The sequence below is a fragment of the Ahaetulla prasina genome, chromosome 1 (assembly GCF_028640845.1).
Source record: "Ahaetulla prasina isolate Xishuangbanna chromosome 1, ASM2864084v1, whole genome shotgun sequence".
In the NCBI taxonomy this organism is placed as follows: Eukaryota; Metazoa; Chordata; class Lepidosauria; order Squamata; family Colubridae; genus Ahaetulla; species Ahaetulla prasina.
The window spans coordinates 142,935,423-143,223,780 of NC_080539.1; positions in this window are offsets into that span (position 1 = coordinate 142,935,423).

The following is a 288,358-nucleotide window of genomic DNA, read 5'->3' on the forward strand; positions in this document are numbered from 1 at the left end:
ATACTGCAGAACTCCTTTCTGTATGTACCTGTGTATGTGTGCGTTCAAATTGCAGCATAGCAATGCCTTATATAGGCAGCACCTCATTAAGGCTGAAACATGCTATAAAGCTGAATTTGAATGGGCTAGCTACATTCTTGAAATGCTGGTAAAGGGGAAAGTTATCTGACTCATAGAAAAGATTGTAGAAAAGAATATTCTTTTTTTTTTTAGTTTGTTAAAATGGAGATAAGGAATGAAATAGGATTGTTACTTAGGTCTGTATGATTTTGGGGGGGAATCTGGCCTTCCGTGAAAAAACAAAAATACCGCCTTGATATTGTGCTATAAATATCTTCATGGGAAATGAATGTTTCTCCTTTCCAGTATCTAAATTTTGTTCCATTCAAAAATTCTTTAATTTTGTTGGGTTCAAAATTGCTATTCTTGTTCCTTCAGGTCATATTTTCTTATCATAATGGCACTGTGTAGGGAAAAGCTTGACAACTGCTGAATTAAAATGCATCAGCTGCTTTTATGGTCTGCAGCTACACCCAAGAAAAATTTATTTCTGGTTGCAGACAAAATGGGCATATACTCAAAGTTTCAAGGAAGTTTTCACTCCAACTGCCTCCCCTGCACACTGCTCCTCATATTTAAAAGAAATCAAAAGAGAATGGGTAATGTTGGCATTTTGACTGTCCATCTGTAGTTTACAGCACCAAAGCAATAATTGTCAGATTGAAAAATGGTGATCTACACCTTGAAAATAAGCATACATCTGCTCATAAGGTGTGGCATTTGGCATAAACCTAATAGGTACATTTATATCCATCGTACTTGGCATGAATGATGCAGATGAAATTGATACAATAGAAAAGCTGCTATAAGACACCATGGATGGTCCAGGAAAGAATAATTCTCCAACTGGTTTACCATTGACCATTGCAGAAATAACAGGAGGTTAATATAGTTGAGCCAGTCTGGCATTGTCAACAGGTGACAGATGATATGGACACTAAACTGGAAAATAATTGTCTTTCTTGTGTTTGCTGCTATAAGCAAATTTTTTTCATTCACGGTTATCCACACGTCTCTTTTGAATTGACATCTTGGACTGTGAATTGTGCAAAGCTTAAGGGAGTGGGATTGGATTCCATGGTGATTCAAGGAAGTCTTCCACTGAAGCAAATCTGCAGAACAAGGCAGATGCTTCTTACAGATATTAGAAATGATGCACTGAGGCCAAGCAGTGATGGCAAACTCCTTGTTGAGATGATTCACATGGCCTCTCTGGCTCAGCAGGGCAAACCATGGTGCTCTGTGATGCCAAGCATGACTCTGAGGCACAATGCAGCTGTCTAAATTCTAAAACAAGTATATTTCCTATTGTTGACTCTGTAAATATGGAACTGCTCAAGTGATTAGAATTTATAGCATAAGAACTAGTACTTCTTTAGCAGGGTGGTGGAAGATAGGAAATGAAGAATTGAATATTCTGATGAATTAACCATTTGAAGTAAGCCTTTCAATAAACAGGTTGGAAGAAGGACCAGATGCTAATAACCAGATAAGCCATAGTCCCCTCCCCCACTTCTTTGAACTGTTTAGTTTGAAGGCATTCTTACATGATCCTAAGCCCTGATCTGTTCTTGGCTTTGCAATTGCATCAGAGAACTCAAGATAGCAATGGCTGCTGCTCTTAATGGTTTCACTTTCTTTACTTCCCTCTTCTTGTCAGTCTGCTTAAGATTGCTTTTATCCATTTCCCCCCCAATCTCTTTGATAAGATTAATAAGGTAATTTTCAATTTTATTTACTTTCTTAGTCTTGGAACCAATGATCTTGGATAAAATTTATTCCAGAAGCTAAATTAAAGTCAGGAAACAGCAAAAAATAATAATATTTAATATGGTTGATTATGAAAACCAATCCTGACAGCGGATCTGTCTTCCAAAAGAACAAAGAAAATGTTAAGTTCGGGCAATAAAGAGGCAGGAGACCAGTGAGTGACAACAGCTCTTTAGTTTATAGTGAACCCAGCAAAAGACAACCTGCAAAAACCCCTCTTTATATACTATTTTGGCTGAGGCTTCAACCAATCAGCAACGTGTTTGTTTCCGCCCAAATTTCCCTCCTAAGGTTTAAAGATACATTACACTCCTTCCCTCCCAGAACACGTTGTACCCATATTTACATAAAATTAGCATATTATTTCTCCACGTAGTCACGCAGGTAGACGGGGCGTCTCCTAACTCTTTCTGACCTGCGCAATTCATTCTCTGGGAGTGAGTCGAGCTGGTCGGAGGGACTGTTAGTTCCTCCCAGCTTCTCCTCTGGGCCGTCCGGCCCTGGATTATTGGCAGAGTCGTCCCTGCTGTCTTCAGGAGGAACCGGTTGGCGTCGCTGGACTTCATCGGACTCAGATAAGTCCCCCATTCGCCCCGGGTTTGAGTCAGCTGTGAATTCAAACATTTGGTAGTCGGGGCCTGGCTGATTGGTTTCCGTTTTACTTGATATTCGTTTTCTTATTTGGTCTATGTGGCATCTCCAAACCCGGCCATCCTCCATATCTACTACATATGATTTCGGCCCGGTTATTCCAAGAATTGTTCCTTTTAACCATGTTGGACCCTCGCTATAGTTGTGTGCCCACACTGGGTCACCCACTGTCATTTCCCTAGTTTTTCCTTGTATCCCCTTGTACCCATCTGGGGTGTAGGTTGGGTTTAGTCGGTCTAACGGGCACCTGAGCTTCCTGCCCATCAATAGTTCCGCCGGGCTGCGGCCAGTTGTCACACAGGGGGTTCTATATTGGACTGCTAAAAAGGTATCGATTTTTGTTTGCCAATCGCCTGGCCTTATCCTAGATAGCACTTCCTTGGCGCTCCGAACGAATCGTTCTGCAAGTCCGTTCGTCGCCGGGTGGAAAGGCGCCGAGAGGACATGTCTGATGCCTTCCTCCGCCAAGTACCCCTCAAACTGGGTTGCCGTGAATTGCGGGCCGTTGTCGGAAACTAGGGTGTCGGGCAGGCCATGGGTTACAAATAGGTGCCTCAGGACTGAGATAACTGCCTCGGCTGTCGTGGTTCTCATGAGAGTGATTTCTAACCATTTTGAGTAGGCATCTACTACAATTAAGAAGGTTTGCCCATGGAATGGCCCGGCAAAATCTATGTGAATCCTAGACCATGGCCCCTGGGGTTTCTCCCATTCTCTAATTGGGGCTGTAGGGGTAGTGGCCTTGACTCTTGGCAGGATTGGCATTTCCCTACCCTGTCGCTAATTTCCTTATCCATTAGGGGCCACCATACATAACTCCTCGCTAAACTCTTCATCCTCACGATCCCTGGGTGGCCCACATGCAATAGTTCCAATACATTTTTTCGTAATTTCTCCGGGATGACCACCTATCCCCCATAACAGACACCCCTTGAACCGATAGTTCCGCCATTTTTTCAAAGTCTTTGAAACGCTCCCGGTGTGGCCATCCCTTTGCACCCAACCAATTACAGTCCTTATGGTAATGTCCTTGTAAGATGCCCTAGCCACTTCCTTGGCGCCCGAACGAAACGTTCTGCAAGTCCGTTCGTCGCCGGGTGGAAAGGCGCCGAGAGGACATGTCTGATGCCCTCCTCCGCCAAGTACCCTCAAACTGGGTTGCCGTGAATTGCGGGCCGTTGTCGGAAACTAGGTGTCGGGCAGGCCATGGGTTACAAATAGGTGCCTCAGGACTGAGATAACTGCCTCGGCTGTCGTGGTTCTCATGAGAGTGATTTCTAACCATTTTGAGTAGGCATCTACTACAATTAAGAAGGTTTGCCCATGGAATGGCCCGGCAAAATCTATGTGAATCCTAGACCATGGCCCCTGGGGTTTCTCCCATTCTCTAATTGGGGCTGTAGGGGGTAGTGGCCTTGACTCTTGGCAGGATTGGCATTTCCCTACCCTGTCGCTAATTTCCTTATCCATTAGGGGCCACCATACATAACTCCTCGCTAAACTCTTCATCCTCACGATCCCCGGGTGGCCCACATGCAATAGTTCCAATACATTTTTTCGTAATTTCTCCGGGATGACCACTCTATCCCCCCATAACAGACACCCCCCCTTGAACCGATAGTTCCGCTCGCCCGGCGCAGCGGGCCATCCCCTTTGCACCCAACCGATTACAGTCCTTATGGTAATGTCCTTGTAAGATGCCCTAGCCACTTCCTTGGATGTGACTGGGCCAGAGTCCAAAGAGTCAATTAGCAGGACGGGTGTCCCCGGGGTCGGGTCTTCGATAGTCTCTGGTAAAGGGCATCTACTCAGAGCGTCCGCATGCCCCAAGTCTTTTCCGGGGCGGTGGAGCAATTTGTAAGAGTATGCCGCTAGGAAGATAGTCCATCGGGTCAGCCTGGGTGAAAGTGCAACGGGTGTTGGGCGGTCGCCCGCTAAGAGTCCCAGTAGGGGTCTATGGTCCGTGACTATCTCGAAATCTCGTCCGAATACATATTCGTGAAATTTCTTAACCCCGGAGACTATAGCCAATGCCTCCCTATCCAGCTGGCTGTAGTTCCTTTCGGCCGAGGACATTGTTCGGGAATAATACGCTATAGGGGCTTCTGTTCCATTCGGTAACCTATGGCTGAGCACAGCCCCCACCCCGTAGGGAGATGCATCACAGACTAGTACTAATGGCAACGTGCCATTGTATTGAATGAGGAGGCTATCGCTGGACAAAAGGTTTTTTACCCCTTCAAATGCCTTAGCTTCCACCTTTCCCCAGGACCAAACAGCTTTCTTTGCTAGTAATTTGTGTAACGGTTCGGCTATTGTTGCCTTGTTTTTTAAGAATACCGCATAGAAGTTGACAAGCCCTAAGAATGCTTGTAACTCCGTTTTATTTTTGGGAGCTGGGGCCTTCCTGATGGCCCATAGCTTGCTCTCAGTAGGGTGAATCCTTCCTGTCTATTCTGTATCCCAGGAATTCTACGGATTCCACCCCATTTTGGCATTTGTTGAGCTTAACTTTAAGCCCGGCAGACCTGAAAATGCCCAAAACCTTCCTTAGTCTTACCCCCAGTTCCTCTAAGTTCCCCGCCGATACCAATACGTCGAAATATGGTACCACCCCGGGTAGACCCTGTAATAGTCGCTCCATTAGGTTTTGAAATAGCCCTGAGCCACACTAACTCGAACTGGAGCCGAGTGCATTTGAAAGCACCCGGTGCGTGACAATTGTCTGCGCCTCGGCTGTGCTGCTATCTACGGGTAACTGCTGATAGGCTTGAGCCAAATCGAGTTTGGCGAAAACCTGCCCTTGTCCTAACGAGTGCAGCAAGTGTTGCACTACTGGGACGGGGTATGCACTCTTCTGCAATGCTTTGTTGAGCGTTGCCTTGTAGTCAGCGCAACCGGACCGATCCGTCCGGTTTGACTGGGGTCACTATAGGTGTCTCCCATTTTGCATGGTCGACGGGACTAGTATTCCTGGCTTACTAGCTTGTCCAATTCCCTGTCAATCTTGGGCTTTAGGGCGAATGGGACCCTCCTAGCCTTTAACCTGATAGGGGCAACTTGTGGGTCTAGATTGAAAGAAATAGGGGTCCCTCGTACTTGCCCAGGCAGTCTTGAAACGTCCTCGAACTCCTTCAACAGTTCATCCTTGAGGTTGACTTCATTTCTGAAGACCCCGGTCACTCCCATGCCCAAAGCTCGGAACCAGTCCAGTCCTAGCAAACTCGGTAGAGTTCCATCTACTATGGTGATTGGCAGGGTTTTCTTGAACTGTCCATACTTGACTTGACGGACGTTACCCCTCGAACAGGGATTTGATTTCCTTGGTAGTCTTGCACTCTCAGCTTCTGGGTTTGTAGCTGGCGCTGCGATGGCTGGCAAGTCTCTCACGAGGGTGTCCCAGGACATAATTGTGATTGATGAGCCGTGTCCACTTCCATTTGGCACGGCACCCTTCAATGTATGTTTTGGTAAAATCTTTTTTCTAGTCGTGTCGATGCGTGGCCCACTCTCACAGTGGTCTGGTTTAACCGCCCTTTTGAATGGACCAATCCCGGCCGCTGCTGCCCCGCGCTCTGATTGGTCGGTTTGAATTTTGGCGGAAGGTTGGGGCTCGACAGGCCTGCGCTATGTGACCTTTCTTTTCGCACCGCCGACAAATCGCGTCTTTAAACTTGCAGTGTTGTCATTGGTGTTGGCCCCCGCAACTCACGCATTCGCCCCGGTCCCCTCTCTCCGGCCTCCCGGTGTGGAAAACCTCTTCCTCTTCCTCACCTTCCGACTCGGCCTGGACTTCCTCATTGTGGACCGGTGTTGTCTTCGCTCCGGCACCCTGTGCGTTCGGCTTTTGCAAGGTTTCTGCCGCTTTGGTAGACATCTCGTGAGCCCTGGCCTCGTCCAAGGCTATTGCCAAAGTCAGGTTGCTTTTAGACAGCAGCCGCCTTTGCAGTCGGATGTCCCTGACCCCACAAATGAGTTGTTCGAGTAAGGAGTCCTCCAAATCTCTGTACTCACAGTGGTTCGCGGCTTTCCTCAACGCGGCCATGTACACGCTTATCGATTCGCCCTCACGCTGTACCCGCTGCCTCAACTCGAACTGTTGGACGAACTTTGAGGGTACCGGTGCGTAGTGCGCTCGAAGTGCTGTTTGTAGTGTTTGCCACGGTACCGATTGTACCGGTGTTGGCTCCGAAAGTGACTCCGCGGTATCGAAAACCTCTGGACTGCAGTGGCTCAGGAAGTACGCTCGCTTCCAATTATCCGAAACTCCTTGTAGTTCGTTTGCTTCGAGGAAACACTCAAAACGAGCCATGTACGACCCCCATTTCTCCTTTGCTGGGTCAAATGGCGCTGGCGGCGTGTAGCTGGACATCGCTAATTATCCGCCCTCGAAACTGGCTGGGTTCGCGCCTTCTTTTGCTCCTTCAGCTCTTTTCCCGATCTCACTGCCTCAGTATCCCACCTTCGTCGCCAATGTTAAGTTCGGGCAATAAAGAGGCAGGAGACCAGTGAGTGACAACAGCTCTTTAGTTTATAGTGAACCCAGCAAAAGACAACCGGCAAAAACCCCTCTTTATATACTATTTTGGCTGAGGCTTCAACCAATCAGCAACGTGTTTGTTCCCGCCCAAATTTCCCTCCTAAGGTTTAAAGATACATTACAGAAAATGCTGGTTCTCTTTCTGTAATTCCAGTCACACCAACATTAGCAATACTTCTAGAGGTTTCTATTGACAAGTCAGCTAATGGAAAAGTTGCGTTTTCCTCATCTGGCTGAGGCATTAGTGAGTTGAAGTGCAAGGCTTGATAAAATGGGCTCTACTGTAAAACACAGGGACACTGACTTGATCAGCCCTCTGAAGGAGCACAAAGACAATTTTGTGGAAAAAATGTGATTATATCCTGCTTTTAAAACTATAAAAGGGAAAATATTGAATCAGATAAAGAAGAAAGCTCCAATATTTGTGAGGCAATTGGCATGGATAAGAGGTCTTTTGAACAAACCACCTACTTAATGACAGAGAGAAGCTCTTTGATCTTTCTGGAGGTCAAGATTAAGGTTCTGTTATTTTAATTGAACTTGGCTATCTTTCTTACCAACTGCCTTATTAATCTTATTCAACTCGCACTTATTTTCTTAATAATTCTTGCCTTCTCAGGACTTTCCTCCCCTTCCCATAGATCTACTTAATAGCAGCTCCTTTGGGGGGAAAGCGGGGTTGTTTTATCATTGTAATATTTTATCTGAATGCAAGTATATCATGTCTTGGGAAAGATGAATTATATTTGGAGTGTATGCAGTACCAGCTGCTTCTGTCTGGTAAAAGCATCTAGTTTTTAAATTTGTAAGTAACTGGAAAAGTTATCTGACCATGAACAGCTATACTAGACTACTACCTGCTTTTAAATTACTGTGGGATAAGCATGTGAAGTAAAGGCTCTGATTCCTCTCTGTGTTCTTTGCAGCTCTAGATTACATACATTATTTACATATTAAATGTTTATATGTTTATATACATTTATGGAATTTCCTATCTTAACTGGGGCCAAGAGTACCCTGGCAATATCTTCTATTTGTGACAATTCCTTCCTCTGTCCATGAATGAGACAGCTTTAAGTGATTTTTAAGTGTACCGATATTAATGTAGTATTTACCTCTTATTACAAATCCACCCAAGAAAAGTCACAAGGTATGTTGAATCTATTAGGCTTTGTCATACATTATCTTGGAATGAATTCAAGTGTCTTAGTACTAAGTTAACATATCTTGATGGGGAAAAAGTCCAGATGATCACTAGATAGCAATGAAACTTTTTGCCATGGTGGAAAGTAATTCTAAAGTAATTCTAAAGATGAATTTTTCTAACAGTATTTTTTAAAACGATGGAGATGTTGGAGACTGAAACCTGAGACTGTTCTCATGCAGGTCCGAGGCGCTGATCAGAGCTAGAGCAACCCCAAGGGGATGATTAGAATAGAATAGAATTTTTATTGGCCACGTGTAATTGGACACACAAGGAATTTTTCTTGGTGCATATGTTCTTAGTGTACATAAAAGAAAAGATACGCTCATCAAGAATCATAAGGTACAACACTTAATGATAGTCATAGGATACAAATACGCAATCAGGAAACAATATCAGTATAAATCGTAAGGATACAAGCCACAAAGTTATAGTCATACAGTCATAAGTGGAAGGAGATGGGTGGTGGGAACGATCAGAAGATTAATAGTAGTGCAGATTTAGTAAATAGTTTGACAGCGTGGAGGGAATTATTTGCTTAGCAGCGTGATGGCAATTCATACCTATCAATGAAACCATCAGCCCAGTTGTGTTCCATTCTCATTCATTTTTCAAATTATGGGAGGAAGTAAAGGAAGATTTTAATAAAAGGTGTACTTTTGATTGGACAAATCCCTTAGTAGGTGTTCATGTGTGTGTGTCTTAAAAATATTGAAGAGAACATAATAAAAGTGGCAAAGCAAGCCAATTTGTAGTTAAAGTAATAGGCTAGAACAGTGGTCACCAACTGTTGGTCTGTGGATCACTGGTGGTCCGCAAGAAAATTGTGGTGGTCTGCAGAAAAATTGTTTGCATTTTTTATATTGCACTAAATCGGGAGTTCTCAGACTACGGCACCTGGGACGGATACATGCAATGTATGTTTGTCTTGCTGCAGAGAGTCTCCCCCTTCTGGGTCTTTTTGTGTGGGTTGGAGTGGGGCAGAAATTCTGACTTGGGGTCTGCTTCAGCCTCCTGGTGTGGGGCTTTGGGCAAAGGCTGGAGGAAAACGCCACTGGTGGCGAAGAGCCGGAGATCCTTGTTCCAATGGGACTGCCTCATGGCCTGGAACTGGCTGACCATCTCAGCCTGCTGAGCCTCCAGGTGCTGGTACCTGGCTTTGCCCTCCCGCTGGTCTTCCCTTTGCTTGGAAACCCTATACTCCTAGTTCTCAATTAAGTGCTTCTGCTGAGCCTCCTTCTCTGTCAGATCCAATTTGAACTGAACCAGCTGTTTTGCCAACTCTTTCTCATAGTTGCTGCTTAGCTCCAACAACTGCTTCCTATTGGGGCCCTAAGGAGGCTGGGCGAGGAGGCAAGGAGGGGCTGGGAGGGGAGGGGCAAGTAGAGGCTTGGGAGGTGCCCCTTGATATGAGTGACATTGAGTTGGCCATGCCCACTCAGTCACATGACCACCTAACCACACCCACCCAGCCGGTCATTAGGCAGATCATATTAGTGGTCCACGGGATTTAAAATTATGAATTTAGTGGTGCCTGAGGTCCGAAAGGTTGGGGACCCCTGGGCTAGAAAACCTGAATGAGGAAAAATAATGTAAAGCTGATGACCAGCTATGATGATGACTTACAGAAGGAATTATGGCTAACTTAGGAAATATGGAAGACACATGCCTCTCATTGGAATCTTTAAACAAAAAAAAAAAGTATTATCAGCCCCTTCAGGAAAATTGCTTCCACTCTGTAGTCCAAACACTTCTGCTTTTGTACCCCACATGTTCTGCTGAAGATCTTCTGTAGGCAGCAACATTTCTTTATACAGAGCCAGATGGTTTTGCTTTCTGGAGCAAAAATAATCCGATAGATTTCAATGAAAGAGAAGTGGCACTTGCCTGGAGAGCTTCATTCCAAACCCAACTTCGCAGATATTTACATTTTAGAAGAGCCTCATCCAACTTATTCAGAACATATTTATAGTATGAAGCATGGTGCTTATTATTCAAATGGATAGTGTCACAATCTCTTCTTATCACCTGCAGGCAGAAGTATCATCAACACATGTAGTCTTTACAGATGTTCAGTTAAAGATAAAAAAAATAATACGCTTAGGATAGAGAAACATGACCGTATGCATCAGCAGGCTTCTAAGTGATCCTACAAGAGTTTCTTCTTGCCTAAAGAGAGATCCATACTGATATAGAAGGAGGGAATGTTTATATATAATATGAAGGAATAAATTATTGAGAACCCTGCTGCTCTTGAGTTATTGCTCCCTCAACTCATGCTTGCATTTGTCATAATTTAGCAAGTCATCTCTTAGGAATGTGGAAATCACGTCTTTGCAGCTGAATGATTAAGCAAAAGACAGCAGGATCTGGGGTTGCAGGTTTTTTTTTAGGGGACGGTTGATAGGTGAACCTGTAAGTACTTGAATGTTGCATCTTGGTTTAGGCCACAATACGGTAGTAATTACTTTTTTTTCTTTCTCTTTCTTATTTGGGGGAAAAAAATGAAGTTAGATATTTTTTCCCCTCTCCCAGAGAATGAGCACTTGGCTCCTCTCATGATACTGACAGGCAATAAATTAAGAGAAAAAAAATATTTCACAGAATGAATGTTAGACTTAACAGAACTCATAGCTGCATGATATAATGATGGCCACATCATTTAAAAACAGGACTGAGAAAAACAGATTTATGGTTATATTTATGTGTACCGAACTCAACAACAGAGGATCTCATTTATATTGTTGGGTGGCTTTGTCCTGATTAACAGCTCTTGATGAATTATGAACATACATTGGGGTAGTTTTGGAAGCCTTTCAGAGTTCATGGGTCAGAATGCTTCTCTGTGTTCAGAAGAACCAGTAAATTATCAGTGATGGGAAAAAAAACCCATGGGATATTATGTTCCCTTTTGCCTGGCTCCTTCTCTTTCTTTTCTCTTTACTTTAGGGAACCATCTCTCTCTGAAGGTTTCATCTTTGGGGAATAAGAGCAACCTGAGAGAGGCATGATCTCAACTTGGCCCTGAGCAGGCAGGTGAAAAGGAAAAGCTTTCCAGATTGAATCTAATGGACAAACTGGAAACGCTCATCCTTGAATTTGGAGAGTGGAACAAACCTTTCCAAATCTACTGCATTTATCCACTTTTTCTAGAAGCAGGTGGGGCAAGTAAGTACATACTTGATGGACATTACCTTACAGACGACCCCCACCCCGTTAAAGACCTTGGAGTTTTCATGTCAAATGATCTAAGTGTCAAAGCCCACTGCAACTACATAGCAAAAAAGGCCCTAAGAGTTTTAAACCTAATCCTGCGTAGCTTCTTTTCCAAAAACACTACACTACTAACCAGAGCATATAAAACATTTGCTAGACCAATTCTAGAATACAGCTCGCCTGTTTGGAACCCTCACCACATCTCTGACATCAATACAATTGAGCGAGTCCAGAAATATTTTACAAGAAGAGTTCTCCATTCCTCTAAAAACAACAAAATACCTTATCCCACCAGACTTGAAATCCTAGGCTTAGAAAACTTGGAACTCTGTCGCCTTCGACAAGACCTAAGTCTAACTCATAGAATCATCTATTGTAATGTCCTTCCTGTTAAAGACTACTTCAGCTTTAATTGCAACAATATAAGAGCAACCAACAGATTTAAACTTAATGTTAACCGCTTTAATCTAGATTGCAGAAAATATGACTTCTGTAACAGAATCATCAGTGCTTGGAATACTTTACCTGACTCTGTGGTCTCTTCCCATAATCCTAAAAGCTTCAACCAAAAACTTTCTACTATTGACCTCACCCCATCCCTAAGAGGACCATAAGGGGCGTGCATAAGCGCACAAACGTGCCTACCGTTCCTGTCCTATTGTTTTTTTTCTTTTCTTCTTCCTATATATATATTGATGCTTATACCTCCTAATATTTACTCATATATATGTTTATATACTATATAATTCTTTTTATATGATGTTGTGACAATAAATAAATAAATAAAAATAAAAAGTATTTATGAAGACTAAATAAATTTCAGAAGTCTACCTTAAGACAACTAGGCTTTGCTTTGGCACAGAATATATTGTATCTTTATTTACATCCTCGGTATAAAGCATAAGTTTTGATTAAAAGTGCTAAAAGCAAAAGAAGTTTAGATCACTGTTGCTGTTAATATGCTATTTATAAGCAAGATACCAGCAAGATACCCGCATAATAATACATTCAGATTCAGTACTCTCACTTAGTGCAAGGCTATTCACATTAAAAAACCAAAAAACACAAGCTCTTTGGGAAATGCAAGATTCTGAAGAAATATCTCTTTTCTTGTCATCCTGTACCAGAAACCTGAATTTTCCAAGGAGTTTGGATTTTTTTTTTTAATGTGAACACAGCTAAGTGATCCGTTTTTGCTTGTCTGCTTGGTTGGGTGGTAGGTCTTTGCAACCTCTGAACTTTGTAGAATGGTTATTTTCCTGCTGATGACCACTTTGGGACATTTGAACTGCTCACTGCCAAATGGAGTAATATTAATGTGTTCTGCACGGTTTCTTTTGCTTTGTGCCTGTTAATTTTGTATTGAGTAGAGGTTTTTTTAGCCATTTAAAAATGACTCACCTCATTTCTTAAAAACTGTTTCCTTAAACATAGTCTAAATCTGTCTTCCAATTGCCTGAAAGGATTTGTCCCTTGCAAAAGAGTCTTGATTTAAAAAATAATAATAATCCCAGGGAGCTTTAATTTTTTTCTTCTGTGAGTTTTGAACTTACTCACTTGTTGTGAGATAACTGACAGTATTGTTGTTTTCTATTATATTTCTCTCTCCGTCTCTATGCCTCCTTGGTTGTGCTGACTCCAAAACCAAACAAGTGTGAGGCGAGTTCCTTTAGGATGTTTTTCCTTTAGGTTTAACAACTACATGAATAAAGAAAGGTAGAGCACTGAATCATAGGGTTTTTTTTGTATTTTCCTTGTCATTGAGATAAATGCAAGAAATTTACCTATTCCGTTGTCTTCTTTGCCAAAACAGGAGAAAAGAAGTGCTATTCCATCAAAATTACAATGAATAGCTGAAAAAATGCAAGAGAACATTTAAGCAGAGAACTGTTTTTCACATGATTGGTAACTTCTGGGTCGAAAGACTTTGGTCTTCTCTATGGACTGCATGGGTAGATAGATAACCTAAAATAATGTTCTGCTACATGGTGGTGACGGGTATGTCTTGTTAAGGTGATTCTCATAGTGACATGGGTCTTCTTCATCTCCATGAGCATGGACACAGAAGAGCTGGGTTGTTTAAACCTTTTAAAAAGTTTTGGCCAATAAGGTTAAGGTCTGTAGGCTTCAGAGAACATATGTACAGTTTAATATTATTGGATCTGGTGAACTTCTCAAGCCGCCTCTTGAGGGTGTAATATAGGGTGCCCTGTAAGGCTGAGAATATCAGATCTGGTTGCTAAAGGTCTTCAGGAGCATGTTGAAATACAGATACGCTACCTCTTTGCAATATTTTAAAGCAGCTATGCCTTTGCTTTAGAGCCCACAATAGTTGTGAAGCATAGTCTGCAATTTATTTATTTATTTCGATTTTTATACCGCCCTTCTCCCGGAGGACTCAGGGCGGTGTACAGCCAAGTAAAAATTCAATATATAAACATTAAAAAGAAGTGTTGGAAGAAATATCCATCTGGGTTCAGTTCCAAGTGGGGACAAAGACACTGGAAACATGGAGGCTGCTTGGAAAGATGGTTTAATGGTGGCCAGGATCACATGGCTTGAGATCTTGAACAGAAAAAGGGCCCGAGATCCTGTGTGCTCCCTGGTTTTATGCTTTTTCTGAGCTTTGAACTTTCTGGGGCACAGGAAGAGTATCCTGATTGGTTGTCAGACTCCCAGGGGGTGGGAGTCTTAGCTAACATTGTAGGTTGTCCCTCAAGCTTGCCTGAGTCTTGCTGGCTGATGTAATCTTCCCAGGTGCCATGTGGTGAGATGGGTAGAGGCTAATCCTATCATGTCCTGAGGACCATGTCTTAATCCCATCACCCTGGAGCTGAAGGTCTTCTGTGTTGTAGATAAGATGTCTTTTGTCTTTCTGGGGCTATTAACAAAGGTGGGGGCCGCTTTCCAAGAGCATGTTTCTCCTTTTCTCATCCAGGAAGGTATAATATTCTGCTTTTTAAAATATTTCCTAGAATATTTCATTCTTCTAGGAGGGGGGTGGGTGCTAAATTCCTACAGAAGTTAAAAAGAAATATTATAATGTGGCCGAAATTTTAAAACCATTTAAAATCTTAAAACATAAATACCCCAATAAAATTTCAATCCAGTCCCGCTTGAATAAATAGGTGCGTTTTCAGCTCACGCCGAAAGGTCCGAAGATCAGGCTGCTTGAAGATGTTTCAAATAGAAACCACGTTTATGCATATAATGTTCTGGACCAGCCCTGGAGTGGTTCATTCTCATGGTACCAGTTGATTGTGGGTGTGTTACTCAATATTTTTCTGGAGCTATATTTTTGCAACTTTTGGTAACAATTTTCAGTTAACTTTGCTTTTTCTCCTGAGGACAAACAAGCCCTTTCTCTGTATTCACTGCAACCTATCACCGGTTTAGAGTTATTGTGAAAAAGTGCTTGGTTGCAAAAATGCCTCAATGTTATCCTTCCATCATCACTATGAGTAGAAACTTTTGAAGAGACATAGAAGAAATACAGCTTTCACAGGGCTTATTCTCATAACTATTCTTTTTGGTTTTCGGCAAACAGCATCACAAATAAATATCTCATAAAAATGGAGTTTGAAATGGATTAGAAGGAAGAAAGGTTTGCTTGAAACTGATTTCCTTTTTCATCAATAAAGGTATTTTTTTTTAGTTTTTTCCTTAGAGAGGTAGGATAGTGTTTTAAGTGTCAGTTTTCTAAAAAAATATTCTCATTTGTTGTTCATTTGGAAGAAAGCTGATTGGCTCGTGATATACTCTTTAGAAGGCCAGATCCTGAAGATGAAACTGAAATACTTTGGCCACCTAATGAGAAGGAAGGACTCTCTGGAGAAGAGCTTAATGCTGGGAAAGAGAAAGAAAAGATACATTCATCAAGAGAACGAGGTGGCTGGATGGAGTCACTGAAGCAGTAGGCATGAGCTTAAATGGACTCCAGAGGATGGTAGAGGACAGGAAGGCCTGGAGGAATGTTGTCCATGGGGTCACGATGGGTCAGACACGACTTCGCAATTAACAACAAAAGATTCTCTGAGGCTGACAGCATTGAGTGTGATAGCAGATTGACATAAAACTGGTTTGTGAGGAACAGAAATGAAGTAAAACATCTGAATGGAAGTGCCCACTCCAAAAAAATGTTTGCAAATGCTTTTCACTTGGGAAAAGGATAATAATAGAGCACAACTGTCATTGGGAGGAGCTACAGAAGATAAAAGTCTTATTTCAATACAGTTGTATGAGCAATCTTCCTAACAGACTTTCATATCATGGAAGATATATATTAGGTTGCTTCACATTTTGGGCTTGAGTATCTGTCAGGAAGCCCTGTGTCATTCTTTAAGCAATCACACCTCGCAGTTGTGGTCATTGTAAAGAACTTAGTGATTAAAACGAAAACCCTGCATAATCTTGGTGCTATGCAAAGAAGATTCATTGTGTTGAGATGCTTCTTTGGAGATGGATGTTTTCTTGAGCTGGGCACATCTAGAGGCAGAATTTTGCAGTGTTATCTTTATCAGGTAGTTCACTATTTTTTGCATGGTTTTTTTTTCTTCCCCTGCAATTTGTATTTTCTTCCAGTGGATGGGTATATTTCTTATTGGGAAGAAAATAGAAATAAGAATAGCCTACATAAATGAAAATGTAAGTTTGAGGTAAAAGAATTCAGCTAGCAAAACTCTTCTCTTTGTGAATCATACTCTATAGTTTGCTTTCTGCATGCCCACAAAATTAACTGTAATTCTGAATTACTTCCCCCTCAAAACCTTGCCTACCTAAGATCCATATCCTGTTCCATCTAATACTGTATTATAACTTCTCCAAAGTTTTCTTCCACTGCAAAATAGGGCCCAATTTTTTCTGTCTCATCCTCAATATACTTTGATTATTGCTTTATGTGCCATCAAACTGGTATCATTTCTTAGTGACTGCATAGATTTTCTCAGAATGATCTGTCCATAATCAGATCCTTCAGGTTTTCCAACAATGCACCTATCACTGCTATTAATTGAATCCATTCACCTTGCTGTTAGTCTTCTTCTTCTCAGTCCTTCAAATTTTCTCAGAATTATGGATTGTTTTTTTCATAATAACTCCAAATAGTGTGGTTTATCAAGCCTTTAGAAGCTGTTTTATAATGATTTGAGCTTACTTTCAAACTGGCACAGGCCATAAAGAGAATAGAATATGTTATTGGCCAAGTGTGATTGGAACACAAAGAATTTGCCTCTGGTACATAAACTCTCAGTGTACATACTGTACAAATAACAAAATAATATAACCATAAGATACCACTAGGAGAAATTGGTAGAAAGATGAAAAAGATAACAGAATACAGCCATATTATGTGGGTAAATATACTTAAACATTAGACAGTACTGTGAGGATTAGGTGTTCATAGAGTGACGGCGTGAGGGGAAAAAACTGTCTTTCGGTCTAGTTGTTTTGGCATACAATGCCCTATAGTGGTGTCCTGAGGGAAGGAGTTAAAACAGGTTATGTCCAGGAGGTAAGATGTTTTATCAGCCCCCTTTCTAACTTGTGCAGTATATAAGTCCTCAATGGAAGGCAGGCTGGTAGCAGTCTTTTTTTTTTGCAGTCTTAACATCTGTTGAACTCTGTACCTGTCCTGTTGGGTTGCTATATATTTCCATCCTGTAACTTATCACCCTGCTCTGAAAACAACAACAACAACAACAACACTCACTGAGATTTAATTTAAATATGGGAATCTAGGGAGGGCTATTGGCTGCTAAAGAGAGGGTTGCATAGTAAAGAGGAAATTCATACATTGACATTGAGTAATTTGATTATATGCAAAAAAACAACAACCCTTTCTCTAACTTTTAGCAATTTCAGCATTATAGTGGTGTTTGTTTCAAAAGAGGAAAGTATTCAATTGGTTTTCCACCCATTAAATGAGACTATTAGAATGTTTGTAATATTTGGCACAGAAGTAACTTCAGCTGTACGTAGGAACTGAAGTCAGGGAAGGTTACAATTCTAGTACAGCAAAGGAAGACATTTTTACCTGATTGTCTGGACATGTCTTAGCATACCAGTGAATCAATGTCTGACAAAAGACATGAAAAAAAATATGGATAAGAGAATTGTGTAGGAGGATTTGTGACATTTGCGCAGCTCTTGGAATTGTCTTTTTTTTTTCTAAAGTAGAAATAGTGCCTTACACAAAGTTGGCACAGCATGATTTCTAACAGCTTATTCATTGCATCATTTACTTGAGCTACCAAACCTGGTTGCCTTTTCTGTATCTCCTATACCTTAATACTGCACTCAAATCTATTTTTATAGGAGAAAATTTCAACACTTCTTGCTTAAAGGTTGACTTGGTAAATGTAGATATGTTTTATGTTTCATGTCTGCAATGTTTTTCATAGAAAAAAATGTTGCCAATACCAATTTATTTCCCCCAACCTCTTGATGTAAAAGTAACGAGTAATTACTATAACCATTTCAAACAGGCAATCTAGAAAAATAGTTTGGAAAGTGGAGGGTCTACAATGTGCAATTGAATTTCATGCCCATTTACCCACCTATCTTTTAAAGTCAGGAATATATGTCCTGGTATCAATAGGTGTACTGTGTATAATTAAAAAAAAAAAACTTTAAAAGAGAAGAAAGGAAAAGTAATGCATGCATCTCATTTTGCAAAGCTCATCTTTCTATAGCTTTAAGTCAAGTTACCATTCCTTATCTTCAAAATGGGAATCATCATCATCATATATATATATATATATATATATATATATATATATATATATATATATGTATATGTATATGTATATGTATATGTATATGTATATGTATATGTATAAGTTTTCTGAGGTTTTCGCGGGTGTTTGTATGTAGGTCTTTGGTTATTTGGGTTTTCTCCCACGTAAAATCCGCGTAAAGTTCGTGGTCGTGCTACATGATACATCCACACAGAAAGCAGACTCAAACCCACACTGATGATGAAGCACGACCACTGGCCAGAAGCCAGACCGCAGCTGCATCATTAGCCATTCCAAACCCCTCCAATCCATACATGCAGCAGACTGACACCCACCATGAAGATGTAGCATCTTCGAACGCGAAGCCAAAAAACAGCAATGCAGCTCACCAACTCAAATCCCCTTGCAACTCAGACTAACCTGAACACAACCAAGCCCCCCCAAACAGAACACACTCCCAGCCAATCAGAGCACAGCCAACCCCACCATCCAATCGGAGCACAACCAAACCCCCAACCAATCAGTTCAAACCCCCACTAGCAGTTAAAAGGAAGAAACAGCTGCGATCACACATTGGTCCTAGAGGCACGAGGCTGATAACACCAGCCTGAAGATGACGAAGATGAAGAATGAGACTTCGTCGAAACGTCACCAAGACATATATATGTAGGTCTTTGGTTATTCGGGTTTTCTCCCATGTAAAATTGGAAGTGTCTTGGCAACGTTTCGACGAAGTCTCATTCTTCATCTTTAAGCTTCAGCTTCGTGCTTCTGGGAGCAATGTGTGATTGCAGCTGTTTCTTCCTTTTTAACTGCTAGTGGGGGTTTGAACTGATTGGGTGGGAGCTTGGCTGTGCTCTGATTGGATGGGGGGTTTTTGTGCTCTGATTGGCTGGGGGTGTGTCCTGTTTGGGTGGGGGCTTGGTTGTGCTCAGATTAGTCTGAGTTGTAGGGGGATTTGAGCTGGTGAGCTGCATTGCTGTTGTTTGGCTTCGTGGTCGTGGTCATGGTCGTGCTACATCTTCATAGTGGGTGTCAGTCTGCTGCATGTATGGATTGGAGGGGTTTGAAATGGCTAATGTTGCAGCTGCGGTCTGGCTTCTGGTCCTTGGTCGTGCTTCATGATCAGTGTGGGTTTGGATCTGCTTTCTGGGTGGATGTGTGGTGGTGACATCCTGTGTGGACCTCGTGAGTGTAGGTCTGGTGTCATTCCTCGTGTTAGGGACTCGTTTGTCAATAAGGGCGGGTTTCCAAATGGCTGGTAGGCGGGAGGTATCATCTTGTTTGTTCATGCTGTGTGGGCGTTTTTTCTATCTCGATGGCTTCTCTGATTATTCTGTTGTTAAAGTGTTCAGTTTTGGCGATAGTTCTGGTCTTTTTAAAGTCAATATCGTGTCCTGTGGCTTTAAGGTGTTGGACCAGGGAAGAAGTTGGTTCCTCTTTTTTGACTGACTTCTTGTGTTCTTCAATGCGTGTACTTATTCTTCTGTTGGTTTTTCCAATGTATGTGGTGGGGCAGGCGGTGCATGGGATTTCATATACTCCTTGATCTTTTAAAAAGGAAGAAACAGTTGCAATCACACATTGCTCCCAGAAGCACGAAGCTGAAACCTGAAGATGACGAATGAGACTTCGTCGAAACGTCGCCAAGACACTTCCAATTTTACGCGGGAGAAAACCCGAATAACCAAAGACCTACATACAAACACCCGCGAAAACCTCAGAACACAAATATATACGTACATACATACATAAATACATATATACATACATACATGTAGGTCTTTGGTTATTCGAGTTATATATATAGTATGCCACCCAGTCATCTTGTAGCAGGTGTGGGTTCCACTTACCTTTATTACTGGTTCGCAATGGGAGTCGCTCACACGGGCGGAGCCTCCCGCTGCTTTTACTACTGGTTCGCAAGAACCGGACTGAACCACGAGCAACCCACCACTGCCTTATAGGGTAGAGGGGCAGCATAAAAATTAATAAATAAATATAAAATAAATGTATGCAATCCAAATAGTGTGACTTCTCCCTTTGAGAGAAACAATGCATTTTGTTGCTTGGGTCCAGAAATGTGTCAGCCTTGGAAGGTAGTCCAGATAAGAAACACACCCAACTGAATGCCTCTGACATTATTGTAAGGTTACATTAAGAGAAATTTGCAGGACTGAAAATATTTCTCTTCTCTCTCTATAGTCACAGCAAAACTAGGGAGGGTCTCTTCTGAAATGCTTCCCAGGCTTTGCCCCCGCCTGTGGTCAGAGATGCCTCTCATCCAGCTGCTTTTGCATTGTGTGTGAGTCAGTTATGTAACTTTTGTGATATTTTTCGTGATCTTTTTGTGTAAAGTGTGATAGTTGGTTTTCCCAGTGACATGCCCACCAAGCCACATCCACCAAACCATGCCCACCAAGCCACACCCACAGAACTGGTAGGGAAATTTTTTGAATTTCACCACCGGATCAAAGGTGGCAAACTTACATCATCACATTATCATCACATGACGTATTGCTACATTTTTCCCTTTGCTAAAATGGGGGTGGGCATGGCTAGCACGTGACACATCCGTCTTGCAGGCCGGGAGTTTGACACCCCTGCTATAGATATTAAAGATTCTGTTTGAGTATTCCAGGTTAAGCCATTGTTAAAGGTGGAAGGGACACGGTGGCTTAGTGGCTAAAATGCTGAGCTTGTCGATCAAAAGGTCGGCAGTTCAGCGATTTGAATCCCTAGTGCCACGTAACGGGGTGAGCTCCCGTTACTTGTCCCAGCTTCTGCCAACCTAGCAGTTCGAAAGCACATTTAAAAAATGCAAGTAGAAAAATAGGTACCACCTTTGGTGGGAAGGTAACAGCATTCTGTGCGCCTTTGGCGTTGAGTCATGCCAGCCACATGACTATGGAGACGTCTTCGGACAAGCACTGGCTCTTCCGCTTTGAAACGGAGATGAGCACTGCCCTCCAGAGTCGGGAATGACTAGCACATATGTGCAAGGGGAACCTTTACCTTTAAAGGTGGAAAGTTTTAAAAGAAAGAGTAACGGTAGTCACACTGGTGTTCTCCATATATTTTAGACTATAACTCTCATTCTTCGTCATGATATCTAGGATTTATGGGCCTGATGATCTAAGAAAGGTTGGCACCACTGTGCAAGAGTATTTCATAAGGATAGCAAGCTATTCGATCGATAGCAAGCATTAGAGTTTGCAGATCATGCATTGCTTCAAGTAGATGTCCCAGAGCAAGTATATTTTGACACTCATCAGGTTGTAGTATAAATAAATGTGGCTGGCCATTTTGTATTCCCAAATAGCCTAAACATTCATAAAACTTATTAAAACCCCAGACTTTGAATTTGTCAGTGAATTGAATCTGTCAAGAAAAAATAAAAGGCCACAATGGGGTAGATAGAAAACTATAATTTTGCTGTTTGTTTAGTTAAGAAGGCCCTTGTTGTAGGCAAGGGAGGGGATTTTTATGTTTGTGTTCATTTATCATTTTGTGCCAGCTAACTTTATGGCCTTAAATATTTATTACTTAATCCTAAAAAGTAATAATACTAATGTGCTAACTTTTCTCTGGCTTTGCTCCTTCTGCCGGGTAATTATTTGCAATGAGTACTATCAGGGAGAGTATTCCCAAGCTGAATTTATTTGTTTCTTAGAGAGAGAAAAAAATTATTAAGATAGTTCTTACCTTTCTGCTTTCTACTATTCCCAGAGCTTTGGGCAAATATTATATTGTAAGCAGAGAATAATGGAATTTTCCAAGTCTCAAAGCCTTTAATAATTACAAGATAAGTTGGGAGGAAGAAATGGCTGGTCTGTTGCTTTCTGCTGCCTATGCTTTTGGTTTCTTATTCACTTTGCTAACCAAATGCAGGGAAAGAAAGAAAATCCAATAAAGCCAATAATTTTAATTCTCTCTCATTTAAACCCCCTCTTTTTAAAATAAAAAGCATAGATTGGGGAAGGATTTTTCCACTTAAGAATTTCGACAGTAGCTCTCTGCAGAAACACAAAGCACATTGTAAAGCCAGAAATATGGAACGTTGCCAGTTGGAATGTTTCAGATTTCAGATCACAGGGTTTTTTTCCTTAGTCCTGGTAAATTAGTAAAATAGTTGAGACAAAGGTTCAGCATCTCAGCCTCCTCACGTCCATACAGACACCGAATTCACCCTAGCTGGGAATTTTGTAAGTTACCCAGTACATTTGGGAGGGAGGCAAAAAAAGTCATATTGGAATGGAAAGAAAAGCAGAGGAAAAGCTTTTTTTTCCAACATCTGATATTAGCCCGATGTAATGATCAGTGGGGATTTGATATGCGAAATCAAAATCACAACAAATTTCTTTCCTTTTTCATGCTGTTGTGTGAACTGAGATAGGATAGAATAGATCTATATTAATCTTTGGTCCTGTTGACTTCTGACAAGTATGTGATCGCAGCAGAGCAATTCCAGGGTTGGTTTTTTCCCTTTTTTTTAAAAAAAGGACCTTATATATTTGACTAGTAGTAAGAAGAAATTCTTTCTAAAGAATACCTGTTCTGTCTCCTTCCCCACTTCGGATTAACGAGCTGGCCTTCAGCCAGTGGATTCACGGCTCTTATCAGTCCTGCCAGAGAAATCGTAGCTGCCTGCCAAAGTTCAAACAAATGACTCACATAGCAAGACTTTCAGCTCTTTTTAAAATGGTTCAGCTAAACTTTTGCTTCCCGTGGAGTGAGAGCAGTCCCAAAACTCCTTATATATCCTGTAGGAGCCCCACCCTTCCCTTTGATGACGACACCTCTCTAATCTTCTAAAGCACGGGTCAATCCAAGCTTGATTATTATTATTGTCAGCTGGGTCTGAAGGCGTAGCCTGAGGAAGGGAGGAATCGGGGGAGTGACGGCCTCATTATGACTGGCCTGGTTCTGGTTCCTGGAGCCTGGCCAAAGGCATCGGTGCTTCCGAGGTAAGCCTTACCGGCCCTTCCCCCTCACTCTCGGAGTCACTTTCGGGCATGGGGCCAGATTCGGGGGCTGGAGTCACAACAATACCATTTTAAATGCTTTGAATCCCAGTAAATTCTAATCTAGAGAATTAACACATCTAATAAATTCTAGACAGGTGATTATTATTTTTTTTACAATTTGTTTAGAAATAAAAGAGGATAAAAAGGAAGACTCAACAGAATGACCTGAATTGCTGTTTGCAATAAGCAACAGAAAGAAGATACTGAAGAGAGAATGAAAGGCTCAGAACACAAAGGAAATATGTAATCTTACATGAAAGCAAAGCATGCAATAAATTGCAATGTTGGTTAAAGTTTTATACTCTCAAATAAATTAACTTGAGTTTAGGTTTATATGTACAGTTTTAAAAATAATTGGTTTTTATCTCAAATATTGGTAGTTGTATGATGGCATAATCTTCAATGAAACACAATCCCTTTACCTAAAATGTATTAACGTTCTCAGATGCAAACATACATAATCACAATTCAAAGGAAGGGGAATTGTACAAAATGAAGTCAGAGAAAAATGAAATGCGGGAAAAATAGATCAATTCCTTTATTATTTGTGGTCATTCTCAAAACTATTAATGGATGTTAGCACAAATACGCCTGCATTGCAGAGCTAGTTAAAAAAAGTGTAGTGTTAGAAAGTCCATATTGAAACCACAGGATCTGTTGTAGAATTCCAGTTCGTTTATAACTAGAATTCCAGAAATCTGGTTGTGCGTTTCTTTTGTTCAAGGTCAGTGGCAAACTGAAAAATGTTCCCGATGCTCACCCCCCTCTGGTTTCTGAATATTGTAATTTTTGATGCAAATTTCATATCCACTTATACTTACTGTGTATCATTTGCCAGCATTACCCTACAGCATTTTACAAAGGACAAAACAGCTAGTTTTTATGGGGGGGGGGAAAGCCTCACTAACACTTTTGTCTAGCTGCTTTGAAATGTGAATAGCTTTGCACTGCTTGATTTATTTCACTCTAAATTATCGCAAGCCTCCATTAAAATTTCTGATACAGGGTGGCATTAAAAACATTATAAATAAATATTGTGAGGATAAGATGGAGATCAGAAAACTGTGCACAGCTTCCCCAACCCCTTTGAAGGAAAATAATATCAACGTAAAGAATAATTTTCTTATTGCAATTGCAACGGTCGTTAGTGGTCTACTGGGTGAGATGTTCTGTAATATGTTGGTTCTATTGTAACCTAAAGAAATATTCATTATAGGGGTTGGAATGCTCATTATTGAACCAATTATCATTTGAATAGGATGTCAATGAGTTGTATGGATTTGTTTTTAATTAGCCACATTCAAGAATGCTCATCTGTCCCCAGTGTACCTACATTTCAGTGCAACGATTTGGAATTAGGGCTAGCGTTGATCTAAATTTCTTATTATATAGATGCTTTCAATAACCCTTCTTCCTCTATCTGAACAATATATTGTTATAAATTCTTGCACAGCAAAAGATTTTAAGAATTTTGCAAGGAAGACTTTGGATATAGCATAATAAGCTCCGTTATTTAGACTAACTCCCATTGAGTTGCCCAACTAATGTTTCAGGTTTTAATTGTATGCCTATGAAATCATTATATTCTGCAAATTTATGTGTTTGCCACTTTTCCAATTTATGTCCAAAATTACATTAAAAGTAGTAAACAAACGTCCAATGAAAATACAGATAATCACCTACATATTATACATTCTATTCTATATCCGTATTAAGTAACAAAGCTAACAAAGACATTAAAGTGTTGCTAAATATACAAAAATATATTTATATATTGTAAATCACATTTGTTACAAAAATATCCATGTTTCAATCTCAAATCCTTCACTGCCTCTCATGGAGACAACAGGAGGAAAAAGGAACAATAACAAAAATCAATAACAAAAGGTTACAATTATATCAGCCGGATCAAAGCAGCCGTGTTAGGCAGAAGAAAAGAAAAAGAAAAGAAAAAAGAAAAAGAAAAGACAGAAGAAACAAAAGATGCAGCAATCTTAATAACGAATATGTTATTAACAAATACTGTTACTAGCAAATAGAAAACATGTCCAGATTTTTAATCCTTCAAGCACATATTATGCTCAAACAAACTAAACAAATCATGTCTTGCTTTTACCATCTTTCTTCTAATTGTCACTTGGGCATTTACCATAACACACTTTTCCCGCACTCAAAAGTATATACCATCACAATTCTTATATTTAAGAAAGTGTGTCCTCCAATTCAAGGTCAGGTTCTGATGACTTCATGGACACATTTATATAAATTTTTTATGACAATAAAAGAATGGTTTGTGACTGTCTTCAGAATATTTTCAATATCTCAGTGTATACTATAGCTTTAAGATTTTTTTTTTGTTTAAAAAAGTTTTATTTTAACATTCTTATCCAATAACATATCCAATAACATATTTAATGTACCATCATATACAATTAATCGGATCTGCCCGGTCACCACCCCCTTCCTTTTCCTTTTACTCTCCTTCTCTACCTTCTTCTACTTTCCACAACCATCCTCCCCCTCTCTTATCTACATCCTCTCCTCCTTCCTCCCTACTCCTTTCTTCTCCCTCTTCTATCCCTCTTCCTTCCTTTCCTCTTCCTCCTCTTCTCTTTCCTACATCCTTCTCTCTTCTACTTCCTTCTTTCCCATCATTCTGAAGTGGTAGCCGGGCAGCTCCGATCTTACATTAATTATACATCTTCAATCATCTTTGTACATTAACTATCAATCCCTTTTCTACCCCCTCCCTTCTTCCCTTCCTCCCCCACCCCGGGACTTCCGAGAACCGAATACAGGGTATGAAACTAACAACAAAAATTAAAATATAGCACAAATCATAATCCATAATCATTCCTTAAAACCTCCACTCCCCTTCCAGAGACAAAGAAGATACTTTTCTTCCAATCCATTATATATCAGACCATTCCACTCCTAGAATTCTCAGAAATTTCCGATTGAGTTAGTGTTTGTTCTTGAATAAAGTACATAGTTTTTAATATCCAACCTTCATCAATCAATATCAAAACAACGTTCCATCTTCCAATATTCACCAAGGGTTCTTCTAAAATGTCTTTCTTCCTTAAGCAATCTCTCAAGAATAGTTCATATTTCCAACTTAATTTCTTTAATTTTTCTGTCCAACATTCAAGGGTAAACAATAGTCCATCTTTTCACATCTTTAACATTTATATACAACAAATAATATTACAAATATCCAATATATCAATTGTAATAATTAAAATCTTCACTTTACCTTACTTATATCAAATAACATTATTAAAATTACACCTATAACTTATCCAAAATATATCTATTATAACAATTACATTCTAATTAGCCATATAACAACATTACATCCATCTCTTAAATATAATATTTAATCCAAATTCCTAAATTTTACTATCTATCCTCCAAAGTTAAACAATATTCCATCTTCCTATTCCTTTATATCTTAAATATATCAAATAGTACCCCTAAAATTACACATTTCTATCCACAATAAATCATTTACAAAAATTAACCATAATCATATATAATAAAGTTAAACATTCTCCCTCCCCTTCTTCTGTCTTACATTTTCCACCATCTTTTCACCATTCAACTTAACATCTATTAATAAAGAATTCCCAATCTTTAATACATTAGTATAAAAATGTCATGCTTTACAAATTGTATTGAGAAAATACTTTCTTCCTTTATAATTCACTGTTAAACCAGCTGGAACCTCCCATCTAAAATATATCTGATGTTTCTTAAACTCATCCACCAAAAAGGCAAATTCTTTTCTCTTTCTTAACATTTTAGGAGGAATTTCCTTCATCATTATTATATCTTGTCCTAATATTTGAAATTTATTTTTATAAAATGCTTGCAAAATTCCATACCTAATCTTCTTATTTGTAAAATAAATAACCACATCTCTCGGTAAACACTTCTGCCTTGCCCACCAAGAATTAACACGATAAATTTTTTCAATATTAACTTCAAAATCTTCTGGTTCCACTCCCTCTATCTGAGCAAAGGCCTGAATAAAAATCTCTTTCAAATTTTCTTCCTTACACTCTTTTAATCCTCTCACCCTTATAGCATATTCCATTAATTTATATTGTAATATAACCCTTTCTTCATCTGCCTTATCAACCTTAACCTGAATATCGTCTATTTTATTTTCTAAATTCAGATTAATTTGAACTTCATCTATTTTCCTTTGCAAATCTAAATTAATTTGGTTAAATTCATCCAGTCTTTCTTCTGCCTGTGTGCTAGATAACAATAATGGGGTAATTGATTCCTTTAATTTTTTCATCTCCCTCCTCTGCTCTTCCACCAAATATTTAAAATCCAGTATTTCTTTCTCCATTTCATTAAATTTTTGATCTATTTCTGAAAGATGAGCCTCCATGAGCTCCTGTAAAAAATTCCTTAGACTTTCTTTAATATCCTCTCTCAATTTCCGTACCTGAAGTGAAGAAATTTCCAATATTTTAGAAGTGGTTAAATCTCTTTGCTTAAAGGCCATTTTTAAACTAAGTAATATCAAGAAGAAGAAGAAGAAAAAGGAATAAAAAGAAAAAAAATCAATAAACTTTTCTTCTTAAACACTATAAGAAAAAGATAATAAAAAAAAGAGATTTTAAAAAAGAAAGAATTCCATTTAAAAAAAAATAATCTTGTTATATTCTTCTTAAAGGTTCCACGCCAGCAATTGTAATCAGCATTTCCTTAGCTTTCGCTTATCTTAGCTTTCACTTTCAAGAACGCCATCTTTCATCATCTCCACTCTTAAATACAAATACCTTCTCTGTCAGGGAGTTAAAATCATCTTACAATCAAATGCCAGCCCTCCTATTTTTGGCTCTTTCCGTGTTGACAATCTATCAATAATCCTTTTCAGTCACGGAGATGGACGCTGCATTTTGTTCTGCTTTTGCAGAAGCATTCTGGATTCTGGAGCTTTTTTCGAGCTATAGAAGGAGCATTCCCAGCAAACCACCAGAAATCATTCTGGGGCTTTTCTTGGGGGCTCTACTTCAGCTCAAATGCTCATCTCCCCCTCTTTGCCCGAGGGCAGAGATTTACGAGCTGTTGACAGCAGATTAACGCTGTCTAAACAGCTCTTACAGAATCACACAGAACTGGCGGACTGAGATCGCCCGCCATTAACGAAGCGGAGCCACCCGGAAGTCCAGCTTTAAGATTTTTTTATTAGTCTCCCACCAAATTCTAGTTTTTAGAGATCAATCATGTTCACCTGTGTAATTCAAAATACTTGTGCCTCAAATTAAATAAAGTCTAGGTAGCTGCTGATGGAGCTACCTAGACATTATTTAATTTGAGGCACAAGTAGCTCCATCAGCAGGTGAAACAGTATTTATAACAGCAATCTCTTGGAGCATTACCCTTGTGAAAAAGAGAAATGAGCCAGATTGAGAAAAGCTGTTTTGTAGAAGTCATAGTTGGAATATATCTACTGTGTTTCCCGAAAATAAGACCCTGTCTTATGTTTTTTTGAACCCTGAAATAAGCACTTGGCCTTATTGCCATGCGCTCAAAAGCCCGATGGGGTTTATTATAAGTTGATGTCTTATTTGGGGGGGGGGAACAGGGTAATACAGTACTTGGCCTATTGCTTTCAGTTGAGTATTCTATATCCATAAAATTCTCCTGTATGCTGCTTAGAGAGTCCAAAGCAATGGGTTGTTAACTTCAGCTGATTGGCCAGAGACTGAGTTGAATTTGTTTAAACACGCCTCCTTTTCCTGCTTAGCTCAAGTTTATTAACTCAGTCGGCCATAGAGAGATTACCTCCTTTAGCTCCATTGCTTTGACTCTTCAATCAGCATATTTGGACCTTAAATTAAAAGAAAAAAATTCTCAAACCTCTTCAAAAAACCTTTTCTTTATTATTCCTTGCTGCTGGGAGACTGAAACGTGGCGAAAGAGGCTTGCGCTTCACGCGGAGCCAAGCGCCGCTCAGCTGAGCCGCTAGAGCAGCGGCGGCCATTTTTTTTGGGTCATTTTGCCATATCCAAGCCTCACAGGATCGTCCGGACTGCCTGGGACATCGCTGGACCTTCAAAATCGTGAGTTGCAGCCAGCAGAGCGCAGGAGAAGCCATGGCGTTGGCTTCGCGCTTACAGGGGTGGAGAAAGATCCGTGTTGTCAGATGCAAGCTCCCCCTGCCAACACTGCAGTGTCTAAACGCCTGAGAAGCAGTGGTATCTGCTTCACACCATAAATTTGGGGACCCCCCCCTTGCACCCCCCCATGCAGCTTAAAGGCACTTTTCAAGCCGTGGTGTCGGCTTGGTGCTAATCAGCCCTTTTCCTCTCATCTCATTCCAGGATTCTTGAATCGGGGCTATAGTGACTTGAAAATTTATTTGAGGCTTCTTCTGACTCCAGGCCTCTATTCCAAGATGGCGGACCGCAGCAGGTCTTCTTCCTGGGCTTCTTCCTCACCCTCCCAGGGACACCATTCCAACGTGGCCCCAGCCCCTCATAGAAGCAGATCCAGATCTAGGGTACCCTCTACCCAGGGGTGAAATGCTACCGGATCGGACTGGATCGGGCGAGTAGGTAGCGGAGTTTGGTTCTGGTTTGCCGATCCGGTAGCGATCGCTGGCTGGCCACGCCCCTGAACCACTCCACGGCCCCCTGCTCGCCGCTTCCTCAACCGGGTCGGGGAATGCACCATTCCCCGACACCAGCCTTGTTCCGGAGCCGCTGCCCGCTCTTTCTTCACTACGCAGCATATACTTAACTTTCTTCCAGCGGCTGCCTGCCAGGAAAGGCAAGAATCCAAAAGTTACCAGAGTTCCTCTCCTTGAATCTGCCGCCGCTATTGCTGTGTTTTCCATGCACCGACTGCGCAAGCGCAAACCCATTTATTTCATTTATTTATAAGCGGCAGGTTGGGTGTGCGCTTGTGCAGCCAGCGCATAGAACAAGGCGGCATATTCAAGGAGAGGAACTCTGGTAACTTTTGGATGCTTGCCTTTCCCGGCAGCCAGCCGATGGAAGAAAGTAAGTATATGCCGCGTGGCAAAGGAAGAGCGGGCGGCGGCTCCGAGACAAGGCTGGTGTCGGGGAATGGCTGGTGTCGGGGAATAACCAGCTTATCCCTCTACAGCCTGGGACCTTCCAGCCACTTTCCCAATGCCGTTAGCCAGCAGATCTAGTCCACGTTTAGCTAGATCCCTTCATGCGAAGACTCTCGCAATGCAAAGAGAGGCGGAAGATGTATTCTTCCCGGGGCAGCGGGGCGTAGGATTGTGGCTTTCCCCTCCCCAGAAAACGCTGGATCACGCAGCGTAACAGCCAAACTGGACGGCAATGCCGGCTCCGCCCCGCGTGAGATTCAACCCGGTGCCCTTCCCGTTTCCCCCCCCCACGCCTTCCACGTGGGAGCGCAGGCAGAGCTTGTCTTCTGGGCTTCGTTCCACTTTCTAGCGCCAGTGCTCCTTCGGGGTGGGGAAGAAGTAGGCAGGCGCGGTCGGGAGCGTCTCAGTCCTGAGCAGCCTGTCTTTGGTAAAGCGACCGGGTTTCTTTTCCGCCTCTGTCCTCGGAGCCAAAGGGAGGGGCTGCGAAGGGATGCCGCGAAGGGATGCCTGTCTGGTGATCCGGGGCTGGAAGCGGCAGGCCGTGAAAAAAAAGGAGTGAAGGTTGGAAAAGAAAGAAGAGAAACACCGGGTAAGGAAGGGACCCGCTAGAGTCTCGGGGGCTGCCGAAGGAATCAAATTGGGGAGGGAGGGAGGGAGAGAAAGAGAAATTTGGGGCTACTGTGGGAGCAGGAATGTTATGCTTCTTTTGTTGCTTCTAACGATATACTGGGCATATTCCTATTTATTTATTTTCTTCTACCTTGCTTGCTTTCCCCAAATCAAAACTTTTGTAGCATCGCGATGAGTCACAAAGCAGTTTAAGATTGGGAGCATTTTATTATTATTATTATTTTGAGGAAGCGGTGAGCAGGGGGTGCCTCCGGGGCCTCAGGGAATGGGGGGTCCCTGGGCCCCGGCCCCTGACCAAAGGCGAAGGGCGAGCGGGCGGTGTGCGGGCAGTGAGTGGGCGGCAGCTCTGGAGAAAGGCCGGAGTTGGGGAATGGTACATTCCCCGACCCCATTGAGACAGGTGGCGGCTCCGAGGCCTAGGTGAAGGGAGAACAGGTGGCGAGGGAAAGGGAAAAGAATTTTTTTCCCTACTGGGTTCTGTGGGCGTGGCTTGGTGGGGGGGTTGTGACTGAGTGGGCATGGCTATGAGTGACCTTGAGTTGGCTATGCCCATTCAGTCACAGGACACACCCACCCACCAAGCCACACCCACAGAGTAGGTAGCAAAAAAATTTAGATTTCAACCCTGCCTCTACCAGATCCAAATCTTCTGCCTCTCATCATACCTCTGCTGCTGCAGAAAGGAATGCCTTAAGAAGGCAGCGTGCCCTGGATAGGCAATTTGATAAGGCCAAACAAAAATTGGCAGAGGAGTGCAGGGAAGATCCTGTCCCCCCAATTGACATCAGAGACTCTACCTCATCTCAGCAGACTGAGGCTTCTCATCAGCCCCTGTTAAACCAACCTGGATGGTCTCCCACTCTCCCAAGTGGTTCAGGAGAAAACCAGGAGACAGTCACTGCAATTTTTGTGGATACTTCCAGACCCATGCCAGAACCACCTCATCAGGCACCTTCTGCCACCTTTATCCCCACAGCAGCAGGGACCCTTCAGAGAGAGGACAGCAATCCTAGTATTCCTCAGGACATACGCCATCTTATTATTCAAACTATTCCCCAAGGCATTGATTCAGCCTTTACTCAGAGAGGTTTTCCAGCCCCTTCTCCAGCTGGATCTTCAGCCCAAAGATCCCACTCTGAAAGCCATCACACCAGACAACATGTTCAACTCACACATTCTCCCACCCCTTCCCACCACAATGAGGATTTCTTTTTGGGGGAAGAAGAAGACATGGCAGATTTTAACTTATCAGAGGATGAGGAATCTGCCCCAGACAAGCCTGCCCCCACTGGGCTTTTTCGCCATGAACTTTTTTATATCTTATTACACAAGGCCAAAATCACAGCCAATATGGGGGTTGCTTCACGCCAATTGGAAGGTGTTTCAGATACATCTGACCCGACCAAATTCCTTTTCACTGAACCAGTTTCAGAGCAACGTGTAATTCCATCACCTAAGCTCTTCTTAGACATCATTCAATGTCAATGGGGTCACCCAGGTACCATTCCCACCCCTAGTGGTTCAGACAAGAAAATGTACACAACAGATCAGGAGCTTGAGGACCTTCTTAAGGTTTCAACCGTAGATACCCCGATAGCAACCTTGGCCTCCTCCTCCAACATAATTCCTTCAGATACAGCAGAAGGACTTCGAACCGAGGATCGCAGGGTGGAACTCTCCACCCGCAAGACCCACCAGGCGGCTGCATGGGCCATTAGATCAGCCACAGCAGCCTCATTCTTCGCAAGGACCTCTTTACTCTGGCTTAGGCAAATGCAAGCAAGGATTCCTCAAGAGGACTCCAGATTGCATCAGGACATAAATAAATTGGTTGCAGCTGCTGAGTTCACTGCTGATGCCACCCTTAATTCGGCAAAATTTGCATCTCGAGCCCTTGCCAGCATCACTTCCAGAAGATTGCTTTGGCTCAGACAATGGCAAGCCGACATGAAAACCAAGTGGCGGTTGGCAGCTGCCCCATTCAAGGACAGTTCCCTCTTTGGGGAGGCCCTAGACCCAATTTTAGTCGAAGGGAAGGACAAGCGGAAGGTCCTCCCTTACATGTCTAGAAGATTCGACAGACAGGCTTCTCTCCCTTATCGCAGGCAGCCCTTTCGTTCCCAGGATCCCGGGTTTCAATCCCCGGCTTATCAACGATCCTTCCAGTCGCCCCCCCGATAGAGCACCTGACAGACAGTCTTTCCGAGACAGGTCCAGACAACCACAGGCCAGACACCCCTTCCGTGGATCGGGTTTCCGGCCTTATCGCAGAAACAAATGACTATACCGATCAGGATTCTATCGGCGGTCGCCTCGCCAAATTCGCTTCCATTTGGCACAATACGACCACCAACGCCTGGGTGCTCCAGACACTCACACTAGGCCTAACTCTCGAATTCAACTCCGAACCCCCAAGGAGGTTCATCCAAAGCTCCATTCCCAAGGAGTCCACTAAAAGGACTCAAATGGAAGCAGAGATTCAGCACCTGCTGTCCATCAGGGCCATAGAACCGGTACCCCTACCTCATCAGGGGACCGGCTTCTATTCCATTCTATTCTTAGTAGAGAAGAAATCAGGAGGAAGCAGAGTCATCCTGGACCTAAAACAACTAAATTTGCACATCAAGTATCGCAGATTCAAGATGCACTCCCTCAGTTCAATTTTGGGAAGCATCAGAAAGGGAGATTATCTAACATCCATCGACCTCAAAGAGGCCTATTTACATGTGCCCATCAGGCCAGCCCACAGACGCTTTCTCAGGTTCAGCTATGCAGGGGCCCATTTTCAATACAGGGCTCTTCCCTTCAGCCTCTCATCTGCTCCTCGCACCTTCACCAAGATTCTGGATGCAGTGGCGGCCCACCTACAGTCAATTCCCATCTGAATACAGTGTTATCTGGACGATATATTAATCTAGTCGTTTTCCTTCCAACAGGCGCTACTGGACTTACAGGTAATGATTCAAACCCTACAGGATCACGGATTCTCTGTGAACAGAGAAAAGAGCCACCTGATGCCATCACTCGACATAGTCCATCTGGGGGTGAGGATCAACACCAGATCTTGCCAGGTGTTCCTCTCTTGAGACCGGTTCAACAACATCAGAGACACAATAAAGAAGGTAAGGGCACTCAGGCGGGTCTCACTATCGTTGCTATCCCAGCTACTGGGAAAGATGGTGTCTTGTCTGGCAATCATTCCCTGGGCACGCCTCCACTCACGACCTTACAATGGTTACTTCTGCCAAACCAAAGGGCAGGTACCAGTCATACAGAAACCAGGATCCTCCTGCCCCCAATCCCTGCAGTGGTGGATATCCCCAGCCCTCGCAAAAGGCTGCTCGTTTCTGGAACATCACCGCCACGTCCTTACTATGGACGCAAGTCTCTAAGGCTGGGATGCTCATCTCCTAGATCAGATGACCCAGGGTCACTGGACACCCAATGACCTCAAAAATGACATAAATTGGTTGGAACTGAGGGCAGCCCATCTGGCTCTAAGACATTTCCGAGCACAGTTAGCGGGCCATCATGTGTTGTTATTGATGGACAACATAACCACAAAGGCTCATGTAAACCGTCAGGGGGGAACCCGCTCTCACCTCCTAATGAACGAGGCAGCAGCGATGGGCATGTGGGTAGAAAGGCATCTTCTATCACTATAGGCAGCACAGATATCCGGAGTCGCCAACACACAAGCGGATTGGCTGAGCAGGATCACCATCGACCAATCAGAGTGGCAACTAAATCCGGATCTGTTTCTTTCCATCACGAACAAATTCGGCCTGCCCATAATAGATCTTTTTGCCAGCTCGACCAACAACCAACTGCCGAGATTCGTCTCCAGGTTCCACACCCAAGGAGCAGAAGAAACAGATGCCCTACAATGTCTGGCCCTGGGATCTTCTTTTTTTTTTTTTTTTTATAAAAAAAGTTTTATTTTTACAATCTTATCAAATAATTCATCCAATGTACAGTTATATACAATTAGTCGGGCCTGCCCAGTCACCACCCCCCTTTTTAACCTTCTTCCCTCTTCTACCTTCTTTTACTTTCCAAACCTTCCTCTCCTTCTCTTATCTACCTCCTCCTCCCTCCACCCTACACTCTTCTCCTCTTCTACCCTCTTCCTTCCTCTTCTCCTCTTTCCTACCTCCTACTCTCTCTTTTTTCCCTCCCCACCGTTCTAAAATGGCAACTGGTCAGACCCGACCCTACATTAATTATATTTATACATCTTCAATAATCCCTGTACATTAACCATCACTCCATCTCTATCCTCAACCCCCAATTCCTTCCCTTTACCCCCACCCCCACCCCGACTTCCCAGAACAAAATGCAGGGTATCAAAACTAACAATCATAATCTAAAATAATTCCTAAATTATAATCTCTAGTCTCTCCACGCTTATTCACACTCTCAATTCCCTCTCCTTCAAAAATATATCTAATACAAATTATTCCTAAATTTACTCATATGCTATTTGATATTTTTTATCTGATACTTATTTTGAATATAATCAATCCACATTTTCCATTCTAAAATATATTTTTCTTGTGTATAGTCTTTCAAGTAAGCAGAGATTTTGCCATTTCTGCCAGATTTGATACTTTAAGAGTCCATTCTTCAATTGTAGGTAATTCTTCTTTCTTCCAATATTGAGCAATCAAAAGTCTTGCGGCTGTTATTAAGTTCAGAATCAATTTAGTCTCTATAGCTGTACAATCCATAATTATTCCTAGTAAAAGAACTGCGGGGTAAACTTAATCTTCTTTTTCAAAATATTCTGCATGATCCACCATACTTTAATCCAAAATGCTTTAACTTTTTTGCAAGTCCACCATATATGATAATAAGTAGCATCTTCACAATCACATCTCCAGCATTTAGCCTGTACATTAGGATACATACATGACAATTTTTTGGGGTCTAAATGCCATCTATAAAACATCTTATAAAAATTTTCTCTCATATTTTGCGCTTGTGTAAATTTAACATTCCTCACCCAAATTCTTTCCCAAGTTTCCAACATTATTGGTTGCTGAAAATTTTGTGCCCACTTAATCATACAATCCTTAACCAAATCAGTCTCTGAATCTATTTCTACTAATACATTATACAACCTCTTAATATGCTGTTGACCTTGATCTCTCATTTGTTTTAACAAATTATCCTCAATTTGCTTAACACCTATTTTTTGATCTAATTTCCATCTAGCTTGTAATTGTCCATATTGGAACCATGTATAATTTTTCCCTTCTTCCCCCATCTTTTCTCTAGATTTTAATTGTAACTCCCCCTTTTCCATACAAAGAAGTTCTTTATAAGTAACTACCTCCATCTTTTGATATATATTTATATTTTCTATCATGTGTCTCGGGTTTGCCCATATTGGAATCTTTCCATCTAATTATATTGATATTTCCTCCAAACCCTCAATAATGCATTTCTAATTATATTATTTTTAAATATTTTATCAACTTTCTTATCATATAATAAATAGGCATGCCACCCATATAACAAACCATAACCTTCTATATTCAGAACTCTTTCCTCAGTTAAATTAATCCAATCAGTAATTAATGATAAAACAACTGCTTCATAATACAATTTTAAATTAGGCATTTTAAGACCCCCTTTCCTTATATCCTGCATTACTTTTAATTTTATTCTTGGTTTTTGCCCATCCATACAAATTTACTAATCCCTTTTGCCATTCCTGTAATTTAATATCATTCTTAAACACCGGTATCATTTGAAACAAAACAAAAACCTGGGCAAAACATTCATTTTATAGCCGCTATTCTTCCCAGCAAAGATAGTTGTAACTTCTTCCAACTCTCCATTTCTTTCCATACCTTCTGCCACAATACCTCATAATTATTTTTGTATAATTTAACATTTGAAGCTGTAATATATATTCCTAAATATTTAACCTTTTAACGATTTCAAAACCTGAAGTTCTTTCTAACTCTTCTTTTGTTGTATATTCATATTTTAGTTATCATCTTTGTCTTTTGCTGATTCACATTAAATCCAGATACTTTACCATACTGACCAATTATATCTTTTAAACCAGTTACTGAGTATATAGGTTGAGATACAGTAACAACCAGGTCATCTGCAAAAGCTCTTAATCTATAATCTTGATGTTTAACTCTAATTCCCTTTATTCGATCGGAACCACGTATGTTATTCAGAAGAATTTCTAAAGTTAAAATAAAAGTAATGGGGACAAGGGACATCCCTGTCTCGTCCCTTTCTCAATTTTAAAAGTTTCTGTTAACCCACCATTTACTATTATTTGTGCTGTTTGCTTCTGATATATTGCTTTAATTGCATGGATAAAATAATCCCCAAATTGCATTTTTCTATTACTTTAAACAAAACTGCCAATCCAATCTATCAAAAGCTTTTCAGCATCCAAAAAGGAATGCCGCTGATACTTGGTTGTTTGTTCCAAATATTCAAGTAAATTTACGATTTGCCTCACATTATATCTCATCTGCCTACCCTTAATAAATCCTGACTGATCATTATGAATTATTTGATTCATCACTGGCATTAATCTATTAGCCAATATCTTGGTAAATATCTTGTAATCAGTATTTAAAAGTGATATAGGCCTATAATTCTCTGCTTTAATACCATCTCGATCTTCCTTCGGTATTAACGAAATAAAGGCTGTCCTCCATGAAGGGGGAACATCTCCTCCCATTTGAATTTTATTAAATAACTCTTTAAGTGGTTCAACCATCTCATTTTGTAAATTTTATAATAAACAGCTGTTAAACCATCTGTTCCTGGTGCTTTACCGATTTTAAGTTGTTTAATTGCTAAGAAAATTTCCTCTGAAGTAATTAATTGATTCAATTCTTCTCTTTGATTTTCTGTAAGCTCACAAATATTTTGTTGTTGTAAATATCTTTCTATCTCTGTATCATCAATCATATCCCTAGAATATAACTTACTATAATACTCTAAAAATGCTTTTTTAATCAAGTTCTTTTGATAAACTTCCTTACCCCTATATTCTATTTTATCAATCGTTCGTGATTTCTGTTTTTTCCTTATTAAATAGGCAAGCCATCTTCCTGGCTTATTGGCATTATTAAACGTATTATGTTTTACATATTGTAAATTAATTGCTACTTGATCTGCCATCAACATATTAAACTGACCTCTCAATATATTTATTGATTCTTTTATTTTACTATTTCCTGGGCTATTTTATCAATAATTGTTCTTTCTTTTTAATTTCCTCTTCCAGTTCCTTTTTCTTTTTCTGCAATTTATTTTTGTATTTAATATTCATTTGTATAAGATTTCCTCTCATATAAGCCTTACTGGAGTCCCAAATCATCTCTATAGATGTCTCTTTTTTCATATTCATAATAAAAAATTCTTTCATTTGTTTTTTACATTCATTTACATTTTGTTCATATTTAAACAAATTCTCATTCAACCTCCATGATCTCCTAGCCTCCTTTTCCCGATCAAATTCAATCCAAACTGGACTATGATCAGATAAAGTTCTTGAACAAATCTTCGTCTTCTTCACTCTAGAATACAAATCATTAGTAATCAAAATAAAATCAATCCTCGAAAATGATTGGTGCCTATCAGAAAAGAAGGTAAAATCCCTCTCTTCTGTATTATGTTCTCTCCAAATATCTCTTAATTCCAAGTCCTCCATCATTTCAAAAAAAGCCTTTGGTAATTTCGCCCGGCTTGATATCTTCCTTAAGCTTTTTTTGTCTTTTTGAGTATCCAACACACCATTCCAATCACCCATTAATATATATGATTTATAATCCCAAAATACTATTCTTTTATGTAAAAATTTAAAAAAAATTTCTTGTTGTTGATTCGGAGCATAAACTCCTATTAATAATGTCTTCTTTCCCTCCAACAAGAGTTCAATAGCAATGTATCTTCCTTGCTTATCCACCTCAATTAATTTTGCTGATATATCCTTCTTTATATATATAACTAAACCATTTTTTTTCTCCAAAGAGGAGGCAACAAAATGTACTCCCAGTTTTGAATTTATCAAATATTTCTGGTCTAAAGATCTAATATGTGTTTCTTGTAAACAAGTAATGTCATTTTTAAATTGTTTCAAATAATGAAATACTTTCCTTCTCTTCTGCGGTGAATTCAAACCATTAACATTCCAAGATAATAGTTTAATTGCCATTATCGGCCAAAGGAAACTTTTGGAACACTAACATAAATCTCATTTTCCTTTAGGCCTTGCTCCTCCCACTGTTTCCGTTGTAGTAGTTGCCAGTTGTTGTTGTGCCTTCCTCTCTTGTTCCTTGCGTTTAGCAGCAGCTCTTGTCAGCCTTTGTTCTTTTGAATCTGGACCCGTCATAGGTATTTCCAACACTTGTAATAAATCTTCTTCCATCGCAATCTGTTCTTGAACCTGCTTCACTTCTCTTTCCTTCACTTCAGTCTCCTTTCTTCTAGCATCCAGTGGAGAAAGACTTCCAACTTTTAATGCCTCAACATAAAATTCTCTCGCTTTTCCAACTGTATTGAGACGATGTACTTTCCCTGCATAATATACTATTATACCAGTTGGAATATCCCATCTATATTCAATCTGACGTTTTTTAAGTTCATTCACCAGGAAAGCAAATTCCTTTCTAGCCCTTAACATTTTTGGTGGAATTTCCTTTAATATTAAAATATCCTGACCAGCAATCTGAATCTTCTCCCCCTTATATGAGGCTTGCAAAATCTGATTTCTCACTGTTCTATTTGTAAAATAAATAACAACATCCCTTGGCAACTTTTTTTTGCCTTGCTATCCAAGAATTCACACGATATATTTTATCAATTTGATAAGCCACATCTGCTGGACGAGCTGCTAATATCTCAGCAAATACTTCAGAAAAAATTTCCCTTAAATCCTCTTCTTTTTTTTTTTTTTTAATTTTTTTATTATTTTTTTTGCAACAAACAAACAAAAAGAAAATACATTATTACACCCTTGTGCTATACATAAAAGGAAGATTTGGGTCTTCGGATATATCCTCATGATTGCCAAAATCCGCGTTCTCGAGGTACAGGTACTGAAGCGTCCAATGTTCCAAGCGCAAAGTCCACAAATGGTTTCCAAGTCTTCCAGAAAATATCTTCTTTATACACACCACTTCTAATTTTAATATCACATGTCATTTTATCATTTAAAGCTAATTTCCACATTTCAGAATTCCACTCTTCTATTCTAAAAATCACATCTAGTTTCCAATATCTAGCTATTATAATTCTACCTATTATAATCATAATTTAATCAATTCTTTTCATATTTTGTTAATTCTATTTCCTTAATTACCAACAATAATATAGTTTCCACTCTCAATGTTATTACTTTCCCATCATTTCAAATATCATTTTCTCCAATTGTTGCCAAAACTTTTAACCTTATCACAATTATACCACATATGTTCATAAGTCCCCAATTCCATCTCACATCTCCAACATTTTTACTAGTTTTTATCCATTTGTGACAATCTTACTGGAGTCAAATACCATTTCAAACAACTTTATAATTGTGCTCTTTAATCCTTATAGATAAAGTTCTCATAATTCTACTCTTCCAATTCACATTCCAATCTGATTCTGGTATTTCAATATTAAGATCTTTTTCCCAATTTGTCCTCATCACTCTTTGTAATTTTTAATCAGAATTTATAATCTTATAAACCCTACTAACGAGTCCCTTTAGCCCAATTTCATCTTTCATAATCCGAGATACTAAATATTCAAATTCAGTTTCACATCTATTTATCAATAATTTTCCTTTAGTTTTTGTCCATTTTCTATCTGTATTTTTCAAACCAACTTAACCCTAATTTTCAATAATTTCTTTATTCCTCCTTTCATTTCCATAACTTTTATCCAATCTTTAATAATTTCTATATTTTCCTCTTTAATCACTTCATTCGTTTTATATTATTTTAATCGCCAAATTCCAGTTGTCTCCCCAAAAGATTATATCCGAATTAAAATTTTAACAAATTTGTTCCACATTTTTACTTAATCCTTTAACCAATAACTTCTACTTACACATTTTAAATTTGCTTTATCTAAAACCACCTTGATCCAAATTTCTATATCCCTTAACTCTAAATCTCTCCAATAATTATCTTCACCTTTAAGTATTTTACCACTATCCGGATACCATACGCACAGTAATAATTAAATAATTTGGGGATTCCTAATCCGCCTTCCTTTTGATTTTGATACCACATTTTCTTCACTAATCTGGGTCTTTTGCCACCATTGCAAAATTTATCCAGTTTTTCTGATATCCTTCAATATCTTTCTGTCAGATTTAGTGGTAGCATCTCGAATAAAAGTTGAACTTGGGCAGCAACATCATCTTACACATTGCAATTCTACCAAACCAAGACAACTTTAAAATTTTATATTTATCTATCTTCTTCTCAATTTCGTTAATCACCACATCATAATTAAGTTTTTCAATTCTTTAACCTTAAGTGAAAGCACTATACCCAAATATTTCAATGTGTTTTAATCCTTATCCCAAATTGCTCTTGCATATTCTCAGACTCATTACCATTACTATCCATCAATAATTCTGACTTTGACCAATTTACTTTCAATCCTGTCATTTCTTCAAATTCTATCAAATGCTTATATATCTTTTCAAATCTTTCTCTACATTTTCAAAATAATTAAAGTATCATCCATACAAATTTATCTTATACCCTTATATCCTTCTAATTCTTCATCTTTTCTATCATTTTGTCAATATTTCCATAGCCAATAAAAATAATGTTGGGGACAGGGACATCCTTGTCTCGTACCAGCTTCTAATTTTATCTCTTCAGTTAATATTCCATTCACCTTCACTCTTGCACTGCTCTTTTGGTACAATTTTGAAATAACATGTATAAACTTATTACCAAAGCCTAAAGCCTCCACAATTACTTTAATTGTTTCCCATTGTACTGAATCAAAAGCTTTAAAATATCCAATGATACTATACCAATTTTATCACCATTATATTCAGCTACATCTATAATATTTAATACTCTTCTAACAATATCACTCATGTATCTACCCTTCACAAAGCCTACTTGATTATAACTTATATATCTATCTATAAATCTATTTAATCTATTACTTATAATAGCAGTAAATATCTTTGCATCCTGATTAATTAAAGAAATGGGCCGATAGGACTCAATCCTTTCTAAATCTTTATCTGGTTTAGGAATTAGGGATATCACCGTTCTATTCCATGACAAAGGTACTTCCCCACCATGTAATATTCCATTGAATAATTTTTGCAGTCTTGGTATTATTAATTCTTTAAATTCTTTATAAAACTCAACAGGTAATCCATCCTCACCTGGAGCTTTCCCTAATTTTAATTTTTGTATTATTCCATTAATCTCATCTTGTGTTATATCTTCTTCCATCAATTCCTTATATGTTTGATCAATTTTCACCACATACTTTTCTAAATAGCTTTGCAATTTTCCCCGATTAATTGGTTTCTTTGAATATAGATTCTGAAAAAAGTTTCTAACCACTTCACATTTCTCTAATTTTTTATAACATCTTATACCTCTATCATCTATCAAAACTCCAATTTCTCTCTTCTCTCTTTTATCTTTCGCCATCTTTGCCAATAATTTAGAATTTCTATTACTAAATTCAAAAAAATTCCTATTTAAATGTCTCAAATTTCTTTTTACTAACTCTGTATCTTCTTCTATCATTTTATTTCTTAATATATTAAGCTCCTGAAGAATTTTTTTTTCTTTAGTAAGCAAAAATTGATTTTCAATTCTTTAATCTTATTTTTATCTCTTGCCATTTTAATTTTATAATTTTTATATTTCCTACTTGATAATTTGATACTCTCCCCTCTAAACACCGCTTTCATCGCATCCCAAACAATTTCAAATTTAACCTCCCCGTTATCATTTAATCTCCAACTTTCCTCCAATTTTTTAAGTATCCATTTTTATCCTTTTCATTTTATACAATTTCTCGTCATATCTCCAATAGCTTCTTTTTCTCAAAATTAAAATCTAAGTCCACCATAACTTCTGCATGATCAGAATCTTTAAAATTCTACATCTACCTTATCCACATTATTCAACAAATCTTTAGAAAGAAAATATAATCAATTCTAGAATATGTATTATATATCTTAGAAAAAAAAGTGTATACTCTCTCAATTCCTTTAACCTCTCTCCACACATCAACCATGCCGTTTCGAAGCATCCACATATTTAAAATCCCCATTTTATTTGCTCCTCCACAGCGGGTGGGATTAGTACTGTCTATTTTATCTCTGATTAATTAAAATCCCCAGCCACAATTACTTTCCTACACTTTCATTCTCCAAAATTTTGTTATTTTTCAAGAAATTCTCTTTGTTTTCATTCGTAAATATAAATTAACAAGTGTCACTTTTTCCTCATTAAGATTTCCAACAATTATTACATATCTTCCATCTTCATCCAAAATTACCTTATGTTTTCAAAGTACACCCTATCTGATATCTGTGTTGCAACTCCTCTAGCTTTTGAAGTTCCAAATGCTTTTTCATATATTTGCATACCTTTTATATACATTCTATTTGAATCTTCAGATTTCTGATGGGTTTCTTGTAAAAATAAAATGTCTGGTAAATCCCTTTTAATCTTAAGCTCCAATCTTCTTCTTTTAATCTGATTCCTGTACCCTTCACATTCCATGACATTATTTTTATAACTCCCATTTAAAATATAAATTTTTAATCCTATCCCGCATCTTCCTTTCTGTGCCCCCACCACCCGACATTAAACTACCATATAAACAACAATAAGAAAACAGAAAAACAAAACAAACAAACAATAAAATACAAACAATCTTCTTCCCCACATCCTCATCGGTTTCGCCTCTATAAAGAGAATGGGGAGAGGACGTGCCAATGCCGGGGCACTTCTTCGGCTGTCTATTTAAATTCATCACTCAAAAAAAGATAGCGATGACCGCATTCAGCTTCATATTTTCAAGACTCTTATCTGCTTCTTCTCCTACTGTATCCTCACGACTCTTCTTCTGTTCAACCAACACAGGTGATATTTCTTTCCTCTTTAACCCTTTAGAGTCTTGCCTCCAATAGCCCCTTTTTCTTCTTCTGAGATTGATGTTTCACGTATGTTCCACCCATCTGAAGCATTTGATCTTTTATCTCCATTAAATCCTCCATCTCAATCAGTCCAAGCTCCGTAAATATAATAATGCATCTATATCTGGGGTGATTTCATCCTTCCTTTATAAAAAATTTCAATTGTTGTGGTGGCCTCCAATTGTATTTAATTCCATTATCTCTCAAAACTTTTGTAATTGGTTTTAAAAAATCTCCATGCCCTTTCTTCTCTTGATATATCCGGGAAGACTTGAATAGTCTTCCCTTCAAACTTCAAAGCATCTCCCAACTCTCTTAACTTGGCCATAACTTCCAACTTATCACCAAGATTTGCGAACCTGACAAGCACATTCCTGTTAGAACCATTTTGCCTTCTATATCCAATTCTAAAACGCTTGCCAGGTCTGCTATTGTGAACGTAAGTTGCGTATCCAAATCATTAATCCATTTCAAAACCCGCTGTTTCAATTTATCTTCCTTTCTTCGAGATTCCTCTGATAACAAAATTATATTTCCTCATCTCTTCTTCCAAAAGACAAATTCTCTTATCTTGCTGCTCATTTTATAAAATATTTTGCCAATTTGCCGATCTACTTTTGCCTCATGCACATGCAGCTGCTCCATTTCATCTTTAATCATTGTCATTTCCTCTTTTGTTTAGCAAAGTTATCATTCATATCTTGCTTTAAATTTTGCACCGGATGTCAGTTTAAATGTCAAATTATCTATACGCTCTGATAGTGCTGCTATTTTTCCCCAATTTTATTTAAAGCTGCAGCAATTTGCTGCGTTTCTGAAAGTTGTTGAGTCATTTTGAAAAAAAAAAAACCAAAAATTTCTCAAACTGGGATTCCAATTTTCAAAGAGTCTTAGTGAAGATCAAGGACAGCAGTCAAACCAATTTTACAGAGGGTCTTGATGAAGATCAAGGACGACAATCTTTAATTGAAGCGAAGCGGCTTATTTGCACTCGTTAGTAGCTTATCAGTAACTTATGAGTCATATTCACTCCACAAAGAAACACAATTATCTCACAGCTTAATCAGCGCCATTTTTTCTCCACGTCGGCAGAGAAAAAAAAAAAAAAACCAGCTTGAACTTCAAAACAAAGTCCTTTTTTTATTTTCTGTAATATAAACAAGCTATTAATTTCCTCTCAAAAGAAAAATAATTAAAAAAAAATTATCCACCTAATAAAAGCTTCTTCAGCCAGTCAGCCAGTCAGTCCAGCACAAAAGATCGATCTCTTCAATTAAAATTCTTCTCATTAGCAAATTCAGTCTTTGATATTCCTTAGCCTCAGCATTTAACACAGAACACGATAATTATAATAAGGAAAGCAAAAGACAGCAGTTTATTCCAAACTCAATGTATCCGCCAGTTCGGTCATCACGCAGTAAAACTCCTTAATTCAAGCAGTTTCAGATGACCTACCAGTTTTAAATTCAGTCTGCTGGGCTATTAACACTTCCACTTCATGATTTATTAACTTTCATCCATAACGGTGCATTCCAAACAGCATTAATCCTCATAAATCTTCATTATTAAGCCCTGTGAAGTGAAGGAAACTTAATATCTCAAAATTTTTAAATTCTCTTCTTTATTCTCTTCAGACCACGGATTCTTAGAGCAAATTCCATATTTCTGTATTGTATCAAAACTATTTCATCATCTGTTTTTCCATTTTACTTTGAAATTCAGCCATTTTATTATCTAATTTTGAATTATGTTGCTTAATTTCTTCAACCTCCTTCCAATAAAATCACATTATTTGCCAAACTTTGTACTGCAATTACAAATCCTTCCTTAACTTCTTTATTTCCCACTTGAATTTCTGATATCTGCTCTTTCATTTCCAACATCTCCTCAGTTATTACTTTAAATTTTTCTTGCATAAAGTCTTTTAAATTCTCTTGTACCGCCTCTAAGTTCAATGTTCTAGTCTCCACTGTATGAGCTGGAGAGGCACCAGCTGAGGAGATTCCAGAGCCCTTTGTTACAGTAGACTTTAATTGTTTGGCTGCCATCTTCTATAAAATTATTTATTTATTTCCAACTTAATATTCAGTTTTAAATCTTCTTAACCTCTGAGAAACACAGTCTTTTAAAGCAATATTTAAAATCTCCTAGATTCTAGGCAGCAAAGAGTTAAAGAGTTAAAGCAGCAAGTAACATGCAAATTACCAACTGCAGACAAACGGTGAAAGTATCACTTTCGCTTTCCACTCGTTAACTTGTTAACAATTCGCCTCCATTTTCTTGCTGTTTTCAAACTTGTTACAAAGTATCGGGGAATCGGCTTGGCTACTTGCATAAAGTTCTCCCACTTTCGTTCTGTCCGGTATAATCCTTTATTGTCCAAAATAAATCTCGGCGTGTGGTCGTGGTGATTGGTTCCGCCCAAGCAGAAGAATCCTCGGATCTGGAGCTCTTCGGGTTGCTGGAGGGAACTTAACCCTTCAAACCCCTTTTTTCTCAGGGGCTTTAGGGAAATTCAACCTCTGCCCTCAGCTCACCCCCTCCTCTTCTCCCGAAGAGAGGGTTTTTCGAACCGCTGGACTGCAGATTTAAGCTGTCCTAGCGATTCCACAAAATCCAGAGGTTGGTGATCGTAAAGATCACCGCCATCACCTACGGTGCCAAACCGGAAGTCGCCCTGGGATCTTCTTTATGCCTTTCCTCCAACCCCTCTTCTGCCAAGGGTCATTTGGAAGATCTTGGAACAGAAGGTGGAGGTCCTCCTCATAGCCCCTTACTGGCCTCGTTGGAGTTGGTTTGCAGATCTGAAGAGCCTATCCATCACTCCACCTTGGCGAATTCCACCAGATCAGATTTACTACGCCAAGGAGCCATTCTACATCCAGAGCCTCAATGTTATCAACTAGCCGCCTGGCACTTGACCGGGAGATCCTAAGGAAGGAAAAGCATTCCGCGGGGGTCATCTCCACCCTCCTGGATTCTAGACACCCATCCACAACGTGCATTTACGAGGCCACGTGGTCATCCTTTCACCGCTGGTGTCTTAGACATCAAATAGATCCCACTTCTGCTTCTAATCAGCAGATCCTGCAATTCCTCCAGGACGGATTGGACAAAGGCTTGGCCACCAACACCATCCGTCGGCAGATTGCAGCTCTTGCCACTGTTCTTTTCTGTGATGGGACCTCCACACTTTCTCAACATCCCCGTATCCGCCGTTTCTTAAGGGGAGCCTACAATCTGCATCCCCCTCCGGTCCACAGGTATCCGACCTGGGATCTAACCCTGGTCCTTCAGATGCTTACTTCATCCCCTTTTGAACCCTTGAGCTCCTCCAGCCTCAAGCTCTTAACCTTTAAAATCGCTTTTCTCATAGCCATAACCTCCACCCGCAGGATCTCCGAAATGGCTGCTCTATCAGTCAGGAAGGACTTATGCATTTTTCACCCTAACAGAGTCATTCTCCGCTTAGACCCTGCATTCCTTCCAAAAATAAACACGTGGTTCGATAGGAGGTCATCTTGCCGGATTTCTGCCCTCATCCCAAACATCCTTCAGAGTGTCGATGGCACACACTGTACGCATGGCCTTACGTATTTACCTCGACAGAACAGCTCCGTTTAGGAAGACAGAATCCTTGTTTTGTTTCCTTTCAACCAAGGGTTCTGGGCACCAAAGTATCTCCATCCACCATAGGCAAGTGGATAAAAGCCTGTATTTCCATGGCCTACGACCAGCAGAAACACCATCTTCCAGGCCGCATCACGGCTCATTCCACCCACAGTGCAGCCACACAACCGCCTGGGCCACTCAAGCCTCTATCTTGGACATCTGCAGAGCGGCCACATGGACCTCTCCCTCGCCCTTTATCAAAAACTACAAGATGGACCAATTTGCCTCAGCTGAGGCCTCATTCGGACAGAGGGTCCTGCAGTGAGTTCTTCCTGCTGCTGACAATTTGGATTCCTCTGTTCCCCACCCTAGGGATATTTAGCTTGGGTATATTCCATTGCTTTGGACTCTCTAAGCAGTGTACAGGAGAAGGAACATTGGCTTATCTGAAGGTTCCTTCTATGTACGCTGCATGAGAGTCCAGTCCCGCCCTATGTTCCTTTATTGTTTTCTTGGTTCTATGCAGGGGTCTGGAGGTTCTTGGTCCGTTTCCAGTTCCCAATTGAGTTGGTCTTCTCAAGTACCGGTTCTTTGTTAATAAACTGGAGCTAAGCAGGAAGAGGAGGCGTGTTTAAACAAATTCAACTCAGTCTCTGGCCAATCAGCTGAAGTTAACAACCCATTGCTTTGGACTCTCATGCAGCGTACATAGAAGGAATCTTCAGGTAAGCCAATATTCCTTCTGTAAAGTTGACTGGTGTTCCATATTAAGTTAGATATAGCAACACTTGTGACAGACTTCTCATAAAACATGTTTTTAAAGACAGTTATTACAAAATAAATAAACAAATAAATAAATCCCTTGTATTGCTAAACACAACCTATCTCTATGCTTCCTGAAAAATGCAAAAACCAAGAAGCTTGTATTTTAGTGTCAGAATTAGCAAACCCAGGCTAACCAACGCTGGACCTTTCATAAAATGGTAGGACTTGCTAAAAATTCTCCCATTGAGTTGACTGTTGATTCCTTGGGTAATAATGAAAGCCAATCTGAGCTCCCATCTTCTCAGGTATTCAGTTTCTAATTGCTCTGTTGATTTTGCTTTTAGTTACTCAGCTCATAAATGTCATATAGATTTAGAAAGTTAAACTCTGGTAATTTACAGACCCAGCTGTCTCTCTCACATTTTTTTATTCCCATAATTAATGGAGCTATTCCCAAAGTTCATTAATGTCTGAATCTAACTGCTTATGTCTTAACATTGATGAATTTATGTTTTCAGTTTCTCTCCAGTCTTAAGCAAACTATTTTGTGGGGAAAAAGTACATATACAGTAACGTTTGGTTCAAGAAGTAGGCAATTCAAATTAAATCATCTATTTTCATCCAGAGGACTTTATTATTGAAAATATATTATTTTCCTCATTTTAGATTTATAGCTCAACAAATTGTTGCCTCTACCTTTATCTTTTCTGTTTACGTGAGAATCTAAAGGGTTCTCCAAATCCATTATTGACAAGTTGTGATTGATTATTTTACTAGGGAAGAAATTTCAGGTGCTTTCTGAAATAACAAAGATGTGACCACATGTTGTGACGGTGTTTCAAACAAAGTATATTTTAAGATCATTAGCTGTCTTTATAGACTTTATAATCTGGACTCCATAAAAGTACATTTTAAATTTTTTTTATTGTGTCAATGTGATACACAATCTGACAAACACACAACATATAATATATAAATATTTCCTATTTCTAAACAGCATTTCTTAGTAGTCTTCTTTCACTTTCATACCTTTCCCCCCATATCACATTTGTTATTTTATTTTCTTTCTTATCCCCTTTTCTTTATTTACATTAAATTATCTAATAGTAATAGCTTTATTTTCTAGATTCTTCTATATTTATCATTTACATGTTGTACATTTCTAATACATTCTGTACATTCTAATTTCTCCCCTTTATTTTTTCCCTTTATTTCTAGACTCAAGCCATTCATACCATTTATTCCAGATTATATAATAATCTGTCTCTTCTTTCTCTTTAACTTCTTTTGTCAACTTGTCCATTTCGGCACACTCTAAAACTTTTCCTATCACTTCTTCACTTGTTGGTATCTTTTCCTGTTTCCAATTTTCCATAAAAATACATTTTACTCCTAGGACAAGTAAAGCCTTTTTACAGAAAGAAATTAATTAACAATGGCTCTCTGACATATGGAACATATTGCCTTAACCTGCACTTATCAAGAGATATACACAAAGAACTTAGGAATCTGTCTTGTACTAGATCAGTCTGAATGTCCATTTACTCCAGCATTCTTTATGATATCAGGCATTCTTTCCCATCTGCCTTTTAGGGGGAGATGGGGCCTTCTGCATGCATTCTGCTATAGTCAATCCGTAAATTTTTGTGTGTAACTGTATTGTAGTCTATGCGTTGCAGAAGAACTCTTGTGCTCTTAGATGTCTTTGAATTGGGAGTTATCTTGAGGGCCACCCCCTCAAGGTGAAACATCTTGATTCTAATTTCTATCTCCGTGATTGTGATTTCTGATTGTGGAAGGAGAAATCTATAAGACTTAAATATACACATTGGTAGTGTGAATTCACTACCACTTATGCTTTAGGGGTTAGGGGGAGTTTAGTTATGTACTCTGTGTCCCCTCTTGGTCTTTCACATTGCCTGTTCTTTTTCTCTGAGATTGTTGACTTCAGGCCCTTCTTTCTGTCTCTGTTCCCAAGGCTTGCCCACATGGAGCCTTTTGCTCGCTTATGTCCTCCTGCTAGGACATAACTAGCCAAGTGCTAGGTTTTGCCTATTCTCTGTATTTCTTAAATGAACCTTAAAAAAAAAGTGAACGTACTCCATGAATCCTTGTTCAGGCTCGATTCTCCCTCTCAGATATACAGAGATTTGCTTCCCCCAAAGTATTTCCCCAATGAAGTGTAAGGAGATTACATGAAGCAGAAAGGATGAATCTTCAGAGCAGCTGAAAGGAAGTGACTTTCAGAAATGGAAACAGGAAAGTTTTAGCCTATGGAGAAGCTGAGGTTCCCCCCCCACTCTGCTCTTTCAATGGGAAAAAGCTTCTGAACTCCCAAAGGATCACATTTATGCTAGTCGAAACAGAGTCTCAAAGAACTTAAGATACAGCAGATCACATAGGAATGATGTGCTTGGGAGTGAGTTAATCTATTCTTGAGCATTTGCAGGATTTAGAATAAGCCAAACATATCTGGAAAACTTTCGTATGTCTCTTGATGCCCAAACCCCCAAAACCTTAAGCTTAAACTGTCTACTGTTGACCTTACCCTATTCCTAAGAGGTCTGTAAGGGGCGTACATAAGTGCACCCGCGTGCCTACCGTTCCTGTCCTAATATTCCTTTTTTACTTACTCTTTTCATGTATCCAAGTTATGTTTATACTTTTACCTGTTATCTTATATATGATTGACAAATAAATAAAAATAAATAAAATAAAAATGCTTTTGTAATAAACTTTGCAAAAACTTGATCTGCAAAACTCTGAGAATTAAAAACCACATTTCTTTCTTTCTAGAATCAGTTTACAAAACAATGGCAGTGCTTCATTTCTAATGTCTCAGGTCAAAGAGGAAAAAAGAAACTTGGTGGTCTCCTTTCCAAAGAATATGTGCCTTTGCAGGACATAGAGTGCCAGCAAATTAAAAAAGGAGAAAGATGAGGCAAACTTAGGAAAGGCTTACCTTCTTTTCCACAAGATGGCATGCATGTGTATATGTGTGTGTGTGTGTGTGTGTGTGTGTGTGTGTGTGTGTGTGTGTGTGATAAAAAGCATCCATGAAAAACAAGATGGATCGACAACATCTGCAAGTATGGCGGGCAAAAGAATTGGCAAAAGAAAGCTCAGGATGGTATTGGTTGGAAAAATGTGGAAGAAGTTTTCATCCTGCAGTGGATAGACAATAGCTAAAATGATGATGAATATATATATGAAGCTTCTTCCGCATGTTTCCAACCAATATGGTCTTGAGCTTTCTTTTGCAAATTGGGTCTGCATGCACACAAACACACCCACCCACCCACACACACACACACACATTCTGGAGTAGGAAACTTCGAACTACTAAGAAGAGAGAATATAAAAGATGTGTTGAATTTAGATGGAGAAAAACTTCTGTCTTCAGGGGGAAGTCTTGTGAAATTTCTTCATCCATTAGGTAAATAAAATATGCTCTTTAAGAGGGTCTTGTACGTCCCACCTTTACTTTCAGTGAATGTGAAGAATGGAAAGTAGACAAGCAATCAAAGAGAGAAAAAGAATCAGTGGACACCTTATCTCACAAACAATAATTTAGCCAGACAGCAAGAAATCTAGAAATAAGTATTTTAAATAATTCCTCTTACAATTTCCAAGATTTATATTTATTCCTATCATTAAAGTTACCCTTCTGAAATCTGTAGTTCTACTTCTGTCCCAAAGGTGCTTTTTTCAGGAGGCAACTGGATTTCCTTGTTTTTTCTTCGAAGAAATTTCACTTCTCATCCAAGAAGCTTCTTCAGCTCTGACTGGATGGTCAGAGACTGAATGGAAGAATTTATATTCCTTTCAGACAGCTGGTCATTTGCATCCTTTTAGAGCAGGGGTCTCCAACCTTAGTAACTTTAAGACTTGTGGACTTCAACTCCCAGAATTCCTCCACCAGCTTTGCTGGCTGAGGGTTTCTGGGAGTTGAAGTCCACAAGTCTTAAAGTTTCCAAGGTTGGAGACTCCTGTTTTAGAGGGTCGTTGAAGCACTTGGAGGTTTATCCTGTCAGAGCTGAAGAAGCTTCTTGAATGAGAAGCGAAATATCTTCAAAGAAAAAAACAAGAAAGTCCTGTTGCCTCCTGAAAAAGCACCTTTGGGACAACCATGACTTGAATGACCGAGAATATCTTCAGACTGTTAGTTTTGCTTCTGTTTTGCATGCTTGCTTAGGGCTTGGAGTAAAGTATATCATACAAGAAAATGTAAAAGTAAATATTGTTATGTGTCTGAAAATTGATAATTGCTTATAAACTCTACACTTCTAGAAAATAAACCAGTTGAATTGAACTGGGTAGATGGTAGAGCCAGAGTATTGAATAATTGTATGTATAACAATTCTTCAAATTTATGGCACAGAAGACTGTTTCTCCAAGGATTTGAGCAAAGGATTAAAATTATAGCTGTGAGTAAATCAGTCCAAGCACCTGGGATGTTTAAAGGCAAAATGTATTCGAACTAAATGTTAGCAAAGCAAAGAAAAAAGATGAAGTAGTGACTGAGTTAACACAGAAGCGCCTGTGGGCCAAGGCAAGCCATTGCAACAAACAGGCAAAAACTACCTCTAGAGTTTGGCAGATGGTGGGATCTGCAATTGAAGTGAGGTAAGGGAGAAATCCAACAGGTTCTGACAGGTTCTGGAGAACCAGTAGTGGAAATTTTGAGCAGTTCGGAGAACTGGCAAATATCACCTCTGGCTGGCCCCAGAGTGGGGTGGGAATGGAGATTTTGCACTATCCTTCCCCCAGGAGTGGGGTGGGAATGGAGATTTTGCAATATCCTTTCCCTGCAGTCGGGTGGGAATGGAGATTTTGCAATATCCTTCCCCTGCCACACCCACCAAGCCACACCACGCCCCTCAAGCCACGCCCACAGAACCAGTAGTAAAAAAATTGGATTTCATCACTGAAGTTTAAGATACTGATTAGCCTAGAATAGGTGAAGGAGAGGAAGCAACAGAAAACAGACCCCCTCCTAAATCTTGGAGTGCTTATGTAGCTGTTGTGTAGTGAAGTGCAGTTACTTCTGCGAGATTCTTGCAAATAGGCAAGCGGCAATAAAGATACTGCTTTGATCAACCCTCAGTGTCATTCTGGTTCCTTGTGCTTGACATTTCTCCAGATGTGCCTTTTGTGACTCGCTCAGTGGAAAGATCAAGTACTAAAGAAATGCAAAGAATATGTGGCTTTAATGGACAATAAGCCTTAAGAACCTAACCCACAAGTTGGGGGTAAATATACAGAAAGCAACATAAACAGATGCTTGAAATAAGAGATTGTGAACAAGGCTACATCTACCTACAACTGATGTACCCCCCCCCACTCCCAAATGAGGATCTGGTGCGTAAGTTTCAAAAGAGCTCTGTGGCCTGAAGCAGGCTCTTAGAATCTGGAATGAAAAACAGAACAAATGCTACTCAATCAAGGTTTCATGCGGGATAAAGCTGATATTCACTTTTCTTTTTTAGCTTTAGAAACCACAGATAGACACATATCTTGATCTCTGAGAATGACCTTCTTCTTTTCAGAAGAAAGACAGCCAAGAGATTGTTAAGAGGTTTACTGAAGAAACAGAAGAGGATGAGATGCAAAACATCTTCTACAACTTAGACTAGAGATAGAAAGAGAGAAAAAGAGAACATTACCTTCTCTTTCTAAGACAGAAAATGTCTAAAGCCAGCAGGCCATATCCATATGGAAACTGATTTCCTAAAGCAGACTAAGCAATGCTTGGGATATATATGTGTGTGTGAGTATATGTGTGTGTGTGTGTGTGTGTGTGTGTACACACACACACACACACACACACACAGATAGACACACACACATATACATATACATACATGCATACATATGCATACACACACACACACACATATATACATATATACATAAATATATGGTTTGAATCCCAGACGGTATGGCTAGCTGATGAGAACTAAATAGCTTGAAATAGATCTATACTAGTATCCCTTTATTTCTTTGTCAGTAAATTTAACTATACACACACACACACACACACAGACACACGTGTGTGTGTGTGTGTATTTATATATAAATACACATATGTATGTATGTATGTATGTATGCATGTATGTATGTATGTATGCATGTAAGTAAGTAAGTAAGTAAGTAAATAAATAAATAAATAAGTAAATAAATAAATAAATATTTAGATTTTTCCCAGAAACTCCTTTATGACTTTCAGGCCAAGCAGCATTTTATAGGCAAGAAATGGCAAGTAAATATAAATGGTTAACTCACTCTGATGTACTAGAATTTTCTGAAGGGGGATTGTGAAATGAAATCAAGTGAAGATCTGATAACAGAAAGATATGCTTGCCAATGGTTTCCTTATGATCAAAAAGGTTTAACGTGGATAAAAGACTTTGTGGTTGGTAATGCACAAAGTAAGGCTGAATTTAAACAGAATTATGTACTAATGGTGACCATGTTATTGCTAAAGCATGTAAACCTTTGTTGAAATATGAAACAGAAGAAGAAGTAAATGAACGTACTGGTAGTCCTTGATTTACTACCACAATTAGGACCAGAACTGCCATTGTTAAGCGATGTGGTCATCAACAGTGGTACAGTGGTTAAAATGCAGTATTTCAGGATAATTAATCAGCAGACCTGGATGAACTCACAGATACTGTAACATCATATGTCAGCTTCTGTGAAGACCTATGTGTACCTACAAGGAACTTGCGAATACACAGTAACAACAAACCTTGGTTTACACCTAAACTTAAGCAGCTACGACATTCCAAAGAGGAAGCCTACAGAAAAGGTGATAAAATGCTGTACAATCAGGCCAGAAATGCACTAACAAGGGAGATAAGAGCAGCAAAAAGAAGCTACTCTGAAAAGCTAAAGAATCAGTTTTCAGCAAATGAACCAGCAAACATGTGGAAAACTCTTAAAAATATCACCAGCTATGGCAAACCTCCTTCCCAGGCTGAAGGTAATCAACAACTGGCAGATGACCTGAATGAGTTTTACTGCAGGTTTGAAAGGAAACTACAGCCACCTATCTCCACAACCCCCATCTCAGACACACCAACAACAGCCAAGCCTCCTACAACTGACCCCATTTCATTGGGTTCACAACCCCTAGTGATCACAGAAAAGGAAGTGCAGGACCTATTTCACAGACAAAAGCCAGGAAAAGCTCCAGGCCCAGACAAGATAACTCCTTCTTGCTTAAAAGTCTGTGCTGACCAATTGGCCCCCATCTTCACCCATATTTTCAATAAATCACTAGAGATGTGCTATGTTCCTTCTTGCTTCAAACGCTCTACCATCATCCCAGTGCCGAAGAAGCCCACCATCAAGGAACTGAATGACTACAGACCAGTTGCTCTAACATCTGTAGTCATGAAAACCTTTGAAAGGCTAGTGCTTTCCTACCTGAAAACCATCACGAATCCGCTCTTAGACCCCTTGCAATTTGCATACCGAGCAAATAGATCAACAGATGATGCTGTTAATATGGCTCTGCACTACATCCTACAACATCTTGAGTCTCCAAAGACCTATGCAAGGGTCCTTTTGTAGACTTTAGTTCAGCATTCAATACCATCATTCCAGACATTCTCTAACTAAGCTAAACCAGCTACAGGTACCGGAACAGGCTTGTAAGTGGATCACAAGCTTCCTAACAAACAGGAAGCAGCAGGTGAAGCTAAGCAAGATCACATCAAATACCTGTACAATTAGCACAGGGCCCCCCCAAGGCTGTGTGCTCTCCCCACTTCTCTTCTCTCTGTATACCAATGACTGCATTCCAATGATCCATCTGTTAAGCTACTGAAGTTCGCAGATGACACAACAGTGATTGGTCTCATTCGAGACAATGACGAATCCGCATATAGACGAGAGGTCGAACGATTAGCCTTGTGGTGCAACCAAAACAATCTGGAACTGAACACACTCAAAACCGTAGAAATGGTGGTAGACTTTAGGAAAAACCCTTCCATACTTCCACCTCTCACAATACTTGACAACACAGTATCAACAGTAGAAACCTTCAAATTTCTGGGTTCTATCATATCGCAAGATCTCAAATGGACAGCTAACATCAAAAACATCATTAAAAAAGGACAACAAAGAATGTTCTTTCTGCGCCAACTCAGTAAGCTCAAACTGCCCAAGGAGCTGCTGATCCAATTCTACAGAGGAATTATTGAGTCTGTCATTTGCACCTCTATAACTGTCTGGTTCGGTTCTGCAACCCAACAAGAAAACACAGACTTCAGAGGATAATTAGAACTGCAGAAAAATAATTGCTACCAACCTGCCTTCCATTGAGGACCTGTATACTGCACGAATCAAGAAGAGGGCCGTGAAAATATTTGCAGATCCCTCGCATCCTGGACATAAACTGTTTCAACTCCTACCTCAAACGACGCTATAGAGCACTGCACACCAGAACAACTAGACACAAGAACAGTTTTTTCCCGAAGGCCATCACTCTGCTAAACAAATAATTCCCTCAACACTGTCAGACTATTTACTGAATCTGCACTACTATTAATCGTTTCATAGTTCCCATCACCAATCTCTTTCCACTTATGACTGTATGACTATAACTTGTTGCTGGCAATCCTTATGATTTACATTGATATATTGATCATCAATTGTGTTGTAAATGTTGTACCTTGATGAACGTATCTTTTCTTTTATGTACACTGAGAGCATATGCACCAAGACAAATTCCTTGTGTGTCCAATCACACTTGGCCAATAAAAAATTCTATTCTATTCTATTCTAATTCTGCGGCCTGCGGGCTGCCTGCAATTCAACAGTTCAATTCTGACTGATTCAAAGTTACTGTTATCCAATGAGCCATGCCTGATTCTACAATCTTTTTTGCCAGGTTGTTAACAAACCTAGCTTCCCCCCATTGGCTTTGCTTGTTGGAAGCCAGCTGGGAAAGTTGCAAATGATGATCATGTGACACACCCCCTCCAGGACTCTGTAACAATTATAAATACTTATCAATTGCCAAGTGCCTGAATTTTGATCATGTGATTGTGGGGATGCTGTTATGGTCGTAATTCACTTTTTTTTAGAACTGTTGTAACTTCAAATGGTCACTAAACAAATGGTCAGCAAATGAGGAATACCTGTATGATAAAATGGACTAAAAACTTTGGCTATAATATATAAATTGATTGAGAGGAATGGTTGGAAAAAAATTGACATTTACTGTATATTCTAAGCCTTAAAGAGAATTTTTGTAAAATGGTGTATTGCTGCTATTTGCCACCAGAGAAACTGTCTAGAAGGTACAAAGTTACTTCAAATCTTTTCTGAAAGGGATATTTTATCGTGTTTGGTGAAATACAAAAAAGGTAAAAAAGTATAATACACTTACAGAATATTTAATACAGAATATTTTAAAGATTAAAGTACAATTGAAACCAGAGACAGACCTTTGATACTAATGGAGAAGCAACCAGAAAAAAGTAATGGAACTTTGTTTTTATTTATAATAACTGCAGCAAGACTCATGCATATCATATTATATCTTTCAAAGATCCTGGAGCACAGGGGAGCTGCCAGAGGTCTGGAAAAGAGCTTATGTAGTTCCCATCTTCAAAAAAGGAAAAAAAACAGATCCAGGAAACTACAGACCTATCAGCCTGACCTCAATACCGGGGAAGATTCTGGAAAAGATAATCAAGCAACGAATCACTGAACACCTAGAAGCAAACAAAGTAATAACCAAAAGCCAACATGGGTTTGTCAAAAACAGATCATGCCAGACTAATCTTATTGCATTCTTTGACAAAATGACAAAATGAGTAGACCAGAGGAATGCTGTCGATATAATTTACTTGGACTTCAGTAAGGCATTTGATAAAGTAGACCATAACCTACTACTAGATAAAGTAGAAAAATGTGGGTTAGACAGCACCACCACCAGATGGATTCGTAACTGGCTGATCAACCGCACTCAACGTGTAGTCCTCAACAGAACTACATCTACATGGAGGGAGATATGCAGTGGAGTACCCCAAGGCTCTGTTTTAGGCCCAGTACTCTTCAATATTTTCATCAATGACTTGGACGAGGGGATAGATGGGGAACTCATCAAATTTGCAGATGACACCAAGCTGGCAGGAATAACCAACACTCCAGAAGATAGGCTCAAATTACAGAAAGATCTTGGCAGACTTGAACATTGGGCGCTATCTAACAAAATGAAATTCAACAGCGAAAAAAGTAAGGTTCTACATTTAGGCAAAAAAACCAAAATGCACAGGTACCATATATGTGGTACCTTGCTCAATAGTAGTACCTGTGAGAGGGATCTTGGAGTCCTAGTGGACAACCATTTAGATATGAGCCAGCAGTGTGCAGCTGCTGCTAAAAAAGCCAACACAGTTCTGGGCTGCATAAACAGAGGGATAGAATCAAGATCACGTGAAGTGTTAATGCCACTTTATAATGCCTTGGTAAGGCCACACTTGGAATATTGCATCCAGTTTTGGTCGCCACGATGTAAAAAAGATGTTGAGACTCTAGAAAGAGTGCAGAGAAGAGCAACAAAGATGATTAGGGGACTGGAGGCTAAAACATATGAAGAACGGTTGCAGGAACTGGGTATGTCTAGTTTAATAAAAAGAAGGACTAGGGGAGACATGATAGCTGTGTTCCAATATCTCAGGGGTTGCCACAAAGAAGAGGGAGTCGGGCTGTTCTCCAAAGCACCTGAGGGTAGAACAAGAAGCAATGGGTGGAAACTGATCAAAGAAAGAAGCAACTTAGAACTAAGGAGAAATTTTCTGACAGTTAGAACAATTAATAAGTGGAACGACTTGCCTGCAGAAGTTGTGAATGCTCCAACACTGGAAATTTTTAAGAAAATGTTGGATAACCATCTGACTGAGATGGTGTAGGGTTTCCTGCCTGGGCAGGGGGTTGGACTAGAAGGCCTCCAAGGTCCCTTCCAACTCTGTTGTTATGTTATGTTATGTTATATGCTCAAAAGTGGAAAGGCTCAATGTTACCCACAATAGGAGGAATATTTGGTGACAATCTAGAACTTGCAGAAATGGTTAAACTAACTTCCTTGATTAGAGAAAAACAATATCAATATTCATGGTTGACTGGAAACTCCTTGTAGATTTTTTGTATGATACAGAAAAAAAATGCTCATGATTCGTAGTTTTGGATAATAGAACAAAGTGAATTTTGTTTTGTAATCATAAAGTAAGAATTAATACTGTAAACGTATTAATATTTGCTTCTGAAGAAATTGGAAGCTGCTGCTTTCTATTTCTTTTTGTTCTCTCTGTTAGCCCTTTTAATCTTCTCTTCCTTCTTTATTTTCTTTGTTTCTTTTGCTCTTATTAATCTAAATATTAGTTTTCATGGGTTTTTTTTTTGGTAAAGCTCTTAATAAAAATTATATTTATATGAGAACTCCTGTAGTTTATGACAATGATAAACCCAACATTGCCACAACATTTGCAATCCTATATAGGGATGTGGTGGTTTAGTGGGTAAGATGCTGAGCTTGTCGATCGAAAGGTCAGCAGTTCAGCGGTTCGAATCCCTAGTGCCGCGTAATTATAAATCTGTTTCACTAATCCTTGCTTAGGCTAGACTTCTCCTGTCTTGAATGTTTTCCCTCAGGTATTTTTTCCCCAATGAGTTTTCAAGATGCTTTTGAGTGGCAAAGTGTTCTCATTTTATTGCCTTATACACTGTAAGCCGCCCTGAGTCTTCGGAGAAGGGCGGGATATAAATGTAAATAAATAAATAAAAAATAGTCAGCTGTTTGAATAAGAATAGTCAAATGCTTGCAAGTAGTATTTTTTCTTTTGAAGTATATTTCTGTTTAAAAATATAAATATATATAATTTACCAAATGTAGTATGCACGGAGTAATATATATAAATATATAATATAAGAAATATTCTTTTTTTTTAATTCAAAAAGTTTTACAACAAAAATTCCCCCCCCCTTTGCCCCCAACCCCCCTCCCTTCACTAATCCCTCCCCTCCCCCCTGACTTCCCGGAAGAAGCACAAGGTATAGTTAAAAATAAAACAAACATATGCTAAGAAAATTTTCCCCCAAAACTATTATACCAATTTTCCCTCTCTAGCTCTGATTTCCTCCTAACATAACCAAAATCCTTCAGGAGACAAAAATAAAATAAAATTAACAATTAACAGTAACAAAATATATAAATCAATAGAACAAATTAATCCTAAAGTATTTAAAACCAACTAAAGCATAAAAATCCAATCCAATTCAAAGAATATCTCCCTTATAGCTTCTGTAACCATATAATTTTTCCCCCAGGTCTTTCTTACATAAACTCTTTCAAAAATATTCTATTTAAAATACAATACAACACCTTATAAGATTTCAATACCAAAAATTACAGTAGCTATTCAAATTTAGTCCTTCCTCGTCAAAATCCAGTATAAATCCAGTATAAATCCAAATACCTAGTTTTTTATGATAGATATAAAACATATAATTTATTTATTTATTTATTTATTATTTAAATTTATATACCGCCCTATCTCCCGAAGGACTCAGGGCGGTTTACAGGCATTTAAAAATAGATAAATACAGTCTAAAAACAATTAAAAAACTTATTCTAAAAGCCTAAATTAAAATATGAAGATAAAACCCAATTTAAAAACCGTTAATTAAAATCTAGCTCAGTCCTGTGCAATTAAATAAGTATGTTTTAAGCTCGCGGCGGAAGGTCCGAAGGTCCGGAAGCTGACGAAGTCCTGGGGTAGTTCGTTCCAGAGGTGGGAGCCCCACAGAAGGCCCTTCCCTGGGCGCCGCCAGACGACATTGCCTCGCACCCTGAGGAGTCCCTCTCTGTGAGGCGCACGGGTTGGTGAGAGGTATTCGGTAGCAGTAGGCGGTCCCGTAGATAACCCGCCCTATGCCATGGGCGCTTTAAAGGTGGTCACCAAAACCTTGAAGCGCACCGGAAGGCCACAGGTAGCCAGTGCAGTCTGCGCGGGATGGGTGTTATAGGGAGCCACGAGGGCTCCCTCTATCACCCGCAGCCGCATTCTGGACTAACTGTAGCCTCCGGATGCCCCTCAAGGGAGCCCCATGTAGAGAGCATTGCAGTAATCCAGGCGAGGCGTCACGGTGTGTGGTGACCGTGCATAGGGCCTCCCGGTCCAGAAAGGGGCGCAACTGGCGCACCAGGCGAACCTGGTAGAACGCTCTCCTGGAGACGGCCGTCAAATGATCTTCTAGAGACAGCCGTTCATCCAGGAGGACGCCTAAGTTGCGCACCCTCTCCATCGGGGCCAATGACTCGCCACCAATGGTCAGCCGCGGTTGCAGCTGACTGTACCGGGGTGCCGGCATCCACAGCCACTCTGTCTTGGAGGGATTGAGCTTGAGCCTGTTTCTCCCCATCCAGACCCGTACGGCCTCCAGACACCGGGACAGCACTTGATAGTTGGGGTGGTCCGCTGTGGAAAAGTACAGCTGCGTGTCATCCGCTTACAGTTGGTACCACACACGAAACCACTGATGATCTCACCCAGCGGCTTCATGTAGATGTTGAACAGAAGGCGAGAGGATCGACCCCCGCGGCACCCCACAAGTGAGGCGCCCCGGGGCCGACCTCTGCCCCCCTGTCAACACCGACTGCGACCAGTCGGAGAGATAGGAGGAGAACCACCGATAAACGGTGCCTCCCACTCCCAATCCCTCCAACCGGCGCAGCAGGATACCATGGTCGATGGTATCGAAAGCCGCTGAGAGGTCTAATAGGACCAGGGCAGAGGAACAACCTCATCCCTGGCCCTCCAGAGATCATCCACCAACGCGACCAAAGCCGTCTCCGTGCTGTAACGGGCCGAAACCGGACTGGAACGGGTCTAGATAGACGGTTTCATCCAGGTGTAAGGAAACTGATATGCCACCATATTTCTACAACCTTCGCCGCAAGCGAAGGTTGGAGACCGGACGATAATTACCTAAAACAGCGGGTCAGGAAGGCTTCTTAAGGAGGGGCCTCACCACCGCCTCTTTCAAGGCGGCCGGAAAGACACCCTCCACCAAAGAAGCGATCGTAATCGCCTGGAGCCAGCCTCGTGTCACCTCCTGAGTGGCCAGCACCAGCCAGGAGGGGCACGGGTCCAGTAAACACGTGGTGGCATTCAACCTACCCAACAACCTGTCCATGTTCTCGGGAGCCACAGGGTCAAACTCATCCCAGACAATGTCACCAAGACCACCCATAATCAACCCATTTCTTTCAGATCTTCCTCACATAGTGTCTTTCAGGGACAGTAATATTTTTGTCTGTTAATAATTCAAAACAACTTCGTTTCAAGGATAATACTTTTGTCTCTTGCCATTTTTTTTGATGTATTAATCTCTGTCTTTCCTTCATTACTCCTTTTGAAAAGTCAGTCACAATATTGCCTAATAGTTCCTTATGTCTAAAAATCCACAAATTACTACCATATATTCCATCAGTCCAAAGAGAAAATTCTTGAAAAGCATTAAGCCTGTAAATTTTTTCGTTTCGGGAGACAGCCTCCTGTAACACAAATTCTAACATTTCATCCAAACTATTTAAAGGAAACTTCTTTACATCAACTTGTTTATTCACGATCATATCTTCATATTTATCCACTTTTATTTGTATCTCCTCCATTGCATTTAAGTCATGATCACACTGGTTAATTTCCTCCAAACCTTGATCCAAAACGTCCCCATTTATTATCAGTTCGTATTTTTGAATAATTAAATACATTCTTTCTGTGTAATCCTGTATAAAGTCACGAATCCATTCTTCTGAAAGAACCTTCATGGCAAAGTTCTTGCTGAAAATCCCCTTATGAAATACTTAAACAACGTAATATAATCCAACAATCCACAATCCAAGACAATAAGATGAAGTCTCCATTCAGTTTCAATTTCGCAGCAAGGCTATCGGTCTACTTGCAGTTAGTCTGAAACGCCATTTTAAAAGAAGGAAGAATTTTTTTTTCTCTCTTTAAAAAAAGGAGGAAATCAGGAAATCAACAATACTTGCAAACCAGTAATTGTTCACTCATGCTTCTTCCGTCTGCTTATAGAGATCCAAAAGAAATCAATTGTTAGCAGAACTTGGACACCTTCCTCTTTTCCTGCTTTTGCAGGAGACGCGCTGAATACTGGAGAAAATAAGGAGGAATTCAATGGGATTCGACCTTTTGGGACTTTGCATAAGAAAAACAAAGCCCCTAGGGGAATCTACCACTCTCCGCCCCCCTGCTCTTTCCCCTGCTCTTTCAACCAGAGAGGGAAAATTAAGTCGGGAACAGCTGTTTACACCGGCTTTTACCATATCCAGTGCGGAGTGCCATAAATTAGCACCCAGCGAGAAAGGTGGCGCCAAGCGGACAATATAAGAAATATTCTTATTTTGCTCCCTCTAACTCTTTCCCTCCGCTTGTCCTTTATTTTGGCTTCTTCTTTCCCTCCTCATCTCAGTAACTTGACCTTGAATAACTTAGTTTTCTTCTAACTGCGTCATTACTAAACAAATTCCTAAAAGTTCCATTGTCCAGAATTTGACTCTCCATAGACACAACACAGTCTTTTCTCATAATCTTTCCACATTTTCAAACATCTCTCTCAAATTTTCTTCCTAGATTTTTCCTCATCTCAGGACAGAATCTTTGGACTTGATAGGTTCTGTTCCGTTCTACATTTATCAAATGATGCCTTCTTTAGCAACATGTCCTACAGCATCTGCCATAAAGCCATCCTCTCAACTTTTTCTGCTCTTCTTGGATTTTTTTTATAGTCTATACCAGAGGTGGGTTTCAGCAGACCAGTTCTGGAGAACCAGTAGCAGAAATTTTGAGTAGTTTAGAAAACCGGTAGTAAAAATTGTGACTGGCCCCGCCCCCATCTATTCTCTGCCTCCCAAGTCCCAGCTGATCAGGAGGAAATGGGGATTTTGAAGTAACCTTCCCCTGGATTGGGGAGAGAATGGAGATTTTACAGTATCCTTCCCCTGCCATTCCACAGCCACCAAGCCACACCCACAGAACCGGTAGTAAAAAAATTTGAAACCCACCACTGGTCTATACCCCAGATATTTACATGCCATTGTAGAGAGGCCTTCTAGCATTTTCCCCTTTTTGCCAACGTTCTTGTGATCTTGTGCTGAATCATCTGCCTTCTCTTTTGAAAACCCATAGCCTTGGTGCAGACCCAGCTGCTTTTGCTTCAAGTGGCCAGAGGACAAGCCACTTTTATGTCCCTCCAGATAGTGACAGAATATGAATTCTTTTCCAATCCATGATATTTACTCATATATGTGTTTATATACTATATAATCTTTTTGTATGATACCTACATATATTGTTGTGACAAATAAATAAATAAAAAGTAAATAAATATTACACAAGGTATTTCTCACTGACTTTAAACATTCCAGGTCAGCCAATGAAAGTGCTTTAATAATACAATACAAAACAACTTACTAAGGCATGCAACTGATTTTTGTTTCACTCGTTTTTAAATATTTAAAAAGAGGAGTTTCCTAAAATTAACATAATTCAGGAAGGAAGAGGGCAAGTATGTACACTAAAAAGACACTTTGCTAGCCATGACTGAAGTCTTAATGAATGGGGCAGTTTCAAAGACTAGCCGGTGAAAGGGAAACACCAGTGATACGAGAGACATCTTTCAGCTGCTTCATCTAAACTTTTCATAATGCTTCACACTCTCACGATGGCAGAATTGGGAGGGGGGGAATGGTATTATGCTCAGTGTCATTTTACAGAGCGCTTGTAATGCCCAGGAACAAGATGCCAAAATGTCAACATGGCATCGAATTTCTTCCCATTACAATATTAATGTTTACGACTGGCAGAGCACTGTGAGAAAAAGGCGAATGAGAGGTGCTTTGTGAACGTCAGATAGCTTAATATTGGCCAGTCCCATTACCAATCATTGTCGTGAAAAGAATGTGGCTATTTGTACATTTTGATTACCAGTTTGCAAATTACCATGCATTGTTTTGCCACTCTGGAGCAATTGAGTTATTAGATGAGATATAACGTGGGAGCTCACCGCTCATGAATCTTAATCACAGTAATTGTTACAATCCAAAGGCACAGTGGAGCCTCGGCAATCACCGATGTCATGGAGCGAGTGATCCATGAACCACTGGCAATTAAAGGAGCAGTGATAGTGTTCCTTAGGTTGAAAGAATTTGCAAAAAAAGAAATGACGTTTCCACTATGATAAGCCTCAATCTATTGTTTTTAAAAATGGCATTTCTCGGACTAAAAATCTGAACCAGCCTTTATGAAATACTTGATATGGGTTTGCCAAATGTCAGGTCTCAAAATTGTAATTGCCAAGTACAATAGGTTTAAATGGGCTGGCAGCTGATATATATTTCTTTTTTACAGCAATTTCTGGACAGGTACAGATTATTTCTTCAACTTCGGGTGACAACTTATTCAGGCTTGCTGAGTAAAGGTGAACAGCAATTCAAAATTTTTTGCCAGGAATAACAATAGCTGGCAAAGCTATGTTACAGTATAAGCACGCATACTTTTATTCTGAAGCTTGTTTATTATTCTTGGAGAAATTCTATTTTCCAAAGGAAATTTGATGTTTTCTATGAACAGCATCTATGCCATTATTAACAGAATGTGACCTTGTGGAGTCACACTGTTTATTATTACATAGATTGGAATATTTGGGTGAATAATTGCACACTTAATCCTTGGCCCTTTTATAAAATATCAGATACATAACTATTTGCTCCAAAGGAATCAGAAGAGAGTTTGAGAAGGAATTTGAGACCGAGGAAAGGGAGAATAAATTAAAAGCAAAGATAAGTGAAGTCCATTTTATTCATCACACAGTATTAATACATATCTCACCCCAATTTTTTACATTGTATTAATGCTTTTGAATTGAATGGGAAAAGACTTTTGAGAATTTCATGGATAGCTAAGAAAACAGACAAATGGATCATAGAACAAATAAAGCCAAAATCTCACTCCCGCCACAAATATCCAATTGCAAATGTTATTTTGGACCTATAATGTGTAAACCTAACTCTCTTAAAAAGTCTATAATTTTGGGGAAAGTGAAAGGAAAGAGAAGTGGAAGATTAGCAGCAAGGTCTTGGCAGTAATGAGTTTATATATGCAGCTAAAGTATCCTGTTTGATCTACATACTTTATTATTAATATGGTGGCTGAGAATTCTGAAACTGTATTTCCAACAATGGTAGAGTTTAGAGAAGCTAGATGATTAAGAAATGATTAGAGTGTTATCTTAGCTTTCTAGCCAGTTGCAGAGTCATACCATAATAAGAGATGGAGTGGGAATCTGAAGAACAGGTCAGGTACAATCTCAGTTTCTGTATACAACATATATTTATTTGGGGATTAGTTCAAACAGATCACAAGTAGGTCCAAAGTTAGTTGCCAAATACCAAGAAATAAAACTATTAAATGCTACTTTTTAATAGGGCCAGTTCAAATTTTACTTATATGATTTGAAAAGCACTTATCTCGTGCAGCATGACCAAATATCGCTTCAAGATTTAAGGGGAAGCATTCTGGTTTCTGAAATGCTAGTTTCTTAGAATTTGCCTGGATGTACAGGTTTAAATGTTCATTGCGTGTTAAAACTATAAAGGTAATGAAGTCATTACCTTTATAATAATGACGCAGGATAGTTTAAATATGCAGATTCATTCTGCGTAGCACCTAGATATGTTTGCACATATGTACTAAAGGAATGTTAGATTTCTTTCAGCTTTAATCGTAATCATATGATTTACTGGTATTTATATTAAGTCGATTTATCTCTTAATCCATGCAAAATACATCTTGGGTTATTTTTCCAAAAATTGGTGTATCTCATGAATATTGGCATCCATGGAAACATCTATGTTGTCTTCTTGTCTAAGCGCTTTTTAGTCTGTACTTAAAAAGACCCAGCCAGGGCAGCCACTAAGGGATCAAGCACAAAGCACATTAACTGCTCATTACTTTCAGCCATAATTTATGCTAATTTTTTTTACATAGAAGAGAACTAGAAAATACTAGCCTTGGAAACACATTGCATTTAAGATGTTTTCCAGTTATGTCACAAGTTCTTTAATGACCAGCATAACAAGAAATATTTGCAATAAGTGGATCTATTATCTGTCTGTCTGTCTATCAATTAATAGATCGATCAATTGATTGATCGATCGTTTCTTCCTTGATAGGGGCACTGATTTTACATAACTTGCATTTGAAAATGCTGCTGTGAAATTTCTGCCCTAGAGAACTGGCAGTCGCAATAAATAATGGCTGTTTTGAGCGTAGCCTGGAGCGGGGAAAAAAAGGCATCTAGGAATTAGTTTTCCCAAGAATAGTTGACAAGCTTTGCCATAGCCGATAGGTACTGAACAATAGTGCTTCATTTAATGGGCTTTTCCAATACATCACTTGCATGCATATTTGGGCTTGATGAATACTCTGTGCCCACAAGTAAATTACTTCATTGGAATAAAAAATCAAAAGTTCTCTGGGTTGTTTTCACTTAATCCCTACCTCCTTTCCTTGCCTGCCTTGGCTCCTTGAAGATTCTGCAGGAAGGAAATAAAAACCTCCACCGTTTAACCTTCTCCCATCTCTCTCCAATCTTTCAGCCAAATTCCGGCAAACAATAAAATAAAATTAGAGATTAAACAGATTTAACATCATGGTTGAAATTTGCTTGACATATTTAACTCCAAGGTTGAAACCAGCAAGAGGCATCAGCTTTCTCAAATAAAGGAAATCTCTTCAGGATATAAGAGATTTAACTTTTTTTTGTACATATTGCACAAACAACAGTTTTTTTGTTCCTGAAGTCTTCACCCTGGTTTGTAATGCAAAGACCACAAGCTCAGCAGGATGCCTAACAAATGAGCGCCCCCTTTTGGCTGGCTCACTAACTGCACTCTCCAAGAACCCCAGGGGTTGTTTGCATGCTTTCAAAGAACTATAAAGGTAATGAAGTCATTACCTTTATAATAATGACGCAGGATAGTTTAAATATGCAGATTCATTCTGCGTAGCACCTAGATATGTTTGCACATATGTACTAAAGGAATGTTAGATTTCTTTCAGCTTTAATCGTAATCATATGATTTACTGGTATTTATATTAAGTCTATTTATCTCTTAATCCATGCAAAATACATCTTGGGTTATTTTTCCAAAAATTGGTATATCTCATGAATATTGGCATCCATGGAAACATCTATGTTATCTTCTTGTCTAAGCGCTTTTTAGTCTGTACTTAAAAAGACCCAGCCAGGGCAGCCACTAAGGGATCAAGCACAAAGCACATTAACTGCTCATTACTTTCAGCCATAATTTATGCTAATTTTTTTTACATAGAAGAGAACTAGAAAATACTAGCCTTGGAAACACATTGCATTTAAGATGTTTTCCAGTTATGTCACAAGTTCTTTAATGATCAGCATAACAAGAAATATTTGCAATAAGTGGATCTATTATCTGTCTGTCTGTCTATCGATTAATAGATCGATCAATTGATTGATCGATCGTTTCTTCCTTGATAGGGGCACTGATTTTACATAACTTGCATTTGAAAATGCTGCTGTGAAATTTCTGCCCTAGAGAACTGGCAGTCGCAATAAATAATGGCTGTTTTGAGCGTAGCCTGGAGCGGGGAAAAAAAGGCATCTAGGAATTAGTTTTCCCAAGAATAGTTGACAAGCTTTGCCATAGCCGATAGGTACTGAACAATAGTGCTTCATTTAATGGGCTTTTCCAATACATCACTTGCATGCATATTTGGGCTTGATGAATACTCTGTGCCCACAAGTAAATTACTTCATTGGAATAAAAAATCAAAAGTTCTCTGGGTTGTTTTCACTTAATCCCTACCTCCTTTCCTTGCCTGCCTTGGCTCCTTGAAGATTCTGCAGGAAGGAAATAAAAACCTCCACCGTTTAACCTTCTCCCATCTCTCTCCAATCTTTCAGCCAAATTCCGGCAAACAATAAAATAAAATTAGAGATTAAACAGATTTAACATCATGGTTGAAATTTGCTTGACATATTTAACTCCAAGGTTGAAACCAGCAAGAGGCATCAGCTTTCTCAAATAAAGGAAATCTCTTCAGGATATAAGAGATTTAACTTTTTTTTGTACATATTGCACAAACAACAGTTTTTTTGTTCCTGAAGTCTTCACCCTGGTTTGTAATGCAAAGACCACAAGCTCAGCAGGATGCCTAACAAATGAGCGCCCCCTTTTGGCTGGCTCACTAACTGCACTCTCCAAGAACCCCAGGGGTTGTTGTTTGCATGCTTTCAAAGAACAATAGAGGGACTTTCCTATAAAAGAACCTACCCTGGGAAATTGTTTTGTGTCAACCTCTATGCTTTTGGAATAAACTTCACCTCTGCTTCAAGTAATTGCCTGTGTCCTGCATCATCTTTCTTATTCCTGCTAGGAACAATCCACATGTCCTTCTAACAATTTCAACTTGAAAGGACTCTATATAGTATGTAATCGGATCATTAAAAAGTAAACACCATACTTAGGGATTATGTCAACATCCTAGTGGTGAAATCTGAACCGCTTTGCTGCCAGTTCGCTGGCTGCACATATGCGCTAAGTGCGTGCTGCATGTGTGGATGTGCACCAAATGCGTCCTGTGTGGTTATGCGCAGTGCACACCAGATATGCACTGCGCATGCATGCGCGCATGCACAGTACATGCCAAAAGGAGTCTTGGCAAAATAAGTAGAACAGCAGGAATTTCCTGCTTTCTAGCACAGCTAAACTGCGCGGCACAGCTGATTGTCGGAATAACCGGTTCAACCAAAGAGGTAGCTTCTTTTTTACTACTGGTTTGCCTGAACCAGTAGTTTTTATTACTACTGGTTCACCCAAACTGGAGTGAACCAGTAGCATTTCACCCTTGCAACATCCATCTAAAAGGTTTTAGAAGAATTTTAAACTATTAATATGAGGAAAACATTGATGTGTACTTGCTGGACATTTTTCCTAATGAAAAGAGCTGGCAGTGGAGAGCAGGAATACCCATTCATTAAATAGGTATTATTAGAATGTTGTTCTGATTGGGGCCATCACTTGGTCAAGTGAGTCTACTATTAGTAATAGCACGTAGACTTATATACCACTTTATAGTGCTTTAAAGCCCTCTCTAAGTGGTTTACAAAGTCAGCATATTGCCCCCAACAATCTGGGTCCTCATTTTACCCACCTCAGAAGGATGGAAGGCTAAGTCAACCTTGAGCCTGGTGAGTTTTTGAACTGCCAAATTGCAGTCAGCCGGCAGTCAGCAGAAGTAGCCTGCAGTACTGCACCCAAACCACTGCACCGCCGTGGCTATTGTTCTTTTACAGCTCTTTTAATAAAGTATAAATAAAGTAATACAAACTTCAGAAATACACACACACACATACATACACATACATGTACACATGTAAATGATAAGCAAGCAGAAATGCTATCTAGATTGTCACAGAGCCGTTTTTGCTCATTTTCCAGACTATGAACTATCTGGCAAACAATCATTTCTCCAATTCTGCTTCATGGTACAATGAAATAGCCATCAGTAAACTGCAGCGGAATTAGTAGCAAACTATAATTGTGGGCCTGGAGAGTGTATAGGTGTAGCCAATTGTCAGATGCAAAATAGGACCATTTGTGTAGATAGCAGCCTAAATGATTTATTGAAGTCTATACACAAGAATCAACTAAAGGTCAGCATTAAATTGGTGCTAGATAATGAAACGGAATTCATGAAAGACTGGACTAGGGTCTTCCATGAATTCACAAGGATTTGTGAACACAAGGATTTGAAACTGATAATGCATTTTACTCCACTCTCCTGTTATGCTTGCTAGTCTCCTACAACCGATACTGCTGGTAATGAATAATCTCTTGATCCTGCTGTATCTAATATTTTGTAGAAAGACAGCTAAACACCCAATCAGTAGATTTTTCAGACGTCTGCTTTTGTGTGTGTTTTGAGTTATATTTTTCATCAGGCATTGCTTTAAAACCTACTAACAACTTGTACACGGTTTGTTTTCTTTGTGTTGTGATTGCTCTGTGACTTGAAATGTATCATTTGCTATTTTCTTGTCAGGAAGTGGAAACCAAAGAAAAGCTCTAGATGGCTACATTAACTGAGAAGCCTCTGTTGTATAGAATCTAATGAGGAAAATACAGAATAGCGTGAAAGAATGCTGCCCCTCTCCCCATTTTCAGCAAGTACAACTGCAATAAATTTTGATGTCTGCAATCTCATTCATCCATTCAATCTCATCCTTAAAAAATGGAGTTAGATATTTTACAAATTCAGATGCCATTTGCATCAGGTATGATTGGTATAGGTAAGATTGAGAAGAAATGTTACATGGAATATTTTAGGTAATTATGGGTTAAGATACTGATGTGAATAGATTTTTGATTGCAAAAAAAAAAAAGAGCGAGCTGTGAAAGTTATTTGTTCCGTAATGTGATTTTTCTTTTCTTTTCTTTAGCATTTTGTCTTAAAGAGAGTGTTGAATTTTGATTTTTCTCATTCTTGATGAAAATGTCATAGAAAGCCATTGGAATGCATTGCCGAAGAGTGAGGATCTAACTGCAGGAGTAATGAAGCCTTTCTTTGTAATTTTAACTGAAATGAAAGAATAAGCTTTATTACAGGAAAGAGTCATTTGGTCCAGTGGTTAAGACTCCAGGCTAGAAAGCAGAAAATGGTGAGATCTAGTCCTATCTTAGCCATGAAAGCTAGATTTGGGGCTAATCATTGCCTTTCAGCTGAACCCATCTCATTGGGTGTTGTTGTCGGAAAAGTAGGAGAAGGAAAGAATATTAGGTATGTTCTCTATCTTGAATTATTTGTAAAAATAATAAATGCAGAATACAAATAAATAAATTGGTTGGGAGTTAGGTAGGTAGGTAGGTAAAGCCCAAATCTGTCCACAGAGAGTCAGAAAGCAAGTACACTGGGAAGACAAAGCTGGGAAGGAATCATTTTGAGATTAACAACCTTTCAACCAAAGAATAGCAAGAGTGAGAGAGGGAGAAAATAGATGAAATTCCTAACTCTACAGCCCCTTGTGGCTGGGAGGTACTAAAGAATCAGTGCAGTTGAAGTCACTCTTCCAATGCCCGTTCTCACTGGCTCGTGTACAAATTCCACCATTTTGCAAAGAGTTCGATCTCATTGTTGTTGAAAATATTAGAGGAAGCAAGTTGAATGTGTTCCTGAGTGGGTGCATCTTCTACCTCTCTTCTGATGGGCATCTTACATACTATGGTCAGCATATTGCTCCCCACAATCTGGGTCCTCATTTTACCATCCTCAGAAGGATGGAAGGCTAAGTCAACCGTAAGCCATTGAGAATTGAACTACTGGCAGTGGGCAGAGTTAGCCCGCAATACTGCATTCTAACCACTGCGCCACCACGGCTCATGTTTTTTCTGTTGCTGGATCTGCCCTTTAGAACATCAGACTCCCCCAAGGTTAGGTTGGCCCTGACCTTACTGAGTTTTCAAAACACCTTAAGACATAGTTGTTTTCCCAGGCATGGGGGTCAGAAACTTAGGTAAGCTTGTTCTATGCTCTAGGGAAGCAATGAAGACTTTATTTCGGGCTCTACAGACTTATCCTTTGTTGGGCCCTGGGAAAAAAATTAGTTTTTGCTTTTCCTCTTACGGAGGAGCAATTCTCTGTGCATATTAATAGTTTTTATGGAAAGATCTATGATTATGTATTTCTTGCAAGACTGTTACTTCAGTCAACAGTCTCTCCTCAAGTTTGCAAAATCTTTTTTTAAAAAATTTTTTTGTCACAACAGTATACACAAACAATTATCATAGATAAAACAACGTAACTTGAAGAATATATATATATATATATATATATATATATATATATATATATATATATATATATATGTAAAAAAAATATGCATCAACTATATTAATTTGATATAATGAAGGGAACAATAGGACAGGAACGGTAGGCACTTTTGTGCTCTTATGCACGCCCCTTATAGTCCTCTTAGGAATGGGGTGACAGTTTTTGGTTGAAGATTTGGGGATTTTGAGTAGAGACTATGGAGTCAGGTAATAAGTTCCAAGCATTAACAACTCTGTTACAAAAGTCATATTTTCTGCAATCAAGTTTGAAGCGGTTGACATTTAGCTTGAATCTATTTTTGCTCTTGTAATATTGCGATTGAAGCTGAAGTAGTCTTTTATAGGAAGGATATTGCAATAGATGATTTTGTGTGTTAAACACAGGTCATGTCGAAGTCGACGGAGTTGTAAGTTTTCTAATCCCAGGATTTCAAGTCTCTTGGTATAAGGTATTTTGTTGTTTTCGGAGGAGTGAAGAACTCTTCTAGTAAAATATTTCTGGACTTGTTCTATTGCATTTATGTCAGAGATGTGGTATGGGTTCCAGACGGATGAGCTGTATTCAAGAATAGGTCTGGCAAATGTTTTGTATGCTCTAGTTAGTGGTGTAGAATTTTTAGAAAAGAAGCTGCGTAAAATTAGGTTTACAACTCTTAGGGCCTTTTTTGCTATGTAGTTGCAGTGGGCTTTGGCATTAAGGTCATTTGATATGAGAACTCCAAGATCTTTGACAGGGTGGGGGTCGTCAGTTAGGTAATGTCCATCAGGTGTGTACTTGATGTTAGGGTTCTTTTCTTCTTCTTCTCTAGAATCTTAGAATCAAACATTCTTAAGGGCCCCTAGTCTGGTCTTCTTTCTATGGCCTAGCTTATACTGCATTGCATTTGTGGCAGTGGTTCTCATTCTGCAGATAGGTGAAATTATGTGATTGGCTCTCCCTAGGTCATGCACTTTATCATTCTGGTACAGGGTGATTTGCTGTGTCATTCTGTTCTGTCTGATCTACAGTTCCGTGCTATTTCTGGCAGTTTTTCATATTAGTTGCCATATATTCCTCTTCATTTTCTGCACATCGAATTTGTTCATTTTCTCACCAAAGTCATGCGCCTTTGAATTTCTTTGATACTTAACTCTTTTCATTGAGCAAGTAGCAAAAGTATATCTAGAATAATTGCCTATAAAAGCTAATAAGTATCTGTTTCCACCTGGTGTAATTACTCACAGTGATCCACAGATGTTGCTATAGATCAATTCCAAGAGTTTGTCTCTCTCTTTTTTCTTTTTAATTCCTGAAAATGAAAGTTTAGTATCCTTTGCCCTTACACTGTGTAGATATTTTGCTTGGGTTCCACTTTTCTACATCCTAGGTCCTTATGCAAAATTCCATAATAATAACATTCTTCCTAGTCCTACCTGCCTGTATTATAGGCTTAAACAATTCCTGTAGCTGCACACTTCTACACTTTGGGTTTTATTCTCTGCACAATTTCAAACAATTACTTATATATTCCTTTCTGTATAATTATGGTTTCTTTACACCTTATTTCATATTCTTTCTTAATCGAACACTGTACCTAAGAGCACTGATTAATTGATTGCTTGCATACCAATTCATCAATTGATTGCATAATTAATCAAGTCAGGGTGTTATTGACTCTTAGCGACCACAGACTGTAGATAGATTGCCTTCATGATGACGTCTTCCTCACTTGTGTATGTGTGTGTGTGTGTGTGTGTGTGTGTGTGTGTGTGTGTGTGTATGTATGTATGTATGTATGTATATATATATAGAATAGAATAGAATTTTTATTGGCCAAGTGTGATTGGACACACAAGGAATTTGTCTTGGTACATATGCTCTCAGTGTACATAAAAGAAAAGATACCTTCATCAAGGTACAACACTTACAACACAATTGATGGTCAATATATCAATATAAATCATAAGGATTGCCAGCAACAAAGTTACAGTCATACAGTCATAGGTAGAAGGAGATAGGTGATGGGAACTATGAGAAGATTAATAGTAGTGCAGATTCAGTAAATAGTTTGACAGTGTTGAGGGAATTATTTGCTTAGCAGAGTGATGGCCTTCGGGAAAAAACTGTTCTTGTGTCTAGTTGTTCTGTTGTGCAGTGCTCTATGGCGTCATTTTGAGGGTAGGAGTTGAAACAGTTTATGTCCTGGATGTGAGTGTATGTATACACACACACACACATACACATACAAGTATATGTATACCCTGTTTCCCTCAAAATAAGACATCCCCTGATAATAAGCCCAATCGGGCTTTTGATCACATACTTATATGTGTGTGTATACATATATACATATACATATACATATACTCAGTGGTAGGCTGCAACTGGTTTAACAACCAGTTCTGCGAGCACGTTCTTCATGCACACATACAGGCTTTGTGCACGCACCTAACGCACTTGCACGCAGCATTCAAAATAAAGCAATTTGAAGCTCAGCTGCTTACCTTCTAAGGCAGCCCTGGTAAGTAGAATAGCGGAGGCATGGAAATCAGCTGTGCCACATAAATCAGCTGAGCCAGAAAGAAGGAAATATAGGGCAGGATAGGTGGGGACAGGTGGGCGGGGCCAGTTTATCGTTGGAACTACTGGTTCGTCCAAACTATTGAATTTTATGAGGCCATAACACTTTTCCGTAGACTATGATAAACCACATAAAGTAATTAAACTTTACTAACCAGTGGGTCCCACAAACAAAGAATAGAATAGAATAGAATAGAATAGAATAGAATAGAATAGAATAGAATAGAATTTTATTGGCCAAGTGTGATTGGACACACAAGGAATTTGTCTTGGTGCATATGCTCTCAGTGTACATAAAAGAAAAGATACGTTCATCAAGGTACAACATTTACAACACAATTGATGGTCAATATATCAATATAAATCATAAGGATTGCCAGCAACAAAGTTACAGTCATACAGTCATAAGTGGAAAGAGATTGGTGATGGGAACTATGAGAAGATTAATAGTAGTGCAGATTTAGTAAATAGTTTGACAGTGTTGAGGGAATTATTTGTTTAGCAGAGTGATGGCCTTCGGGAAAAAACTGTTCTTGTGTCTAGTTGTTCTGTTGTGCAGTGCTCTATGGCGTCATTTTGAGGTTAGGAGTTGAAACAGTTTATGTCCTGGATGTGAGTGTATGTATACACACACACACACACATACACATACAAGTATATGTATACCCTGTTTCCCTCAAAATAAGACATCCCCTGATAATAAGCCCAATCGGGCTTTTGATCACATACTTATATGTGTGTGTATACATATATACATATACATATACATATACTCAGTGGTAGGCTGCAACTGGTTTAACAACCAGTTCTGCGAGCACGTTCTTCATGCACACATACAGGCTTTGTGCACGCACCTAACGCACTTGCACGCAGCATTCAAAATAAAGCAATTTGAAGCTCAGCTGCTTACCTTCTAAGGCAGCCCTGGTAAGTAGAATAGCGGAGGCATGGAAATCAGCTGTGCCACATAAATCAGCTGAGCCAGAAAGAAGGAAATATAGGGCAGGATAGGTGGGGACAGGTGGGCGGGGCCAGTTTATCGTCGGAACTACTGGTTCGTCCAAACTACTGAATTTTATGAGGCCATAACACTTTTCCGTAGACTATGATAAACCACATAAAGTAATTAAACTTTACTAACCAGTGGGTCCCACAAACAAAGTAGATTCTCCTCAGCTCCAATCTTGCATGCTAAAGGTTCTTCTGCATTAAAAAGCAGTAATATTCTACTATAGTCTTCCATAATTTAAGGTCCAGCCTCGAGATGGCATATAGAAATATTATACCCTATGGGTCTGGACGTTTGCTAATGAATCAACTCCCCCACTAGAGAACAAGATTTGTATAATGTTATAAGGACACTGATGCAGGGAAGACAATCAGTAGGAAAATCAAGATACTTGAGAAGAAATAATTCTTCATGAAGTTAATTGGAGGAATCCATTGCCAATGGATATTGTAAAATAAGATTAGGTATGTTTAACAGGGGTGAATAATTCATGGAAAGAACTCCCAACAGATTTATTTATTTATTAAATTTATATGCCACCCATCTCGTCGTATAACTCCGGATAGCTTAAAGGTAAAGGTAAAGATTCCCCTCACACATACGTGCTAGTCGTTGCCGACTCTAGGGGGCGGTGCTCATCTCCATTTCAAAGCCAAAGAGACAGCGCTGTCTGAAGTCGTCTCCGTGGTCATGTGGCCGGCATGACTCAACGCCAAAGGCGCATGGAATGCTGTTACCTTCCCACCAGAGGTGGTCACTATTTTTTTTACTTGCATTTTTACGTGCTTTCGAAACTGCTAGGTTGGCAGAAGCTGGGACAAGTAACGGGAGCTCACCCCGTTACACGGCAGCTCTAGGGATTTGAACCGCTGAGCTGCCGACCTTTAGATCGACAAGCTCAATGTCCTAGCACCTGAGCCACCGCATCCCTAGGTGGCTTACAAACATCATAAAAACAAAGGTACAAACATTAAGAAAATATTAAAATGAACAGAGATCACATAAGTTAAGGAAACAGAATACTGCAGGCTTTGTGTGGGATCTTTTTAGTCCACTAACCACCTCCAGCATAGTACTTCTCCATCGGGGCTTCAGACCAATCAGCAGAGCCAGGTTTTGAGGCTCTTTGGGAAGGCCAAGGGAAGGGGCACACCTCATCTTGAGGGACATGGTATTCTAGATCGTCATTGTGAAGTCAGTATCATATCTGCAGACCCTCAGGGCAGTATGACATTAATTACTAGGGGCTGGAAACAGAGGAGCGAGTACATGCAGCTGTCATGTCTTTCTTATGAGTTTACCAAGGCAACTTGATAAAGTTATAAAACTTCATAAAACGATTAAGGGCACGAGGAGTGATGCTGTGGACTGTTGATCCAAATCACAGGCTCTGGTTGTATCATAGGTTTACTGCAATCGTTGAGATGAAATCATCGTCACAGTTAAAACTGACCAAATGATTATATGCTATCACATCTCCACAAATACATTTTCAACTGAGATAATTTGTGTGTTCAGTCTGAGGCAACGTTTGTGCATCATGTATATTTTCTGCTTCCAAATCTAATTCAAGATGCTGGATGTTTACCTTTAATGCCCTCCGAATATATTCTGTTCTGTTCCATCCAATATGATAAGATTTCTGGTGGGGATTGCAATGGGAATAATAAAAAACACAGTACAAAAAACAATCAGCACAGGAAAGGCATAATTATATATAAAAGCTCTTATCCCAAGATACCATGCGCATGGAAAATTTGCAGTCACTATGAATACTAAAGAATAAGACTCTGAAGCATTTTTTTCCCTCTGAACCAAAAGTTCTGCACAGCCCTATTCCACGAACTGTGAGTCATATCTGACAAATCCCCTTCTTTGGTGGCCACCTGCAATTTCCTGCATTACATATTTGATGGGGATGGAAGAAAGCCACCACAATGAACAATGGGTCCTGATAGATCCACATAGGAAATGTCACTTAGATACCTGAACTCAAGTCAATTAGAGTTCAACTAGAGTTGAACTGGGCCTAGATATGTCTTCAAGCAGCTTCTCTTTTCTCAGAAAGTTTGGGTTTAGAAGATTTAAGAGACACTCTTTTCCCAAATATTTATTAGTATATTATATGACAACAAGGGAGAGTTTATTCTATTACTTCAGATAATGGAATATGCATTCAGTTAGTTTGGCCTGAATATTTTCGTTTATTTTTTCAGTGGCATTTAAAATCCAGGTATTAAGTTAGTTGGGGCAGCTATTTATTTTATGTACTTGCTTTTTATTAATATGGTTGACCTTGCTGCTTTATTGTTTTACATCATAACTTTTATACACCTTTATACTTCAGAATAAAGGGAAACATAGAACAGAATAAATATAAATTTGAACTACATCCAAAGGATGGGGCTTGCCACTGACAAGGGAAGCAGAACAGGATGAAGTTCTGGATAATAAATGAATCTTTTCCTTAATTTTAAAACAAGTTAAGAGGAAAATATGTGGAGTTTTAAACCAGCCTAATGCAGGGGTGGGTTCTACTTACCTTTACTACCAGTTCGCATCATGCCCCCGCAGGTGTGCTTGCTCTGCTTGCGTGCGCGTGCACTCTTGCACATGCGCAGGAGAGTTTTGATGACGTTTGGGTCAGTGGGCGGAGCCTCCCATCGGTTTTACTACCAGTTCTATAGAACCGGTCCAAACCGGGGGCAACCCACCACTGGCCTAATGTGATTCAGTTTCATATCCTCAACATGGCCAATAAGTTATGTCTTCCCATTATATTAATTTATTAAAGCAAAGTTTTTGGCAACTTCCAATGAGGATTCATGGTGAACTAAACACCCCTGAAGGAGCGACAATGGCATTATAATGAAGATCAGCAGCCAGATAGTGTTTTTTTAGCTTCTGAAATCTCTCTGGAAAAAGGAGAGATTGTGAGATCTCCCATATGTATTCCAGACAGTTTGTTCTCATGAGTAGACTGCAGAAATGGAAGTTTTTCTGTTTGACTTGTGACTCGAGCGGCTGGGAGTTAAGTGAGTTCAATGGAGCTCACAGCTGTAATGTAGCTTATAAAGCCATAAGGTTTGCTGAGCCCAATTTCTTAATCACTTTCAGAAATTGCTTCTTAAAGTGCTTTTTAGCCATTAGAAATCTTCGCAACAACAAGATTTAGAAGACTGGGTAAGTTTTCTTAAACTCTTAGCAAAAAGTTTTAAATCTTAAGTTTAAGGCCTTGTTTTTTTCTTTTTAATAAAGAGCAAAAGGGTGATTAAGAACGTTGATTTTGGAAATTTGCGAATGGACTAAAGGTTTTGAAATAAGATTTTGAAATTAATTATATGAATTCTTCACATGGGAAAATGCTTTGTTTTGAATGCTTTTTAAAAAATGATGGAATGGGACTTGAAAATAAAGGAGAAGAACATTTAATTTTGGCTTACTGATTCAGCATGGAGCAAAACATTTTAAAAATGCATGTTTTGAAGGATTTGTGAACAATGGATCCAGAAATTAAGTTTAAAAGTGTTTGCCATTGTAGCTACATCTTACCTAAAAGATGATATGAAAGAAGAGCAAATTTTATTGGACAAATCTAAGACTGATTTGAAAATGGAATTAAAAATTATAGAGTACAAGAATCTTGTGGAAAATGATGCTACACTGGGCATAGAAATGAAACCAGCTGATACCTTAATAATTAAAAGGGATACACAAATAACAAACCAAAAAATGTGACCTGGATAACTTTCCTATAGTGGGTTTACTTGTTAAAAGGTTTGAAGCATTTCATAAGAAGCTGCAAAGAAAAAAATAAAAGAAATAAAGTTCTAAGATTGTATTTGAAGGGATCAAAGCTCAAGATTGTTAAAAATAAAAGGAAGGAATAAAAAGTTATTCGATCAAAGTTAAAGTAGGTATGCTGCTACCTCTGGTAACCCTTAATAAACTTTTTCTAACATCGGGACTGAAAGACAAGACTTTAAATAATTCTTCAGAGACGAGATATGGGAAAAACCAATCGTTTGTTGTATTTTAAGAGAAGGTGATACTAAAATTGTTTATACTAGTTGTACTAAGGGGAAGATATTCCTTTATATATTTCTTTTCTTTTTCTTCATTATATTATTTCTATTTCTATTTTTCCTTTTTTTCTTTGTATTACTTTATTATTATTTTTTATTTTGTGTTCTTATTTTTAATGGTAATGTTTAATAATATTAATTAAAAGAATAAAGCAAATTATTTGCTAGGTTGTGTCTCCTTCAGTAGCCCTTTTGTTTTTCCAGATTCTGACATCCACTGTTTGGTTGGACGGGGTTATCGAAATTATCTTCACTGCATTCAACTTTAAACATCCCAAATAGATGGCTGTTCAGCCTTTGCTTGGATACATCTCGTGAAGGAGCCCTGTACCTATATCTTAACTTTAATAAGCTTCCCTCAATCTTCTACTAGAATATGCCTTCTTCTAACTCACGGGTGTCAAACTTGAGATGTTATGTTGTCGTCACGTGACGTATTGTGACTTTTCTCCCCTTCGCTAACCCGGGGGTGGGTGTGGCTAGCATGTGACCCATCTGGCCCTATGGGCCATGAATTTGACACCCCTGAGAACCGCTCAAGCATCTGTATGGAAAGATCAGGTTTTGATTAGGCTGTCAGAAGTCTTTTTATATTTTGTGCCATCCTTTGTGTGTATTCTTTTCTTTGCACTTTTAATATATTACAATGCCCAGAATTGTTGTAATGCTTAAGGTGGAGCTAAACAAATGCAAGACATAGTGGAACATTTTTTTGGGGGGGGGGAAGTATATTTATTTATATTTATAAATTATATATCAATTGTATACAATTATATAAATTACAGAAAATATATATTATATTTTTTTAAAAAATATAGGATTTTATAATTATAAATATATTTATACAATATAGCTTAAACTGTAAACTGCCAGAGCCCCCGTACAAGTGAGATGGGCGGCATAGAAATCCAACAAATAAATATATTTATTGATAGGCTTAAAATTGCAAATGTCGTTTTAGCAGCCAGATCACAATGCTGATTCATATTTGGCATGTGATTAATTATAATACCAAGACCGTTTCTTTTCATAGATATAAGTGCTAAACCAGGGATTACGCATCTTAAATCTGTGGATTCCCACCCCCCCCAGTAAGTTGCATTTGTCATTATTAAATTTCCTTCTATTTTTTTCTACCCTCTGACTAGCCAATGGCGTTCACAGGAGAGGTCAAAACAAACTTGTATCATGATGCCACATCTACCAAATTGCCCATTTTGACCCTGTGAAGGATGTTATCTCATGTACCAAGATAACTTTATGAATTTTATTTTTGTCTTCCAGAACATTACCTACCTAACCACTTTGAATCATCTACAAATTGGATAATTATTTCCTTTACACTGTCATCCAAGTAATGAATGAAAATGGTTTTGGGCCAGGATTGAGGCTTGTGGCACGCTTCTTACTATCTCTCTCCATTTGGATGAGAAACAGTTAATGGGCACACTTTTCAGTAATTTCCGTAACCTGCTGTTACTAGGATATCTCTCCACTGCTGCCAATTAAGGATCATATTTATCACTCTGCGGAAAAGTATAATGTGATCAATAATCTCCAAGGGCACTCCAGAAAGTGCAAACTTCAGGAATATTAGTCTCCCAGGTACCATTTAATTTTATCAAATCTAAGTTATTAATAATCATAGCCATGTACTATCCTACAAAATTAACTCTTCTTTCCCTGGCATTGTGTGTTTTAAAAAAGAAACTGCTTCTAAATTCAGAATAAGGTTGGAATGATAATCTTCATGAAGTACTTGGTCATTTATGATCGATTTTGGCATTAAAGTCTCCACCTGCTATTAGAAAAGTCAGCCGTTGCAGCTCATTCTGTTTTTAAGCTTTTCCGACTCTGTAAATTCATGGGTCTTTGTCAGAGTTTGTTGCAGCACACACAATCAGACACACAATTAAATAATTCTGCAGGATTCATCTACATAAGAAACTTCTTTATATACAATACCATACAGCAGAAGTCAGCATACAAAATCAGGAACACAGAAGCAATATTCATATAAGCAAGTCATTACAGAGTAGAGTGTTAGAGAGGCTAATATATTGAACAGAGGCTGCCATTACAGAGGCCAAACGAACTCTTATATACAGTTCAGCAAGTCTATGCCATGCCCAGACGCCAAACTGTCTTTTATGGCCCCATACAAATACTATGTTTCAGTTTCCAAACAGTCCTCATTGGCTGACCTATTATCATGTCTATCCAAACAGTACCCATTGGCTGATCTGTTGCTATGCCTATTCCAGGCTATGAATATTCATACTCTGACAGTCTTGAATATTTTTCCCCTTGGTTATCTCTCTTTTATTCTACCACTCATATATACCCAGGGCTGTATATGGTCAAGTCAGCATTGTACCCACCATGGAACAACTGACGCTTTGCCTATTTTTTAAGGATATAGCCAAAATATCAGCAGAATTTTGATTGCACACTTATCAGAGGTGGGTTTCAGCAGGTTCTGACCAGTTCCGGAGAACCGATAGCGGAAATTTTGAGTAGAGAACTGGTAGTAAAAATTCTGACTGGCCCCACCCCCATCTATTCTCTGCCTCCCAAGTTCCAGCTGATCAGGAGGAAGTGGGGATTTTGCAGTATCCTTCCCCTGCCACGCCGACCACACCGCACCACACCACGCTCACCAAACCACCCCATGCCCATCAAGCTACACCAACAGAACCAGTAGGAAAATTTTTTGAAACCCACCACTGACACTTATGGCTGCCATCTTGACTTTTTTGACCATATCTGATAGACATCCCTGTATGTAGCCATTTGGGTTTTCATATTTCCCTAAGGTTTTGTTCTTTCGGTATTTCCTTGCTTAGAAAACATAGATAGATTAAAAACCAGTTTGGTGCTTTCATTCAGATTATTTCTGCAGTGAGAACCAGAATACAGTCACATTTATTAAAAGTTTTGCTAAGAAATATCTAACTCTTTCAAGAGTTCCCATTAAATCTTGTTTTTATTTGTTTGCATCTTTCCCGCACCTGCATAATGCCTGTAATTTAGTTGGTATATGGAAATAAATGATTGATTGACAACTGCTTTAAAATTGTCATGGAATCTTATTATTTTGCCTCTACCATATCTTCAGTAGAAACATTTAATATGCTGAGATTAAAAACAGGTAAAAAGCAAAGCCTAGAAATCATAAAGAATTTTTAAAGTAAAATAAGATTCTATTTCTGTAGTTGCAAACCTTGCATTATTGTTGATAAAATGATGCATATATTTCCATTTTAATTGAAATTTATGATCAGGGCAGACTTTTTGGATTGTTACATTTCCAATTTTCAGTATCACAGTGTTGCAGAAAGCTGGATTATACATCTAGCCATGTGCATTTAATGTTCTATCACTATCATATTTTTAAAGATTTTGTATTCTTGGCATAAATAAATGTTCACTGGTCAATATGTTGCAACATTTCAATTTAGCTTCTAAGAAACATTTGGGATAAAAGTTGGTCTAATATTAACTTGTGGCAAAAAATTCAGTTCTGCTTCCAAGGGCATACAAATGACAATAGCTAATTTAAGATTAATGAAATTTGTGCATTGAGAAAAACCTAAGCAAAAATATAGCTTCATTAAACTTCCAATAGATTTAACACAACAATTTTACCTAACACCAAACTAAAACAAAGGTTTTAAAAAAGAATCAAAAACTGTGCCTAGCCCACTCAATATTATCACTAAGCTCCAGCAAAACAATAGTAAAAATAAAACAAATACAGACCTTCGTAAAAAAAAAAAGTTATCTCCTTGTTTTCTAAATGATATTAAAGATTTTAGAAAGTTAAAATTTCAGAGTATTAGTTATATTTTCCTTAAAACAATATTTTCTGACCTAAAATGTTTTAGGTTTGATAAAACCAAGATTTTAACTAAACTGAGCTCAAGAATGTTACGCTTCTGTAAAGTATACAAGAGACTGTTGCATGTTTACAAATTCGACTTTCACGAATCATAGCCTGGGAAATGGCCAGCAGTTTCATCCACAGCAGGAATGTGGGTGTGACAAACACATCAAAAGGGATTCTTGGACTGTCAAGGTGGCAGAGAGAGAAATGTATCTTCAGACTTCCAAGATTCTATTAAAGTAACCTTACAATACAGGTAGTCCTCAATTTATGACCACAATCAAGCCCAAAAGTTCCCTTGCTGAGTGAAACTGCAGTTAAGTGAGTTTTGCTTCATTCTTGCTACAGTTGTTAAGTGAATCACTGCAGTTGTTAAGTTAGTAACACGGTTATTAAGCGAATCTGGCTTCCCTATTCACTTTCCTTGTCAGAAGGTCCCACAAAGTGATCACATGACCCCGGGACGGTGCAACTGTCATAAATGCATGCCAGTTGCCTCCACATTTTGATTACATGACCACGGGTTGCTGCAATGGTTGTAAGTATGAAAAACCGGTCATAAGTCACTTTTTTCAGTGTCGTCGTAACTTTGAATGGTCACTAAACAAATGGTTGTAAGTCAAGGACGGCCTCTAATGTAGAACTAGTTCTTCTGGATGGACTTCTTGCCTGGATTTCTTTACAAGTCTGACATCGATCTTGCAAGTTTCAAAGTCTATTTCTTCCCCCATCACTTTTACACCAACATACACGATTCTATTCCAACTTCTACCTCCTTTCTTATTTATTAGAAATAAAAACTTAAGGCAGCTTACAAACTGGACGTTAAAAATGAAATGTCCTCTTTTACAAACCCATATAACGAAGACTGTAAGAGAGTAAGGAAAAGCACGGCTGTGCATTTATCAGGTTGAAGGATCTCCAAAAGACAGGAAGATTAGTATCTCATCATTAACAACCCAGAAAAATGGGACAGTCTGGCGAGTGAAACTCGAAGTAATGGGGCAGCGATGTGAATTTTATTCATCAGTTTGCTCTAAGGATATAAAGTCTATTCTCTAATGAACTGAATAATAGAATTAGAAGAGACTATCTCATCAGAGTCTAAACCCCTATCCAGTGAGTGGAGAAATCCAAAAATCTCCCAAACAGATGGCGAAATGCATCCATTTGTACATATGCAGTGAAGGGAAGCCCATAATCTCTTTGGGGTAATTGATTTTTCTCCCAACTAGAGTTAGGCGGGAAGCCTACTGTTCTTTCCATTTACTTTTCTGGGTCTCCATAAAATGAATTTGGGGTAACTTCTACTCTGTCCCTGTCCTAATGTTCCCTTTAATTGTATTCATTTTATGTATTCAATTCATACTTATACTTATATGCATTATTTAACATGTAGTCGACAAATAAATAAATAAATAAATAAAATAAAATAAATAATGGTAGTCCAAAATGATCCAATGATGGATGGTGTCAGAAAAACCATCTGTGGGTGAGGTTAGCAATCCTTTTTTTTAATGACTCTTTTTCAACACCCTTTTTCCCTTTGGATGTACATACGGTAGAACAAAAATGAAAGGAAAGGTTATTCTAATCCAGAGACTGGAATCAATTATTTTTTGATAAATTAAACGGATCAATTTAAGACAATAATCAAATCTATGTTCCAGATCAGGGGTCTCCAATCTTGGCAACTTTAAGACTTGTGGACTTCAACTCCCAGAATTCCTCAGCCAGCTTTGCTGGCTGAGGAATTCTGGGAGTTGAAGTCCACAAGTCTTAAAGTTGCCCAGGCTGGAGACCCCTGTTCCAGATCACTTCTGGTATCATCAGTCTTGGGCTAAGTAATAAATAAGAAGATACATGTGCAGAGATGCAGGGAAATTAAACACACTCATTATTTATTTTACAGTGTCTTTTGTTTTGTTTTGACTGATGCGCTGCCTTGCGGCAAAGTTTGTTTTCCAATTCTCCCCCCCCCCGCCTATGGCAACTGGAGAGCCGGTTTTGCGAGTTGACACTTTGTTTCTGAAAAAGAGCATAACATTTAAATATTTCTTATGACTCCCCTCCTCCGGAAAAATCAAACAAATATTTATTCTGAGACTTGCCCCCTTATCTCTCAGAAATGGCCACCTGATGGTTTTATTTTAAGAAGCGAAGCAGCCTCCTGGGAGTACAGAAGGCAGCAAATGTCCTGTAATAATTACCTGCCAAAAGTTTCAGGGAAACTTCTGACAGTTTATAGAATTCAATTTTGTGCTCTTTGCATTGGGCGGAAACACAGCCGCCTTAGGGTTTTTGTTGTTGTTGTTGTTGTTGTTGTTTTGGAGTATAAGATAAATCTGTATTTTTTTTTCTTTCTTTTGATATTCTGTATGGAGTTTCACTTCAGGCCCTATTAATTTAAGCAAACAGCGGAGTATTAATAAATATGGCCCTATAAATCACATCAAAGTTATAGAACCAGACATGAAGCTAACCTTCATGCTCACAAATATTACCACATACAACAGACATCACTAGATCACGCAGGCATGCTGTCAGGAGGATTTGGGTATTATCCAGTCAATGAATGTGACCACTGATGGCCCATGACTAGCAGTTCCAGATGAGGATGTCCACTACAATCTTACTGAAGTGTGAGACCACTGAGTTAAGGATTTATTATCCTTTATATGGGGAGGTTATACATCTCTCTGTTGGCCTATAACTTCTCTGGCTGCTCATGCTTCTCTATCTGAAAACAAAGAGGAATTAACTGGGATTCTGTTGCAATGAAGACAGGCATGGATGATGTATAGTATGGGAGAGATGCATGCAGGGGTGGGATTCTGAAATTTTAGCAACCGGTTCTCTGCCTATTTGCTGGGATGGGTGTGGCCATGGTGGGCCGGGCCTACTCGGTCTCCTTCACCATGTAGGGGGGCGTTTTCACTCTCCCCAGACTCCAGAGGCTTTCCTTGAGCCTCTGGGAGGGCAAAAACGGCCCACCGAAAGCTGGAAACAGGCCCGTTTTCAGACTACCGGTACTTCCAGTAGGCCCATTTTTTCCCTCCCCAGGCTCTGGAGGCTTTCTTCAAGCTTCTCGGAGGGTGAAAACAGACCGCCGGAGGCCATTTCTGGACTTCTGGAACTTCTGGTAGGCTCGTTTTTTGCCCCCCCCCCCCAGTTCCTCTGTGCGGGCCTGCAATTTCCTGGCATCCAAAATGGGCTCCTTGGAGACTCCTGGGATGGGTGGAGCAGGGTGGATGGGGTCAGCCAGTCCTTGCAACAACCGGTTCAGTGAAACAGATTAAAATTAACATCCGGTTCATTCGAACCGGTCCAAACTGGCTGAATCCCACCCCGGGATGCATGACTGTATTTCTGGGCCACTTTACATATGCAAGTGCAAATAAGCTCATATGATGTTAATATAGTCTCCCTTGTTTTTCCATGCAGACACACAGCCATGTCTGTCTGTCTCTAATATACCCCCCATGACACACACATCCAGAGACAAATACATACACACATGCACACGCTCAATTTATTTTCCTGAGTTTCTTGAAGGTCTCCTAACTTAAACTTCGAATGGTTTCTGCCGGAGTGGATAATACTGAGTGAAATGAAGCCATGACTTAACTAGATTTGTATTCTCGTGTTTCTCCATTCAAACACTCTTTATGTATAAAATGGAAGGCGATGTTTCTCTTCTTTAAACAGAGTCCACTGCATTTAATTAAAGGAAGTATGATTTGAAAGGAGTTGTAGCAAGAATTCTCTCCTTGCTTTTCTCCCAATTTTATTAGAATGTACAAAATCTTGTTATGGCTAACACATGATATCCCATGCACTTCCTTATGTTCAAGGCCATGAAAAACCTTCGGGTTGGCTAAAAGTTGAGGCGTACTGAGCTGTTTTCAACTAATGGCCTTTTTTTTTGAGCCAAGACAACTGGCCAAGTACATCAATGATCTCTCTCATTTTGACAGTCATCTTAACTGAGCTACTGCAAGTGGCTGCTGGTGTGGAGAACAAATGGGCTCTCAGATTGTGGAATTGCGTGCCTTTAACTTGATAAAATTTGCCTGTTTTCAGAAAGGGAGAAGAAGCAATTTCTTCAGAGCCAGGGCTGTCTCCTTGAATAATGCAATATGTCCACTTTCCATTGAGCAGGCTAAATGCAATAATTCTTACATAGAGCATTAAACTTAGCTGGAGGGATATTCCTTTTCCTTGCTGTCACTTCTACTGTACCATCAGCACAAGCCTGAATAACAAAAGTATACTTCTGGTGAGAAGGATTTCCTTGAACAGCATTCTTGTAAAGATGAAAAACGTATTCAGTATGGCATATAGAGGGCTGGTTGAACGCATGAGAAATCTCATGACTTAATAGATGAAATAAAAACCCTCTTTTCCCAAACCTGAATAATGAAATACTGGAGAGCTCTAATGTTATTTGAATGCCACAAAACCGCATTTTGTCTGCTCGTTTGTTGCCAGTTTCGTAGCTCTCACCTTATAATCCTATTAAAAAAAAGAATCTTGAGGATAATGCTCATTAAACTAAGTGGACTTATTTGAAAATAATTATCCATTTCACTGGTCTTGCCCCTTCTCTGAGAGGTGAGGAAAATTCCAGAGGCAGCATTAAATTAATTTTAGGTGAGAAGTTCTCAAGGAATAACTTGCAAGCAGAAGTATCTCAGAATAGAATAGAATAGAATAGAATAGAATAGAATAGAATAGAATAGAATAGAATAGAATAGAATAGAATAACAGAGTTGGAAGGGACCTTGGAAGTCTTCTAGTCCAACCCCCTACCCAGGCAGGAAACTCTACACCACTTCAGAAAAATGGTTATCCAATCCGTTCTTAAAAACTTCCAGTGTTGGAGCATTCACAACTTCTGCAGGCAAGTTTGTCCACTGATTTAATTGTTCTGTCTGGAAACTTCTCCTTAGTTCTAAGTTGCTTCTCTCCTTGATTAGTTTCCACCCATTGCTTCTTGTCCTGCCCTCAGGTGCTTTGGAGAATTGTTTGACTCCCTCTTCTTTGTGGCAACCCCTGAGATATTGGAAAACTGCTATCATATCTCCCCTAGTCCTTTTTTAAATTAAATTAGACATACCCAGTTCCTGCAACCATTCTTCATTATTTTAGCCTCCGGTCCTCTAATCATCTTTGTTGCTCTTCTCTGCACACTTTCTAGAGTCTCTATGGAATTCAAGTAGTGATTGTGTAGCAGTATCAAGGTAATCATGTTTTATTTTTGCATGCCTTTGAGTCATTGATTGCAATTGCCTGAGTTAGTCCTTGCAGTTTTCTTGGGAAGATTTCAATTTTAATTTGTCATTGCCTGCTTCCTAGGGCTGAGAGACAATGACTAGCCCAAGGCCACCCAGCCTCCTTTGTGCCTAAAATGAGATTAGAACTCACTGTGTTCTGATTTCTAGCCTGGTGCGTTCACTACACCAAACTGACTCTCAGTTTATCCATATTTTCCGCATAACATATTTTCCCCAAAACATATAATTTGCTAGATCAGTTGTGCAAAACATTTCACATTTTCTTGTTTAAAGAATGCTGGCATGCTAATATTGAAACGCTAATGCTGTTATTATATCTTGGCATAATTCTGAAAAAAAATACGTTTTATTTTCAGTTTTAGGACATTTGCAAGAGAAAGCTCTGTGACAGGATTTTAAAAGGATAGCCAGCTTTGCAAGATTATTAAAATGTTCAGAATCTCAAAGTAAATATGTGCTGGAATTGTTTGGATCTCTATTTAATTTTTCTCAGAGAACCCACCAAAATCTATTTTTGTTGTCCCCCCCCCCCCCCCCGGTATGGATGTGAAATGGGAGAGAGAGAATGAAAAATACATACATCAGATCGGAATGGGACTTTTCGCCTCCTACTCTTGGCCTCACCTGCTTCACCACCAGGCTTCCACCTCGAGGGAATCTCCTCTAGTTTTTCTCCTTGGCTGACACCCCCCCGTAGATTCTCCATGGCCAATCGGCCATGGTCCCTCCATCTCACACACTTCGGCACGGCCCAATTAATGCCACACTGTTAGTCCCGGCTTTTTACTTTCTGGGACAGTTAGCCACCAGCCAATCGGCTAGTTGCCAATGCTGGCAGCCAGAAACCAGCTTCATCCAAAGGAGTTTTTGTTTCAGGTGGATATCCTAGCCTCAGAAAGAGAGCGGGAAGGAGGAAGGGAAGGAAGAGAAAGAAAAAGAGAAAGAGAGAGAAGGGAGACAAGAAGAAAAGAAAGAAAGAGAAAGAAAAGGAAGGAAGGAAGAGGGTGGGAAGGGAGGGAGAGAAAAAGGAGAGGAAGGAAGGACCACAAAGGGTTTAAGACTTTTCACCTCCTACCCTTGGCCATGCCTGCTTCTCCTCCAGGCTTCCATCTCAGGGGATTCTCTAGCTTTTCGCCTTGGTTGACACGCCCCGCACACCCACATCAGATCAATTGCACGGATATCCTTCTCACAAGAAATGAAGCTCCATATACAAAAAAGGATCCGCATTACTCTGCAATAGTATCAGCTCAGTACGGAGATGTTTATTTTAAAGAAAGCTGCCTATCATGGATACCAGAGTCGGTGGAATCCCCAAGCAGCAGGATGGCAATTTTGAAAGGAGTCAACTTAGCCAATGGAGTTCATACATATTTATGGTGCAGGGACAGAAAAATGGATAAAAATGTAAAAGGACATATTATTGGACAAAATTTGATAAAAGTATGGAATTCCATGATGGGAATAATAAACCCAACAATTTTACCTGTTCCCATTTCACCTATTCACGCTTTTCACACTGGAGGTAGCTACAGTCAAAGGAAGGTAATTACCGAACATATGAAAATTTGATCCACTCAGATTCTGCAAATTCAAAAACATAGCAAAAATTACTTAGTGAACTCTGGAATATACCATGGCTGAAAGTTTTAGTTGCAGTTTTTCATACAGAGAACCAGTTGGATGTAGTTGATAAGGTGCTGACCTAGAAATCAGGAAACTATGAATTCTAGTCTTTCCTAAGATATGAAAACTGGCTGGGCCAGTCACTCTCTCTCAGCCCAACTACCCTCACAAGTTTGTTGTTGTGGGGAAAATAGGAGGGGGAAGATATGTTGGATATGTTTGCTGTCATAAGTTACTCCCAAAGTAATTGAGGTGGGATAAAATAATCAAACACATACCTTCTACTTGTTATTCTTTACCAATATAATATTTAAATGTTAGAAAAATTGGGAAGGAAGGGAAAAGGGGAATTTGAATTAGAGGAAAAAATAAGATCCACATGATACTAATGATACCATGTAAGATTAATTTAATCCTTAAACTTGTTGAATCAAGATCAAATAGAAACATACTGTTCTACTATTTTCTTTCTGGATTAGAAATGGGGTAAGAAGTGCCCAAACCGTTGCAAGTTGAAAGCCATTCCTACCAGCCTAAATGATAAGACATTAAAGTATTATGCCAAAATTATTTACATTAAAATTAATGTCATTTGAAACCTGTATCTTTCCAAAATGTCATAAAGAGAGGCAACAACAGTCCTTGAGAACTATGTTTTGAATGATAAGAGCAATCTAAAATGGAATTGTTGTGAATTATTCACACGTTTGACATACTGACGGATATATGGAACCAGATTGGTGTAATGATGGAGGCGCTGGGCTAAAAACCAGGAGATAATGAGTTCTAGTCTTGCCTTAGGTATAAAAAGTGTCTGGTTAACTTTGGCCAGTCTTTCTGCCCCAGCTCAATCCACGTTCCAGGGTTGTTTATCTGATTATAGAGAAAATAGGATGCAGCAGCATTATGGTGCCTTGAGTTGACCAGAAATAAAGGTTGGATTAAAAACAAACAAACAAGGGATGCACTAAGCATTAGGGCATATCAAATTTTTCAGCTTTCAATTTCCAAACATTAGGGGTGCTCAAAAGTTATGACATGCCTTGGGGATTGTAAAGATATTTTGGTTACTTTAATATAATTTAGATGTGCTTTGTAAATAACCACATAAATATAACATTTTAACATTTTGTTTGTTTCCATGAGCATGACAGAAGGATCATTACTTTCAGCAATTGCCAAGAATTTTCCTTTCATATTTTTAAAAAATTTCTGTAAATGTTATTATAATAAGAGCTAACATTGTCTGTAAAAGATAGTTTGCTTGATGCCAGAAATGATAGAAGATGGCAGCAAAGACGTGGAAACACCAAATACCAGGAATAGAAATCAACTCAAGGGAGTCTTTAGCACTAATGTTATATAATCTTTATTTATATTTTGCATCAGCTGTCTTCTGTTTCTTTTGGTATATCATCCTCTGTGAGAAGTTGAAAGGATTTCCCCCCCTCCCTAATTTGAATCCCTGCGCCACTGTGACACATGGGTCATTTCCATTTGTGTTCCTTAAGTGACATTCTGTGGTGACAATTCAAGCCTACTAATTAGCTTTCTGGCTTATTATTTCTATATCCCTCAAATTATCGATGTTTTTAACACATGTGCCACAGCAATTCATTCTTTCTGTAGATTTTGTCTATCAGTGGCTTCTCCCTGCAAGACTAATAAATGTCAAATAATTAGCTGACCAAACATAAGATTTCTTTTTTACTTGATTTAACATGGACAGCTACAGGAGAAAGTTGGTAGGTTTTTAGTTTTTGTTGTACTGACCCCATAGTTCATTCCAGACCAATTGATTTTTGTGTCTCTGTTTCTTTGTATCACCATCAGCACACAGAGCTGTGCAGATTGCAAATAGCCACATAATTTCCAGTCAGTGCTTTTTGGTTAAGGTCTTTTGTGAGTATATACACTTCCTAGGGATGTGCAAATCATTCAAAAGAGGTGCTTTGCAACACATGGACACACGTGTGAATTTCAGATCTTGGAGCAATTAAACAGCCTTCCAGCCCCCACCACCCCCAGAAAAAGGTTATGTATATGTGTGTCTAAACTGCTTCTGGTTATTTCCATAAGTATGCGCCTATACAGTTGCTTTATTTTGGCCAATGTCACAATAGAGGAGATAAAGAAAATATCTCCAGGATATGAATAAAATATATCCACAACCCTTACACACACACACACACACACACACACACCCACACACACACCACACACACACACACACACACACACACACACACACACACACACACACACAGAGGGCAAGGCTGCTTTGGGAATTTCCACATGCCCTGATTCAGTCCGACTGGTAATCCTTGATTTACAATGGCCCAAACATCTGTATTTTGATCATGTGACCATGGGGATGCTGCAACGGTCGTAAGTGTGAAAAACAGTTATGTCACTTTTTTCAGTGCCACTGTAACTTTGAATGGTCACTAACTGAACTGTTGTATGTCAAGGACTACCTGTACGTGACCCCTGGCAATGCACAATACAAGGTTTTACTAGTCAGAAGACCTTTACCTATATGAGGCAATATAACTTAATACTGGGTACCTACCTCATAGTAAGAGAGGACCAATGGGAAGTATGTCTCTCTGGAGTTTGTCCAACCAGATTAAATCTCAAAAGCTGGAGTTGCAATTATACTGTGAGGGATGTCCCACTCCACAAGTAGGTGGAAGTGAGGACCAATAGATAAAGTAGGATTGCTGTTGGCATAAACTTCTCAGCTGCCTCCAAACATCTTTGATTTTATTGCCAATCTAGTTGTTGACTCCCCAGCTTTTGGTGATAGGGAATCCCAGTATCCATGGCTTGGAGATTTTTTTATTATTTTTTTTTATTTTGTCACAACATCATATAAAAAGATTATATAGTATATAAACATATATATGAGTAAATATTAGGAGGTATAAGCATATATATATATATATAGGAAGAAGAAAAGAAAACAATAGGACAGGAACGGTAGGCACGTTTGTGCGCTTATGCACGCCCCTTATAGTCCTCTTAGGAATGGGGTGAGGTCAATAGTAGAAAGTTTTTGGTTAAAGCTTTTAGGATTATGGGAAGAGACCACAGAGTCAGGTAAAGTATTCCAAGCACTGATGATTCTGTTACAGAAGTCGTATTTTCTGCAATCTAGATTAAAGCGGTTAACATTAAGTTTAAATCTATTGGTTGCTCTTGTATTATTGCAGTTAAAGCTGAAGTAGTCTTTAATAGGAAGGACATTACAATAGATGATTCTATGAGTTAAACTTAGGTCTTGTCGAAGGCGAGGGAGTTCCAAGTTTTCTAAGCCTAGGATTTCAAGTCTGGTGGGATAAAGTAAGATGGGTGTAAATCTGGTGGGATTCAAATAATTTAACAACTGGTTTTCTGCCCTAATGACCAGCTGGGTGGACATGGCTCAGTGGTCATGTGACCATGTGGGCATGTCCAACTCAACATCACTCAGGTCGATGGGCGCGTCACCTTAGCTGTTACAATGTAATAAGGGTTAACCAGAGAGGCAGTTTCTGTAAGTAGGGCAATAAAAATTAGCCTAGAAACACCACCAGAATGTTTCCTTCCTGCCTTCCTTGCAGGATTAGCCCTGTAAAGTGGAAATAAAATAAAATAAGATTTCTTCTAACAACCGGTTCTCCAAACTGCTTAGAAAGTTAACAACCGGTTCTCCCGAATAGATGCGAACTGGCTGAATCTCACCACTGGTGTAAATGTTCATGGTTTCCATGAGAATGTTCCTAATCATCACAGCTCAGACCTCTATGACACGTGACGTGGCCTTTATTACAGAATGCTTAGACTATGATCCAAGGGTGAGGGATATTTTTGTCAGTCTTTCATCAAGAACAGATCACTTTCTGCTCACCATGAAGTTATTTGACACCCCTAACCCCCCACAGAGAAAAAGACCAATTAAAGTGGTCTGCCTCTGGCTCCTTAGCTAGAGTTCCAGCGGGCATTTTCAGTTTGGTGGAGATGCTAAAAGCTCTTGATAGCATTGCCCTGAGTGATACAGGGAAATGCCTTGATTTTCTCAAGAATTCTACATAAGGAGCGCGAGATACTTGCAGCAACACTGGCAAAAGTGAGTGAGCAAATATAATTGAACACTGGCAAGAGTTCAGCTTCAGTATTATCCTGTACCATTATAAGTAAAGATAGTGAGGCTTTGGAACTACTCCACACTGATTACGTCAGCAGGGTGCTTTCCTGCAGACCTTTTATTTATTTTATTTATTTATTTTATTTGAATTTATATCCCGCCTTTCTCCGAAGACTCAGGGCGGCTTACACTATGTCAAGCAATAGTCTTCATCCATTTGTGTATTATACAAAGTCAACTTATTGCCCCCAACAATCTGGGTCCTCATTTTGCCTACCTTATAAAGGATGGAAGGCTGAGTCAACCTTGGGCCTGGTGGGACTTGAACTTGCAGTAATTGCAAGCAGCTGTGTTAATAACAGACTGCATTAGTCTGTTGAGCCACCAGAGGCCCCTTTTAGGGTTTTAGGGTTACCTGCTCCATATCTGGGAGTGATGAGTTGGAAACGTTTCCTTTGGGCTTCTAGTTTGCTTGCTTGGCATTTTGTAGACAGAATGAAACCTATTCACTTGGTTACCTATTTGCCAGAATTTGCTGAGATGGCAGCTTGAAGTCACTTGGGAATCCACTGAACCTGTGAACTTGGAGGACTAGACAGTGTTTTCTGTGAAATGAACCCTGACACAAGCAGGTTATCTCTTTGTCCCTCCAGTTCATTTAAACTCCTAGGCAAGAGTTGAGAAAGTGAGTCTAAAGAATGGAAAATGCCTCTGTCTAAGAAGGAGTGATGTGATTAGCTCATAAAAATGCTGTCATGCAGCCTTTGAGAAGGGTTTCTAAGAACACAACAACCCCACTCAACAACCCTTCTCAAAAGGGCAGTAATTACAAAGGCAATGAAACAGACTGAATTCTTTCCAGTTTGTGTTCAGGCCTAAGCATGAGATGCAAACTGCACTGGTAGCTCTTGTGGATGAAACTTGGTTGGATTGGGTTAAGAGAATGCATCTTCCTGTCATGTTCAGTATGGTTGGGACATGATATTCTCCTTTTGTCCTATTTGCCTCCTACAAATTTTTTGGATTACAGGGAATCTGTTCCTTCCCAGTCAGTACTGGTATGGGATAGGTATTCTCATGATGGCTGGGGAAATCTGGGAGTTGAAGTCCACAAATCTTAAAGTTGCCAAGATTGGACACCCGTGATCTATATAATAAAAACCTTGAATCTGAGGGAGAAGGCAAACAATCTTTTCCAAAGGAAGGCACCTAAAACTTATGAGTATTCATCTAACACAGGATTTGGCTCACGGGTTGCTTAGATCTGGCTTGTGGGTCCACCTTGGAAACAGTGAAGGACCAGCCCGTGGTGCCTCTGCCAGTGAAAACAGAGCTCAGGAGGGACACGCGTGCCCCTCCCAGTCTCCATTTTCAGCCACGACAGCCTCCTGCAGCCCTCTGCCAGTGAAAATGGAGCTCGGGGGGGGGGCTACATATAAGTCTGGAACTGAGGGAGACCACTGTGCCTCAGATAGCCGGTTGTGAATCCCTCTTTGTGAAATGGGGTCATAGGGTGCAGGTGGGCTTGTTGATCACGTACCTGGCTCTTTGCTGCATGACAACAGCCCTGCCCGAGCTGCTGGAGGTGCTTGCCGGGGTGGTGGTGGAGACCTCCAGACTTATAATCATGGGGGACTTTAACTTACCATCAACCGGCTTGTCATCAACGGCGGCTCGGGAGTTCATGGCCTCCATGACGGCCCTGGACCTGACACAAATAGTTGATGGCCCTACTCACATGGGGGGAGGCACACTGGATCTGATTTTTATCTCTGGACAGTGGTTAAATGATCTGGATTTAGGAGATTTAATCACCGAGCCATTGTCATGGTCAGATCATTTTCTCCTTCGTCTAGACTTTCGGACCGCCGCTCAACACCGCAGGGAGACGGGACCAACACGCTGGTTCTGTCCCAGGCGCCTGATGGACCCGGAGAGGTTCCTGATGGAGCTTGGGCCACTTCCTGAGGATCTGGCCCATGGCACGGCTGAGGAATTAGTTGCGGCTTGGGAACGGGCCGCGACTGGCGCTTTAGACTGTGTTGTGCCTTTGCGGCCTCTGACCCGGCGCAGATCTCAACCAGCCCCCTGGTTCTCCGAGGGGCTGAGGGAGATGAAATGCTGGAGAAGACGCCTAGAGAGTGCCTGGAGATCCAGCCGTTCCGAGGCTGACCGGACACTAGTTAGGTCCTATAGTAGGACTTACCTAGTGGCACTGAGGGAAGCGAAGCGTTCTTATGTTTCCTCCCTCATTGCTTCGGCAGATAACCGCCCGGCGGCCCTGTTTCGGGTGACCCGCTCCCTCCTTCATCAGGAGGTGCGGGATGACCCCTTACAGGGCCGTGCCGAGGAGTTTAGTGGTTATCTATACGATAAAATCGTTCAGCTTAGGGACGGAATGGATCAACAGTGGGTAGATCCAGGTGAGGGGCTGGTGACACGTCTTGTTGAGACTATTTGGGATGGATTTGACCCTGTGACTCCCAAGGACATGGACAGGTTGTTGGGGTGGTTGAATGCCACCACATGTTTATTGGACCCATGCCCCTCCTGGTTGGTGCTGACCACACAGGAGGTGACACGAGGCTGGCTCCAGGGGATTATAAATGCTTCTTTGATGGAGGGTGTTTTCCCCGCTGTCTTGAAAGAGGCGGTGGTGAGGCCCCTCCTCAAGAAGCCCTCCCTGGACCCGGCTGTTTTAGGAAATTATCGTCCGGTCTCCAACCTTCGCTTTGTGGCGAAGGTTGTTGAGAGTGTGGTGGCACGTCAATTACCCCAGTACCTGGAGGAATCTGTCTATCTAGACCCGTTCCAGTCTGGCTTCCGACCCGGGTACAGTACGGAGACGGCTTTGGTCGCGTTGGTTGATGATCTCTGGAGGGCCAGGGACAGGGGTTGTTCCTCTGCCCTGGTCCTATTAGACCTCTCAGCGGCTTTTGATACCATCGACCATGGTATCCTGCTGCACCGGTTAGGGAGTTTGGGAGTGGGAGGCACCATTTATCGGTGGTTCTCCTCCTATCTCTCTGACCGGTCGCAGACGGTGTTGGCAGGAGGGCAGAGATCGACCGCAAGGCCCCTCACATGTGGGGTGCCGCAGGGGTCGATTCTCTCGCCTCTCCTGTTCAACATCTATATGAAGCCGCTGGGTGAGATCATCAATGGCTTTGGGGTGAGGTACCAACTGTACGCTGACGACACGCAGCTGTACTTTTCCACCCCAGGCCATCCCAACGAAGCCATCGAAGTGCTGTCCCGGTGTTTGGAAGCTGTACGGGTCTGGATGGGGAGAAACAGGCTCAAACTCAATCCCTCCAAGACGGAGTGGCTGTGGATGCCGGCACCCCGGTACAGTCAGCTGCAGCCGCGGCTGACTGTTGGGGGCGAATCATTGGCCCCAGTGGAAAGGGTGCGCAACTTGGGCGTCCTCCTGGATGGACGGTTGTCTTTCGAAGATCATTTGACGACCGTCGCCAGGAGGGCTTTTTACCAGGTTCGCCTGGTTCGCCAGTTGCGCCCCTTCCTCGACCGGGATGCCTTATGCACGGTCACTCATGCTCTGGTTATCTCTTGCTTGGACTACTGTAATGCTCTCTACATGGGGCTCCCCTTGAAGAGTACCCGGAGGCTCCAGTTGGTTCAGAATGCAGCTGCGCGGGTGATATTGGGAGCCACACGTTGCTCCCATGTAACACCTCTCCTGCGCAGTCTGCACTCGCTTCCTGTGGTCTTTCGGGTGCACTTCAAGGTGTTGGTGACTACCTTTAAAGCACTCCATGGCTTAGGGCCAGGGTACTTACGGGACCGCCTGCTGTTACCGAATGCGTCCCACCGACCTGTACGCTCGCACAGAGAGGACTCCTTAGGGTGCCGTCTGCCAAGCAATGTCGGCTGGCGGCCCCCAGGGGGAAGACCTTCTCTGTGGGGGCTCCCACCCTTTGGAACGAACTTCCCTCTGGACTTCGCCAACTGCCGGACCTTCGGACTTTCCGCCGAGAGCTGAAGACCTATTTGTTTGTTCGCGCAGGACTGGCATAGGATTTTAATAGGATTTTAATTAATTTTAATGTTTTAACATTTTATAATTTGGGGTTTTATTTTAAATGTTTTAATTCGGCCATTTGTATAATAAGTTTTTTAATTATGGTTTTATGTGTATATTGCTGTTGTTTTTTATTATGGCTGTAAACCGCCCTGAGTCCTTCGGGAGAAGGGCGGTATAAAAATTTAATAAATAATAATAAATAATAATATGGTCGCCTGAGCTCTGTTTTCACTGACGGAGGGCTAGAGGAGGCTGTCGCAGCTGAAAATGGAGCTCAGGAGCCTGTTTTTGCTGGCAGAGCACTCAGGTCACCACAGGTGCCCCCCTGACATGAGTGGCGTCAAGCTGGCCATGCCTACCCTGGCCCTCTGAGGTCAAATACAACCCTGATGTGGCCCTCAATGAAATTGAATTTGACACCCCTAATCTAACATCTATATTTAGGCAAGTTTACCTCTTTTGCCATGGTAAATTCCTATGCTTCGACACCTTCATTGGCAAAAAGCCACCTAAGAGCTGTTGTTGATTAGTCATTAGTAAGCCCATTGGTGGATGAGTACATTAATTTGTTATCTGTCAAGACAGCCCAGGACATTTATTAATGAGTTCTTCTGTCAGTGGGTGGGTCAGACTGGAAGCTTACTCTCTATTACATGCTGGTCAGCAGGTCTAATTGCCAAATGACACCAGAGGCAAGAGTACTTAACACAAGTGGATAAATGAGTAAAGTCTGAGCAAACTTCATGATGCAGGGAGGCCTACCATCAGGTGTGGTAGGCTTATAGATACAGCAGGGCAGAATGCCTCCAGTGTTTCCTTGCTCTCAAGCCTCAGGTCTTCTTGTCTAACTTTTCTACTTGAGCTACAAAGCTTCTGCCCTACAGTGAGTGAAGATGAGCAGGAGCAATAATGCTTCCAAGCAGTTTCCTGGCTGGCTGCTTGAAAAGCTGACTGGTGCATGCAAATAAGAACAGAGCTGCATGTAAAGTCCAGTCCTGTGGCACAACTGTAGGGAGTGAGAAAATAGGGGAGACTCTGCTATAGCTAGGGATCATTTTCTATCAACTTTGCTCCATCCATGTGCAAGCAAAGTCAACTGGCTGTAGTCACAGTTCCTAGCATGGCTTAGGACCGGGGTATCTGCGAGACCGTCTTCTGCCACCGATTGCCTCCCAACGACCTGTGCGCTCCCACAGAGCGGGCCTCCTCAGGGTGCCGTCGACCAAACAATGTAGGTTGGCGGCCCCCAGGGGGAGGGCCTTCTCTGTGGCGGCACCAGCCCTATGGAACGAGCTACCTCTGGGGTTACGCCAATTCCCCGACCTTCGGGCCTTCAAACGTGAACTGAAGACTTTATTTTTTCACCGAGCGGGACTAGCCTAAGAACGTATTTTAGCGAAATTTTAATGGGTTTTAATCGGTCTTTGACCTTTTTAGTGATTCGGCCACTAAATATTTGCTTTTAATTGTTTTAAATAGTGTTTATTTATTATATTTATATTATAGTGGTATGTGTATTTTAATATTGGCTGTACACTGCCCTGAGTCCTTCGGGAGATGGTGCGGTATAGAAATGTAATTATAAATAAATAAATAAATAAATAAAATAGCAAGGGATTATTTCTGTTCCTCTCTAGCGCTACAAAGCAGGGACTAATCTTGCCCCATCTTTTAAGAGGCAGGCAGAATGAGAGAGAGAGGGGAACATGTGGAACGTGTATCATGTTGCCTTACAAACTGCCTTTCTCTCTCCTAGTGTCTCAGTGGCAGCCTTCAGGCAGGAGCGCTATGATCAGTCACTGCTTTATTGTTGATCATAGAGAGGCATTTACTCCACCGCTTTTGAAACCCAGTGTTCAAATCTTCATATTAGTTTGGAAAATCCCTATCCCCTTCCTAGTTTGGGCAAAAAAAATAACTCGTGCTTGGCATAATATTTGAATAATCCTGATTTATAATAATAAAAACAGATGTTTCAGTGGAATAGGTTAAAGTGAAAAATGTCAGTGTGGTATAGTGTTTAAAGTATTGGATTGACCCAAGCTGACAACCCTTTTCAGCTATGAAGGTACCCAATACGATATTGGGAAAACTACTCTCTCTCAGATCAACTTACCTGTTGATGTGTATTTCAGGTGGGTAGGTAGACAGAAAGAGCCTTATGTATATTGCCATAGGGCTCTGAAGAAAACCAACCAACTACAAATAACTAAGACAGTGTTGATCATTATGAGCATAATGATGTCAATGGGGTTAACTCCCTGCTCCATGTTTTCTATTCAAATTCTTGTATCCTATCTTTATTATTTTTATAAATAAGTCAAAGTGATGAACATACAGTATCAAATACTTCTCTCCCTATTTTCCCTGCAACAACTCTGTGAGGTGTGTTAGACTCATAATCAACCAGCTACTGTTCATGACTAAGATGAGACTAAAACTCACAGTCTCTTCGTTTCTAGCTTAGTGTTCTTAACCACTGGGCCAAACTGGCGATTAGTATGGATGCAGGTTTTTCTGGTAACATTTTTCTAGAAGAATGCCAGTAACAACTAAGGATTGTAGAAAAAGTTGGTATATTAAAAATGTTGCTAGCTTACCAAGTTCTCCACAGTGAAACCTGGAAGGGGAGTCAAATCTAGAACACCAGACCTATAAATATTTTTTCCCAACACATCCTGGGAAGAAGTGGGTATAGATTTTTTTGAGAAGCCTAGCGATTCCCAAGCTTGCTGTCGTACCTTCACCCAAAGAGCACAAATAGATGGATAAATGAATCAAGTTCTGCTTTTAAACAATGGTAAGACTCAGATCAGCAAATTAATAAGTAGGGATGAATTGCTCAACAGCATAACACAGCAGTGTTTTGCCTCTGCAGTTAATATGAATAAACATTGTGTACCTGCATGACTAAAACAAAAATGCTTGCAGTTTTCTGATTGATGAGTATGATTTCACACAACGCACTGTAATTTCTGATCTTAGTGAGTAAATAATTAAATTAGGGATATGTGTAATTGAATTTTCCTTGGTATATTTAGATGTGCGCCAGTGCTTTTACCATTTAGTTTTCCCTGATTGGGGTGATGCTCTTTAATGTTTGCATTCTGGTCTTTTCCCTGCAAATAATGACTAGTTATCTGACCTTACACAAGTAAATGCTTTCTCCTTGAAATCATACATGGGGAATACCATTAGATGAATAGCTCTTTCTGATTTTCCAGTATAAACCTACAAGTTTAACTTTCATTCCAAGTCCAATTAATTGTTATGCCACTACTCATTATTTGAATGCTGTTAACACTGTAAATCTCCAAATGCCATGTAATAACCATTTATACAAAAATAAACAAATACCAAAAAGCTATTTGAGTTTGAAATCAATTTACTCTGCTATAATTATAAAAGCAGGGCAAACACAATGGTTTTAATAGGTTCATACTGTCTCATTATCATTTTCTGAGTCCCAATTCATTTTGTGGGCAAATGTGTTGTATTCAATTTGTTATATTCTCTTAATTTTCACATGGGCTGGGAGCTCAAGGACAAACAGATAGTGTCCTTCTATCTCTAGAGTTTTAAATATTAATACCAACACCAAATGGCTTCTCGTGTTCTACTTAATTTCATCTCTTTCTTTTTATTTACACTAGCTTTAGAGGATGACAAATCAACAATGTGGCTTCTCTAGCAAATTTGCTTCCACAAATTTGTGTTGTATTTACACAAAAAATTCCTGCAGGGGAAAAAAAGGGCCTTTAATCAGAAATGCAGATAATAATATAGCCAAGGACCAGAATGGGCTCTGCCTGGGCAGGGGGTTGGACTAGAAGACCTCCAAGGTCCCTTCCAACTTTGATATTATTATTATTATTATTATTATTATTATTATTATTATTATTATTATTATTATTATTATTATTATTATGTTGTACCTTGATGAACGTATCTTTTCTTTTATGTACACTGAGAGCACATGCACTAAGACAAATTCCTTGTGTGTCCAATCACACTTGGCCAATAAAAAATTCTATTCTATTCTATTCTATTCTATTCTATTCTATTCTATTCTATTCTATTCTATTCTATTCTATTCTATTCTATATAAAGATGCAAATTATAGAAAACAATAGCTTTCACATTAGGACAGACTGTCCAATGGTCAGATCAGCTTAACACAGTGGTGGGTTGCTATTGGTTTGCCCCGGATCGGGCGACCCAGTAGCGGCGGCAGTGGGAGGCTCCGCCCACCCGCCCGGACACTTCTGCACATCATCATCATCATCATCATCATCATCATCATCATCATCATCATCATCATCATCATAATAATAATAATAATAATAATATTTTAATTTGTATACCGCCCTTCTCCCGAAGGACTCAGGGCGGTGAACAGGCAGATAAGCGCATGTGCACGCACCCATGAGCAAACCGGTAGCGACGGGTTTTGAAACCCAACCCTGGCTTAACAGTACTTCCAGTAACAGTATTATCAAACACAGAGGAAGACAATAGGCTCCCATCAGGGATGTGTTCAAGCAAAAGACAGACATTTGTCTGACGTACTTTAATCTGGATTCCTTTGGTCACTTCCATCTACATGGTTCTTTGATGTTAAATTAGGATTCAAAAAAGTGTCATCCCAGAGGATGTAAAATACGGATTATTGGGCCTTCCATTCTTCTTTCCTCAGAATTTGCTTCTTATGTCAGGAGTATGAAGAAATAAGGATGTGGGGTAAGCAAGACGCCCTTATGGCCTTGTGACTGAAGTCGACTCCTTTGTGATGGTGTGTGGGAATGGTCTTGGGAAGCAGAGGGAACCGCCACAGCTAGAAAAATTATTGGATAAGAGATGCAGCTTAAGCTACAGAAGGAATTGGAGAATTGCAAGCATCTCAGAAGGGACCCTCCATAGTTTCTTGGGCTTGTAAAGGGGTTGGGGAAGAAATGTACTTTCAGACTTGCAAGATTCTGCTATAATGTAATTTTGTAAAAAAAGTAGTACTAGTATTTCCGGGTGAGCTGCTTGTGTGGACTGTCTTTGAAGGCTGACAGTGTGCAATGTTGATGCATGGGAAAAAAAGGGCAGAACTTTAATTGTGATGCTGCAGTTTTGCATACACGACTGTCTTTGCCCACTGCTGGACTTGACCATATTGAATTTATTTCCTCTGCTTCTTTCTCCCTCTCCCCCTCCTTCTATCCTTGTCCCCTTCCCTTCCCTGTACCAGCCTACTCAGTCAACCTGCCTCCTTGCCCTCCACAGTCTCCCTGCCTTTCTCCACTTATTTTTTTCTACTTTCCAACCAGCGGTGAAATGCACTTACCTTCGCTACCAGTTCGGAAATGTGAGCGCGTGAACGCCTCTTCTGCACATGCACAGAGCCTTTTGCACATGCCCAGAGGGTCAAAAATGGGACATAATGACATCCCGGTGGGTGGGCAGAGCTCCCTGCCGCTGGCCCTACTGGTTCACACGAGCTGAATAGATCCGGCTGGATTTCACCATTGTTTCCAACCCAGCAGTGAAATCCAAATTTTTTTACTACCGGTTCTTTGGGCGTGGCTTGGTGGACATGGCAGGGGAAAGATACTGCAAAATCTCCATTCCCACCCCATTCCAGGGGAAGGATACTGCAAAATCTCCATTCCCTCCCCACTCCAGAGGGAAGGATATTGCAAAACCTCCATTCCCACCCCACTCTGGGGCCAGCTAGAGGTGGTTTTTGCCGGTTCTCGGAACTACTCAAAATTTCCACAACCGGTTCTCTAGAACCTGTCGGAACCTGCTGGATTTCACCCCTGTTCCAACCCCTCCCTACAGTTTCACAGTTCACTATTCTCTCCATCTTTCTCTACCTGAACACAGGAATAGGACCCAACTGTATGGTAATACAGGAAAAAGGAGAAACAAAAAAACGTTGGAAGAGTTAAAATATGAATAGGCAAGTTTCTTTGATCAGAGAGCAAATCACTGCACTATCCTAGGCTATGCACTCCTAGGTAGGCTATAGCTTCATAGGTCTCTAAGAAAATGCTCCAGCGCCTTTTAATATGTGGTTGACTTGCATAAAATTGCACTACTAATGTGTAAACCTTCTGCAGAAATACTTAACCAAGCAGAGAGAAGAATAAAGAAAGGGAAAAAAAGAAAGGCATGCATTTTATGGTAGAGCCAAAGGTAAAGCAGAGAGTAAAGAAATGGGCAGAGCCATAATGTGAGATCTTGCCCGCCTTCTGTTTCCCATTATGAACACTTTCCAGCCAAGGTATTCGACTTCTCTTCACGTTTGACCCCTTCTTGGGTGTTTAAAGTAGGTGTGATAGCAGCTGGCCCCAGTATCAAAATCCATCAGGGCAGCCAGATGTATCTACTTAATGAAGCAGATTGTCAGCACTTGTGACTGAGCTCAGCCAGCTTTTTCGAAGCCACCAGAAACGCTGTGCTCACTGATGTGACATCAAAGTCAACAGTGAAGGTACTGAATGCTGATTCACCTCCTGCTTAGATTCTGCTCAATCACGGGATGCTGTTTACCTGCTGTTCCGATGAGGAGCAAGAAAAGTCTCCCATGGAGGGAGGATCTTGATCTGACTTCGACAGTGTCTTGCTAACTCCTCGGTAAAGGAAATTAAAACCAAACAGAGTGTCCGTGCTGGTCAATCACTTGTCCACATTTGGAAGTGTTTGAACATAATCCAGATTTCAAACCTCTGAAGGGGATAGATATTTGTTAGTTTGAGCAAAGGGGGGAAAGGCTAAGGAAACCAGGAGGAAAGTTAGATTTGGTGCACCACCAAGCGGTTTAGTTCATTTCTGACCATTACACTCTAACCCTAAAACAAGAAAGAATGTTTTGTTATTTTAGGGATTATTTTCACACAATATATGTTAAGATAAAATGGGATGAGATGGGATGGGATAAGATGGGATGGGATGGGATAGGATAAGATAACCTTTATTGTCATTTTTTATTGTGAGCACACTGGCCCATGTTGAAAATGAAATTCTGTTGCTTGCTCTAAAAAAAAGGATATATCTACACATACACACATGCAATAGGCATATATGCCAATACGCATATATAGGTAAAGGTTCCCCCGCACATGCATGCTAGTTGTTTCTGGCTCTAAGGGGCAGTGTTCATCTCTGTTTCTAAGCCGAGGAGCCAGCTCTGTCCAAAGACGTCTCCATGGTCATGTGGCTAGCATGACTAAACAACTAAGGCGCACGGAACGCTGTTACCTTCCCACCAAAGGTGGTCCCTATTTTTCTACTTGAGTTTTTACGTGCTTTCGAATTGCTAGGTTGGCAGAAGCTGGGACAAGTAACGGGAGCTCACCCCGTTACGCGGCAGCAATAGGGATTCTAACCACTGAACTGCTGACCTTCTGATCGACAAGCTCAGTGTCTTAGCCACTGAGCCACCATGTCCTGGCATACACACACACACACATACACACACATATATATAGACAGATAGACAGACATTAATCACTATTCATTTTGCATACATGCAGAGAGGAAACTTGAGAGTTCACAACATGCTATATGGAACAAAACTGTGATTGACTCTGGATGTTTTGCTTCAGATACCACGAAGCCTCCTCTTAGAAGGTAACAAGGAAAACAGGCCGTGAAGAGCAGGGGTCTCCAACCTTGGTCACTTTAAGACTTGTGGACTTCAACTCCCAGAGTCCCTCAGCCAGCTTTGCTTAAAGTCTTAAAGTGACCAAGGTTGGAGACCTCTGGTGAAGAGGATGTGTAGCATCCCAGACACTCATGGGGACTGCTGCATATCTTTATGTAGTTAACTAGCATTGTAGAAACTGAGACTAGGAAAAAATGACTCCTCTGGGCTGAATGGTGGAACCATTTTCAAGCAAAACTGTTCGTACTCATTTGCTACTGATATAAAAATTAAAGAAGATGAAGGAGAACAAATTTTATTTATATCTCATTTTTATATTTTTTTACAAATAACTCAAGGTGGTGAACATATCCAACACACCTTCCTTCTCTTCTTTTCACCACAACAACAACCCTGTGAGGTAGGTTAGGCTGAGAGAGAGAGAGATTGGCCCAAGGTCACCAAGCTGGCTTTCATGGTTAAGGCAGGACTTGAACTCATGGTCTCCTGCTTTCTAGCCTGGTGCCTTAACCACTAGATCAAACTAACTTCTCTTTAAAGATGTTTGACTCTTAAAAAAAAAAACATTTGAAAGGGATAACTTGTCTGGATACCAAACCACAAAAACTGTAATTTCTTTTGCTGAGAAGTAATTAGATCCGTATTTTATTACAAAGACGCTGGATTTTGCTACTCTTTTGCTCCAGGGCAGATAACATGAAGTAATACTATTTGACTTTTCAACTTCCAAAGCCAATATTTGTTTCACTTTTTAAAAAAAAAGCCATAGCATTAATATACAATATTTTAACAATTCCAGTGAGAGCTATAAATTAACCATAGAGACAGATCAGGCACAAAAGATTGGAGACAGAGACAGCTTTTTCACAAGTATTAGCATGATAAAGACAGTGCTATCTATTAAAGTATAAGGTATATTTATCCCCTTTGCAGGTCTGGGTGGTGATGAGTTTGATCAGAAATCACTGACAGATGGGGGAAAAGCAGTATGTACATCAGGGTAGTAATGCTTATTTTAATATCTGCAATACCTGTAACATTTCCAATCTTTTTAAAGAGAAGGACTAGATGGTAGAATTGATGCAGAGTGCAGTTTCTCTTCCATGAATAGAGAAAGTATTTAGGAACTAAGCTACTGCTACTCTGTCTGTTAGGGTAATGAAGTTCTTAATAATTACCAGATCATTGTCTGGGCTGCCACCCAGTTGCATGGAGGCAGTACATCTTTGTACGTGTGTACCTTTTCATTTATCTTAGGCAAATCTGACAATGCTTCAGTATAATGAAAGGAATCTCAAGCTATAAATTGTCTTAATTCTATAGTTAGCAATTGCCCCAGACTTTCATTGGGATCGTGCAATATGGAGAGGAGAAAATTAACTCCAAGTCTTAAGTTGTAAGTAGGTCATCTCTACAGGGCAGTTTATTTTAGAAGGGGAAAAATCCTTGATTGGCATTATTGTAATATTTTCTCTGCTACCAATTGCCAAATGGGAGGGAGGTGGTTTTCTTTTATATGATTGAAGCTTACAATGGAAAATTTAACCTCGTTGTGTGTACTGCAGTCCCAATAAAATCTCATGCCCCTATACCTAACATTCACTTTATTTTATATTTTAATAAAATATGACTACAATGAAAGTAAAGTTTAATTTGGTCCTAAGGCTGAATTCAAAATATAATTTAAATGTTGATATTTCATTAACAGACTTATTTATCATAATTATCTATAGTACTGAATGTTACACAACTGAAGATCTCTTCGCAGATACTGTCACATTTGTAAATTATTTCTTGAATCATCGTGACTTTGTAAATGGCTCAACCAATAGCTCAACCTGATGTCATATTTTGAAGTTCTTCCAGACTGAAGAAGCTATTTGGATAAGCAATGAAATGTTTCAAAAAAGAAAAAAGGAAAAAGGAAAGTCCAGTTGCCATGTGTAAACGAAGACTTAATCATCCAGGCCAAAAGCATCTAAAAAGGTTAAATCAAGGCAACTGGAACAAAGTTTATTAAACTGAGACATTTTGTTACTCATCCAAATAACTTCTTCACTTCAGTCAAAATGAAAAACCTCAGGTGAGGGCTAGGCAGAGGGTTGTTGGAATGTATTAACTCTTGCCATATCAACTACAGGGGTTTCTGCCCAAAATGTATTGTAAATGTAAATGAAGATTCAATAATCCAGGCCAAAAGCATCTAAAAAGGTTAACCTAAAGTATTTCATTTTGACTGAAGAAGCTACTTGGATGAATAACAAAATGCCATAGTTTAATAAACTTTGCCATGATTTATCCTTTTTAGATCCAGTTGCCACGACTTAATTTCCAGACAACTGTACTTGGATGACTGAGAATCTTCATCCACATACATCGATTAGATAAGTTAAATATTCTTGCCAATTGATCAGTTTGTTTATTGTTTATTTTAACTGAGAACAAGCCAAGGCTTACGACCAATGTAACCCTGATTGGAATTCTTGTCTTTGATAGCCATCTTCCATTGCTTGGTTGCTTGAACAAAGTCCAAGGATTGGTATAAGATCAAATATTCATATACTGTAATGCAGAATTTGCCTAAAGTTAATAGCTTAAGCATCCCAGTTCTGATGTTATTACTTGCATTGTTTTAAAATGCCTAATTGGGCCCATTACCTCATGCTTCCCACTGACCCGTACGCTCACACAGAGAGGGACTTCTCAGGGTGCCGTCCGCCAAACAATGTCGGCTGGCGGCCCCCAGGGGAAGATCCTTCTCTGTGGGGGCTCCTACCCTCTGGAACGAACTTCCCCCTGGTTAACGCCAAATATCTGACCTTCAGACCTTTCGCTGCGAATTGAAAACGTATTTATTTATTCGCACGGGGCTGGCTTAAATTTTGTTGTATTTTAAATTTATATTTTATATTTCTAAATTTTATATGAATTTTAATGGGTTTTTAGAATTTTAAATGTTTTAAAGTTTTTCGGCCAAATTGTATAATAAGTTTTTTTAATTTTGTTTTAATTGTATATTGTATTGTTTTTGGGTTTTTATTCTGGCTGTACACCGCCCTGAGTCCTTCGGGAGAAGGGCGGTATAGAAATCTAATTAATAATAATAATAATAATAATAATAATAATAATAATAATAATAATAATAATAATAATAATAATAATAATAATAATAATAATCTTAGATATGCCACATTTAGACTTCAAGTGGTATAACCAAATACTAAACTATTGCCACAGATTCTGACTGAAAATGTATTCTATATAATTTGAATATTCATAGCAGTCAAATGATTCTGAACACAGCAGACCTCAAAAATGACCCCAAAGTGATTTTTATTTATTTATGCCTCCCAGGGGTTTTCCATAAATGGTGCATTCATGCTTCTCAATTGGCAGCTTTAATTTGCATATATACAAATGAATTAAAATAACACATTTGAACTTGTTTAACCGTGTCTGAAGGATAAAGGCAGATCAGGGCGCTACAACTTGAATTATAAGTTGCTGTTACTTTTAGCTTGCTTTCTGCTACTGTGTGTATTCACTTAAGTGGACCTGAATGAAAGCTCAGCCCTATTTAGGGGTGGGCAAATGGCAATTCCCTCTTTCTGAATTACCAAAAAATTACCTTAAGAGGAAGTATTATCATTGCTTATAGCCTAATATATTCAAAATAGAGGCCCAGTTGTTATCATTCAAAAAAGACATCTCAGTTCCAAAGATTAACGTATAGTTAAAGTCTTGTGTGTTTTATATATAATGTGGTCCAGAAAATCAGTTCAATTCTATACTGTTCGTTTAACATTTACAGTTACAAGTGCCATGTTAAGTAGATCAAAACTACCGTATATACTCGAATATAAGCCGATCCGAGTATAAGCCGAGGTCCCCAATTTTACCCCAAAAAACTGGGGTAAACTGGGGACTCGAGTATAAGCCGAGGGAGGGAAATGAGGCAGCTACCGGTCAGGGAAAGCCTCCCTCCCTCAGCCGAGAAGGCTGGCGGCTCCCCCGCCCCGCCCTCTCACTGCACCGGCAGGGCTTCCCCGCGCTAATGCAAAAGCCCGCCAAGTTTGCACCATCCGGTATAATGTGAAAAAAAGAAGGAAAAAAAAAAACTCGAGTATAAGCCGTATATACTCGAGTATAAGCCGAGGGGACGTTTTTCAGCACAAAAAACGTGCTGAAAAACTCGGCTTATACTCGAGTATATACGGTAACTGGACATATCACATACAGAAGCTTTTCCCCATGTAAAATAAAAGCCATTTTTACTCACTTCCATAGAGGTCAATGAGATCCTTTAGCAGATAATCACATACAAACTCAAGTTATTTATTTTTATTCCTCACATATACTTCCCATTGCAAGTTCTGCTATAACGATGCTTCCACTCAGGCATTGAGCAATCAAAAACCCCATTTCTTTATATATTTGTATCCCGCCTTTATTATTTTTACAAAAAACTCAAGGTGGAAAACATATCCAACACACCTTCCTCATCCTATTTTACTTACAACAACATCCCTGTGAGGTGGATTGATCTGAGAGAGGGAGTGATAGGCCCAAAGTCACTCAATGTTGGCTTTCCTACCTAAGATGGGACTCATGGTCTCCCGCTTTCTAGTCTGATTCTTTAATATCATCAGGTACTTTTTGTTGAGATTAGGTTCTGTTCTCAGAGAAGCTTTGTATCAATATACCAGTTCTGGAACCAATAACTAAGTACACTTATAATGAACATTGAAGTAGAAGCATCTAAGCCTTTATATATTGCTAGTTACAACCTGCAGGAATGTACATATATTTCAGCAGCCCTTGTAAAGTTTCATGTTATGTTACAATGTGCCTGAAGCTTAAAATAATCTGAATTATGTAAAGGATTCTGATCTCAGGAAGAGAAGCAGGGGTGACTAGATCTATTTCCCAGAAAATCTGATCTATTTGAATCAGCCATCTGGGTTTGGACTGTAATCCTAATCCATATGTATCTAAGATCAAATCCATTGGTAGTCAGTTGGGATTGGATGCGAATTGACGATTTGGCCTTTTAGAGGGATTCACTAATGCAGTGTAATGCTGACTGAGAATTTGGGGAGTGATCCAAATGGAAGGTCATTGGCTGAAGAAAGCTCTGTGAAAGATTGAAAGCTCTAAAGACCAAAGGATTATCATAATACTTCTTTAATTGTGACAGAATTTACAGTGGCTGCTTCTTTCTCAGTTTGCTGCTCTTTGGAATGTTAATTACTTGCTGACCTAAGAAAACATTTATTTACAGAAGCTTCAGTTTCTATCTTTCCTCATGCACTTTTCTTGGCTTTTATTCTCACAGGAACTGCTCCTTCGCTTGCTCCCCCATTTGGAGTCTTCTGACTCTTATTTGTAGAAGTTGGAAGATTCTTCAAATATCTTCAGAAATGACTTGCTTTTCTTAAGGTCAAATTCCTACAGAGACATTATTTTTTAAAAATAATTTTATTGAAGATTATATTATACAGATAAAACTAATGCAACTATTTAGTATGGAAATACAGTTTTTTTAAGTGTTAAAAACTATGGAAAAGAAAAGAAGGAAAAATAATAGAAAAACAAAATCCTCCTTCATCCCCAGCAAATATAATCAACATTGACAACTTATCATGATCTCTTAAAATACAACCAAACATCTCTTTATTCCATACCTATCCCATTTTCTATCTCTATCTCATCTCTAAAATCTAATCTCTTCGTATTACTCAGCAGAAGACCAATATGTTTCATCAGAAATAACAAATATTACAAACTGTTTCTCTTACACTATTCTATTAATTTAAATCCTTCCTTTCTATTTAAACAGGGCTACTCTATTTCCTCTCTTCAAATAATCAATGTTCAGTTCTAGTAAAAACAACAAAGATTATCAGAATTCACCATATTTATCCAGTCCCAATTAAAAAAGTTTAAACATCTCCAGAAATAGCAACCCATTATTTTAACTTTGATGAAATAAAATGATTTTGATTATTTTTTATCTTTCTCCCAACAACCTTTACATTTCTCAAAGAAAGTTCTAATGTCAACTTTCTATACTCTTTTGGTCTCATGTCTCAAAATTCCTGTCATCTTTGTTAGATCCTTTTTGTAATTCCAGTGTGGTAATTCCAACAAATCCATTTTCTAAATCCAATATGTCAAGCACAACCAATCAGAAGCATTCCTGGATAGTCCCAAGTAGATACTTTATTATTGATCACCTAGGAATCTTACATACAGGAATCACCAGGCTGTCTGCCTTCCATTGGGAATGGCAGATATAGACTTAAGGGTTTGATCTCAGTTTTCTCCCTGAAGAGAAATGTCTCTTTACTCCCCCTAGAGGGACCCCTCCTCTTTAGCCAGTGGTTCCACCACAAATATAAGGTAATAATTCACATCACTATTCTGATTTATTATTTGTATATTTTTTAAGATTACAAAATCATCATCCAATTTCATTTGTAAGTCGATCATTTTCATCTCTTTCTTGTAAGCTGTAATTTTTAAATCCATCTGTAAGTTGATATAAGTTTTATTGGACTTGACCCTCTTCACTAACAATCTTCTATATAGCTTACAGACTTCCTGCATCCGTTCATTAAACATTTCTTTTAATGTAGCCTGTCCACCCTTCAAAATTGTCCTATCAGTTTTGAAGTATAAACAAGGAACTTTTCCGATGAGAAAGGATCCTTTCAATTTCAAAATCTTAAATTAAGCCGATCAAGTTTGAATGACTCGTTCAATCTGGTATACTTTATATATGTATACATTTTTCTTATGCATAGTATGCATTCATATAAGTTTTTGCTTTCAGGGATATTAATGAAAATAAAAAAATAAAACATTTTTAGGCAATCAAAAGTCATTAATGTTTATGACATCATAAAGACTCAAGCATAGTAAAATAAACATTATTACCCTAGCTGCACTGAGTGGTATAACCATAAATATTTAATAATAAACTATTAATAATTAGTTGCTGCTTGTATCCTTATGATTTATATTGATATTGTTTCCTGATTGCTTATTTGTACCCTATGATTATCATTGTGTTAAATTTGTACCCTATGACTATCATTAAGTGTTGTAAGTGTTGTACCTTGATGAAGGTATCTTTTCTTTTATGTTCACTGAGAGCATATGCACCAAGACAAATTCCAAATTCCTAATCACACTTGGCCAATAAAAAATTCTATTCTATTCTAAACTAATTATTATCCATAACTTGTAAATTAATTCACAGTTTGCATTCTTAATTTAATAACCCCCCCCAAAACAGTTGGCTTTCCCCAAAACTGTCTTCAAATTTCCATAAGAAATCTTTTACATATTTGAAATTTTATTTGGTTGGTATGGCTCAGACAATCTGTTTTTTCCCCTTAAACTAATAATGTTTAGTAATATCTCTGATGTGCATCTTAGTATATGCAACTTTTTTAAAGCATGATTTTCTACTATTATGTACTGTCTTTTCAGTAGGAATTGCCATATTTAAAAATGCATTTAATATTGCCTTTTACATATTTATTTCCAAATTTGCTTTTAAAACTTGACTGGTAAAATATAATGCAGATTATTTATTTGCTAATTTTACTCAAGTGCATCTTTTACAGTTATACGGTACAGGTTTTTTCCTCCTATATAAAAATTATTCTTTGAGGATAGTTCATTAATAATATCATTGTTCAAATTCAAGATCATTGAGTATTATTTGAAGATGAATTAGGTGAAATGTACATGGTTAATCTTCTACCAAGCATCTGCTTTCATTATAAAATTCGTCTTTGTTCCTTGCTACTTTTCTTAGCATTTTGTACCTTATTAGTATGGCTTAGCTGTCTTTATTTGAAAACTGACTCACTCCCTCTTTTACCGATTTTCTTTTAAGGCAATCTTTTAATAGAGTGAAAATCTCCACATTAATAACATAACCCGCCCATATAACAAAGTGATACAATGTACTGCCACAACAACATCTTGTATAAAATCCATTTAACAGCCTCAATCTATTGCAGCTGAGCTCCTAATCTAGCCAAGGAAACTGAACGATCGGTTCTGGCTATTAGAGTTCTGTTTTGTTTTTTTAATTTAATCTCTTTTATGGATTTTCTTTATTTATTGCCTTTTGAGCTCAAGCCACCCCCCCTCCAAGATGGATAAATATTACAAAAATATTGTTTTGAACAATGTGACAAAATGGTAAACTGCATTAACATTTTGATTCTCTTCCCTTTGAATGTCTAGCAAAATAAAATGGCCCTTGGCTGGTTTTATTAAGGTTTTTAAACTTGGACGCCACAGTGCCAAAACCCTCATTTGCATCCAAGTTATATCTTGCATGCAAATGTTGGTACTCAGAAGGCAAAATCTGTAGCATCTCCTCTGAGCAAGTCCTACGGTGGGATCTGTACACTGGTTCGCTGAGTGAGCGCTTTGCTGCGCGCATGTGCACAATTTACAGAAAAGTGAACTGAGAGCAAGGAAAACAGCTGAGAAGTAGCAATTCACTCTGCCACCCCCAATCAGCTGGGCTTTAGAAGCAGAAATATAGATAAGTATAACTCAGGGGCAGGCAGGCCCACTTGAAAGAAAGAGTGAACCGGTTCACACACTGCTGAAAGTCAGAGCTAACGGTTCGCCCGAACCGATCTGAACTGGTAGAATCCCCCCACTGGAGCAAGTGTTGTGGGCAGTGGTGGGATTCAAATAATTTAACAACCGGTTCTCTGCCCTAATGATTTCTTCCAAAAACCAGTTTGCCAAACTGCTCAGAAAGTTAACAACCGGTTCTCCCGAAGTGGTGCTAACTGGCTGAATCCCACCACTAGTTGTGGGGCAAGGCTTAATTTCCATCTTTCCACAGCATTTTTGTGTTGTGAGTTGTGCCTGCATTAGCAGAGTGCCTGCCCCCTGTGCAGAAAGTTGTGCTGGGTGGTAGCAACAGGCCAAAGGAATCATTGAAGATTGGATTGGTATAGGTGTCAAGGTTTCTTTTTATCATAGGTTTCTTTGCAAAATGCATTCTCATTGGATCTTAATGACTGCCGGTAGAAGAACTCTGCATCCGACGATGAGTGCCAAGAAATTTTGAAAAGCTCCCAAATAAATATTTGATAGAAGCCACTATAATGTTTTATATAAATAGTTATTAATCTTGGGTAAAAATTGCAGCCACGGGAAGCTTAGAATAAAATGTCACAGTTGGATATTAAAAGATTTTGAATAAGTGCCTGAAATGTATATTTGCTGCAATGGCTTTTGAGATGAGATAATCAGATCCTGCAAAACAGTCTATGTGGGAGTATTGCAAAAAATATTGATCAAGTTAGCCAGGCGAAATATATTAAATAATTCTTTCTCTATTTTTCATAAGACGGGAGGCAATTGATTACTGGCAGCTGGCTGTGATGGCAGATTTTTTTCTGCTGCAACCGTATTGTATTTATTTATTTATTTATTTTTAGAAAAGAAGATCTTCCACCTTCAACGGTTTGGGATTGAATTTGTTTCTCTAGCTCAGCAATAGGCAACATTTAGTGACAGGAAACCCCACCATTGTGGAGAATAGGGCCTGGGGGAGACCTTCAGGGGGTTGGAGCTGTAACATTAAAGTGGAAAATTAGATTCAATTCCACATAACAGACCCCTTAAAGAAATGAGCCACTGCACTGATCCATCATTGTCTTCTTCTGTTGATAATACCATTGCAGTATGGTCCTGTCATACATTAAGGATAATTGCAAACACAATTTAACTCTACCAATCCTCAGTTTTATAAGGTTTTAAGCAAAGATGCATTGCCTCTGGTTACAATTTAATTGGTGCATATTTACATCATCAAGGCTTTTGCAAAGCCAGAATTCTATCGTCCATTCTCACCCATTGCCCACTTTCTATTCTCCTATATTCTAATCATCCCACAGAAAGAATCTTCTTTTCCAAAAACTCTACACTATAACCAGAGCATACAAAACATTTGCCAGACCTATTCTTGAATACAGCTCACTTGTCTGGAACCTATACCACATCTCTGACATTAATACAATTGAACGCGTCCAGAAATATTTTACAGGAAGAGTTCTCCACTCCTCTGAAAACAACAAAATAGCTTATACCACCAGACTTCAAATCCTGGGATTAGAAAACTTAGAACTCCGCCAACTCCGACAAGACCTGTGTTTAACACACCGAATCATCTATTGAATGTCCTTCCTGTAAAAGACTACTTCAGCTTCAATCACAATAATACAAGAGCAAACAATAGATTCAAACTTAATGTTAACCGCTTCAATCTTGATTGCCGAAAATATGACTTCTGTAACAGAGTTATTAACTCTTGGAACTCACTACCTGATTCTGTGGTCTCTTCTCAAAATCCCAAAAACTTCAGCCAAAAAATGTCTACTATTGACCTCACCCCATTCCTAAGAGGACTATAAGGGGCATGCATAAGAGCACAAAAGTGCCTACCATTCCTATCCTATTGTTCCCTTTCATTATATCAAATTAATATAGTTGTTGCATACTTTTGCTTATATATATGTTTATATGATGTGTTGTTGTTTTATGTCAATGTTTGCGTATACTGTTGTGACAAAATTTAAAAAAAAAAGAATAGCCAAGAGTTGGACATGACTGAATAGATAACATCCTCATCAGCATCATAGGCTGAAGATAGGACCATTCTATCCATAGCACATGTGGTTATGTAGATGCCTCAAAGCACATTCCTTGTCTAAGGAACTACTGTTACACAAAGGCTTAGGAAACTCTCAGGAAAGAACTTTAATTAGTCAGAAGATCAGTGGGAGATTTATTGAGCAAGTTAACACCTTTAAGTACACAGGTGTTTCAATTCTCCATCTTCTACCTACAGGAACAACCAAGCCAATACACTTAAAGTAAGAGCTCAGAGATCCCTTGCAATTATTAAATTCTCAAGCTGATATTGTAATAATTATGTCCCAGTAGTTATTAAATTATTTAATACTAATATTCTTGGTTGCCTGCTGGCAGTGCTCAGTTATGCACCTACAAGGATGTTTCAAGTTTCATCCAATCAAAATTCTTGATCACGATGAGACACATCCCTTACTTGACTCTTAATGCCTTCATACAGCTAGAATTAGGCTGCATTTCCTTTGGGGGAAAATCTGAGATTTTATCTTAGATTCTGATCGAAACAAATTTTCTTGGAAATTCCCTGATTTCACCTTACCTTCCGAGATAGATTTTTTTCTTTCCCAAAGGAAACAAATCAATCACAATTTGGTATGTTGTGGTTTTTCTGTTCTGACAATATCCATTCTCCACTTAATAAAATCGACCAAGTTTAGGCAGATAATTTGAGACTGATAGAGCCAAAATTCCCATCTCCATTACAATACAATTTCTCCCTCTTCCCAGACCAGGGGTCTCCAACCTTGGCAACTTCAAGACTTGTGGACTTCAACTCCCAGATCCCAGAATTCTGGGAGTTGAAGTCCACAAGTCTTAAAGTGGTCAAGGTTGGCGAGCCCTGTCCTAGACTATCCCTAGATCCCCCCCCCCCAATATTACATGTCCCACAAAAGAGACTTTTTTCCCTGGCTCAAATTGATATGCTGCCCTTTAGGAGTTAACAGAGGCAGACACACCAGCCTGTCTTATGAAAACATGTATGTGTTATGGAAAATGAACCTGTATTACATGTGTTGTTAAAACGTCCTTTGTATGTTCAGCGATAAAGGGATTTTAAATATTAATTGTCACTTTTGATATATTTCTCCATTCCATAGAGGGCAGGTGGAGGAAAGAGGTAAAAACACATTCTACCAGTCTGATTAGTGCACTACTTTCCTATCATCTCAGGGAGCCAGGTGCAATTGAATACTTATTCCTTGCAATCATGATATTATTCAAATAACATAATTGTGCTGTTATCAGTGATACTAAATGCTAGCTGGCAGGCGGATGAAAAGGAAGGATTCCAGCCTTATTGAGACTCTGTTAATCTTCTTCATTTTGAGCAGACCTGCTTACTGGGTAATTAATGTTGTTTTCCATTTTTACCACACATATACAAAGAGAATTGTTAAGTGAATCACTGCAGTTTATCTGGCTTCCCCATTGACTTTGCTCATCAGAAAGTCACAAAAAGTGATCACATGATGCCGGCACACTGTAACCATCATAAATACATGCCACTAGCCAAGTGTCTGAATTTTGTTCACATGACCATGGGGATGCTACAACTATAAGTGTGAAAAACGGCCATAAGTCACTTTTTTTCAGTGCCGATGTAAATGCTCAATAAATGAATAGTTGTAAGTTGAGGATTACCTGTAGCTACTCAGTCCCCTCCTGCAAGGAGAATCCACAGGGGCTGGCCATGAACCCAGGAAACCATGAGTGCACTAGGAACATTGGCAAGATGGCTGCAGGTCCCAAACATTTTTGTGGCTGTGAATTGTCAAAAGAGAAAACTCTGTGAAAGTGTTTGACCTCCTTTTCAGCAATGAAATATAGAGGGCTGGAGTAAAATTCATCCAATGATGGAGTAAAAAGACTTCCACCCTTCTTTCTCCTGCCCTCACCAACACTCCCTGAAAATTAATTAGACTTGGCGAGGCCCTAAGCCAGTGATTGCGAACCTATGACATGTATGTATCACAGATGACACACTATGCCATTTTTGGTGACCCTCTGGAAATCCCGCAAGAGGTCCCTGCTCTCACATGGCCTCCAAAAATCATGCAAAAACAGGCTGTGCTTGCCTTCTCCCCCCCCTACCCCCCGAGGCTTCAACGCTACGCAAGAGCATTCTCTGAAGTTTCTAGGCCTCATACAACCTGGAGCTGCCTTAAATAGGCATTTTAAAAAAATACAGATAAGTATGTGTACCCTGTTTCCCCGAAAATAACACCCAACCATTAAATAAGTCCTAGCATGATTTTTCAGGATGCTCGTAATATAAGCCTTACCCCCAAAATAAGCTCCAGTTAAGATTGCTATCCAGATGGATGCATTTAGTACAGTATTTCTCCCAAAATAAAACCTAACCAGAAAATAAGCCCTAATGCATCTTTTGGAGCAAAAATTAATATAAGACCTGGTCTTATTTTTGGGGAAATGCAGTATTTGTGTGTGTGTGTGTGTGTGTGTGTGTGTGTGTGTGTGTGTATGTGTGTATTTATGTTTTAGTACCGATACTTGACACATCAGCAGAATCAAGTTAGGCATTTTCTGAATGTTTGACACGTCGAGCCCAAAAGGTTCACCATCACTATTCTAAGCTACATAAAACTTGGAGGCCCCTTGTGAAAAACTCACTAAGATGCATAACAAATACGACCTTAGGCCATCACAAAAAGTTGAAAACATATACAGTATGTTCCTTTTAATTATTTAACAGCAAGGTATTTAAAGTGAAAAATACAAATGATTTTCAAATGAATACATTTACTTGTTTATAAATATTACATAGTATTTATCATTTGCCTGGCTTGATTTCTCTCACAAATTATTTCATTTATTTATTTGCATCCTGCCTTTGTTACTTTTACATATAACAATGCAGCAAAAATGCCCAATACTCCTTCCTCCTCCTCTTTTCCCTATGACAACCCTGTGAGGTGGGATGGGCTGAGAGAGAGTGACTGGCCCAAAGTCACCCAGATGGCTTTTGTGCCTGAAGTGGACCTAAAATTCCCAGTCTCCTCATTTGTAGCCTGGTGCCTTAACTATCATAGTATAGCCCAGAAACAATACTTAAATATAATTTTTAAAATACATTTAAGATATATTAATTGATACGTACTGCTGATAAATAAATACTTAGGATCCCTAAGGCTTGTTGGCAAAATTAGAAAACTGATATTGTGAAATTTTGAGAAGCTCTGTGGACACCTGAGGCTCTAAGCTGTAGCTTGTTTAGTTTATGCCTAAATCAGACCCTGCTGGAAAGCCCTCAGAGATGAGATGCCTGACATGTCTTAGCAGAGGCCGGAGGGTGGGAGGGAGGGAGAGAGAAGGGAGAGAGAAGAAAAGGTAAGAATGACCTTCCTGCTGCTTTTAACCATGGAGCCTTGCTGGGTCGTAGGCTCTTCCAAAACAGGGGAAGAAAAGTCTATATGCCATTTGCAGTGAAAAAGGCATGGAGGAATAAATGATAGTTTGCAATTTGTTAGCGCCTGAGGAAAGGCTTCTGTTTTTGTTTATGTCCAAGACAAACTCATTGAGTCTACATAGGGGAGCTGCTTTTCAGAATTGATGGCCCTCTAAGAAAATTAACTGAAGCCATTCCTAAATTAACAAGGGAAGTACTGAGCTGCCTATTGTCCCCTGTAGTTCCACAGAAATCTTAGATATTTCTTTGGGATTTTTGCAGTTTAGGGCAATTGTTCATCCTGGGCCTCATATACAAGAAGAGTGACTTACAAGCATAACTGGGCCCAACAATTCCCAAGCAAGACAATTGTGCCCCATTTCACCACCTTTCTTGCCGCAGTTGTTAAGTGGGTGCCTGCATTAGTTAAGGTAGTAGCATGGTTGCAAAGTGAATCTGGCTTCCCCATTGACTTTGCTTGTCAGAAGGTCATTAAAAAGTGTTCACATGACCCTGGGACGCTGTAGTCGTCATAAATACGGGCCACTTTCCCAGTGTCTGAATTTTAAGCATGTGGCTATGGGGATGCTGTAATGGTCGAAAGTGTGAAAAATGGTCATAAATGAATTTTTCAGTGCTGTTATAACTTCAAACAGTCACTAAATGGAAGTTTGTAAGTCAAGGACTATCTGTATTTTCATTGCGATCCCAGAAGACCTCTGCTCACCCAGTGTGGGCTTTTCTCTTCTATATTCCTCTTACTGCAAAGTGATATTGGAAATCAAAAGGCCCACAGTATCCGTGTTTTGCAAGTGGAAGGATACTGTTGGCTAAACCATTTTAACTTTCTAATTTTATTCAAATCTTAATTTACTTCTCACTTTATGGAAAACAAAGGTGAGGGAGGAGAGTTGCTGCAACAGAGTTATATGCAAGAGGGTGAAAGTAATTCAATTGTTGGCAAGAGATTTATTCTTAAAATTAAAATATCCCGAGAGTTAGAACATTGATTTATTTGAAATGGTTATTATGAAAAAGGATTCTTCCTAATGAATTGTCCAATTTTTAAGACGAAACCTCGACTTTCAGGCAGCTATAAATTCTCAATATAGAAATGTAGGGTTTCATTAGAAATCCTATCCATATGCCTTAGCACAAAAGGGCCGTAATAGCTCAGGCTGGTAAGAAGCCTGTTATTAGAACACAGCAGCCTGCAATTACTGCAGGTTCGAGCCCGGCCCAAGGTTGACTCAGCCTTCTATCCTTTATAAGGTAGGTAAAATGAGGACCCAGATTGTTGTGGGGGCCATAAGTTGACTTTGTAAATATACAAATAGAATGAGACTATTGCCTTACACACTGTAAGCCACCCTGAGTCTTCAGAGAAGGGCGGGATATAAATGTAAATAAAAAAAAAGAGAGAGAGAGAGAGAGAAAGAGAGAGAGGGAGAGAGAGAGATCTTAAAGTTACCAAGTTTGAAGACCTATTCTCTGGGTGATTTTTAAGGGCTAGGCACAATGTGCTCCCATCAGTACTTCTATATTTCAGGTATGGCAACATCCCATATCCCTGTGTACACCCTTCCCACTTGTAATGGTGGAGAGACGGAAACAACCAACATGTTTTCTTTATTGCAACTTTTATATAAAGATCTTCAGAACAATGTCAGATCTTCCTGTTTCCTGCAAGTGATAGGGCCACAGTTTCTATACCTACTATTTCTTTTCACAGCCTCAAATCATGACATCACCCACACAGTAGCTAAATTTATCACTGCAGCAGTTAAAACTAGGCAACGGTAAACTTCAGTCTCAACCTGATAGCTCAATGTTCTTGGTCTGTTTTATCTTTCTCTCTCTCTCTCTTCTTATATAACACTAAATTATGATTATAATAAACAACTAAGTAGGTATTAAGCAAGCATCATCAATTATGCTCAAAGTATTATAGGTAGAACTTTATTATTGTAGTGTACGCCTCTGTATTTTATCACTGCATTTTAATTATCTAGATGTTTTAATATAAGAGTATTTTAATGCTGTAATAGACTATTACACAGCAATATAGCTTTCTGTATACTTAACAGTTAAGCATTTTCTTGCAATTTTCACTGCCTTATTTATTTTTAATTTTATTTGATATTCCAGTTCTTATTGGCTGCTTTTACTTTTCCTCTCCTTTCTTGTTTTTGTAAGCTGCTCGGCAGCCTTTATCCCATTTCTCTTCCCACACCATAATGTTGCTATTAAATTGTACCTACATCTTGTTATTGACTGTAATAAAGGTTTGATTTAAATATTGCCTATTCCAGAGCAGTGCTCTGATTCAGACTCAGGTACAACATGTAGATTCTTTCAAGCTGGTTACTTACTAGAGATCTGCAATTGATTGGGAAGCTGGATGAACTTACAATCTCATGTTGTCGTTTTTCTGGAGGCTAATTCTTCTTCTTCTTCTTGTGCCATATCCGTCATCGGATGTTGGCAATCATGTTGGCAATCCTATTTTTGTCAACAGCCACATGAAAAAGTACTGCTGAGTTTTGCCCAAACCAGTCCCTTAGATATTGAAGCCATGATGTTCTTCTTCTCCTGGACCTCGTTTGCCTTCAATCTTTCCCTGGAGAATTAAATGAAGATGCCATATTGTTCTGGGTGTCACAAAATCCAAAATATTCTAATTTTCGCTTTTTAATGGCTTTGATTATTTCCCTTTGCTTTCCCATTGCTTTCCCTATTGGAGGCTAATATTGAACTTTTTATTATATGTACCGTAGCCCCACCTAGGAATTATATTTGCCAAATGCAAATGCAAGTATGTTCTCCTAGCAGGATGGGCATTTACGTGTGTGTGTGAGTGTGTGTATGTATATATGGATGGATGGATAGATAGATAGATAGATAGATAGATAGATAGATAAACTATAGAGGATGGATGGATGGATAGACAGATAGATAGACAGGCAGAATGAATTCAGAAAGTATTCAGACTCCCTTCACTTTTGTCAATTTTGTTGTGCTGCAGCCTGATTCTACAGTTGTTGAAATTCATCAATTTCCCATTTGACCACTGATGTATAATAGCCTCATAGATCAACTTCAGTAAACATATTGCATCATGCATACAGTAGAGATATTTACACAAATGTCTTGCTGAACAAGTGATCTGATCTACCATATCTACCAGTTTTCATCCCCTAATAATCAATAATGAGCATCTTTAGAATATGGTTCCAAGCCTGCAAGCTCTTTAAACCAGCGGTCACCAACTGGTGGTCCATGAGAAAATTTTGGTGCTCCGCAGAAAAATTATTTCCATTTTTAATATTGCACTAAATCAGGGCTCCTCAAACTATGGCCCCTGGGACGGATACATGCAATGAACGTTTGTGTTGCTGCAGAGAGTCTCCCCCTTCAGGGTCTTTTTGTGTGGGTCAGAGAGGGGCAGAAATTCCAACTTGGGGTCTGCTTCAGCCTCCTGGTGCGGGGCTTTGGGCGAAGGCTGGAGGGAAGCGCCAGTGGTGGCGAAGAGCTAGAGGGCCTTGTTCCAGTAGGACTGCATCATGGCCTGGAGCTGACTGACCATCTCAGCCCGCTGAGCCTCCAGGCACCTGTACTTGGCCTTGCACTCCCGCAAGTCTTCCCTCTGCTTGGAAAGCCTATGCTCGTAGTCCTCAGTGAGATGCTTCTGCTGAGCCTCCTTCTCGGTTAGATCCAATTTGAACTGAGCTGTTTTGCCAACTCTTTCTCATAGTGGCTGCTTAGCTCCAACAACTGCTTCCTGTTGGGGCTCTAAGGAGCCCAGGTGGGGAGGCGAGGAATGGCTGGCAGGGGAGGGGCGAGGAGAAGCCGGCAAGGTGCCCCCCGACGTGAGTGACATTCAGTTGGCCACACTCACCCAGTCACATGACCACCTAGCCAGCCGATCATTAGGCAGATCATCTTAGTGGTCCACGGGATTTAAAATTATGAAGTTAGTGGTCCCTGAGGTCTGAAAGGTTGGGGACCCCTGCTTTAAACTATACTTGAAATGCTATTGAAAAGTGGTAATGCCTTCTGCAGCATTTTAATAGTGCCAAAGGACTGGTGGATTTTGAAATCTTTTGTGAAATTAGATTATTATTACACAAGACATTCAAACAAAAGCTAGGAAACATTCTAACACAAAATATGCCAAAGCTATATTTGCAAAGTATTTATCGACCCAATAAACAATTACCTTCATGAGAGGTACAACAACTTTGTGTTAATACAAATGAAACAGTCAATATGTAGCTTAGGAGCATAAACAAAAGGGATTTATCTTAACCTGAAAAAGATATTTGCCTTAATTACAGAACTGCCTTTAAATCTGTTCTGGCTGTAAATGTGGAGATTTAATACAAAGGAAATGAGGTTAGCTTATTATTTATGAGATTCATTAAAAACTGTATTTCACATACTATGCCTGCACTTTTCTCTGTGTGACTCAAGGAAGTTTATTAGAGTTTTATTGTACTTAAGCTTTAACTTTGATCTAATTTCTTTGCACAGCTACCTTAGACAGACTCCAGGGGCAAAAAGGGATGGTCCCGTAATTTGTACTAATGAAGCTGATAACCGAGTGATCAGTAGCTCTGAAACAGCCAAAGCCCACAGTCTGGCAGACAATGCTGTAACACATCGCCAGGCCAAAAGCAACAGCATGAGGCTAGGGACCAAAAGGTCAGATCCTGGAAACCAAGGGGGGAAAACAATACCATGAATTTGGACAGCTAGAGGTCTGAGTATTAGTGAGGACAAGCAGGGTTGAAGTAATGCGAGAGATTGTTCTCAGCAAAAAAGGCTATTGCTTCAGAAGTCCATAATGGCGTTTGTTAAGCGAGAGAGGATTAGCAATAGGAGGAACAAAAGCTGGATCTGATTAATTTGATTTCCGGACCAAAATACCAGATGGCTGTTAGCAATGGAATGATTGCTCACCGGAATAGGGGAGAGGATTGGAGAGGTCCCAGAACAGACATCTGGGACGCAAGAGGAAAGGGAGGGCGGGGGTGGTGGTGGTGTTGGCTAGAATAACAGAAAAACAGCGTTGGAAGGGACATTGGAGGTCTTCTAGCCCAACCCCCTGCAAGAGTATCCCTTTGGAAGGAGTACATTTGATTTTCATTTTGAAAGAAAAGAAACATCTTATTTTTCTAGTTGTGTCAATTCCCATTGTTTTGCTTGTTTGGGTCACCAATCGGAAGAGCACTGAAGACAGCCAGAAACTGGCATCACTAAAATACATTGAGGCTTTCTGCCAGGGGACTCTGAAAGAAATATTGCTGCCAATGATCAACAGGGCAGCCCATTGTCATTTCCCCCACTGTTTATACTGAAATGTATAGAATGCAGAGGAGCTTGGAACAAGGTGGTTTCCTAGATGAGAAGCCAAGCATTCCATGTTATCCTCCCGCCTCTTTGCTGCACTGTTTCATTAGGGGGTCAATACACAATAACTTTGCCAGAAATGCACACAGATCTGTCGCATTTTCTATTTACTGTACATATTGAATAGAATGTTGGAGAGCAGGGGAACAATGGTCCTTTTATGGCTTGTGGACTTCAACTCCCAGAATTCTTAAGCCAGCTAGTGCACATAGTTCACCCCCAGACGTGTGTGTGTATGTATGTGTGTGACTGGAAGCCTTTGATTCAGCTACTGCTGGTAACTATCAAGCCTACCACCCATTGAACTCAATGCCACCTCACCCCATTCACATCCAGTAAACTCAATTCCACAAAATTTATTCAATCCAGTATGTCTACCCACACTTATTTAATCTATCTATCTATCTATCTATCTATCTATCTATCTATCTATCTATCTATCTATCTTTCTTTCTTTCTTTCTTTCTTTCTTTCTTTCTTTCTTTCTTTCTTTCTTTCTTTCTCTTCCTTCCTTTCTCTTCCTTCCTTCCTTCCTTCCTTCCTTCCTTCCTTCCTTCCTTCCTTCCTTCCTTCTTTCTTTCTTTCTTTCTTTCTTTCTTTCTTTCTTTCTTTCTTCCTTCCTTCCTTCCTTCCTTCCTTCCTTCCTTCCTTCCTTCCTTCCTTCCTTCCTTCCTTCCTTCCTTCCTTCCTTCCTTCCTTCTTTCTTTCTTTCTTTCTTTCTTTCTTTCTTTCTTTCTTTTTTCTTCAGTTGGAAAGTTTGACCTACTGTTTTAGTCAATTTGGTCCAATAGTTAAGGCAATAGGCTAGAGATCAGGAGATTCTGAGTTCTAATCCCGCCTTTGGCAAGAAAGTCAGCAGGGTGACTTTGGGCCAGCTACTCTGTCTTAGCCCAGCTCACCTCACTTGGTGGTTGTGTGGGAAAAAGAGCAGGAGGAAGGAGTATTAGATGTTCTGTCCCCCTCCCCACCTCACAGAGAAGACGCAGAGACGCATGTCCCACAGTCCTTTATATTTACAACAGACCTGACTTTCTGTAGTGGATGACAGACTTGGCAGCGACAGTGCAAAGGCCTGCCAAGTTCTGAGTTCCTTATTTCTTACTGAGACAGAAGCCCACGTGTCCAAAATCCGTTGCCAAGAGCTCACAGAAAAATCCTTTGCACAGTCCAGGCCTTTTAACTTCCAAACAACCGATCTGCAGTTCACACTTGGTAGCCTTTTTGTCCGTCACAAGGGCCAGATGGTAACTCCACCTGCTTTTATCCCCTGTGGGGTGTGGCTCAGTGACTCAGCAATCTCTGGGCCTGCCACACCTCTTCCTTTTCTGTGCACACTTATCTTTTCGTCGCTGGCTCGGGTCAATCCAAGATTGAACTTCAGCAGCTGGAACCTGAGGTGTAGCCAGGGAGGAGGAGGGTCTGGGAGAGGGAGACCTTGTCAGCTCCTCCTCCTGGCCTGCAGATGGAACCTGGGGCGGTGCCAGAGAGGAGGGTCCTGGAGAGGGAGGCCTTGTCGGTTCCTCCCCATCACTCTCAGAGTCATCCTCCTCCATGAGTACAGGCTCAGGGGCTGGAGTCACAAAAATTAGATATGTTTGCTGCTTTGAGTTATTTATAAAAATAATAAAGATGGGATAAGGTAAAGGTAAAGGTCGCCCTGCACATGCGTGCGTTCCTGGCTCTAAGGGGTGGTGCTCATCTCCGTTTCTAAGCTGAAGAGCCAGCACTGTCTGAAGATGTCTCCATGGTCATGTGGCCAGCATGACTAAATTCCAAAGGCACATGGAACGCTGTTACACAGCATTGGTCCCTATTTTTCTACTTGTATTTTTTATGTGCTTTCAAACTGCTAGGTTGGCAGAAGCTGAGATAAGTAACAGGAGCTCATCCCGTTATGCGGCACTAGGGATTTGAACTGCTGAACTGCCGACCTTTTGATCGACAAGCTCAGTGTCTTAGCCACTGAGCCACTGAGCCCCTTATATGATAATATAAATATAATTTGTATATAAAGATGGGATAAAAAAACCCTAAAACAACAACCACAGAAATCACAACACAAGCACTTTGACCCACTTATTTTACCTTTCTCCCCTATTTCACCCCCACCCCCACCTCTTTGACTTTACTCTCATTGGGCCTGGCCTCCTCCAGCTCTCGCTGTACTTGTTCCTCCTTATTTTATTTTTCCAATGTTGCCTTTCACTCAAAACCATTTGGGAAAAAAAAAGAGAGATTTTGCTCTTTTACCCTTTTCATAGGGTACATTCTTGTCCAATTTTGTTTGTGAAGTATTGCACATCCAGTATGTCATAAGCTCCACTCTGGAGACCATTAAGCAAGAAACCCCCCTCTCCCAGGTTTAAAGTGTATTATTTGGGGATAAGAATCCCAAGTAAGGGACTTCCCCCCCCCACTTCTGCCTCTGGTGTGAAGTCAGTCACTTCCCGATTTGTGCTGCTTGCTGAGTCGACAGTTTTAGCTGTTTATTAGTTGCAGCATTCATGCCAAGCCAATGGGCTGCCCCGTTGGATCATTGGCAGCAATATTTGTTTCAGAGTCTCTTGGCAGAAAGCTTCAATGTATTTTAGTGATTGCCGGTTCCTCACTATCTTTAATGATTGGTGACCCAAACAAGCAAAATTACGGGGATTGATACGACCAGAAATAAAGTGCTACTTTTCTTTTAAACCTGAATTTCTAGCTTCTCTTTCCATTAGTATTACAGGTTGCCTGCCACCTTTTACCAGCAGAGGAGAACAACCAAGGGATTGAACCCCATCTCAATGCAACAGCTTTGATTTCAACGCAGGGTCTGCTTAAAAGAAATTTATGCACCAGGGATAACACCTGATAGGAATGATGTGGTTAATTTCTTGTACCCCTGCTGGAAGGCAGCAACAGTGGCGACAGAAGCAGACTGATGGAGTTTATTCTATCAGTAATCAGTACAAACCAATACTAAAATGTTGATGATGCCCAAGTTAAAACAGTAAAGGCCAAATTGCAAAGCCCACGCTGATAGCGAAGCCTCTTGTCCCCAGTTCCTGGTGTTGGAAGAAATGTCCATCCGGATTCAGTTCCATGTGGGGAGAAAGACACCGGATACATGGTGGCTGTTTGGAAAGATGGTTTTTTATATTGGAACAGGACTACATGGTTTGAGATCCTGGGCAAAAAGGTACATGGGTGAGAGAGGGAGAAAAATTTATACCCTCTGCTGGGCTTTTGATTTGAGCTTGTATTCTGATTGGTTGTCAGACTCCTATGGGGCTATGCAGAGGTAACTTTGTAGGTTGTCTGTGTCCCAGGCTTGCTGGGTGATGATGTACTGTAATGAAAGGGCTTTGGGCAATTCCTACCAGGGGTGAAATCCAGCAGGTTCTGACAGGTTCTAGAGAACAGGTAGTGGACATTTTGAATAATTCGGAGAACTGGCAAATACCACCTCTGGCTGGCCCCAGAGTGGGGTGGGAATGGAGTTTTTGCAATATCCTTCCTCCAGGAGTGGGGACAGAATGGGGATTTTGCAGTATCTTTCCCCTGCCACGCCCACCAAGCCATGCCCACCAAGCCACACCACGCCCATAGAACCGGTAGTAAAAAAATTGGATTTCACCACTGATTCCTACTATGGCTCTGCCTGAAGGAGGTTTATCTTTGTTATGCAGAATAGACTGATCCAGGCCTTAATGGCCTATTGACAAAGGTGATGGGGGCTGAGTTTCTGCCTCCCTTTTAGGAGAAATAGTCTGCCCTTTTAATATTTTCCTAAAATATCTCATTTTCCTAGGAGAGGGGTGGGTGCTATTTTCCTACACTGGCTAAATTGTCAGGTCTTCCAAGCCTTCTGAAAGGCTAAATTGGGTCTATTTTATGTGTCTTTTTCCTTCTGAGGAAACTTTATAGGGCAATGAATGTCCTATGAGTGTTATCCATCAGCTACTTATAAGCCTAGCCCTTTTGGTGGGAATAGGTAGTTCTTATTCTTTGCACATCTCCATTCTTATTCTTAATCATTTTCTCCTGGGTAGCATTTGAAGCTATTGCCAAGGTAATAGCTCCTAATTTCCAGCTGTTCAAGCAGCAATCATTTATCCATTGTCCTCTACTAATCGTGGATGGCTACCAATTACAGTAGCTGATATTTTATGGGGTTTTGCTTTATGACGCTGAATGGTATATTTGAGAATCAATTTATATTTTTGTTGTTGTGAGCTACCTGAATTTCTGACGGGGGTGGCACAGGAATATTGAGACCTAAAGTAAATATTGCAAGCTACCTTGCAAGATCATCATACAGCAGCATGTGTGATTATTCAAATATGAATTCGGGCCTTTATTTAGCAATGATTTGTAATCAGCATTTAAGAACATTAGTTGACCTCTGAATTCACACCCCCTCTTGCCTTAACATAATAACAAAGTTGGAAGGGTCCTTGGAGGTCTTCTAGTCCAACCCTTTGCTCAAGCAGAATATCATTTCAGACAAATGGCTCTCCAATCTCTTCTTAAAAAATTAATTCCCTTTAATTTTTCAAAAAAGATACTAAAGTATCTTGTCGAAAAACGTAAGCAGCAGTCAGATACTGATCATTTTCTTTTGTTTTGAGTGGCAGCAGATTTGACACAATCACATAGAGAATTCTGTCTTTTTTTAATTTATTTATTTGCATTTATATCCCGCCCTTCTCCGAAGACTCAGGGCGGCTTACACTGTGTCAAGCAATAGTCTTCATCCATTTGTATATTATATACAAAGTCAACTTATTGCCCCCAACAATCTGGGTCCTCAAACTTGTCAGGTTACTCCTGATCTGGATGGATTTGGCTTGAAATCTGTGTATATGTAATGCTTGGGCTAGAACTACCATCCATTCCTGGAAAGAAAAGGCAGCGAAGCGAAAGACCCAACCTGGGTAGCTGTGTTTTCTTTCTGGTGATGGAACCTCCTAGTGGATCATTTTGCAAGAGTAAAAAAGATTCTGAGACACATTTCAGGTTTGTGGGCCTCCTTGAGAAGAGCAACAAAGATGATTAGGGGACTGGAGGCTAAAACATATGAAGAACGGTTGCAGGAACTGGGTATGTCTAGTTTAATGAAAAGAAGGACTAGGGGAGCCATGACAGCAGTGTTTCAGTATCTCAGGGACTGCCACAAAGAAGAGGGAGTCACTGCAGTTTTTAAATTAGTAACACAGTTAAGTGAATCTGGCTTCCCGTTGACTTTGCTTATCAGAAGGTGATCGCAAAAGATGATCTCACAATCCCAGACACTGCAATTGTCATAAATATGCATCAGTTGCCAAGCATTTGAATTTTGATCACATGAGCCAGGGGTTGCTGCAATGGTCATAAGTGTGAAAAATGGTCATAAGTCACTTTTTTCATTGTTGTAACTTTGAACAGACACTAAATGAACTGTTGCGAGTCGAGGAATACCTGTATATGGCAGGGGTCTCCAACCTTGGTCCCTTTAAGACTTGTGGACTTCAACTCCCAGAGTTCCTCAACCAGCTTTGCTTAAAGGGACCAAGGTTGGAGACCCCTGGTATATAGTGCATCCAAAGGGAAAAAGAAATTGCTCTCTTTCCTTCCATAGAAAGTGGCTAATCACCTCATAAACTCTTAAGAGAAAAGGGGGAATCCTTTAGTTGTTATTTTGGGCCAAATTTTTGTAATTGCAGAAAATTGTTCTTTGATTACAACACTCCACAGAGCAAGAAATCATATGCTTCAGGATCCACATAACACTTAAGACACATCATAAATCATACTAATTACCAGGTTAAATTAGCTATTCTTACACGCTTCATGTATGGTGGAAAATACGAGTGGAAATGAATGATCTTCGTCGTAATTCAGGAAAACAATATCCTGACAAGATTAAATTCTTCATTTTGATTACTGAATTAGCTCTCTCAATATGTGCATTCTCATTACTGAAATGTATTATGTAAAAACTTGTCCCAATTTCCGTACTGTCCTTTTGTTTTACACTTTGACTCAAGTCCAGCCTGTTCAGAACACATTTCATTATTTTCTATTTTCTATTTAGTCAACAAGCCTAGTAGTCCTCAAAACCAGGTTAAAGAAGAAAGCCCAAAAATACTTCAGATTTTAATATTTACTTTAGTTGATACTTCTAAAAGTTTAAATTCTGTATTTATGGCACCTATTCCTACTGGTGCGAAGCCAGTTCACCCTGTTATGGTGCACCTTGGAAAATGCGCAAGTGTATCCCAGATCAGGGCTGGTACATTGGCAAGCCAAACTACTACTAGGCAAGCATTGTGGTTTCGGGGCTACTGTAACTATGCCATACTCTAATAATAATTATAATACTAAACCCATTCCTGGACTGGGAGACTCTACTCTATGTCACGCCCTGTTCACTTCTTGGATGGATTACTGTAATTCATTCTATATGGGGCTGTCCTTGAAGAACATCCAGAAGCTACAGTTGGTTCAAAATGTGGGAACATTAGCAGCTACATGTGCTCCCTAGATCAGTACACATTTCACATCTATTGTGCAAGCTGCGTTGGTGGCCAGTCTGCTTCTGGGTTCAATTCAAGGTGCTGGTTACGACTTATAAAGCCCTACATGGATGGGACCAGTATATATTTGACGGATTGCATTGCCTTAGTTACATTACCTATCATTTCCAGCAGAAGGGGTGTGTTGCAGGTCCCACCTAGGAAGGAGTCCCACTCCCATTTGAAGACACCCAGTTGGAGAGCCTTTTCCGAGGGGTCCTTGGTGGTGCTCTCTAACCTTGGTTCAGGGGTGAAATGCTACCGGATCAGACCGGATCGCACGATCCAGTAGCGATCATGGCCAGTAGTTCAGCGATCCGGTAGCGATGGTGGAGTGAAGCTCCGCCCACCTGCCCAGGTGTCATTAATTCCTGGTTTTAACCAGGAAGTAATGTGTTTTGCGCATGTGCAGAAGGTCTGTGTGTGCATGTGATGCACGCATGCATGTGCAAAGCGAGCGCATGAGCACAGCATGTGCACTTCCAAGCCAGTAAGAAAGGTAAATAGACTTCATCCCTGCCTTGGTTATTTTCTTGCAGACATTTCATTAATCAAAGTAGGTAACATCATCAGTGCTGGTAGGAAGTGGGATTTAGTTCCAGTTTACATTTTATGGTTTGCCCTGTCTGTGTTGGTGGTCTTGAATGTTTTTTGTTTGAGCTGTTTATCGTTAACTTGTTTGGCTGTTCCTTGATTCGAGTATTGTTTACTTCTTGATTGTTGGTCTGATGTTAATCTTGGTGTTAATCTAAGCTCATCTGGGTATTGATGGGGAGATGCTTTGGTCATTTTGTTACATTTACAGCTTGTTGATTGTCTCATTTACACAGTATGTGGATGTTGTTTATGTCTATGTGTCTATTGAGAGCCAATTTGTCAGAGTGCCAGGCTGCCAGCAATTCTCTAGCATTTCTAGACTTGGCTTGGTCTAGGATGGTCATAGCTTCCCAATTGAAGCTATGGTTAAGTATGTCCATATGTTGTGACATTAAAGAGTTTTTGTCGTGTCATCTGTTTGCTAGTTGGTTTTCATGGATGTGTTCTTCTGTAAGAGTACAAAAAAAAATACACTGTATCAAAATAATAATCATGCAAATATTGCAGTATGCAGAGCAACAGCTCAGGACAGAAAATAAAGGGCTGTTGCTGAATGGTTAAGTTCAAATACTGTGTATTTCTTGAAGTTTTAGAGTCTTGAACTCTCAATTGTGCGTATTTCTCCAGACATCTCCCGGCTTTCTTCAGAGACACTAATTTTTCTGTTGCATTTTTCTTGTTACTTCATCCTCTGATTCCACTAAATGCATCAGCAGGATTTTGTATTTACATTTCTACCGATTTTGAAAAATAGATAAAACACTGAGTAGCATTCATTCAGCTAATCAGTTTCCTCTGCTTTTCCTTCATGAGGTCATGCCTCATAATACTGCTGATAGGTGCATGAGCTCACAAAGGAGAAGTAACTAAAACTTTTGGGTGGGCTGACTAAAAACTATTCACCAGAACTTTTTGGTCTGTGTGGGTGCTTTGAGGATTGGTTGGTTAATTTGCTTTCATTTTTATTTCATTGCTTTACTTTACAATATTTATTCATCTATTTACTTAATATCACACATATTTACACATACTATTTATTTATTTATAAATTTATTATATCTTTATTTATCATATTTAATATATTTGTTTATTTAGATAGGATTAATTTAATTAATCCTTAGTTAGGGTTTAGTTTATTTTCATCATGGAGACTTTCCTGTATTATGCAGGGAAAGCCGTCTTTGAGGTAAGAGATCTTCGGTTTTATTTATTTCCTTGTCTACTTGTATGTCTAACTCTAGGATTTAGGATTCAAAGAGATAACAGATAATACGACATAAGAAATGGGATCTGGAAGGAATTATATTAACATTTGATAATGAAGTTAAATAGGAATCAAAGGAATCTACTGGTAGGAGCAAGCAAAAATTATTTTAGAATAATACACAGAACAGTACATGTACCAAAGTCTCCTATGATAATCGGCCCAGAATCATATCAGAGGAAAAATGGATAGAAGCTGGCACAGACTGGCTGATTTAATAGTATTTTTATACTGCTGACTCCATATGAATTCATGACAATTTACAAACAGCTGCCTAAAATCCATACAATTAGTAGTCAGGAGGCCCAGAGTCACCTTACACTAAACTAGAGATGGGACGATCCGAGCCTCTGACCATCCTGTCATCAACACTATCTGGGACGCACTGTCAATTCTTCATACAGCAAGGTTTGTATTGGAAGAAAAGGGCCATTATAACATCATTTTAACAGCAGAGCAGCTAAAGGCAACTTCAGCTGTCCCCACAGCTGGCTAGAGGCAAACTTCAGGTGATGTCATGAGCATTGTTGCTTAACAGTGGTTAATGAGGATCTTCATGCTTGGCTAGAGGGATATGAGTATGAATTAGCCGATTATACAGATTAGCCAATTAGACTTATTGGGCAGAAAAGAGGTTGCCTTTATGCATCTTATGCCACCAGACTTGAAATCCTGGGATTAGAAAACTTAGAACTACGCCGCCTTCGACATGACCTGAGTTTAACTCATAGAATCATCTATTACAATGTCCTTCCTGTCAAAGACTACTTCAGCTTCAATTGCAACAATACACGAGCAAACAATAGATTTAAGCTTAATGTTAACCGCTCCAATCTTGATTGCAGAAAATATGATTTCAGTAACAGAGTTGTTAATGCTTGGAATACACTACCGGACTCTGTGGTCTCTTCCCAAAATCCCCAAAACTTCAACCAAAAACTGTCTACTATTGACCTCACCCCATTCCAAAGAGGTCTGTAAGAGCACAAGTGTGCCTACCGTTCCTGTCCTATTGTTTCCTTTCATTATATCCAATTAATATAGTTATTACATGCTCATACTTATATATATGCTTACATATTGTATAGTTATTTTATGCTTATGCTTATATATCCTGTGTTTCAAAAATAAAATAAATAAAAAATATCTTATTGACCATCTTAGACCAAATCCAAAAATGCTAGAGAATTCCTGGAAGCCTGGCACACTAACAAATGAGCAATCAATAGACACATAGACATAAGCAACATCTACATACTGTTCAAAAGAGACAATTAACAAGCCAAAAAGGAATGAAAAGACCAAAATACCTCCCCACCAGCAATCAACACTCAGATGCGCATAGATTAACATCAAGATTAACATCAGAACAATAATCCAGAAGTAGAAAAGAGTTAGAAACAATATACTTTCTTTAAAAAAAATATGGATACAAATTGGCAAGTTGTGTAGCCTATGGAAATCACACCAATTTTCACACAGACACCCCCATAAATGAACAAATAAACAAATAAAATCCCAAGCAAATTTAGTTTTAGCTCATATCACACCATCCTAATTTAACTTTACAGAAAGCAATCTATTATGTGCTGCTAACATTTCCAGATATATATATATATATATATTAAGAATTCAAATCATATTTTTATAAAGTTCCAGATCCCAGTTTTGAGATAAAATAGTTTCTTAGAAGAATTAGATGGATTATTTGCAAGATTAATATTATTTTCAAAAGTCTATTTGGAGCTAGAGGATTGCATTTTTATTGTTACAGATTTTGAGAAACAGAGGGAAGGACAGCAAAATAATTATTCTCAACAGCTTCATTTGTAATCATCAGCCTGTTTAAGGATTGCTGCTAAAAATCTAAATTCACCATATTTTGTCCCAATTACAAATATCAATATTTGCCTTAGAGAAGGCATATATAAATTTCTTTGAAAACTAGGATGTGAAGACGTTATAATGTAAGATTGATAATAGATCGATGTAGTTACCTTCCTTTTCAAAATGTGGCTTTATAGCCCAAGCAATTTGCCAGAACTACTGCAAAGTGCTTTAGAAAGAATGGTCAGAAAGCAGCCAAAGCGCATTGCAACTGGATATGACTCCAGCCAGAAATAAAGCTCTTTCCATCATTATCAATCTCTGCAAAATCCAGTGAAGAAGCGTTAAAAGTTGGGGAAGCGTAGCTTGGAAAAGGATGAAGGGAAGACAGGACAGCTTTCTGGCCTTCTAGTTCTTTCTTTAATAGCACTTTGATCTCTACTTCAAGAATGAGCTTAATTCACCCCTTTGTCTTCTTTCGGCAGTTCTGTCTCCAGAAATATAAGAAGTATCAGAGGGACAAAGGTGAGCAACCAACCATGTTGTTTGTGTGGATACCTGTAGCAGGAGTGGAGATAGAAGAGCACTCCTTCCTCTGCACCACAGAGATTTAAAAATAGAATAGAGTAGAATTTTTATTGGCCAAGTATGATTGGACACACAAGGAATTTGTCTTGGTGCATATGCTCTCAGTGTACATAAAAGAAAAAATAAATTCATCAAGGTACAATATTTACAACACAATTGATGGACAATATATCAATATAAATAATAAGGATTGCCAGCAACAAGTTATAGTCATACAGTCATAAGTGGAAAGAGATTGGTGATGGGAACTATGAAACGATTAATAGTAGTGCAGATTCAGTAAATAGTCTGACAGTGTTGATGGAATTATTTGTTTAGCAGAGTGATGGCCTTCGGGAAAAAACTGTTCTTGTGTCTAGTTGTTCTGGTGTGCAGTGCTCTATAGCATCGTTTTGAAGGTAGGAGTTGAAACAGTTTATGTCCAGGATGCGAGTGATCTGCAAATATTTTCATGGCCCTCTTCTTGATTCGTGCAGTTTACAGGTCCTCAATGGAAGGCAAGTTGGTAGCAATTATTTTTTCTGCAGTTCTAATTATCCTCTGAAGTCTGTGTTTTTCTTGTTGGGTTGCAGAACCGAACCAGACAGTTATAGAGGTGCAAATGACAGACTCAATATTTCCTCTGTAGAATTGGATCAGCAGCTCCTTGGGCAGTTTGAGCTTACTGAGTTGGCGCAGAAAGAACATTCTTTGTTGTCCTTTTTTAATGATGTTTTTGATGTTAGCTGTCCATTTTAGATCTTGCGATATGATAGAACCTAGAAATTTGAAGGTTTCTACTGTTGATACTGTGTTGTCAAGTATTGTGAGAGGTGGAAGTATGGAAGGGTTTCTCCTAAAGTCTACCACCATTTATACGGTTTTGAGTGTGTTCAGTTCCAGATTGTTTTGGTTGCACCACAAGGCTAGTCGTTCGACCTCTTGTCTATATGCGGATTCGTCATTGTCTCGAATGAGACCAATCACTGTTGTGTCATCTGCGAACTTCAGTAGCTTAACAGATGGATCATTGGAGATGCAGTCATTGGTATACAGAGAAAAGAAAAAAAAACCCTTCCTTCAGAACTATTCTCTTAGGGAGGGGCTCTGAACTCCCTTTAAGTTATGGGGGCTGGGGGGGGAGGCAAAAAGATCTGTTTCCCTGCATTGCATTTTAAATGGACTGTGCCATTTGTAATAACCAGTCTTAAATTGGTATGTCACTGGTGGCTTAATATGCAATGTCTTTCATGAATATTGTGCAATAGCACAAGTGTTTTTTCATAAAAATATAGAGCAAGAGGAGAAGAAAGATCTCAGTGAAAAACACCAGGAGAAGATGGCTCAGAAAAATGCCACAATGAGAGAGGTAAGTAATTCACTTCCCTGACAATCCTATTTTAAGCTTCTCTTATTGTTTGCTTATTTGTATCCTATGATTGGTGAATGTTTCTTGTAATTTCTGCATCTTAGCTGGAGGAGGAGAATGAGTTTTTGGCAAGCGAAGTTGCCATCATTGTGAACCAAAACAAGTACTTGAAGGAGAAACCCCTTCAAAGTCAAGGAAGTGAGCATAATTTTAACTTAAAAACATTTTAATTATTTTCATTTTACAAATGAAAGTGATTGGTTTTTTCTTAAGTTTAGCTTTACAAGTACTAGTTATTTTGTTATTTTTTGCCAGGGCCTGTTGTGACCCAGGCCCAAGTAGGTAGTAAGAAACTTAGTCCGTGGAAAAACAAACTTTATTCGAACAGCTGGGAATTACTTCATTCCCAGCATCGTTCAACTCAAAATAAAACAAATGCCTCCCAACACAAATTCCTCAGTTATCTCACAAACCTTAGTCCAATTAGGCAAACTGCCAAAGGCCCCTCCTGGCAAACATCCAGAAGCCACAAAAACAAAGACGTATACGAAGCAGAGGACGAAGCAGAAGACGCAGCTACAACGTTGTTTTCCAGCAAAGCTGAAACACCGGTGCTGATTTGTTTTAATTTATTTATTTATTTATTTATTAATTAAACTTTTATACTGCCCTTCTCCCGAAGGACTCAGGGCGGTGTACAGCCAAGATAAAAAGCAATAAGTATACAAAGTTAAAAATCAATTTAAAATACCTATTCAATAGTGGCCGAATTAAAACCGTCAAATTGACCAACCTAAAATACCCCATATAAAATTACAGAAGATTTAAAAATTTAAAATTTAAAATTTAGAAATTTAAAAATCTAAAAAATCAGTCCAGTCCCACTTGAATGAATAAATGAGTTTTTAATTCCCGACGAAAGGTCCGAAGGTCAGATATTTGGCGCAAACCGGGGGGAAGGTCGTTCCAGAGAGTAGGTGCTCCAACAGAGAAGGCCCTTCCCCTGGGGGCCGCCAGCCGGCATTGCTTGGCGGACGGCACCCTGAGAAGACCCTCTCTGTGAGAGCGTACGGGTCGATGGGAGGCATAAGGTAACAGCAGGCGGTCCCGTAAGTACCCGGGCCCTTAAGCTTTATGGGATGGACCAATCATCTCTTGGCCTACTCCCGAATTGTCCTCTCTGCTTGAGCTGCTCTTGCCTTCTGGCAGCTTTTCTCATGCGTGCATTAGGAACAGGCTCCTCCTGTTCCTCTGCCTCACTACTATCAGTCTCTGGAGGCGCTGGAGTCCGCACCTCACTTCCCGATGGCCCTGGACCCACCTCAGCCTCCGACGCAGAGCCCTCATCTGGGCCTTCCCCAGCCTCCAGGACTGGCCCACACTCTTCCTCAGCCTCATCGCTGTCCAACTCCATTGCCAGCTCCATAGGCTGCTAACGGACCACAACAGGGCCTGCCTAAGAGGCAAGAAGACCTTCCAAGTGAGAAAAGCTGGCTGGAAAAAGACCAAGGAAAACACAGGTACTATATAAATAAGGATGTGTGATTAAATTAGTAACTTAATTAGTGGACTAAATTAGCAGATCAAGGAAGTGCTGTGGATGTAGCATATGTAGAATTCAGTAAAACGTTTGACAAAGTAGACCACAGCCTATGTCATAGAGCAGTGTGGGATAGACCAGCGGTCACCAACCAGTGGTCCATGGAGCACTGGTGATCCGTGAAAAAATGTTCGTGGTCTGCAGTGCACCCGGGTGGAGGAGCTGCTTTGGGATAAGCAATGGCCAGTCCTGTGACTATAGCTCTGGAATATGGGACTGGCCAGGCAGCTTATGGTGGGGCTGTTCTCCGCCTTTCAGGGAGGTTCATGCAACTTGCAACTTTGCAGCGTAGCCTTCACCAGCTGGAATGAGGAAATGTTGCAAGGGTGGTGGTGGTGCAGGCGGGCCAAAGCAACGGGTGGTGGGAACCCTGGGCAGTTTCTTCCCCCTGCTGTAGCTTCCTGTCAGCTGAATCCACCAGTGGCTGTCCCCACCCCTCGCCTTCTCCTCCCAGTCACTCCTCGCCTGGCAAGGGGAGGGGAGGGGGGGATGGAGATTCGCTCCATATTCCAGAGGGGCAATTGGATCTCGTGGCTGTTTCTTCCAGCCCTTGTTGGTGCTCCTGCAACTTGGTCTCTTGGGGGGAGGATTGACTTCCTCTCAGCCCCAAGACACTGGCTGGCCCATGAGAAAGAGTGGGAGAGAGAGAGAGAAAGAAAGGGGGGAGAGAGAAAGAGAAAGAGTGGGAGAGAGAGAAAGAAATGAGGGGAAAGAGAAAGAGAATGAGAGAGAAAGAGTGGGAGAGAGAAAGAGACAAGGGGAAAGAGAAAGAGAATGAGGAGAAAGAGTGGGGAGAGAGAGAGAGAGGGGAGAGAAGAGAATGAGAGAGAAGAGTGGGAGGAGAGAGAGAAAGAGACGAGGGAAGAGAAAGAGAATGAGAGAAAGAGTGGGGAGAGAGAGAAGAGAGAGAGAATGAGAGAAAGAGACGAGGGAAAGAGAAAGAGTGGGAGAGAGAGGAGAGAGAAAGAATGAGAGAGAGAAGAGTGGGAGAGAGAGAAAGAGACGTGGGGAAAGAGAAAGAGAATGAGAGAAAGAGTGGGAGAGAGAGAAAGGGGAGAGAAAGAGAATGAGAAAGAAAGAGTGGGAGAGAGAGAATGAGAGAAAGGGACAAGGGAAAGAGAAAGAGAATGAGAGAAAGAGGGGAGAGAGAAAGAGACGAGGGAAGAGAAAGAGAATGAGAGAGAAAGAGTGGGAGAGAGAGAGAAGAGGGGAGAAAGAGAATGAGAGAAAGAGTGGGAGAGAGAGAGAGAGAGAGAGGGGAGAGAAAGAATGAGAGAAAGAGTGGGAGAGAGAGAGAGGGGAGAGAGAAAGATAATGAGAGAGAAGGAGTGGGAGAGAGAGAAAGAGAGAGGAGAGAGAGAGAGAGAGAAAGAGAAAGAGTGGGAGAGAGAGAAAGAAATGAGGGGAAAGAGAAAGAGAATGAGAGAGAAAGAGTGGGAGAGAGAAAGAGACAAGGGGAAAGAGAAAGAGAATGAGGAGAAAGCGTGGGGGAGAGAGAGAGGAAGAGAGGAGGGAAAGAGAAAGAGAATGAGAGAGAAAGAGTGGGGGAGAGAGAGAAAGAGACGAGGGAAGAGAAAGAGAATGAGAGAAAGAGTGGGGAGAGAGAGAAAGAGGGGAGAAAGAGAATGAGAGAGAAGAGTGGGGAGAGAGAGAGAATGAGAGAAAGAGACGAGGGAAAGAGAAAGAGTGGGGAGAGAGAGGGGAGAGAAGAGAATGAGAGAGAAAGAGTGGGGAGAGAGAGAAAGAGACGTGGGGAAAGAGAAGAGAATGAGAGAAAGAGTGGGGAGAGAGAGAAAAGGGGAGAGAGAGAATGAGAAAGAAAGAGTGGGGAGAGAGAATGAGAGAAAGGGACAAGGGAAAGAGAAGAGAATGAGAGAGAAAGAGGGGAGAGAAAGAGACGAGGGAAAGAGAAAGAGAATGAGAGAGAAAGAGTGGGGAGAGAGAGAAGAGGGGAGAAGAGAATGAGAGAGAAAGAGTGGGGAGAGAGAGAGAGAAAGAAGGGGAGAGAAAGAATGAGAGAGAAAGAGTGGGGAGAGAGAGGGGGAGAGAGAAAGATAATGAGAGAGAAAGAGTGGGGGAGAGAGAGAAAGAGAAAGAGGGAGGAGAGAGAAAGAGAGATGAGAGAATGAATGGGAGAGAAAGAAAGGGGGGGGAGAAAATAAGAGTGTCAGCATTCCAGAAAACCCCCTCCTGCAGAAAAGACTGGAGGCACTTCCTGGAGGGAGGGAGAGAATGAGAGAGAAAGAGTGGGAGAGAGAGGGGAAGGGGGGAGAAAGAAAGAGAGAGGAGGGACAGTGCCTGAAGGACCCCATCCCATTACTGGGAGTCCAGGCGCTTCAGCAAGCGGCGCGCTGGGTTCGTATTAGTGGTCTGCGGGATTTAAAATTATAGACTTGGTGGTTCCTGAGGTCCAAAAGGTTGGGGACCCCTGGGATAGACAGTAGCAACGCTAGATGGATTTGCACTTGGCTGACCAACCATATTCAGTATGTAGTTTCAATGAAACTACATCTACCTGCAGGGAAGCATGCAGTGGGGTACCTCAAGGTTCTGTCTTGGGCTCCTCAATATCTTCATCAATGAGCAAGACGAAGGGATAGAAGGGGGGCTGATCAAATTTGCAGGAAAAAACAAATGCGCAGAATAGGCTCAATATATACATTTGATAGGCAAGCAGTTAGGTTTTGAATTACCTGATAATTTGATGCTGTAGAACGACTTAAATTTGAAAATGCTGAGGAAGATGCTTTATTGGAATGCTTGGCTAAAGAAGAGATAAACTCTTTAAATCAGTTGATATAGCAACCTATCAGGTATCTGCAATTTATGTTCCTTGAGAATTGCAGCATTTGAATGAGCAACAATTTAGCTCAATTATTAAATAATGAAAGGAAAGTCAGCATTCCGCATATATCTATATTGTTAAATGAAGTATTGGGGCATCTAATTTTGAAGACTCAATGGCTTTAGCTTTTAAGAAATGTGAAATAAATATCTTTAAAAATGAAATTAATTCATCAAAAATGGTGTTTCATCTTTAGAGACCCCTTAAGAAATAAATTTAAAGGGACATATGTTAGCTTTTCCTTGCTGGTGGTGTAAAATAATTGAAGACTATTAACCTCATATGATTTGATCTTGTCTAGCTGCACCTTGTTTTGTTTTCAGATCACTACACATCTTAACACCATTTGGGGGGGAAATATGGCTAAGGATCATAATGTGATACCAAACTAAAATATGGAATTTATTATCTCATGAAGATCTTGGCTCTAATCAACCCGAGGCATTGCAAAGAGCATAATTTATATAACTGGGAAGAAAATTACCCTCCTTATTTTAAGGAATGGATCTGGAATACGAGTTTGCGATCTGTTTTTGAAGTGCCTGTGAAAGTGAAAGGATAGCATGATACGTTGCTGTGGGGTCTAGATTTATTGATACGTTTAAGGATAGCACTAGCACTTAGACTTATATACCACTTCACAGTGCGTTAAACCCTCTCTGAGTGGTTTACAGAGTCAGCATATTGCCCCCAACAATCTGAGATTCTCATTTTACTGACCTTGGAAGGACGGAAGGCTGAGTCAACCTTGAGTCCCATCAGGATCAAACGCCTGGCTATGGGTAGAGTTAGCCTGCAATACTACACTTTAACTACTGTGGCACTACAGATTGAATTAACTTTGTTTGGTTTTATGTAATTACTACATGGATTTGTTAGATTCTTTTTTCCCCTCTTGTTTACTTCATTTTAATTGTCATATTTTTATTGCATAATCAATATTTTTCTATCACTGTAGTTTTTATTTCGCCATTAAAACAATAATAAATGAAAAGCAAAAGTGAAACAAAATTCATGTTGCATCACAGAAAGTTTCCTTTAAGTATTTCTCAATTCTTGTTGGTCTCATGGATAGAGCCAGATAGTTTTCCTGGCAATAGCAATAGCATTTAAGCTTATATATTACTCCATAGTATTTTACAGCCCTCTCTAAGTGGTTTACAGAGTCAGCATGTTGCCCCTAACAATCTGGGTCCTTGTCTTACTGACTTCAGAAGGATGAAAGGCTGAGTCAACCTTGAGCCACTCAGAACTTAACTCCTGTCTGTGGGCAGAATTAGTCTACCATACTGAATTCTGAAATAAATTTAAGAAAAACCAAACCAAACTGAATTCTAACTATTGTGCCATGACGGCTGTAATAATAAGTAGTCATTTCTTATTGTCTCCTGTTGCATAGCAGCTTTAAAAAAAGTAAACGGAGCAATGCAAATATTTTTAGCCTACATTATCCAATTTTCCTGATTTGAGAGGTTTGAAATTTTAAAATTGAAAAGGCAACTTTGCATAATAATAAACGCTTAGGGTTCCCCCCGCCCTTTTTCTTGAATATTTTATCTTTTTTCTTGAAGGCAACCAGTGTGGGAAAATGTACTCAAGGTATTCTCTAAATAGTCAAGGACATGACAAAATTCATTTTGTGTTCCTTCCTTCCCCAACCTCTACACAATTTTCAAGTATTGTTGCCAACATGGCTTTATGTTTCAGGGTAAAGTTAATGGTTCAAATCATATTCAGGAAAGCAGTTCAGGAAAGACCTTCTTCTTCTTCATAAAATTTAAAAATTAATACAGTATTCACTCAAGCGATTGTTTCCAAATCCTAGGAGAGAACCATCTCTTAAGCAAGTAAAGGTACCCTCAGCATCAAATATTCTCTTCCCTCACTCCTATCATTCTTGTCCCATGAAATCTAAGCACACATAACATTAGGCTTTTAGCAATGATGTGATGGCTTAATTTTGTCACCGCCTTTCTTTTAGTGAACTCTGAACTCTGCCTCCAAAAGGAGGTGGGACTCAGAGTCCAAACAGTAGGGATGAACTTGTCCCATGAAACTAGTCATGTGAACAAGAACTGTTACTTTACTATAAACTTTATTACAAGGGTCATAGTGTTAAGTTTGTTGTGAAAAGCAACCATAGTTATCACTGCAAAAGTGTTCTTGGATTGTATCATTAACATGACCAGCCAAATTTGAAGAACATCTTCTCAGTAGTACTAAAATAAGTAAAATAAGATTCTGGAAGAATGGCTTGGGCCCACCAGCTTTTTTACCTGTCTTAGTTAGTTTTACCTTGCAAAGGAATATGTTTGCATGCACAATTGCTCCAGCCCCAGATTTTGCTTCTAGTAAATATCTGAATCCTCTTCAAAGGTAAATGAAGGATCTCTAGATTTGCTGCAGATAAGTACTTCAATAGCGAAGAGTCTTTTCTAAGGAGGAAAAGCAGCGTCCATAACTGTATTCTTTTCATGGAGTCTGTCGTGTCCCACTCCTCCGCTGACGGCCGGGTCAGGGAAATCCGAATCAGGCTTGCCTCTGCAGCTCTGCCCAAAGTCCTAGCAAAGTCCTCAGAGCAGGCAGGAGACCAGTAAGTGACTTCAGCAAGATAAGTTTGACTTTTGCCTGACTCAGAGACTGCCAGAAAGTAGATCCTTTATATAGGCCATGGGGTGTGGCTCCATGACTCAGCACTCATTAAGGCCTGCCCCTCCCTTCCTTCTGTTGCCTCCGCCTATCCAATCTTCTGATGCGAGGGTCACTCCAATCAGCTGTTGGTAATAAACCCTCCTCAGGCTCACATGCTGTGGAGGAGGGGGAGGGGTCTAGCTGCTCGTTTGCCTGGGCATGGAGTCAGGGCTGGGGCAGGGAGGTGCTCCTTCTGCAGTTTGTCTGGGCATGGAGCCAGGACTGGGGCCGGGAGGCATACATTCCTCCATGTTCGGGAGCAGATAAGAAGGCCCCGGCTGCTCTGAGGGTGGGCAAGACACAACAGAGTCTTTTCTTTCAGCTACTTTCATTGGGACTGCCACCAAACTTCTTAGGATTCTGGAGCAAAAAGCGCTGCAGGGAAAACCATTGTAACCATGAGTAGTTCTTCCAACTCATGCCATGCACAAATATTCTTCTGCATTTCATATTGGTTCTACGCAGTTTCTCCTTCAAGAATATTTCCTTTCCAAATTTCTTTCAAAGGGGAAGAGAGTTTGAGTGAAGTTCATTTAGGAGAGGTTTTTTTTTTTTTTTTGTAACAGTAACAATATGAGAGAGTTGGAAAGGACCTTGGAAGTCTTCTCGTCCAGCCCCCTGCTCAAGCAGGAGATCCTATACCATTCTGGACAAATGGCGATCCAGTCTCTCCTTGAAAACTTTCACTGATGGAGCTCCCACAACTTCCGAAGGCAAGTCATTCCGTTGATTAATTGTTCTCGCTGTCAGGAAATTTCTCCTTATTTCTAAACTGGAGCTCACATTGATAAAATTATGTCCTTTATTGAAGAAATGTGGCTTTCTGGAAGAGCGGGGTGCTGAGTGTAGCTGCTCCTTCACCAGCTGCTTGGAGGATGTCCTTGCATTGATTTGTTACATAATGATGTGTTCCACTACACTATTATATCTCCATGAGTCCACAGTTCTCTATATTCAGAGGTTTCAGATTCCCAAGAAAGACTTCATGACAGTCTTCTGTGGATTTTCCAGTTGGGAAATACTGGAAATACTGAAGGAGTATCAGTGTGATAGAAAGCCCTATAAAGCAAAACAACAACATCAGTAGTAGAATTCTTCACCATTTTCAGTAACAGAAGAAGTTCAAAGACATGGTCAAAAAAGCTTTAAAAGGGACTCTCAAGTGCCTTGCAAATAAGATAGAGCAAGGATCTCCAAACTTGACAACTTTAAGACTTATGGACTTCAACTCCCAGAATTCTGGCTGGGGAATTCTGGGAGTTGAAGCTTATACTGTAAGTCTTAAAGTTGCTAAGTTTGGAGACCCTGAGAGAGACAAACAGAGGCTTCTGTCATCAAAGAAGAAAACTACAGAACTTCTAAGACAGATTTTGGCCCAGCATTCACCCAAATTTAAGGTTGCCAATCCCATCGTAGTCCCTCAAAACAGTATGTCAGCATATGACTGAAATGCAGTGAATTTAGTTTGGTTCTGTGAGATGCTTCTCGTCATCTAAGCAAGTAACAGATTTTTTTTTAATTGATCTAAGCTGGAGATGGAAGAGATGAACAGCAAGAAATGTCAGGTCTTCTTTTAGCTTGCCAGCATTATGGGAAGTGAATTGTTTCTCTCGGGGCCTCATCTGCTCATTGCTTGTGGGTTTGTGATATCAAGGCTGTTTATAGTTATGACTCCATTTTATTGTCCTTGTGGATTCTTATTTCTAGAACGTAAATTGAAGTTGCTCAAGTTAACATTTTGCCAACAAAGATTTACATTTGGCTTCAATCCACTTCAAATATATAAACGCAAATGAATAGATTTTCTTTCTTTTTTTCACAGTACCTCAACTACAGAAACGCTTGGCTTTTCAAGGTGATTTAGCTCACCATAGGGATGAGAAGATATTGTTCTCTTGTTCCTAGTGAGAGTGTTTCATTCTTCTCACATGTACTTTTGTATATATATCCTGTATAAAAAAGTGTTCAATTGTAATGTGTCAAAATAGATTGTGATGCCTCCTTCGAGGTCATATTTGGCAAATGGGAAGCAAAGCTGAAAACTCATTTCACATGGTGTGGCTTTCCATTCCATCCAGCAGACTGGTTGAAACATAAAAGAGATTGAAGGATGTTGAGACATGCCTGTGGAACATAAGGCAGCAATTCCTCATTTAACGTTTTCAATTTTCCAGCTGAGGAATATTCATTTGCAAACTCAGTTCCAACAAGAGAACTTGACTTGCTTTGTTTCCAATTCTGTGTGAGTTAAAGAGTGTGACTTTGGAACTAAAATGGCTTCTTAATTTTATAGACATGGTGCATCATATTCTTGGCAGATAAAATAAGTAAGTTAAGTAAAGTGAGTTAAGTAAGTTAAGTAAGTAAGGTAAGTAAGTAAGTATATAAATAAAAGCTAAAGCGCTCTGGGACTTTAGAATTCAAACAGACAAGCACTTCCCACATGTCATCCCTGATTTAACATTTATCAATAATAATGGCTAAAAGTCTAGACAGTACCTGAAGCAGGTACTTTCCAGAGATGTGGCAGTACCTGGAGACAGCAGAATAGAAGAGAAGGAACTAGAAGATAATAAAATACAAAGATCTGCCAATTGAAATAGAACAACTGTGGCAAAATAAAGCAAAGGCAGCACCAATAGTAATAGGTGCCTTGTTTGCAATCCCAAAACATCTGGAGCACCTTTTGAACATCATCAGCTTACCTGCCTCAGCATTCCATCTCTAAATTAATAGGATGCTTATTTCTGCTGCCTTGTTTTCTTTATGGCTGTTCTCACCCACCCACTATTATTTTATTTCCTTGATACATCTGACCACAAAATGTGCTAGGTTAAGGTATTGGATTTGTGCATTTTATGATTTTGATCCAGTCACTTGTAGCCCAATTATCCCATTTCACATTGTGAAGGAGAGAATTGGAAGATATTATATATGTCATTTGGCAGCTCCTGGAGGAGAGGCAAAAAAAATGGATTTAACCAATAAATAAATATTCACAAGCTTCACTCTTGTATTTCCACACACAGGCTTGGTTGTCCCTTTGATTAACGATGATGCAGAGAGCAAGTTTGGTCCAGTGGTTAAGGCACAAGACCAGAAGTCAGGAGACTGTGAGTTCTAGTCCCACCTTAGCCATGTAAACCAGCTGGAGGACCTTGGGCCAATCACATTCTCTCTCAATCCACCTCACCTGAGATGGTTGTTGTGGAGACAATAGGAGGAGGAGGAGAAAGGAGCATAGATAGGTTAGCCATGTTGAGTTATTTATAAAAATAATAAAGGTGGGATATAAATTAATTAGACACGAAGATATTTGTGCCATCACTAAGCTGAATGCTTAATTCCCACAGCATTGTCTCATTTCTCATCTTCTCATCCTTCCTTTTATCTTTTCCTATTGGTTTCTTATGATTTATCATTTGTTGTTTGTAATTTATGAAAATGATTGTAACTATGATTTATGACCTATGACCTACTACTTGTACACTGTGAACATATGCACCAGAGTCAAATTCTTTGTGAGTCTGATCACACTTGGCCAATAAAGAGTTCTGTTCTGCTCTGCTCTGCTCTGCTCTGCTCTGCTCTGCTCTGCTCTGCTCTGTTCTGTTCTGTTCTATTCTATTCTATTCTATTCTATTCTATTCTATTCTATTCTATTCTATTCTATTCTATTCTAGTTTCCATAAGGTAGATCACAGAATTTTCATGATACAGAGACTCTCTTGGCATCTGGGCTACCTACATCTTTCTGTATGCAGCTGAATTAATGCTGTAGATGCAGCTTACTTCCTTTTATGTTTTGTTTGTTATCCATTTAGAACTTGGCAAGATTACTTTTTTAATTAACTGTGCCCCTTTCTTTAATGAATTCAGTTGGGTTGCTTCCAACCAAGGCTACAGCTAATCTTTTGGTTTGCCTACCACTGGTTCTGCTGTGTTGTCAAATAATCATTTTACACTGATTCCAGGCAAGTGTAAAGATTTGATTAAAACCAAACCCATTCAGGAGCATAACTAAACAGGTGCCTCATTCTACTGCTGAGTGCAGCTGCTTTGTTGAATTGGGAACTGTAGCAGCAGCACGATGGGATGTTTCATTTAGCTTTCAGCTTGTGAATTACCAACTCCCAATGATGTTGCTGGTGGCTTCCCTCAATGGAACGTTTCCATAAATAACATCACGGATAAATTTAATTGCAAGAGCAATTGTAGGATGCCAGTCTCAAGCCATCAGGCACCAGATTGTAAATCACATCCCACCAATCCCAGACCAAAAAAAAAAAGCTTGGAGCTGCACATTGCACTATATCATGGCAAAGTTTATTTCTGCCTTATCAGAATGCATGAACTGACCCATTAACACTTAATTTTTAACTGCAAGCCATAATTTTAAAAAAAATCTCGATCTGCGATCCTACCTATGAACAGAATTTGACGTATCACAAAGTCAGCGTTGAGTCTTAGTAACTTCCTACATAGATTTTCTCCAGGATGATTTGTCCCCACGAGACCTTCTCTTCAGGTCGCCAAGCAGTGGTCTCCTCACCATTATAACTAAGCCTATCTACCTTGCTACTGGACATCATATTCTCTTTCGGTCCATCTTGCCTAGCATTAGGAACTTCTCAACGTAATGAAAACCACTGCTTAACTATGGATTTAGTTAAACCCAGATTTTTCTTGTGTTTGACACCCATGCTATAAGTTATACCATATCATTTTGACCGACTGTTAAAACTTTTCATATTTAGAATGCTGCAGAGATTTTGCATGTTTTAAAGTGTGGCAGAAGAACTGGAACTTTAAAAAAAAATCAAATTCCTGAGTGCTAGAGAGCTCCTTTGCATTTCAGGCATCTTTCCCTTTATTGGTTAAGGCACTGAAACCAACACTGAACTCCAAAGGCAAAGATTTGTTCCTAGACATGTACAAGATTGTAGTTATGCTACGATCTAAGTCTTTTCTGGCGATGTACTTCCACCTTGAATTCCACATTCTTATTTGACTTTCACTTATTGCTTTCTAACAAAATATGTTTTCAATGTGCCTAGTTCTACATTTCAAATTGATAGAAGCAATATATTTCAAAATGATAGAAGCAATATTTTTGTTTGAGGTCAGCGGATGTATCTCTCTATACCTCTTAAACTGCTTTGGTTTTTTAGCCTTCTCTTTTTTTTTTAACATTATGGGTAATGAAAACTGTTTCCCAAACCAGAAGCTTTCAACTTGGAATATAGCTTAAGGCAAATAAGAGATATGAATCAATCCTTGCTCTTTCTGTCCGAGGTTATTTGTAATCCTTGAGGGAACCAAGGGCAACTAAGCGGTGAATACCCTATCAGTGACAGACATTTGAATTAGACACTAAATAAATATTCTGGCCCCCAGCCACCAATGAACGCTATCAAAGTAGCATGTGCCATGATATCACTTGTCAGCTTCCTTTTTCTTCCAGCGAATGACAATTCTGAAGAGCTGCTTTTCTTTTCTTTTTTTTCCTCTCTTGCCCCAAACGGATGTGAAGATATGAGTCCCGTACAGAGTACTGCAGGGGATAGATGGCAGTGGGCTAAAATCTGTCACAACTGGATAAATCAGCACAGATGTTGCTCATATCTTTATGGCTGGTGATGTGTGGGGAAGTGGGAATTAGTTGATGGAAGCCAAGATAAGAATAAAACAACACTTTATAGTTTTCATCATCACGTTTCCCACATGTTAATTAGCGTCATCTGAAAGCTGTTCTTTCAAGTGAAGCATAAAAGACAGACCTAAGTTTCTTTGGTCATTATTATTTTAATAGTGCTTGGATATATATGTCTGTCTGTCTGTCTGTCTATTTGTCTGTCTATATATCTCATCACCTATCTGTCATCTATTTATCTATTTGTCTGTCTATCATCTATCTGTTACCATGAGGTAAGCTAGGTGGCCAATAAATTTTTATTTGTCCTCTCTCTCTGTGTGTGTGCCCCTCACACACACACACACACACACACACACACACACACACACACACCCCTCTATAATCTTTTATAAATATATACATGTTTCACAAAAACGTCATAGTTGTCCTGCTCAATCTTGAACAGATGATTTAATCCACACAATTCTCTGTCTTCTTACCTGGAAGTAATTCCTTTAATTCCTTACTAGTGTAAATTTGAGTAGACGTGCACTGAGTTACGTCACTTGGAATCTGAAATACAGCTCCCGTAAGTATCTGAAGAAAGCATGCTCTATATTCCACAATGGGAATTCATTTTTAAGCTCCCACTCATTCTACTCTTATGGGTCCTTCAAAAATATTTTGCTTTGAAGACCAAACTCATCAGATGTATTTTATATTTCTCACAAAATATTCGTAACTTGGGCTTGGCTTTTTAATACTCACCAAGCTAGTAGCTGAAATGTGTGAAGATAGATTATTACTCCAGCAGCCACACACAAAACCCTCTTTTCAGTTCCTGGTTTACCTTGGGGCCAGGGTGATCCTTTATTCTCTGCTTTAAATAGGAGAGGTGCAGCTATATTGCTGTGGAAAAAGCTGGTGCCCAGAGGTCCTTCTGCTTCAGACAATCACCTTCTGTGATTGTCTGAGCCTCTGTGGCTCAGACTGGTAAGACAGTCTGTTATTAACACAGCTGCCTGCAATTACTGCAGATTCTAGTCCCACCAGGCCCAAGGTTGACTCAGCCTTCCATCCTTTATAAGGTAGGTAAAATGAGGATCCAGATTGTTGGGGGCAATAAGTTGACTTTGTATATAAATATACAAATAGGATGAAGACTATTGCTAACATAGTGTAAGCCGCCCTGAGTCTTCGGAGAAGGGTGGGATATAAATGCAAATAAAAACAAAACAAAACAAAAACCTTGGTGTTTCTGTCCTTTTCACTGAGGGAGGCTGTCTTGCATTAACCTTTTCAAGGTGCAATGAGATCTATATATAAGATTAGGGGCTCTGCTTTGGTTCACACCAATGCAGGATACATCCCATATCTACTCTGAAAAAAGATTTTGATTGGGGACTGTTTATGATGATCAATAAATCAAAGTAGGCCTTTTATTACCAGTGCCAAACCGATCTTCCTCTTAGGGAGATCATTCTCATGTTTGGATGGCATTATATACAATCTTATAGCCTTAACAGGACTCCTTTCCACATAGCAAACTCTATTGTATCAGTAGAGGAATACTGCAGAATAATGAAACCAGTTGTAAATGCGAGCCAGTTGCCCAGTGCCAAATTGTGATTATCAGATCATGGAGGTGGTATGGTGGCTGTACATGCAGACTGGACTTTTTTCAGCATTATGACAGCTTCAAACAGTCACTAAATGAATGATCATAAGTCAAGGGAAACGGTATTTGTCTTCAGCATCATGCTGCTGTAAAGCTGCATCTCCTGAAACGTCCAGTCAATTTTGAGTTTAACCTGCAGTAATATGAGAACTTTAAGCTTTCTGTTTACCTACGTTTCTGGAAGAAAAAAATCCCATTGAGTATAGTTGAATTCTAAATATTTCCCCAATTTCCTTGGGGCTTTTTAATACTATTATATTGCAACCTATTCCAAAATACTTTAAATAGGTTATGAAACAGGCTGTAAGTCATCACTGACACTTATGAGTTGTAATAAACCTGTGGCTACTTCATTATTTTCATCCATTCCTGGCTTCTGTATATAATAAATGATTTGTCATTGTTGCTTGTATAAATAGATTTAAGTGGAGATTAATCGAACAGTTCCTGTTAATAGAAAGCATTTTTTAAAAAAAATATCTGTGTAGCAACTCACTCTAGCTTTTTCATTACTCTTTCTCAATGTTCATTAAAGCCAGAGGCGGAAATGGGTTGGAGGGACAACAAATAAAGGGTTTTCATTATGAAAATTGGATTTTCTTTATAAATGGCATTGAAATAATGTAACTCAGAGCTGGCGCTGCAGATTTTTCAGTTCCAGAAAACTTGGCAATTTTTCAACTGCATATGTAAAGCACTTCCAAGTATTTTAACATGCAAACGACTCAAATACGTTATAAATAATTGCATAAGTAATAACCCTATGATGCATGCAGGCACAAATTTGAGGAGATAATTGTTGGAGAATGTGTTTAGATTCTTAACTATATATGCACATAGCATTAATATTAAAAAAAAGGATAGCTGCTTTTTTTTCATTCCGGCTGGAACTTGGCTGTCTTAACATTGCTTTTTGCAATTGTCAGAAGTGGAAATGTTATTGTCCTCTGCCTTCAAAGTCGTTAAAGTTTATTATTCAGTTTATAATCCCACAGTAGTTTACCCTCTCTGTGAAGGATTATAAGGCTAATATTGTGCTGACCAAATCTTACTGTATATTATTGTAATATCTGAACACCATAGCAATAATAGACTAGCACTTAGTTTATTTACCACTTCACAGTGCTTTACAGCCCACTCTAAGCAGTTTACAGAATCAGCATATTGCCCCCAGCAATCTGGGTCCTCATTTTACTGACCTTGGAAGGATGGAAAGCTGAGTCAACCTTGACCTGGTGAGAATCAAACTGCTGAACTGCTAGCAGCTGGCGACCAGCAGAAGTAGCCTGCAGTATTGCATTCTAACCACTGTGCCACCATAGCTATCATCTGAGAACAATAAGGCCTTGATAGGCGGATAAAAACAACGGATTCATTCTAAGCATCTTGCTAATTGTGTGACATCACACATCTTAGTATAGTATAGTATATGAGCCAGGGTGGTGCAGTGGTTAGAGTGCAGTACTGCAGGCTACTTCTGCTGCCTGGAGACTGCCTACAATTTGGCAGTTCAAATCTCATCAGGCTCAAGGTTGACTCAGCCGTCCATCCTTCCATCTTTCCGAGATGGGTAAAATGAGGACCCAAATTGTTGGGGGCAATATGCTGACTCTATAAAACTGCTTAGAGAGGGCTGTAAAGCACTGTGAAGAAGTATATAAGTCTAAGTGCTATTGCTATTGTCACATTAACCAAGATTGGTCCTATATTTTGTTTTTAGGTTTGCCTTTGTCTCAATATTTAAGGCTAAATTGTGAAATAAATTCATCAATTCTATGGCTGACTATCACCTATTATTGTTGGTATTAAAACTTCATGAACATTCTTGTCTAAAACTCCACTTTACCTCTTGTGGCAATTATCTTGGTGAGGCGAGTCAGACAGGTTGCATCTTAACACTGATATCTAATTCTTTACATAAACTTATTTTGTTACCTAGCAGTACAGCCCTGACTCCTCCTTCCACCCTTCCTCCAATATATGCCATTAATGTAGTTCTCCTAAGTCAGATCTTATCTGGACTACAACATGCCCCAAGATCACTTGCTGCTCAAGGTAAGGATCAATAATTAACAATTAACTTTGAAAAGATAACTATTTGTTAAATGTTCTAAATTTCATAGGTAGCAACTAGGTGGCTCTGGGAGCAATTTAGTTAAGATCTTTAAATATTTTAGATTTATTTTTCAGGCTAGCATTGGGAAACTACTTTTTCTGAACCAGCCTTAGCAGAAGCAAGAAACAGACTCCTTGTTATGAAAACCCCCTCTTTATTTACCTCTTGGGAATTATTGAATTTTTATTGTTTTAGGGTTTTAAATTTTCAAATTTTAATGTCGGCCTTTTTGTAATTTGCTTTGTTTTAAATTCTGGTTTTAATTGTATATATATTGAGTTTTTATCCTTGGCTGTACACCGCCCTGAGTCCTTCGGGAAAAGGGCGGTATAAAAATCTAATAAATAAACAAATAAATAAATAAATAATTTCATTCACCCACTGAAAAGTCCAGGCAAGAGTCCTGCAAGCGGTTAACTACAGCAAAAGGCCTTGTCAGTTCCTTGTGATAATTGCAAGGCAGTGAGCTCCCAGCTAAAAGGCTGCAAATTAAGTTCTGGCAAACTGTCTTTGTGGCATGAAACACAATGAGCAAATTCTCCAGAAATACAAATTGTGGCCTTCTATGACAACTCCTCCCTTTCCTTTTATTTATTCCCCAGCCAGGGAAGGGCCATTCAGTCCACGTGTGCTTTGCTTCCCGAGTCGACTCCTTGTTCTCTGTTGTTCACTTCTCCTAACTGCTCTGCGCATACGTGCATCTGGAACAGGCCCCAGCTGTTCTTCCTCCTCACTCATCTCAGCCTCCAAAGGCAGCTGCCTCTCCGGTGGCTGGGAAATGTTGGACGGCCCTGGCTCTATCTCTGTGTCTGATGCAGAGCATCCATCAAAGCCTTCCCCAGACTCCAGAACTGGCCTAAGTTCCTCCCCAACCTACTCATCATCTGAGTCTGCCACCAGCTCCTCTGGCAGCTGGCCGGCCACAAGACTATGTAGCCCCAAATGCTCCAAAATTAGCACTGACAATTAGAACTTTCTGTTGATCAAGGGGAACTTTATTTATCTCTGCTGCCTTAAAACTCTTTTCTGTAAAAGAATACATTCAGCTTTTGCATGGCACATAGCGTGGGCCGTATAATACCTGCTTAAATTTAGAAATTGTGCAGTCAACATTTTAAAGAGTCATCTTCCATAATCCACTCACTGCTTTAAATGTTGTTTTGGAGTGGAATAGTTAAGACTCAATCCAAGATATGTTTTTTTTAAAAAAAAATCTTGATTAAAATTATTTTTTTTAGTCATGGGTTTGATTCCTCCACAGTAGTAGATATTTGTAATGGTAGATGGAAGAGCTACATATCAGAAAACCTGGATTTTTATGGCTTTTCCAAGGAAGCTCTCTTACTGCAGGGAATGAACATTCCAAGAAGCTATGGACACAAATGTTTTGGATATGGAAAGACAAGGAGATCAGTCATAATTTTTCAGAGATTTTAAACACTAACCTCCCTTGTTAAGAATTATGATATATTTATATTTTTGCACAGTTTCCAAATGAGAAAGTCTCAAATTTTAGGGTGATTCAATGTTTTGCCATCAATAAAAGCATATACAAGAAAATACCCTATGCTGTCTAGTTACTCCTATGAGGCATGCAAGCTGTAGAATCTTCTTCTTGTGTTTCATTACACTGCAGGTTTTACTGAGCTGTTTGAGTCCATTTTACAGAATACAGAATCCCAGAATTGGAAGGGACCTCAGCAATCTTCAAGTGCAACTCCCTGCTCAGGCAGGAAAAACTACTGTCAGCTTTGGAAGCCATATTAGGCTGGAAGCTTCTATGCTGCCACTTCTCATGTGTTGGAAATAGGAGGGGGGATTTAGTAGAGGGGTTGTCTTTAGACATAATAGCATTCTTCCTGTCGGTCAAGGTCAGGCCAATCCTGCATCTGGAGAAGGAGTGGTCGGAATGCTGTCTTGAGATGGGGTGGATCGTGATTGGAGCATGTGATCGACTGAGGCGTGAGGGGATGGTTTGGGGAGTTTTGATTTACTGAGGGAAAACCCGGACCTCTCAGATTCAGGTTTTCCCAGATGTGCCAGTTTACCTAGTAAATAGAACTCTGAAAAATGCTTGCTTCAGAATTTTTACTTGGAGTAGAGGTTTTTCTGGAACGGTGACAACTATACCATTTCAGACAAATGGTTGTCCAATCTCTTCTTAAAAATCTCCAGTTTCTGGAGGCACATTATCCCGCTGATTAATTGTTCTTACTATCAGGAAATTTATTCTTAGTTTTAGATTGCTTCTCACTTTGATTAGTTTCCATCCATTGCTTCTTGTTCTACCCTCAGGTGCTTTGGAGAATAAGTTGTCCCACTCTTCTCTGTGGCAGCCCCTTAGATATTGGAACACTGCTATCATGTCTCCCCTAGTCCTTCTTTTCATTAAACTAGACATACCCAATTCTAGCAACCATTGTTTCTATTTTATTTATTCTCGGATAGCACAGTATCCAGGGTATAGTGATTTCTTCTATATGTAAATACTTTTATCTGACCAGCCATACTTCATTTCTCTGGATGTCACTAAATTTTACTATACCACTTCCATAAGTAGGCAGGAGTTGACATCTTCAGGTTGTTGTCACCCAGTGTACTGAAATGAAAAACCTGGGTGAGAGATAATAAAGGATTTTATTGCTGTATTGCTGGAGATTTATGCTTCTCCCTCAGCCATATGTAGAGGCTTTAGATTTAGAGTTTTAGTCTTACTGTACCAACATTATGTTCTTTAGATTTTATTTATTTCTTTAGTTACTTTTAGAGCTATAGCTCTAACTTTAAATAATATTATGCATTTAGTTTTAAGCTCTCAGTTTTAGTAATAATATCTTCCTTCGATATTTTATCTTATATCTCAGATGTCACTTGAAATAATGTTTTCTTTAGATTGCTTTATTTGATTGTTTGACTCTTTTCTTTTTTCTTTTGATGATCACTGAATGAAATACTGACTGATTTATAACACAAAATTCATTGCACCTTTGGGGCTTATTTAGAAGGTGTTACTGAAATATAATTCAACCAATTAAAGATTCTGTGTTCAAATGGCTACAAAAATTAGAACAATTGATATAAGACAATGGAGTCTTTAGTGGAAGACACATATTCAATTTACTGTGAACATTGCACTTAGAGAAAATGGATAGAAGTTGTTTCACTGCTGTTACAAATAGATGCAATGACTTCACAAGCAAACCATTGCATATGCAATGATGCATATGCACATGCAAGTACACAAGTCACAGTGTTTGTGATGTCAAGGTGCACCTTTTATCACTTGCCTACCTGGTCCCCTGCAGACTTTTATGGCAGTTGCCTTTTTACTTAACCAACTTTCACTCTTTCCTATTTCTGTAATACCTTCCCAATTTTCTGCCTCTCTCTTTTCTCTTCCTTTCCCTTCTTCTCTTCCTTTTCTAAAATGGTACAATGTTTTGTTTTGTTTCAAAGAATAATCTGATTTTAATTGTTAGGGTTTTTTTATAGCTGGTCCCCTCCTCCATCATCATCTCATAATCATGATCAGTTTTTTTAATTATTCATATAACAATGGCAAATATTAATGTTATAGAACATTTCATTGGTATTATTTTGATCAGTATTCCCAACAAACCCACATTGGTCCTAGTGATAAGATGCAGCCATATTTGTACATGAAGCATTGATACTTCTTTTGTGGCCTCTTCATTCGGTTATGTGATGCTTTGATTAAGTCTAGCATCATCCACAACTGCTCTTCAACAGAATTAGAGGAGTCACCCCGTCAGCCAATCAGATTAAAAAAGAATAAAGAAGAACTAAAATCAGACAGTAAGGGCAAAGAAGAAAATTGAAAAGCCGGGAATACAAGTTTGCCAAAATCACATTGAAATGATGCATATGCTTTCTGAGATGAGTATTTTTCAGTAGTCTGTTCAGCCACATCGTGCCAATTATGAGGTGCATGTTGACATTAGAGAATGTTTGGCACACTCCTCTGCCTAATGAGTTCCCAGATACACTAGGTTGTGCAGGAAAACTAACATATGAAATGCGTAGGAAATGGTTGAACAGATGTTACTGAGCTCCAGGGAAATTTGGCTAAGAGGCCAACATCCATATGATTTTGGCTAGTAAAAAGAATTAGCATTCATAACTAGATCCATCTGATTTTAGTTCTCTGTCATTTAATTCTGATTACAACTGGAAAGTTCTGTAGGAATTTAATGGTCACATTGAGAACTTTATTTTAGAAGATTCTGACTTGATGCATATATATCTCTAATGGTAGGAATTATTTAATAATGAATGATTATGCCCTAGAACTTGAGCAAGGCTTCTCCGTTAGCAATTTTGGGGTGGAGTTTTAATATTGGTTAGCTTACTTCATACCTCAAGTGATGTGACTGATTTATATTCTCAGTTTATGACAAAAAGACAAAGGATTTCTACCTTGTGTTGATCCCAACGCACATCCCTCTGGGCAGTATGAATGTAAATAAGAATGAAACAGTTCTTCAACAATCCTGAACGATTTGACCCAGGTCATGAGATATTATTACATTATTACCACACAATTACAGTAATTTAGTTTTTCATCTTGACATCACATTTCTTAATAAGAAAGGTCAATGCTCAAAACACACATTTTCCTTAACATCTTATCAAAACCATATAATATTTAAATGAAATAAGTCTCCATTTTCTACTGTACTAGAGCTTTACAGATTAAAGTATCTTATTGCATCTGCTATTATACTGGTGAGATAAAACAATGTTCAATCATTTTTAATACTATTTTGCTCTAGAAATGGAAGCTTTTTATTCTGACATGGTAAGGCTTGTAAGTCTCACAGTCATGTTGCAATATTGGTTTTGGCTCCTGTCGTTTTGGAATCCCAAGTCTAACAACTTTGCTAGCTTTCTGCCAATTATTTTATATAAAGTTTAAAGTCAAGATAAAGTTCATTTATATAAAATGTTCTGTTTCTTGACTATCATTCAAGTTCTAAGGCAGAGGTCTCCAAATGTGGCAACTTTAAGACTTGTGGAATTCAACTTCCTAAATGCCCCAGTCATCATGGAGAAGCTAGGTTAGTTGCAATATTAATTTACCTAAATTAATGTCAGCTTGTGAACTTACACACTTGTAAATGCAGACATATTTCCCAGTGTACGCATTGTTACATGTTTTGCATGAGGCATTTGAGAGGTATTTGCAACTACAACAACATGGATAGCTCCAGGCAAGCCTTAAGGGGCATATCTTCATGCCAGATAAGCTGCCTGGGTTGCCACCTGAATTATGAATTATGGGCTTGTAGGAGGTGAGGAAAGGGAGCTAATTGGAAGCTGGAGTTGATGGTCTGGGTCTGAATGTCTTGGATTTGGCGACTCTTTGAACTTGAAGCGTTCAGGTTTAATACCTCTTTACTTCTCCCTCTGGGTCTGCCCATCATTAAAGTGCATCATTTTTCATGTGAAAATTGCATTATTAAAGTTCAGAGGAGATTGTAATTGGAAGGACATGACTGTTTTCAATCTCATTCTAGTCTTGAAGTGAAAATTAGACTCGTGCAGTCAGCCCTAAACTGTCACCCAATGCTTGTCACAGGACTGGCTTGTGTACTGACTGCCATTGCGAAGGTAAAGCTATCCATAGACAATGAGACCCTCAAGAGACCATTTGACTTCTAGACTCTCAATATGACGGCTTCCCCTGATGCTGGCTTAGGCAACAAGGAAGAGCCAACTCCAGGGGCTTTGGAGGAAGGTGTGGGGAAAATCAGGAAGATGCTGAGGTCCCTGAGCAGAGAGTGAATGGGCCAGAGAAAGAAAGGCCAGGAATCTTGGCGGGGCATCAAAGGAATAATGAGATAAGTACCTGGCTGAAGAAGAAAGGGGAGAAATACAGCTGGAGGGCTTGGGTACCCAGTCAGAAGTGCAGGGCTGAGAAGGAATGCAGTTGCAGCTGGTCAGTGGGGATGAGAAGGAATTGCCTCCTTCACCAGATCCCAGGATGCAAAGGTCTGAAATGAAGCAGGACAATGGAGATTGGTGATGCTACTCGCAAGGAGGCATCCTTGTCCCTCCTAATGAATTGCATCAGTTTGTGCCAGCTTAGCCCGACTATTTGAGCAGCCTGATGCTAGAAATAACAGTTCAATTTCCTGCTGTGTCTATTCTGGTTTCTTGGATTCCTGTCTTGTTTCTTGACTTTGCACTCAGACTCTAGACTTGTGAATGGGCTCTGGACCTTGGATTGGAATATCATGCCTTTGGACTCGTGCCTAGGCTTTGGATTTGTTAGCATGGTCCCCATTCCTACCCAACTCCAAGGGAAGGATACTGCAAAATCTCCATTCCCACCCCATTCTGGGGCCAGCCAGAGGTGGTATTTCCCGGTTCTCCAAACTACTCAAAATTTCTGCTACCGGTTCTCCAGAACTTGTCAGAACCTGCTGAATTTCACCACTGCCTTAAAGTCTTTGTAAGTGTGTGTTTGGTCTGGAATAGGACACTCAAAGTCCTTCTATCCTTTGGGTCACTACCTTTGGCTTCTGCTTTAGCTGGTATAATTATCTACAGTTAATTCTAGAACCCACGGTTTCTATACCTATTCTGCAGGGTTGAATACTGAATTTTATTTGCATTTCTGTCTCACATGATGTGCACATACATATATGGAACAACTATACCTTCACATTTATAAAGCATTCCTAAAGAACATGCTGACACAGACATCTCTAAAAATAGGGGGAAGTTAGCAATGCATTCAGATTCAGGAATAGAATAGAATAGAATAGAATAGAATAGAATAGAATAGAATAGAATAGAATAGAATAGAATAGAATAGAATAACAGAGTTGGAAGGGACCCCCTGCTTAAGCATTATACCACTTCAGAGAAATGCTTATCCAAGCTTCTTAAAAACTTCCAGTGTTGGAGCATTCACAACTTCTGCAGGCAAGTCGTTCCACTTATTAATTGTTCTAACTCAGGAAATTTCTCCTTAGTTCTAAGTTGCTTCTCTCCTTGATCAGTTTCCACCCATTGCTTCTTGTCCTGCCCTCAGGTGCTTTGGAGAATAGTTTGACTCCCTCTTCTTTGTGGCAGCCCCTGAGATATTGGAACACTGCTATCATGTCACCCCTAGTCCTTCTTTTCATAAGAATTCTCTTCATAAGATTTCATAAAATAATACGTAGATAGAAATAAAAGATGACTCGGACAATTTATGTGAGAGCTGCTACATGAGCCTCCTATACAGGTAGCTTTAAACTCCAAAACTCCCTCATTGGAAGTGGGGAGGAATACCCGAAAAGTATGTAAATCTAAGCTTAAACCTTTTTCTATATCCCCTGCCACCTTTTTGAGATGTTGTACGATATTACTGATTTCACCCACAGGAAACCCATCATGAATTTCCAAAAGCATTGGTTTGTTATCATTCCTCTAGTAAAATTAAATTTAGGTAAAGGTAAAGGTTCCCCTCACACATATGTGCTAGACATTCCTGACTCTAGGGGGTGGTGCTCATCTCCGTTTCTAAGTCGAAGAGCCAGCACTGTCCGAAGATGATGCCAGTCATGTGGCTGGCATGACTAAACGCCTAAGGTGCAGGGAACACTGTTACCTTCCCACCAAAGGTGGTCCCTATTTTCCACTTGCATTTTTTACATGCTTTTGAACTGCTAGGTTGGCAGAAGACATTAAATATAATTAAAATTAAAATTAAATGTACATGTATTTTAATCCATTGAGCTAAACCATTCTACCTGAACATGCTACTGTTTAACTTCCACAGCATCTAAAACATTATAGTGCTCGAAGGTATGAGAAATAACAATCTACAAGACATACACAAGGTTGTTTGCAATTCTTCAGGGATTCTGCTTGCTTTCTAACCAACACCAGAAACCTTGTCTGAATCTTAAATATTACAGATTTACAGATTAACAGAGTTGGAAGGGAACTTGTAGATCATCTAGTCCAACCTGCCCCCTGCCAAAGCAGGAGACCTTACACCAGTGGTGAGTTATTCCCGGTTCTGTCCGGTTCTTAAGAACTGGTAGTAAAAACAGTGGGAGGCTCAGCCCACCTGCTCTGACATCATATTTGGTGATCTGCGTATGCGCAGAACTGTGTACGCATGAGCGATCAAAGCGCGTACTCCCTTTGAGAACCGGTAGTAAAGGTAAGTGAACCCACCCCTGCCTTACACCATTTCTTACCAATGGCTGTCCAGTCTCTTCTTGAAAGCTTCCAGTGATGAAGCTCCCACAACCTCTGGTGGCAAGTTGTTCCATGGGTTGATGGTTCTCACTGTCAGGAAATTTCTCCTTATTTCTAGGTTGAATCTCTCTTTGTTCAGTTTCCATCCATTATTCCTTGTCTGGCCTTCAGGTGCTTTGGAAAATAGCTTGACCCGCTCCTCTCTGTGGCAGCCCCTCCAATATTGGAAGTCTGCTATCCCTGTCTTCCCTGGTCCTTCTCTTCCCTAGACTAGCCATGCCCAGTTCCTGCAACTGTCCATTGTATGTTTTAGCCTCCAGTCCCCTAATCATCCTGGTTGCTCTTCTCTGCACTCTTTCCAGAGTCTCAACATCTTTTTTACAGTGTGGTGACCAAAACGGGATGCAGTAAACTAGGGGTGGTCTTACTAAGGCTTTATAGAGTGGTATAGAGTGGATGAGATAGATGACCTTAAAAATCCTACCCGGCTCTTATATCGCTTGCAAAACTATATGGTTGTGTGTTCCTTGTGTAATTGTGCCAGCTTGCTCTACAGCTGCAAGTTCTGAATTATAAATTTGCTTCATATTTTTAGAAGCAAATTGCTGTTTTGTTCTGAACTGCCCTAAGTGTAAAATACAAGAATATATTACGAGCCAAGCTTTTTGTCTCCAATGATTACAAGTACAAAAGCAAAAATGTTGGCATAGAGACCAGATGAAAATGCAGAGTAGTTCAACTCAGAGGCTCTATCATGGATTTCCCTTGATAGTTTGGTGTAGGGCATTTGCAGCCAAGGTCCTTCAGTGAAGAAGATCAAAACAGTAATCCTATAGCCGCTAGCCCTGATTGCTTAGTTATCAGTCCTGAGTCCAGTAACCCATTTATCATCAGATGCCCTGGAACTCCAAGACCTATTTATTTTTTATTTTATTTATTTATTTATTAAATTTTTATACCACCCTTCTCCCGAAGGACTCAGGGCGGTGTACAGCCAAAAATAAAACACAAGATATATACAATTAAAAACAACATTTAAAACATAGCAGATTATAAAAGGCTGATAATTAAAATTTAGATTTAAAATTTTAAAATATTAACAAAACCCCAAATTAAAATTCAACACTATTATGCCAGTCCCGCTTGAATGAATAAGTGTGTTTTGAGCTCACGACGGAAGGTCCGAAGATCAGGCACTTGACGCAGGCCAGGGGGAAGTTCGTTCCAGAGCGTCGATGCTCCCACAGAGAAGGCCCTACTCCTGGGGGCCGCCAGCCGACACTGTTTGGCGGACGGCACCCTGAGGAGACCCTCTCTGTGAGAGCGTACGGGTCGGTGGGAGGCAAAGGGTAACAGCAAAGGGTAGCATGGTCCTTATTAACCCAGGTGACAAACTGGTATAGGTTTCTGTAAGTTACACCTTATCATATTCCTTACGGGGGAGACATTCTTTGTCTGACTCCTTTAGGGAGATCTGTCCAGTGTTGTTCAACCTCTGCCATTGCTTTTAACTTCCTCAGACCATGAAAGCCATATAACCACATCAAGATAGTACAGATAGTCCTTAACTTACAACAGTTCATTTAGTGACCATTCTAAGTTACAATGGCACTGAAAAAAACTGACCTTTAACCATTTTTCATACCTACGTGCATTGCAGCATCCCCATGGTCATAGGATCAAAATTCAGACACTTGGCAACTGATTCCTATTTATGACAGTTGCAATGACCTGGGGTCATGTGATCACCTTTTGCAACCTCCTGACAAGCAAAGTCAGTACGGAAGTCAGATTCGCTTAACAACCCTGTTACTAACTTAATCACTGCACTGCAGTGATTTACTTAACAATGGTGGCCAGAAAGGTGGGGCAAAATTCATTTAACAACTGTCTCACTTAGCAACAGAAATTTTGGGCTCAGTTGTGGCTGTAAGTTGAGAACTACCTGTATGTCGCTGGAAGTTTATTATTATTATGAACGGTTGCACAATCAGCCAGATGTTTAGACTGGATTTGGCATTTTTACCCACCTGTTGGGTCTTTCTGAAGGACCTGGGATGGGCAAATGTTCTTGTTTAATAATACTAAAGGTGTCGTTGCAGGAGGTAAGCTGTTCCAAATAAACCTGCCTTTTGCAATTGACTGATGGGGATTTTGTCAATGCCAATTTCTGCTATACTTCTGTAGCTTATGGGCTTGCACTGTTTTCCACGGGGCAGACTTTTTACCGTGACCCCACTTCTCAACTCCTGTATTCACCTTCAGCATTTCCTTTGCATCTGGAATAAGAGCAGGTGTAGCATCTGCAATCAATCTTCTCTTCCTCTCCCCCCCACCCCCGAATTTTAGAATCTTGGAGCTTCAATAACCTGCTTATTAGGTATGCATCATTTACAATTTATCTTCTTCCATTCATCTCACACTGCTCAGAAGAGTTTCCATAAAGACTTGATGTGATACACCATGCCACCGTATTCACAGCCACTCAAAGCTGGAGTTATGCAAAGCTTTCTCACCTCAAAACAATCTGTTTTGAACGTTTTAAGCTCAAAACAGAACATCCCAATCCCAAGAGTTCTTCCTGATCTTGGAACAAAACACACAGATTCATTCAGTACGCTAGGCGGGAGCTGATTTGAATGTGGCATTGTTTCAAACTGATTTGAATGTGGCATTGTTTCAAACAGGCTGAGAATGTCAAATCCTTTGATTGGCTCGTGGCTTTAAAATTGCGGTGGTGGAGAATTTTTATCTCTGAGCATACCTGGTGAAATAGCAAGAAGCTGTTCCATCCTGCTAGGCTAGGTGAGAGGGCAAAGGGGCTGGAGGTGAAGAAACAGCAGGAGTGAAACACGTATTCACATGCTAATGTTGCTGCTGTCGAGTTCACTTCTGGGCTTGATAGGCTCCTTCATCTGCATTCAGAGGTGATTCTGAAAGGTTGAGATTCTCATATCTACTAGTAGATTTTTTTTTTAAAAAAATCTTTGCTGTGGGTAGGCTAGAATACATTGGCGTGTTTTGTATATATTTTATGCATAATGCGAGTTTGGGGTGATTATACAAGTAAAAATTAAAAATTAGTAGGCAGAAAACAATAATTGTGTAAAGCGAGCTTTTATGATGCTGAGCACTGATCTGAAGAGACACTGTCATTTTGCTACTGCGGTAATACAGCAAGACGTTTGGTGCCGTAATGACATTTTTAAAGTGAAAATTCAAAACAATAATCCGCTGAGAGAACATCTCATCAGGGTTCTCCAGGGTAGCACTTACAGATTTGACATTTCTTTTTAGGGTCTATCATGACAACTGTAAGATGTTCATTTGAAATAAAGTAATATTTGATACTTAATCAATGTGCACTTGCCAAACTTCAAGGATCAAAAAAATAATAATTCCCCAAACACCACTGTCAACATACTAGATCTTCATGGAACTTTTCTCAAATGACAAATCCTTCTTGAGGAGTGGAAAGAAAGAAGGAAATGTTTGAACTTATAACTTCTGAATGGTACTACGTTTCAAGTCAGAAAAACTGTGGGGCGCTTGGGACTTTTCTATCAAATAGCTTTTTCTCCTTGAACAGAGAGTGATTATTGATTATACCTCTTGCTTTGCCATCAAATTCTGTGTTCCACCTCTTTTATTATCCCCAACCCACTAGGAGATTGATAATGCTAAAGACGTATGTTTGAACCTTGCTTTCCATATCCTAGTCTCATTCTTAACTCATATATTGTCTTAAATCCAAGACTGGATAGCTTGGGTTGACTTCATACTGAGAAGCCTTCGCTTCTATCTAGATGTAATGGCAGTGAGATCTTTCTCTCCTTGGTGCCTGAAAGTTTCACTTCCAAAAATATAACTGTGGAGTTGCCCTTGAGAGCTTGGGGATTTTGGGGCATTGAAGTCGATCTTAAAGTAGCCAAGGTTGAAAAACATTGGCCTAGGGAGTGCCTTGAGGTTATGATTCCATAGAGATGACAAATGGTAGAAAGGTGCATGTTGTTGTTGTGGTCTGTTGGCCGCTGGCTTCTCCAGCAGCCGAATCAGATGAAAAAGGAGGTGTGGGAGTCAGGGTCAGCATCAAGGCAACCTGAGAGCTCCGAGGAGGAAGAGGAAATGGAACTGTCAGAGAGAGAGAGAGAGAGGCGGAGCCTGGGCCATCCGTCATCCCTCAGATGGAGAGTCAACAGCCCCCAGGTCTGGAGGTGGCTGTTGAGGAAGAGGAAGAAAAGCTGGGTCTAGAGGAGGGGAGAGCAGTGGAAATCTGTGGGCTGATCCTTGGGCTGGAAGAGCCACCGCTGCTAGCGAAGCCCCACTCTAGCTCTGGGGATAAAAGTAAAGTGACCAGATTTCAGCGATGGCAAAGCGGGACACCATTGACGGGGGGGTGGGGGGGCTGCGCATGCGTGCTGAGTCTTGCCACCTGGCTGAAGGAGGAGGAGTGGCTGCTGCTTCTCAGCTCTTCCAGGCAGGCTCAGCTCTCCTCTCGGCTTTTCCAGGCAGGCTCGGCTCTCCTCAGCTCTCCTCGGCTCTTCCAGGCAGCAGGCAATCTCACGCCCCCTTCTCTGCCACTCCCCCTTCTCCGCCTCCTCCTCCTCCTCTTGCGTTGCCGCCTCCCATTTTCAGAATGGGAGTGGGGGAAAAAATTGGGACTTTTTTGAAATGCCGCGGGATTTCAAAAGCAGGACTGTCCCGCCAAAAGCGGGACGTCTGGTCACTATAGATAAAAGGCAAGGGGTGGAAATGAATAGATGTGGCAGACATTCATCTCCCTGCCAGATAGACTAGTGCGCCTAATAAAGGAATAATTGATTTAAATACAGAAGCTTTGTCGTGTTTGGGGAGCTCGGTCAGAACAAGTGTGGGGTGAATGTGAGGGGCCTCATCCACTGCTGCTGCAGTGTCTTTCCTGGAGGAAACATGGCTCCCAATTCTTTGCCTGCAATGAACAGAAGTCTGCTCTTGACATAAAGTCATTTTGAAAAGAAATTTTACTATTTGTTGCTGCCACAAAATGCCAGCATGGCTCCCAATTCTTTGCATGCCGTGATTTAAGGTCTGCCTCTTGACATAAAGCCATTTTGAAAAGAAATGTTAGCACTCGTTGTGGCACAAAGGACCAGTTCCCCCCCCCCCCCCGAATGACTTATTTGATTACTCACGGAAGCAAGAATGATCTTAAATGCATCTAGTTTCTGTTCTATTAATATTCTGAACTGACAGCCTGCCATTACAGTTGTGTCATGCACACAATCGGACTAGTGAAAGATGTCTTGTTTGGGGTGATAATTCCCAACGATTAATTCACGTCCAAAACTTGAAAGGTGTGCTTACATTTAAAGGGCTATTTCTCCTCCTGCCGTCATCGGAAAGGGATTCTCATATCTACTAGTAGATTTTTTTTTTAAAAAAATCTTTGCTGTGGGTAGGCTAGAATACATTGGCGTGTTTTGTATATATTTTATGCATAATGCGAGTTTGGGGTGATTATACAAGTAAAAATTAAAAATTAGTAGGCAGAAAACAATAATTGTGTAAAGCGAGCTTTTATGATGCTGAGCACTGATCTGAAGAGACACTGTCATTTTGCTACTGCGGTAATACAGCAAGACGTTTGGTGCCGTAATGACATTTTAAAGTGAAAATTCAAAACAATAATCCGCTGAGAGAACATCTCATCAGGGTTCTCCAGGGTAGCACTTACAGATTTGACATTTCTTTTTAGGGTCTATCATGACAACTGTAAGATGTTCATTTGAAATAAAGTAATATTTGATACTTAATCAATGTGCACTTGCCAAACTTCAAGGATCAAAAAAATAATAATTCCCCAAACACCACTGTCAACATACTAGATCTTCATGGAACTTTTCTCAAATGACAAATCCTTCTTGAGGAGTGGAAAGAAAGAAGGAAATGTTTGAACTTATAACTTCTGAATGGTACTACGTTTCAAGTCAGAAAAACTGTGGGGCGCTTGGGACTTTTCTATCAAATAGCTTTTTCTCCTTGAACAGAGAGTGATTATTGATTATACCTCTTGCTTTGCCATCAAATTCTGTGTTCCACCTCTTTTATTATCCCCAACCCACTAGGAGATTGATAATGCTAAAGACGTATGTTTGAACCTTGCTTTCCATATCCTAGTCTCATTCTTAACTCATATATTGTCTTAAATCCAAGACTGGATAGCTTGGGTTGACTTCATACTGAGAAGCCTTCGCTTCTATCTAGATGTAATGGCAGTGAGATCTTTCTCCTTGGTGCCTGAAAGTTTCACTTCCAAAAATATAACTGTGGAGTTGCCCTTGAGAGCTTGGGGATTTTGGGGCATTGAAGTCGATCTTAAAGTAGCCAAGGTTGAAAAACATTGGCCTAGGGAGTGCCTTGAGGTTATGATTCCATAGAGATGACAAATGGTAGAAAGGTGCATGTTGTTGTTGTGGTCTGTTGGCCGCTGGCTTCTCCAGCAGCCGAATCAGATGAAAAAGGAGGTGTGGGAGTCAGGGTCAGCATCAAGGCAACCTGAGAGCTCCGAGGAGGAAGAGGAAATGGAACTGTCAGAGAGAGAGAGAGAGAGGCGGAGCCTGGGCCATCCGTCATCCCTCAGATGGAGAGTCAACAGCCCCCAGGTCTGGAGGTGGCTGTTGAGGAAGAGGAAGAAAAGCTGGGTCTAGAGGAGGGGAGAGCAGTGGAAATCTGTGGGCTGATCCTTGGGCTGGAAGAGCCACCGCTGCTAGCGAAGCCCCACTCTAGCTCTGGGGATAAAAGTAAAGTGACCAGATTTCAGCGATGGCAAAGCGGGACACCATTGACGGGGGGGAGGGGGGGCTGCGCATGCGCGCTGAGTCTTGCCACCTGGCTGAAGGAGGAGGAGCGGCTGCTGCTTCTCGGCTTTTCCAGGCAGGCTCGGCTCTCCTCTCGGCTCTTCCAGGCAGGCTCGGCTCTCCTTGGCTTTCCTCTCGACTCTTCCAGGCAGCGGGCGATCTCGCACCCCCTTCTCCACCACTCCTCCTTCTCCGCCTCCTCCTCCTCCTCTTGCGTTGCCGCCTCTCATTTTCAGAATGGGAGTGGGGGAAAAAATTGGGACTTTTTTGAAATGCCGCGGGATGCGGGACAAATTATTAAAAAGCGGGACTGTCCCGCCAAAAGTGGGACATCTGGTCACTATAGATAAAAGGCAAGGGGTGGAAATGAATAGATGTGGCAGACATTCATCTCCCTGCCAGATAGACTAGTGCGCCTAATAAAGGAATAATTGATTTAAATACAGAAGCTTTGTCGTGTTTGGGGAGCTCGGTCAGAACAAGTGTGGGGTGAATGTGAGGGGCCTCATCCACTGCTGCTGCAGTGTCTTTCCTGGAGGAAACATGGCTCCCAATTCTTTGCCTGCAATGAACAGAAGTCTGCTCTTGACATAAAGTCATTTTGAAAAGAAATTTTACTATTTGTTGCTGCCACAAAATGCCAGCATGGCTCCCAATTCTTTGCATGCCGTGATTTAAGGTCTGCCTCTTGACATAAAGCCATTTTGAAAAGAAATGTTAGCACTCGTTGTGGCACAAAGGACCAGTTCCCCCCCCCCCCCCGAATGACTTATTTGATTACTCACGGAAGCAAGAATGATCTTAAATGCATCTAGTTTCTGTTCTATTAATATTCTGAACTGACAGACTGCCATTACAGTTGTGTCATGCACACAATCGGACTAGTGAAAGATGTCTTGTTTGGGGTGATAATTTCCAAGGATTAATTCACGTCCAAAACTTGAAAGGTGTGCTTACATTTAAAGGGCTATTTCTCCTCCTGCCGTCATCGGAAAGGGATTCCCATTTTTAAAGGGTCCTATTTTTCATTCTTAATCTTAATATAATATAATTGCTGTTCATTTGATTCTGTTGAAAGTGTGGGGTGTGTTGTTCAGTGGCTATTCACACTGTACTGATGATAATAATTAGGATAGTTCTTGGCAGAAAATTACTGTAATAAGGAATTCTCCAATCTAGGTTAGCTTGATGAATTCCCTTGGAGAGATGTCGTGCTTTTTCTTTTCAGAATCTCGAGCCCTTTGAGTTAAGTGTTGCCAAAGTGCGATTTTGGCAGCACATCCTTAAGCAAACGGTCTCCAATGTGCTCTTCGGTGGGCAGTGAAAAAGAATGGAACTCACAATTCACTCATTGAGTAACGATTGCTCTGGAAAATCCTTTTTATAGAGAATATTAAATAGTAAACAGGAGCCTCTCTATTTTATTTTTATTTATACACTGGCTTTGCTCCAGTTTATCAGTTATTCAAATAGGTTTATAGGATGTCTGATACCTCTCCCTCTTTTAATTGAAAACAGCTGTTTGGAGACATTGATCATCTCCAGTGTTTTGTAAAATACAATTTCTCAGCCCTGTTTAGCTTTAACGACATAGGGAACTTTTGGGAACTTACCAAATATTTCAGCAATATTGGCAAACGTCGGCAGAGTTTTTTATGTACATTGTCACATTATTACTTTCCCCCCAAATTATATTGATTTTTTTTTCAAAACATTTCAGCCAAACCATTTTAATCATCTGATGAGGGAGATTCATAAAACTTTATTTCTTCCCCTTATACTATAGCGCTCCCCCCATCTCTCTCTGTGTGTGTGTTAACCCACTTTTTTTTTGCCTGTTTCATTCTAAACAAATACATATATACATTATTACAAAGGTATGCATTAACTGTGCTTTTTCATTAATATTTTCAATCTAGTTGGCCAGCTGACATCTGTGTTTGGTGATACCCTATGAGAGAATATCTATTTAGAAGCATAATTCCACTACTACCGTGTTTCCCCAAAAATAAGACCCTGTCTTATATTTTTTTGAACCCTGAAATAAGCGCTTGGCCTTATTGACATACGCTCAAAAGCCCAATTGGGCTTATTTTCAGGGTATGTCTTATTTTGAGGGAAACTGTATTATTTTTCTTCTGAGGTCTGAATTTTGAATTCACTGAGCATTGCCTATTTTTCAACTGTATTCCTAATTTCATTCTTTTCTCTCTCTTCCCTGCTTTCTAGATTCATTAAGTATCTTAAAACAGTAAAATACAAATGAGAGAGCGAGAGAGAGAGAGAGAAAAGAAACATTTTAGGAAGCAGGGGAAGTGGCAAAAAGATTTTCCTCTTTTTAAACAGCTTGGACTAGTCTGTCCTAAAAGGCAGGTTATTAAATCAATTAACGTGTCAAGTCACTTCAGCCAGGCTAATGTCTCACAAAACAACTACTTTTTATCTTGCACGGAAATGCCCTTCCTGCCTTTCTTCTGAAATACACTCTGCCCACATGGAGAATGAGTATTTAACCAATTTATTTTTCCCTTTTCCCTATGTGCCCCATTAAATAGAAGATTATCTTGTTTTAACTGAAACTCAAATTTTTCACATCCAAGCCAGAAACTGTGGCTTATGTATTTTGTACAACCTAGAAATCATGACATGGAATTCTACTTCATAGAGTGCTTTACATACGCAAGAAGATTTTTTTTAAAAAAAAATCATTAGTCCCATACTCCTTTGCTCAATGTAGGTTACTTATCCTAATCTATCTCATGGTCCAGTTTACAGAATAAATAGCATCTTAAGAACTGCAAACCATTGTGCGATCTGATAAGGGGAGGGGAGGGAAAGAGAGAAAAGCATAAAATAGAATATAAAATAGCTTGTTTGTGGATGTGGGTTTAAAATGCCACTTTTGAGGTTATAAATATCAAAAGAAATTTACAGATAAACTAAGCTGGCAATGAGGACAAAGGATAACACAAAGATCAGCAGCTCCATTCTCATACATTTCAAAATGTCAGTGTAGGCAAGTCTTCATTTGTTGCTGCTATATTTTAATGCGTGAGTGTATTTTTTTAAAGGAGTGGCATGTAGTCTGCTTAGGAATTCTCTGTGCTCTAAAAATACAGGGTAAATGAAAAGAAATGCCATTTTGAATTTGACAGTGAATCCCCCCCAAACCAGTATTTTTCAGTCTTGGCAACTTTAAGATGTGTGGACTGATTTCAATTCCCAGAATTCTTTCCCCAACATACTTTCTAGGAAATTCAGGGAGCTGAAGTCCACATAGCTTCAAGTTGCTAAAAAACACTGCACTAAACCTATGGGCGTGCAACAAAATTTTATAGGAAACCCAAAGGTGCTTTTTCAAAAGGTAACTGAACTTTGTTTTTCCCTAAAGACATTTTACTTCTCATCCAAAAAACTTCTTCGGCTCTGAAGAAGAATTGAGGAAGCTTCTTGGATGAGAAGTGAAACATCTTCATGGAAAAACAAGGTCCAGTTGCCTTTTGAAAAAGCCCCCGTGGGAACAACCATGACATGGATGTTTCCCATAGACATAGACATTTTGATAGGAAACTTATCATAGAATATGTCAGTGGAAACTTCCAAACAAAGCCTCCCCTCTCCTCCCCCTTCCACTTTCTGAGGTTGGAATTGAAATCTGTGCTAAAAACTCTGGCATATGTAGTAAACTGTAATAATGCCAAAAGGATCATATGACTGGAGTAACATTACACAAACCTGGCAATACTGTAGTGGCATCCTGACATCTGATACAGGTAGCATGGCAAAACCGTGGCAATTGCATGACAATGTCATCATGCTCTTTTCGTCCTTTGCTTGCCCTGCCAACCTCCGTGAATAAATGGCTGATTAGATAACAATACTTCATTCTTTCATGAAAACAGCATGGAATTACAGACTAGAACATTGGGAGCTTTCTAACAAAATGAAAGTCAATGGTGAAAAAAGTAAGGTTCTACATTTAGGCAAAAAACCGCAAAATGCACAAGTACTGTATATGTGGTACCTTGCTCAATAGTAGTAACTGTGAGAGGGATCTTGGAGTCCTAGTGGATAACCATTTAGATATGAGCCAGCAGTGTGCAGCAGCTGCCAAAAAAGCCAACACAGTTCTAGGCTGCATAAACAGAGGGATAGAATCAAGATCATGTGAAGTGTTAGTACCACTTTATAATCCCTTGGTAAGGCCACACGTGGAATACTGCATCCAGTTTTGGTCGCCACAATGTAAAAAAGATGTTGAGACTCTAGAAAGAGTGCAGAGAAGAGCAACAAAGATGATTAGGGGACTGGAGGCTAAAACAAGAACGGCTGCAGGAACTGGGTATGTCTAATTTAATGAAAAGAAGGACCACGGGAGACATGATAGCAGTGTTCCAATATCTCAGGGGCTGCCACAAAGAAGAGGGAGTCAAACTATTCTCCAAAGCACCTGAGGGCAGCACAAGAAGCAATGGATAGAAACTAATCAAGAAGAGAAGCAACTTAGAACTAAGGACAAAATTCCTGATGGTTAGAACAATTAATCAGTGGAACAACTTTTTATTTTATTTATTTTATTTTGTCACACAGTATATATAAGCATGAAATAATTATACAATATATAAGCATATATATAATTATGAGTATGTAATAACTATATTAATTGGATATAACAAAAGGAAACAATAGGACAGGAATGGTAGGCACACTTGTGCTCTTACATACCTCTTAGAAATGGGGTGAGGTCAATAGTAGACAGTTTTTGATTGAAGCTTTGGGATTTTGGGAAGAGACCACAGAGTCAGATAGTTTATTCCAAGCATTAACAACTCTGTTACTGAAGTCATATTTTCTGCAATCAAGATTGGAGTGATTAACATTAAGCGTAAATCTGTTGTGTGCTCGTGTATTGTTGCAATTGAAGCTGAAGTAGTCTTCGACAGGTAGGACATTGTAATAGATGATTCTATGAGTTAAACTCAGGTCATGTTGAAGGCGGCATAGTTCTAAATTATCTAAACCCAGGATAAACTTGCCTGCAGAGGTTGTGAATGCTCCAACACTGGAAATTTTAAAGACAAGATTGAACAACAATTTGTCTGAAATGGTATAGGGTTTCCTGCCTCAGCAGGGGGGTTGGACTGGAAGACCTCCAAGGTCCCTTCCAACTGTTATTCTATTCTATTCTATTCTACTTGGAGCCTTTTGGGAGATTGAGAGACATATGCATTCTAACAATCAGTTCAGAAATAAATTGATATATAATTTGAGCTCCATTTGCACCAGATTAAATTGGCTCAACGCACCAGAGATTTCCTTTCAGAAAATTACAACCCAGATCTTTTAAGGAGATTAAAAAATTGTATTTATGCTATTACTTTTTTATAATATTTATATTTCTTTCCAGAAATCAGAGCCAGTGGTGGGTTGCTCCTGGTTCGGTCCGGTTCTTGCAAACCGGTAGTAATGGCAGCGAGAGGCTCCACCCATCCAGCTGGATGCCATCACAGACAATCTGCATATGTGCAGAAGTGCGTGTGTGCTCCCGTTGCAAACCAGTAGCGGAGGTAAGTAGAATCCACCCCTGATCAGAGCTCATATCAATCAGCTACTTATATTGGCTATTTTCATAGATTTCATTACAGGAAATACTAGCCTTTTCAATTGGTCGTTGCTCCAAGGTGAAAGTTTCCTTCCTCCCTTTGATTTTTCTTTTAATAGATAAATATAACAAATAGACAAATAAAAGTGATGGAAAAATACCTAGAAAAAAAAGAGAGAAGGAAACGAGAATTAGAATATAAGGGAGACATTAGAACAAATTAAACATGCTTACCATTTCAAACACACAGCTTGCTAGAGTATTAATTCCTCATTCTCTTTAAGCTTTGTTTCACTGGATTTTGGAGGGAAGTCAAGAACCACAGTGATTAGAAACAGAGACAAGGGAATCGGGGTAAGGCTTGGCATTAGGAACCAATACGATGCTACTGGGATAGTCTCTGCCAACTCAGATATAGCAAGGAGAAGTGCCTTGTGTGGAATGTGTACCTGTGCTAGTTCATTTTAGCTTTATGGCCAAGACCATTAGGCAGTGTTTGACTATGGCCTCACTGGAAGCGAAGTACCAGTATGGTTTGCTGGCTACTTCAGCTGTTTATTCTTAAATTGTCTTTTGATGAAGTCTACAAGAAAAGATACAAGAAAGAATAACAACATCTGCATTAACTGCAGGTGGGTCACACCCACACACCCACACAGGTGGGTGATATTGACCAGCATGATTCTATCTCAGTTATCTTAAGACACGAGGAGGTGTGGAGAAAGAACCAAGCAAGTTTTTGAGCTCAGCTCTCTAGTAGTATGGATCTGGCAAAATTCCCTCATTAAACTGAACAGGACATGGCTGTGATATAAACACTTCATTACATAAGACTGCTTATACTGATATTGTTAACAACTCTATAATTCATCTCCAGAATAATGGAGATTCCGGAGATCAATTATGGCTGAAATTGTGCAACTCCTTGTTGGTCAGCTAGATAAGAAAAAGGGAGGAGATGAAGGAAGGAAGGAAGGGAGGAAGGGAGGGAGAAGAAAGAAAGGAAGGAAGGAAGGAAGGAAGGAAGGAAGGAAGGAAGGAAGGAAGGAAGGAAGGAAGGAAGGAAGGAAGGAAGGAATAGATCATAGATGATAGACAGACAGACAGAGAGACAGACAGACAGACAGACAGATAGAGAGACAGATAGAGATAAATAGATGATAGTGTTATGACCTGGGTGGTCAAGGCAAGGAAGGCCTCTAGAGAGTCCTTTATTTCTCTCAATAAATGTTCCAGCAAATGGCCCTCCAATGACTGGTAAGGCTCCACTATCCTGAAGGCAACCACCCTCAGTGCCCCAAACAACAGCCCCTATAGTGCAATTAAAGTCCACATAGTTGGAGCTTGCTCACAGGGCACGGTCCAGGGTTCCAAGTCCAATCCACAAGGCAGAATCCAGGCACAAGAATAATGGCAGTCCCTAGGGCAAAGAAAAGGTCCAAGGCAAGAAGCAGTTCCAAGGGCACAGTGAAGCAAAAGGCCAAAAGCAGTCCACAAGACAAGGGCAAAGTCCAAGACAAAAGGCTAAAAGCAATCTTCTAAACAAGGCAAGGCCAATGGGCACAGGCACAAGTCAAAGCTGGGGAAGGGTAAGCCAAAGCAAATTGTTCCTGGCAACGACCAACTGCCCACGGCTTCTTCTTAAGTCACGCCTCTCCAGGTGTTCCTTGTGAGAAGGGGTGGTGCAGGCTTCTCCCAAGTAGTCCCACACCCCTTCTCTGAGCTTGCCTACACTCCGCTCTCCATGCCCTTGGATCGAGTGGAGGAGGTAGCTGTTCCTCATCAGAAGAGACCTGCTGCCTATCAGCACCAGTGCCTGTCAGCAGCCAATCCTCCCCCTGTGTCTGTGAAGGCAGGCAGCTCTTCGGCTGGTCAAACACCTCCCCCAATGCCTGAGGGGTCTGGAACAGCATCGTCCTCAGCCCCTGGCCTTTCCAAACATGTCAAGAGAGACGTGCCCTCCTGTTGGATGGTCCCGGTTCCAACTCCTCCTCCTCCTCCTCCTCCAAACCAGGCTCCATTGGGGCCATGACAGACAGATATTTAGATAGATGATAGATAGGTAGGTAGGTAGGTAGGTAGGTAGATAGATAGATAGATAGATAGATAGATGGATGGATGGATGGATGGATGGATGGATGGATGGATGGATGGATGGATGGGTGGGTGAGTGGGTGGATGGGTAGGTAGGTAGGTAGGTAGGTAGGTAGGTAGGTAGATAGATAGATAGATAGATAGATAGATAGATAGATAGATAGATAGATAGATAGATAGATAGATAGATTGTAGACCGAATGACAGACAGATGGATAGACACTGCTTAGAATTTTTGTTATCAAACTGGGATAGCAATTTCTTTTATGAATACTTGATTGAATTACTTTCAAATTGCCACTTTGTCGGAAAATGATATTGGACATTGGCAGGTGGTCACCATCCTGATGGGCTAGCAGGTCCAATCTGAGGTTTTTTTGGTTGATTGCCCACATCAGTATTTACCAGTTATGATGACAGTTCTGTATTTCAAAATGTGATAAATCATAGTAATAAACATTTAAAGAGGAAGTCTTGCTGCTATGAGAAATTACATTCACCAGTTACTTATTGCAAATAACTGAGTGGATTAAATGATAATTCATCCCTTTGCTTCTTACAGTTTTTTTTTTATTGTTGTATGTAGCCATAGCCTGTAATGGGTTTTCTTGCCTTTAATGAGAATTTTGATTTCTGTTTCTTGGCAGGAGCTGCTGAGTTGAGCCAACTTTGGAGTAATATCTTTTGCCCAATTTGAGGAACAAGTAAAACTGGTGCCTCTTTAATGCAGGTGATTCTGTTAGGGACCACTTTGCATTCTGCTATTTCTCATTCTCACAATACTTTTCATGTCTATATGTATCGCATATTAGATCATCTGAGTATGAGGGATCCCTGGTGGTCTCTGAACTTGGTTGTTTTCTTGAAGACGTTTCATTACCCAAACTAGGTAACATCAGCAGTGCTAGCAGTAATGATCAATAATCATCAGGAATAGAACAGAACAGAACAGAATAGAATAGAATAGAATAGAATAGAATAGAATAGAATAGAATAGAATAGAATAGAATAGAATAGAATTTTTTTTTGGCCAAGTGTGATTGGACACACAAGGAATTTGTCTTGGTGCATATGCTCTCAGTGTACATAAAAGAAAAGATACGGTCATCAAAGTACAACATTTACAACACAAATGATGGTCAATATATCAATATAAATCATAAGGATTGCCAGCAACAAGTTACAGTCATACAGTTCATAAGTGGAAAGAGATTGGTGATGGGAACTATGAGAAGATTAATAGTAGTGCAGATTCAGTAAATAGTTTGACAGTGTTGATGGAATTATTTGTTTAGCAGAGTGATGGCCTTCGGGAAAAAACTGTTCTTGTGTGTAGTTGTTCTAGTGTGCAGTGCTCTATAGCGTCGTTTTGAGGGTAGGAGTTGAAACAGTTTATATCCAGAATGTGAGGGGTCTATAAGAAAACCACCAAGGTTTGAAAGGTCTGCAAGAAAACCACCAAGCTTGGAGATCATTAAGGATTTCTCATTTCAACTTCCAGCTATAAATTTTCTCCTTTATTAGTATCATCAGGATAGTTTTCCCAAATTACAAGAGCTGCAAATTTTCTGAGTTCCCTTAGGGCAGGGGTCTGCAAACTTGGCTCTTTTAAGACTTGTGGACTTCAACTCCCAGAATTCCTGGGAGTCCACAAGTCTTAAAAGAGCCAAGTTTGTAGACCCCTGCCTTAAGGCAGTCTCACTGAGTCATCCTTGTCCCTTAGCAGTCTGGGAGGTAAAATGGTGATTGACTTACTAATTTTGCAGGAACCTTTTCTGGCAGGAAGATTAAGGAAAAATGAATCTCTAGATCCTACCTTCCCTTCAAATGACTTCTTTCCAAAACTGGTGGCCCAGAGGCAGATGATTTCATCCACAGGTGAAGTACGAGTTGGCTAAGCAATTCTTTCATTGGAAGTCCTGAGCAGTTCCTTTCATAGAGGTCCAGCCCATTGCCAGCTCTTGAAGCACATAGCTGGAATGTGAGTTAAACATGATCTGTGTATCCATATGTATGTGTGCATCTCAATTTGAGCCCTGCTGTATGTTTGAGGCCCAGGCTAAATGGTCTTCCTCCTCCAACCCCATGGATTGTGATATTGATCATGTTCATAACTTCCCATACTTCTCGCTGGGTACTTTTGATTAATCCAAACATATAGAAAACAAGAGAACAATTTGTATTCTTTGGTTTTAAAAGCCCAAAATGATCATGTTCAGATAGTGCTCTGTGAATAAAATTAATTACTTAACAACTAATCAAAGCCAACGTGGAATCCGAGTGTATGGACTTGACTAGAGTTGGGGACCGCTAGGGAAGGAGGCATCTGCAGGACAAGCCAAACTAACTTACTTTATCTGGACATTGGTTTCTTGTGAATTACAAAACCTTTTCACAACTCTACGGTGGCCATATGAGAAGGCACAAGGAAGGATAATTTAGACCCTTTTGCTCTATAGATATCCTCTGCTATTTGTGTAAGAAACACAATGTTATACAGGTGGGAATGCGAAGGCATGGTTTCCACTTGCCCAATTCCTCTCTCTCTCTCTGATGCAATCTTTTGTCACTTCAGTGAAATGACAATGCCCTTCCAGCAATGCGGTGCTCTGTGTAATGTTCTCACTCAGTAGGGTAACTCTCTATTGATTATTTATTCTTGGATGGACCTTGTCACAACCCCACAGGCCATTATTTCGTGAAGAAAGTGCGCATAAAGACAATGACACCCGGGTGATGCTTCACAAAGGAGCACAGTCCCTGCGGAGGACAAGTTGTCATTGGAATGGTGAAACAGATAAAGGCTTTACAATGGACGGTGGATGTTTTCGGAGAAATACTTTTATTAACGTTGCTTTTCAGCAAAAGCTGCAGGTCAAACTCTCAACCTCACACTAAGCGAAAGCAAATTGATCGCTTTGGGGGATGTTCAGGCGCTGTATTACCAACAGTGATTCATGTTGTATTGGCCACTTTGCCTTTAGCCAATTGGGATAGAAGGTCCATCCAGAAAGAAAATTAAAAAGACCCAGAATAATAATGGAAGTTTCCCCCTACACACTTTTTTTTTTTGTTTCTATGCTGAAAGCAAGTTGACGATCAGAACTGCACGACGAACGTGATGTACTTTGGAAGCATACAGTGACCACTCTCAAATATTTCAGAGAACGCGATTTTGATGTGAACTTCTGCTTTTATGCCAACTGTTCTTCTTAGTCATAGGAGTTCTAATATGAACTTGCCATATTAAAATGGAGAAGATAGAATGCAATCTTAACCTCATAAACAGGGGTATATTTATCTATTTGTTTGTTTTTCTACTCCAATTTTCTTCCAAGAGCTCAAGGTGACATTTTTTTTGTCCTCACAACCACTATGTGAATTATATCAGGTTGAAAAACAGATTGGTTGAAAGCAGTGGTGAAATCCATTTTTTTTTTACTACCAGTTCTGTCGGCGTGGCTTAGTGGGCATGGTGTGGCTTGGTGGGCATGGCTTGGTGAGCATTGCAGGGGAAGGATACTGCAAAATCTCTGTTCCCACCCCACTCTGGGACCAACCAGAGGTGGTATTTGCCACCTCTGGCAGAGGTGGGACCAGCCAGAGATGGTAGTTCTCTGAACTACTCAAAATTTCCGCTATCGGTTCTCCAAACTACCCCAAATTTCTGCTACCAGTTCTCCGAACTGCTCAAAATTTCCACTACTGTTTCTCCAGAACCTGTCACAACCTGCTGGATTTCACCCCTGGTTGAAAGTCACCCAGACAGTTTCATGGCTAAGTGGAGCTTTGAAATGGTCTTTCTAATCCCAGTCTACCTTCTTCCTACTACTGTATCCCATGTTAGCTATTTGTCATCAGAAGATGATCGACTTGTTTCCTATCTTGCTTTTGTTGTTTATCCAGCCTTGAAACTTTCTTCTTTCTTGAGAAAAATAATTATTTGGCCTGTATTAAGGCTTCTATTTCCCCAGCATACAAATCCACCGACTTCTGCAGAGTGTAAAAAATTGTACCTGGTCATTTATGATACAACTGATAAATACCTGAACAATCTTATTCATGTCCTCTTTATTCCCCAGGTCACTGCTTTAGAAAAAAAGAAGGTCCAGCATCTCATTCCTGAACCAATTGCACTTTTTATGGTCATTTCTGATCAAACACGCTATCACAGGTTATACTATACCGAACAACACTGTCACAGGGCAGGGAGATTAATTCAAGTGAACATATTGCTGTGAAGGCCTAGAAAATCCATTTGTTGCTTCCCAAGAACAGATCTAATCTGGTCACCAGCACAGAACAATGTAATAATGGCACATCAACAATCATGTAAGAAGGTCACAGATCGCAGCTTAGAATTATATCTCATTATATTACTGTCACTTAGAGGATGTCTTCACCACAGATTCAGACTAGTGCCATATCAATTCCCCTTTATTATGTACCACCAGGAACATGTTCAATGATGGGAAAAAGAAGAAATGTTTAAAAATCACTTTCAGTTAAAAAAAAAAATACCATAGCGCTCTCAGTAATCTATATACTTCCCATGATTCTTTGGCAGGAAGGGAAAAACTGATAATTATACTGAAATAAAATAAGTCAGAGGGGGACTGGGACACATAGGGGAAGGATTTATAGAAAACTCACTAAATCTCTGCACTCTGCTGCTATGAGAGGAGATATATGTCAGGTGAGATTTCATACTTTGGCCACCTAATGAGAGGAGAGGACTCCTTGGAAAAGATCCTGATGTTGGGAAAGACGGAAGGGCAAAGGACAAGGGGATGGCAGAGGATGAGATGGTTAGATAGTGTCATCGACACAATGAAAATGAATTTGGGAAACCTCCAGGAGACAGTGTTGGACAGGGGGGCCTGGTGTCCTTTGGTTCAGTGGTCACCAACTGTTGGTCTGTGGATCAGTAGTGGTCTGCGAGAAAATGGTGGTCGACAGAAAAATTATTTGCATTTTTTATATTGCACTAAATCAGAGGTCCTTAAACTACGGCTGCAATCAATGTTTGTGTTGCTGCAGAGAGTCTCCCACTTCAGGCTCTTTTTGTGTGGGTTGGAGGGGACAGAAATTCTGACTTGGGGTCTGCTTCAGCCTCCTGGTGCAGGGCTTTGGTCGAAGGCTGGAGGGAAGTGGTGCTGGTGGCAAGGAGCCGGAGGGCCTTGTTCCAGTGGGACTGCATCATGGCTTGGAACTGGCTGACCATCTCAGCCCACTGAGCCTCCAGGTGCCGGTACCTGGCCTTGCACTCCTGCAGGTCTTCCCTCTGCTTGGAAAGCCTATGCTCATAGTCCTCAGTGAGGTGCTTCTACTGAGCCTCCTTGGTCAGATCCAATTTGAACTGAGCTGTTTTGCCAACTCTTTCTTGTGGCGGCTGCTTAGCTCCAACAAATGCTTCCTGTTGGGGCCCTAAGGAGCCCAGACGGGGAAGTGAGGAGAGGCTGGGAGGGGTAGGGTGAGTAGAAGCTGGCGAGGTGCCCCTCGATGTGAGTGACGTTGAGTTGGCCATGCCCACCCAGTCACATGACCACCTAGCCACGCCCACCCAGCTGGTCATTAAGCAGATCATATTAGTAGTCCGCGGGATTTAAAATTATGGATTTAGTGGTCCCTGAGGTCCGAAAGTTGGTGACCCCTGCTTTGGTTCATGGGTCGTGAAGAATTGGACATGACGTTGCAACTGAACCATAACAACAATGAAGACAAGAAAACAAAACCATGAGTACCAATACTGTCTTTATTGTAAGGTTCTGGTTGACCAGAATATCTGTAGCAACCAGATTTGGAAATTTCCTGACAGGTAGAACAATTAATCAGTGGAACAACTTGCTTCCAGAAGTTGTGAATGCTCCAATACTGGAAGATTTTAAGAAGAGATTGGACAATATTCATCTGAAGTGAGATAGGGTTTCTTGCCTGAGCAGGAGGTTGTGCTAGAAGACCTCCAAGGTCCCTTCCAACTTATTCTGACCCAGCTCCCTAAACATGACAAATCTTCTGAAGGGAACTCAAAAGGTTACTTTATTAGGAATGCCGGCAGCGCTGGCAAAAAGTTTCTCTTGCAGGCTAACAAGTCCGTTCAGCTGGAAGATGAATAGTTGTCTGCCACATCTATTCATCTCCGCTCCCTGACTTTTATCCCCAGAGCTAGGGTGGGGCCTCATTAGCAGCGGTGGCTCTTCCTTCCCCAGGAGCAGCCCACGGCTTTCCACTGCTCTCCTCTCCTTGCCTTCTACGGAGCTGCACGTCAGGCACTGGACCCAGCTGTTCCTCGTCTTCTTCATCAACCACCTCCAGACCTGGGGGTTGTTAACTTTCCATCTGACAGATGTCTAGACTCTCTCTCCCTCCCTCCCTCCCTCCCTCCCTCCCTCCCTCCCTCCCTCCCTCTCTCTCTGCCAGCTGCATTCCCTCTTCCCCCTCCGAGCTCTCAGGTTGCCTTGATGCTGATCCTGACTCCCACGATTCCTCCTCCTCTGATTTGGCTGCTACAGGAGCCGGTGGCCGACAGGCCACAACACAACTCTTATTCTGCTATTCCTTTAAGCAATCAGATCTATTAAGGCTCAAGCAAAACTTCCAGTCATGGAGGTATAGCCAAGAAATGGGGCAATCATACAACAATCTCTTGAATTCTTAAATTAATGTGCATTGAGAGCCGGGCGTTCGGTCCTATTGCTTACTGCTACTTGCTGCTAGTTGCCATTACATGACAGAACATCTGCAAGTTAAAAAAGATTTAAAATCTATTTTACTTTTCCTACAGATAATAAAAGGGAAGCCGAGTCTCCCACTGAGATGGAAAACAACTCCGAATGAACAGTAAGAGAATGGATTAAATTGGTTACCACAAAATGAAAGGGCTGCTAATAATAAATGACAAATGAAATCAGGATAGATGCTCAGAGTCACTAGGATTGCAGTAGTATATAAACCAGAACACAGCAGTAAATAAAATACGAGTAAAAGCAAAAGGGCTATAAAAGAAAAGAAAACAGTCTTGTGCATTTCTCAGATAAACCAGAGCTGGCCGAAATGGTCCGTCATTTTATAGAATACGCTCTCTTTCAAAATATACTTGTCATTTTACACACACACACAAAAAGTTCTGAAAATAATACTCCCAAATGAGTCTTGTCATTGCTTGTAAAGCGGAAATATGTAGAACGGTGGAATTTCATATGCGTTTGAAATTCAAGGGAAACAAGGGTCTGAACCAAGGCTATAAAACAACTTAAATAGCAGGCCTCAGTCAATTGTAGCATGTGCTGTGTTATACGCAGAAAGCGAGTGCCTTTTTCATTATCAACAATTTCACTTCCACCGTTTCTGACTGCGAGAGTAGTAGCTTGAAATGAGTGTCTTGCTGAGAATATTAACTTGATGTGGTGACTGAAGCAGAAGTGGGAAAGGAGTGAGAGAATGACGGGAGAGTATTTTCCCCCCCCCTAACATAAAAGGGTTTCTGTTTCAACAAGAAGGGTGTTTTAAACCATCATCTTCTCCTTCTTTTTAATTTTCTTTGCTTGCTCTCCATGAAACAACTTTTTCTTTTGCTGCTAACAAAATCTCAGTTCTTTTACTTCACTAGCTCCAGAAAAGGGTTACAGTTTGAAGGGCACTGATTACTCTGTATTACAGATAGTCCTCGATTTACAAGAGTCCCTTTAGTGACTGTTCGAAGTTACAAAAGTGACTTATGACTTTTTCACACTTACAATTGTAGCATCTCCATAATCATGTGATCGAAATTCAGATGCTTGGCAACTGATTCGTACTTCCCTTTTGATCGCCTTTTGCAACCTTCTGGCAAACAACGTCAACAAGAAAGCCAGATTCACTTAATATATTTGATGGGCTGTATGCTAAAATAAAGCCAGGTCATGATACACACTTGAAAACTAAATCAGGAAGACTGTAATTGTGGAGTCTGTCTCGCAAGAACAAAGAATGATTACCTGCAGGAAATATGCATGTGTAAATCTTGTAACAATTCTGGGTAGTTATAAAGCTGATAAAAGTAACAACAGTTAGACAACTTGCAGGCCTCAGCTAAAAATTAGGAATACAGATGCCCTTCAGCCAATTAAATGTGTATTAGGTAACTCCTGGAGCATTCATTAGCCAAGGCTTAGGGATAGGGATAGCTAGAGACCAATAGAACAAATTGTAGAATTATTACTCAAATGTTTATTAGATGATATTTCTTATTATCTCACCTAGTCCCACCTTCTCTTTTAGTGAAAATGTATCAAGTTTTCTTAATTCTTAGTTCTTGGTTTTTGGCATTTTGGCCAGGACCCCTTTTCCTTGGAGTACTCCAATAAAAAGCACTCAGAAAACCTGCACCTGATGGACGTGTCTGGCGTCTATCGTTGGTTTCGGCACCAGGCTTAGACCCAAATTGGGGACAGCAATGATTTACTTAACAGCTGTGGCAAGAAAGGTCATAAAACGGGGCAAAATTCATTTAATTGTGAATTTGGTCGCACAGTGGTTAGAATGCAGTACTGCAGGCTACTTCATCTGGCTGCCGGCAAGCAGTTCGGCAGTTTGATTCTCACCATGCTCAAGGTTGACTCAGTCTTCCATCCTTCCAAGGTCGGTAAAATGAGCCAGAGTGTTGGGGGCAATAGGCTGACTCTAAACTGCTTAGAGAGGACTGTAAAGCACTGTGAAGTGGTATATATGTCTAAATGCTATTGCTAATAACAAATGTCTCACTTAGCCACAGAAATTTGGGGCTCAGTTACGGTCATAAGTCGAGGACTACCTGTAGTTATTCATTCTACAACTGTTAAAAGCTGCATAGTTAAAATCCCCTTTTCCCCCTCTGGGGCACCCACTGTCCAGTGTCCACCAATCCAGTGTAATAATCTCTTTGTTTTGAGAAACAGTCTGCTTGGCTCAGCAGGCTCTCATCATTTGACCTTGAGGTATTGAGATTCTCCCAAGCCACATGAATTCCTCAATTCCCACCCAGCTACGCATACATTCCAATCATTCCTCTCCCCCCCACCCCAGTTTCTGTTGTCTGACTGCAGTGTTTTACAGCCCTCTCTAAGCAGTTTACAAGAGTCAGCATATTGCCCCCAACCATTTGGGTCCTCATTTTACCCACCTCGGAAAAATGGAAGGTTAGAAGGCTGAGTCAACCTTGAGCCTGATGAGATTTGAACTGCCAAATTGTAGGCAGCCAGTAGTCAGCAGAAGTAGCCTGCAGTACTGCACTCTAACCACTGCGCCACCGCGGCTCACTAACTGAGCAAGTTAGGCTAACTTGAGTCTTTAGGAGTCTTGATAAGTTACAGATTTGGTGAAGATGTTAGCATCAGAAAGCCTCTCTCTAAACCTCTCTATTTGTATATTGGTACCAAGCAAAAGATAGTGGAAAGGGCTGGAGAGATAGTACTCGGGTCCCTGATTACTGGTTTGCATAATTTTCCTCCTGATAACTTTCCCCTAAGATTCTTTCTATTTCCTTCCGTGCAGGTTCTTTATTTATCCTAATCATCAGGCAAGAGTTTGCCAGCTGAGTGTTGACTCCTTTCTGCTGCCGGATTGCTAGATGCAGCAAAGAATTCCTTGCCTTTTATCATTTGTTGTTGCCAGTTTAACAGCTCCCTTCAGTAATGTAAAATGCTGGGCAGCGTACAGTGTTTGGCTAAGAGAGCACACCTACATTCCAGTCCTCTGAAGTAGGCTCAGTTGGACATTCCTGGGGAAGCATGTTTGAAATGGAGCACTAATGATACGGAAGCGTGGGTTCCCCCACAAAAAAAAAATGACTAACACGCATTGGTTTTTCAAATTAAAAAACTGCTGCAAAAACCTGAGGCCAGAGGGGGCCACACAGCTGGAGCAGAGCAGCGTACAAGCATCCCAAGCTCTGCCCTTCTCCAATCCCTTTAAAGTTTTTTAACTCTTGTTTGCCTCTGTTTTTGAAGTGGGAGCCAAATATTTTCACAAAGGACCCATTCGGTTATAATTATAGTTGCTCCTTGCTGATTTGCCTTTTGTAATTGCTGGCTAGACATTATATTATGGAAGTGGTCTAATTTTCCTATTAGGTGGGAGCTCAAAGGAGCATCTAAATTGGCCCAGAAATGAAAGGCAACAACTATAATTCAGCAATAATTGCCACTTTCCAAGTCAGCACTTTACAGAGCTTATGAATATCCATTATTCATACCGGTTCTGTTTGCCGTGTGATAAATTCATACCCTTTTATTGTTATCCAGACTGATTATAAAGCAACTGCAAGTTGCTTAATCTTAGATTTTGCTTATCTAAGGTAAGAGTGAAAGAGTAGACTTTTCATTTCATATTTTTTTTTTTGAAGGGGTGGGTGGTTCAGTTTCTCTGGTCATTTTGTTCAGCGGCTACTTTTGGAATGGTTGCAATGTTACAATGTCATAGCAAGTGATCCCCAACCCCAGAGATTTCCTGCAACCAGCCATCATCCAAGATTTGATACATTGACTAAATCATAGACTCCCTTGCGACTTATTAAGCACTAATTTACTGGGTTGCTGGACAGTGAATAGTTCTGAATTTAAGGTATGCTTCATACGAACTAGGGTAATTTCATTCCGTGTGAATCAATATGGCCATTTTAGCCATGTTAGACTAGAATGTCCATGATTTCTTAACCAGCATAGTTTAAAGACTACCATGATTAGAACCTGAAGAGCACCAGATCCCAGAGATTTCCTACAACCAGCCATTAAAATCTGAGCTCAACTGACATTATTTACAGAGACAGCTGCTTGCCTTGCACAACCTAAGAATATTATATCGTTTAGTTTATCAACCAAAGTCAGGGATCTAATATTTTATTCACAAGAGTGTATATTATTCATTAGATTTGTACAGGTCCTATTCTGTTGCTGTAGATTTCTTTTTAAGGTGCATTTTTAGTAAACAACTGAACTTGATTGCCCTTCGAAATCTGAATATTTAGAACACTGTTTCTCAAGTGTCATTCTGGCACTTGTTCCCTTTCTGCCTGCCTCCAGAGATAACAATCTCATATATATCCAAAAAGTTTTTGCTTGATGGCAGATACAATTCGCACAGGCAAGTTCTGTGAACTTTTATTAGACAACAACTCAGTGATATGCATATTGCACAGCCGTATCCTGTAGAATGCATTCAAAGAAATTCTTGTGATTGTTGAAATAAACATGGGGGAAGTGGGGAGGCACAAAACAGCTGAAATAAGCAGCTGAAACTCATTGGCAAGTAAACATTTTACACCCCCCACCATCTTTTTTTTTTTTAAAAAAAACCATGAGTGTTTAGCATAGGAGACTAAAGTGTTGTATTCCTCCTATTTGGGTCACATATTCTGATGGTTCCAGATTTAATTTTGCTACTACAAGGATGTTCTTAACATTTGAACAAAGCAGTTTTGGTTCCTGAGACAACCACTTTTTAAATGTGATTTCTTTACAATGAAAGAATGTTCTTTCAACCTACTTTTTAACGTTTACTATAAAAGAACCTGAAAAATGGGTGAAAATTAAGTCATTTGCATCTCACCAAAATTACCATGTTTTTTATTTAGCAACCCTATTATATTTAAGACAATCGTGTTATTCCACTACTAGATAAATCTAATATACCACCAATCACCCAAAGCACTGTTGGCATGTGAGCTTTATATTCATGAAAACACTCCACTTTCTATGGGGTTTGAAGAGGAATTGAGTGGCTATTACGGCAGAATTTCAGAAGCTGAAGGCTCACCTTCCTGGAAGAGCCTTGTGCAAATGGCTTAATTTGCTTTGACAAGGTATTTCAATGGTAAACTTGGATTTACTGTATTTGGTCAGAAGGGCCATCTTAGCTTCTAAGTTTATTTGGGGAATAAATGAAAAGATGCAAAGATACATATCTTACCCTGAGGTTGCTTTTTCTCTTATCAGTTCTTTGCTAGAACCTCTTAAAAGGATTTTTTAAACAACCTCTTCGGCCGAAGAGCTTGTAGAAAACATGCTTTTTAAAGGTTCTGGCAATCAGGCAATTCAGCTGGGATCGCCAGAGGAGCCTTTTAAAAGCTTTTTTTTAAAAAACTCTTCGGCCGAGGAGGTTACTAAAAAAAGCCTTTAAAGGGTTCTGACGATCCCAGCTGAGCCGCTCGATCATCAAAGGCTTTTTTTTACTTTTAAAATAATTTTTCGGCCAAAGAAAAAATGCTTTTAAAAGTAAAAAAAACCAAACCTCAGATGATCGCGCGGCTCAGCTGGGGCAGGGGGCAGGGCCAGGGATTTTTGCTACTGGTTCTCTGAACTACCCACCGCCATTACTACCGGATCGGGTGATCCGGTCTGAACCGGGAGCATTTCACTCCTGCTCAAAGGGCTAGATGATCACAAACAATTACACCTTTATTTAACAGCAACATTGTTTGAACAGACAGTAAAAGTTATAAATTATTTCTATTTGAAGATAATTGTTTAGTTTGATTGGTTTCATAATCAGATGATCCACCTTTCAAGTACTTCCCAAGGACCTGAGATAGGCAGATGCAGCTTTGTGATGGTATTAAACTTATTCTTGCAGGATGTAAGCTGTTCTAGCCTTTTACAATTACCATATTTTTTCGGAGTATAAGACACACTGGAGTATAAGACACACCTTAATTTTTGGGGAGGAAAATAAGAAAAAAGCTGATTGGCGAGTGGATCCGCCTCCAGGAATACCCCCAATCAGATGTTCCCAGAGGTGAATTTTAGCAACAGGTTCGTTGGTTGTGAGCTCTGTGCTTGCTTTTTTTTCTGCCTCTGAAAGCCTCTGAAACAGAGCTTCAGAAAAAAAAGGTTTTTTTCTGAAGTTCTGTTTGGAGGCTTTTTTTCCTGAAGCTTTTTTCAGAGGCTTTTTTTCTGAAGCTCTGTTTGTGGGGGTTTTTTCTGAAGCTTCGTTTCTGAGGCTTTTTTTTTCTGAAGCTTCTTTCAGAGGCTTTTTTCTGAAATTGAGAGGCTGGGCAGGGCTACATTCAGAATATAAGACGCACCCAGATTTTCACCCTCTTTTTTGGGGGGAAAGGGTGTGTTTTATACTCCAAAAAATGCAGTAAATGACAATTTTGTCAGTGCCAATGGTGTTCATGTGTTGGGATTGCACCCAAAGTATCTGTTGATATCTTTGTATTTTGTGATTTGCTCCAGTTCTTTCTCTTCTCTTCTGCTATCTACAGATACTGGCACATTCACTATCCAAACTTTTTTTGTCTTTTTTATTGACAATTGGGGTATCCTATGAAAGGTGCTTGTCTTTTTGAACTCTAAAGTTCCAGAGCACTTTAGCTGTTTCATTTTCTATTGTTGTGGATGAAAGATATGTTTATTGTCATTATTTTTCTGGTCTTCCTATTCAAGGCTTTTAGACCTGCTTGAGTTCAGTTCACTATTCCTGCTGTGTATCTAATGACCAAAATTACCCAGGTGTTGCTTGCCTTGATGGTATTTTCTCCACTGAGTTTGAACTTTAAGATCTTCTTCATGCTCTTGATGTATTCACTTCTAACCTTCTTCTTGACTTCAGTGTGCTTGATGTCAGATTGAAGGATGTCCAGATATTTATTATCATTATTATCGTTAATTAAATTTGTACAATGCCTAACTTCTAGAGACTCTGAGCACATTGCAAGTTAAAAAAATACAAGAAAAAAAAATAATACAACAGTAAAAAGAAGGGAGAAGAGATGGCAATAACCAGGCAACAACAAGATGTAGACCCATATTATATAGAAGTGTCAGGTCTTGAACCAAATGCTGCAACCCCAAAAGCTGAGAGTGCAAGACTACCAGGGAAACCGGATCCCTGTTAAAGGAGCCACAACGGTCAGAGTAAGATATGGACAATTCAAGAAAACACTGCCGATCACCATCGTTGACGGAAGCCTGCCCAGCTTACTGGGGCTGGACTGGTTTCGAGCCTTAGGAATGGGCGTCACTGGGATCCACAGCTGTGGAGTCAACCTGAAGGACGAATTGTTGAAGGAATTCGAGGACGTTTTCCAAGACAGCCTGGGCAAGTACGTGGGGACCCCCATCTCATTTAATTTAGACCCCCAGGTAGCTCCCATTAGATTAAAAGCTAGGAGAGTTCCGTTCGCTCTCAAACCCAAGATTGACAGGGAATTAGACAAACTAGTAAACCAGGAAATACTAGTCCCTGTCGACCATGCAAAATGGGAGACACCAATAGTGACCCCAGTCAAACCGGACGGATCAGTCCGTATTTGTGCTGACTATAAGGCAATGCTTAACAAGGCATTGCAAAAGAGTGCTTACCCCGTCCCCATAGTGCAACATTTGTTGCACTCATTAGGACAGGGACAGGTTTTTGCCAAGCTCAACCTGGCTCAAGCCTACCAACAACTACCAGTTGACAATGAAACGGCCAAAGCACAGACGATTGTCACACACCGGGGCGCTTTTAAATGCACTCGACTTCAGTTCGGAGTTAGTGTAGCCCCCGGGTTATTCCAAAACCTAATGGAACGGCTCCTACAAGGTCTACCGGGAGTAGTTCCATATTTTGACGATGTACTGATATCAGCAGAAAACTTGGAAGAATTGGGGGTCAAATTGCGGAAGGTTTTGGGCATTTTCAGGTCTGCGGGGCTTAAAGTTAAACTCAACAAATGTCAGATAGGAGTTGAATCTGTAGAATTCTTGGGTTACAGGATAGATAAGGAAGGCATCCACCCAACTGAGAGCAAAGTGCGAGCCATTAGAAAGGCCTCACCCCCAAAAAACAAAACAGAATTACAAGCATTTTTGGGGCTTGTAAACTTCTATGCGGTATTTTTAAAAAATAAGGCAACGGTAGCCAAACCGCTACATAAACTGCTGGCAAAAAAATCTGTATGGACTTGGGGCAGGGTTGAGGCTAAGGCATTTGAAGATGTTAAGAAACTTCTGTCCAGCGATAGCCTGTTAATTCAGTACAATGGGACGTTGCCACTAGTACTAGTTTGTGATGCATCACCCTACGGGGTAGGGGCTGTCCTCAGCCACAGGTTACCGAACGGTTCAGAAGCCCCTATCACATATTTTTCCCACACGATGTCCGCAGCAGAAAGGAACTATAGCCAACTAGATTGGGAAGCCCTTGCTATAGTCTCTGGAGTTAAAAAATTCCACGAATACCTGTTTGGGCGGCAATTTGAAATAGTCACAGACCACAGACCTTTATTAGGACTCTTGGCTGGGGACCGTACAACATCGGTTGCATTATCACCCAGGCTGACCCGTTGGATTATTTTCCTGGCAGCATATTCCTACCAACTGTCTCACCGACCAGGCAAGGACTTGGGACATGCAGACGCTTTAAGTAGATGCCCGTTGCCAGAGACTATTGAAGACCTGACCCCAGGGACGCCTGTCTTGTTAATTGACTCTTTGGACTCTGGCCCAGTCACATCCACGGAAGTGACTAGGGCATCTTACAAAGATATTATTGTAAGGACTGTGATCGGTTGGGTGCAGAGGGGATGGCCCGCTGCACCGGGGGATTGTTTCAAAGAGTTTACAAAGAAGCGTTTGGAACTGTCGGTACAAGGGGATTGTCTATTATGGGGGGATAGAGTGGTTATTCCGGAGAAATTAAGAGAGCATGTGTTGGAGCTATTGCATGTGGGCCACCCAGGGATTGTGAGGATGAAAAGCCTAGCGAGAAGTTATGTGTGGTGGCCACAAATGGATAAAGACATTAGCGACCGGGTAGGGAAATGCCAAGCTTGTCAGGAATCAAGGCCACTACCCCCAACAGCCCCCATCAGGGAATGGGAGAAACCCCAGGGTCCGTGGTCCAGGATCCACATAGATTTTGCCGGGCCGTTCCATGGGCAGACCTTTTTAATTGTGGTAGATGCCTACTCGAAGTGGTTAGAAATTTTACTAATGAAAACCACAACAGCGGAAGCAGTAATCACAGTTTTGAGGCATCTATTTGTTACACACGGGTTACCTGACACCCTAGTGTCCGATAACGGCCCGCAATTCACGGCCACCCAGTTTGAGGGGTACTTGGCAGGAGAGGGCATCCGACATGTCCTCTCGGCACCTTTCCACCCGGCGACGAACGGACTTGCAGAACGTTTCGTACGCAGTGCCAAGGAAGCGCTATCTAGAATTAGCCCAGGAGATTGGCAATCCAAAATTGATACCTTCCTGGCAGTCCAACATAGAACACCCTGTGTGACCACCGGCCGCAGCCCATCGGAGTTATTAATGGGTAGAAGACTCCAGTGCCCCCTAGATTGGTTAAACCCAACATACTCCCCTGATGAGTACCAAGGCACGAAAGGAAAAACCAGAACAATGACAACAGGTGACCCGGTATGGGCACATAACTATAGTGAGGGGCCAGCGTGGCTTAGGGGAACAATTGTAGGAGTGACGGGCCCAAAATCATACTTAGTGGACATGGGGGATGGCCGAGTGTGGAGGCGCTACATAGATCAATTACGAAAAAGAATACAAAACGATCCAGAAACCAAACAGCCAGACCCTGACTACCAAATATTTGAACCAACAGCTAGCTCAACCCCGAGGCGGTCGGAGGACTTAGCTGAGGCTGAAGAAGTCCAGCGACGCCAACCGGTTCCTCCAGAGGACAGCAGGGACGACTCTGCCAATAATCCAGGGCCGAATGGCCCAGAGGAGGAGCTGGGAGGAACAAATAGTCCCTCCGACCAGCTCGACTCACTCCCAGGGAATGAATTGCGCAGGTCAGAAAGAGTTAGGAGACGCCCTGTCTACCTGCGTGACTACGTGGAGAGATAACATGCAAATGTTATGCAAAAAATTATGTAGATATGGTAAAATGTGTTCTGGGAGGGGAGGAGTGTAATGTATTTGAATTTCAGAAGGGAGATTTAGGCGGGAAAAAAGCATGTTGCTGATTGGCTGGTGCCTCAGCCAAATTACTATTTAAAGAGGGGTTTTGCCTGTTGGCTTTTGCTGGGATCACAATAAACTAAAGAGCTGTTGTCACTTGTATCATCTCCTGCCTCTTCATTGCCCAAACATAACACAAACTAGTGTTGCTGCACTATAATATAGTTCCCAATTTGGTAATCCAAATCCTCCTCTGCTCTTCATATCTTGTAGATATTTCATTTTTATTCTAGGTTTTTCCCCCCTGCCAAATAAATTTTCCAATTGTTTTATTAAGGATGTTAAAAAAAGGTCTTTTCTAATTTGACTGGAATAGTCTGAAACAAATATAGGAATTTTGGTAGTATAGACATCTTTACGGCTGCTTTCTTCCTAATAGTGACAGCTGCATCTTCAGCCACAATTCAAAATCTTTTTTTGTTTCTTGTAATAATTTGTTGTAATTATTCTCCTTTATCGCTTTGCAATGCGCTGTCAACCATATCCCTAAGTATTTGATTTTTCTTGTTGTTTGAAATCCAAGTGATCTTTCCAGTTCTATTATTTGTGGTTCTGTTAAATTTTTCGGTAGAAGTTTCGTTTTCTGTCTATTAATTTTCACTCCTGCTACAGTTCCATATCTTTCTAATTCTTTAATTAGTGCTTGTCCTCTCTCTAGTGGTTCTTCAATGATAAAAGCCAAATCATCTGCAAATGCTCGCAGTTTATATTCTTCACTTCTGATTTTCAATCCTCTCTCTCTCATCTCTTATGCTCTCTCTTTGAGGCATCCAAGGGAGAAGTGGAAGCTCAGAAAGTGAAGATAGCCACAGTGTTATATCAACACAGGTACTAAAGGGGTGAGGCTTTGATCAGTCAGTCAGGCCACCGTCCTGACCATTTTTTAAAAAAACCTTCCCTTGAGGATGCCAATTTTCCCTCTCCGAATTCTCTTAGGTGTCTGGCTCCTTATGAGGAAGGGTTTTGTTCACTTGCTTTTACTGGAGCCTTCCATCACAGTTGTGGAACCAGTAGTGGAAATTTTTTTTACCACCGGTTCTGTGGGCATGTCTTGGTGGGCATGGTGTGGCTTGGTGGGCATGGCAGGGGAAGGATGCTGCAAAATCCCCATTCCTTCCCCACTCCTGGGAGAAGGATATTGCAAAATCCCCATTCCCTCCCCATTCCTTGGGGAAAGATATTGCAAAATCTCCATTCCCACCCCACTCTGAAGCCAGCCAGAGGTGGCATTTGCTGGTTCTCTGAAGTACTCAAAATTTCCACTACTGGTTCTCCAGAACCTGTCAGAACCTGTCAGAACCTGCTGGATTTAACCCCTGGTTACATCCTACAAAAGCAGTGTTGTTTTTTTTAATTCCACCTGTATTATTATTAAGTATCACAAAGCAGCGAGCATACCTAATACTCGTTCCTCCTCCATTTTTTTCTCAAAACTATCACCCTATGAGGTGAGTTAGGCTGAGAAAGAGTAACTGACTCCAAGTTATCCAGCTAGCTTTCATGTCTAAGAAGGGACTAGAACTCCCAACGTCCCAGTTTCTAGGTCAGCATCTTCACTGCTACATGGAGGCATGTTGCTTTACTTGGACTGCTTCCTGAGAGACATCTGTTAACCTTAAGATGCTTCTTCTGGATGGGCAGAATGAGCCATGGCAGCTTCACTTGGCTGTTTTGAAGGAAAAGAGTGTTCCTTCACAATATGGCTCTGGAGGGGTGCTTCACTGAGGCTTTGCAGAGCCCTAGACTGGAAGGTATCAGTTTGTCCCAAACTGCATTCCAACATCCATTTTTCTCTAAATAACTGAGGAAACTTAGACTTCCTCTGGCAACCCTGCTAAGAATGCTGTTGTGGCTCAAAAAAGAAGCTACTTTTAATCTCTCCTTCCATAAAACTAAAAAAAACATAGAAAACCGACAGCCGAAAAAGACCTAGTGGTCCATTGAATCTATCCCTTTGAGTCTATTTGTTTTTTATTTTCTATTTTATTTATATTTATTTACACTATTTATATAGTGTACATGTGTCTACATATGAAAGAATAGATGATTAGATTCTAATCTAATCACATAGATTCTACATATGAAAAAGATAGAAGGGAAGAGAAGTATGCATTTACAATATTTAATATATTTAAGTACCTTGGCCAGGACAAATAATTATCTCTATATACATTTATATATTTCTGTATTTTCCATTCTCTCTCTCTCTCACACACACACACACACATGGGGGTGGGTGGGGGTCAGAGGGAGAGAAGGAGGGAGACTATTGCCTTTTTTTTTTTGGAATTTTTTTATTTATTTCTAAACATAAAATAAAAAACCTCATCAAATCAATTCCATTACAACGTGCTGTAAGGGTGTTAACATATCTTCCTGTGCATTCACAAAATAATCATCTCTTCCATACATATATCTTATACTCATTTTTCCTAACATATCTTTCCATTTAACCAATTATAGAATAAATCCCATATTTTATAATATTGTTTATCTTCTTGTTCTCTAATTTCAAATGTTAATTTACTCATCTCTGCACATTCCAACATTTTTCTAATTATTTAATCTTGCAAAGGTAACTTTTCATTTTTCCAATTTTTTGCAAATACAATCCTAGCTGCTGTAATATTCACAATCAAAGATTTTATATCTCTAGTATATATCTCCGGTATAATTCCCAGCAGAAAGATTTCTGGCTTAAAGTCAATATGCTTTTTAATCATTTTTTCCAGCCATGTGTGTATTTTAATCCAACATCTTTTAGCATCAATGCATGTCCACCACATGTGGTAATATGATCCAGGTATCTGATGACATTTCCAACATTTTTCAGATTTGTCCTTAGGCATTCTAGCAATTCTTGTCGGGGATAGATGCTACCTGTAAAACATCTTATACAAATTCTCTTTAAATGCTGTCGGCATCGTCATTTTATAATTATACATCCACAATTTCTGCCAGTCATCTAAATCTTTCCCATGACCAAAATTCCTCCCCCAAGCAATCATTGTCTCTTTAACCTGTTCTTCCTCTAACTTGACCTCTAATAAGTATCCATACAGAGAGACTATTGCCTTTATTTAACCATTAAAAGATTTTTAAACTTTAAAAGTACATTCTATCTTGGTGGCAAGAGGACATGTTACATACAATCTCGACATGCAATCTGAAATAGCCCGAGCAGCTAATTCCACCCTCTTTTAAAAGATCTTTTTCAAAATGAAAACTGAGCCCTCATTAATTGGAGAAGATTTATGGTTCAAGACTTTTTGCTCTCCCCCCCCCCTCACTTTTTTCCCCTTCATACAAGCCTTTTTGCTGTGGTTGGTGTATCATCCGATCTGCTAGGATGGTTTTCAGTCAAATCTCATTATTCTCAAACTGTATCCACTTACTCTCTCCATATTGCTTGTCATTCATCTGCTTGAAAAACGCCAAGGCTAAGAAAGAATGATATTTTATTAATAAATAAGTCTAAGTGGGGGCAGGTCTCACTGGTACATGATGTATTTGTCTCGGTTTAATATGGTGTGTGTTGAGGCATTTTTCAAAATGGGATTCAGTCACGTCTCATCAGTGTACTGTAGTTAGGTTTATTCAATCAAGTCGCTCAGATGGCTTCAGAGAGGGGAAAAAAACCCCCATAGTATTGTATAAATCGACAGAGGGAAATATGCCATTCCATAGGCATCACAAAGCATTTGTGGAGGAATGAGGGTAACATAAAGGCAGCAGATTCTTCATTGGCCCTACTTTGAGCTGAATAAAACTTGGAGGCAGTCAATAAAACTTTTGTATAACTGGGGAAGTGGCTTTCCCACATGCTCTAATGCAGGACTCTCCAACCTTGGCAACTTTAAGACTTGTGGACTTAGCTTTGCTGGCTGAGGTTTCTGGGAATTGAAGTCCACAAGTCTTAAAGTTGCCAAGGTTGGGTTGGAGACCCCTGCTCTAATGAATAGGTACGGGGTGAGCTGGAGTTTCCATTCATATGCAACCAGTGGAGTCAAAGTGAAGGTTTAGAAAGGACTCCAAACTTTCTTCTTTGAATTTTCAGTATTGCTATATGCATCTTGATGAGGTACATTTGCACCCAAGTACATTTGTACCTCCTTACCACACAGGGATGCGGTGGCTCAGGGGCTAGGATGTTCAGCTTGTCGATCGAAAGGTCAGCAGCTTAGCGGTTCGAAGCCCTAGTGCTGCGGTGTACGTTACTTGTCCCAGCTTCTGCTAACCTAGCAGTTTCGAAAGCACGTAAAAATGCAAGTAGAAAAAATAGGGACCACCTTGGTGGGAAGGTAACAGCGTTCGTGCGCCTTTGGCGTTGAGTCATGCCGGCCATATGACCACAGAGACGTCTTCAGACAGTGCTGGCTGTTTGGCTTTGAAACGGAGATGAGCACTGCCTCCTAAGGTCGGCAACGACTAGCACGTATGTGCAAGGTGAACCTTTACCTTTATTTTTACCTTTACCACACAGAACGGATCCCAACCAAGGTAATTAAACACTTAATATATTTTAAGTGCACATTTCTTACCCTTTCCATCTTTGTCCTTTTTCTCCCATCTGTTTCTTCACATAGAGGTCCTAAGCCACTACTTTTATGTCTGTATGTAATGTGTGAATGGATGAATGGGAGGTGCATATAAGTAGATGTGAGAATAGATTCTCATCTTCTTTTCCTTCTCACCATTATTCAGATAGCCAGTCAGCGATGAAACAGTCTAACATCTGGAAGATCTCTTCATGCTTAAAGGTTAACTAAAATTTACCTGTTCCTTTTCCCCCCTTGTCAATCGCAACAGAGTTACATAGGTGTTCCACTATTACTTGAAAACTTCTCCCCAATTTTATGCATGTGAAAGTCATTTTCAGATCCAAACGGGGTTGGTCACCGGGACTAGATGTTTAGTCTTCTGAGCTTTCAGAGTCATGCGGAACCCATCCTCAGGGAATTTCTCTCTGAAGTTCCTTGAGGATGGGCTCTAGCACCAATCTGAAAGCTCAGAAGACAAAACCTCTGGTCATGGTGACGGATCCAGGTTAGATCTTGCAACATTATCCTGGGACACGTATTCATTCGTGAAAGTCATTTTAGATCACGTCAGCCGACCCATGCATGGTTCAGAATAAGAAGTGAATCAAAACTAATTCAGAAAAATATCCTGACGTGACCTCAAGTGATACGTACTCAGACCAAATGCATTTGCTCTCCTAGAACAAGCAATACTGATATAAACATAGAAATGCTCGAAGAGAAAACTACGGAGAGGAAAGCTAGCACGACAAAGAAGTTCAACATGACTGGATCTCCTGACATTTCTTATTTTCTTCTTCAGAGCAATTGCAAGCATCTCCCTTTGCTGATTTCCTCCTTCCTTGAAATTCAATTTCTCACTCTAGGAGAATGGATGGATGGATGGATGGATGGATGGATGGATTTGTGAAACTTTTTGGTGCCTTGAGAGATAATTCAGGTGGGCAAATTGCCACTCTTTTATTATTCCTATGGAAAATAATATTTTTTTCCCAATGTTATCACAGGGCAAGCAAGGCAGAAGACTGAGGAGAAAACAGACAAGAAGAGCTGTGACCCAGAACTGAATCTATAGCCAGGGGCCAAGAAAGCAGAAGCAGGAAGCCAAGATGGGGGTGCAAAGTTTCACAAGAAACCACAGTGGGAAAGCCATTATAGGTGGTGTCATTCAAAACTATGCATGTCTATACACCAGTGCACAAGAGTATGAGAAAGGAAGCAGAGAGAATTAGAGACAATAATTCAGAAGGATAAATATAATGTGACAGGAATTTCAAAAATGTGACATAATGATACTCACTGCTGGCAACAGGACCGGGCGGCTACAGTTCATTCAAAAGGAACAGAACCAAGAGAAAAGATAAGAATGTTGCACTGTATGTAAGAAAAACAGACTCCATGGAATTTTGGGAATCAGAGAATGGAAATAGTGTTGAAAATATTTGGACACAAATAAAAGAAGAGGGAAACCAAAATGATACTACAATGGGAGCTTATTACAGTCATCTTGGACAGGTCTGCATCAAGTCTGCATTCGATGCTCAGTCTTTCAAAGAGGCATGTAAGACTAATAATGGCGGATCTCAAGTATCCTGACACCAGCTATGAATCTAACTCTGCTAACAGTCAGAGATCCAATAAATTCTTGTCCTCTCTTGCTGATAACTTCATTTGTCAGTGGGTGGAAGAAATAACAAAGGGTTTGCTTTTCTAGATCTAATCCTCACCAGCAGGGAAGAAATGGCTGAGGAAGTGATAAGTACTAGCAACATGAGAAAAGGGGGTATTATCTCTAGGCTCTCAATGGAGTAAGGGGTTATATGAGATGGTCCTATCAACTCGTAAAGCATTCCAGGCCTGCTCTCGAGTTGCCATAGGCAAGAGGGGGGAGAAACGGACGGAGAAGCTTGGCTGCCACAACCAGAAGCACATTCCACGCATACCTTTCTCCAGATTGTATCCCAGGTTACCAGAGCCAGCAGGAGAGGTGTGTTTTCTACAGCCCATGAAAGTGCTCTGTTGAAGAATGTGATTTATGAGAAGGGGGAAACAGGATCATAGTGGGGCCATAAATTACGTGGGGCAGAGATGACTCCACTTATCCAAGACATGTTGTTCCTAATAAATAACTAGATTTCTTTTGAAACCTGGCTTGAGACTCATGAATTAATTAGGGCATCCGTCGGAACCCTGACAGGTTCCTTCCAACTCTATGATTCTGTGGGCCTATCATGACTCAGACCCTGCTTTCCCACTCTTTAAAGGGACTGTGACATGATAGCAATCTTCCAATATCTAAGGGGCTGCCAAAAAGAAGAGGGGGTCAACCTATTCTCCAGAGGACCTGAAGGCAGGACAAGAAGCAATGGAGGGAAACTGAGCCGTCATGGTGCAGTGGTTAGAACGCAGTATTGCAGGTTGTCTCTGCTCACTGCCAGGAGTTCGATCCTGACTGACTCAAGGTTGACTCAGCCTTCCATCCTTCTAAGGGTAGTAAAATAAGGATCCAGACTGTTGGGGGAAATATGCAGACTCTGTAAATCACGTAGAGCTATATATGAAGAGGTATACAAGTCTAATTGCCATTGGTGTTGCTAATCAAGGAAAGAAGTAACCTCGAACTAAGGAGAAATTTTCTGACAGTGAGAACAATTAATCAGTGGAACAGTTTGCCTATGGAAGTTGCAGGTGCTTCAACACTGAAGCTTTTTAAAGGAGATATTGCACAGCCATTTGTCCAGAATGGTACAGGATCTCCTGCTTGAGCAAGGGGGTTGGACTAGAAGACCTCCAAGGTCCCTTCTGTTATTCTGTTTTGGTGGTGTTTGTACTTTTAAACAGGTATTTGGTGATCTTACTGTATGGAGTTTGCCATTGCAAATTCTAAAGTGCATGTAATAAACATGGAGCAGTTTTATCATTTTTTTCTCCCTCCGCCTGTAAACATTCATGCAAACAGGCAAACATTACACTCCCCACCCCTTTGATTAATAATCCTCAGCTTCAGAAAAAGATGACATATGTTTCCCCATCCAGTTCTGCTGTCATTTCCCCTGACCTTTGGATCCCGTTCCCATTGAAGCATTGTTTATTAATCACAATATGGGCTTCCAGCTACTGGTTATCCATGCAATGAGGCATGGCAAAAAAGGCAATGCAATCACACTAAGAATACGGGCCTCTATTCTTTGCCTTTAGCCTTGGGAAATCATTTTTGGCCACATCAAAATTTCAGAATAATGAAGAATTCCTTAGGAACCAAGAGGGGCCAGCGTGATGTACACAAAGCTGTCTTTTGGCAAGTTGCAAGCTGTCCTAGATATTATGTCTATTGATGTCGGTAGAATTCATAAAGGACGTAAGCACTGAGAACTCAGTGGCATAGAAGGGAGACCCAAAATATGGGAATAGATGCAAGAGAGAACTTGAAGGAAAAGAGAAGAAAGAGAGGGACAGAGAAAAGGAAGTCAATACATGGTTGTTTAATAAAAATAGGTCGCTATATACACGACTCAAATCTCCCTGGTAACATTACCAAGAAAAGTTTGCAACAGAAGACTTTGCATCACTATTCAAGTTTCATACATTAGGAATTATTGAAAATGAAAGTAGGGAGCAAAGATTAAAAATAAATAATGCTGGGTCTCTGCCAGAACCTAGTGACCTCTACATGTTGACAGCAAACTTCTGAAATAGAAAATCTTTCAACATTTATAGATTTACAAGGCTAGTTGAAAAAGCTTAACTGTGGAGATAAAAGACAAGGTGAGAGTTTTACCTGTTTTATGAATAAAAGTTAAATGAATCAGCAGTTTGCTCTTCAACTCTGTCAGTGGAATGGGGTCCTTTGTGGTCACCGAGGGAAGTAAACTTGTTTAGAAGGTTAAAGAGCAGGCTTGAAAAGCATGAAGGTCCTTCTTCCAACAACTCTTGATCACCTTCCAGTATCTGCTCTCCCAGATACATTTATCATTCTGCCCAACAATTTACATATAATGACTGATGGGTTAGACTCCAGTTTGGTTTGGTGGTTAAGGTTTGGACTAGAAGTCGGGAGACAGTGAGTTCTAGTCTTGCCTTACTGGCTGGGTAACTTTGGGCCAATTACTCTCCTTCAGACCAACCTACCTCTCAGGGTTGTTGGTGTGAGGAAAATAGATTGAGAAAATAGTATTAGGTATGTATACCACCTTGAGTTATTTATCATAGTAATAAAGGTAATACATACATGCATACACATACGTACATACATACCTGCTGTGATGGATACAGACAGCCCCTTGAAGTGAGATAAGCATGGTGATGAGACCGTGGAACTGGGATATGATTGTCCAAGAGCTGCTTCCTTGAGCGCTCTGTAAGTTTTTATTTGCTGAATAAACAATAATACAAAAATATGGCTTTACAACACCCACCCATACCCACACCCACACCCACACCCACACTTCCCCAAACTTGGAACAATGAAGGTGTCGACCTCCTTTTCAATGATTTGTGCTGTTCAACCATTTGCTTTCAATACAGAGCCTGGTACCAAGGCCCTTGTTTGAAACCCTTCTCTCGTGTACCTCTCCTTCTCTTGTGTCGCTCCATAGTTAAACTTCAGTTTCACATTTATTTCCATCATTGACCAGTACAATACATGAATATCACAAAATGCTATAAAACACTAGAACCAGCAGAAACAAACAACATATAAAGTTAGTTTAAAATCTACCCTGCTTTCCCCAAAATAAGACATCCCCTGATAATAAGCCCAATCGGGTTTTTGAGTGCATGGCAATAAGGCCAAGCGCTTATTTCAGGGTTCAAAAAAATATAAGACAAGGTCTTATTTTTGGGGAAATGTGGTATGAAGACTAGAGCTAATCTAAAGGAGTAAAGAGAGTTGAGATAAGATATGCCACTTAAAAATAATAAATTTTTAAACATTTGAGCTATGTAGACTTTCTGCTACCTATTGGCTATAAATTACTTAACGGTATGTTTTTAGATAGGTTTTGAGAAATATATCATCACCTGAACTGTAGCAATATATACTACATATACTATATATATATTATATTTTATATATATATATATATAAAATTTTATATATATATAAAATATATATATATAATTTTTTTATAGATTTTATATATATATATATATATATATATATATATATATATATATATATATATATATATATATATATATATGTAGGTCTTTGGTTGTTCAGGTTTTCTCCCGTGTAAAATTGGAAATGTCTTGGCAATGTTTTGACGAAGTCTCATTCGTCATCTTCAGGCTTCAGCTTCGTGAAAACCTCAGAAAACAAACATATATATATATATATATATATATATATATATATATATATATATATATATATATATAGCTCTTTGGTTGTTCGGGTTTTCTCCCGTGTAAAAATGGAAGTGTCTTGGTGACGTTTCGACGAAGTCTCATTTATCATCTTCAGGCTTCAGCTTCGTGCTTCTGGGAGCAATGTGTGATTGCAGCTGTTTCTTCCTTTTTAACTGCTAGTGGGGTTTGAACTGATTGGGTGGGAGCTTGGCTGTGCTCTGATTGGATGGGGGTTTTTTTGTGCTCTGATTGGCTGGGGGTGTGTCCTGTGTTGGTGGGGGCTTGGTTGTGCTCAGTTTAGTCTGTGTTGCAGGGGGATTTGAGCTGGTGAGCTGCACTGCTGCTGTTTGGCTTCGTGTTCGTGGTCGTGCTACATCTTCGTAGTGGGTGTCAGTCTGCTGCATGTATGGATTGGAGGGGTTTGAAATGGCTAATGTTGCAGCTGCGGTCTGGCTTCTGGTCCTTGGTCGTGCTTCCTGATCAGTGTGGGTTTGGGTGTGCTTTCTGGGTGGATGTGTGGTGGTGACATCCTGTGTGGACCTCGTGAGTGTGGGTCTGGTGTCATTCCTCGTGTTAGGGACACGTTTGTCAATAAGGGCAGGTTTCCAAATGGCTGGTAGGCGGGAGGTATCATCTCGTTTGTTCATGCTGTGTGGGCGTTTTCTATCTCGATGGCTTCTCTGATTATTCTGTTGTTAAAGTGTTCAGTTTTGGCGATAGTTCTGGTCTTTTAAAGTCAATATCGTGTCCTGTGACTTTAAAGTGTTGGACCAGGGAAGAAGTTGGTTCCTCTTTTTTGAATGAGTTCTTGTGTTCTTCAATGCGTGCACTTATTCTTCTGTTGGTTTGTCCAATGTATGTGGTGGGGCAGGCGGTGCATGGGATTTCATATACTCCTTGATTTTCTAACTCAATTTTGTCTTTGGGGTTTCTTAGGATGGTGGATATTTTTGGTTTGTGCAGAATGCTGTCTTGATGTTATGTTTGTGGAGGATCTTGCTGATTCTGTCTGTGGTGCCTTTTATATATGGGAGGAGGGCTGTGCCATTTTCTTGCTCTCTGTCTTGGGTTTTAGTGGGGGTTCTTTTGGATTAGTTTGGTAATTTTATTTCTCTGGAATCCATTGGATGTTAGTACGTTTGTGAGAGTGTGTAGTTCAGTTTTAGGTGTTGTTCGTCAGCTAAGCATTTTGTTCTAGACATGAGTGTCTTGGCTACGGAGTTGATCTGTGCTGGGTGGTGGTGTGAGAGTGCATGCAGATAGCGGTTTGTGTGTGTTTTCTTCTGGTAGATGGTGTGTCCTAGGGAGCCATTGGGAGAAAACCCGAATAACCAAAGACCTATATACAAACACCGTGAAAACCTCAGAAAACAAATATATATATATATATATATATATATATATATATATATATATATATATATATATATATGTTTTCTGAGGTTTTCACCAAAGACCTATATATATATGTAGGTCTTTGGTTGTTCAGGTTTTCTCCGTGTAAAATTGGAAGTGTCTTGGCGACGTTTCGACGAAGTCTCATTCGTCATCTTCAGGCTTCAGCCGTGCTTCTGGGAAACTGAAGTTTAACTATGAAGCTTCCCAGAAGCACGGCTGAAGCCTGAAGATGATGAATGAGACTTCGTCAAACGCCGCCAAGACACTTCCAATTTTACGCTGGAGAAAACCCGAATAACCAAAGACCTATATACAAACACCGTGAAAACCTCAGAAAACAAATATATATATATATATACATGTATGTATGTATGTATGTATGTATGTATATTTGTTTTCTGAGGTTTTCACCAAAGACCTACATATATATATAATAATATATATAATATAATATTATATTATATACTATATAATCCTTTTTATATGATGTTGTGACAAAATAAATAAATAAAATAAAATAAATAAAATATTTAGAGACCTTCAGATGGGATCAGACTTCCTGCATTTTATCTCTCAAAAAGTTTATTTTTCTAGTGATGTCCCTCTTGAATTTGTGGCAGACTCCCTTGCCCTTCCTATTTAGACTTCAGAAGACAGACTGAGGCTGGCTTGATTTGTGTATTTTAAATATGAAGTAACTCTCTAGTGGGTTTTTTTAAACTGCTTAATTCTATTGTGAATGCAACATCATCATTATGTACATGTTTTGGAAACAGATGAATTCTTCTTTCTCTAAAGAATAACTGCACTAATAATACAAATCACAGGGGATTTGAGCTGGTGAGCTGCATAGCTGTTGTTTGGCTTTGTGGTCGTGCTACATCTTCATAGTGGGTGTCAGTCTGCTGCATGAATGGATTGGAGGGGTTTGAAATGGCTAATGTTGCAGCTGCGGTCTGGCTTCTGGTCCTTGGTCGTGCTTCATGATCAGTGTGGGTTTGGGTGTGCTTTCTGGGTGGATGTGTGGTGGTGACATCCTGTGTGGACCTCGTGAGTGTGGGTCTGGTGTCATTCCTCGTGTTAGGGACACGTTTGTCAATAAGGGCAGGTTTCCAAATGGCTGGTAGGCGGGAGGTATCATCTCGTTTGTTCATGCTGTGTGGGCGTTTTTCTATCTCGATGGCTTCTCTGATTATTCTGTTGTTAAAGTGTTCAGTTTTGGCGATAGTTCTGGTCTTTTTAAAGTCAATATCGTGTCCTGTGACTTTAAAGTGTTGGACCAGGGAAGAAGTTGGTTCCTCTTTTTTGAATGAGTTCTTGTGTTCTTCAATCGTGCACTTATTCTTCTGTTGGTTTGTCCAATGTATGTGGTGGGGCAGGCGGTGCATGGGATTTCATATACTCCTTGATTTTCTAACTCAATTTTGTCTTTGGGGTTTCTTAGGATGGTGGATATTTTTGGTTTGTGCAGAATGCTGTCTTGATGTTATGTTTGTGGAGGATCTTGCTGATTCTGTCTGTGGTGCCTTTTATATATGGGAGGAGGGCTGTGCCATTTTCTTGCTCTCTGTCTTGGGTTTTAGTGGGGGGTTCTTTTTGGATTAGTTTGGTAATCTTATTTCTCTGGAATCCATTGGATGTTAGTACGTTTGTGAGAGTGTGTAGTTCAGTTTTTAGGTGTTGTTCGTCAGCTAAGCATTTTGTTCTAGAGATGAGTGTCTTGGCTACGGAGTTGATCTGTGCTGGGTGGTGGTGTGAGAGTGCATGCAGATAGCGGTTTGTGTGTGTTTTCTTCTGGTAGATGGTGTGTCCTAGGGAGCCATTGGGAGCCATTTACACGGGAGAAAACCCGAACAACCAAAGACCTATATACAAACACCCGTGAAAACCTCAGAAAACATATATATATATATATATATATATATATATATATATATATATATATATATATATATATATATATATTTCTGAGGTTTCGCAGAGCTTAGTTGTCAAGGTCCGTATGATGTCTTGGCGGCGTTTGACGAAGTCTCATTCGTCATCTTCAGGCTTCAGCCGTGCTTCTGGGAAACTGAAGTTTAACTATGAAGCTTCCCAGAAGCACGGCTGAAGCCTGAAGATGATGAATGAGACTTCGTCAAACGCCGCCAAGACACTTCCAATTTTACGCGGGAGAAAACCCGAATAACCAAAGACCTACATACAAACACCCGCGAAAACCTCAGAAAACAAATATATATATATATATATATATACATGTATGTATGTATGTATGTATGTATGTATATTTGTTTTCTGAGGTTTTCACCAAAGACCTATATATATATATATATATATATATATATATATATATATAATATTATATTATATACTATATAATCCTTTTTATATGATGTTGTGACAAAATAAATAAATAAAATAAAATAAATAAAATATTTAGAGACCTTCAGATGGGATCAGACTTCCTGCATTTTATCTCTCAAAAAGTTTATTTTTCTAGTGATGTCCCTCTTGAATTTGTGGCAGACTCCCTTGCCCTTCCTATTTAGACTTCAGAAGACAGACTGAGGCTGGCTTGATTTGTGTATTTTAAATATGAAGTAACTCTCTAGTGGGTTTTTTTAAACTGCTTAATTCTATTGTGAATGCAACATCATCATTATGTACATGTTTTGGAAACAAATGAATTCTTCTTTCTCTAAAGAATAACTGCACTAATAATACAAATCACAGGGAAGAACTCATAAGAATGGGAACGGCTCAAATATTTCATTTAAGAATAAAATATTCTTAACTTATGCTGTGTAGAAACTCAACATTTAAAACTAAAATCGGGCTAAAGCAAGTGTCTGCAGAAGCGTGAAGCAAGTAATTGTGTGTGTATGTGTATGTGTGTGTGTGTGTGTAGATTAGTAATCTAGCAAAGTGGGTGTATATTATTTTATTTGTTTCCTAATATGATTTGACTGCTTATTAGTAACCTATGACTATCACTGTTTTATCTTATGATTCTTGATGAATGCATTTTTCTTTTTCTTTTTATGTACACTGAGAGCATATGCACCAAAGACAAATTCCTTGTGTGGCCAATAAAGAATTCTATTCTATTCTATTCTATTCTATTCTATTCTATTCTATTCTATTCTATTCTATTCTATTCTATATGAATAGATAATAGTCTAGCAATGTGTATGATAGATAATAGTCTTGCAATCAAGTCCATAAATGTTACTAATCCATACCTATTATTAGTTGTCAGTCCCACAGGATTGTATATCCTTCATGGCCCACCAACTGCCTGAAAAAAGCAAGGCAAAAAAGAAAGTGTTTCATTTTACAAATAGTTTCCCTGATGCCTCACCTGGAAACTATTTTTGTTTATTTTCCACAGGTTACTAGGAAAATCGCTCAGAGAGGCTGTCTCAGAGGATTATGAGAAGACTGAAATATAGCTGTCAAAAGGGATTGGGGGCTTAATAGAACGTCGTTGCTTCCCTGGCACTGCTGTGTTACTTAACATTTGACAGTGCTGCTATTGATTCATATTAAATAGTAATACAATACTTCTGAACAATGTTCTCCAAGGAATACTCACCTAAAAGTTTCCACTTTTCTGCTTAAAAGGATAACTAAGTTTATTTTTATTTTATACCATTGTGTGAAACAGAGCTTTTTATAAATTATAGAAATCTCAATCTCTCTTTCTCTCTCTCTCTCTCTCTCTCTCACACACACACACACACACTTATCTATCTCGCTCATCAGTTTTCACATTTTAAAGAACTTTTCATTGGGTAATTGTGCGAAGCCAGAATTTCTTTAAAAAGGAGCAGGAATGGGAATAATTTTGAGCTTTATAGATAAGATAAACTAACCAGATTATAAACTCCTTCATTCTCTTGTGGTTTTGGATTTCTAACTTCTGTTTCTATTAGTTATCCATTGATAAAACAAATCCCATGTTAAAAAATAATCAGTTTCATCCTTCTCCTTGATTTTAAGTGTTAATCTATCCATTTCTGCACATTCTAATATTTTTTCGATTAGATTTTCATCTGTAGGGATCTCTTCATCTTTCCAATGTTGTGCAAACACAATTATAGCCACTATTAACACATGTAAAATTAAATATTTATTTCCTTTATTATATATTTCTAGTAAAATACCCAACAAAAATATTTCTGGTTTTAAATCTATATGTTGCTTTACATTTTTTCTAACCATGTGTGTATTTTTGTCCAATATTTTTTGCCATTGGGCATGTCTACCACATATGATAATAAAACCTGGTATCTGATTACATTTCCAACACATAGCAGACATGTTCTTAAACATTTTTGCCAATCTTGCTGGTGGAAAATGCCATCTAGAAAACATTTTATATAAATTTTCCGTATATGCAGTTGACATTGTTAGTTTGTAGTTCCTATCCCACAATTTCTGCCATTTATCTAACTCTATAATATAACCAAAATTTTTAGCTCATACTATCATTGTTTCCTTTACTTGTTCTTCTTCCATTCATACTCAAAAGATAGCTATAGATTTTTTAAATTAATTTTTCATCTGTCCCTATGAATGTCAGATTTAGTTCTGTTGGTTCCTTATAAAAAACATACATTTTAGCATCTTTCTCGTATCTTGCATGTATTTGGACACACGGCCGCCATGCTAAATCAATCCCTTGGTTGTTCAATTCTTGGTTGGTTTTATGTTCCCCTTTTTCATTCAAAATATCCTTATATCTTGTCATTTTTTCCATGTTAATAACATTCAGATGTATCAGTACCTCCATCGTGGAGAGCCAAGCTGGAATTTTCATATAGTGTTTTTCTTTCATTTTTGTCCACACTAACAGTAATGTATTTCTAACATAATGTCTTCGGAAATATCGATGTATTGTGTTCTTCCCATACCATAAAAAAATGTGCCACCCCAGTTGAAGATCATGTCCCTCCAAAATTAATAATCGTCTATGCCTCAAATGTATCCATTCTTTCACCCATTTAAATACGGCAGCCTGATAACACAACTTCCAGTCAGGTAACTCAAAACCCGTATTGCTTTTAGAATCTTGTAACATTTTCAAACATATTTTTGCTTTATTTTCCTTGCCAAATACATTTTAAGATTGTTTTGTTTAATTCCTCAAAGTATTTTTTTTTCAGCTTTATTGGGATTGTTTGGAATAAATATAGTAATCTTGGCAAAATATTCATTTTTATAGTAGCTCTTCTTAAAGTTAGTTGCAAGTTTTTCCATTTCTCCAAATTTGATTTAATTTGTTGCGTTAGCTTGATATAATTATCTTCTTTAATCATTGTATATCTTGCTATTGGTTGAATTCCTAAATATTTTATTTTCTTAGCTATTTGAATATCTGTCTTCTTTATTAGTTCTTTTTTCTGTTTATCTGTAAGATTTTTAACTAGCATGACCTGCTTTTAAAGTTCACTTTTAAGGAGAATACAGATTCTACACTGAAATGGAGAATGCTAATTCTTTTTTTTTTTTGGTTAGGATTTTTTCAAAATGTTATTAAATATATATACAGATAGACCTCAACTTACAACAGCTCATTTAACGAATGTTCAAAATTACAATGGCACTGAAAAAAGTGACTTATAACCATTTTTCACAGTTATGACCATTGCAGCATCCCCATGATCAAAATTCACACGCTTGGCAACTGACTCATATTTATGATGGTTGCAGTGTCCCAGGGTCATGCAATCACCTTTTGTGACCTTCTGACAAGCAAGTCAATGGGAAGGCCAGATTTACTTAATAGCCCTATTACTAACTTGACAAGTGCATTAATTGGCTTAACGTATATATTCCTTGACTGATTTCCTTGACAATTGAGCCCAATTTCTCTCTCTCTCTCTATGTATTCCTTCACTTATGACCACAATTGGGCCCAATTTCTCTCCTTAAGTGAGATAAAGGTAAAGGTTCCCCTCGTACATACCTGCTAGTCGTTGCCGACTCTAGGGGGCGGTGCTCATCTCCGTTTCAAAGCCGAAGAGCCAGCGCTGTCCGAAGACGTCTCTGTGGTCATGTGGCCGGCATGACTCAACACCAAAGGCGCACGGAATGTCGTTACCTTCCCACCAAAGGTGGTCCCTATTTTTTCTACTTGCATTTTTACGTGCTTTCGAAACTGCTAGGTTGGCAGAAGCTGGGACAAGTAACGGGAGCTCACCCCGTTACACGGCAGCACTAGGGATTCGAACCGCCGAGCTGCCGACCTTTCGATCGACAACCTCAACGTCCTAGCCCCTGAGCCACCGCATCCCTCTTAAGTGAGATATTTGTCTCATATATATATATATATGAGAAAGAATATAAGCAAAGAAAAATAATTAAAAAGGGGAGAAAGGGATAACAGGAACAAAGTCAGGAAGTGCAAGTAACAACAAAACTATAGAAAAAAAAAGAAACTCCCATCTTTCTTTTATACAGATAAAACCTACAAATCAATGACCCTTTCAACTACAAGAAACCATAACAAACAGTACTACTATCAAAGATACGTAATCATCAAAGCCCAAAGGTTATAATCTCCTTCTTTGCAGTTTCAATCAAAACTGCTTTTAATCAAAGCAGTCGATTTTGGCAATTTTGCCAACTGCATTAACTTGGTCATCCATTCTTCCATAGAAGCATTGTTGTTGTCATATATAAAAACAAAAATCCATGGTTTTTTCCCCAATGTGTTTGTCTGTCAAGTCTCAAAGAAAAGCCTCTGGCTTCGATTATACATTCAATTTAAGAATTCTCCGAGTTAAAACACATATCTGATTCCAATATGTAGCTTTTTTCACATGTCCATGAGGTCACAAAAGGTCCCTTTAGACTGTTTACATTTCCAAAAAATATTTGACACAGAGGACTCAAACGTTGCAATTTAACAAGGGCGAGGTTATGGTTCTAACACATCGGAGGACATCAGTGTGGATGAAAGTCACAATGAAATAATCATGTTCAGTGCAGAAGAAATGTCCAAGTGAGTTTTAAACCTTTCTTTCTCTTTCTCCTTTGTACAGAAAATGAAAATCGATATATTTTCTGATGAAGTAATATTAAGGTTGTTTCTTAGGGCAGACTCTTGAACTTCACTCCAGGCAATTGATCTATGGTATTACTTCTCTAGAGATAGATTTGGATTAAATGTAGGTACATTGTAGCCATATTGATTTAAATGTTACGCTGAACACATCAGAACGTCTACCTTGGGGAAGGCCATGTTCTTAATTTTGTATGGTGCAAACTTGCAGAAGAATAGACAGCAGAACCAAAGTTGTTAGGCTGATTGATTGGAGAGAAGCTAGCCAAGGAAATCATAATTTCTTGACATTAGATAGAAATAGCTGTAGTATTTAGCAAATAGAGAGGAGCGCTTATTCTAGGTACAGGCCTGAGGTCGGTTTCAGCAGATTGTGACCAGTTCTGGAGAACCGGTAGCGGAAATTCTGAGTAGTTTGGAGAACCGGTAGAAAAAAATCTGACTGGCCCTACCCCCATCTATTTTCTGCCTTCCAAGTTAGGGAGGAAATGGGGATTTTGCAATAACCTTCCCCTGGATTGGGGAGGGAATGGAGATTTTACAGTATCCTTCCCCTGCCACGCCCACCAAGCCATGCCACGCCCACCAAGCCACGCGCACAGAACCGGTAGTAAAAAAATTTGAAACCCACCACTGGTACAGGCATACCATAAGTGAATCTTATTATGATTTTCTAAATGATTCATATTTTAAACAACTTAGAGCTAGAAATGAGTCTACAGGGGGATTTTTTTAAAAAACCACTTCAGGCTGTGTCAAGCTGTGCTTGGTGGAAAAAAGCAGGAGATGGTTCAATAAAGAATACAAAACAATTAGAAAAGGGAAATTATTTGAGTATCCTGCTTATTTCTGTCCGTTAAGTAAGTAAACAAATAAATAAGAGAAAACTGAGTAGTTCTACCTCTTTCAGTCAGATTCCTTGAATCCTTACACATGATCTTGCAGGATCCTGGTTGTTTTCCAATGCCTTTCCACCCCCACCCTGGAGCAGGGAGAAAGACTCCCCGCATGCCTATGCTTAGTAATTGGCAGGAGCCCTGAGGGCGATTCCTACAGACAAGACCTAGTGAAAGTTGAAGAAAATAATATCCCCTAAAGCAGGGGTCACCAACCTTTCGTACCTCAGGGACCACTAAATTCATAATTTTAAATCCTGAGGACCACTAATACGAATTTTTTTTAAAAGATAAATGGTATTTAGTGCAGTATAAAAAATGCAAATAATTTTTCTGCGGACCACCAAATTTTTTTGGCGGACCACCACTGGTTGGTGACCACTGCCCTAAAGTGAGAATGAAGGAAAAGGATCGCTTCAACTGAGGAGGAACTGGTGCTACAACAGAGAAGAAAATGGACAGCCCTAAACAAGCATCCAGAAAAGGGGTCTAGGACAACTTGCCATGGCCAGGTCAGTGTGATTGGGTTGGCCCAGCCAACTGGACATGGGACAAGTCACCCAGTCCACATGGACATGAGGACAACAACTCACCAGAGCATGACAATTTGGACTAAGCAGAGAAGGACAGAAGCACTTCCCACCACTCCCACACAGTTAAAGACCTCAGAGTTTTCATGTCAAATGATCTAAGTGCCAAAGCCCACTGCAACTACATAGCAAAAAAAGCTCTAAGAGTTGTAAACCTAATCTTGCGTAGCTTCTTTTCCAAAAACACCACACTACTAACCAGAGCATATAAAACATTTGCTAGACCAATTCTAGAATACAGCTTGCCTGTTTGGAACCCTCACCACATCTCTGACATCAATACAATTGAACGTGTCCAGAAATATTTTACAAGAAGAGTTCTCCATTCCTCTGAAAACAACAAAATACCTTATCCCACCAGACTTGAAATCCTAGGCTTAGAAAACTTGGAACTCCGTCGCCTACGACAAGACCTAAGTTTAACTCACAGAATCATCTATTGTAATGTCCTTCCTATTAAAGACTACTTCAGCTTCAATTGCAATAATACTAGAGCAACCAATAGATTTAAACTTAATGTCAACCGCTTTAATCTAGATTGCAGAAAATATGACTTCTGTAACAGAATCATCAGTGCTTGGAATACTTTACCTGACTCTGTGGTCTCTTCCCATAATCCTAAAATCTTCAACCAAAAACTGTCTACTATTAACCTCACCCCATTCCTAAGAGGACCATAAGGGGCGTGCATAAGCGCACAAAACGTGCCTATCGTTCCTGTCCTATTGTTTTTCTTTTCTTCTTCCTATATCTATATATGCTTATACCTCCTTATATTTACCCATATATGTGTTTATATATTATATAATCTTTTTGTATGATACCTACATATATTGTTATGACAAAATAAATAAATAAATAAAATAAGAAACATTTTTTTTAAAAAAATATTTTGTTTGCCAAGAACGTATTAGGTAATATGTTGCATACCAAATAAGGAATGAGCTGTAGGCTTCACTCAGGTCCGCCAAAAACCGGTGGGAAAATACTGAAAGCTCATTGGTTGGGCTGTCTGGCAGCTCCCTATAAAAGGGCAAGCTGCCAGACGAGCCACTTGTTGGGTTGTACTGGTCTATTAATAAAGAGCCGTTGTTACTGAAGAACGGTGTCCATCTCTTCCATTCCCCGATCTAACGTAATATATATCAGTATAAGCACGGATTTGATACATAAAATAGATACAAATAGAGGAAACATTAAGACAGGGATGGTAGGCACATTGGTGCGTTTATGCAGGCCCCTTACGGGTCTGCGAGCTGATGGGTTGCTCGCAGGGAAGGGAGTTGCCACTGCAGGATAATTTGAGGATGAAGCGCTGTCCCATCAGCCAGGTGAGAAATATGAAGGCAGATGCCATACTTTAGAAAAAAACCTCTTTGAGTTATAGAAATGCCAAATGGTAAAGCATTCCAATTGCTGTAAAATGAAGGCAAGAATAGTAGAAAGTAGGGATTTTAAAAAAATCTATATTTTCTATAATTCTTGCCTTCATTTTCCCACCTCCATTCTTAGCAAAAGGGGGAGAATCCTTGACTATAATAAAGTGCAACCAAAACTATTCTTTTTTCTGACTTTCTTATTCATCTCTGTAGACCAATGTTGATGTCTCTTGTATAAAACAGTTAAGTGATAGATGTTGAAATAAAAAATTATGCCTAGGTTAGCCTTGTTTAGGAGGGCTATTAATCATGCTATATTAATTATTCCTTGGTTATAAAAAAGAACATGGAGGACTTGAACATTAGTTTAACTTTGGTTAAGATGTAGAGGATTGCAAGCCCCATTTCTATAAATTGTACACTTGTTTAACAAGCTTATAGCAAATCTGAAATTACCCAAAAAAGGAAGTTGTGGTTACTTAATTTTGGATTTCATTAACTGTATAATCCAACTGTATAATTAAACTAATTCATTATTAGTTTAAACTGACTAAATATAGGACAGGAAGAAAAAGATCAATGTTTAAATCCTACAGATGGGCCAAAAAAAGTTGAACCAGACTCTTTTTTTATAATATATAATTTAGATATATAAAAGCTGCTCAACTCAGCACTAAAAGGATCGAGAATAGCTTTTGAACCTGCTTTGAGGTGGAGTTACGCTTTATCAGTGGGGAACATGCAACAAATTCCTGGCAGTTTCCAAGGGACACTTTTGGTGTGTGTGTGAAGAAAAATATAAGACCGGTTTCAATGCTAAGAGAATTAATTAATATCCCTGTCTTGCTCTCTCGTAACATTCCCTTTGCTCCTGAGATAAAAGGATTGAAATCTTGGATTTTTGCGGTTTTTTCTCTCTCTCTCTTTCTGGAGATCAATAAAAGCTGCAACAAAAGTACTGTGAGAAGGAAACAACTAGAAACAAGCACCTGCAAAAAAGGTGGTGGGAGTGTTTTTCACAGATAAGGCTGTCACTAATTACATATTGGTAGGTTATGATGGCCTGGAAATATATGTGAATATAACCCCAAGTTAGAGCAAGAAGCCCCCTGCTTCTGGGAAATGGATGTACTGTAAATCTCAAAAGACACCCCCTGCTTTAGAGATTGTTTTGGCCTCTACATGTTATGAGCTGGTCAGTCTACTGTAGGCTACAGTAATCAGCATTCTCCAGAGTAGTAGACAGCTGACAGATTATAAATTGTAGTTGAAGTTGTGGCTGAAGGATATAAACCTTTGCAAATCTATTCCTTTTTTCTCTCTTTAGAAAACACATTAGAGAAAGGTAGGTCAGGAGAATTTCCCTTCAGTGCTTAATGACAGTTGATCCCTCTTTAATCTATGAAAATTCTTAGTGCTGTGAGAGGTGTTGGTGTGGCTCAATGTCTCTGTGTTTTCAGCAAAGACTAGATGTATTGGAATAAAGACCTGCATAACAAAGATAAAGGAAAATGGAGCATTTTTCAATATAGAAAACAAGAGCTGACTGTCAGGCACATCATATAAAATATCCTGCTAAGACAAGGAATAGGACAGAGCCAATAGAAGACCTCTTAAAAGTCTTCTAGGATGCTTATTAGTTAACTTTTAGAAATAGGGTTGAAATAGAGCCAATAGAATACTTGCTAGATAACTTTTGAAGTGTTTATTAATTTAAGACAGGGGTCGGCAACTTTAAACAAGGAGCTATTTGGACCCTATTTGGACACAGAAAAGGAAACACCGGGAGACACACAATCCTTTTGACATCTAAAATGAAGATAACACTGCATATATCGTTTTTTACCTTTGTGCGATGTATAAAAAAACTATAATGTGTTGCATTTATGAAATCAATGAACTGCTACAGAGAAAACACTTTTTTATTTCTGCATGCAACAAAAACATTTTGAACTCTGAAAAAAAGGATGGTTCAAATAGCTTAATAAATCACGTGCCAGCGGGTGTCACACGTTGGTTGTGACACATGTTTTGAGTGATGGGAAGCCACGGCAGAGGGATGAAAGAGCCACATGCAGCTCCAGAGCCGCAAGTTGCAGACCCCTGTTTTAAAACTTAGAAATAGGGATGGCATAGAGCCAATAGAGGACCCTTTAGCTAATTTTCAGAATGCCTATTAGACAATGCTTGTTTATCCCGCCTTGAAAAAACTGTATAAAAGCTTGTTGAATCCTTGGTTCTGGGTCCTGGCTTTTTCCTGAAGCGCTTCGATAAAAGGAAACAAAACCTGCACCTCATGTCTGGTGTTCTTCATTGGCTTTGGCACCAGGCTCAATCCGAATTGAGGACAACAGTCTCATTCATTAAATTTTGGACTATTCCAAAAAGTGCAGGTCCTCCATCAGGACTGTAAATGGTTTGACGCCCAGAGGCCAATGACCTTAACTGGAAGGGCAGGACAGCATGGAACTGACTGAAACTGATGAGAGATCCTTTCAGGAGAATGGCTAAAAGGTGATCTCGGTGATCTCAGGATGAATGAAAGGCAAAATCTCAAGTCTGAATATCTCACTGAATAGGAGGAAAGTTTAGAGAAACAGATCTCAAGGGAATATCTCCCAAATTCCAGCTATGATGTTGCCAAGAAGCATTGTGAGAGAAATCAGGTTTATTTTCTTAATTCCGTAAAATTGTTTTCTTGGACTGAGTTATAGCAACATTAAGATGCTAGCATCTGTTTACCCTTTTTGCTATATCTATGACTTAATGTTTTCTGTGTATATGATGTATCAAGTGGAAGTGCTGAAACTAATCCCATATAAAGAGAAATAAAAATATGTACCACATTTATTCTTCAATTTAGCCCAAGAACGTACTGAATTCTGAAATGCCTTAATCCAGACAATAACAATATCTGGACTAAATGCTCAGGAATAAACCTAAAGGTATGAAAGATAAATTCATCTTTCTTGTAAAATCATTCAGTTTGAAAATGGAAAGCTTATTAAATGTTCTTTCCAAAGAAAGTCCTTCAATGTTCTGTAAAAATGTTTGGAATCATATGATGAAATAAGTATATAATTTACATCTCAAAGAGTAAAATAATGTACAAGTTAAATTCTTTTAATCACATTTATTTCCCCCCTCCCCCCAAATACATCTGTTTAGATCTTCTTTCACATTAACACAGGGATGAATTCAATTGTACTAATCTGAGAAAACCTGGTGGAAATTCTTGTGCAAAGATAAACAGAACCTAAAGTTGCAATCCTTAAGTTTTTCTAATTTATTATTGTGATTTAATAGCACCGAGTCAAATTTATTGCAGTATATGGATAATTCAGGAGGAAAACATGTATTAATAATATAAATAAAGAATAAGATGCTTAGTTCATTCATACAAATATCATCAGCATTAGCAAAATCTTATGTTCTGCCCTATTGTGATTCCATAATTCTTTATACATGTAAAACACTGAAAATGTAGAAAGTTTATCTGAAGCTGTGTTATGAAAAAATCTTTTCCATTGGCTTGATCCTTGCAAGAAAAATAATCTTTCTAAAACCTCGGTAAACGTACCAAATTAACTTGCTGCCTAGGGCAGGCTCTGTCATGTCAAACTTTTGTCTTTTAACAGTATTTTTAATGAACTTGACAAAATTTGAAATCTCAAGGGAAAAGTAGTTTTTCTTTTTCTTTGTTTCTTTTTAGGAGGACGAGAAAAATGAAAACAGATGCAATATTTGTTTTCTTTTTATGTAATTGCCCCTTGAAAAATAGGGAGTGAATTATGTATAACTTAGCATATAATTGCTGTTTGTTTTAGTTACAAAATCTACAAGTATAATTCAGTCACACTGATTATAAAAATATTAATATTAAGCAGAAAGAAAACACTAACAGGTAACTAGGTTTTTTTGGGTGCAAGAAAAATATTGAGGAAAAATAAGTTGGTAATGATTTATTACTATAGTATGTGGAGTTAGAAACATATAATTATTCTTACTGTACAGATTGGGACTTTCAGGGAAGAAATAGTGAACTGAAAGTAGTGCTGTTTAAAGCAGAACTGATGACCACAAGAGACTAGATGGTCAGTAGTAGGGTTTGTCATAATTCCTCTCTGAATAAGGAGGGAACTTGAGATTGCCCACAAGTACTCCAGACAGTTGCTTCTCACAAGGAGACTACAAGCAGCAGTCTCCCGCAGGTTTAGAATTTTGGGAGATGAAGAAGTCTTAAAAAAACATGATAGCATGGGACTTTAAAAGTTGGATACTAAAGGGAACAAAAAGGAGATCTAAAGATCACAACTAAAGGAGAAAAACAGTTAAATTTGACTAATACAAAATGGAGCAAAATTCTTTAATAGTGGATATGTTGAAGGATATGGACAATGGATGAAGAAGTTAATTTTCAGAGTATCTGGGATTATAGATATTGCTGCTGCTGCTGCTGTTGTTGTTGTTAGTTGTGAAGTCGAGTCCGACCCATCATGACCCCATGGACAACGTTCCTTCAGGCCTTCCTGTCCTCTACCATCCTCTGGAATCCATTTAAGCTCATGCCTATTGCTTGAGTGACTCCATCCAGCCACCTTGTTCTCTGTCATCCCGTTCTTCTTTTGCTCTCAATCTTTCCCAGCATTAAGCTCTTCTCCAGTGAGTCCTTCCTTCTCATTAGGTGGCCAAAGTATTTGAGTTTCATCTTCAGGATCTGGCCTTCTAAAGAGCAGTCAGAGTTGATCTCCTCTAGGACTGATTTGTTTGTTCGCCTTGCAGTCCAAGGGGCTCGGAGGAGTCTTCTCCAGCACCAGAGTTCAAAGGCCTCAATTCTTTGGCGCTCAGCCTTTCTTATGGTCCAACTTTCACAGCCATACATTGCAACTGGAAAAACCATAGCCTTGACTATACGCACTTTTGTTGGCCGGGTGATGTCTCTGCTTTTTAGTATGCTGTCTAGATTTGCCATAGCTTTCCTCCCCAGGAGCAAGCGTCTTTTAATTTCTTGGCTGCGGTGATCTTGGAGCCCAGGAAAATAAAATCTGTCACTACCTCCATTTCTTTCCCATCTACTTGCCAGGGATTGAGAGGGCTGGATGCCATGATCTTAGTTTTCTTAATGTTGAGTTTCAAGCCAACTTTTGCATTCTCCTTTGTCACCTGCATCAAGAGGCTCTTTAGTTCCTTTTCACTTTCTGTCATTAGAGTGGTATCATCTGGATATCTGAGGTTGTTGATATTTCTCTCGGCAATCTTAATTCCAACTTTTGATTCATCTAGCCCCGTCTTTCTCATGATGTGTTTTGCATATAAGTTAAATAGACAGGGTGATAGTATACAGCCTTGCCGGACTCCTTTCCCAATTTTGAACCAATCAGTGGTTCCGTGTCCAGTTCTCACTGTTGCTTCTTGACCTGCATATAGGTTTCTCAAGAGACAAGATGGTCTGGTACTCCCATCTCTTTAAGAACTTGCCACAATTTGTTGTGGTCCACACAATCAAAGGCTTTAGCATAGTCAATGAAGCAAAAGTAGATGTTTTTCTGGAACTCCCTAGCTTTCTCCATGATCCATCGTATGCTGGTAATTTGATCTCTAGTTCCTCTGCCTCTTCGAAATCCTACCTGTACTTCTGGTAGTTCTCAATCCACATACTGCTGGAGCCTAGCTTGTAGGATTTTAAGCATAATCTTACTAGCATGTGAAATGAGTGCAATGGTGCGATAGTTTGAACATTCTTTGGCATTGCCTTTCTTTGGTATTGGAATGTAAACTGACCTTTTCCAATCCTGTGGCCACTGTTGAGTTTTCCAAATTTGCTGGCAAATTGGGTGTAGCACTTTTACTGCATTGTCTTTTAAGATTTTGAATAGCTCAGCTGGAATACTGTCTCCTCCACTAGCTTTGTTGTTGCTCAGATTTTCTAAGGCGCATTTGACTTCACATTCTAGGATATCTGGCTCAAGGTCAGTGACCACCCCATCGTGGTTATCAGGGATGTTAAGCTCATTCTTGTATAGTTCTTCTGTGTAATTTTGCCACCTCTTCTTAATCTCTTATGCCTCTGTTAGGTCCCTTCTATTTTGGTCCTTTATCATGCCCATCTTTGCATGAAACATTCCCTTCATATCTCCAATTTTCTTGAAGACATCTCTGATCCTCCCTATTCTATTGTTTTCTTTTATTTCTTTACAATGTTTATTTAAGAATGCATTCTTATCTCTTCTAGCTATTCTCTGGAATTCTGCATTCAACTGGGTGTATCTTTCTCTTTCTCCCTTGCCTTTCGCTTCCTTTCTTTCCTCAGCTATTTACAAAGCTTCCTCAGAGGGCCATTTTGCTTTCTTGCATTTCTTTTTCTTTGGGATGGTTTTAGTTGCTACCTCTTGTACAATGTTGCAAACCTCCGCACTCTGTCTATCAGATCTAATTCCTTAAATCTATTTGTCACCTCTACTGTATATTCATCAGAGATATGATTTAGTTCATACCTGAGTGGCCTAGTGCTTTTCCCTCCTCTCTTAAATTTAAGTCTAAATTTTGCAACGAGAAGCTCATGATCTGAGCCACAGTCAGCTCCTGGTCTTGTTTTTATTGACTGTGTAGAGCTTCTCCATCTTTGACTGCAGAGCACGTAGTCAATCTGATTTCTGTGTTGACCGTCTGGTGATGTCCATGTGTAGAGTCATCTCTTGGGTTGTTGGAACAGAGTGTTTGCTATGACCATCGTATTAGCTTGACAGAATTCTATCAGCCTGTGCCCTGCTTCATTTTGTACTCCAAGGCCAAACTTGCCTGTTATTCCTGTTTTCTTTTGGCTTCCTACTTTAGCATTCCAATCCCCCATGATGATAAGGACATCATTTTTGGTGTTAATTCTATAAGGTGCTGTAGGGCTTTATAGAACCGGTCAATTTCATCCTCTTCAGCACCAGTAGTTGGGGCACAGACTTGGATTACTGTGATATTGAATAGTTTGCCTTGGATTCAAACTGAGATCATTCTGTCATTTTGGGGATTGTATCCCAGTATTGCTTTTCCTACTCTTTTATTGATTATGAAGGCTACTACATTTCTTCTGAGTGATTCTTGCCCACAATAATATACCTGATGGTCATCTGAATTAAATTCACCCATTCCTGTCCATTTTAATTCTCTGATTCTTAAGATGTCGATGTCATCTCTTGTTTGACCATGTCCAGCTTGCCTTGATTCATGGATCTTACATTCCAGGTTCCTATGGAGAAAAAATCTTTACAGCATCAGACTTTCCTTTCACCACCAGATGCATCCACAGATGAGCGTCATTTCGGCTTTGGCCCAGTCACTTCACTCTTTCTGTGACTACTAGTGCTAGCCCTCTGCTCTTCCCCAGTAGCATATTGGACACCTTCCGACCTGAGGGGCTCATCTTCTGCCATCATATCTTTTTTCCTTTTGGTACTGTTCATGGCAAAGATACTGGAGTGGGTTGCCATTTCCTCCTCCAGTGGATCACATTTTGTCAGAACTCTCTGCTATGACCTGTCCATCTTGGGTGGCCCTGCACAGCGTAGCTCATAGCTTCATTGAGCTATGCAAGAACCTTCACCATGACAAGGCAGTAATCCATGAAGGGGATTATAGGTATATTGTGTTTAAAGATGTTATGGAAGAGGAACAAGTATTTTCAGACAAGACTGAAACTGATCTGAAGATAGATTTAAAAATGACAAGCTATAAGAATGATATGGTAAAAGAAGTTGTAATGGATATACAAATGAAGTCAGCAGATGACTTAAAATTAAAAGAGATATACAAATAACAAACCAAAAGAGTGACTTAGATAGCTTTCTTGCAGTGGATTTACAAAACAGACTTGTTAAAGTTTGGAATATTTTGTGAAAAGGGACAAGAAAAAATGAAAAAGTAATCAATTCTAAAATAGTATTTAAAGGATTTAAAGATTAAGAGTGTTAAAAAAAAGGAATATAGAGTTGGTTTATTTGAACAAGGTCAGAATAGATATGTTGTTATCTCTGATAAGTTTTAATGAACTTTTGGTGATCAGGACTAAATTATGAGGTTTTAATTATTTGTTTAATGATGACTTGAGCAAGGGATTGGACTAGATGACCTACAAGGTCCCTTCCAACAACTCTGTTTTTCTATCCTATTCTGTTTATAGATATTATAAAAAAACACACCCCACAATTTCTGCAAATACTGCACATCACAGGCAAAAGTATATATATATTCTATATCACCAACTATTGCCTCTCTTTCAAACTGCTCACAATAACAGAACATAACTATCAGATAACAGAACAGAACTATCAGAAAGTCAAGATATTGAGCTAAATTTTATAACAATTCTGGACTCTGTAATAATACCGTGTCACAACCAGCAAATGTCATAATAAGAGAAAATTTAAAAAATGACTCATGAAACCCACATGACATCATTTGAAGGGTAATATATCCTTGAAGCTAGAACCATCTGAACTTGTTCCTTCTCTAAAACGAAGCATTTTCTGAGAGTTCAACTATATTTCAGCTATGAATTTTCAGAGGAGGGCTTACAGATATAGCAATCCTTTGTAGCTGACCACCTTCCTGTACCAGAATAATCTCCATTTAAGGCATACAGATTTGTTCTATCTTTCTGTCTATCTATCTCTGCACAGAAAAGTTTAAGCCAGATTAGTTTCAGTGACTTCAACAGGGAAAACTTCTACATTGTACAAAGTTAAATCCAATGCCTTTCTGCAAATTTGAATACACATGTACTATTCTGCCGCGCAAATATGAACTAGCTAAATTAAACAGAACAGAAAAGACAAATGGAATGAAATCACCTATGGCAGCCTATCATTTAAAGACCCTGAGCACTAAAAACTCGCCACATACTAATGATCTGTATTGAAGGGCAATTAGGGCATTATTATGCAATGCCATAAAACACAGACTGGACATTAATGCTGCTATTGGAATACTGTATAGGAGAGTTGCAGCACCCATACGTATGTGGGACTTAGCATGAAGCATGAGATACTTAAAGAGACATTAAAGCTTCCACCTTTTTTGTACTTGAAGCTCATAGGACAGATGGACTGGAAAAACAATGCATGGCTGACAATAAGGCAATCACCATCCATGAATGAGCCAGCAGAAAGCAAACTGGCATTGCATGTTCATACAGGGAGGCGTGCAACAAAGGCAGCAACATGTGCCAAGGAGCAGCCTGGCTGTGGAATGATAGATTATGCAACATATGAACAGGGCTATTAATCTAGGAGGATTTGGAATCTGGAAAATGGACATATCAGTTTGAAGTACCGCCTGTTGATGAACCTACAGGAATAGGGAATCATTAAGCCCAGGCCTTTATCCAAGGGAATAAAAAGTTTGCAGATGCCTTTATGAGATATTGAGTTGGTTATCTAAAACTTTCAAGAATTATGGAGTGATTGGTAGTCCCTGAGAAAAGAAAACCTGCCATGAAAAATTTGTTCATGGTATTTGATATGGATATATATTTAATTAAATATAAATTATTTTGCAGCAACTAAAGAAGTGAATATTGTTTCTTGTGCTTTCTGGTAGAGTATGTTCTGGCTAAAAACTATATATGGTGGCTTGCTGAATTTACTGCTAAATACTTGACTATTTCCCTGGGAAAATCCAAGGAAGCCAGTGGTTCATTCATCATCATTCAGTGGTCTTGATGCTGAGATACTTTCGGGTCTCTTTAGATTAGTAAACTTGGACTGGTCCTGACTAGCGATTGCTTTAGCTTAGCTATTTCTGCTGATATCTTGAACCTGGACCCAAGTCAACTATACGTAGGACAAAGCCAAGAGTCTTATAGATTAGAAGCAACCAAATAACCAGAAGGCATCAGTGGTGAACTGAGAAGAGCAGAGCAAACAAATAAACAAACTCATCACCAGCACTTGGACACATGTAGATATGCTGATGGTTATGGGGGTTGTTCTTGGTTTCTGATCACTAAAAACAAGGAGGGACAGAAGTAGAACTACATAACTCACTAATGTGAGTGGCATCAGCCTGGAGAAAGAAGGAAAATGTTATTGAGAAGAAAGAAGAGTCAACACTGAATAATCTGAGAGACTGTTTATTTTCATAGCAGACTTTCCCAAATGAGCGGAATGTGCTATATCTGAAGCAAAGTGCCAAATTAAAGAGGATTTGCCAGGGCAGCCCTTATGAGCACTTCATAGCAACGGGCCAAAAGTTCCTTGGGCACGGACAAGTGAGAATGGACCCTAAATGGAAGCTATCATTGACTTTTCCACCATATTCCCTTTCCATTCTCATTATATTTTAGAACCCATCTGCTTCCTCCACAATTAATTCTGGATATGTTCTTTTATTCTTGGTTTTCTAACAGCCATGGCGTTGAATAATTGAAAAGTTGCACTGACTTTTCCCACCAGAAGGGTTTTTAATTCTTCACATTATATTCACGATCATAATGAATATTGCAGCTCAATATTGCTTAACTTCTTCCTTTTAATTGCATCACTACTTAGATCTCTTTTTTCATATATCATTAATACTAAAAGTAGACTGGAAAAAAAACCCCCAACAACTAGCAAACAAAGTCAAAGCAGTATGAAACCAGCGAGTGTAAAACTGCTTTTGGAAAACAAAAGTTGTCCTGAAGCTTACTGGCCATTGGGACCAAACTCAGAATTTGGAAACACAACACAGCAGATGTTCTATATTCATCAATCAGCCGTGTGAATACAAAGTGACCCTGCCTATTAATCTCAAAGAGATCAAGCATTTATTGAAATCTGTAAAGACTTTATATTGGTCCCAAGAATCATTCAAACAAGGCACTGCTATAAAACCAATTCAGCTCATCATGCATTATTTATTCCCAATATATCTCTTTGTAGCATTGAGCGCAAACATCTATGCTTTGAATTCCAATCTCATCTCGACTTACAGCATAAGCTTCCACCTTTAATTAAAAAAATGAATAAAACCTTGAATTGCTTAATACTCCTTTGAAAATAGCAATCTCTTCTGTTTTTGAAGGGAAAACAAGCAAACAACAACAACAAAAAACCTTTGGATCATTGTATGAGCAAATAGAAACTGGACATATAGCCAGTCCTTGACTTACAACCACAATTGAGCCCAACTGTTGCTGTTGTTAAGTGAAACATTTGTTAAGTGAGTTTTACCCTATTTTACGACTTTTCTTGCCACAGTGCTTAAGTGAATCACTGAAGTTGTTAAGTTAGGAACACGGTTGTTAAGTGAATCTGACTTCCCCAATGAATTTGCTTCTCAGTTCACAGAAGATGATCATGTGACCTCAGCACACCATCATAAATATGAGTCAGTATCCAAGCATTTGAATTTTGATTACGTGACCATGAGGATGCTGCAACAGTCATAAGTGTGAAAAATGAGTCATTTTTTTCAATCTCGTTGGAACTTTAATTGGACATTAAATGAACTGTTGTAAGTTGAGGACTACCAATATTTAATAGAGAAAATAACGCAACTATTACCTGTTGATTTCATTGGAGCTGGGCAGCTATAACAAATTTAAATAAATAAAATAATGCCTTATGTCAAAAGTTCAGTAAAAATGAAAGTCTATACTAAATTATCAACTTTTTTCTCAAAATGAATATAGGGAAATTAAAAAAAATATTCAGCTGATGATGACACGGTGTTCTTACTGATAATGTTACCGAAAATAAAAGTTGGCTTCTGCAACAGAGGTGAGATTATTTGCTTGATCTACCATAAAGTCTTTGGATTGCAGTTCAATAGCAAAGCTTTTATAAGCTTTGTGAAGAAAAAAATATTTTTACCATAGCACTATGATCGCCCATTTGAAGGTCGTTCAACCAAATGTATATCAAGCATTGGCAAAAACAGCACGCAGGGGAAAAAATAAAGACAGACAAATGCGGCTGAGCGGGTGATAGAGGGAGCCCCTCGTGGCTCCCATGTGACACCTCTCCTGCACAGACTGCACTGGCTACCTGTGGCCTTCCGGGTGCACTTCAAGGTTCTGGTAACTATCTTTAAAGCGCTCCATGGCATAGGGCCGGGCTATTTACGGGACCGCCTGCTGCTACCGAATACCTCTCACCGACCCATGCGCTCTCACAGAGAGGGACTCCTCAGGGTGCTGTCTGCTAGACAGTGTTGTTTGGCGACACCCAGGGGAAGGGCCTTCTCTGTGGGGGCTCCCACCCTCTGGAACGAACTCCCCCCAGGACTTCGTCAACTTCCAGACCTCCGAACCTTCCGCCGCGAGCTTAAAACATATCTATTCATCTGCGCAGGACTGGATTAGATTTTAAATTTATACGGGTTTTAATGGGTTTTATTATTTATATTGTTTTTTTTTAATTATTTGGCTGTGTAGAATAAGTTTTTTAATTGATATTTTATTCTGTATTTATATGTACCTTTTTATTTGCCTGTGAACCGCCCTGAGTCCCTAGGGAGATAGGGCAGTATACAAATATGATAAATAATAATAATAATAATAATAACAAAATCTGTGGTCTCTTCTCAAAATCCCCAAAGCTTTAACCAAAAACTGTCTACTACTGACCTCACCCCATTCCTAAGAGGTCTGTAAGGGGCGTACATAAGAGCACAAGCATGCCTATTGTTCCTGTCCTATTGTTTCCTTTCATTATATCCAATTAATACAGTTATTACATACTTAAGCTTATATATATATGCTTATATATTATTATATAGTTACTTTCATGCTTATGCTTTTATATACTGTTGTGACAAAATAAATAAATAAATAAATAAAATATCCCTACAGATATAGCACTGATGAAGTCACCTAGCCAGATAATGAAACATCTTCAAGAAAACAATGAAGCTCAGACAGCACCAAGAACTCCACAGTTCAACCCTGAGCTATAAATATTCTCTTCTATTGGTACCACAGATGGGTGTCAAATGCTTCATACAGCACACAAATGGAAGGAATTTGCCTGTAGGCAATCCTCAGCTAGCATTGATGATGTTACCTAGTTGGGTAATGAAACATCTGCCAGAAAACAAGCAGATTCAGAGCGCACCAAGGATCCCACATTTGTCTTTGCCAGCTGAGAGAGACGGAAGCACACTCCATTTGGAAAATCAAGGATGAAAGCTGAAAGTTGGAGGAGGGTTGTGTCTCACCTTACACACCAAACAAGGAAAGATCCAATTTTGTCATTGGTTAAAAAGAAAGTAACTAGCGCTCAAGGGAGAGTGAAAACCTTGACATGCATTTGGGGGGGATGGAAGCGGGGAGAAGTTCTTTCTCATAATGTTCACAAGAAAAATTAATATCTGCGTGGCAAAATATGGTGTTCAACCATATTAAACTGCTTGACCTTCTAATGCTCCCTGGAGTCTAGCTGGTAATTTTCTACTGTCAGTGTTAGTGTTGTGTGAATAACTGTGAAATAAGCTATTATTTGTACATCTGTTTTACGGTGCCAAAGGTGTGTGACACCATTATAAATATCAAATTGGAAATATAAGCAAAACATACCTTTAAGCATCACTGTAAAAAGCAGAGAGGAGGCTTCTCAGATACAAGATGAGGTGCCGGAAAGCATCTTGTATTCAAAAACCAGATTGTCAAGGTGCACTTCATAAAAATTATTGAACAGAAACAAATGTTTGTAGTGCCACTATATAATAGCATTGCAATAGGTTATGGGCTATTGTATTGCGCACATGTCTTAATACAGCACAATAAAAGAGCAGAAAAAATTTATGTGCTTCATTTTTTTCCAAGTCAGGATCGCTGCCCAGGAGTGACATGGAACATTTAAGCATCATTCTAAGTCAGGCAATATCATTGGCTGCTAAATCTCTGAAGAACTACAAGAGGAATAACGAAAAAATATATCATGTTGCTATAAAGCAGTGCTTCTCAAATAGTGGGGCGCGCCCCCCAGGGGGGCTGCGAGGCTCCGTAAAGGGGGGCGTATTTGACCTCGGCAAACACTGTCATAACAAGCTATTGATACTATTTACAGTCGCACGGGGGGCGCGAAAAATGTTTTCTTCTTCCTAGGGGGGCATGACAGAAAATAATTGAGAAGCACTGCTATAAAGTAAGCCAGGGGTGAAATCTAAAAATTTTCCCTACCGGTTCTGTGGGTGTGGCTTAATTGGTGGGCATGGCTTGGTGGTCAGATGACTGGGTGGGCGTGGCCAATAACAATAAATAATAAAAATAATAAAGTATACAAAACAATAAGTGATACCAAAACCATCTTTCACATTTTACACACACACAACACAACTGACACACACGCAATGTAAAAGCAGCTGCACTTCACACAAAATGGCCCTTGCAACAAGCAGGACTCTCACACAGCCACAAAAAGCTCAAAAACCAACTTTCACACACACATACACAACACAACACAACACAACACAACACAACTGACACACACACACAAAATGCCACATACAGCTTTGTGAGATTTTGTGTGTTTGTGTAGTTAGAGTGAAACACTACAGAAACACACCAAATCTTAGAAAGCTGCACAAATATTTTATTTTATTTTATTTATATTTTTTAGATCAGGGGTCTCCAACCTTAGTAACTTTAAGGCTTGTGGACTTCAATTCCCAGAGTTCCTCAGCCAGCAAAGCCAGCCAGCATTAGTTGCTAGCTGAGAAAATAGATTAGGTAGCAACAGATTCTGTCTGGTGCTGAAAGTGAAACTGTCCTTCAGGCTGGGAAAGCCATGCGTTAGATCAGTAATCAGGTAAGTGCCTTAGCATCTCTTAAAAGGAAGTTTTCTACTTGTAGAAAACATGTTTTTTAAGGTTCTGCTGATGAGGAACTCAGGTGAGATCACCAGAGGAGCCTTTAAATTTTTTTTAAAAAGTTTAAAGGCTCTGCCGATCTCAGCTGAGGGGCGGGATCCTCAAAGGCCTTTTTTTACTGTTTTCGGCTGAAGAAAAGTAACTTTTTTTTTACTTTTAAAAGTAAAAAAAAAAAACCTTCTGCTGATGGTGCGGTTCAGCAGAGGCAGGGGAGCGGGGCCAGGGATTTTTGCCGCCGGTTTTCCGAACCAGCAGCCACTATCTCTACCGGATCGGGCGAGCCAGTCCAAACCAGGAGCATTTCACCCCTGAAGTAAGCATTTCCCAATTTAGTGCCCTCCGGGTGTGTGTCACTACAATTCCTAGGATTCCCACACTGGCTGAGAGTTTTAGAATGTGCAATCCCAGTACATTTGGGAGCATAGAACTGGGAGACAAATTTAGAATTTAGTTGTTAAGTGACTCGTTGCAGTTGTATCTGGCTTCCCCATTAATTTGCTTGTTGGAAGGTCTCAAAAGCTGAGCACATGACCCTGGGACCTAAGGTGGGATTCACATACCTTCCCTCCTGGTTCACAAATGTGACCGCGCGCATGCTCTTTGGTCACGCGCATGCCTTCCGCAAAATGTGGCTAAATAGGACGGCATTACGTCCAGGCAGGTGGGCAGGGCCTACCACAGTGGGTGCTACCGGTTCACCCGAACCGGATATATCGGCTGAATCCCACCACTGTCTGGGACCCTGCAACCATCATATATACACATGCCAGTTGCCAAGTATTTGAATTTTGATAACATGAGCATGAGCATGAGGATGCTGCAATGGTTGTATGTGAAAAATGGTCATAAGCCACTTTTTTCCAGTGCCATTGTATCTTTGGATGGTCACGAAACAAACGGTTTTAAATCAAGGTCTATTTGTACTCCTTCCTCCTGCTTTCCCCATAACAATAACCCTCTGAGGTAGGTTGGGCTGAGAGAGAGTGTTCCACACATCACACAGATGGATCTGTAAAATATTTAATCATCCATCATGGCTGTCTGCAATTTTGATCTTCTTGATAAGCCTGGAAGATGCTCTTGGTGAGATGAGCCCACAAAAACAACTAAGTGCTGTTGTACCCTTGAATGGCCACTAAGTGAACTGTTGTAAATCGAGGACTATCTGTATAGCATGGACTATAGCAGACAGAGATATGGAGAAGTCAGTAGATGTCAAATGAGACAATAATACAAACATACAAAATTGGTTTTGTCTAAAGGGGAAAGACCTGCTCACAAAGACCTCCCCCTCTCCCACTCTCTGAGAGTTCAGGTGAAACCAGACAATAATCACCAGATCACCATATTGCCAACTGTTGTCCATTTGAGAAACAGCTGCTGGGGCTGCTGGTAATTTGGAAACAGATCTGATCAGAAATAAAGGAGGTACTGCCTGTAAGAGTTCAAAAACAATTATCAGTGGGAATCAAGAACCAGGAGGCCCTTTAATACGGGACATTCCATCTTCTTGTGCATTATGACCAGTTTGCCTTTGCCCTGCTGACTCTGTCAGACCCTTCTGGCACTGAGTTTTTAAGCTACAAAAAAATATATAAGGCCTAAACAACCTGGTGCTTTTTCTGTCAAAGGTACGCAACGGTTCCTCTGTGTATAACTGAAGGGACCCTTCCCACCCACCCCACCTATGGGCTTAGGAACGTATTTTAAATTTAGCTTTACCCCCTTTGGTTCTTCTTTCTATTTTTGGGCTTCCTAAAGGAACTGGGGAAGATGGAGAGGGGGGAAAAGTCTATAAGCCCTTAACAAGAGATAGATGGTGTTTTTGTTTTTTTTATCATTCTTTGCTATTCCTGCATTTCCTTCCTGAAATGGTATATAGGGATGGAAATCAAATGGGTTCTTTTGCAAGATATATCCTTTTTGCTGATGTTCAATGCTCAGTGGATTTTGTTAAAATGCAGTGGATGATTTCTTTGCATTATGTTGAAACTATATTGCATAAAAATCAGACTGTCATCCTGCTCTCTCTCTCTCTCTCTCTCTCTCTCTCTCTCTCTCTCTCTCTCTCTCTCTCATAGTTGCTGGATGTTGCTTTTTAGACACCAGTTTAAATTGGGTAAAGCCGATAATTCCACAGTGACGATGAGCAAGATATTCTATCCTTTGTGACTAAATATTTCTATACTGAAACAAATGAAGTTTTTCTATAAAACATTCAGAAAGGATAAACACAGAACATAGAAATACAAGGTATTTAATGATTTTTTTTTTGGACAACTTCATGATTACACAGTCATCTTTACGAAGGAAAAAGAAAGCATTGCCTTATGGATGTCTGGAACTGTTTAGCCCAGGGGTCTCCAACCTTGGTCCCTTTAAGACTTGTGGACTTCAACTCCCAGAGTTCTCTGGGACTCTGGGAGTTGAAGTCCACAAGTCTTTTTTTTTTTAATAAAAAGGTTTTATTTCTATTTTTCATCAACATATTCAATGTACAGTCTCTTATTCAACATCAATCATTAACTTTCATTTATTACTTATTCGGGCCTGCTCAGCTACCACTTCCTTCCTTAACACAACCTTTCCTCTTCCCTTCTCTACCTTCTTCTACTTTCTCCATCCTTCCTCTCCTTCACTTTTCTACTTCCTCTCCTCCTTCCCCACTCCTCTTTTCTTCCACCCTTTCTAACCTCTCTTTCCCTTTCTTCTTCCTCTCCTTTCCCCTCTTCTACCTCTCTTTCCTACCTACTTTTTCCTTCGCTCTCTCTACTCCTCTCTCCTCTCCATTCCTTCTGAAATGGCAGCTGAGCAGCCCGATTTCATTTCAAATTATCTCTATTTTTGATTACATATCTTCAATCATTCCTGTACATTAATAATCCCTCATCTTCCACCCCTCCCTCCCTCCTTCCCTCCCCACCCTCCCCCCCAAGATTTCCCAGAACAAAGTATAGGGTATAAAATTAACAATCATAAATTAAAATACAACATAAATCATAATCCATAGTCACTCCTCACCCTTTGTACCCTCGACTCTTCTCCCGATTAAACATATAAACTAGTATAATACAATTCCTAAATTCACTCATAAGCTTTTTGGTACTTTTTAGTCTGATACTTATTTTGAATATAATTAATCCACATTCTCCATATTTCTCTTGTGTATAGTCTTTCAAATACGCAGAGATTTTAGCCATCTCTGCCAGATTTGATACTTTAAGTATCCATTCTTCAATTGTAGGCAAATCTTTTTTCTTCCAATATTGTGCAATAAAAAGTCTTGCGGCCGTTATTAAATTTAAAATCAGTTTAGTCTCTATCACTGTACAACCCATGATTATTCCCAGTAGAAACAACTGTGGAGTAAACTAAATCTTCTTTTTCAAAATATTCTGCATAATCCACCATACTTTAATCCAAAATGCTTTAACTTTTTTACAAGTCCACCATATATGATAATAAGTTGCCTCGTCACTAAGTCCACAAGTCTTAAAGGGACCAAGGTTGGAGACCCCTGGTTTAGCCTACAGAAAGTCCCTCCTGTTTTTTAGATGAAGTATGATTGAAGAGACAGATTTTGGAACTCACATTGATCGATAAATAACAAGTTTTTGGAATGACTTTTTTCAAAAGTTTTCTTTTCTATCCCTTCTAGATGGTTCATAGTAAATTTAATGGGCTCATTTATTATTTACCTTTTAAACAATTTCACATCTGTGAAGTGAGCAATACCCGCTCCAAGGGTGCCTGCATTAAATGGCTGCTTTCTTATATCTAACGAATAACACGAACGGATAGATTTACCTTTACAAAGGGCTAGTCACCATTATCAATCTATTTTTTTTTTTTGAAAGGCAGGATGTTAGCACAAGTCTAAAATAGGCCGGAGTTGGAATTGTGGATGAATCATGACTGACTAAAGACAACTCCAAACTGTGAAGACAACAACTCAGGTTGACTCAGCCTTCCATCCTTTATAAGGTAGGTAAAATGAGGACCCAGATTGTTGGGGGGGCAATAAGTTGACTTTGTAAAAAAATATACAAATAGAATGAGACTATTGCCTTATACACTGTAAGCCGCCCTGAGTCTTCGGAGAAGGGCGGGATATAAATGTAAACAAACAAAAAAACTGTTAGGAAGAACAAATGGCAGATGAGAAGATCGGTTCTCTGGAATCTCTTCAGAGATGGGAGAAAAGGGGAGATTGCCCACAAGTGCTCTGAATGGCAGCTCTTCACCAGGGGATGGTAAAACAGTGGCTTCCCACTGGTTTGAATGCAAGTTGCTGAGGAGATGACATCTTTGCTCTTAGAAACAACAGAGCTTTTCATAAGGACATTAAGCCAGCTGAACTGACTTCCTCATCACATCCGGGAATGTTCAATTTAACCACTTTATGGATATGACAGACCTTCCAAAGGATGAACTTAATTTGACACCTGCTCTAGGTTTACCTTCTTCTGGTTCCTATTAGTAACTAGCTCTTGTTTGGATTTAAGGGATTTTAAACAGAAACGTAAGGGTTGAAATGAATATACAAGTGGCAAGAAGCAAAAAAAAAATGTTTTAAATAGACTGGGAGATAAAAGAGATTTGGAATGTTGGTTATAGATTTTATATATAATTAAATAACATATCTATGGAAAATGATTGAAATGGAAGTGAGGCATGATGAAAATTGCGAATGGACACTTAAGGTAACAAAAGGGCCAGGCAGAAAAGAGTTAAAATGGCTAAGCTGATTATAACTTTTATTTGTCACAAAGAATCCTTTGGAAAAAAATGGACTGTAATATTAGCTAATATCTTAGAAATTATTCAGATTTCAATGGATAAACTTATGGAAGATGATGAGATTTAAAAAAAACAAACTTTTACCTGACACAGATATTATAGAATTTGAAGGCATGAACAATGTCTGTGGAGATTCTCAGTCATCCAGGTCATCGTTGTCTCAAAGGTGCTTTTTTCTTCAAATGGAAATGGGACTCTCTTTTTTCCTTGAGGAAGAAGAACAAAATGCTTCATTTCTCTTCCAAGAAGTTTCATCAGTTGTGATGGTGGGGGTTATAAAAGGATACACACTAACAATTGGGACTTGGATGGTAGGGATGGGAGGAAAGGATAGGTTCTGACCAGATGATTGGGAGTGGAGGGAATTGAAGGATTGCATTTCTTTGCACTCTGATAATGACCAGATGACTGCAAAGAAATACAGTTCTTCCATCCCCTACCATCCAGTCCCAACTGTCAGTATCTATCTTTCCATACTATCCACCATCACAACTGATGAAGCTTCTTGGATGAGAAGCAAAATGTTTTGTTCTTCTTTCTCAAGGAAAAAAACAGTTCAGTTGTCTTTGAGAGAAGGCATGGAAGACAACAGAACTGAGATTACCAAAATGAGAATACAAAAGACAAATCAAGAAAAGGATCTGAACGTGGAACAGCTGGGACAAGAAATCCTGGCTGATGCCTATTTATGGGTTTTACTTGTGAAAGCTTCGAGGTCTCTTCATGAACACCAAAGACGACTGAAATGTCAAATCTTGCAATGCCATTGGAGTGATTTAAAGGCCAAAAGGAAGAAATATAAAGTTGGACTATTTGATCAGGGCTAAATTATTTGTCTGGTATTTCTGGTAAGTCCTAACAGACTTTTTGTTGAACCAAGACTGAAAAAAATTATGAACTGTGAAAGTTAAGATAAAAGTTAAGCAAAGGGAAGAAAAGGGGGGTTTTTTTGTTGTAATTTTAGAGGGAGATTTAAAAGTTGCTATATTCAAAAATTATTATGTTAGCTTATGCTCAGTGTGATGAAGATTGGAAACTCCATCTTTACTATTCTTTCTTTTTTCCTTCCTTCCTTCCTTCCTTCCTTCCTTCCTTCCTTCCTTCCTTCCTTCCTTCCTTCCTTCCTTCCTTCCTTCCTTCCTTCCTCCTTCCCTCCCTCCCTCCCTCCCTTCCTTCCTTCTTCCTTTTTCTTTACTTCTTCCTTTTTTCTTCTACTTTTTTTCTTTTTTCCCTGCACCTTTTGAACTTTTTTTCCTTCCAGTTTGGTTTGTATGAGTTTTTTTTTTACTGTGTTTACTAAAAACTTAAATAAACTTATTAAAAAATAAAATAGCCCAGAGCTGGACAATCTTATGTCAAGGGCTTTGATAAATCAGTCAAAGCAAGTTTCAGGTTTCTAAAGCTATCAATCAATATGTAATATGAATCTCTTTATAGCTTCTTTAGTTTTTTTTGCAAGCAAAAAGATGCAAAAGATAGTGAGAAAGCATGAAAGGGTATTAACTGAGACTTTCTATGATCTCATGGCTAGTGACAGTAGATAGTTTGGGAGTGACTGAGAAAATTCAGCTTCAGATCCCAACTATGCATCTCCTTAGTTCTTTTCACCAGCCTCTTTCTACAGATATTCTAATTCGTGACAAAATTTGCACGCTGACTTGATCTCCTGGAGGAAAGGCAAAATATAAAGTAACGTTAAAAAAAAAAACCCCACAATTTTAAAAAACACTTGAAAGATCATATCTACTAAAGTTCTGCGAGCGTTGAATGAAATTATGCAATGAAAGATTTACTTGGAAATCCTTTTGCAATAAAAGAGGAGTAAGAACTTTTCAGTTTATTCTAACCTCTAAGATTTGCAACTCTGTGAGTGTTACCCTCAGACCCTTTTCCTTTTATTTCATATGCATTTGAATTAAGCTTCGGAACCAGGAATCGTTTCCATGCATATGCTGTCTCCAATAATGGGCATATTGAATACAGTATCTCTGAAACAGCTGTATCATCTTCTTTTGGTCCCTTTCTTCCTTTCATAGGTAAACAACTTGGACCAGCTCTGCATGTCAAACAGCCAGTGAGTGAAATCTTCATTCATGAACTTGATATACCATTCATTTTGGAAGACATACAATAAAAATAACATTCATTTTTCCATTATCCTTATCTTAATTCCATCTCTCTCTCTCTCTCTCTCTCTCTCTCTCTCTGTATATATATATATATATATACACACACACACATACATATAGGTCTTTGGTTGTTCGGGTTTTCTCCCGTGTAAAATTGGAAGTGTCTTGGCGACGTTTCGATGAAGTCTCATTCGTCATCTTCAGGCTTCAGCTTCGTGCTGGCTTTTGCTCCCAGAAGCACGAAGCTGAAGCCTGAAGATGACGAATGAGACTTCATCGTCCAAGACATTCTCAATTAACGGCTCAATTCCTACATACAAACACCCGCGAAAACCTCAGAAAACTGATATATATACATACATACATACATACATACATACATACATACATACATACATACATACATACATATATATATATATATATATATATATATATATATATATATATAGGTCTTTGGTTGTTCGGGTTTTCTCCCGTGTAAAATTGGAAGTTCTTCTTCCCTGGTCCAACACTTTAAAGTCACAGGACATGATATTGACTTTAAAAAGACCAGAACTATCGCCAAAACTGAACACTTTAACAACAGAATAATCAGAGAAGCCATTGAGATAGAAAAACGCCCACACAGCATGAACAAACGAGATGACACCTCCCGCCTACCAGCCATTTGGAAACCCGCTCTTATTGACAAACGAGTCCCTAACACGAGGAATGACACCAGACCCACACTCACAAGGTCCACACAGGATGTCACCACCGCACATCCACCCAGAAAGCAGACCCAAACCCACACTGATCATGAAGCACGACCAAGGACCAGAAGCCAGACCGCAGCTGCAACATTAGCCATTTCAAACCCCTCCAATCCATTCATGCAGCAGACTGACACCCACTATGAAGATGTAGCACGACCACAAAGCCAAACAACAGCTATGCAGCTCACCAGCTCAAATCCCCCTGCAGCACAGACTAGACTGAGCACAACCAAGCCCCAACACAGGACACACCCCCAGCCAATCAGAGCACAGAAAAAACCCCATCCAATCAGAGCACAGCCAAGCTCCCACCCAATCAGTTCAAACCCCCACTAGCAGTTAAAAGGAAGAAACAGCTGCGATCACACATTGCTCCCAGAAGCACGAAGCTGAAGCCTGAAGATGACAAATGAGACTTCGTCGAAACTAATAACTAATAAAAAATAATCTAATAAAAACTAATAAAAAATAGTCGCCAAGACACTTCCAATTTTACACGGGAGAAAACCCGAACAACCAAAGACCTATATACAAACACCCGTGAAAACCTCAGAAAACAAATATGTGTATATATATATATATATATATATATATATATATATATATATATATATATATATATATATATATATATATATATTTGTTTTCTGAGGTTTTCGCGGGTGTTTGTATGTAGGTCTTTGGTTAAGAAAACACACACAAACCGCTATCTGCATGCACTCTCACACCACCACCCAGCACAGATCAACTCCGTAGCCAAGACACTCATCTCCAGAACAAAATGCTTAGCTGACGAACAACACCTAAAAACCGAACTACACACTCTCACAAACGTACTAACATCCAATGGATTCCAGAGAAATAAGATTACCAAACTAATCCAAAAAGAACCCCCCACTAAAACCCAAGACAGAGAGCAAGAAAATGGCACAGCCCTCCTCCCATATATAAAAGGCACCACAGACAGAATCAGCAAGATCCTCCACAAACATAACATCAAGACAACATTCTGCACAAACCAAAAAATATCCACCATCCTAAGAAACCCCAAAGACAAAATTGAGTTAGAAAATCAAGGAGTATATGAAATCCCATGCACCGCCTGCCCCACCACATACATTGGACAAACCAACAGAAGAATAAGTGCACGCATTGAAGAACACAAGAACTCATTCAAAAAAGAGGAACCAACTTCTTCCCTGGTCCAACACTTTAAAGTCACAGGACACGATATTGACTTTAAAAAGACCAGAACTATCGCCAAAACTGAACACTTTAACAACAGAATAATCAGAGAAGCCATCGAGATAGAAAAACGCCCACACAGCATGAACAAACGAGATGATACCTCCCGCCTACCAGCCATTTGGAAACCTGCCCTTATTGACAAACGTGTCCCTAACACGAGGAATGACACCAGACCCACACTCACGAGGTCCACACAGGATGTCACCACCACACATCCACCCAGAAAGCACACCCAAACCCACACTGATCAGGAAGCACGACCAAGGACCAGAAGCCAGACCGCAGCTGCAACATTAGCCATTTCAAACCCCTCCAATCCATACATGCAGCAGACTGACACCCACTACGAAGATGTAGCACGACCACAAACACGAAGCCAAACAGCAGCAGTGCAGCTCACCAGCTCAGATCCCCCTGCAACTCAGACTAATTTGAGCACAACCAAGCCCCCACCCAAACAGGACACACCCCCAGCCAATCAGAGCACACAAAAAAACAAAAAAACCCACATCCAATCAGAGCACAGCCAAGCTCCCACCCAATCAGTTCAAACCCCCACTAGCAGTTAAAAAGGAAGAAACAGCTGCAATCACACATTGCTCCCAGAAGCACGAAGCTGAAGCCTGAAGATGACGAATGAGACTTCGTCGAAACGTCGCCAAGACACTTCCAATTTTACGCGGGAGAAAACCCGAATAACCAAAGACCTATATATATATATATATACACACACATATACATATATATGTATATATATACATATATACATATATATATATATATATATGGGGTTCATTTCCAGTAAATTAGAACTTCCCTCTTTGAGAGCCTTTATTGTAGTTTTCATCAACAGTTTCCATATGAGGATGTACCAAAAGCAATGGAAACATGTGGACTGAACAGGACTTAGACGAATATCTGCTAACAATACAAGAGACATCACAATGGATAAAGATGTAGCAGTGGCAAAACAGTATATATTTATAACAGAAGTTTTATGGATGGATGCAAATAAATCTATATGTTCTCATGCAAACAGTAGCGAGAAAACACAAAAGGGTATTAACTGAGAACTTCTGTGATTTCATGACTAGTAACAGTGTCATCTTCTTGAACTGGGCAAAATGGTGCATCAGAGGGCAAGATACCAAAATACCTTAAATAGAGTAACTAACAGAATGTGTCCAAAATCCGTGATTCACTAGATTTGTGAATGGAGGCAATGATATTTGGGAAACCTGTGGATGGTTTAGTTCTACTGGCTACTGCTGCTGTGGTCATGTGATATTCATTTTCAATGTTTCATGACAATTTCCCAGCTATTCTCGCAATCCCTTGCTCAATCTCCCACCCATTAGCATTCAGTTATATGCCTGGTGGAAAGGAAATAAAAGGGAAGGGAAGGGAAGGAGGTAGGGAGAGAGAGAGAAAGAGAGAGAGAGAGAAGGAGGGAGGAAGATTTCCAATGCTCCTTTCCAGATTTTCACAAAGAAATACAATGGGGAAGCCAGCAAGAAGTCAGAAATCGCTTCTGTTCCCATTACTTTTTGGTCTACCCTTGGTAATTCTTTTTCTCTGTTTGGGTAAGGAATCCCAAAGGTGTTTTTTCAGTGTCAATTGGGATGACCTTGGTACACAAACACCTCTGGGACAACCATGACCTGAATGACTGAGAATCTCCATAGACATTTAGGAAATATCTCTGAAATGATGATTCAATGGGGCCTGAGTTGTCTAGTACATTATACAATAATAGAAGTTTAACCAATTTTAAACAGGGAAATATATGACACTTTTACCTGGCAAAACAGATTCAGTCATTTGGCATACAACGTCTAAGAAACTAGACTGTTCTCTTATTATTTGCCAACAGGGTCTCTCTCACATTCCTTTCTATGCCAACATTTGATTGACCTGTTAGGTTGCTGGGTCAAATGTGACTCACTGCATGGCAGCCCACTGGTAATTTTCTTATCTCTAGTTTTGATCCTCCAATCCCTATGTGGTCTGATCTTGATTAATTGCTTTCCAGTTCCATGCATCCGTACACAACCTTCATGTGTTCTGAATACAGAACCAATTCTTCCGTACCCAAGTGACAATTGTGTATTTTTTTTTTCACATTTCACTCATTTATTAGCCTCACTATTACTGCTGATTCCTCTTCTGAAAAGTTTAAACAAACTTGCTTTACCCAAACTTATAACTTATTACCGAACTTCTAAGACTGATCATTTTAGTTTAATTTTTGGCAGATATTTTCACTTAATCTGCAAGATTTCAGACAGGAACATTGAAATTTTTGTAAGATTTGATGAATTTGGAAAGTCAATCTTCCAAGAAACAGAAAATGCCACAATTCAATTGGCATAGGAGAACATAAATATATAAACATATATAAACATAAATATATATTCAGCACTGCTTGTAAGCCCCCCCCCAATTTTTAGGTAAAGGAAAGAGACATTGCATTATAAGCAAATTTCTTTTTTTTTTTTTTTATTAAAATAGTTTTACAACAATTAAATTTTTCCCTCCCTCCCTCCTAAACCCCTCCCCCGGACTTCCCGGAGCAAACACAAGGTATAGTTCCTTAAACAAAACAGTCATACATTAAATTTTTAAAATCTAACACAATTATAATCTTTCTCTCTCACATAACCTGACTTCTTCCATTAAAATCAAAAATAACATCCTTCATTCAAAAGCAATCCGAAATTTCTTAATCTGATATCTATTTTGAATATAATCAATCCAGTTCTTCCATTCATTTAAATATTTTTCTTGAGTACTATCTTTCAAGAAGGCTGAGATTTTAGCCATCTCAGCCAAATTGGAAACTTTCAATATCCATTCTTCTATTGTGAGTAATTCTTTTTTCTTCCAATATTGTCCAATCAACAGTCGTGCTGCTGTTATTAAGTTCAAAATCAACTTAGTCTCAATCACTGTACAGTCCGTTGTTATTCCCAAAAGGAAAAATTGCAGTAGGAACTTTATCTTCTTCTTCAAAACATTCTGCATAATCCACCAGATTCTTATCCAGAAAGACTTAATTTTCTTACAAGTCCACCATACATGAAAATATGTAGCATCATCACAATTACATCTCCAACATTTCGCTTGCATATCTGGATACATACATGATAATTTTCTTAGGATCTAAATGCCATCTATAAAACATCTTATAAAAATTTTCCTTAAATTCTGCGCTATGAATTTAACATTTCTAACCCAAATTTTTTCCCATGTTTCCAACATTATTGGTTCTTGAATATTCTGTGCCCATTTTATCATACAATCCTTTATTAAATCTCTTTCAGAATCTATTTCTATCAACACAGTATACAATCTCTTTATATGCCCCTGAGTTTGATTTCTAATTTGTTTAACCAAATTTTCTTCATTTTGAATGATACCAATTTTCTGATCTTCTTTCCATCTAGCCTTTAACTGTCCATATTGAAACCAAGTATAATTCCTCCCTTCTTCTTTTAATGTATCCAAAGATTTTAGTTGTAAATTTCCTCTCATTGTATAAAAGATCTTTATAAGTAATCATTTCTTGTTCCTGTTCTATATTTATATTCTCTACTGCGTGCCTAGGACATGCCCATATAGGAATTTTGTAATTTAACTTATAATAATATTTTTTCCAGACACGCAGAAGAGAAATTCTCAACACATGATTCTTAAAAGCTTTATCTACTTTCTTATCATACAATAAATATGCATGCCAACCATATAATAAATCATAACCTTCTATATTCAAAATCCTTTCCTCCGTCAAATTAAACCAATCACTTAATACCGAAAGAACAACTGCTTCATAATACAATTTTAAATTAGGCATTTTAATCCTCCTCTTTCCGTGTATCTTGCATTATTTTCATTTTGACTCTCGCTTTTTTCCCTTCCCATATAAATTTATTAATTCCAATCTGCCATTCATCCAAATTTTTATCTTTCTTAATTATTGGTATCATCTGAAACAAGAACAAGAATTTAGGCAAAACATTCATTTTTATAGCTGCTATTCTCCCTAACAAAGATAATTGTAATTTTTTCCAAGTATTCATTTCCTTCTGAATTTTTTTCCATAACACATCATAATTATTCTTATACAATTTTCCATTTGATGATGTAAGAAAGACTCCTAAATATTTAACCTTTTTTACAATTTCAAATCCTGTTATTTCCTCTAGTTTTTCTTTCTGGTTCTTAATCATATTTTTGGTTAACACTTTTGTTTTATTTTGATTCACTTTAAACCCTGAGACCCTTCCATATTGATTAATTACTTCCAACAAATATACACTGAATTTATAGGCTGAGTCAACATAACAACCAAATCATCTGCAAATGCTCTGACTTTATATTCATATCTTCTAATTCTAATACCTCTATCTCCTTAACTCTCTTATCTTATCCAATAAAGGTTCCAAAGATAAAATAAACAATAAAGGTGATAAAGGACACCCCTGCCTTGTTCCTTTCGCAATTTTAAAACTATCTGTCAAACTACCATTAATTATTATCTGAGCTGTTTGCTCTCCATAAATTGCCCTAAGTATTCGTATAAAACCATTTCCAAATTGCATTTTGTCTGTTAATTTAAATAAAAATTCCCAATGCAAACGATCAAAAGCTTTCTCTGCATCCAAGAATATAAACGCTGCCGGAATCTGATTTTTCTTTTCCAAGTATTCCAATATATTCACTATCTGCCTAACGTTATTCCTCATTTGTCTCCCTTTTATAAAACCAGACTGGTCAGTGTGGATCCTTTGTTGTACAATTTCCATTAACCTATTTGCCATTATTTTTGCAAAAATCTTATAATCATTATTCAAGAGTGAAATTGGTCTATAATTCCCAGGCTTAGTACAATCCTGATCCTCTTTTGGTATCAATGAAATAAAAGTAGTCCTCCATGATGGTGGTACTCCTCCTCCCCTCAATATCTGATTGAATAACTCCATAAGTGGACCAACTATCTCATCCTGTAACTTTTTATAATATATTGCTGTAAGTCCATCTGTGCCCGGGATTTCCTATTTTAATTGCTTTATTACCAAATAATTTCCTCAGAAGTTATAGGCCGATTCAACTCTTCCCTTTGTTCATTAGTTAAACCTTTAACCTTATATTCTTTCAAATATTTATCAATATCCATATTCAATATTGTATCTCTGGCATATAAATTTGTATAATATTCCAAGAAAGCTTTTTTAATTTTATCCTGTTGAAATCGCACTTTACCCTTGTATTCAATTCCTTCAATAGTACGTGCTTTCTGTCTTTTCCTTAACATATAAGCCAACCACCTCCTGATTTATTGGCATTACAAAAAGTATTATGTTTAGCATATTGTATATTGGTTGCCACCTGATCTGCCATTAACATATTAAATTGACTCTGTAATATCTTTATCGCCTCAATAGTTTTTAAATCATGTGGATTATATACCAATAATTGTTGTTTCCTCTGAATTTCCTCTTCTAAATCCCTACGCTGTTTTTGTAGTTTTCTTCTCTGTCTACTATTTATATATATCAAGTTTCCTCTCATAAAGGCCTTGCTCGCGTCCCACACCATTCTATCAAGTTCCTTTCCCAAATTATAATCAAAAAATTCTTTCATTTGTTTTTTACATTGATTTACATTATCCTCATATCTAAACAAATTTTCATTTATTCTCCATGATCTTCTTCCACCTTCATGTTGCAACTCCATCCATACCGGACTATGATCAGTTAAACACCTTGGAAATCATTATAAGCAAATTTCTAATGCTGGAAGTGACCTAGAGTCATTTGCTATGAGATGGGTTGTAAATAAATTCAATAAATAGATAAATAGATAAGTAGATAAGTAGATAAATAGATAGATAGATAGATAGATAGATAGATAGATAGATAGATAGATAGATAGATAGATAGATAGGCAGGCAGGCAGGCAGGCAGGCAGGCAGGCAGACAAATAATCTTAATTCAAAACTGGGATATTACAGACATACTTTAGAGGCAACACACAGGCCATTTCCCCCCCAGTTATTAACAGTTGTCTTATAAAGGGATTACAAAGGCCTTCGATGATGACATAGTCCTATGCATATAGGAAATTGTTGGGAAACTTTAGCCATTTCCCCCCAATAAGAATGAAATAAAAACCTCTCGTTTCTAAACTTCAGCATGCAGATGTTTCATGTAAATATAAAAAAATGGCAATAGCTGGATCACACCTACCATTAGGCTGCATAAAGTGATCTTTCTGGCAGAAGGTTTCATATGCTACAATGGGGTGATGACTTAGTAGTCAATTAATGACTTATCATTAATCCTTATTTCCCACCAGAGGGAAAAGGAGGGGGGGTTACTACTTGCACGATTTGGATGAATGGGAAACAACATATGTTGCTCCAGCTTGGATAATTAAATGACCCAAGACCATCCTGACAATAGCAGCAAGTAGTTTTTACTACAGGAACTCTAGTTTCCTTTAAATAATTGATCTCAGTGTCTAAATGACCTTTTAAAAAACAGCTACAATTTTATCTATAGATTTTTTTGTCTGGCATTCCAGAAGTGATGTTAAGGATGAAATGGCTATTGAGATTAGAGGCTATTGAGATTAGAGTAAAGAGAAAGGGGATGCATTTCTCTTTACTTTACCTGAATATTAGGAAAATGTACAAGCAGAGCTGAATACATATTTATATGCTGGTTCCTGGCATTTTCTGTTTCTTAGAAGAAATTGTACAGACATGTTAATATATATTTTATTAAGCAAATTTAACCGATGTTTTGCTAAATTTGGTTTAGTGCCTATATAGGTTGAATTCTCCAAATTAATATTGCAGTTATTTGCCTGGCAATATTTCCTAATTAGATATAACAGATTCAAAGCAAAATCAAGTGAAATTTTAAAATTTGAATTCACTTGTAACAATAGTCAGTGGATGCATGTCACACAAGGTCTTGTTTTTTAAAAAAAATAATAATCTCATTTTGAATCCATTTTGAAACCATCTTACTGGCTGCTTATGAAAGTAATCAGGTTTGCTTGCTGAACTTTTTATGCACCATGTGTAATGTATATTTACTTGACGTTATGGTATTTTTTTTTGTCACAACACTATACACAAGCATCAACATAAAATAACTACATATCATATAAGCATATATATGAGCAAAAGTATGCAATAACTATATTAATTTGATATAAGGAAACAATAAGACAGGAACGGTAGCCACTTTTGTGCTCATATGCTCGCCCCTTATAGTCCTCTTAGGAATGGGGTGAGGTCTCCTATTTATTCTTATCTATTTTTTCTTATATCTCAGTTGGGATTGATTTACGTAAGATCCTAGCTGGGCTGGACTGACAGGTATCTTGGTGGATTTTGATTGTCAAAATGTTACCTGACCCAGGTAGAGATGTCAGTTATTCCAATCATAGATATTACTATCCCTATAAATAAAGATAATAAAAACATGGTTATAATTTTTCACATTAGACCCATGATCCCTTAAACTGAGGAACAATGGTTTATAAATTGTAAATGCTTTGTTCTTCCATAGCAAAAGTTATGGCAGTATTGAAATGCATATATCGTCTTAATGTAAAATGATATATGAATTTCAATATATTGCCGCTACTTTGCTATGAAAGAATAAATGATTTAGAATTGATATGTAACATAAATTGTAAACTTAAGACTTAATGTCTCATTAAAAATCCTGACATCCTGATTTCAATTCTTTTCTTTGCTACAGATATACCAGGGGTGGTATTCACTCACCTTCACTACCAGTTCACAAATGTGAGCGCACGCATGATGACATCCGGCAGGTGGGCGGAGCCTCCCGTAGCCGCCGCTACCAGTTCTCCCAAACCGGATAGAACCGGCTGAATACCACCACTGGGATATACATATGATAGATGACCATTAATGGGACCAACTCACACTTAGCAGCACTAGCACAGGAATTGCTTCTGCATGAAGAATTCCCAAGCACAATGTGGTTAAATCTGTGTGCAAAGGGCTGGTGAAATGACTTAGCTCCTGTCACAGTAGAACTCAAGGGAAGAGAATCAGAAGTATAGCAATAGCACTTAAACTTATATACCGCTTTACAGGGCTTTACAGACCTCTCTAAGTGGTTTACAGAGCCAGCATATTTTCCCCAACAATCTGGATACTCATTTTACTGACCTCAGAAGGATGGAGGGCTGAATCAACCTTGAGCCGCTCAGAACTGAACTGCTAGCAGTCAGCAGAGTTTGCCTGCAATACTGCTTTCTAACCACTGCACCACCATGGCTCTTCTTAGATGAGGTATAAGAACAACCCCATTTATTGGTGAAAAGATGCATTGTCAATCCTAGCTAACAGCTCTGCAAGAAATAAAATTTTAGTCTACTTTCCTGCTTCTAACAATAGTTAGTCTAATATTCCCCAGGCAAATTCAATTTAGACCATTGAATTTAACTCTCTGCTCAGCACAGGAATCCAAAATGAAGCATTCCTGACTAACGACTGTTGCCATGTCTAGGGGAATTCAATAAATGCACTAATAATTGCTTCCTCGGCCAAACTTCTCTCAAGGCTAAGAATTTTTGTCACCATTCTATTGGAATCTGCAGTTTTTGTAACTTAAATCCATGATTCTGTGCCCTGAAGTGTAAGATGATAGTCAACAGGTCCTGACATTCATCAATGTTTTTTTTTTATTTCTTTTGTCACAACAGAATACACAAACAATTGTCATAGATAAAACAACATATTTTGAAGAAAATATACATATATATGCATATATGTATATGCATCAACTATATCAATTTGATATGATGAAGGGAACAATAGCACAGGAACGGTAGGCACTTTTGTGCTCTTATGCACGCCCCTTATAGCCCTCTTAGGAATGGGGTGAGGTCAATAGTAGACAGTTTTTGGGTGAAGATTTTGGGATTTTGAGTAGAGACTATGGGGTCAGGTAATGAGTTCCAAGCATTAACAACTCTGTTACAGAAGTCATATTTTCTGCAATCAAGTTTGAAGCGGTTGACATTTAGCTTGAATCTATTTTTTGCTCTTGTAATATTGCGATTGAAGCTGAAGTAGTCTTTTATAGGAAGGATATTGCAATAGATGATTTTGTGTGTTAAACACAGGTCATATCGAAGTCGACGGAGTTGTAAGTTTTCTAATCCCAGGATTTCAAGTCTGTTGGTATAAGGTATTTTGTTGTTTTCGGAGGAGTGAAGAACTCTTCTAGTAAAATATTTCTGGACTCTTTCTATTGTATTTATGTCAGAGATGTGGTATGGGTTCCAGACGGATGAGCTGTATTCAAGAATAGGTCTGGCAAATGTTTTGTATGCTCTAGTTAGTAGTGTAGAGTTTTTAGAAAAGAAGCTGCGTAAAATTAGGTTTACAACTCTTAGGGCTTTTTTTGCTATGTAGTTGCAGTGAGCTTTGGCACTAAGGTCATTAGATATGAGAACTCCAAGATCTTTGACAGGGTGGGGGTCATCAGTTAGGTAATGTCCATCAAGTTTGTACTTGATATTAGGGTTCTTTTTTCCAATATGTAAGACTGAGCATTTGCTGGTTGAGATTTGGAGTTGCCAAGTTTTAGACCAATCAGAAATTAAGTCGAGGTCTTCTTGAAGGGTAGAAGTATTATTGGTGGTATTAAATAGTTTGACATCATCAGCAAAAAGAACACAATAACTTGAGATGAGGTTGCAGAGATCATTTATGTATAGTATGAAGAGTGTTGGTCCAAGAACACTACCTTGGGGAACGCCACTTTTGACAGGAACAGGATTTTGACCACTTGTTGTCTGTTTGACAGGAAGGCATTTATCCAATTGTGAAGAGGTCCCGAAATGCCGTAGGATTTTAGTTTGAGGAGTAGTTTATCATGTACTACTGAATCAAAAGTTTTGCAGAAGTCTATGTAGATTGCATCTATTGCTTTTCCTTGATCAAGGTTTGTAGTCCATATGTTTTTGCAGTGGAGAAGTTGTAGATTACAAGACATTTTTTTTCTGAAACCAGATTGTTTATTAGAGAGAAGGTTGTTTGTTTCGAGATGGAGTGTAATGGATTGGTTTATGATGGATTCCCTTACTTTGCATGAGACACAACATAGAGAGATAGGTCTGTAATTTTCAACAAGGCATGGATCTCCTTTTTTGAAGATAGGGATGACTGTGGCTAGAGACCAGAGTTTTGGAAGGGAACTAGTTTTGAAGGCTTTATTAAAGATAATGCTTAGGGGTTCAGCTATATTAATTGAAAGTTTTTTAAAAAAACTATGCACATAGTCCATCTGGTCCAATAGATAATGATGGTTTCAGGTTGCGAAGGGCTTTTTCAACATTATCTTCTGTAAAGTCCACGTGTGTTAGGTCGTTGTTTTCTTCTGTGGAGTCTATGTGTGTTGAGTCGTTGTTAACATTTTTGATATGATTGAGGAATGTTGGATATGAGCCATCACTGTTTACAAAGACTTGTAGCCATCCAGGTTTTTGAAGAATGGTATCTAAACTCCATTCACCTCTTGTCTTCTCCTTAACATCTCCAGCTAGCTCCTTTAATCTTTCTTCATACCCAGTTTAGTTTCGAATCCTCTCATCATTCTTGTCCTTTTCTGAACTTGTCTCAGTACTGAACATACTACACAAGGTGGAGTCCCAACCAAAGCAGAATAAATAGAGATGTTTTCTCCATGATACTTCTATTTTTTGTCCTTTTTGTAGCCATATCACACTGCAAATGAAACAGAAGAGCAAACAAGACTGTTACAAAAGAGATACTTCCATTCAGGGGACGTGGGAAGCATAAGATAGAAACTCAGAGCAATTCTGTCTTAATTATGCTAGGTATAGGTTGAATGAGAGAATTGCTTTGATAGACTTTCAAGATTCTGTTACATTGCCCTGTCAACAACAAAGGACTTCCCCAAAATCCAGATACTGTAGTTCTTTTTTCCTGAGTTTGTTAACGTCTCTGGGCTTGATAGTTGGCAACTGTCATTAGCTACCATGAAAAGTTTTTTTTGCTTCTTTATTTTCATTTTGTCCTTATCTGCAACTTCATTCTTTTATCTTTGCCAGCTTCTGCCACCTAAAGATCTCTTACTTTCTGTCACAGTTCTACATTTTTCTGCTGACTTCTCCTTTGCAATATGGAAGTCTTTGTGCAAAGAAAAGCATGATCTCATCATTTCTTCATCCATTAAGATCTCTTCAATAACTGTATTTTCTAGCTGGCCTTGACTTTAGACTCTTAATATATAACTGCAGCCAAGCTGTTATTAATATTATTTATTGCTGTGGATTTTTTTTAAAAAAAAAAAACACATGTGTTGTTCTAATAGAAGAAAATGTTTGTAGCTCAGAATTGTGGAGTCCTTAGTGGTCTCTGAGCTTGGCTGCAGCTGGCAAACATTTCATTACCTGACTAGGAAACCTCATCAGTGAAAGTTTACTTTTTTTTTGTTTATTTTATTTATTTATTTATTTGTCACAACAGTATATATAAGCATAAGTATGAAATAACTATATGATATATAAGCATAAATATAACCATAAGTATGTAATAACTATAAGAAATTGTATACAATCAAAGGGAACATTAGGCCAGGAACGGTAGGCACGTTGGTGCTCTTATGCACGCCCCTTACAGACCTCTTAGGACTGGGGTGAGGTCAATAGTAGACAGTTTTTGGTTGAAGCTTTGGGGATTTTGGGAAGAGACCACAGAGTCAGATAGTGCATTCCAGGCATTAACAACTCTGTTACTGAAGTCATATTTCCTGCAATCAAGATTGGAGTGGTTCACATTAAGTTTGAATCTATTGTGTGCTCGTGTATTGTTGTGATTGAAGCTGAAGTAGTCTTCAACAGGAAGGACGTTGTAACAGATGATTCTATGAGTTAAACTCAGGTCATATCGAAGGCGGCGGAGTTCTAAGTTTTCTAAACCCAGGATTTCAAGTCTGGTGGCATAAGGTATTTTGTTGTAATCAGAGGAGTGGAGAACTCTTCTTGTAAAATATTTCTGAACACACTCAGTTGTATTAATGTCCGAAATGAGGTGTGGGTTCCAGACAGGCGAGCTGTATTATATGTTAATACATAAACTGTATGTTTATATATAGTAGGTTGCCCTGCCAGTGTTGGTGGAGATGTAGTTTTCTCCTTGGGTAACTCCTTGATTAGGGTGTTGTTTTTCTTCTTGTTTGTTTGCTTGGTGTCAATCTCTGCTTATCTGGATGTTGGTTGCTAGAAACATATGTTCTTGTCTTTTTGTTTCCTTTCCGGCAACCAATAACGAAATAAGGAATTTTTAAAATAATAATAACAACAACAAGAATGATACATAAAGGAATGTGGAAAAAGCTGAGCTGTAGGCTACAGTATTTCTGTATAATCTGATAACTGTTTTCCATTTCATACCATTATGTAAAGCATAGAATAAAGCTTTTTGAAACCCGCTGAGATACTGTATGAAAACACTTACCTTTCATTTATTAAGTTAGTGGCTTTCGTTCTCTTTAAGCAGCCGTACTCTAGATATAATTCTAATACAGCATTTACGTCATGTTCAGAGCATTTATCCAAAATCCCAAGTGCCAGAATACATAAATCCCTTGCCCTGTAATATGAAATATTCTTTAGAGATTGCTTCGGTACACAATAGTAAGACTAATGGGTAGCATAAGTTGTTGTGGAGCCAGAAAAGAAACAATCGTTTTAGTTTTCACCTAGTCGTGAGAGAGATATTAAAGAAGTTCTCTAAGAGGGTTAAAGAATGATTCTCTTTCCTTATTTTATTTATTTATTTATTTTGTCACACATATATAAGCATAACATGTAATAACTATACAATATATAAGCATATATATATAAGTATGAGTATGTAATAACTATATTAATTGGATATAACGAAAGGAAACAATAGGACAGGAACGGTAGGCATGCTTGTGCTCTTATGCACGTCCCTTACAGACCTCTTAGAAATGGGGTGAGGTCAATAGTGGACAGTTTTTGGTTGAAGCTTTGGGGATTTTGGGAAGAGACCACAGAGTCAGGTAGTGTATTCCAAGCATTAACAACTCTGTTACTGAAGTCATATTTTCTGCAGTCAAGATTGGAGCGGTTAACATTAAGCTTAAATCTATTGTGTGCTCGTGTATTGTTGCAATTGAAGCTGAAGTAGTCTTTATCAGGAAGGACATTACAATAGATGATTCTATGAGTTAAACTCAGGTTATGTCGAAGGCAGCGTAGTTCTAAATTTTCTAAACCCAGGATTTCAAGTCTGGTAGCATCAGATATTTTGTTGTATTCAGAGGAGTGGAGAACTCTTCTTGTAAAATATTTCTGGACACGTTCAATTGTATTGATGTCAGAAATGTGGTATGGTTTAAAAGTTTTTTTAAAAACTTTTAAAAACTTTTTTTTAAAAAAAGTTTTTTTAAAACTTGTTTAAAAGTTTTGAGGACTCATTTGGAGAGCCAGTTTGGTCTAGTGGTCAAGGCATCAGATTAGAAAATGGGAGGTGGTATGTTCAAGTCCCGCCTTAGTCATGAAAGCCGACTGTGTGACTTTGGGCCAGTCACTCTCTCTCGGTCCAACCCATCTCCCCACTTGGTTGTTGTGTGGAAAATAGGAGGAGGAAGCTAACTTGGATACGTTTGCTGCCTTGAATTATTTGTAAAAATAATAAAGGCGGGATGAACAAACAAACAAATAAAGCTAAGTATATCCTGGAGGAAAAGAAGGGAAAACTTCCAAGGGCCTAGGAAACTTTCAATGATACAAGGCAATTCTGAGAGGATAATTTTGGAGGGTGATGAAGAGCTGGATCATTTATTTATAATACATTGATTAGATACATATCCTGTCTTTACTTCAGGAATTTAACCCTGGCTACAGAGAGTTCTGGATTCCAATTTTATCTCACAATAACAACTGCATAAGGTACATTGGGCTGAGAAACCGTGACTGGCCCAAAGGCATGCCATCTGTCTCTCAGCTGAGTACAGATTAGAGGCAAGAAGCTGGTGTCCTCTTTCAGGCCCAATGCTGGCAGTAATCACTCAGGAGAAGCTGAGAGCCACAAGTTCCAAAGTTGTTTCCAAAGCTAGAGATTGAAAGCCAAGAAAGCAATCAAGTCCAGTCTTAAATCAAGGTTGCACAAGTGATGTCCAGGAGTGATTTGAAAGGTCAGTTTAATGAATTAAAGAAGCATATGCTATGATAGGGGCTCAACAGAGTGAGGATATTAACTGTTTCTAGAATCAGGCCCTGTAAACCAAATTCTTATATCTTAACACCAGGGCCTATAAATCACAGTCTTAAATATGAACACCATTGATATAAACCAAATTCTTAAAAGTTAAGACTTGGTATCGCCCTTATGGCATGGTTCTGTGTTGGAGACTGAATTCTGCAAAACATCTGTATTCTTTAAGTCCTATGAAGCATAGGCTCCATTTCCATAAGCTTTCTCTCCTTATGATCTAGGGAAGATTTCAACAAATTCAAATGAGTTGTTATTTACAAACCTTTTTGCCTCAGCTACCATTCTGGAAATTGTGGCACCCACATATTATTTTCAGTCTGAGTCTTCCATTTCCTGCTTTTAGAATAGAATAGAATAGAATAGAATTTTTTTATTGGCCAAGTGTGATTGGACACACAAGGAATTTGTCTTAGTGCATACGCTCTCAGTGTACGTAAAAAAAAGATACCTTCATCAAGAAATCTAAGGTACAACACTTAATGATAGTCATAGGCTACAAATAAGCAATCAGGAAACAATCAATATCAATATAAATCATAAGGATACAAGCAACAAAGTTACAGTCATACAATCATAAATGGAAGGAAATGGGTGGTGGGAACGATGAGAAGATTAATAGTAGTGCAGATTTAGTAAATAGTTTGACAGTGTTGAAGGAATTGTTTAGCAGAGTGATGGCGTTCGGGAAGAGACTGTTCTTGTGTCTAGTTGTTCTGGTGTGCAGTGCTCTATAGTGTCATTTTGAGGGTAGGCGTTGAAACAGTTTATGTCTAGGATGTGAGGGGTCTGTAAATATTTTCACGGCCCTCTTTTTGACTTGTGCAATATACAGGTCCTCAAAGGAAGGCAGGTTGGTAGCATTTTTTTTTTGTGCAGTTCTAATTATCCTCTTGTCCTTTTTGGACAAGAACCTCTACAGAGGACATCTTTTTTGGTTTAGTCCAGCAGCTTACCTAAACTGTTTCTTACTCATGATTGGTGCAACCAAATAGCCTGTCTATAATTAGCTCCCAGCAGCTTAGTCCCACATGACTAGTGAGTTGTCACAGCTAATACTTTCACCTTTCTTTTCTTTACACGATGTCTGCAGATTCCAACAAGAAATAGAACATCACACATTGGTTGCCAGATGCGGTTTTAAAAATTCTTCCTCTTACCAAGTTACCTTATTTTGATGTGTGTAGAAGGGACAGGTCAAAATAAAGTGTATCTAAAGGAAAAAATTAAGCTTCCTCCTATCTCAGGATAGTGTGTCTGATACAGTAAAGTAAATGAACAAAATTTGAACGGATCAATTATAATGTAATATGTAATTCAGTAATATGTATTTTGATCTTTGGAAATCATTGTAGAGGGTAGAGGAACAGGATGAAGAACCAATGGTCTCAAGAGAGCCAAGACAAAGGTCAGATAAAAGAAGAATGACTCTGGGGCAGGAACCTAAAATAATGAGTTTCAGACAAGACCCTCCCGAATCCACACAAAGATAAAGGAAAGGAAAGGAAAGGAAAGGAAAGGAAGGAAGGAAGGAAGGAAGGAAGGAAGGAAGGAAGGAAGGAAGGAAGGAAGGAAGGAAAGAAAGAAAGAAAGAAAGAAGTGCATTTAGACTTGCAATATTTTGTTATTATAGTTTTACAATAAATGTAGACCAGCTCTACATGACATTGGATTCCTAATCTAAGGGCTGACATAAATCAGTGGGATTTCTCTCATGTTAAAGGTTTACAGTCCAAAATCTGTTTACCTGACAGCTCACTGAATTCTATGGGAAGAATTGAAATCTTAAAATGGGCAAGAGATGATAGGAAATGTTTTGTAACACAAAGTTGGCATTATTAGGAGTTAGAATAGAGGTAGAAACAAGAGATAGGGGAAATAATATTATGCATATTTTTATATAATATATTAAAAGTAATAGCTATATTAACAAAAATCTTACAAGTTCAAAAAACTAGGATGGGTCCTTTCTGAGATGTTTGCCATAGCCACATTCCTGCTGGAGCCTAAGCTTCAACTTATCCAAATGTTCCCCTGGCTCTCGTTCTTCCCCATCTCCTGTGGTCATTCCCACATTCCATTGGAAATACCATACCATAACAATCCTTGCATTCCATGTATAAAATGTCATATTTTATATTAAGTTAAATACTAGAGTACAATATCAAACACGTTTTGGATATTTGCATGGTCAACCAAGGCACCAAACCACTTTTTTCCTGTTCTAGAAAGTCATTCTATTCTATGAGGAAAGGACCACTCTGACAAACAAGGATTTGATGTGTGTTCCCTTTGCTATATACTGCATCTTTAAATATATTCTCATGTCTTTTTAAAATCAGAGAACTTTCTTTCTTTTCTTAACTAGATGTTTTTTTTATTTTTAAATGTAGTATCGAAGAATAATAGTTTGCATGATTTCCAATTTGATTCACAAGCTGGCTCTAAGATTTTTAGGGGGTTGGATTATGTGGACAGATTTGTGTAGTCATATTGCGGATGGCATAATCCTTGCAGAAAATAGTCCTAGGGATGAATTGATTGGATTGTGGCCTCACCAACGTTTCATCTCCCATTTGTTTCCTTCACTTATGCTTCACTTATACTTCAGTTATGCAGAGAAATCATGTTTCATTATCTACCAGGTTCTGCCTGACTACAATCCGAATTTTTGGCATACCGATTAGATTGTGTGAATTTATAATCAATTACATTCGTTCCAATTGTTTTAGCTTCACAGCAATATGGATTAGACCCTATGGGTTTGTGGTTTTAAAAAAAACACAACTTGGTCAAACTTGAAATAAATATTCTGATCAAACTTTTTTCTCCCTTTGGGAAATATAAAACATGTGCAGTGATTATTTATTTATTTATTTATTTATTTATTAGATTTTTATACCGCCCTTCTCCCGAAGGACTCAGGTTGCTTGATTAAACATGGTTTGGCCTGGCTTTGTGATGATACCCAATTTGGGAAGAGGAAGGCCTCCTATATTATGAATAATTAAATGATTAAGAAAGAGCTCGTGGTGCCCTCTTTACTGAACAAAATCTTAACAGATGATGATGTCTTAATGCATGGTTAATAGAATCCCCTCTTGGTTTCTTCCCCTCTCTCCTGAAGCTGGCAAGACAATACTTTTAACAGCAGTATGCTTCCAGGTACTGATACTCAGACAGCATCCTCTTTGCACATCTGTTTGTTCTCTCCATTTCCTGAGAGCAGCTTTCTGTTATTCATGTACCTGCTCAAGCATTCAGCATACAAAGTGGGTACTCAGTGATTTAGAGCCATATGCTTACAGTTTTATTTTGACAAGCTGCTCTGCTACTACATATCTGCAGGGTAGTTCAGAGTTCTAGCAAATGACTACCGAAAGCCTATAAACACACTTACAAGTGACCTTCAGCAAATAACTAGTTCATCACTATAAAAGTTCATGGCAATTAAGTAGAAGGAACAATGAACAATAGACTGGAGCAGGGAATGTGTTGCGATTTCCAATGTTAACTCTATTTCTAAATTTGTTGCATGCAGTTTACATGTTTTCATTTTTTAAATAAGTAGAATGCTACACATGCTTTCACATTCATACTTCCTCATTCTCTCTTTTTTCCCCCCTCTTCCAAAAACCAGTCATACATTAGCAACCCCAGGCTGCTAATAATGAAATTCTCAGCAGGCGGTTGAATCTGGCTCACTTTGTCTGGATATGGAAGCTAAACAACGGGAGGCATGTTTGGTGGTGGGGCCAGAAATCACCAGAGGACAATATATAATACAGTTGAAATGTCTTTGAATGTTAGTCGCTTGGGTTGGTAGTTACGTTGTTGGTTTGAGCTCCGAGCTTGGCGATTTGGTTGCAAACATTTTGTCCACATTCGAGGAGACATCTTCAGTGTGCTTGTCTGGGGGAGCAGACCTTTAAATACCTTTCTGAGTCCTGGTCTGATTTTGGGTTGTGTGATTGGCTGGCTGCAGTGGTGGGATTCAAATAATTTAACAACCAGTTCTCCGCCCTAATGATTTCTTCCAACAACCAATTCACCAAACTGCTCAGAAAGTTAACAACTGGTTCTCCTGAAGTGGTGCGAACTGGCTGAATCCCACCACTGGCTGGCTATACCGAGCAAATAGATCAACAGATGATGCTGTTAATATGGCTCTGCACTACATCCTACAACATCTTGAGTCTCCAAAGACCTATGCAAGGGTCCTTTTTGTAGACTTTAGTTCAGCATTCAATACCATCATTCCAGACATTCTTCTAACTAAGCTAAACCAGCTACAGGTACCGGAACAGACTTGTAAGTGGATCACAAGCTTCCTAACAAACAGGAAGCAGCAGGTGAAGCTAAGCAAGATCACATCAAATACCTGTACAATTAGCACAGGTGCCCCCCAAGGCTGTGTGCTCTCCCCACTTCTCTTTTCTCTGTATACCAATGACTGCATCTCCAATGATCCATTTGTTAAGCTACTGAAGTTCGCTGATGACACAACAGTGATTGGTCTCATTCGAGACAATGACGAATCCGCATATAGACGAGAGGTCGAACGACTAGCCTTGTGGTGCAACCAAAACAATCTGGAACTGAACACACTCAAAACCGTAGAAATGGTGGTAGACTTTAGGAAAAACCCTTCCATACTTCCACCTCTCACAATACTTGACAACACAGTATCAACAGTAGAAACCTTCAAATTTCTGGGTTCTATCATATCGCAAGATCTCAAATGGACAGCTAACATCAAAACATCATTAAAAAGGACAACAAAGAATGTTCTTTCTGCGCCAACTCAGTAAGCTCAAACTGCCCAAGGAGCTGCTGATCCAATTCTACAGAGGAATTATTGAGTCTGTCATTTGCACCTCTATAACTGTCTGGTTCGGTTCTGCAACCCAACAAGAAAAACACAGACTTCAGAGGATAATTAGAACTGCAGAAAAAATAATTGCTACCAACTTGCCTTCCATTGAGGACCTGTATACTGCACGAATCAAGAAGAGGGCCGTGAAAATATTTGCAGATCCCTCGCATCCTGGACATAAACTGTTTCAACTCCTACCCTCAAAACGACGTTATAGAGCACTGCACACCAGAACAACTAGACACAAGAACAGTTTTTTCCCGAAGGCCATCACTCTGCTAAACAAATAATTCCCTCAACACTGTCAGACTATTTACTGAATCTGCACTACTATTAATCGTTTCATAGTTCCCATCACCAATCTCTTTCCACTTATGACTGTATGACTATAACTTGTTGCTGGCAATCCTTATGATTTATATTGATATATTGATCATCAATTGTGTTGTAAATGTTGTACCTTGATGAACGTATCTTTTCTTTTATGTACACTGAGAGCATATGCACCAAGACAAATTCCTTGTGTGTCCAATCACACTTGGCCAATAAATTCTATTCTTCTTCTTATTTACTATAGTTGCTGAGTCATACTCCTTGGTTTTAAGTATCTTCTGTGTGATGTAAATTAGTGCTAGTGTTGTTGTTCGGATGTCTTCTAATGATGTCATGGTCTGGTTTTGCAAATATACACAAATATAATACAGTAGTTGTAGGACAGATACTGAAGTTTAAGCTTAAATACTTTGGCCACCAAATGAGAAGAGAGGACTCCTTGGAAAAGACCCTGATATTGGGAAAGACAGAAGGCAAAATGAGAAAGGGATGGCAGAGGATGAGATGGTTAGTGTTATGCCCTGTCAGCCGCAGGCCCCTCCGGCAGCCAAATCAGAGGAGGAGGATGTGGCATGGGAGTCAGGGTCAGCATCAAGGCAACCTGGGAGCTCTGAGGGGGAAAAGGGAATGGAGCTGGCAGAGAGAAAGACAGAGACAGAGGCGGATCCTGGGCCGTCTGTCAGCCCTCAGATAGAGAATCAACAGCCCCCAGGTCAGGAGGTGGTTGATGAAGAAGAGGAGGAACAGCTGGGTCCAGTGCCTGATGAATGGCTGCACAGAAGGCAGAGAAGAGAAGAGCAGTAGAAAGCTGTGGGCCGATCCTGAGAAAGGAAGAGTCACTGCTGCTAATGAGGCCCCACCCTAGCTCTGAGGATAAAAGGCAGGGACGGAGATGAATAGGTGTGGTAGACAACTATTCATCTTCCGGCCGGCCGGACTTCTTAGCCTGTGAGAGAAACTTTTTGCCAGGGTTTGTTTGTTTGTTTGTTTGTTTATTTTGTCAATCATATATAAGATAATAGGTAAAAGTATAAACATAATTTGGATACGTGAAAAGAGTAAGTAAAAAAGAAATATTAGGAAAGGGACGGTAGGCACGCAGGTGCACTTATGCACGCCCCTTACAGACCTCTTAGGAATGGGGTGAGGTCAACAATAGACAGTTTAAGCTTAAAGTTTTGGGGATTTGGGGAAGAAACTACAGAGTCAGGTAGTGCATTCCAGGCATTGACCACTCTGTTACTGAAGTCATATTTTCTGCAATCAAGTTTGGATTGGTTTACGTTGAGTTTGTATCTATTATTTGCTTGTGTATTGTTGTGGTTGCCGGCATTCCTAATAAAGGAATCTTTTGAGTTCACGTCAGAGGGTTTGTCGTGTTTGGGGAGCTGGGTCAGAACAGTTAGATAGTATCAATGTAATGAACATGAATTTAGACAAACTCCAGGAGGCAGTAGTTGGCAGGGGGACCTTGCATGCTATGGTCCAAGGGTTCATGGACAGTTGGACATGACTTAGCAGTTGAACGATGACAACAACAACGAGCTGTAGAATATTTGTGGAAGTTTTTAAAATAAAGCCACTCCTGAAAGAAAATGATAGCAAATCACATTGCCAAGTGATATGAACCCACGTATGAAGGTACCCATGAAGTGCTTAGGAGTTGACCTTGACTTTAAGGCTTCGGAATGAAAATGATTCAATAGTTATGCTGGCTTCCTCTGTTGCTGACTCCTTTGGTTTGTTGCTACAGTCTGAGCTGCTTTTGGCAAGGCTTTGATTTCTTTGCCCTGGGTAGACCTTTGCAGTTCTTCCAATTCTACTTCTTGAATACTTTACTTGGCATTGTAAATCAGCATTGATCTGCTGGCCTCTGCTCTGTTAATTTTGATTCTGGATGTTGTTCTTTCCAGAGCTGCTGCCTTCTTTTCAGATATCCCTTTCTCATCAGATTGGATTTGTAACAGCAGATCATTATTTCTTTAGTTTTTAGGCTTCGTGTGTTTCCAATGGGTAAACAATTTTTCTTCCAGTAGTCCTGCAGTTGCTGGCCCTGCCAAGTGCTCAGCCAACAGTCCTGATTTCTGTTGCCCATTTTTCACCAGATGTCCAAGAACTCCAGTACCTAGCACAGTCCTCACTGGTGTGGGTTACACCAATCTGAAATGGGTTTCTGTAAATTACACATCACCGTATTGTTTATTGATACTCTTCCTCTGGCTTCTCTGATGAGACCTCTCCACTATGGCAAAGCTTTCCTCCTCTTTGGAACATGTAAGTCCCATAAGCACTTCCAAGTAGTTCCTCATTGGGGTTTATTATATTACTGAGATGGCCATGTTTTTGCTGCATACAAGCCATTTGTATGCACTGACTTCCTATGTCTGGATGACCTCACTGCAGATTGTTTAACAAATTACATGCTTAGGGCAGTTTCTGTGTGAAGACAGTATCAGGGGGTGTTCTGACCCAACCTTAGCAAATATTGATAAGCCACTTACTCTCGAGTGAAAACAAACCCCTTTTCAAACAGGGTAGGATCTGACTTTTTATTCATGTGGATAAACAAGAAACCAAATGAAATTAGTCCCAACAGACCTGGTTCTAGAAATCCAAATTACTTGCTGTATCCTAAAAATAAACAGTTGTCTATGACGACTGGCCACTGACAAAGCCCTCCTATTTATTTCCCAGCCAGGGAGGGGCTGGCTAGCGTCCACGTCTGCTTTTCCTTGAGAGCTGGCTTATTATTTTCCTTTGCTCTCCTTTCCTCTCTGCGGATACGCGCATCTGGGATGGGCCCCATCTGTTCCTCCCACTCACTCAGCTCAGGCCCCTGAAGACAGCTGCCTCTCCACCGGGGAGGGGGAGGACAGAAGGCCCTGGTTCTGCCTCGGCCTCTGCTGCTGTTTCCTTATCAGAGCCTTCCAAAGGCTCTGAAGCTGGCCCAGACTCTCCCTCAACCTCCTCATCTGACTTTGCTGCTAGCTCTGCTGGCAGCTGATGGGCCACAACAGGGGGTAGCAAAGGTCCCTTAATCTTTGTTTTCCCAACTGACTCATGCTCATTTCTAATTTAATGAGTCCCACATCTAATTGTGTGAAAGCAACTTCTTTAGCACTATTAGTTAAAATGGGGAATTGAGACTGATTCCTGCTGGAAATAAAATTCCCTAAAACTAATCAGGTAGACTTAGGCAAATACCACATGCCAAGAATGAAAAAGCTTTAAGTGGAATTTTTATTCTTTTATGATGGGATATAACTGTGCATAGTGCATAGAGGAGTTTCATATCCTTTATGGTCTTCTCATTTTTGTCTGATTAAAAAAAAAATGAAATGCAGTTCCATTTTCAACATTTCTTTCATCTTTTTTTATGCTAGGTGCTTAAGATGAGTAAACTTCTGGTCCTGTTCCATGATAATGACAATACATTCCTTTGTTATCCTCAGGTTGGGTCGGAAAAAAAGAAAGAATAAAGTGACACAAAAAATATTCCCATTGATTTTGAAACTGAATAGGTTCACCCCGTTTCCCTGGAGGCCAAGTATAATTTATTGGCTTTCATGATCTACAAAATCTCATTCATTGTCTGGACGTTGAAAGGTGTACCTTCCCTTTTCTGGTGCACCTGGATAACCCATCATCAAGGCTTAGTTTCTCTTTTTAAACTAAACACCAAGTATAAACCTAAAATTAAAATTAAACCTGGACAAATCTGTTACGCTATCAGTAATTTAAACCTCAGGCCGTATCATAGAATAGAATAGAATAGAATAGAATAGAATAGAATAGAATAGAATAGAATTTTTTATTGGCCAAGTGTGATTGGACACACAAGGAATTTGTCTTGGTGCATATGCTCTCAGTGTACATAAAAGAAAAGATACGTTCATCAAGGTACAACATTTACAACACAATTGATGATCAATATATCAATATAAATCATAAGGATTGCCAGCAACAAGTTATAGTCATACAGTCATAAGTGGAAAGAGATTGGCGATGGGAACTATGAAACGATTAATAGTAGTGCAGATTCAGTAAATAGTCTGACAGTGTTGAGGGAATTATTTGTTTAGCAGAGTGATGGCCTTCGGGAAAAAACTGTTCTTGTGTCTAGTTGTTCTGGTGTGCAGTGCTCTATAGCGTCGTTTTGAGGGTAGGAGTTGAAACAGTTTATGTCCAGGATGCGAGGGATCTGCAAATATTTTCACGGCCCTCTTCTTGATTCGTGCAGTATACAGGTCCTCAATGGAAGGCAAGTTGGTAGCAATTACTTTTTCTGCAGTTCTAATTATCCTCTGAAGTCTGTGTTTTTCTTGTTGGGTTGCAGAACCGAACCAGACAGTTATAGAGGTGCAAATGACAGACTCAATAATTCCTCTGTAGAATTGGATCAGCAGCTCCTTGGGCAGTTTGAGCTTACTGAGTTGGCGCAGAAAGAACATTCTTTGTTGTCCTTTTTTAATGATGTTTGTAATCATGTACCTCAGACTGCTCTGCATCCTAGAAACCAAATGCAAGTAGTCCTTGACTTACAGCAGTTCATTTAGTGACTGTTCGAAGTTACAACGGCACTGAAAAAAATGACTTATGATCGTTTTTCACACTTACAATTGTTGCAGCATCCTCATGGTCACAGGATCAAAATTCAGATGCTTGGCGACTGATTCATAATGATGATGGCCGCAGTGTCCCTTGGGATCATCTTTTGCCACCTTTTGACAAGCAAACTCAACGGGGAAGCTGGATTCAGTTAACAGCCTTGTTACTAACTTAGCAAAAGCAGTGATTCACTTAACAACTGTGGCAAGAAAAATTGTAAAATGGGGCAAAGCTCACTGTCTTGCTGAGAGACAGAAATTTTTGGCTCAATTGTGGTTGTAAGTTGAGGACTACCTGTAATATGAGTTTCTGTGGTCCGTTTAGATATATATGGACTTTAAAAACCTAGGTTTCAATGGGGTAGAATAGAATAGAATAGAATAGAATAGAATAGAATAGAATAGAATAGAATAGAATTTTTTTTATTGGCCAAGGAATTTGTCTTGGTGCATATGCTCTCAGTGGAAAGAAAGAAAGAAAGAAAGAAAGAAAGAAAGAAAGAAAGAAAGAAAGAAAGAAAGAAAGAAAGAAAGAAAGAAAGAAAGAAAGTCCACACGTTTCAAAAGTAAAATTTCAAAGTTTTTGCCACAGAGAAAATTCTCAAAAGGAAACAACAACAACAACAAAACTAGTCTCAAAACACAAAAGAATCTGGATCAATTTATTTACAGTCCCCATTTATTTATATTTCTATTCTCTCCTATTTGCCAATTTGCCAAGGACCACTTCACCTTCTTTTGTAAACCTCTCTTTTCTTTTTAAAGTATATTATGGACTAAACATAGTCCATAATATAGATTTCACTCCAAGCTATCTACCACTACTTAGGAGCTGTTTACTTGGCAGCAGTAATTAATTTATCAGCCCCAAAGCTAAACCCAAGTAGACACTCAATTTAAGTGTCTCAAACCTATAGTTAACTAGGCAACTGATATTTAGCCTGACTGTTATTGAGTCTACCGTAGAGTGTAGACCAGTGTGTAATGAATCAACCACACATTTACAAATAATTGTGTAAAATGAAGCATGGCAACATTGAAACTTTTTTTTAAGGCTATGTGTGAGTAGACACACATGTTTTTTAAAGGAGAGGTCAGAAAAACCTGAAATCTCTGTTTTCTTTGCCTGCTTTATTGATTCAAAAGTCCCACAAGCTAGTTCTTCATTAGCATTTCCAGTGTAGAACATCAAATATGCAAGAGTTCAGATTCTAACAACTAGGACAGAATTTCAAAAACAGCTCTATTTACGAGCAGCATCGTAATACAAAACAAGCTGTATAAACAACAGCAGAAAAAAACAGGAGCACCCACCTTGAAACAAAACTGATATGAGAAAAGGGCACATTCACATTTTAATGAAAATTACACACAGTAGCAAAACGTCTATTGTTTCTGACCCCACATTTCGATGTTCTCTGTAAGTGGGGATTTAGTAACACATGGTTGTGTATCTCTAGCCGCCTGGGTTGCAAAGAGAAATTTCACCCCATTGTCAACATTTTATATCTACAAACTTCTATTGTCTGAATCTTTCTGGATTTTTTTCAGATAGCCTTCTATATTTATTCTGTACAGGCCTCCAAGGAAAGGAATAATTTTATCAGGATTGAAAAGGAGAAAACCATACAAGTAATAGTAATAGCACTTAGACTTATATACCACTTCATAGTGCTTTACAGCCCCCTCTGGTTTACAAAGTCAGCATTTTACCCCAACAATCAGGGTTTACCCAATCTGGGAAGGATGGAAGGCTTGAACTGGTCGGGATCGAAACTGCTGGCAGTCGGTAGAATGAGCCTGCAATACTATATTCTAACCACTGTGCCACCATGGCTCCTAATCCTAAATTTACAATCAGCGTTGGGACTGGAACCTCCATCACTAAGTGATGCCACCATTAAGTGAGTTGCACCCAATTTTACTACCTTATTGCTATGGTTGTTAAGTGAATCATAAAATGAATCCAGCTTCCACCATTGACTTTGCTTATTGGAAATCCTCTGGGAAGGTCCTAATGGCATCCCTGCTACCCTAGGTTGCTGCAACCATTATAACGTCATTCCAGTTGCCAAGTGCCCAAAGTTTGATGTTACTGCAGGGATGTTGTAATTGTGGTAAGTGCGAGAACCAGTTGTAAGTAACTATTTTCAGAGCCATTGTAACTTCAAACTGTACTTAAACAAAGGGTGTAAGTTGAGGGCTAGCTGTACATAGTTCCTCTCACCTTATTCAGACACAAGCTCTCTCTCCACATCTCATGACATAAAATTTAGAGCTTTGGAAACTTTCTCAAAACAACTAGTTGGGCTTTCTTTAGCCTATTAAAGTCAGCAAAATAGTATGTAGTTTTTTTTAATGCAATTAATACATTTTAAACAATTTCCATCACCCTAACATTAATATTATCTTGAAAATACATGATTGCTTGAAAATAAAACAATACGTTCAGACTGAAGTAACTGTATTTTCCTCAGAAACAATTAATTCTTAGCTTGCAGTTGAAAAGCTCCTTTCCTTTCCTTTCCTTTCCTTTCCTTTCCTTTCCTTTCCTTTCCTTTCCTTTCCTGTCCTGTCCTTTCCCTTTCCCTTTCCCTTTCCCTCTCTCTCCTCTCCTCTCCTCTCCTCTCCTTTCCTTTCCCTCTCCTTTTGCTCTCCTCTCCTCTCTTTTCCTTTTCTCCCCTCCCTTCCCCTCCCCTCTCTTCTCCTTTCGATTAATTAATTTCTGATTAAAAACTGATAAGCCAAACTTTGACTGAAATCAATTAAAATAGGACGTGACATTGGATATTGGATATTCTTTATCTCTGTTCCAAAGCCAAAGTGCCAGGCTATATCAGAGGAACAAACAAACAAACAAAAATTATGGTTTTGCTTTCTTGGCTCCCAAATCTGCAAGATTAGGTCCTTATTTTGCAGTTTTGGGGTTGTGTGTGTGTTTGTGTGTAGTAGCAGTTTTCCCATTCACTATTGCTTCCCAATAATGCGCCCAACCACTATATGTTGCCCAACTAATGAATGGTCCTGTCTGCAAATGAAATTAAATATCTCACAGTTAAACTGGAAGTGCTAATTGCCAAGCAATGACTCCTTTAATCATCAGGTGATAAAACGTTTAATCTCCAAGGAACTGGTACAGACCAGCTATATAATGATGAGCTTTAATTGCCAACTTAAAAAACAAAACAAAAAACAAGCCAGATGTCTGTTCTATAGGAGCTCTTCTGTGCTCTTGTAAACAATACTATGGGTTCTCTGGTGATCTCTGAGCTCCATTTGTTTTCTTACAAATGTTTCATTACCCAACTGATGGCCTAGCACTGAAGACGTTATTTAGCTGGGTAATGACCACGTCTGTAAGAAAACAACAGAGCTCAGTGACCACCAAGGACCCCTCAGTTCAATCCTGAGCTAAAAATATTGTTTTCAATTGCCATGAACTATATAAGGTGAAATGTTGATAAAAGGAAATGAAATCAGCAGCCAGAAATGGAATGATCAAACAGGTGATGCTAGATGCAAAAGCAGTAAAATCGAACTTGGGGACAAAGCAGATTTATAGATTTAAACCTATATGATTTATTAAATTTATTTATATTTCATATTTCTTAACCACCCATCTCACTCAGAGAGGGAGATGAATGAAGAAATGGGATCACCCACACATTTTAAATGATTTTTCCCCATCCCTCACAAGGCATGGTGTATACCGTATTTTTCGCTCCTTAAGACGCACTCTTTTTTTGTACCAAAAGTGGATGGAAATGTTTGCTGTTTGCTGCAAGGACACTAGCTAGATGAATACCAGATGGGAGGCAGAGGCAGATTTTTTTGTCTTGTTTTCCTCTTCTAAACCTAGGTGCATCTTATGGTCAGGAGCGTCTTATGGAGTGAAAAATACAGTACTTGGTAAATGTAATAAGTTGTCTTCCTCTTGACTGGGTAGGGAGTATAAGACTAAACCATGGAAAAACCAGTCAGCTTAATGGTCAGAAAGTGTGTGCTAGATGCGGAGGAGCTGGGTCAAGAAATTAAAGAAGGATATGGTGGACTCCCTGGAACAATTAAAAGGAGCTGCCCTCATTTTAACGTTATTACTTCTGTGTAAATAATTTACCACAATGGATGGCCAAGTCCACCAGTTTTGTTTTCCTTCACATTCATTTTCTTTCAAATTCTTTATGTACTGTCAGTAAAGCAATTGGTGACTTTGGGAAGCTTTTATAACAAAAATGAGCTAAAGTCTCTTCCTTCTCATCTTCCTTTTAAACATTTCTCTATCTCTCCTGCCAATCAGATCTGTAGTCACTTATGAGTTCAGGAAATGAATGCCATTTCTCAGGTGCCGAATATTATAGCTTCCTGCCAAGTGGAAGAAAATGTGCTTTGTGTGCTTTGATGTTAATAAAGCTGTGTTAGATTTGCCATGGATACCCATCTTCAAAAACACTTACACCTTAGTTCAAGGAATGAAGACTTTCAGTCTAAATTAGCTCTGGAATGTCTTTTAAGACTCCTGAACTCTTCTCTCGCTTCAAAGTCTTTCTTGGTGCCATCAGATTTCTATAATGATATTTCCTCTAGTTGCCTACTGTTGCAGCTTCTTGACTTCACACCTCTTTCCTGCTGTATTAGCTTATTTCTTTGAAGTCTTCCTGGTCACAATTGGTATTAATGAGATAGCCATAGCCTGTTGTGAACTGGAAGACTTCAAAGAATTCCTTGAGATTTGTCCTAAGCAATTGAGGTTCAAATATCACCATGGATATAAAATCGTCTTCCTTGAGATAGTAGGACTGAAATTCTTATAAGACAGAGCCAGTCGGCTAACCATAATGTCTGAAGGAATGGAGGAGTTAAAAGTCAACCTATCTGGACATCAACATATTGGGGAAGGTGGAGATAAAGACTCCATACCTTTGAAACGGAAGAACAAAGAAGCAGCTTTCAGTTCTAGGATTTATTGATAAATAATAATAATAATAATAATAATAATAATAATAATAATAATAATAATAATAATAATAATAATAATAATAGAGTTGGAAGGGACCTTGGAGGTCCTCTAGTCCAACCCCCTGGCCAGGCAGAAAACCCTACACCATTTCAGACAAATGGCTATCCATTTGATATTAAACAGCATCATGCATCTCTTTAAAGAAAGCTAAAATGGCAGGAAGTCCTAGGTTGGATAAAAGGGACTAATGGTAATTTTTGTCCTAATTGTAATCATGTAACTTCTAAAACTAAACTTGCAAAATTATTCCCTCCAGCTCCATTTTCTTACATGCCTAAATTAATTTACACCCTGCTTTAATTCAATTTGCTTTTATTTAATTGTCTCTTTGTTTTGTCCTTAGGTTACTCTGTGGTTTTTGGCAACCACACATGTCGCCTGTTTCTGGCTTGGTATGCATATGTCGGTGTCTGTGTGCATATGTTGTACATTCAAGTTGATGCATGCTACTTGAAAGGAAAGCCCATTGGGTGTTCTTTCAATCTCTCTCTTTCTCTCTCTCTGTCTCCCCTCTCTCTGTCAATCAGAGGAACTCTAGAGGCTTACACCTTGGACTTTAGAGACAGCAATATGAAAAAAAGTTAAAAGGAAAAGCAAACCAAAGAAACAGTATTACACACATCACATTGGGGAAAGGCTAACCAGCTCCATCATGTTCATGGTCAACCAATCTACATTATGAGGAAGTGGATCCTTGCCCATTTCCTCACTTACATACTACCTAATCTATTGATTTACAATGACAATCAAAAGTTAAAACACTCACAATTCCCAAATGAACACGCACCCACAATTACAATGTTAGCATAAAAACAGATGGAGCAACCATAAGCAGAGGAGAATAAAGATTACTATGAAAACACTAGTAATAATGTGCAGTGTTTATAAATGAGGTTAGACTAGAATAATATTAAATAGGCAGTGGCCAGTTTAAAGAATGACATCACACATTGACAGATGAATCCACTTGATAGGCTTAAATAATTTTGTTTAGAAGCCTATCAATGGCTTTTGTGAGAAGAGAGTTGGAGAACTTAGAAACAGCCACCATGGAAGTCCTCACTTACGAGTACCTCTCTTATGTGCCTCACATACAAGAAAGAAAAAAAGAGAGAGAGAGAGAGTGGGAGGGGAGGGAGGGAGGAAGAGAGGAAGGAAGGAAGGAAGGAAGGAAGGAAGACCTCTTGGGGCTTATGCACAAAGCAGAAATGGGGGTCTTTTGAGTCTACATGTCCCAAGTCAACTGAGGCACTGTAGGCTACAGTCAACATTTTGAACTGCATCCAGAAAGAAGTAGGAGTTGTCAAATAGAAATCCCTGTTCCTGGGATTAGCTCCGATCATCTGACTTCAGTTTTTCGGGACTGATTCACATAGCTCTGCTAGTGTGCTTCCTTCAGTCCACAAGATGGGATGAAAATATGTCATTCTAGAAACTGCTGCCTCACGGCATATTTTTCACCATGCCTCAGGACTTTCTGCCCCACGCAAAGATGGCGGCTGCTACTGTTACCTTTAGGAGAGCAGCAGTGCTCTCTCCATCAGCCTGCCAGTGTGAGGAGACAGAGAAGCAGCGGTAGTGGCAGTGATTCAGGCTCAGGCTCTGCATCTAAGTCACCATCAGAAGAATAATGAATAGAGATCCTCAAACATGCTTGGGTTGCAAAAAAGGAAGGATGATTCAGTCTCAATCACCAGGCAAACCATTTTGTTTTGAAACATTCTGCCAATAAAGGAGAATATTTGTAGCTCAGGGTTGAAATGATGATGTTGGAACTGATGATGTTGCCTCGGTTGGGTAATGAAATGTCTGCAAGAAAACAACCCAACTGAGAGAACACCAAGGACCCCTGAAATATTATGGCTGCCTCTGCTCAAGGGCAGAGCATTGGAGCTACCACTGGTATACACTAGATGAGCCCATTCTTCCTTTCTCAGCTCTAGTAGAATGATTGCAGGATTTGGGTTTCGCTAGTGTAGAGAAAGAAGATGAAACTGAAATATTTTGACCACCTAATGAGAAGGAAGGACTCACTGGAGAAGAGCCTAATGCTGGGAAAGATTGAGGGCAAAAGAAGAAGGGGACGACAGAGAACGAGGTGGCTGGATGGAGTCACTGAAGCAGTAGGCATGAGTTTAAATGGACTCCAGAGAATGGTAGAGGACAGGAAGGCCTGGAGGAATATTGTCCATGGGGTTACAATAGGTCGGACACGACTTCACAACTAACAACAACTAGAGAAAAGAAAGACGGGGGGGGGGATATGATAGCAGCATTCCAGTATTTAAGAGGCTGCCACACAGAGGAGGGGGTCAATTTATTTTCCAAAGCAGCAGAAAGCAATACAAGAAACAATGGATGGAAACTAATCAAGGAGGGAGCAACCTGGAATTAAGGAGTAACTTCCTAACAGTGTGGACAATTAATCAGTGGAACAGCTTCCTTCCTTCAGAAGTTGTGGGTGCTTCATCACTGCAGGTTTTTAAGAAGAGATGACAGTCACTTGTCTGAAATGGTATATCATCTCCTGCTTCAGCAGGGGGCTGGATTAGAAGATCTCCAAGATCTCTTCCAGCTCTATACTGATTGTAATTAGTAGCTGTCATTCTATAGCAGTCAGGGTAAGTGACTCTTCCAGCTGTGACTTCAGCTGATGGAAGAGATGACCCTGACAGCTCCTAACTCACCTGGAGTGCTAGGTAAAGATGTGAAATGGAGAAGAAACACGTCCTTCCTGCCCTATCACACTGTGGGGGAAGCATCACTTTGGAAGGATTCCCCAAAGCTGTTGGTCAATTCTTGCACAGCAAATCCATGCTAGGATCTTCGCAATAAGAAAATTGACAACCAGTGTGGTCTAGTAGTTAAGACACCAAGCTAATAACAGGAAGAGTTCAAATCCCACCTTAGCCATGAAAGCCAGCTGTGTGAACTTGGACCAGTCGTTCTTTCTCACAGGGTTGTCATTGAGGGGGAAACAGTAAGAGGAATATTAGGTATGTTTGCTGCCTTGAGTTATCTGTAAAAATAATAAAGGCGTGAAACAAACAAACAAATACTGGTAAATACCTTGTAGAAGAGTCATATTTGATCTTGCAAGAGAATGGGACTTCTCTCATTAAAACAAACATATTGCTAGTAAGGTTCTTTGTCTCTCAAAGCAAATATTGGGGATATTGAATCCTGTGGATGGCTGGAAGCGAGGAAACTTCCCTAGTTATTATCTGGGCCAGATCTCCTCTGGGGAAGTCTAATAGGCGGGAGATGTACCCTACTTATGTGAATTGCTTCAGCTACCATTTCTAAGATCAGTTCTAAAAAGACTGAGTCAGGGGTTTTTTTCTTTCTTTTTTCATTCCGTTACACCTGGAGGTCATGCCTATGCAGTCATTTTATGGTCAAAAATGAATTGTATTCAAACTGTTGGGAGTGTCACCAAAAAATTACATCTTTCTCCAGAAGCGCTTTCAGTTTTGAGAGTTTTTATAGAATACTAAAAGAGATAGCTGCTCCCCGTTTGAGACTTATAAAGATGTGAGTGAGTGAAAGTTCCTATCTTGCTAGGCACTCTGGCTAACATTTTCCTGTTTCCACAGCTTCAAAGCTTCAGAGGCAATTCTTTCTTTCAGTGTGTATGTCATCTACTCCAGCTTCGGTGCTGCACAAGAAGAGAAGACCACAAAGAGATGTCAGGACTTTCTATTTCAGCTACCAAGGAATAGAACCTAAGCAGCAAGAAAACAATAGGCAGAAAACTTAATTCTGTAAAAAGGAAGAATAACTTACACTTCTGTCACACAGAGTTTTTATTCTGTTGAAATAAGTCCGTTAGTTAGATGGCCGTTCCAACTAAAAAACAGGAGAAAACAGACATGGTGCCAATTGAAACTGTTGCCCCCATTTTCCCATAAAGAGTACCACTCTCTTGTTTGAACATCTTAATCCAGTTTTAATCTCACTGGACAGCAGGATAACAACAATATAAGTTGTCTTCATATTGTGGTAAAGAGTGGTGGCAAACTCAACCCATAACTAAGGCACATGTCACTCAGACATAACCAATTTGTCAAATGGACTTATTCCTAAGGAAGTGTCTGTAAACTTCTTTCAGTCTAGTGCCTGATAGGGCAATGTAGTGCTTTGGATTCAATTTAAAAAAGACGCTTCAGAGCATGTAGGATACAGGTGTCAAACTACTGATGTCACGTTGTCATCACGTGATGTATCATGACTTTCTTTCCCTCCACTAAACCAGGGATGGGCGGGGTCAGCGTGTGATGCATCTGGCCACGAGTTTGATACCCCTGATGTAGGAGACTCTTTAAAGCAGCTGCATCTTCTTCCAGAATCATGTAGGTGCCAATAACGTTTCCATCTTCCAGCTGCCATGCAATCTTATGTGAAGGTACTGCTGTTTTAAGGAGTTGCAGACAAGGACTATCTTTATAATCCACATTCTAAAGCACTTTAAATCCCAAACTCTGCTCACTGTAGTGAATTGTTCATCAGAAGTATTGTCCACAAAATTCATTGAAACACTTTTCATAGACAAAAAACAAAAAAATACCTAGATCGGCCTTCACGTCTTCCTCTGGCTTAATATATTGGAAAAACCAGAATTTAAAGAAAAGTCATCTGCAGTAAAGAATCTTAACAGAAATGTTTACTGAAAAAAAAATGCATATATATTTCCCTCCAACGATATTGCAGCATAGCTGGGCTAGGTGGAACGGCAAAAGCTGATTATTTCAGCGAGCATGATTGTACTCGGAGTCCCTTCCAGCATATTCAACTAACTGCAAATATCTAACTGCATAAAAACATCTGTCACCCGGAAAGCTTGTAAATAAAGGCAGAACGGTACAGGCGCTATGATTATCTTGCAAGGCGCACCTAAGATTTTTGGTTGTTTCTTTCTCCTATCCAGGTGAGCAAGACAGTAGAATTACATGCTGGGCTTACATCTAGCACCTGGCATCCTGTGTCAGTTTCCATTGTCATCGGGGAAAAACGTCAACAATAGCAACGGCTGCCAAATAGATGTAGAGTCTTCACAATCAAGTTCCAGTTCACGAGTGTCTGCACACATTCAGCAGGCTGGATCACTGCAGAGAAAATCCGCCGTGCCTGGGACACAAAGGTCGAGGATTCCTGGAACTGCAACATGTAGGAAACTGCCAGCTGGCACAGGTCTTCTTCCTGTTCACGTGGTCGATTCAAGGAATGCCTGCAGGGGATGCCTATTGCCAAGAATCCTTTCTATGAAAGGGAATAATAAGACCCTGAAAGTGGAAAAGCTCTTTCAAGTATCCAAAGGGCTATTATTTATTTATTTATTTTTTACTCAGGCAGATAATAACCACATCACAACATTTTGTAGTGAAGTTTAACATGTGGGTTCTAAATTAGCACGGTAGACAGTAATGGGTGATACTTGTTCAATGAGCCTCAAACAAAGACAGATTCTTCTCACTGGAAAGAGCCATCTGTTTCAAACTAAACCCACTGCTCTTCTATATTGCAAGAATCACTTAGATCGGTAAGGTACAACAATTGTTATGCATGGCAAAAATACCTGCTCTAGGATACTATAAATCTAATTACCTGAAAAGTTTGAATTATTGTTCGCTGGAGTCTGCCCAGAAATGCTAATATCGCAATCAGAATTAAACTCTGATTTATATTCTACTGGCAACAATGGAAAGATCCCATTGGTTGAGACAGCGATGTGAAAAGAAATAATCTCAGGCAGACACCTGAAAGCTGATCTTTCATAAAGATTAATTTATGCAGTCCATGGTATGAAAGTTAGATGAGTCATCACAAAGCGATTCATCAATGGAATGGCTTGCTTTGAAAAGTTGTGGGTGCTCCGTCACTGGAGGTTTTTAGGAAGAGTTTGGACAACCATTTGTTGGATTAGAAGACCTCCAAGGTCCCTTCCAACTCTGTTATTCTGTTCGGTTCACAAGATAATAAGATGCATTTCTTCATGACACAAATGTGGCACTTGGATGATCTGTTACGTGAAATAGATAATGGTAGAAGGGATCTGAAGGGTGTTGTTATTGTTGTTGTTGTTGTTAATTGAAGGTGTCCACTACTAGCCAAGAGAAAATCAGAAAGGCATTTTTTTTCTTTTTTTAAAGCTGGCTCCCATAGATAAGATCAGGCAACCTGTGGGAAAGGAATACATATACGTATCCCTTCCCTTTGGCTTTTGGGTTGCTGGGTTGCTGTGTACTATAGATCAGGGGTCTCCAACTTTGGTCCCTTTAAGACTTGTGGACTTCAACTCCCAGAGTTCCTCAGCCAGCTTTGCTGGCTGAGGGACTCTGGGAGTTGAAATCCACAAATCTTAAAGGGACCAAAGTTGGAGATCCCTGCTATAGATCATAAACCATCTGAAGGGTCAAAAGTTACTCTATTTCCCATCAAAGATGAATAAATAAATCACTTTAACAATTGATTCCTTTACCAACTTCTCCCCAATCTGAGATCTACCCATTAAACTGCAGAGTTCTACTATTGGTTTTCACCAGACTTGCGTTGGCCTTAATCACTGACCCGAAGAATTCGTCCCTATCTAACCTATCATCCTTTTTTATTATTATTTCAAAATTTGGCAAGTGCACTAAACTTTTCTGTTTATATTCATACTGGGAACAATTAGCAGTGTGCAAATGTTCAATTCAGAGATGGAAAGTGGTTCAACCGAATCCGCAAAATTGAATTGACTTTCTGAATCAGGCTAAAGGTCCAGTTAAAACCAGGCCTGTCAAACTGGCAGCCCATGGGCTGGATGCGTCATACACAGGCCACGCCCAGCCCGGCTCCGCAAAGGCAAAAAAAGTCACGTAACGTGGTCGAGTTCGACACCCGTGAGTTAAACCATTCAGGCAAATGAGATTTTTTTGAAATGGAATCCAATTGATTGATTAGTTATTTATTTTATTTATTTATTTGTCAAACACAACAATATATATAAGTATAAGCATGAAATAACCATACGAATTGGATACAACCAAAGGGAACATTAGGACAGGAACAGTAGGCACACTGGCGCTCTTATGCACGCCCCTTACAGACCTCTTAGGAATGGGGTGAGGTCAACAGTAGATAGTTTTTGGTTAAAGCTTTGGGGATTTTGGGAAGAGACAACGGAGTCAGGTAATGCATTCCAGGCATTAACAACTCTGTTACTGAAGTCATATTTTCTACAGTCAAGATTAGAGTGGTTTACTTTAAGTTTAAATCTATTGTGTGCTCGTGTATTGTTGCGATTGAAGCTGAAGTAGTCTTTGGCAGGAAGGACATTGTAGCACATGATTTTATGAGTTATACTCAGGTCATGCCGAAGGCGGCAGAGTTCTAAATTTTCTAAACCCAGAATTTCAAGTCTGGTGGCATAAGGTATTTTGTTGTGATCAGAGGAGTGGAGAACTCTTCTTGTAAAATATTTCTGGACATGCTCAATTGTATTAATGTCCGAAATGAAGTGTGGGTTCCAGACAGGCGAGCTTTACTCGAGAATTGGTCTAGCAAATGTTTTGTATGCTCTGGTTAGTAGTGTAATCAACACCTAAATGATGTACATGCCTGAATTTCATATACATCTTAAAATCCATGTAAGATGGTGTGTAAAATAATTACAGGACAACAGAAAATGCAAACACATGATCATTTTTTTTAAAGCAAAGGCTTATATGTAGTCAATCTTTAAAATATAGGATTCTAAACTGTGTGTATTGTTAAATGAACTCGGTATCTATTTTAAACTCATGAAAACTTTTTAGGTCTAACGTTCCCTCTTCCCAGACCAATCTATAACTTAATCACTTTTACTAGGAGTGAGATTACCTCCTCTATAGATGACTACCTCTACAATTCTATGTAATTTCTTTTATTGGATTTCCTTAGGGATCCTAGTTAATAAAATGTCTCTGTGTTGCAGCACTCTGCTAAGCATGAAACTTCAATGGCCAACTTTATCCCTCTTAGCCTTTATTCTTAGTTTGGATAGAAAAGCACTGGTTTGCTATATCTTTTTTAGCTTTGTCACTCAGAGAAATTGCAGCTACCTGGGAAGCATAGTTAACAGCTAAGAAGAAAGCTGTATACACCTTTTGTGCTAAGATGTGTGAAAGAACTGCAGTATTCAGATATTCAAAGAAAAAACAACAGCAGCAAAATATAAAGTGAAGAAAGATGACAATGAGAACAATTAATTAATGGAATAACTTGACTCCTGGAGTTGTGGGTACTCCATTGCTGGAGCTTTTTAAGAAGAGACATCCATCTGTCAGGAATGGTCTAAAGACTCCTGCCTTGATCAGGGGTACGATTAGAAGACCTCCAAGGTCCCTAGGATTCTATTATTTTATTCTAAGGTGAGAAGGGGAATAAGTAGTTTGCTTTGTACTCCCGCTGTCCTATTGTTTTCCCCCTCACAAGTAGTTTTATTTTCAGCCTTCTCTCTAAGAAATGCTTCCCCCCGTCCATTGTTTTATATACAAGTGATCCCTGTCCAAATAATTTGGTTTGTAGAGATGAGGTTAAAACTTATTATGCTTGCCTGTCCGTATTCATACTTTATGAGCCTGCTCTCTGGCCTCCCTTTTGGTGAAAATAAATGTAATATTTTAAACAAGAGAGAATGGCCTTCAGGTCTTGACATAGATTCACTTCCCTGAAAATGAATTACTTAGAATATATCGCATCTGGGAATCAAATGCTATATTACTGCATCTTGCCTAGCCTTGTGTGTTCAAACCGTATATAGTAATGTCTCATCTGGGATCTAAACTGGTATAATCCAGTTACCTTAGACTATTGACAAGATGATACAGTATTTTTATTACAGTCACAGATCCAAATAATTTTCCAAGACAGAGCATAGAACTAATGTATGGGAACTGTTCTAATTTTGGATGGTTTACATTAAAAAAACAAGCAATGCAAAATTAAAACAATAAAAGAAACAAAACCCAAATGATGCAAACATAATTGAAATTAAAAAAAAACCAATATGATATGAAAATGTCATATTTGCTGCTGTTAAGTAAAATGTAATATATATCAATATTTTTCAAGAACAGTTGATTAATAAATGAGGAGTACTATTATATTCCTCATCCCTATAAAAATACTTCCCTTCACAAGGAAAAAACATAGCTCAAAAATTCATTCTCCACAGATTACCCCAGAGAATGTCATCAAGTAGCCACCCTTAATAAAAGAGAATCTAAACATTTTTCACTGCTAGAATAAAACTCTACTGTAGGATGTCTTTGAGGTGCCCAAGAAATGTAGACAGAAAAGATAATGATTAAGCATTTAAACTGCTAAAAATGCTTAGAAATTTGTTTGTCAATCAACTATGTACCCAACAAGGGGCACTTTAATACCAAGTTTAGATTTTTCAAACTTGATGGTAAAATAGTTGGTTGAGAAGAAGCCATCAGTGCTGTCACAAGATACTTCCACTCAAGTCTTGGATAGATCCATGTTATCAGCATTCAATGAGAAGGGAATTTAAGGTTCAGTCACCAATGAAAGGAAGCCCACAATGAAATCATTGACCTAAAGGTGAAGTAGAATCAGAGTAAGGACCTTCTTTGGAAACTATCTAGAGATGATCAAATTGCTTACTCTATCACATTTTACAGTATTTGTATTATATGATCTTTGTACAGGCAAGAGATTAAATACTTCTTGTTAAATATTTCTTGTTCCTGGAAGAGTTGTCCAACATCTCCCATAAACTTTTCCTGGGAACCCAACAGTAGCGGGTTTCAATTTAGTTTGTTACCAGTTTGCTCATGCACATGCGCAGAAGCATCTGGGTGGGCGGGCAGAGCCTCCCGTCACCGCTAGTGGTTCATCCGATTTGGGGCGAACTGGTCCCAAATCCATAAAGATGAAATATAGCCCTTATCAGATGCAGACATGTATTTCTTCACTAGCAGACTAAATATATGTAGTACTCATCTTACAACATTCTTTTAGTGACCATTTAAAGTTACTACGGCACTGAAAAGTGACTTATGACCATTTTGCACACTTACAAGTATTGCAGCATCCCCATGGTCACGTGATCAAAATTCAGGCGCTTGGCAACTGACTCATATTTATGATGGTTGCAGTATCCCAGAGTCATGTGATCACCTTTTGAGAATGTCTGACAAGTAAAGTCAATGGGGAAGCCCGATGTACTTAACAACTGGGTTACTAATTTAACAACTGCAGTGAATCACTTAACAACTGTGGCAAGAAAGGTCGTAAAATGGGGCAAAACTGTCTTAACAAATGCCTCGCTTAGCAACAGAAATTTTGGGCTCAATTGTGGTGGTAGGTCAAGAATTACCTGGATAGTGATCTTTCTTTGATGCCTTCAAATAAGACTTAACTGTTGGCAACTGCCTCGATTAGTCCCTACAGTTTTCTTGCAAGGTTTCAGAAGTGGTTTGCCATTGTCTTCTTCTTAGGGGTGGGAGAAAAACTGACTGGCCCACGGTTGCCCAATTGGTTTCATGGCTAAGGTGGGAGCAAAACTCATGGTCTCCCAGTTTCTAGCATGGTTCCTTAAGCACTACACCAAACTGGCTTTTAATACAGTCTTCTAATAATAAATTATCCTTTCTAAAATCTCACTGCTGAGGACCTTATAATCCTCTGCCCGAGTTTCTAATTTTCTGCTAACTTTAGTGGCATCTCATTGCCAGTTACTGAGAGCAAGACATTTAATTATCAAGGTAACTTCTTTACTCTTGTTATCAATACAGCTAATAATAGACAACTTGCAAGCAGGAAATAGAGAAGTGTAGACTATTAATCTGCGTTTGTTTTTGTTTTTTTTAAAAAAACTCATCTTAGTCTTCATTACAGCTTTACAACCAGAAAACACAATATAAATCAAGGAGTAAATTTTATAGAACACAGTAAAAGGCCATATTCATGATTACCACATGGGAATGGGGTGGTGAAACATTTATTTATTTATTTATTTTGTCACACAGTATATATAAGCATAAGCATGAAATAATTGTACAATATATAAGCATATGTATATATAAGTATGTAATGACTATATTAATTGGATACAACGAAAGGAAACAATAGGACAGGAATGGTAGGCACGTTTGTGCTCTTATGCACGCCCCTTGTTGCTGGCAATCCTTATGTTTTATATTGATATATTGACCATCAATTGTGTTGTAAATGTTGTACCTTGATGAACGTATCTTTTCTTTTATGTACACTGAGAGCATATGCACCAAGACAAATTCCTTGTGTGTCCAATCACACTTGGCCAATAAAAAAAATTCTATTCTATTCCTTACAGATCTCTTAGGAATGGGGTGAGGTCAATGGTAGATAGTTTTTGGTTGAAGCTTTGGGGATTTTGGGAAGAGACCACAGAGTCAGGTAGTGTATTCCAAGCATTAACAACTCTGTTACTGAAGTCATATTTTCTGCAATCAAGATTGGAGCGGTTAACATTAAGCTTAATTGTGTGCTCGTATATTGTTGCAATTGAAGCTGAAGTAGTCTTCGACAGGAAGGGCATTGTAATAGATGATTCTATGAGTTAAACTCAAGTCATGTCGAAGGCGGCATAGTTCTAAATTTTCTAAACCCAGGATTTCAAGTCTGGTAGCATAAGGTATTTTGTTGTGATCAGAGGAGTGGAGAATTCTTCTTGTAAAATATTTCTGGAAACGTTCAATTGTATTGATGTCAGAAATGTGATGAGGGTTCCAGACAGGCAAGCTGTATTCTAGAATTGGTCTAGCAAATGTTTTACATGCTCTGGTTAGTAGTGTAGTATTTTTGGAGAAGAAGCTGCACAAGATTAGGTTTACAACTTTTAAGGCCTTTTTTGCGATGTAGTTGCAGTGGGCTTTGGCACTTAGATCATTTGAAATGAAAACTCCAAGATCTTTAACAGGGTGGAGGTCGTCAGTAAGGTAATGTCCGTCAAGCTTGTACTTAGTGTTTAGGTTCTTTTTTCCAATATGTAAGACTGAGCATTTGCTGGTTGAGATTTGGAGTTGCCAAGTTTTAGACCATTCAGGTAAAAAGTCAAGGTATTTTTGGAGGATAGCTGTATTGTTGGTGGTGTTAAATAGTTTAACATCGTCAGCAAAGAGAACACAATTACTTGTAATATGGTCACAGAGATCATTAATGTATAATATGAAAAAATAATGTGAAAAAAATATTAATGAATAATATGAAAAAAGGTCTCCATTTTTGAAGATAGGGATGACAAGATAGGCAAGTGACCAAAGTTTGGGAAGGGAACTGATCATGAAAGCTTTTTCAAAGTATTCATCAATACTTCTCCACTCTTATAGATCAGTGATACTTTTTACAGTGACCTGGTCCCTGTTAGGTAAGACTGGGACCATCCACAGGGCTTCTGGGAGCAATTTTCTGGAGTTTGGCGGATAAAGTTCCTGAGATCCATGCTAAGTTGGTCCTAGCTGGAATGCCTGGGTCTCAATCCTGGTTGTGGGAGCTGGTGTGATTTGGTGACTTGTGGAAGTGGACAGGGTTCTCTGCATGTTTAGTCTGACCATCTGTCTGTTCGTCCCAGGCTCCTTCTGGATGGTTAAGAAGTCAAGGCAGTGACCATGTCCTTGTCCATGTGGTGGTGTTTTCCATGCACTACCTCTATGCGAAGGAGGTAGTGGTGTGGGCCCTCCTCAAAAGATTATTCTTACATCCAGCTATTTTGGAGAACTAATATCTGAGCTTCAATGTTCCCTGTTGTTGCGAAGATGGCTGGGTTTCAGTTGCAAAGGACCCCGGAGAAAATAAATTATACAGACCCATTTTAGCTAGATAGGGTTTCAGGATGGGATTCAGTACTGAGACAGCCTTGTTCATGCTTGTTGATGAGCTGTGATGGAGCTGTGATGGAGATCATATAGCCATCCTTCTGTTCCTTCCTCTTTTGATACCCTCAACCACAACTTCACCTAAACCAGCACTTGGGGTTGAGATTCGGGGATGCCATATCTCAATGACTGTCTTCCCTCCTTCCTTCAAGATTGCTTCCAGTCACTGGGGTGGAAAAGAGGGGAGAAATTGCTCACTAGGCCCTCCTTTGTAAGGTACCACAGGATTCAACCTATAAACTGCTGGAGGGGGGCGGTCACCATCTAGTTTGAGGTCCAGTATCATCAATCTGATGATGCCCAATTATGCATTTCAATGCCAGGCTGGCCAAGCAAACCTGTTGAAGTCCTGTCCCGGTGCTGTGTGGGTCCAGATAGGAAGAACCAACTGTGACAGTCTTATGAAAAAAATTAGTCACTGTGTTGTTAGGACTGCCTAGGTCTAGTATTTTTCTATCTTGATACATAGTTGGGCTTTCCTTTCAAGAATGGTTGCAGTCTTGAGGAGGTCCTATTGGATTCCCAGCTCATGCTTTTGATAGGTGACAGCTGTGGCCAAGAGGATCTTTGCCTAGCTCCATCTGGTACATTAGATACACCTCTTCTTGGATCAGGCAGCTATCTAATTTGTCATTCACACCCTTGGACCTTCACGGCTTGACTTGTGCAATGTGCTTTACATGGGTCTGCTCTTGAAGACCACTTAAAATCCACAACTGGGCCAGAATGCAGCAATGGTGGGCTTGCTCATCCCTGAACCTATAGGAACTGAGTCCTAGGGAAAAACAACGGATATAGTTTGTTTAGATTGTATCTGGTCAGGTCATTGCGTTTTTCCTGTGCCTTTAAATCAGAATAGAAGAAGAATACGGAGGGTTAAGAAAATATCAGAAATAAGAAGCAGGTTAAATATGAGATGCACATTATTACAGTTCAGAAGTTGACAGAAAAACTGTAGATAGAAGAAAATAGACGAGCAGAGACTAGAATATAATCAACTGTACTGGAAGCACGATCTGAAATAAAAGTGTATTTCACCAGTTGAATCAAAATGAGGATTTCATTAAGAATAGTAATAACAAGGTGACCTACCATATGAACAAAGAAGATATGGGAAAATTAATTTTAAAATGTTTAGAGAGTCTTACATGATTAATTTGAGCTTGAAGTTCATGGGTACACTATGGATCAGAAGAAGAAAGAATATTAAAGTCAGGGCTAATTCTAGCATTGGAATCACCCATTACCTTCAAGTGAGATATAAAAACCAGCATTCCAAGTTTATAACACATTGTTCTAGAAAGTCTGAACCTTTTCTTATCAAAACGTGGCAACAAAGAGGGGTTGGTGAATAATTCCCAGTATTCTCTAAATTAATAGATATGGATTTCTCAGATGTAACAGAAATATCTTTGAAGAGATTTAGCAAACTTCTCTGTTACTGTCCTCGCCTTCAGATCAAGAGAGGTAGCTGATACTCCTTGCCTCATGAAACACAATGCAACAGCTTTTGAAAATTGTTCTGTTGTGACAGAAAATATTTCATAGATTCTGTTTCTTTAATGATCAGCTCAATTTATAATTCTAAAGGAGAAACAAAGGCTTTAAGTTTCATTTGAGAGTTGGTGTTTAATTACCAAAAGAGCCCTCTAAATTAATTGAGATTAGAAGTAAGCATTGTAGAAACTTCTTGACTTCTTGTATGTGAGATATGTTGAAATACACTACAAAGGCTAACTTCATTGTTCAGGGTAGCCAGTTTATTTCTATAAAATATATTAGCCAGTATATTTTTATAAAAGCTGAGTGGAAATCTTATTGATTTCCGCTCAGGGCTATTGGCTTCAACAGAAAATAGGAAGAGCAACAGAGTTGATCACTTAAGCTTTACTACCAGAGTTTAAGATTGGAATTCCTTCTATTTCAATAAACCCACATCCAACAGATTCATACCTGGCATTCTTGAGGTTCATATGGTGTCTGGATGTCCTACAGTTCAGGTCAAGAGAAATTGTTGAAAGTGTTGGCCTAGAAACTAGGAGACTGTGAGTTCTGTTTTATTTATTTATTTATTTATTTTGTCATAACAGTATATATAAGCATTAACATGAAATAACTATATAATATATAAGCATATATATGAGCATAAGTATGTAATAAATATAATATAATATAATATAATATAATATAATATAATATAATATAATATAATATAATATAATATAATATAATATAATATAATATAATATAATATAATATAATATAATATAATATAATATAATATAATATAATATAATATAATATAATATAACAACAGAGTTGGAAGGGACCTTGGAGGCCTTCTAGTCCAACCCCCTGCCCAGGCAGGAAACCCTACACCATCTCAGACAGATGGTTATCCAATATTTATTTTAAAATTTCCAGTATTGGAGCATTCGCAACTTCTGCAGGCAAATCGTTCCACTTATTAATTGTTCTAACTGTCAGGAAATTTCTCATTAGTTCTAAGTTGCTTCTTTCTTTGATCAGTTCCCACCCATTGCTTCTTGTTCTACCCTCAGGTGCTTTGGAGAACAGCCTGACTCCCTCTTCTTTGTGGCAACCCCTGAGATATTGGAACACTGCTATCATGTCTCCCCTAGTCCTTCTTTTCATTAAACTAGACATACCCAGTTCCTGCAACCGTTCTTCATATGTTTTAGCCTCCAGTCCCCTAATCATCTTTGTTGCTCTTCTCTGCACTCTTTCTAGAGTCTCAACATCTTTTTTACATTGCGGCGACCAAAACTGAATGCAGTATTCCAAGTGTGGCCTTACCAAGTCATTATAAAGTGGTATTAACACTTCATGTGATCTTGATTCTATCCCTCTGTTTATGCAGCCCAGAACTGTGTTGGCTTTTTTAGCAGCTGCTGCACACTGCTGGCTTATATTTCAATGGTTGTCCACTAGGACTCCAAGTTCCCTCTCACAGGTACTACTACTGAGCAAGATTCCACATATCCGGTACCTGTGCATTTTGGGGTTTTTTGCCTAAATGTAGAACCTTACTTTTTTCACTGTTGAATTTCATTTTGTTATATAGCGCCCAATGTTCAAGTCTGTCGAGATCCTTCTGTACCTTGAGCCTATCTTCTGGAGTGTTGGCTATTCCTGCCAGCTTGGTGTCATCTGCAAATTTGATGAGTTCCCCATCTATCCCCTCGTCCAAGTCATTGATGAAGATGTTGATTGGATATTACTATTAATTGGATATAATGAAGAGGAATAATAGGACAGGGAACGGTAGGCATGTTTGTGCTCTTATGCACGCCCCTTATAAAGTTATAAAGTTCTAGTCCCACTTTAGGCATGGAAGCTGGCTGGGTTGACTTTGGGCCAATTACTCTGCCTCTGTCGTGTCCCACTCCTCCGCTGACGGCTGGGTCCGGGAAATCCGAATCAGGCGTGCCTCTGCAGCTCTGCCCAAAGTCCTAGCAAAGTCCTCAGAGCAGGCAGGAGACCAGTAAGTGACTTCAGCAAGATAAGTTTGACTTTTTGCCTGACTCAGAGACTGCCAGAAAGTAGCTCCTTTATATAGGCCATGGGGTGTGGCACCATGACTCAGCACTCATTAAGGCCTGCCCCTCCCTTCCCTCTGTAGCCTCCGCCTCTCCAATCTTCTGATGCGAGGGTCACACCAATCAGCTGTTCTTGGGAGTAAACCCTCCTCAGGCTCACCTGCTGTGGAGGAGGGGGAGGGGTCTAGCTGCTCCGTTTGCCTGGGCATGGAGTCAGGGCTGGGGCAGGGAGATTCTCCTTCTGCAGTTTGTGTGGGCATGGAGCCAGGACTGGGACCGGGAGGCATACATTCCTCAGTGTGCGGGAGCAGGTAAGAAGGCCCCGGCTGCTCTGAGGGCGGGCAAGACACAACAGCCTCAGCCCAACTCCGGTCACAGGGTTGTTATTGCAAGGAAAATAGGAGAAGGAGTATTAGATGTATTCACTGCTTTGCGTTACCTATAAAGTAATAAAGGCAGGTTAAAAAGGTAAAAAAATAAATAAAAATACAATATTTCCAGAACCAGCTTAATAATCAAAGAAGAGATGGACTTTTTGATTGATGGGGCTTGAAAGTACCATAGTCATAGCAATTGGGGAAACTCAAAGTCTTATAACCTTCTCAAGAACCATACCTAAAATTAAAATAATGAACCTTGAACTAAAATGTTTGTTCCTTTGTAAAAATGAGCAAAGTACACTAAGATAAAAACAGAAGGAAAAGAAATACAGGTAGTCCTCAACTTACAACCACAATTGCGCCCACAATTTCTGTTGTTAAGTCAGATAGTTGTTAAATGACTTTCGCTCCATTTTACAACTTTTCTTGCCACAGTTGTTAAGTGAATCACTGCAGTTGTTAAGTTAGTAACGCGGCTGTTCAGTGAATCTGGCTTCCTCATTGACTTTCCTTATCAGAAGGTCACAAAAGGTGACACCGGACACTGCAGCTGCCATAAATATGAACGAGTCGCCAAGGGTCTGAATTTTAATCGCATGACCATGGCGATGTTGCAAAGGTTGTAAGTGTGAAAAATGGTCGTAAGTCATTTTTTAAAATGCTGTTGTAACTTCGAAGGTCACTAAATGAACTGGTGTGAGTCAGGGACTATCTCTAAAGAATCCTCAAGCATATCTAACATCTTGTCGCGTCCCACTCCTCCGCTGACGGCCAGGTCAGGGAAATCCGAATCAGGCTCTGCCAAAGTCCTAGCAAAGTCCTCAGGGCAGGCAGGAGACCAGAAAGTGACTTCAGCAAAATATGTTTAGACTTTGCCTGACTCAGAGACTGCCAGAAAGCAGATCCTTTATATAGGCCATGGGGTGTGGCTCCATGACTCAGCACTTATCCAGGCCTGCCCCTCCCTTCCTTCTGACGCCGCCGCCTATCAATTCTTCTGAAGCGAGGGTCACTCCAGTCGGCAGCTGTTGGTAATTGACCTCCCTCAGGCTCACATGCTGTGGGGGAAGGGGAGGGGTCTAGTTGCTCCGTTTGCCTGGGCATGGAGCCAGGGCTGGGGCCGGGAGGTGTTTCCTCCTGTCTGGGCATGGAGCCAGGGCTAGGGCCAGGAGGTGCTTCCTCCTGTCTGGGCATGGAGCCAGAGCTGGGGCCGGGAGGCATACTAGGACATTCCTCAGCGTTCGGAAGCAGATAAGAAGGCCCTGGCTGCGGTGAGAGCGGGCAAGACACAACACATCTTCTAATCTAGGTCTGTCAAACTGGCATCCCACAGTCTGGCTGTGTCATGTGCAGGCCACACCCACCCTGGCGCCACAAAAAGCAAAAAAATGTCACAATACATCACAGTACATCAAGTGATGTGATCGAGTTTGACACCTGTGCTCTAGGATCTTTTCAAACACTTTACTGAATACAATAAACCAGGGGTCTCCAAACTCGGCAACTTTAAGACTTGTGGACTTCAACTCCCAGAATTCCCAGCCAACACGAATGTCTGGGGAATTCTGAGAGTTGAAAGTCCGCAAATCTTAAAGTTGTCAAGTTTGAAGAGCCAAGCAATAAACTAAACGTCTTTGGTTTATTTGAATAGCCAAGTTATTACGCTGATTAAAACTCTCTAGT